This window comes from Perissodus microlepis, chromosome 10 (assembly GCF_051167445.1).
Source record: "Perissodus microlepis isolate ML-2025 ecotype Zambia chromosome 10, ASM5116744v1, whole genome shotgun sequence".
NCBI lineage: Eukaryota > Metazoa > Chordata > Actinopteri > Cichliformes > Cichlidae > Perissodus > Perissodus microlepis.
In genome coordinates this window covers 17591438-17873942 of record NC_140470.1, presented here as the reverse complement: position 1 = coordinate 17873942, position 282505 = coordinate 17591438, and the positions used below count along the sequence as shown (strand labels likewise).

Here is a 282505-nt window from a genome sequence, read left to right as displayed (position 1 = left end):
CTCAGGTGTCTATTCCCGATGTATTGAGTTGAATGTATGAAAAATTCCAAACATAACATAGTTTGACAATGTGACTGCTAAAGAGCTATTAGCTGGAAACTTGGCATATCTCAGTTTGGTGTCCTGTCAAAAAGCCATTCTTAAGGAAGTGAAACAGTGAGAAAGGTGTGCCAAATTACACAAGAACTAGACTGCAAACCAGAGGCAAAAGGTCTTATGAAGGGATTAAACTTGACATTTAACATTTTTGGATCAAACCGTCATCAACACGTATTGAAGAGATCAGGAGAGAGGTAAACTGTAAGACTCTACAATCATCTGTAAAACACAGAGGAGGCTCTGTCATGGTTTGGGGCTGACCTGGGCCCTTTGCTCTGTGTCATCAGATTTTGATCTACCAGGTAGTACCAGCTGGGAAGCATCTGAATGGCAACAAGGTCATTTTTTCACCATGACAATGATCCCAAACACACTGCCAATGCAGTAAAAGCATACCGGGATAGAGAAACACAATTTAACAGTGCCAGTCATGGATTGGCCTCCCCAGAGCCTGGACCTCAACATTATTGAAGCAGTGTGGGATCATCTGGACAGATAACACAACAAAAGGCATCCAACATTCGTAGTAGAGTTTTGAATGTACTTTAAGAAACCTGCAGAACTATTCCTGAAGGCTAATTAAAGAAATTACAAGAAAGCTTGGCTAAGACAGTTCAGCCTGTGCTGAAGAATAAAGGTGATTATACAAAATGTTGTGTTTCAAGGCCTGTTTTTGGTTCATATAGTATCTTATTTCCATGTATGCTGGCACTTGTTTCAATAAACCACTGCGCTATTTTCCCATTTTCTTTGCAAAATATAAAGAGACAGTGGCCCAAAACCTTTGCACAATACTGTACATAACAAATACAGATGAGAATGAGGGATGTCACAGAGCTGTTACTTATGTTGACCTCTATAAATGCACGAAGGCATGTAAAACAGCATTTGTTCTGTTTGAAATTAACCTCAGGTGGACTATTGAACTGAGAAAGAAGCTATAAACACTTGAAGCTAGTCACATACAAGCCTTTGCTGCACACTAACACCCAGTGGCGGTCCTAGCCTGTTTGGCGCCCTGGGCGAACACTCCCTCTGCCCCCCCCCCCCCCCCCCCCCCCCAACACACACATACACACACACACAAAACATATTAAGGATTGTACATTAACATAAAACACACACACATATGAAGAGAGAGAGAGTGCGCATAGTATGCAAACAGCCACCAAACAGCCATCATAATTCGTCATACAATGAGAACAGAACAAATCAACAATTGACAATGACTAATTAATATTAAAATCTGTAACATAATGTATTGTTTGGAGTTTAGTCTGTTACTGTTACTATTTTTACCATTTCTTCTTGGAGCAACTGTAACCCACATAATTTCCTTAGGGATTAATAAAGTATTCTGATTCTGATTGTTTCAGGATGACCTGCCATTATCCAATCACACATCTGCTTACCTGTATCTTTTGCTCGTTTCGCCTCCTCTTCTTTTCTCTTTACACCCATCCCCCAACTCAGGGATCACCACAACATAACCTAATAAACCTACACCTTAGTTCACTTTGTCTAGGGTTTATTTCGAGGATTTCGCACAACCCAGGATTCAAATCATGAATACATAATAGCTTTGATTTACAACATTATGAATGAAATGTGGTCTACTTGGAAGCAGCAGGGCTCTCCTCCCCTTTCGACGGGTTGTGTGTGAGACTTTAAATCATCAAACTGTAAATTATGAATTTTAAATTGTTATTGATCCCTTTACCCCTAGTCCTAAAGTGTAGGCCTATATTTATTTTCTTACTCTTCTTATATATATTGTTTGTTTAATTGCACTGCTGTAACTGGAGCCTCGTCGTGTCGTCTCTCTATATACTGGTCTGTATGTAGCGGAGATGACAATAAAGTTTACTTTGACTTCAGCAGCGAGCAGGCGCACCGAGGGCTCTCGCGCTCACTTCTCGCATACAGAATTTCGAAAAAATATCGGTGCAAATTATAAGTCTGTATCATAATGTCTGGTGTTTTCGTGTTTGTTAGTTTGTTTTTATTTTTGTTTTATTTCGCGAGTTGGTTATTAGATGCTGCTCCAGCCAGCCAGAGAATCCCCCGCCGCCCCGCCCTCTCCTCCCTGTGCCTCAAGCAGCAGGCGCACCTCGCAAACGGAGGGCGCCCTTACTTCCAGCCAATGGGCGGCAGAAAACCGATTGGTGCCTATGCCATTCCCAATATGCGCTGGCATGACATCGGGGCAGCATGGGTACGAGCAATTTTTTTTTTTTTTTTTTTTTTTGATGATGATGCCGCCCCCCACCACGACGCCGCCCCGGGAAATCGCCCGTGTCAAAAACCGCTACTGCTAACACCATTACTGTGCAGCATTTTTGTTCCTCTTACAGGAATTTCTGATCACGTTGCCATGTTTTCTCATCAACAGGCCTAATGTGTGCTGTGGTGTACTTTGTGAACAAAAGGGCTTAGTATTACTTTACCTAACTTCAAACACACTCACACATGACATAGTTCATGCTTTATTGCTGTCTGTGAGTAACAATGTGACACATTATACAGCCTATCCCTGTGAATAAACAATACTTAGGCCTGCAGTTCCTGGATTCTTTAAAGCTTTCTCCAATTTCGGATTTCTTTCTTTTTCTTTTTCTTTTTTTTTTTACAGTTCACTCCATTTGCAAAACAATGTGAGTACTCTGAAGTGCTGTTTCACAACAGAACCAGCCTACTTTAATGTTTGTGGCTCAGCAGTTCACTTTTAGCCTCTGTGGTCAGGAGCCTGTTGACTCATTTGTTCTGGATGTCTCCACCAGTCTGCGTGTGCTTCCACAGAAAAAGTACGTTCAGCCTGTTTTCTCCACACGTCCTCAGACGAGACTTTAAACAAGCCTATCATACTCTGGAAAATAAAAGTGGTTTGACCTAGATTCCAGTTGTAATTCTCACTGAACCTTCCTTTTGTTTTAGATTGTATCTATTTATTATCTAGGTGCAGCTAAACTTTGTCTTCCCTGTGTAGGACAGGTAGAGGCATTGCCCATTCCAAGTGTGAGAAGCTTCAGTCTTATTTATTCATACTTCATTCTTATAATGGCAGATATCTAATCAGCCAATCACGTGAGCTTATAAGAAGGCAACAGTAACTCAAATGACCACTCATTACAACCAAGGTATGCAGATAAGCATCTCTGAATGCACAACACGTGGAACCTTGAAAAAGATGTGAGCTACACCAGCAGAAGACCACACCGGTGTCACTCCTGTCAGCTAAGAATAGGAAACAAAGGCAACGTCACACAGGATCACCCAAAACAAGTGATTAGTCTCAATTTCTGCCTCGAGAAATCAAATCATGGATCCATCCTACCTTGCATTAACAGTTCAGGCCAGTGGTGGTGCTGTATTTAACAAAATGGTCAGTGAGTGAATATAAAACGTGAATTTTTACTATATTTTATAACATGTGGTGGTTCTCACATTAGCTGATAAATATCAATATATCAATGTGCAGCAGGTACAACTCTGATCTCTGAAAACAGAAGGTATGACTTCCTCTATGAGCATTTTTTTTTTTTAATTATTGATTTTTAGTGTATAATTTTGTGGCATACAGCAAGTAATATAAAGATTGTGGTGGAATCTTTTATATAATTTAATCATGCAGCTCATATGTCTCGCTCATCTACTGTTGATGAGACATAGAAACTCAATTCGAGCAAAACTACACTGGCATTATTAAATGAGGCAGGATTTACAGTCCCAGTGCAGAAACTGTTCATAATTGCCCATCATAAATGCCTTGAAGCGTATCACTTTTTACCATCAATGCTGGCATGTTTTTTTGACAGTTGGTGGTTGCAAGATAATGTCAACAAACTCAGTGCAGAGGCATTTGTTGTGCACCTTATCCTATTTTATGTTCCTCTGACTCAGAGTATTAAAAAAAACTTTGCTAATGCTAAAAAAAACAAAGAAACAAAAAAACCCAAACAGGGTCGATCTACTTATTTACAAACACGAGAAGCCATAATGGCAATGGTATTAATTAAAATTAAAACTAAACTCATTCGGTACACTTTTTCAGTCATTCTGTTTTAGATTTGCTGCTGTGTTTGGGATCATTGTCCTGCCATAAGAAGCAGTTTTAGCCAACCTTGCACTCTCAGACAGACAGGCTCACATTTAGCTCAAGGATTCTTTGGTATACAGAGGAGTGCATGGTCGACCGCAGCTGCAAAACAAGCCAAAATCATCACCCCTCCACCACCGTGCTCACAGCTGGTATGAGGTTTGTGCTGATATGCTGTGTTTGTTTGTTTTTTCCAAACGACGTGCTGTCTATTTTGGCCACACATCTCCACTTTGGCTTGTGTAACATTATTCCAGAGATCCTGTGAATTGTTCAGATGCATCTTTGCAAATCTAAGCTGTGCTGCCATGTTCTTTTTTTTAGAGAGACATAAGAGACTTTTTCCTGGTAGCACTTCCAAACAAGCCATACCTGTTCAGTCTTTTCTTAACTGTACTGTCATGACCTTTATTATTTAACATGCTAACTGAGGCCTGTGAAGTCAGAGGTGTATATCATGGTTTCCTTGCAGTTTCCTTTCCTTTCATTCACCTTGGGGGGAACTGGCCGGGTTGTCCACTCCTGAGAAGACTGCCAAATTTCTTGAATATTTTCCACGCGACTAATAATAATATTAACCTCCTAGGACCTGAACTCTTCCACAGCATGCATTTTAATTTCTATTTGATGTTTGGGCATATTGGGGCCCGATGAATGTAAAAACAAAAAATTACCAGATTTTTATTTTTTTTTTACCTGATTTTTGTTTCTAAAAAAAATAAGAGCCACAAATGAGGATATTCATTTAAAATTTTGATAGAACAGTAGCAGTAATGTCCTCGTAAGTGGATATCAGGCCCTTGTAGAGCAAAATTTAGTATTTTGGTCTAAATACCCCAAAATGTGATGTCCTAGGATGATAATAATAATAACAATAATAATAATAATAATAATAATAATAATAATAATAATAATAATAATAATAATAATGGTAATAATAAAAATAATAATACAGTGCAATATACCATCTGCTGTTGTTAATCTGAATGTGTATTTACCTAATTTTAAAACCTGCTGATTTTTTTAAAGTAAATCTTAGATTTTAGGAGGGCATACCTGTTTTCGTGAATCTAGAAGATACCTTTATTGGCATGAATAGTACAAAAATTTAGGTTGAATTGCTATTTACTGTGACCAGAGAAAATTATTTATATGATTTATATCCCGTTTCTGTAACAAACCGATCCAATACCAGACTTCGAAAACCAAACTACTCATTTGCTGTCCGCTAGAGGTCGCTACAGCTCCGCACTAACTGCCACTACATGAAAGCTCACGCCTCCGGTACAGAGATGTAGCAAACCGATTTCTCCAGTTCGCCATGGAAACACGGTGATTGAACCAGTAGCACTAGGAGTCATGTCACACCGTGATGTGTTTTACGGATGCAGACTGGTCGCTGTGCTTCTCATTTGTCTCGGTAAGTGAAGTGAAACGTCTGCAGATCCGAGGCAGGGGTGCAGTTAGCTTACCCGCCACACAAAGCTGGACACACTGTGTCAGCAGCCGGAAGTGGCTTTAAGTTGTTCTTTGAAATTAGTGAAATATAACGTTGTTTAACTCTGCATTAAAAATTATGAACCAAGGTCATTTTTAACCTTGTCAAATTTTAACGTAAAGTCATAATGACATTTGTTCTGTTTTTGTCTTTCTAAAGAAAGTGAGAGATATAGTGCATGGTTTTATTTTTAAAATCAAAAGAGGAAATGGTACTAATACGCAGGTGTCGTTATCATCCGCTGTGATTGCTGACAGGTCTGCCGAAGCGTGGGGGGCTGCAAATGAAGCTGAAGTTGTGTTAGAAAAACATGCTGATACGTGCTGATAATTTCTACACTTTATAATTGTTCTCTTTTGTTACCAGAAAATTAAGTCGTTTTAGTTGTATACAACTACCATCCAAATGTCATAGTAAAAATCAAGACCCGTCAAACTAGGCAACAGTTTTCTAATCTTCTCTTGTCTAGTTTTACTGAGCCCGTGTTTCTTGTTCTTAGCTGACAACAGTGTCACTCGGTGCGTCTTCTGCTGCTGCCGCCCATCTGCTTCAAGGTTGTGTGTTCAGAAAAGCTCTTGTGCATACCTCGATAGTAACAGGTTACATAAGTTACCGTTACCTTTCTATCAGCTCAAAGTAGTCTGGCCATTCTCCTCTGACCTCTGACATGACTTGCTGACTGGATATTTATGCGGATAAACGGTTGAACAGGTGCACCTAATGAAGTGGCCATTGAGTGTAGGTACCGGTTTGATTTAAACTGAAAAATCAAAAAAATATATTTTTTGTCTGCTCACAAATAATTGTTCAGTTGTCTTTTCTTTCCTTACCAAGACGTCTTTGCTGGAGACAAACACACGGGGCCTGATCATGTAAGTGCTACTTTTTAGTTTCTTGTTGTAAATTAATGCTTCGCCATGTGCCTCAGCAATGTGTTTTTGTCAATCTCTCTGACTGTCCACAGGCAGCAGAGCGCAGGAAACACTCTGTCGGTGAGTGAGAGGGCGATCTAACATTTTGTACAACTATTTGGGAAATAAACAAGTTCTATAGCGCATCTTATAATAATGTGTCTGTCATATCACTCTTTTTTTACGTGTGGCCTGAAATTTTCACAGGAATGAGAAACTCATTACAATGATGAAATCTAATTTAAGGAGGGCTAAGAGCGTACTTTGAAATATTGTAGATGAGTTTAAATTCGAACATGAAAGGATGAAAGGATTAGCGCTTCCTCTTTGTTTTCTTAACCAGTCATCAGGATACATATTCCATGCATGTCTTTTCACAGAGCTGGAGGACGTAGTGATAGTGATCCAGAGCCAGAGGAACTCCTACCATGCCCGTCGCAGTGGTCAAAGGAAAGTGGAGATTCTGCAGCAGGCAGCCCGACTTGGGCAGGTAACATCTGCCATGCTTTGTTATAATCTTCCTATTGTCATGTACACGCTCATACATGTATTGTACAGCAGGCACGCTGAGTATAGTCTCCATAAGAAAATATCAACATTCTTCTTATGTTATAAAAATCTGCTATAATCGTTTATGCGATCATTTTCATTATCATTTACAGTGATAATGAATAAAGGAAGTTAACCATTTGAAGTCATTTGCAATCATAAGGTGAAGTAACGAGGCGCTACAAGCAGGCTCTACTCATGACAGTGTGATGGTCAGAGTGCTCGCTTTGATTGGAACCTCTTAGAAGATTAAAAAGAAGACGACTGGACTTCTTTAAGCTTGTGAAGATGTCACTGCTCATCCAAGAGGTTTCAGCAGGTGTTAGAACTACAGAAGAAGCCTCTTGGATGAGTGTCTGAGAGGGGCAGTGAAGACAAAGGCTATCTCCCGTTACAAAAGCTCTCATCAACCATCAGCCATCTTGAGCTGGTATCAGATTGATGAGATGAGATTGTATGATTCTAATGAGCTTGAAAGTCAATATTTGATACGACCATTTTTATTCTTTAACACAGCCCGATTGGTTCGGGGTCACATCTGTTCACAGGGGGGTTGATAGTGATGGTTGTGTGTCATTGTGTGTGTGTGTGAGTGGTCTGTGTGTGTCTGTGTATATGTGTGGGTGTGTTTATGTATGGCTCAGCCTGGGTGACCCTTGGCCCCTGTGGGACATGGTTGAGGAGGGTGGCCTTGCCCCTCCCCGGGATGTAAGTACTTTTTGTTCCAGGGTGCATGGTTTGATGTTTTGCCGTACTTGTTGGCCCACTCCTTTGGAGGTTGTGGTCCAGGGTGGCCTCTTCAGTGCAGTTGGGGGCTCTGCTGAGAGTTGGGCAGTTCTCAGGCATCTGAGGCCCTGTTTTTGTCTTTGGTGGCATGGGCTGCCTGCCGTCTCTGGGTCTCTGGGGGCCTTGCTCTTTGGCTCTAAGGGCTCCATCTGAGGCCCACTTCCTTCCTCTGTTGCTATGTGCACACAGTTGTCATCGAGATGTGGTCTCGGGTCTTCAGTACTCTGTGGGAGCAGCAGATGCCTGGGTCTCCTGGGTCTTTCTCTGTCTGATGGGGCCGTTATTACCAAAATTGTTAGTTTGTGTATCCTTCCATCCAGGTGCTACTTTTTTGTATGTTTATTCTTACAGGTGCAGCACTTGGAGGCCCATCATGCTTTTTCACTTGTGCTCTGTCCTCTTGTCCTTTTCATTTCATCTATTTCCCCTCCCTTTTTTTCTTGCTCTTTTTCTTGTGCCTGTCAACTCTGGCAATGCTGTATTAGACATGCACTCATGTGAGTAATAGTAGAAATGAATAAAGAAAGAAAGAAAAGACAAACATAAACAAAAGGGGGCCTAAAGACTCCAGAGCTCGTCTTGGAAAAGCAAATATGTTTGGCACAACAGTTCATTTAGATCCTGATTCTGATTGCAAAAGCTGCCAGACATCAAGACAGGCTAAAAAAACTCCAGCCTGAACTCTCTTAGCCAAGCTTTCTTGTAATTTCTTTAAGTAGTCTACAGGAATAGTTCTCCAGGCTTCTTAAAGGACATAGAAAGCTGTTCTTTGGATGTTTGGTGATTCATTAAATCATTAACCTAATTAATTAATTAATTAAGTGATTTTAAAATTTGGATTCATCACCCCATCAGATCTGTCGCCACTGATTTTCAGGTCAGGTTTGCATAATTTGGCACACCTCAGCCTTTTCTCCCTGTTTCCTTTCTTTGAAAATGGCTTCTTGGCAGCCACCCTTCCACTCAGACCATTTCTGTAGAGGCTTCAGTGAACAGTGGATGGATCAAATTGTCAAAAGTTGTTTGTTATGTATAGACACAAAACTGTTACATCCCTTCACTTGGGTGCTTTTTTTATGCTTGTGTGCAGTATTGAATGACTCGACAAGAAGAAACAAACATTCCTGTGAAAATGGTCAGGTACAAGGTCTGCATTGAAAATGTGTGAAAAAGCAGCCAATGTCCAAAGAAAGAAAAGCTGGAGAACTATTACTCAAGTCAGTTTAAAAGATTACAAGAGTTTCCTCCTAGTTAGATGCTTGTTTTGAAATTTGGGGGCAGGTTCTTACATAAACTTGTCTTGAAAATCTCCAGGCCAACCTCTAATTAAAAATTGCAATAGTGTATTTTAACTAAAAAGGCAAATAAGGTAGAAAAAACACATTACTGCATATGGCATAAAGAGACGCCAGCATACCAGCATGAAAGCATCGTCACGTTGATGCAGTACAGCAGAGAGAGCATCATCATTTAGGGCTGCTTTGCTGTTTCTGGGCCTTGGTGATTCAGGTGGACAATTACTCCAAACAAAGTAAACCTAAACACACACACAGACCTCATTCAACTGCAGATGCTGATGTATTGACTCCATTATGGGTGAGCTTAAGCAGTTCTGTAAAGCGCAACAGTCCTCCTGAGCATCGTGCAGGTCTAATCCGCAGATAATTGAAACACAATTTGGAGGTTATTGCTGCCATAGGCGGTCATTAAATCCAATGGTTCATTTACTCTTTACACCATAATTTTAAAGCTTTAATGGGTGAATTTTGTCTAATTAGAATACAATTTATTTCTCAGTTTGTTTTTGTATCGATAAGCATCACTGATGTTAATGGACAAAACATAAAGCCACCTCCACGCTTGCTTAGTTTAAAGCTCATAAGTGAGCTACTTTAGTTTCTATGGTGGATTTTTATGGCTGATTCTTATGCCTGTTTTATGATTGCACTTTACTGTGCCAGCAGGACAGGACAGCAATCCTTTAAGTACTTTAGCTTTTATTAGGTGTCAAAAAATGTTAAAACTGATTTATGCTTTGTTGTGGTATTAGGATGGCACCAATAGATGTCCTCCTTTCCACAGAGCCTCTGATAGAAGCCAGGCTCACTGTTTTCATGCAGTAAGCGTTTAATGGTACCCGCCTGCAGGGTATCTCTCAAAAGTAATTTGTTACCAGTGAAATGAGATGACAGGTTTATGGATGTGATGGGGTGCAGTAGATGTAGATGTTGATTTTCCTTTGAGATGAATTGGTACTGTGAAATATGAGTCTGATGTTTTCTCTTTACCTGCAGTTTAAATTGAGGAAAAACTGCCTGATTGCAAGAAATGGCAAAAAATTCAAGCAGCAGGGGCTCTGTGAAAAGATTTCCAAAGCTAAATCGTAAAATCTTCACTTTCACCCCTTTTTTTTTTTAAACGAGCAGGTGGTGATCGAAAACTGTAGTGAAGGCGTAAAATAGAAAAGAGCGATGAATGTTGGTGAGTTACTAATGAAATCAATGTTTAAAACCCCCCCCAGAAAAATATGCTTTACTTTTAGTTTTTGGCAAAAACTAAAAGAGTTCCAGCATTGTGATTGGCTGGAGCCATTCTATGTAACATTTAAACATGTTATCCTTTCCCTCGCTCCTGGTACTCTGGCTTCCTCCCAGGTTGATTGGTGATTCTAAATTGGCTGTAAGACATTTGGCCTTTGTGCTGCTTTAACAAGTGAATTTCCTCAGTGCGGCATTAATAAAGTCTCTATCTCTGTCCTCCTTCACTACATCAATGAATCTTCTTTCTGGCCTTCCTCTTTTCCTACTGCTTGGCACCTCTATCTTTAATGTCTTTGTCCAGTATATATGCGCTATCCCTCAGCTGCACAGGTCCAAACTAGCTCTACCTATTCTTTGTCTCCATGTGCTGTCTACAAAAACCATCTGCCTTTTGTAGACAGTTTCGTTTCGTAGGTGGGAGAACACACAGGTCCTTAGAAAGGCTTTTCAAGCTTTGTGCATCTCTATAATGTTTCGTCTAAGGTTCAGTGAAAGTAGTTGGAAATGAGACTGTTTGACGGATATGGGTGCAGCACCATGCTTGTAGGAATCTTGTTAATCTGATGACTTTTCATGGATATAATGTCATTTCTTCACAAAAGCTGGAAGGGTGTGATTGGAACTGAAAGCTTTTGATTTGATGCTTATTGCAACATAAAGACCTTAAAGCGGTTGCGTAATCCTTGTTTAAGGTGACTTTTCTGCTGATGTTGATTTTCACTGACGGCACGGTTTAAATGCTGACTCTGATGTCCTGCCAGCTTGTTGTTTAACTCTCTTGCAGGCTTTTTTCCTGCAGCAATTAATGGTGGTGGTCATAATGTGACTAAAATATCATCAATAGCATCTCAGGTTTTAATTCACCAGAAAACAGCGCTTCAACTTACAAGTGAGAAAGTTCTTTACTAAAACACACAGCCCACTTGTACGTAGAGCAACATGTCTGAGTGACCTTTATAACAGTTTTGGAAGTGTTGTGTGTTTTTTTTTTTTTTTTTTTTTAGTCAAGAGTGAAATGAGGAGGTGGTTAGCGCTGTCATATGTTCTTTCAGTCTGAAGCCAGCATTGTATGATTGTACAAAATGAAGGAGAGGGGGAATCATCAAACCAAGCTTTGTAAATGGAACATCAGATAATGGCTTTATTCAATATACTGGCAAAGAACATCCGTGTGGTCGAACATAAATTTACAACAGAGTGAAGCATTTTATTTTGGTCATAAGTCATGTTTTGTAGCAGCCGTTCTACTTGCATAAATCAATTTGCACACTTGACATAACTTAATAGCTTGCACACCTCTCTTGCTGCCAGACAGTTAAAGGCCTTTTAGTCTCCTGGTTCTGTAACAACATATGTAACGAGGGGCTTAATCTCTGCACCAGCTTTCACTTCAGTTGATTGGTCCATACATCAGTTATTCCTCCCAATTGCTTCTTTACAACCAATTTAAATAGCTACATGGAAAAGACTGTACGAGTCCTCTATTTTCTAGTCTCATTCTGAGCTTGTAATCGCCCAGACTATAGGCTCTATATGAAGTAGCACAAATCCCACTATACTGAAACCTGCTGCAGAGGGTGTCTGCAAGATAGTTCTCAGTGAAGAAGAGTTCAGGAAACAAAGTTACTGAAGTAATGATTTTTAGGGAGAAAAAAGCATTTTTTTTGTCTAAAAATTGTTTTAATTATCAGAAATAAAGTGTTGATTATATGTCTGATTTTAATTGAAACCATACTAACTTTTTTTAATTTGAAAAATGGACGCAGATTAAATACTTAAGGATTTATTACATAATGTACTCTTGATGGCACTCTACCAAAGCTACAACAGATGTTAGGAGTTCAGTAAAATCAAAACCAGAACCAGTTTATGAATTTGAATAAGAAGCAGCTTCTTCTGGTTATTGAAATTGACTGACATCACATGGTAGCTCCCCCAAATTCTCTACTATGACTCTTTTGAAGCATGGAATAAAACTGGCAAATCCCATAAAGTGACTGGGATGTCCCAAACACTTTTGGAAAGCCATTTTATTGCACTCAAAATCCTGTCAAAACCTATAAATGGAACTTGCTGTTACCTCTCTTCAGGAGGCACAACTTCAGGTCAAGTTGTGCCTCTAGTCATATTTCAGATGTCTGTGTTCCCAGATGGTGGAATTTGAGTTACATTTTAATGTCATGAAACATTTTGGCAGGCAGGACTCGGGAATGAGGGATAAAATAAAAGGCAGCTTTATTACTGAGCTTATGAAAACTGTGCGCAAAATGCAAAAACCTCAAAATTAGCTAGATACACACAGGATAACGAGAGGCGAGGGAACAGGTGAGAGCCCAGCTGGGACTCATTACAGATGACAAGACAGAGGAAGTAGAATTAGGCACAAGATACAAGAAGAAGAACAGACACCAGAATAAAAGAAGAAGAAACAGAACGTGGGAACAGAAACACCAGCTTGACACAAATACAGATGCAGGATGCAGAGACCAGACCGACACAAGGACACAGCTCTGGAAACAGAAAGGGATAACAAAAGATAAAGATAAGACTCAACCAGAGAAGAAGAACGTAGAATACAAACAGACTGCTGGAGGATATGATGATGACAAAGGAAAAATAGGAATCTTACAAACATTACAAAAGAGCCAAAGTAAGAAACAAATGAGACACAAAACAAAACCAAATCTTGAACTCAGAAAAAAACTCAAAAAATAACATTTAAGGTAAATATATCAGAGAAACATCCAAAAATGACTCCAACAGAGCTGCAGGGTAGGTCACTAGAACTTTTCCAATAAATAAATAAAAAGTTTAAATATCCATTCTGTAACATAAGTTTGAAGTTGACATACAGTACTGATGAATCACTGTGTTTTAAAGGAAAATTATAGCTAATATAACAAAGCAATGGGCTTCAACGTATTGTTCTTGATTGATTTAAATCTGCATTCATTAAAGTTTAGGTGTTTGAAATAGAAATTTAGTCCACATTTGCATTTATTAACACCTTTGTAGTTCTGGTGTTTTGTGTGTTTGTCTGTTGTAAGACTACGGTCATCATATGTATGTGAAATATGTTATTTGATGTATTGGTACTACCCGTACTAGTAAACTATGGGACATAGTGGGGACATAACAAATACTCAGGCAAACAGATGCTTATGCAGAGAAACTGAAATCATCATAAATGAATCATTAAAATGCTTCTGTAGGGGTTCAGCTCAGTGTTTTTCATGTGACTGCAGGATGATTCAGCTCTTATGTGTCATGCAGGGAGTTCCAGTGGTTGTTCTTCTCCATGAGCTGTCACAGTATGAAGGGGACTGGAGTATCCTCCCTGCACTTCCTCGGTGAGTGTTGAGCACTCAAATGAAGATGAGTAACTTATTAAAATTAAGTTGCATGCCAGTTTATTTAACCTTGATGGTTTGGCGTTGTTAAGTTGTCGATCTTCTCAGGCTCTTTGCCAAATATGGACATTCAGCTTCCTGGTTGTTCTTCATAGAGGAGGAAACCAAAGTCATACTGTCTGCTCTGCTGGAGGTCTTCAACAGATATCCAGCTCAAGAGGTGAGAGACACACACACACACACACACACACACACACACACACACACACACACACAAGCACCTTAATAACAGTAGTGACTGTGCACTCGATTGCTATGCATAAAATGATGATCATGGTGATCTTTTTGCAATATAGGAGTGGTTTTTGGGTAAGCGTCTCCATGACAACGAGGCCTCCATCATTCACCACTATGCCTTCTCTGAGGACCCCAGTTCCTTCAGTTACCCTGACACCACAGCAGGCTGGGCTCTCAGTGCGCCGCTGCTCAAGAGGTGAGCGTAAAGATTAAAGTGAGTCCCTGTGTTGCTCTCCTCTCTTCTTTTACACATTTAGCAGACCTTTATAAGCTTTCTAATAAGACATCTGTTAATTGCAAAGACTAAGCTAAATTCAGCCAATAAAAATCAGGACCTACAAGAGTGAGGGAGACAGTTTACAGTAACAAAAACAAAAAAGAAAAGATGAGAAAGAAAAGGCGCTGCTAAAAATAAATCGTTTAAAAAAGAAATGTTCCCAGAATGACTTTTAATGCAGCACTTATTTTTGTCCCACTGAGAAAATCGTTATCAGCTGCAATCTTAACCATTACCCGCTGCTTCACTCACAGTGTAAAATACATCTTATATATTTTATATTAGGATTTGTTGCAGGCCCTTACTTTGTTCACCGTCTCTTTCTACCTTTAAAATCGCCTACCCTTCAAGCTTGACTTCTGATTGGCTGCTTTCTTGCAAAATAATAACTGAGTAACTTTCAGTCATTGTTGTTAATTTCATTATATAATATGGGAACCTGCTCGTTTCATCTGTGCTTTGTTACCTTCTTTCTTCAACCTTCATGTGTTTCAGACTCACAGAGCGGATACGGTCTGAGAATCTTAAGTCAGATTTTACAATCGACCTGAAGCATGAGGTACTTTGTCACTTTCTTGGAGCGTTTAAATCAATTATAACCAAACAAAAACTGGTTCAGTTCAACTTTGTGCTTTTACAACTTCTGTGAAAATTGAAATCAGTGTCTTTCAGTCTACGAGCTGAGCTAAAGTACATTATAACAGCATTTCCTCCCCGTAGTTTTCGATCTGCAGCTTTGGTAGATCGTTTATTATTTTTCAACACATCACTGGAGCAGTTAGCATTTACAGTCCTGTGAAAAACTTAAGTACACCCCTACTGCTTCCATAGGAATTAAGAGGGTAAGTAGCAACCAGGTGCAGCTGAAATGCACTTTATTTTATAATCATCAGCAAGTTTGAGCACCTTTAAAAAAGCAGAAGTTTTGGTGGTTTGCTGCTCTGAGCATTCAGGTGTGTGTTAACACAATGTCACAGTCTTCCAGGTCAGACCAAACAACGCTGACAGAAAAAGTAGTGGAAGTAAAAACACGTTTAAAGTTTAAAGGACCTGGATTAGCTGTTGTTAATATCTGAGACCAGACTGGAATTTATCTTTACTGTTTCCTTATTTAACATTTTTTTTTTGTGCCTTTTTACTTTTTTGTCAAGTTTACCATTACTAATTTGAATATAGTGACAAAACACTTTAACCTTTGAATTTGTCTTCATGCATGTTCTGTTTTTCTAGATTGCTTTGTTCATTTGGGAGGAAGGACATGGCCCAAAGCTGACAGCAGTTCCAGAGTTTTGCACAGAGCCGAGAGACGGCTGTGCTACCGCGTTTACAACCTACCTGCCCGACTGCGTATGTAACAGCTTCACTCTGTCTAGTTATTCTAGATATTACTTGCATTTCAGTTCTTCTCATTTTGTGTGAACTTTGGTGTAAAACCAAATCTGTTATGACAACTACCTGTAGATTTTTTTTTCTAAGTCAACAATAGTTATTTTTGACTCACGTATGCAGCAAGACTGTGTTTTATTATCGCTAACATCTTGGCAATAATACGTAACGTTCATTGTTTACCCACCAAACTCAATGAAATCTTGAGATATTCCTCTTATTTAGTTTAAATTGTCAAATATGAGCACAGGAAAAACTGGCTAAACGCGTTAGACCTTTTTCCAGTGTGCAGTAATCCATCACTTTAAGTCACAACAAATTACAGCTGAGCTGTCCATACAGGGAGTGCAGAATTATTAGGCAAGTTGTATTTTTGAGGAATAATTTTATTATTGAACAACAACCATGTTCTCAATGAGCCCAAAAAACTCATTAATAGCAAAGCTGAATGTTTTTGGAAGTAGTTTTTAGTTTGTTTTTAGTTTTAGCTATTTTAGGGGGATATCTGTGTGTGCAGGTGACTATTACTGTGCATAATTATTAGGCAACTTAACAAAAAACAAATGTATACCCATTTCAATAATTTATTTTTACCAGTGAAACCAATATAACATCTCCACATTCACAAATATACATTTCTGACATTCAAAAACAAAACAAAAACAAATCAGCGACCAATATAGCCACCTTTCTTTGCAAGGACACTCAAAAGCCTGCCATCCATGGATTCTGTCAGTGTTTTGATCTGTTCACCATCAACATTGCGTGCAGCAGCAACCACAGCCTCCCAGACACTGTTCAAAGAGGTGTACTGTTTTCCCTCCTTGTAAATCTCACATTTGATGATAGACCACAGGTTCTCAATGGGGTTCAGATCAGGTGAACAAGGAGGCCATGTCATTAGTTTTTCTTCTTTTATACCCTTTCTTGCCAGCCACGCTGTGGAGTACTTGGACGCGTGTGATGGAGCATTGTCCTGCATGAAAATCATGTTTTTCTTGAAGGATGCAGACTTCTTCCTGTACCACTGCTTGAAGAAGGTGTCTTCCAGAAACTGGCAGTAGGACTGGGAGTTGAGCTTGACTCCATCCTCAACCCGAAAAGGCCCCACAAGCTCATCTTTGATGATACCAGCCCAAACCAGTACTCCACCTCCACCTTGCTGGCGTCTGAGTCGGACTGGAGCTCTCTGCCCTTTACCAATCCAGCCACGGGCCCATCAAGACTCACTCTCATTTCATCAGTCCATAAAACCTTAGAAAAACCAGTCTTGAGATGTTTCTTGGCCCAGTCTTGACGTTTCAGCTTGTGTGTCTTGTTCAGTGGTGGTCGTCTTTCAGCCTTTCTTACCTTGGCCATGTCTCTGAGTATTGCACACCTTGTGCTTTTGGGCACTCCAGTGATGTTGCAGCTCTGAAATATGGCCAAACTGGTGGCAAGTGGCATCTTGGCAGCTGCACGCTTGACTTTTCTCAGTTCATGGGCAGTTATTTTGCGCCTTGGTTTTTCCACACGCTTCTTGCGACCCTGTTGACTATTTTGAATGAAACGCTTGATTGTTCGATGATCACGCTTCAGAAGCTTTGCAATTTTGAGACTGCTGCATCCCTCTGCAAGATATCTCACTATTTTTGACTTTTTGAGCCTGTCAAGTCCTTCTTTTGACCCATTTTGCCAAAGGAAAGGACGTTGCCTAATAATTATGCACACCTGATATAGGGTGTTGATGTCATTAGACCACACCCCTTCTCATTACAGAGATGCACATCACCTAATATGCTTAATTGGTAGTAGGCTTTCGAGCCTATACAGCTTGGAGTAAGACAACTTGCATGAAGAGGATGATGTGGACAAAATACTCATTTGCCTAATAATTCTGCACTCCCTGTATTAGTTAGACTGAAGTCAGCCCTTTATGCCACTGCCAAAGTCTGCTGTACGGGAATGCAAACAGAAAAGTTCTGTGAGCAAGTGAGCTGATTTAATCTGAAGGGTTAATGGAAATCAAGTGCACAGCTACCTGCAGTGAATGCTTTAAAAACTATTTGAACAGATCGAGTATAAATCTCTGCTACATGATTTTTATACATCTGAAACATAAGACGAGTTGAGCATATGCAATATTATGTAGACATTACATGTATTGCTGATATGAAACACATATTCTGAAGCACATTTTTTTACCCATTGATGGCTACAGTGCTTTTTTTTCCCCAATGAAGGCAGACACTTTTTCTCTTTCTCTCTTATTTTAGGGGGATCCAGTGTCGAAGAATGATGTATTTGTTGCTGTGAAAACTTGCCAAAAGTTCCACTCAGATCGAGGTGTGTGTACAATTTCGGACAAATTAACAGGTGGTGTAAGTAGGTAACAAGATCCATCATGTCAGTAAGCACATCGATACTAATTCAAAATTTGTTAATCTAAATTAATTATTTAACATTCAATACATTTGGTTATCTAAAATATATCTTCTAGCTACAGCTCTAGCTATCTCAAATAATAGAAAGAACCTTAAAGTATAAGTATACTTAAATATACCTCTGGCGTAAATGTGCCTGTCAACGAATTGTCATGTAAAAAAGCACATTGTGTTTCAATTTTAAGGATTTACATATCAGTGAAACTAAAGAAAACATTTGGTCTTTTATAGGTTCTGCATGTTGCTATCTGTGTCTTTATGTATTTATCATTTATTTATTTAATATTTCCATCAAATTAAAAGGGTAACGTGCTGATAATCGAATGCGCTTGATTAACTGAAGTATGAGCGACTCTATAACATGGCTTCAGTTAAACATGTTCAGTCTTTTTATAATTGTACTGCTGTTAACTTTAACATTTAACAAGTACGGCTTGTGCAGAATTGTTCTTTTCTCTGAAAAGAACATGGTGCTATGACTTAGGTTTGCAAAGTGGCATCTGAACAAACCACAAGACTTATAGAACAGTAGGCCTCATTCATTAATGTGCATGGAATCGTTCTTATTCTTACCTTGTTCACAAGAAATGTGTTTGCATGAAGATTCACTAACAGATTCATTACATGTGCGCAATGGCCAATTTTGTTCTTACCACACTACACGTGTTGCAGGCTGCAACTGCAGGCTGCAACTGCAGGCTGCAACTGCAGGCTGCAACTGCAGGCTGCAACTGCAGGCTGCAACTGCAGGCTGCAACTGCAGGCTGCAACTGCAGGCTGCAACTGCAGGCTGCAACTGCAGGCTGCAACTGCAGGCTTCTGTTTGTCGCCCCCAATCTGCATACCGTATGCTTAACATCATGTAATAGAGATCGAGTCCCAAAAGGTTGATTCTGTTCATCTGGACGTAGCATTTTCAGTGGGAGAAACGTTTCGTCACTCAGCCACTGAATGAACAATGGGCTGGGAGTTCCTTGATCATTAATATGGAAATTGTCATGAACATTGGTCAATAGCCACTGATCAATGGCCATGAGTACCATTCACAAAGAGTTGGGGCATGGCTGCAATGACAGATTTAGCCTTAGGCCTCCTCCTCGATTCAGGGATGGTCTTTCACTTTTCACGTAACAGCCCATCGTTCATTCAGTTATTGTGCAAATGTGCTGTTTATAAAGTTGGGGAAACCTGCAGTCAGCTGAGACTGAAGAAGTCACTTGGATGAGTGACGAAACGTTTCTCCCACTGAAAACGCTACGTCATCAACTACGAATCAGCCTTTTGGGATTTACTCACCTGGATAATTGAGCATGCATCGAGACAATAGAGACTGAGGTGTAAGTAAAGAGACTGGCTTGCCAAACTAAGGTAAAAAAGAAACATGAGAAAGTTTCCTGAAGAAACTTAAATAAAAGTGTCGGAGAAGGAAGCGCAGGAATCCACAGGAGTTATGAGAGGTTTAAACAAACAAGTAAATGAAGGAGGAAAAAAACCTGAGCGATGCTCTGGCTGAATATCGATACACTCGCTGTGGTAATATGTGGCTCGTAAAGTACGAACAGTTTCAGGTAACCAATAAATTGATGAATCACTGATCTTTTTGTGTGAAATGTTTACACACATTTACACAGAGGTTTGTGTGTATGCACTGGTTATAAATTAGGCCCACTGAGCTGACAGTGAACTTCTCTGTATACCCAAACACTCTAGAGTCAGATGGTGTGTCCAACAAATAAAGTTTTACTGCCTGAAAATTAAATAAGTGGAGCAAAAATCACCCACAACCATCTCAGAATCTTTTAAAGTCATGCAGCAAAATTTAAATTATAGTTACTAAAAGTGGTTCTGCGAGTCATAGAATCACGATTTGTACATAGTTTCTCTTTTAGTTTAGTTTTTGTGGTTATGTCTTATTCATCTGAGGTTCTCTTTTATTAATTTTGAGACCAGGGAAATATCGAATTATTCATTTATTTATTTTTTCATCGTGTTCTGAGATTTAAAACATTAAAAGAGGGAATCCCTTTTTTTTAATGACTGTACTTCATTGCCTTTAATAATTATACTTTTACAACATTTTGTCGACTGTGATCATTTTAAAAACAAGTGATTGAGACACACAGGAATAATAACAATGCAACTCAGATATAACAATATATTTCAGTATATTACAGTTTTTGTATTTGTAATAATTTGTGCAATTATTCAAAGCACTGATGCTCTGTACAAGTGAATAATTAGTGGATGTGTTTCAGAATAAATTAAGGTAAGATGAGTCCCACTTACCATGGATCACTTTTAAGTTATTACTTTGTAGGTTTTTTGTGTCATGTCTAAAGACTAAAGACTATAAATTATAGTCTATTAATTAAATAGAAGCTTTGCCTGCCATCAATCAGTGCTTCACTAGTCATAGCTACTGTGTATATATATCTGTTTGTATGTGTCTACAGCTCAGTGGTGAAGGCTTAATGTTGTTGCAGGTTCGGTTATCTTTCCCCATTCATTTCCACAGTACCAGTGGTGAAGGCGACCTGGGAGAAAGATGCTGGGTTTTTAGAGTATTATAGCGATGTTACTGATGCCTCCATACCAACAGTCAGTTTGGGAGTGTCCAATACTGAGAGGGGTAAGTTCATTAGCAGCAGCAATTTTTACTGATAACTGCTGGATACAGATCAGAATATTCAATTACATTTTATTCATACAGCATCAATTCACAACAGTCACCTCAAGGAGGTTTATATTGTAAAGTAAAGAGCCTACAATATTAGAATGAAACCCCAACAATCATGTGATGCACCGTATTGTGTGTGTATAACCTCTTTTTAGGTTTAGTGGATATTATACATGGTTATGCTGAGAATATGTCGGCCAGTTTCCACTGGAAATGCCTTTTGGTTAAACTATCAGCAAGGAATTTGCATTTGCACTGTTAAATTTTTATGTAACCTTAATGCACATAAAAAACAGCTGCTTGTTTAAGTGAAAATACATTTATGGGTTTTTTTGCACTAGTAAAGTTGTGGAGTTGTAAAGTATTTTGTCTAATGTCAATTATATCGTCAGTTATATCGTTATCGCAAATTTTCAAATGTTTATCGTGATAAATATTTTTGGTCGTATCGCCCTGCTCTACTCTGATCTTCCTGGAGCTGATCATTGACTGAGTCTTTGCCCTCCTGGCTATTGTTCATTCCTTTCAGATGGTAGTCTTCAGTTTTCTTCCACGTCTCTCTGGTTTGGCTTTGCATTTTAAAGCATTGGAGATCGTTTTAGCTGAGCAGCCTATCATTTTCTGCACTTCTTTATATGTTTTCCCCTCTACAATCAACGTTTTGATTAAAGCATGGTGTTCTGAACAATGTCAGGCACGACCCATCTTTCTCAGGTTTTCAGAGAGAATTGCATGTACAACACGTGCTGGCTTCATGCTTAAATAAGTTCCATGTGAATGACACCTGTTTCTTCACATAATGAATGACCTTACTGATTGGACTCCACACTGCTATTATTTTGAACATGCCCCTTTCACTTAATTATTTAATTACACAGACTCAGGTGCATTCATATCATGAATGTTGGGTCTGTTGGTCTCTCTGACTCTACTACACCTAAAATTATTTGCCATGTAATAATACGATTTCTACCAAAAACACAGGGCAATTGTGGCTCAAGAGACTCGAACTGAAAGTCTTGGTCATTGTGTCCTTGGGCAAGACGCTTCACCCGTTGCCTACTGGTGGTGGTCAAAGGGCCCGGTGGCGCCAGTGTCCGGCAGCCTCGCCTCTGTCAGTGCGCCCCATCCCTTAGGGACTAGTAAAGCGCTATACAAATACAGGCTATTGACCATAACTCTGATTAGTCACATTGGACACAACTGTACATCACTTAAAGTCCAATAAACAAACTTTTAAACTTTGTGAAAAGCCTTCCCAGAAGAGTTAAAGCTGTTATATCTCCAAAGGGTGGGCCGGCATCATAGTAAACCCTATGGATTAAGAATGGGATGTCAAGTTCATATGCATGTGACAGCAGACAAGTAAATATATAATAGCAATATAGTGTACGGATCCGGCTTTTGGGTTTTAGGAAAACTCCCCGTTTACATGAAGAAATTGGAATCTATCAGATAGCTATGAATCTATGTTGTGTTCTAATCTCTGTGGTCACATATTGGGGTCATTGGTATTGAATGCTGTGCTGAGGTCTAACAGAACAAGCACAGAGATGTGTCCACTGTCAGAAGTCAGATGAAGATCATTTGTAGCTTAAAATTGTTGGGAAGACTAGTCAGATTGTGTAGACACTCCAGAATATGCATTAATAAAGTCATCACGAAACTAGCTACATGACAATAAGAAAGGCAGAGTTGGCCATAAGCCATGTTTCGTACTATTTAGGAGATGCTGGTATGCTGAGAAATATGGCTAACATTGTGCCTGATTTGTATCGGCATTTATGCAAGTGTCGTCTGATCGTGCTCAGTGAAACATGGAACACATTTGGGGATACTGGAGCACAATGTTGCCCTGAGCTGCAGGCATAAAAGCTGCAAGTGTTAAAGTTAATGAAGAAGAACTAGAAGGAGAATTTAAAGCTCTTGGTCCCTGGCTCACCTCTGCACAGCTGGCTAATCACAGGATGTAATAGCTCCTTTCCTGAGGACTGAAGTGTCGAGCTCCACATTTCCTGTCCTTACACATTTGAAGTGCACCACAGTCAGTGTATGAACAAACAAATTAAAAGACAGTCTGATTTAATCAGTTAACTGGCTGTTAACTGAAAAGAAGTGTGTATGTCACCTAATGTCAAAGGAGCTTGCAAAGAAAAGCGTCTGGACTTCTTTAAGTTACTTGAAGACGTTTCACCTCTCATCCGAGAAGCTTCTTCAGTTCTAAGGTCAAATGGAGGAGAGTCCCAGATATAAACTTAGTGGGAGTATCCCCCCACAGAGGGACAAAAGGACCCCCTGATGATCCTCTAATCGCCTGAGCCAAGGTGTGAAACTGGGTGTGGGTCCCAATCAGCCAGAGTTTCGGGTGTGTTCATTGTGAAACCTGGCTCCACCTTATCATGCGAATTCCTGAGGTCAGATGGCCCAGGATGTGAGTGGGCGTTAAGGCGTCTGGGAAGGGATCTCAAAACTGGATTAACTCTCTGCCATCTATAATCCAGTTTTGAGATCCCTTCCCAGACGCCTTAACGCCCACTCACATCCTGGGCCATCTGACCTCAGGAATTCGCATGATAAGGTGGAGCCAGGTTTCACAATGAACACACCCGAAACTCTGGCTGATTGGGACCCACACCCAGTTTCACACCTTGGCTCAGGCGATTAGAGGATCATCAGGGGGTCCTTTTGTCCCTCTGTGGGGGGATACTCCCACTAGGTTTATATCTGGGACTCTCCACCATTTGACCTTAGAACTGAAGAAGCTTCTCGGATGAGAGGTGAAACGTCTTCAAGTAACTTAAAGAAGTCCAGATGCTTTTCTTTGCAAGCTCCTTTGACTACGATGACCTGGATGACTGAGAACCTTCACAGACATATGTCACCTAATCTTTGTCATAATAGGCGCTCGAGCAAAAAATACTAAACAGAGCTTCTGTGAAAAAGGCACAGACGCCAGTTTTATCTCTCTAATGATATCACTCTTGTCTGAGATGCCCCTTTGTGCTTTACTTGAAGTCCATTCACATGGAAGGGAGTTGCACATCCATCTATTCCTCATATCTCATATCCACAACCTTTTCTTGGCTCTACTTTGTCATTTCACACATGCAGGTGCTTTTGCTCATTCTTCCTTTTTCCCTTCTAGTAAAGTGTTGTTCTCCCCATTGTTTATCATTTTGTAAACATTTTCTTCCATTTTATTGAAACACAACATTAACAAGTGCACTAAGAGAGGACAGCTCCTCCAAAGGTCATGACCTTGACATGATTATCAACCAAAATAAATCAGCTCGAGCTGTTAATGAATGTGATGTTGAATCTTTTTCACATTTTCTTCTGTATATTTTATTCCCCTAAAGGACACTGTGGGAAGACGTTTGCAATCTTGAGGCGGTTTTTAAGCAAAGCTGTGCCGAAAGCCGATTGGCTGCTCATCGTTGATGATGATACTCTCATCAGGTAAGCTGGAAAATATTTTTTCTCTTTATTTAACACACACAAAAATTAATAGTTTTAAGTTTAATCACACATTGATATATCACAATACAATGTTATGAATAAAATAAAAAGCTACAGCCAGTCAGCCAGTAACTATAATCATGAAAGTTCTTTATAAAAAGGTTTATAATGTACTTTTTCATTCTAATCTGCATATTTAATATGAAATGCAAAAAAAAAAGGAGTATTGTAGTGAAGTTTGCAAAAAAGTACCCAATGCTAATCTTGTATATCCTCCTATCCTGAACATATGGCCACAATTTCTAATGTTTCAATTCAACTGTTTTTAGTATCATTTACACTGTTGTATAAAATCAAACATGTAGCCATGCACACTGGATTTGAGCATCACACCTTAAAATAGGATGCCACAGTTGAAAAAAGTCAGTGTGGGGCATTTCTTGCCTCTTAGGTAATCCACAATCAACTGTAAATACTATTATTGCAAAATGCAAGTAATCAGGAACCACAGCAGCTCAGCCGTAGCAGAAACCACGTAAAGTTACAGTGCAGACTCATCGAACGCTGTGGTCTCACTCAATAACTGCAGAGCTCCAAACATCCTCTGGCATGAGCAAAAAACTGGCCCAGTACTTTTTTCTATTCATAGTGTATATGTAGACTGTAGCATAGAAATCATTTCTGTTTGGGTTGCTGCCTTTCAATTGATCCTTAAATCATAATGTTGTTACTTGTTAATAAGATTAACTTCCACGATGTCACAATCTGGCTGAAGCAGACTGCGTGGCCTTTGAATAGTGGACCCAAACACAGACACAATGGAACATGGAACGTAATTTGATTTAACAAAAGGCGAGCTGTTTTATAAGGCTGATGAAAAGGTACAGACAAAGGGCAAGGCAAACCGATGCAAAACTAAGCATTAACCTAAACTGGGTAAACTAAAATAGAACATGAAAAACTCAGACATGAACAAACCAGGACATGAATACATGAAACCCGGAAACATGGTTTGAAACAACAGACGTCCTGACAATGAATGCATGACAGCAGACTACATAAATACATACGAGGCAGACGAGGAGAAAGGAAACACACGTGGAACACAGCTAATTGGAATGAACATAATGACGCGACAGGGAGAGGGAAACTAAACTCAATGAACATGGGACAGACCTCTTCAAAATAAAACAGGAAACATAACGGGACGCAGACATGGCAATGCGAGCCTGACGACATAGAACACGTAGACATGAAACACACGACAGACGTAGACGTGGACTTAACGTGACGGACTGACGAGGAACACGGACACTGTAAAAGCATACAGAGGGAAAAGGGGACTGGAGATGAGACATGGACATAACTAATATTTTATTGTAGGCATGTAGGTACTATGTATGCTATTCAAACTTTCTGTCTCTTGGTCCACCAACAGTTTACCCCGGTTGAGACAGTTGCTGCGTTGCTATGACCCAAAGGAAGCAGTGAGCCTGGGGGAAAGATATGGCTATGGCTTGATCCAGAAGGGATACAGCTACACCACCGGAGGAGGAGGGTGAGGCTGTTGGGTCAGATGATATTTTTGGGTTGTCGGTGTTAATGATTGTTGAGCCAAAACATGCAAAACCTTGTGTGAAAATTTGAACATTGCTGATTTTTCTTTATTTAACATTAGAGGCAATAGTTGTACCTTAGCTATTACATAGCTACAATCAGATACAAGAAAGGCATGGCATCAAGGCCCATATTAGCTGGAACCAGTAATTTTTACATTGTACTTCTCCATTGGCTTTTGTCTCAATTTGCATTAAAAGAGCCAGACCATAGTAAAGGGGAGTTAAAGCTGTTAGGCTGTGTGAGGATTTACCAGTGTTGCGATAAAGCAAAAATAAATGTTGCAATACAAACTCTATGCTTCTTACACAGGGTTTGTCCCAAAACCTTTGGCTTTCCTTCCAGTTTTCATGTCAGCTTTGAATTAAATACTGATAATAATATAACCACATTCTTCGGTGCATTATGTAATCCAGTCAAATGTTTTTTGCACATTTGTTCTCGTTGAAAATCTTTAACTGATGACTAAAATAAAAATAGTTTTTGGAGGGGTTAATGTATACATACCTAATATGCCTACATAGTAAGAACACAACAGAGGGAGCACTACACTCTGAACACCGTGTGTGTGTGTGTGTGTGTGTGTGTGTGTGAAGGATGGTGCTGAGCAGGACGGCGGTGTCCAGGCTGCTTTCCAGTAGTTGTGGTTGCTACAGCGATAATGCTCCTGATGACATGGTGCTGGGCAGGTGCTTCGCTACGCTCGGTGTTCCCATTACACACAGTCCACTATTCCACCAGGTAGAGAGCAACGCACACACGCACGTGTTCTTGTCACGGTGAACAGCTCTCTAGATGACGTTGTTTTTATTTTTATGAGAGTTGTAAAAACTTCCTGGGAAACAAGCAATGCATAAATTAATTTGGTCTGTTTAAGCAGGTCAGCTGAACACAGAAAATGTGTGACAGATGTAAAGCATGAAGTTTTAATTAAACAGTAAATATTTGCTTGACTTAAATAGGAATCGTTCTTTTAAGAGCAGCTGCTTATGAACTTAAAATCTATTGTAATGTTTTCATTTACTGTAGCACCAATTTAATATGAGGCTGTTTAGTAAAAATAAATCCAAAGTGCTAAAGTTTAAGACGTGTGGGTAGGGGAATAGAAGAAGAGCCTTTCAAACCATTTCTGTCTTTGTTTTCTTGCTTTTGCAAAGCGACTCACACCTTGATTAAATGCACAGAGACGCCACTTAAATGAGCCCAAATTGCCCCAAGTGTTAATGGAGACATTAACCTTTACTTAGGACCAGATGATGCAGAGTGTGATACTTGCTTTTTGTTTGCCTTGTTTATATGAAGGTCAATTAGAGAGACACAGAGAATGCCATGTGGTTCTGCTTTACTAACAGAGTGCTGAACCTCGCAACCCGAGAGAAACAATCTGTTTGTCACATAACAAAATAATTGAGACATTAATCATTTTGTCCCAGAAGCTTGCAGCTTTGTAATTAACCTGGTGGGGCTTTTTGAATTTTATTCTTGTGTTTTCTGCCTGTTAATTATAGTTTATCTTATGATTATGCGTTTACTGCTGGCTCTTTGAGGTAATACAGATATCCTTGTTCTGTGGATAGGCGTGCGGGGCACACGCACAGACAGACAAACCGCTTGTCCTTGATATTTCAGGCCCGACCAGATGACTACTCCGAGGAAATGATCTCCACGCAGCGCGCCATCTCCTTCCATAAGCACTGGAATGTAGATCCCGTGACTGTCTACAGATACTGGCTGCAGGACACGCGACCACGAGATGAACTGTAGAAACTGTGTTTATGCAGTAAGTATGTCGTAGACAAGAATCAGTAACCACTGTTAAGGTTGCTGTAACATCCAGATAATGTGGGGAATTTGCCACATTTGTTTTGACATTGGTGTGTAGACTTTTCAGATCCCAATAAACAGATCTGACGAATCCCACTGCTGCATTTGGTGACAAAAGCTCCGTAGCTCAGTACACACACTGGTCCAGGGAGTAAAATAATACTATTTTACCTCAGACACAAAGCTAGTTGCTGCTCTGGGTCATTCAGCTCATTGATATTATTTCTCTGCCTCCACAGTTTCAACTCTGCCAACAAGAGCTCGAAATGTACGAAAGTGGTGGTGACACAGCTTCAACTCCTGGATCAAACCATGAAATTCTCCCTGCTGCTGCCTTCTTGTAAGACGTGGATTGAACCAAATTTTGAGTCTCTTCCTTTTCTTCTTTAGAAAAGGGTCGGCTCATTATTGCTTGATGTTGACGTCTGTTTTTCACTGTACGTTTTTTTTGTAGGACAAATTTTCAGCAACAACGCCACGCATTCAACATGCTATATACATTACACGACACGTTTGAATCTGGACATTTAACCGTTGTTTTTTTGCAACACACTCTGTGTGTAATGGACTTCAGACTAATAGTTTGATGAATGCACTTTGTGATGATGGTAAAGTGAGGAGGAATTTGCCCAAAATGTGATATTTTCCAGAATTAGGACCCAGAGCCAGACAAAGTAAACAAACAAAATATTAATAGGTCACAAGCAGTGTTGGTCAAGTTTCTTGAAAATAGTAATTAGTTGAAAAAAAAACTTCTCCAAGAATGTAATCCTGTTACTTTACTGATTACTTATTTTCAAAAGTAATGAGTTACTTTATTACTTATTTACTTTTTAAAAAAACGTAATAAAGCACTAGACCTTTCAGCCCAATTCTATTTTTTCTGCATATTTCATCATATAAAATGTAATCAAATGAAAAAGTCTGTTTTTAAAACTTTTTTATTAGTTTTAATCTTTTGATTTTGTGCACATTGCATCAGACAAAAATGAAATTATATGCAACAGTCTTTGACTTGAAGAAATTTGTTTAACATTTAAACCTATTTTCTGCGTATTCCAGCATATAAAATAAAAATAATGTTTTGTGTTTACACTCGCTTTTTCAGATAGATGCAAGTAAAACAGCAAAAAATGAACAAAATCAAAGATTCCGCAGCACTGAGTCCCGTCACTCTCAACTCTATTGTCACCTCTTTACCCGTTACTTTACTTTACTTACTTTACTCGTTAATATGTTACTGCCCATCTCTGGTCACAAGAAAAAGTCCAAAACACACTCGGCATCTAAAAACTCCAGGTAACAAACAGAAGGGTATCAACAGAGGAAGTTCAACAAAGCCAAAGAATGCCTGACGACAGCAGTCATCAGCTTTTTCTGCTTAAGGACCAAGAAGTCAAACTAATATACTTGGAATAATAAAGCAAAGAAAAACTGGAATCAAACACAGAACAGCTGAAAACCTGTCCAAAAGGGCAGAATTAAAGCCACAAATCCCACAGACTATAACACAATATTTGACAGCGATTTGTGTGAATTTGTCCAGTTTTGACGTATTTTCTGGTCAGCATAGACAAAAGGTGGAGGACATGATAATTTTCTCCTATTTCCTGGTTAAAGACTAGCTGTTGCCTGGATTGTGAAAAATTGTTAACTTTGTGTTGTAAAATGAAATTATTTATTTATTTGGGGGGGGGGGTTCGGTCTGAAACCTGAAAAAAGACGATTTGAGACGTGTCATAAAGTACACTAATTACCATTTCATATGTCATCACTATACAGAAAAACTCTGAAATGCACACTGTGAAGACTATTTATCTGTACAGTAAATTCCACGTGTGCATATTTTTGTCTATTTTCTTTGAATAAATGTGAATAAATGTGAATAAATCTGAAAAAGGAGGAGGTTCAGTTGAAGTAAGCAGAACTTTATTTTTGATGTGTGAACGGCAGCACTGTGCGAATGTGGGTCAGTTAAAGAGTTGCCATCAGAGGTGACGAGATGAATTAAAATGTAATGTTTCATCCATTTTGTGGAAATGTTGGTGTGTTAACTGAAAATCTGCCATGTCTTTAAATTAACTTTTGAGGTTTTTTGGTATTGTTGAAATAAATATTCAGGAACATTTAACAAAACCTTTTTATTTTTTGTTGAGTTACTGACATTAAGAATTGTTGTATTATGTGTGGCGGTGGATCCAGATGTAGACTTGTGAAATAAACAGATCTTTATTTTTGAAATCTAGTAAATAAATCCAAACATGAAGACACATGAGAGGAGAAGAACCGAGTACCAACAATACAACACGACAAAGAACACAACAGAGGGAGGATTTAAAAACACAAGACTAATCGGAGATGCGAAAAAACCGGAAAACACAAGTGAAACTCACAAAAGGAGAGACTATCAAAATAAAACAGTAACTAACATCTAACAGAGAAACAGACACTGGAAACACAGGAGGGCAGGAAATATGAAACTCAGGGAATTAACATCAGCTGTGATGACAAATTATCAATAAAACAACCAAACCAGAGAGGAAAATCATGGAAAACAAAATATAAAACAACAATAAACAAAATATAAACCAGAATATGAAACTAACCAACAAGAAGAAAAAACAACACATAACAATAAACAGAAATAAAATGTTGAACTCAAACCAGAGTCCAAACCTGGCATTATGATAAGTGCAGAATTGAACAGTTCTTTTTTTCTGCTGGTAAGATTTGCTGGAAAATTAGATTTTGGTTTTAAAAATTTGAAGTAATTATTCCTCACAAGGTCATATAATGAAACTAAAGGTGTAAATAATACATGAATGAATGAATAAATAATGCAGTCGCCCAAACAAAACTATTATTCATAGTGTGAAGGCGGATTCAGTAGCCTGAGGGGAAAATTCCTTCAAAGCTTGTTGGTAAGGCACTATTAAAATATCCAAGTTTGTGACTTTTGTTCGGTGTCGAATTCGTATCTCGTCTGAAATTCTTCTTTCTTTTGTCTGTCTCGCCATATATAAGTATTTGAGTATCACCCTGGGGGCACCGCTCCTGGATGATATTACAGCCAACTCATCATTTTCTCTGCCTGGGGCTGTGTGCCGTTTATTTTTTCCTGGCTCATCACATCCTTGAGGCCAAAATCCCCCGAGAGGCAGCTTGGCGTCATGTCACTGTGACAGTAATTTTTTGGAACAGGGGTATTGAATGGCCACAGTGGGGGCTGTGTATCATGGTAGGCACTTATATTCAGCATGAATTCTTGCAGAAGTAATGAATTCATCACATTGACATTATTCATCCGGGGAAAATTGGTTGATTTAGACATTGTTTCGGAGTCCTTTGCTCTCCTTGACTCCCAGAAGTTCCATTTCCAGCGTTAATATCCGGATTCGGCTGCGACAATGTCACACATCTCATTTCCTATCATTATGTTTGTCTTTGACTTCTAGGTGTCACGTGGCAAACTTCACAAATGGATCATTGTGTTCCCGTTGCACTTTCACACATGCAGACACTGATGTAGATTTCATAAACCCCTGGGTACGTTCAGTGGTGAAGATGAAACACGGCCTGCGCTTCACTATTTTTTTTTTGGAATTTCCATCAATAAACAGTAAATTACTTTCATTAAGCAAACACTGATTATCATTGTTTTAAGTGGTAATAAATCAGGTTTGTCCACAATTACTGAGTATGTTCGACCACACTGCGAGCACAAACAGATTATTTACCAAGTAACTGAAGCACTGAGGCAGTTACTCCCCATGTCAATTTTATGACCCCAGGAAACGGTGTTAGTGTTGACCTTGACCTTTGTCCAAGTTGACCCTTGGACAAAGGTCAAGAAACCATATTGAGTAATATAGCATATGAAGGGTTCTACAGGGGGGCAACTGCCCCCTTGCTGTAGAGGCTTGTCCTCAAGCTGCCCCCCAACTTTTATGTCCTTAAAACACATCCAAAAGCCTTTTATATCCTTCAAATTAAATATTAACTTAGCATATAAAATTAATAATAATCTTAGGGTCCCCCTATATCAAACGTCATCTACCAACAACAGACACATTTAGCTATAAATTATACCTAAAAATTGGCTTTGTTTTCTTAGAAGATATAATGGTACAATAAATAGTTTTAAAGTGTTTTTTCTGGATATTTTGTTGACTCCAATTACATGAAGGGGATTGTCACCTATTTCACTGAAGAGGTATATGCCCCCCTCCCCTATTAAAATGTTCTAGATCCATCACTGGCATGGAGAGAGCTAGAGCCGTACAACACACTTTTATTTTTTTAATGCAATGCCCTACGACGTCACAATGACACCATAAAGACACAGAATATATCTTAAAATCTCAAGTTTTGTCAGCCAATTCTAGTCCAATCATATGGTTAAAGATAATAAAACAGACCATGTTAATGTGCAATGTTTCAGTGTCATAAGTCAAAGGTCAGATGTCAGCATATTGTATTAAAAACATCATATAAAAAGCTTTAGTAAAGCCCTTTCCCTCTCCCTCTTGTATTTATGGTATTTTACATCCCCATATCAATATAGTTAGGATGCTGTGAAAAATGTAAAAACAGAAGGCTTCCTAACATCTTCGAACTCAGACAATTTATTATTTTAAGACAAATCTGCAATTTGTAGACATAATTTTTCCAGGTTGGTGAAACTGTTTTATATACCTTGCTGAGTTGTTGCCAGGTAACCTAATTAGTTGCAAAATGTCCCAGCAGCTGGTTTTTTTTTTAGCACCACTTACTTTTCCAGCCTTTTGTTGCCCCTGTCTCAACTTCTCTGAGATGATTTGCTTTAATCAAATTCAAAATGAGCTCATATTTTCATGAAATAGTAAAATCATTCTGTATAAACATTTGATATGTTTTCTATGATCTAATATGACTAAAAATATGTGGATTTTCTTTCCATTTTGCACACTATTCTAACTTTTTCAGAATTGGCAGCGTGTTTCTTCTTTCCATATAATTTAAGGTTAAATGCAGTGTTTCAGTCTTTCCTGATGTAAAGTTGTATAATGTGGGACAAAACCGATAGGACTGGCTACGGTGTGTTGAACCAAACTGAATAATAATAAAGTTTTGCTTTATCCATAAAGTTTGAATTCAGTTACTTACAGATATCACCAGAAGCTTCCCTGAAGCCATGCCTGCAGCCCAGCCATCTATGACTTTTCACTGTTTTTGAACAATTTTTTTTGCACTTAGTGTTTTTTGCACTTAGTGTGCCAAGTAAAACAGTTACTAATATGAGCTGAGAATCCCAACAGACCCAAACAAAAAGAGTAGGTATCAGTCTTACCTGGCATCATAGAGAGAAAAGTAGCAGAGATGGAAAAAAAGAAAGCCCTATGAACGATGCTCACGTTTGTGCCAGTAGCTTCTACTTCATTTATTCTCATTAGACCCTCCTGAGGAAAATAAAGCGGTCAGTTAATAAGCAACTTTTTTTTTCAAAAGAAAAAAAGAAAGGAAAAGAAGTAAATACATGTATCAAAAAGTTACCCAAAGTCCAAATGTAGATGAAATTAAAGTGTAAACCTTTGCAAGTTTACCCTTCATAATAACATCTTTCGAGTTAAACAACGTCTCCATCCTACATGCATTTGGACTCGACCTGAAATATACAGAGAGATATTTCTGTCTTTGCAATTTAAGCTAACTCCATCCAGATAAATAACAATACTCATGTACAAACTACAGAGTATGCATAAAAGAAAATCTCTAAAGAGAGAAAAAAAGAAAAGAAAAGAAAATCTGCCTGCCCCACATCTAAACTTTGCCGAATAACACCAAATAGAATCATCAAAACTATGCAGGTAAATGTTCTGATGGTGGGACAGAGGTGGGTGTTTGCACTGAGAGAACCTCACCACTCATGGATGTGAGTTTAATTCGAGCGTTTGTAAGGACGCATTAAGATGGCTATCTGAACTTCAAAGCACGTCATTTTCTGCATCCTGCTTTTTATTAACCAGTTTAGGCCTTTAATGTAGTGTAGCATAACGCAATGCACACACATCCAACATTTAATATTTGGCTCCCCTTCTTTTCTGTCACGAGGAAGTCATCATAAATAAAGTGGGGACATCGAGCTGTATGACCATGAAATCTTATATCACTAGATATGATTCAATATGCTATGATTTTCTTCAACTACACATCTGGAATCCTTCTGCCTAAAATTTCTACACTTAAACAAATTGCACCCCAGAACATTTAAAATCTTATGAGGCATTATAAGATTTTAAATCTTATAATAATAGCCCAAATAGCCAACTCCCAGGAATATCATGTGGAATGGCTCGGTCCAGAAAACAAACAAATGGTATTGAGTGAATTTAAGAAAGATCCATGTAAACACAGTTGCTGTTCTGCTGTTTGGTCTACAGGGATTATTTGAGCTGATTAGGTTGGAGCTAATGGTGCACAAGTTTGTCATCATAGTTTTTACAAAACAGTTTCTCCACATCATCCTATTCAGGGTTGCAAAATGTTTCCATGCAGCTTCTGATTTATTTAGAAGCTGTAACACTGTTATCATGCTCATGTCGTGCTTCTTCTGCCAACAACTGCTTTCAGAAGGCTTAAACGACTCATTTTTTCTCTGCGCTTGCCTGCCAGACAGTCATCTCTCATCCTTTTCAAAGGCTAATCAAGTCCTGATGACAAACTTTGCTTTTAATGCTGGTGGATTTTGCCATTTTGTGTTTGCTTTAAGATCTGCAGACACTGCGAGCTATTTTACATTGTTGTGTTACACGTGTTCTTTTGGGGTGGTGTCATCTCGCCTTGCTAATGGCAATTAGCTTTGTCTGTCGTTTAGCTTGTGTATTTTGAGTGTTTTGTGCCAGTGAATTACAAACTAATTCAATATAAACCCCAATTTCATGAAGCTGGAGTGCTGTGTAAAATGTAGATAGAAAACATCAAATGTTTAAACTGAGAAAAAGAAACATTTTAAGTTATTTTAAATTTGATAACTGCAATTTGTCTCAAAAAAGTTGGGATGCTGGGGAAAAAAACGAAAAGTAAGTGGCACAAAAAAGAGACAGCTGCAGAAACGTTTTGTTTGTAATTACATTTATTTGCAAAGGGTCAGTAACATGATTGGTATAACAAGAGCAATTTGGAAAGGCAGAGTTTCTCAGAAGTGAAGATGGGAAGAGGTACGCCAGTCTGCAGAAAACATGTGTCTGCAAATTGTGGAACAGTTTCAAAATAATGTTCCTCAGCTTAACATTGCAAAGATTTTGAATATCTCATTATCTGCAAAAGATAACATCATCAAAAGTTTCAGAGAATCTGCAGAAATCTCTGCCTGCAAGGAACAAGGCCAAAACTCAGTGTTGGATGCCTGTGATGTTCAGGCCCTCAGTTAGTACTGCATTAAAAACATGATTCTGTGATGGAAATCAGTGTGTGGGCTCAGGAAGGCTCCCAGAAATCACCCTCTCTATCATGCCCCATGTGAACATGATCCACAAACGTCCCCTCTTCTCTGGGCCAGAGTTCATTTCAAATGGGCTTAGGCAAAATGGAAAAAGCTGTTCTCTGGTTCGACCATTTGAAATTGGAATTAGAAAAGATGGACAAAGGAGAGGAGAGGGACCATCCAGCTTGTTGTCAGCGCGCAGTTCTAAAACATCTCTGATGGCATTGGGGGACTACAGACTGTAGTTAAAAGAGGAGAGGATGCTGCAGAGGCGTAAACTTTTTGGAGGCGCTTTGCTTCCATCTTTTTCTCACAGTGGCACATCGTCTCAGTTTAAACATTTTAATGAGATTTGAGATATGAGATTTATGAGTTTATCGAGTTTTGAAAATCATTGCATTCTGTTTTTATTTTCATTCTACAAAGCGTACCAACTTTTTCGTTATTTTCTTGCAAGTTGTTGTCACTGTTTTGTAATTTCCTATTGATGTGCTTCAGAACAGGGCATCCCTGCGCATTACCTCTTTTCACATGGTTACACTAATGCTACAGTCACACAAGAGTGGTTGGGAAACACAGCATGGCCAAAACGATTTGCAGCGAGATATTTACAATCATCTCGCTGTCTTGTTGACTTTGAAAGGGTCGCTTTGAAGACGGGAAACGGGTGTGCAACAACTTGCAGTTAATTGCTGTCTTCAGCGCAACTTTGGTGCTCCAAGACGGCGATGTAATGCAATAAAACTGAGCCAGTCTCCTGTCAGTCTGCTACTGGTTTATGATTGAATCGGGTCAAGCTGGCAATTGCGTGAAATCTTTTTCCAATAATACAGTGATTAAATGTGATAAATCATCAAAATATCTGTTGCCATCTACCTACATATCTACTTTCACAGTAATCTTGCCACAACCTCACAGATCTGAACAAGTAATTCTAAAATTCTAGTGCCAATAGTGACGTTGGTACTACAAAATAGTAAAGGCACTAGTGTGGATTATAATAAGAATACAACCAGCTGATTTGACTCCTCTATTCCAAGTTGAGCTGGGCTCACTGTGACAGACTGACTCAGATTGATTACATTTATAAATTAGGCAGCAGTTATTTGTAAACCATTTCCAATCTGTCTCACTCTGAGTCAGGTCATCAGTGTTTGGAGACACGTCCCCTCCCACTAGGCTACCTTGCAATTGAAGTGGATTTCTAAACCGACCAGTTGGTTGCTGCAACTGCTTGCAATCTGATCACAGATTGCGAAAAAATTCAGTGCAATCACTGCAATGCAAAACTCACAATTTTTTCCTAATGACAAGTAGGTTGCTATCCTGTTTTTACTCGTTTGTGGCTGAACCATACTAAAGACTTTATTAGAAACACTGTTTTTGTCACTTAAGGTCATGCTGACATTTTTTTCGACCCTCGATGTTAAATCTTCACAGAAAGACTTCGAGCTATAGCATTGCTGCAACTTTATCAGCCTTTTTTGTTGGAGCGGATTTAATATTTTCATTTTCTGTCACTGACCCCAAAAAATTGGTGTGTAATAAACTTTTTCTACAAGATTTCTACAAGGGTTCGAAACCTGTCTATTAGGATTTGCTCCCATTAAGTCAAAAGAGATTACTGAGGTCAGACAGTGAAGTGAAGTGATGTTCCAGATGTTCCCAGCTGTGGGTTGAGATTGGGCTTCGAGTGGGCCACTCAAGCTCTTCAACGCTAGGCTATTTTTTCATTGACCTGCATTTGTGCAAAATCCCAAACTCATCTTGTACTTTTGTTGCTTGATGCTTACTGTCAGAATAAATCAGCACGTTTCTCGCTGACATCAGCTTGGCGCTTTACCCTCTCTCAACATCTGTGTCCACACCCTGCTGCTGTGAAGTCGGGATGAGTGGACATAGTAGTGTTAGTCTTATGTTACCAATGCAAAACAGGAAGGGATTAGACAGACAAGGAAGGTAGGCCAAACATATTTGATATGTACAATTATTCTGACAACTGGAATTGTTGATAGATAGTTTGAATAAGGGGTTTACTGCTATAAATCAACAGTAGGTGCATGTCTTCTTTGCCTTTTTGCAGTTCTTTTATACCATATTCCTAAAACATTGTGTACAATGTGTGATTCCAGTGTCTCCATGTCTGTATTTGGTGTGGGGGGGTGGAGTGGGGGTTGTCAGGAGTGTTTTCACAGCACAAAAACATATGTTGCTGTGTAGAGACAGACTGTCATCTGCAACACAAGGTTAAAGAACAAATGTAATCCATGCCAGGCAACTCATCTGCTGCCTGTTATCATTAGACTCCTAATTTAGTCAGAGACAGCAAATCCAAATGGGAAGAGACCCCAGGTGGACCCAGAACCTGCTGGAGAGATTATATTTTTTGTCTGGGCTAAGAACGCCTCGGGGCCCCCAGAAGTGAATGGAGCTATGACTTCAACAGTTTTTCAGAATAATTTTTTTTTCTCAGATAAAACTGCATCAACTGTCGTTCAATCAATTATAAGAAAATTATTTTTAAAAACTTTTCCCGTTTTCATCTGTAATTTCACAATAAAAGTCTTGTAAAAATCTGGTATATTTGTACATTCACAAGTATAATTCTTAAACGAAACAGTTTAATTTCAGTAACATTTACCCAATTCCATATCTTCAAATATGTAATAATTAACAGAAAAAACATGCATAATTGACCATATTTATTTTGACTATATTTACTCTGCCAATTTGTCTCCTAGCAGTTTGTTTTATATAAGCTAGCAAATAATTTACTAAGTAAGGTTTGGGGCCTGGTGCCTTTACTCCATGAAAGCAGTAAGAGAAGAAAAGATGAGAACAAACGAAGGATATTACATAAATTCAAGGTGTAGAAAGAACAGAAAAAAGTGTGAGACCGAGGGGGAGAGGAGCATAAAAGCGTAAAAGGACAGAGGTGAGAAAACATGTTTGTGTTTCTGAAGGATTTAAAGTTTAACAAAAAAAAAAAAAAACACACAAAAAAAACACATCCACTGCAGGGAATTTGATTGCTATTTTAAATTCAATTCAGTACAGATTTTTTTTAACTTATAATACATCCTGTCATAATTACATGATCAATTTGTATAGTTTGCATATTGGATTGGGTTATCCTGGTAGCAGCTATGGATGCCTTGAACTACTGTTTCTAATAAGCACAGATGATAAATACTGAGCTCTGGATCATTCACGGCAGTGTCAAATCTCTACACAGGGAAGTTGTTCATTTCCTCCTCTCCATCGTTTTTCTTCATGAGTCAGTCTAACAGAATAAGATGAGGAAGTGGTAGTCTTTCAACCAAAAGGTCCAAAGTTAACTTCACAGTGACGATAAGTCACAACAAACAAAAATATATTTTTTTGTAATTTTCCAGATACTAATTGGATGACACCAATCTTTTATGGAAGACATGGATATGAACTGTGACTTATCAGTAGAGACATGAAACTCCAAGTCGTTCATTCTGGCTTGAACTGATCTAGCAGATCTCTCTGAGTATGCAGTCGCACATCCTTCATCCGTGTGAAACACAAACTGTGCAACGCATGTTGTACAAACAACACGAGTTGGCTGAAAAGGGGGCGGATAGTCTTTTATTAACATTCAGAGGCTGAACATGTAGGCTGACACGCTCCAGTGAGTTTCACACCGCAGATATTGAAAGCGTAGCATTGAGATGTCATTTAGCTGCTGCCAAGTGAGACATCGATACAGAGGAATAAAGCTCAGATTGTTTCCACACATACATCAGTCGCTGTAGTCAATATGACTTTACACAGATATGAAAACTGAAGGGAAAATAGCATAAGAAGTAAACATTCTTCACAGAGTAAATTATAGGTCTGTTAAGGATTACGATTTTCAGAAGGGGGAGAGAAGATTGCATGGCATTTTAAGATAAGGAGGTACATAGTATGGTGTGTTTTAGCTTCTGTCATACCGACTGTTCCCAAGTGCAGTGTTGCATGAATTGCCATCATGGGACAGGGTGTTATTCTTCATCAAAAAGCTGGCTTGGATCTGCTCTTATGGAGCCTACCACAGATACTCATTATCACAGCATCAGAGCAGCATGTCCCACATTCCTTATTTGTGATCCTCACCCTCCCATTCTTCTCGTTGTTTTCCACCGTGTGTGCACTATTTAAAGTTGAGTTAATGATTAACAAAATCATTTATCACATTCCTGGGAATTCTGCCAAAATGTCCCTGTAATGGTTTAATTTACCGAAAACACACAGTCACTATCTAAACACTCTATTTTGGAGTCGCAGGCATGATCCAAGCATGGTGGGATGTCTGTGGTCAGAGCAATGTCATGATGCTGGTTGTCTCACTTAATGCGATGTTCTGCAATGTTTATTTGATTAATTCCCCTTCAGAGGGAATTTGATTTTAAAGCTTGCACCTAAAGATGTCACAGCAGCTCTGTTGTTGGAACATGATAATGCTGCAAAACTGATTTCATGACATTTCACACAAGTTAAAGTTATGTCAAAGGTTTGTACAAATACAGGTTAGTGATTTCTGATAGATACTGCCTGAAGAGGTGAGAATAAAGACACCAGGATTCTCAGTGAATATTTTGGGGTTTGGGTTTTATTATTTTAGTAGCGTGTCAGTTTTATTTCTGGTGATTTTAGCACTGAGTATTTGATTCCTGTTTCTGCTTTATTGTTATTCTAGTGATGAGTTTCACTTTTGTAATCATGTCTTGTGGTTTGTGTCAAGTTTTATTAAAAGCAGCAGCTTTAGTTGTTTTAGCATTGCTCTGTTTCTCCCTCTGTCTTGTATTTTTGTAGCTGCAGAGTTATGAGTGGGTTTTTCCCCCCATTTTTTAAGATATGTGTGCGCAAATACTGTGTGTTGAGTGTTGGGGATATCGGAGGTGATATCTGCTCTTCACATCTGAGTTTTTTTTTATTTGTCTTTTTCACCTCTTCATCTTTGTTATTCTCTGTTTTGTGTCTTTGAGTCTTTATTATGTTGTCCTTCCATGTTGGTATGGTTCAGCAGGTATGGAATCACTATACTGACTATTCAATTCACCGGAAAATAGAGTCACCATTCCTGGAAGATCTCTGGGCATGGATAGTAGGAAGGCTACAGTTTCACCAATACTCTCAAGACATTCAGAAGCATCACTGGGGAATACCAGAAAAATCTAGAAAATCTCAACACATCCATCATTGTTAAAATATTGTATATGAAATTAATGTCTTTAGTACATGTTGCTAAGTAGAGTAGATAATTATGAAATGAAATGGAAGAGCATAGAGCACGTACCAGGGAGAAACTACTAAACCAAACTAATAACAGACCTTTATTAAAGCACAAGCATTAATAATTTTCATTACCTATCTGTCAATGAGATCCTTGATAAATCCCTATGTCAATAAAATAACAGAAATATTAAATATTAATATTAAATATTAATAGTAACAGGAATGCCTGTTACAATTTTCCACCGTCCAAAATTCTAACATACAAAGCATCAAATCCTTTTGCATTTGGGTTTATTACCTAATAGTTAATAAAATTAATATCGAAGCATTAAAAATCTGCTTTTTGTCAGTATTTAATTAACAGATTAATCACTGCAGTTTCACAGTGCTGGTCCAATTTATGTATTGTTTTGTTTTAAAATGTTGGTTCCTGTGCATGTTTGTAGGAAGTTTGGTATACAGTATGTTTTTAGTTTATCTGGTTTAACGTAAGATAATTTTTTAAAGATAAATAAATAATCCAATTGATTTTAAAAAAAAATTAACGTATGAAAGAAGTTTTAAATCAAAACTTTTCTTCAATGGTGAGCAGATTCGAGGTGAAGAGTCCCTTATCCTGCTGCAGTACTGAACGAATAAAACCAGAATAACTCCGATCATGAAACGAATGTCGTGTCAAGATGTTGCATTCACAAAGGCATTAAAGCTGGAAATTAATGAGAGGTTTCAAGCTGAAAATGTCTGTTCCAATGTGTCCCACAGATTCTCCCGAGCTTTTGACCCGTGACATTTTAAATAGGATACATTAGCAGAGTTAATCATCCATGATGCAGTGAGCTGAAGAGAGACCCAAGAGATCCTGATAAAATGCCAGTCTGCTGCATGGATGTATCTGTTTTTCACTGCTCCAAGTGGAAGAGTCTAAGTATCTCTAAGTATCTAAGAGGAGAGTTGGGCGTGGGGTCATCAAATGGATTGGTGCTGCAGCTGCAGTGATGCGGATGCTGTACCAGTCTGTCATAATGAAAAGAGAGCTGAGCCTAAAAGCAAAGCTGTAAATTTGCCAGTTGATTTACTTCTCTACCCTCACCTATGGTCACAAGCTGTGGGTAGTGACCAGAAAAAAAAATTGCTAATACAAGCAGTGGACATGAGCATTCACCGAAGGGTGGCTGGCCTCTCCCTCAGAGATAGGGTGAGGAGTTAGGCCATCTGAAAGGAGCTCAGAGTAGAGCCGCTACTCCTCTATATCGAAAGGAGTCAGTTGAGGTGGTTGGGTCATCTGACAAGGAAGACCCAGGACACACTGGAGAGCTTTTATCCCTCAGATGGTGTCCTGCTTACTTGGCTTCTGCAAACTTAGGTGTCATTTACGTCCAAAGATACAAAGCATCAAATTCTTTTGCATTTGTGATGATATTTGGAGTCAATAAAAGGATCAAAAAACTGCTTTTTGAAGACTAATCACTGCAATTTCACAGGGAGCTGTTATGAGTGGATACTGTACATGTTTGTAAGAAGCTTGGTATACAGTATGTTTGTAGTTTTACTCAGTGTGTTTCTGCTTTAATGTTAAGAGTGCCGCGGGGCTGCCCGTGTTCGTGTGCAGTGGCGGTCCTAGCCTGTTTGGCGCCCTGGGCGAACACTCCCTCTGGCTATCTATCTATCATGAACACCAGGCCCAAATGAATTCCACGCTACAACTCCTGAGCAGGAGGGATGATGGTGGTTTGTACTGTCAGTCAAGAAGAACAAAATTCAAGTATAACAGATGTTCATCTATAATATTTGTTACATGCTCTGCATGTGGTAATCATCTATATATTGTCGTGTCACCTGTCTATTTTTCTATCTGTCGCCTCCATCACCACCACATTACAATTTAGCATTCAACTTTTATCCAAAGTATACTTTTGATTCAGTTATTACTTAGCGTGCAGTCATTTCAAGTAAACATTATTTGTGTTATAGTTACATGATGAAAACAATTCATTTTAACCCCAGTATAAAAGAGCTGAAATTAACACACAACCAGCCACCCAGCGTGTCCCGGGTCTGCCCTGGGGCCTCTCTTACATGCTCAGCTCTCTCTTCACCACAACAAACTGGTACAGTGTCCACATCACTGCACCAATCCATCTGTAAGTCTCCTGCTGCACTCTCCCGTCCCTTGTGAACAAATCCAGAGATATATATCTATACACCTCTTTTTGGGGCAGCAATCCTTCCCACCCCAGAGTGGGCATTGCACTCCTTTCTGGCTGAGAACGATAGCTGCAGACTTGAAGTGTCAATCACTTCACATTCAGCTGCAAACTTCCACAGTGCAATTGGGACATCACTGACTGATAAAGCTAAAAGAATCACATCATCTTCAAAAAGCAGAGATGAGATTCTGAGATCACCAATCCCAACACCCTCTTCCCTCCAGCCTTTGGCTGTGCTGCCAAATTCTGTCAAAAAGTATTGTGAACAAAATCAGTGTCAAAGGGCAGCGCTGGTGGAGCTCAGCATCCACCAGGAATGAGTGCAACTTATTCCTGGCAATGGAAACAGGCTCTTACTATGGCTGCACATGGACTGGAAACAACACACGCACACACACACACCATGCGGTTATAGCACGCAGTTTCCCTCATGCTTTGCTCAGGACAAGCTGGCATCTTACCGGAGAAACAAGTAGCTGCCGTTTCCTTCCTGTCTGCGTTCCAGGACCTTTTTCAAATTCATTTTCTAGCCGAGCCTTGAACAGCCACATCAGCGGGTGAAATTTTCCGTCACTCATTGTTGTTCGGATTAGCGCTGTGTAGCACCATCAGTTTTCCTTTTCATGTGTTGCATGACCACAGCATGTATCAGTCTCAGGTAGACATATGTCTTGCATACCCTTACCCCCTTTTGAAACTGTATGAGACTGTCAATTAGGCTGATTGGCAAATATTAAGTGAACAAAAAGTTCAAAGGCGAATTTGCAGATTTTGACTGCAACCCCAAAACACTTGTATTTTTTAAAAAAGCACTAATGTAGTGACATCATTAGGTCATAAAAAATTGTAATGATAAAAGAAAATGCTGTGCAATGTAACAAAAAACACACCTCTGGCATCTACATGGACCACAGTCAGTGGCACGAGGAATAAGCATGTGAAATCACATCCTAGCAGCCAAAACCTTGGGTGGGCGATACCATGATAGTGTTAATATTTGGTTCACGCTCATTTCTGCCTCATCATGATCTAATTGGTGCTGCTCAGGTGGGTCTCTGCACTTGCATCTCTGCCATTATTACAGGAATCAATGCACGTGAAATGAGAACCCCAAAGACCAATGCACATTTGTCTTGACAGGATCTCATTTCGTTCCAAAGAAACAGGTTAATTTAACTCAGTTAAGTTGTCTTTCAGCACAGGGACAAAAGGGGGGAAGTCAGCAGGGAACCACCAGAAAGGAGAAGACAAGTAAGTACTGCTGCAGCTGAGTATTTTAGCACAGTTGTTATCAAACTTGAACTGAATCCTTACTCGTGTTTCCTTTATAATCTATAGGCGATTCATAGGATTTTTCGTTCCATAAAGCATTGTCTGTTGGTGAGTGGGTGGGCAGGAGAGTGTGAATCAGAGAAGAGCAGCTTAGGTTTGTAATAAATCCTTCCTTTGCAGGCGCCTCAAGTCCAGCCAAGGCACGCACCAGACGAGAACACCACAAAGAAAAACGGCTTTAGCCACAGGGCCTAATGAACTAATGATAGGTTGGCGTGCTGGCTGGACTGAAGCCAGGAACACCCCGTTCCCAGAGAACAAGCCAGGAACCAAAGGATGCCCCTGCTTCACCTGAGAGCAAAGAGATGGCAGGAGAAAAAGTAAGAGAAGGGAGAGAGGAGGCAGAGCGATCAGGCCTGCAGGACCATGACGGTTTCATCTGTTTGTTTGTTTTTAGTGATTTTTATTTATTTATTTATGTTTTAATTGTTTCAGCTAGGATGAGCTGGCCCTGCTTCTGTTTTTGTTTAATTGAGTTGTCCACACCCTGGAACAAAGGCTAATTTAGTGCAGAGGACCACATGAAATGGTTTCTAAAAATGCCTGAAGGCTCTCCAGCAGGCTGAATATTAGCAGATGTTTTGAAACCTACTATTTATTCACCACTCCAAACCCCTGCTTAGTGCTTTATGACTATTCGGACAAACATTAAAAGTCTGGATTAACAATCACCTGGTTATTCTCTTACCTGTAATTAACAAATAACTGCATGAATTCAATATTTATAAGATGTGCCTTACTTTCTGAACTCTCCAAAACCTTCCTCCAGCTATATACATATTGAAACTTTTAAATTTGCGTCTCTCATCCCCCGCTGTCTAACGAGAAAATGACACACAGACCTCCGTGCTCCAGAAAATAAGCTCCAGTTTTGAAGGTTTTAACTATAACACATTAAAAAGAAACAGAAGCTGTAAATTAAAACCAAAGATGTACAACTGAAGTTCACAAAAAACAGTTAATAGGTTTAATTTTGCTTGCCTTTAATCATTTGTGTCCCATTTGCTGTTAACAGAGGCTGCCTTGTTGCATAACTATAATGTTAAGTACTCTGGCATTTTGGTTTGCCAGATATGGTTTAGAGGAAATGTACAGGGTGGGCCATTTATATGGATACACCATAATAACATGGGAATGGTTGGTGATATTAAAGTCCTGTTTGTGGCACATTAGTATATGTGAGGGGGCAAACTCCTCAAGATGGGCGGTGACCATGGTGGCCATTTAGAAGTCGGCCATCTTGCATACAACTTTTGTTTTTTCAATAGGAAGAGGGCCATGTGACACATCAAACTTATTGGTAATGTCACAAGAAAAACAATGGTGTGCTTGGTTTCAACGTAACTTTATTCTTTCATGAGTTATTTACAAGTTTCTCTTTGTTCACAGCCATTGACATGTCGAAGAGGTTAACACGTGAGGAGCGGATCGAAATCGTGTTGATATGGTGAACGCAGTAACCGGGTCATTGCAGCAGATTTCAATGCAAGACACCCTACGAGACCACCCATCTCCCATGCTACAGTCAGCAAACTGCTTGCTAAGTTTCGTGAAACTGGACGCAAGAAAACTGTCACTAACGAAGAAACATCAGTGGCTGTCCTAGCTTCATTCAGCAAGAGCCCACAGTGTAGCACTCGCCGCATGTCACTGGAGAGTGGCATTAGTCGAACATCCCTTCGGCGGATATTAGCTACTCACAAATGGCACCCTTACAAACTCCAGCTACTGCAGCATCTCAACGAGGATGACTCAGATCGGCGCACAGAATTTGCAGAATGGGCAAAACAAAAATTGGAACAGGACCCTCAGTTCACGCAGAAGATTTTGTTCAGTGATGAGGCAAACTTTTATGTGAAGTTAACAAACAAAACCACCGCTATTGGTCTGACACTAACCCACATTGGATGGATCCCTCCAAGACTGTTGGAACAACAAAAGTGATGGTTTGGTGTGGTATATGGGGTACAACGATAGTGGGTCCATTCTTCATCCATGGAAACCTCAAGGCCACTGGATATTTGAAATTGCTACATGATGATGTGTTTCCCTCTTTGTGCACTGAAGCTGGCACGTTCCCTGAGTTTTTACAGCAAGATGGTGCACCACCACATTATGGGTGCCAGGTCCGAGCATTCCTAGGTGAACAGTTTCCTGGAAAGTGGATTGGTCGTCGTTGGCCAGTTGAATGGCCCCCAAGGTCTCCCGATCTGACCCCCTTTGACTTTAATCTTTGGGGTCATCTGAAGGCAATTGTCTATTGTGTGAAGATACGAGATGTGCAGCACCTGAAACTACGGATACTGGATGCCTGTGCTGGCATTTCTCCTGCGGTGTTGCTATCAGTGTGTGAAGAGTGGGAGAAGAGGGTTGCATTGACAATCCAACACAATGGGCAGCACAATGAACACATTTTATAAGTGGTGAGAAACTTGTAGATAACTCATGAAAGAATAAAGTTATGTTGAAACCAAGCACACCATTGTTTTTCTTGTGACGTTACCAATAAGTTTGATGTGTCACATGGCCCTCTTCCTATTGAAAAAACAAAAGTTGTATCCAAGATGGCCGACTTCTAAATGGCCACCATGGTCACCACCCATCTTGAGGAGTTTGCCCCCTCACATATACTAATGTGCCACAAACAGGACTTTAATATCACCAACCATTCCCATGTTATTACGGTGTATCCATATAAATGGCCCACCCTGTACATTGTCTCTGGATTGCATCTTCATCAATTCTGACATTATTAAAATGCCAAAACCCTAAAAGAAAAAAGCCACTGCTGCCACCTTTGATTGAAAACAGAGACCGCGTGCTTCAGCATAACCATGGAAACCATTAAATATTTTCACTACGGAAGAGTGATGTTAAGCAATGCGAGAGTGAATGACAGGAAGTGCAAATGTTAGAATGAACATCACTGCAACATGTTTTTAACATTTGTCTCGAGGCTTATTTGCTGTTTTGAATTAGTAAACAGAGCTACGAGGTGGTTTGCTGGCAGGAGGAGGAGGAAGGACATCTTGCTTCTGGGGTTCCAGAGGGAGTTTAAAGATTAAACATGCAGCTGTATGTCATGAGAAATGGACGGGCCGCGAGAGTTGAGACTCGGGTGTGAAATGTATGGTTTTCAGGGTTTTTCATCGGTTTTTAGCGTTTTGGTTTTTTTCCGTTAACTCAGTTTTCCTGGGTCTTTTCACATGTGTTATGAACAAATCTTCTTTTTTCGGTACCGGTACTAGTTTTATTTTGTTGTATTTATCCGCGACTCCTTAAAAGCCAGTCCGTGAAAATATTGTCGGGCACAAACCGGTCTGTGGCGCAAAAAAGGTTGGGGACCACTGATTTAGACCATTTTTAATCTTTGCTGTCAAAATATTTGCAAAACTTAAAAAACCTTTAAAAAAAAAGCTGTTTTTAATACATCTATGAAAAAAGGTTTCTTGGTGCTTATGCAGTGCCTTAACAAATTAAAATAATATTCATTGATGGTTGTGGTTGCAATGTATGGCTTCGTCTGTTGCTCCTCATGCCTGTTTGCAATAATAATAATTCTCACTGTAATTTCAACCTCGCTTGCAACTGAAGAAAACATCAGCAATAAGAAAAACTCTGCAAAAGTACACAAAACACAACGGAAATAGGAAAAAAGAAAACAGAAATAGGAAAAAATTGATTTCCAAAAGCACAAGGGAAGTGTTCCTGGGGAGACATTATCCCGATGGACCAGTTGCAGGAAAAACACATGGTAGGCGTGTTTTATCATGATTCATATAATACTGATGATGGATTTTTAGGCTAATAGTTAGGTTAACACGCTTACCTCATCTTTTCTTTTCTCACAAAAACCGATAGATCCTCCACTTCTTTTAAGTGTCTCCCAGCGCAATTCTTAGCATATTTTGGTTCCTGCAACTGGTCCGTCGGGTTATTGTCTCTCCAGAAACACTTCCCTTGTGCTTTTGAAAATCTGTTTTTTCCTGTTTCTGCTGTCGTTTTTCCTATTTCCATTGTGTTTTGTGTGCTTTTGCAGCATTTTTCTTATTGCTGTTTTTTTGTTGTTTTTTTAAGTTGCAGCCCATTATCCTCTCAGGGCCACCGTAGAAAACCCGTTTGGTAATTTAAATGGTTTTTAAATTAATCACAGAAGAGCGCATAGTTAGTGTTCTTGTCATGAGACCAAGAGAATGACAAACCCGCGTGCAGAACGCTGCGAAAAGTGCAGGAAGTTTTATTCACAGATTGTTAGAAACAGAGAAAGTTGCTCTGTGGAAGGTGGTGTAGATCATTCTGGCGATCAGTGAGCACACACACAGGGAATTGTTGCTGGATTTGCACAGAAACACAGGTTAAAATTCAAAATAGCAACTGATGCACAGTCTTTGATGAAAGCTTACTGTTCTTTGAACTCCAGGGTGACAGGTGAATTTAACTTTGTTTACCCAATGCAGTACCTGAGATCTGACAGATGCCGGAGTCTGGCTCTGGCTGAGGCCCAGCGATAAAATGCTGGGAGGATTGATTCATCTCCTGTGGGGGGATCTGAGACTGCAAACTGGTAGGAGAGAGAACTGAATCGTGCAAAGAGTAATGACCACTTTTCTTGGTGGGAGTTCAGTGTCCACATCACGTAAGTTCTGGAGATCTAACTTTGACAGGATGGTGACTAAAGTTATAGACACAAGTTGGTCAAAGGTGACTGGCAAGTCTTTTGCAACCAACTCGCATTTCGTCAGCTTTATCAGGCCATGAAGGAAAGCACCATGAGGTGCTTTTTCCTCCCACTTGGTCTTTTAGCCAGTATCACATCTGAATTAGTTCCTTTAATAAACACACTTTTAAAATTGTTAACGAATTCAGCATATGACGCCACATCATTTGGATTAATGACCATCCGTCCCCATTTAGTCAAATCAGTGGCTTTTTACAACTCATGGGCGAACTGGTTCAGGTGAGTGCAGTGCTCTCTTAGAAGGCTCCAGTAGAGCGGATGGAGGAGATGGAGCAGAGATGTGAGGGGCAGATGCAGATGTAAGGGTTGGGTTTGTGCACACGTGAATTGCATCATTCCACCAAATTCTCCTATGTTTTGGAGCAGGATGTCTCGATTCAAAGTAACGTGATAAAAGACATCTTCTTGTTCATTCAGCTCTTCTCCTAGGGATGTGATTGTGTCCTGAGGTGATGGCTCCATGGTGGTCAGATCGTTCTGTCATAAGACCAACAGAATGATAGACCCACACAGAACACTGTGAAAACTTCAAAAAGATTATTCACAAATTATTAGAGACAGAGGAAGTTGCTGTGAATTATGTGTGATGATGGTAGAGATAATGCTGGGGGTATGTGGTAGAAACAGGAAAAAGTATGTGGGCGCACAAACACACACCATCACCAAGAAAGCATGACGACTTCTGCAAACCCTGGGACGTCTGCACAGAAACACAGACTGAAATCTAAAACAGAAACTAATGCAGATAAGAAGTAAGACGCTACCAGGAGTGTGAGACGTTAGCAGTGAATTAATCAGCAGATCTTGTCACAAGTTGAATGGTGGCAATGCCAGAAAGAGCCTCCTCTCTAAACAAACAAAAAAACACACAGAGAATTAGTTATTATCCAAGCCCACGTTTAAGTTTGTGTGACTCATGTGATGTATTTCTGTGATGTAAAGACAGTAGAACGGCACAGAGAGATGCCAGCATAGAGAGAGAGACAAAAACTCAAAATAAACTTTTGCGTCATGCGAGAACATCAAGCTCTTGGTTATAATCGTATTAAATGATCTCAGATGAAAGATTGCACCAAATTAGTGGTTAAGAAGGGAGGTGATATTGCTAAAGTGAAAATAACACACAAATACTGTATTCATTGCTTGTATTCATGCTTATATTAATGTCATAAAAACTAACTTAATTTTTCCATTAAACGTGTAATTTTCAGTGCAGACAGACACGAACAGACTACCGGGCGACAAGACGAACATTATAAATTATCCAAAAATGAGCAAGAAGTAATTAAATCAAGTTAATTACATTTCTGAGCGAAGAAAAATATTAAAAAATAAAACATTTTGTTTTTGCCATAGTTTTTAAATGCAGGTAGAAATGAATGAACTGGGTTCATGTGTTTGCTTTACTGATTTACTTGTGCTGTAATATTCTTATTATTCTTATTATTATTATTATTATTATTATTATTATTATTATTATTATTAGTATTGTTATTATAATAATTATAATTATAATTAAACAAATGTACAAATGCTTTGTTTAAAAAAACAAGCAATAAAACCTATTTTTGCATAACTTCAGAGAAACGTGTTTTCACATGAATAGAGCAAAAAATGTTTCCCATCAATGTGCATCATATGTAGTGGCTTAATTACTAGCAAAACCTCGTGATTGATGTTACTCCAGTAAAAAAAAAATATTTGTTTCATATTCTTAAACAAGCAAGTTACTGTGATTATGTTGTTAATAGCTTTTTCAATAATTTAACAGAGGTCTGCAACAATTTGCAGTGTGTGCAGTTCACACAGTCAAAATTAATTAAATACAAAATGGGAGAAGTTTTTATTTTGCCTTTTTTCTGGCTTTTAAATTTTTTTTGTCTATTAAAATCTTAAATAACTTAAATTTCAAAATTGATTTCCTGAAACAAACTTAAATACTGAATACTCTTTGTGACTGAATGAACGAGTGGGTTGTAGCGATGAAGGACGAGGAAGAACGCTCCCTTTTCTGATCTCTCGCGTTCATAGATGTTGATTAACGCAGCGCTTCTCGCAACAGAAAGCAGAAAACGGTCTCCCGTTCCAGCTGTTTACAATCTCCTGCTGAATAAATATAAGGCGACAACATAAGCCCTTTCCCCTATTTGTGCGATGAACCGCTTCAGCGGGTGTGTATTTGTCATTCCACACAAAATCCACTGCAGATGGTGGTGAGGACTGAGTTCTCCTGAAAGTTAGTTTGGTAGATTTTTTTTCTCTGTTTGTTGATTCCAAATCGATGGCAGGGGTCTTTTATTATGCCTCCATCCTCCTTAGTGCCTCTCAGCGTTTGACTGTGTGAGAAAAAAAGTGTTTTATTGGGAAGTTGTTTAAGAATTTCTCCCAGTTTTGTGCCAAATGCTGAAAGTGATTTCATGACTTGATATATTGAACAAATGGGGAAAACTGAAAATATATAAATAACAGCAAAAACAATGGAATTACCAGTAATTTGTGGTGAGCGTTGACAGCCAGCAGCATAACATAACCTGCACTACTTCTTTCTTTCTAAATGATCTACAGTGCTTTCACTGAGTATTGTGCCATGAGCTGCACGTGACTGTTGTTCCAGCTCACGTTACTTCTGCGAGGGTGAAATAATAGCTCCGTCTTGTGAATTTGATGATAAATGAACATGTACCGTCTGAACTATATCAAATTGTGTTTTCTGAGAAATCAGCGAGAAAACAAAGATGTTACAGAGTGCATCCCCAGGCTCTTCAGTGAGACCGAGAGAAAAGCATGAGAATAAGAACAGCTGTTATTCAACCCTGTCATCTCATGAGGAACATCCAGAGAAAAGTTGCGCTGTGCTAACTCATTTCAGCTTTATTGAGTATTCCCATCCCTCAGCGTCATACAGGGAACACTCAGCACAGCACATAAAATATCTTCACTTCCAAAATTTTTCCTTGAAGTCTGAAACTCCAGTGGCTCCTCGTGAGTATAGATGCACAGCACACGGACATACACAAAACAGATTTCACCACCTAGTTGCTATTATTCAGCAAGAAACCATCTTTGTGTCACAGACTGTTGTCTTTTAATCGCAATAAGCTCTGTAAACTTGACATCATTGAACTATCAATCAACATTTAAACATCTTGATGGGACCACAGCAGCTGTGATGCCCTCCAAACACCAGAGTTAAGGCCAGAAAAATACAACGTATGCCACTGGATGATGAGACCAACTGCCTGCTTTCTGTACCAAGACACAGTCTCATCACACAAAAGGAAAAACAAAGCACAGCCAATGAAAAGACAAAACTAAAGGCAAAAACTGGTTATTTGAACCTGAAAAGAGATAAATAAGCACAATGTCTCTCTAGTTTGAGCCAGAATTTAAAAAAAAACTTAATCAAGGAGAGACTCACTGTGAACAAAGTGAAAAGGGCAGACATGAAAAGATCGATCTCACCCTGTCACCCTCGCTGCTGTCCCGCAGCCTCAGTGACTCCAGACCCATCACTCTTACACCTGTGGGAACAAAATGCTTTAAAGGCTGGTGCTTCAACAGATCAAAGACTAACCCCCATCAGTCTGGCGGTAAAGCAAGCAGATCTACCAGTGATGCCATCTCCACTACCCTCCATATTGCTCTTAGTCACCTGGAATGCCTTAGATTTGCTGTAAGAATGCTCTTTGTCAACTATACCTCGACTTTTAATACCATCATCCCTGACATTGTAGTGAATAAGCTGGGTCGCTTCTCCCTTTTGCCATAACTGCACAAGACTGTACTCCCACCCCACCAATGCAATAATAAAATGTGCATATGTCCCCATCCCCACCTTTAAATTCCTGGGAACTCATATCTCTGAGGAGCTTTCATGGTCAGCTAACAGAACATCTGTGATGGAGGAAGCTCTTAAGGGTTTGACAGATTAGTTAACTGGAGGAGAGGCTACTGGTGAGCTTCTGCCACTCTATGGTTGGGAGTATGTAGTCATTTGAGATCACTGTGTGGTACGTCGGCTGTAGTGTGGCCGACAAGCAAAGACTGCAAATGGTGTTAAGGTCAGCTTAAAAAAAGGACTATAGGATGTCCTTTAACCTCTCTGTATGGGACTGCTAGCTCTCAGTGTCTCACCAGAGCAAAAAGAATCTGAGACCGCCTCATCCTCCACTCGTTCAGCCATACCGCCCTCAAGAAGGAAGTGCAGAAGCATCAAAAGTAGAACAAGTAGATTAAGAAATAGCTTCTTCACATGGGCGGTAAGGACACTAAATACACACTCCTAACACTGATAACACACAGTGTTACTTTATGTTGGAGTCAGCCCAAGGATCTCTTGCACATCTTCAGCTCGTTCAAAATGCTGCTGCCCGCCTCTTGACTGATATCCGCAGGCACAAACATATAACACCTATCCTGTCCTCTCTTCAATGGTTTCCTGTTCATGACAGAATCTATTTCAAAGTCCTAACGCTGGTTTATAAATGCCTAAATGGTCTTGGTCCTCCATACCTTTCCAAGATACTTCAGCCTTATATTCCTTCGCAGGCCCTTAGATCAGCCGACCAGCTGCTTTTGGTTGTCCCGAAATCTAGGCTAAAACATAGAGGAGAACGAGCCTTTTCAATTATGGCTCCCAAACTTTGGAATACGCTGCCTTTCAATATTAGACAGGCATCTTTGTTTCCTGTTTTTAAGTCACTTTTGAAAACACACCTTTTTTCTATAGACTGGTGTGAGTTGATATGTTTATTATGTGTATTATTATGTGTTTATGTGCGTGTCTTTTGTCTTTTGTTTTACCCCTTTGTTTCTGTACAGCACTTTGGGCAAACTTTCTGTTTTTAAATGTGCTATATAAATACATTGGATTTGGACAGTATAACTCTCGGATCCAATAATTTGGTTGTGTGTGATTTAAGCAACATGCCTGTTTACTTGTGTTTGTTACTTTTTGATGTCTGCTTTCATGACTTTTCTGTTACATGTCTGTGTTTCATTGTGTTTTTTTCAGTATTAATGCACCTTCAGATGTAGCATCTTATTTTATCTTGTCTTATAACCTGGTCAGCAGGTGAGGCTAAAGCAGTAATGCACCTCCTCTGTGAATTTAGCTGTGGGAAGCATTCATTTATCAAATTCAGTTCTGTAATACATTTTATATACGTTTTTATATATTTTATAAATTTTATATATTTAACACGAGAGGCATTTTGAACAGGTATCGAGGTATAGTGGGGGAAAGCTGCATGATGGGGTGGGGTTAATTTGCAGCCGTAAACAAGGCAAAGGTGGCAAGAGGTGGATGAATATGTTATTTTCTGGGGAGGCTCTTAACCTACATTCCAATGAAGCCAACCCACTGAGAGGGAGAGAGAGAGAGGGAGAGAGAGAGATCCACTGAGCTCCTGGAAGTCCACAGTGGTATCGGGATGTATTTAAGCACCATCTGGGTTTAACTTTGCACGGTACATGCTTAACTCGATAGTAATCCTACATTTTGAGGGGTTTGTTTTTTTTTTCTAAATTCCACATGTCGGACATGCTCTGAGACACTGGTCGGACTCGGACTTCACTCCTGTAGGCCTATTTTATTTGGCGACCTGCAGGTTATTTTATTTGGTCTGAACATCGCCGCCGGAGCGCAGCGGGAGCAGGACAGCCTCACAGCCTCAGGATGAATGTACCTGCCGTCATGTTGCTCATCCACTTGACCCACATTCATTTGAAAGGTAAAGACCCTTTAATGCATTCATTATTATTATTTTATTATTTCAATTATTCTTCGTACTCTAAACAGATTCAAACTTTTTTTTGTTCATGCGCCAGCATGTTTGATGGACACGAATATCGAGAAACACGAAGGGGAAAAAAATCTGCGTAGCATTATTTACACTGTTAACTGCAGGATTGAAACCATGCGCTCCCCTTTCAAAGAGTCTCGTCTGTCCTGCAGTGATCTGAGACGGACTGAGGTGTTATTCCTGCCGCAGAGGGTGGAAAAGTCTCAAACAGACTGCGAGTGCTCATTTCAGTGTGAGCAGAATGATCTGAGAGAAACAAAACAAACACAGACCCTAAGATTCAGGATGCGATACGGACGCTGTGATAGGCTTGAATTTGCATTACCGAGAACTTGTGTAAGCGCTAAATTGCTCGACGGGACGAAACTGTATCAACCATTATGACGAATTAAAGTATGAATGATATTATTTTACGTTTTTCTGATTTTTTTTTCATTCACTGCAACATGAATGAACATTTCCTCCACAACTTGCCACCCTGAGACTCATCTCATCTCCCACAGCATTAGAAAAGTTTGACTGTATGATGTTATCTATATACTTTTAGATAACAAGTGCAAGCCTAAGCGCCTAATTAACTGTTAAGAAAATCACCACTTACTAATATGAAGATCAATAAATTATATGTGTTTAATACTGTAGGCTTTGTTTTTTAAAACAAAAGGGGGACATTAATAATGAGCAGTGCTAACATCATGACGGAGGCATGTGTGAGTCAGTAGGCGGCAAACAAGAGACCACACAACATTCACACTTCAGGAAAGTATCAGCTGCATCTCAGTATTTCACTTACAAGAGTTTATTTAATACATATTTACAGAACGGACCCCATTTTTTACATTTTAATTCAGTGTCCAGGACGCTCTTGAGTTTACTGATTTAATCTGTATGAGTCATGGTTGCGCCAGTCCTTCCCTCTTTCTGGTCAGGCATATTTTCTGTGTTCAGCTCACCTGCACTACAGATGTTTTCAGTTGTGCAGCCAGGGAGGTTCAACTGCAGAAAATACAGTGAAGCAAGAGCAATAATTCAGCCAGTAGTGAAACCCATTACAGTTTTTACAATTCAGTGTTTTGGGCTAATTTAGGTTTTGAAGTTACAGTGATGTGAATCAGAGGCTCCTCAGCTTATCCCAAAATCATGCTTATTTTTAAAATTTGGAGAAAAAATCTGCAAATTGAATATATCTTTAATATATTTACAGATATGCATAAAAATCATCATTTGAGTATGTATTGGCGTTGATCACTTGATATTTGACCCGTTGGTGACTGAATAGAAACACTCGAGGTGAACAGACAGCACAGAGGCAGACATGATGTCACTTTGTGTTCTTTCTCCACTGCTCTCTTTATCTGTGAATGTCCCCTCTGCCTCAGACAAAGGTGTGAAATTAAGTCTGTCTTTATGGTTACTGGAAGACTCTCGAGACACCGGTATACTGTCTTCTTCCATGACTGCCTGAGTGGAGGTGGAAAATTTGACAGACGGTTCTCTCAAATGTGGTCATATTTCAAGTAAAGCAGGCTGTATCTCTCTGTCTATGTTCATCATACACAAAAACAGAACAGAGTGTTGATCCTTTGATGGAAGTGGCCTGTAATTCATCCAACAAACAACTCAGTCACCAACAATTTGAACATGAATTAAAACATGATGCATGCAGTGCGGGATTATACTAAACTACACAAATTTTGCACGAGTAAGTTTTGGCTTTAAAATCAAAGAATGAGATCACAAACTTAAAAGAATCGTGCTGTGAAAATAACATTTCCATCATCCTGATTTCATCTTTTGCACTTAGGTTTTTCAGATTATCAAACAAATTTTAATATTGGACAAAAACATGCAGTACAAATACGAAATGCAGTGTTCAAATGCTGATTTTATTTATTAAGGGAAAAAAGTTGACCTGACCATGTGTGAAAAAGTCATTACAAGGCATTACATAAAAAGAATATGATACCAACAATCAAACATGGTGGTGGTAGTGTGATGGTCTGGGGTTGCTTTGCTGCTGGACGACTTGTTGTAATTGATGGAACCACGAATTCGTCTCTCCAGCAGAAAACTCTGAACAAGAGTGTCCAGAAGCTCAAGAGCACTTGGGTTTTACAGCCGGTGAATGAGCCTAAACTGCCAATTCACTTCTGAATGCCCCCAAAAGAAACAAAAACACAAAAACAAAAAGGATAAAATGAAGGATTTGTAGTGGGCTAATCAAAGTCTGGACTTAAATCAAATGAGATCCTTTGGCATGACCTTAAACAGGTCGTTTATGTTCAAAAACCAACTACTGTGTCCAAATTAAAACAATTCCCCAAAAGGAGTGGCCCAAAATTCCTCTACAGTGACGTGAAAGACTCATTGCCAGTTATCCACGTGCCCATTTGCAGTTCTTGCTGCCAAGAATGGCACAACCAGTTCTCCAGCTTAAGGGAGAAATTTCTTTTTCACACAGGGTCAGTTAAGCTTGAATCAATTAATTTCCCTTATTAAATGAAATAATAATTTAATAAAACCTGCACTTTATACCTACATGGATTAGTTTGTCTAATATTAACATTTTTGATAATTTGAAACATGTAATTGGGAGAAATATGAAAAAAATAAGAAAGAGAAGGGACAAATGCAAAGAGGTGTTGTAGTTTATTTTTTAAAATGTGCTGAAATGAAGTGAAATACAATTGTGTTTTCAGGTTGTATGTTTTCCCCTTTAAGGACTTCAGGTGAGATTGAGACGGTTCACGGGGTTGTTCTGAACTTTGAGCCATATTTTGTGCCCATGAGAGAGTTTTCTTTCACAGTCATAGACATAACAGCAGCAACAGTTTATACCAGGGGTGTCAAACGTACAGCCCGTGGGCAGGATGCAGTGTCCGATACAATTATATCCACCCCACGAGATAATTTTATGTGTTAGTTATTATTGGCCCCTTTACGGAGTGGGAGACTAACTTTAAGCCCTGCTGAAAATCCTTGCAGGCAGGGATGGGACTGGCACACCATTCAGCCAGTCAATCGGCCATTGTGTGAAGGAAGGAACGGGGCAGACGTTCCAAGACAGCAAGTGTAGTGGTGCAGGTCAAGTACACAGAGAGATGGCAGAACTGCCAAAACCTTTTTTTATCTGTAATGTCCTTACTCGTATTGGTAAATAGACTAGTGGACAGGACAAAGGGGTTATATATGAAATATAATGTTTGCAAGTATCTTAAGGACCTCATCATTTTACCTACATTATAACCAATTAAAATATCTTTGTAGAACTATTGCTATATTGTTGCAATTTCTGCCGCCCACTTGGCCAGACCCTTTAACTGGATAAATAAAGGATATATGAAAAGTGCCAAAAACTACATTCTGACAGGAATGTTGTTTGTAGCTCAAGATGAATTATATGAATTATACTGTTCACGAGGGACCATAATTTCACATATTATGGTCCAACGAGTGATTTATAGCTTTTTAAATATGGACAATCGATTTTTGGCGGACAGTCAATTTTCGGCACAACACCGGATTCAAATGCAAGCGTGTCGGGAAAAAGTGAAGCAAAATGCAAACTGAGCAGTGTCTGGCTGCATTTCAATGCAAAGGTGAGTGCAGAATTGATAGAATTAGGAGCTGGCTACAGTGATACCTGCTTTTATTTTCAGCTATTTTCCATTGTGGAGGACAAAAGGTTTCAAACTTCTCCAAGCCTGTTTTATGACTACTGTTAAAAAAATAAACAAAAATAAAAATAGAAAACTGGACAGTCTGAGCAATCAGCTGCCAGAACTTATTCTGTAATTTTGCACATTTATTTCTTACAGTTTAAGTCCAAAGAGTCACGCTGACAGATTTGTTTTTTTGTAACAGCAGCTTTTTCTTTAACATGTAGAAAAACTGTTAAATATGTGACTTCTTTACACAGGAAGTAGAGTTTCACCAGTTTGCCCACTTATGTTTAAAGCAGGCTGTATGTGGCACGTGATATAAAATGACTGACACCTCTGGTTTCGAAGTACTGAAACAGGCATTCACGAAAAGAAGATGTCACAGCCACATTTCACTTTCTCTTTTATTAGTTGCTGCTTTTAGCTTCAGTCTCACAGTCCTGGCAGCCTGCAGGACCTTCGGTCACTAGGGAAAAGTGAGTATTCCTCGACTGGCGTCAAAGAGGGTTCTGCGCTACAAACTTCCCTGAGACTGCTTTGGTTGGTGTCAGATTGCTAGGGCTGCCTGTAGTTTGCACTGAAGATGGCAATTTGCCTCCAAACACCCACTGACTAAACACCAGCAAGCAGTAGTAAATCTTAAAAAGCCTGAAACTTTGATATTTTAACTATATCGTTTATTTATTGTATATTAGACTATTTTTTTCTTTTTTCTATTATTTTTTATTCTGAATAGAGAATTATCTATTTTCCTTAGCAACCAGTGGTTACTAAGGAGTTACTGACGGGTCTCTATGACTGGGGCTTTAGAAATTGATTTCACAGCAACTGCCAGGAACCTGAAAAACCACATAAAAGTGGTCAGGGAATTTTTGCTGTTTCTACATGAGTGGTGTCAATCATAAGGTTCAGGGGCCTGAATTGACCCTCAAAGACTCAAATCTGGCCCATTTGGAAAATTGGATCAATGTGAGCTGTATGTGGCCCTCAATTTAAGATGAGTTCAGCATCCCTGTTCTACATATTACACAAAGCATGCAAAGAACTTTAAGTGCATTGTTTTTCTTAATATTTATGCTGAAAGTAAATTGTTGCATTGTTTAAATTGCATGTTTTCTATCGCAAATTTTTACAGTGCTGTTAATCACTATTATTAAAACTCTGTGGATTAGGGCCCACATTTTCTGACATGACACAAAGAAAACGGGGATTCGGTTTAACATACCAACACTATGAGCCCTAAGGAAAATTCCCTATTTGGAGAGCTCACTCATTAAGTCAGGTAACTTTACTTACACTGTAAGTGTACATAGCAACAAGATCACATAAACAAAGATTAAAAAAAAAAAAAAAATGACAGTAACCATTTAAATGATATAACAAAATAAAATTGTATAAACACCCTGGGTTAAATTTATAAAAAGGCTTAAATAGAAAATCAATTAGAAAATTAAATGCACAAATAAAATCTAATGTAATAGAAACATGGTTTGACAAAACCATGAAGCATCTCAGGCTTGACTTGTCTTTGCGTTTGATTTAAAATTGCGAATCACTGGACCGGTTCTTATGTGGGAAGACAGATTATTCCAGAGCCCAGAAGCAACAACAGAGAAAGCTCGGCACGTTTTTTAGGAGAGAGGAGACCACTGAGAGAAGTTTTTGGGAGGATGACCTCAATGAACTGAAAGGAAATTAGGGAATTAAAATATCCATAACATATTGTGGATCTGATCGGCAGAGGGCTTTAAAAACTGTGAAGTCTTTTCTTTATTTCCTGGTCAGTCACATTCACTTAGGATTTATGCCTTCCATTGAATGTGTTTTGTTTTTTATGCTTAATGTGCAAAAAAACAACAATAAAAGCTGGTGGATCTAGCTAATCATTACACATATAATAAATGATTAATATACCACGTGTGCACTGGCCCTGTTCTCTGGCACAGTGGGTTTGAAGTAAAACCTTGACTTGTTGTTTACATCTGTATTCTGATGAGAGCGAGGACATTCAAAGTGAATGTCAGCATTTTTACCTCACTGTGTCATGATGTGAAGAGACGAGTATGGACCCAAAATGCAGACTCACAAGTAAATACAAAAATACAACAAAATATAAAAGGTAGGGATGGACCAACCTGATATTACGTATCAGTCCGATACTGACCTAAATTATTGGATCGGAGAGAAATAAAAAATGTAATCCGATCCATTAAATATCACAAAAATATCTCACAAAACTTGCACGTCGGAGCGCTATGCGTCACATGATAGAGCAGCTGTGGCGTGCGAGACATGTCGGCGGTCTGGTTGAGCATTTGTATTTTATAATCAATACAGCTTTTTTTTTTTAAATATCTTGCTGCATTTTGTATAAGTTCATACTCAAGTTTTAAAAAACAAAACACTAAAGCTATTCTGTTATACCTGTATGCAAAAAAATACACTGCACCCAAAGTTCAGCAATACTGATCAATCTAATAAACCTACACCATCCTCCCTATTCTGGTATTTTAAAGAGTACTTGGGGAAAATATTAAACAACCTAACAAATCAACTTCCAGCAAAAAAAACTTAGGGAACTACCCACCACCCTCTGCCTCATTGTAATCAACTTTAATTTAATGCAAGTGTAAAACAAATGCACAGAAATCAATACATTTTCTACAATAATTAAATAGATTCAACATCTTTCTTCAACAGAATTGCAGACTGCACAGATGGTGCCTTCCCAAAGGAAAAAAAGAGTACATATCCTACTACCTATAGACTTAACAGTTACTATATACAGTAATGGACTTCTTTACATTTTACAGATCAGATTAAAACTTTGGTTGTAAGATTCAGATAATTATTTATTAAAAGCTAGACATTTTAAATGAGAATAAGAAAGAAAACTATGTCCTTGTGCCCCCCTTTCCCCTGTTAATGCCCTATCGGCCCCCCCGGCAAAACTTCACTAGACCCGCCCCTGCACAGTTACCAGCCGTCAGCTACGTAGAAAAGGATCCTGGTGTAGAAAGTAATATTAAATAAATTCTAACAACAGCTTATCAAGCTTAAACGTGCTGCTGTTGTTTATCCACTGGTTTCCTCTTTCTGGCGCAAAGTGGGCGATGAACAAACAAGAGAGACGGACTCGCAACAGAAAAGCCGATCAGCTGATCAGTTTCATGATTTCAAGTAGCAACAGGGAGAGAAGAGGCAGTCGCTCTATATATCGGTTGTTAAGCTTAATGTGGGAATGCTTTACAAACACATATTTCTGCTAAGTACTCTTTAAAATACCAGAATAGGGAGGATGGTGTAGGTTTATTAGATTGATCAGTATTGCTGAACTATGAAATATTTTGGGTGCAGTGTATTTTTTGCATACAGGTATAACAGAATAGCTTTAATGTTTTGTTTTTTAAAACTTGAGTATGAACTTATACAAAATGCAGCAAGATATTTAAAAAAAACAGTTGTATTGATTATAAAATACACTATATCAGATTCATATCTGTATTAGCAGATATCCAAATTTATGATATCGGTATCGGACGTAAAAAAGTGGTATTGTGCCATCTCTAATAAAAGGCAACAAACTCTGGAAAACTAGAAACACTAGGAGGGGATGGCGACTAATGCTCTGTCAAGGGACAAAGAGAGACTCAGAAAATAAATGTAGAGGCAGGTGATTAAGGGAAGAAGAGACACATGGGCACACAGCTAAACTAAATACACTTATTGTCACAAAACAGAACACGGTGAACATAGGACAACAGACAGAAACTGAAACTGAGGCACACAAACTTCACAAAAGGGAAAATAAACATGGATTCACCACTGACTAAACATGGTACGTGGAACACAGGGGAGGCATGATAACGGATACACAAAGACTACAAAAAAACATAAGAAGGCCCGAGAACACAAATATTAAACAGAGGAATTACAACTATAGTAAGAAGCAAAGCCTCAGAATATTAAATAACCCAAAATCAAGAGCCCAAACACATAAACGCTGGCTCCAGAGCCATGACACACTGTGAGTGTTAATCTGTAGCTGGTTAACAGATTTACTATACATACAAAACATCCACAGTTTGAGACTGTGAGCAGAGACAAACCCAGCCTCAGGGGTCATGACTTAGAGAACTCCTAGTGCTGGGCTCAAGCCTAGAAAAATGGGAGAGTTGCTTCAGGAGGGGCATCCGGTGTAAACTCAGTGCCAATTCAAACATGCAGATACATGTGCTGTGGAGACCCCTGGAGAAATAAGGGATCAGCAAAAAAAAATTTAATAAAAATATCTTGTCAGTTTTCAAGAATAATTTCATAACTCGTAAGCAGTGTTGGTCAACTTACTTGAAAAAAGTAATCAGTAACTAACACTGATTACTTCCCTAAAAAAGTAATCCCGTTACTTTACTGATTGCTTATTTCCAAAAGTAATTAATTACTTAGTTACTTAGCTACTTTTTAAAAACATGATTTAAACCTGAATATGTGATAAAGCAATAGATCTTTCAGCCCAATTCTACTTTTTCTGCATAATCCATCATACAAAATGTAATCAAATGGAAAAGTCTCTTTTTAAAACTTGTTTTATTAGTTTTAATCTTTTAACTTTATGCATCAAGCAAAAATTAAATTATATGCAACATTCTCTGACTGGAAGAAATTTGTTTAACATTTAAACCTATTTTCTGCACATTCCAGCACATAAAATAAAATATTTTTTAAAATATCTTTCAAATAGATGCAAGTAAAACACAGCCGAAAATAAATAAAATCAAAGACTAGCAGTCCTGTTGCTCTATTTTCACCTGTAAAGCAGGAGTTGGGTAGGCGGAGGTTTACCCTGGTGCAGGTGTGCCGCAGCTGTCAGTGGAAGAATCCGCGAGTTTCTTTCCCATTACGTGGTAGCGCACTCGGTGCTTGCTTGGAAGTTTAGGGGGTTTTTTCGCTGTAAAAAGAAGTTTTCTTCCCACGCACAACAGACGCTAATGTTTTTGTCACTTTTTATGGAATCAAACTCAAAGTAAGGTCAGTACTTCCACGCTTTAAACGCTGCACGCTCATACTGTCTCCCGCACTGATATATTATCCATTCTTGAGCTGTTGTCACGAACGTCGCACTCGCTTACGTCATTGTCTTGAGACGCTCTCACCAAAAAATCATGGTTTTAGTAACGCAGTAACGCAGCGTGCTTACGGGAAAGTAACAGTAATCGTATTACCTTTTTTGCAATAGTAATCCCTTACTTTACTCGTTACTTGAAAAAAGCAATCGGATTACAGTAACGCGTTACCCATCTTTGCTCGTAAGATTACAAATGGATTAGTGCAGAACCCCATCGTTTGTGATCTGTATTCAGAACGAATATCAAGTTATCTCAGACATAATCACATGTCCACTTCAAACAGCAGCAAATGATACAGTTGTTTGCTTTTTGTTTTCTTTTATTTGGTTGCCTTTCATGTTTCAGATGACAGAAACACTTTGACCGATTAACTCATTGCTTCCCTCTCTCGATGACTCAGCGTGTTCATTTTCATGCATGGCACGGATCTCTTCACATCTGTGATCACTGTGCCATGACAGTGTAGATGGTTATTATTTACTCCCACTGTGTTCATCTGTAGAGAAGTGAATATGACAAGAACAATAAAAGTTTTTAGATAATTGATAGGGAGTTTCTGAGGAAAGAAAGATGGGTCACAAATGTGCCTGTTTTCTTGCTGAAACTTTGAGAACTGCTTTGATTAACAATAAAAGGATTTTGAAATATTCACGTGTCTGTTTTTACACAGAGTTCTGCTAAACAGCTATCACTGATATTCCTTTAGCATTTAGTATAACGTGTGTACATACCGGAGCATTGAAAAGCTTAAGGAGCCAAATGTGTTTCTCAGGACTGTGTTTTACATCCAAAAAAGCCAATAAAATCATGTATTTTAAGGTTGAAATGCTGCACATGTTTTATGAGGTAATAATGTTACGTTAGGAAATTACATTAGGAGACAAGAACACTCTGGGTTTTGGGACTTTAACGGTTTATCTCTGCACTCTGATTCCTGTTTATCATCAGCATGAACAAGATGAGACTTTGGCCTGTTTGAATAATCCCAGTAATTGTTTTAAGCCCACAAAACATCAGGTTCATTAGATAAAAACTATTTTACATGTTTCTGCAGATTGATTCATTTCTGCCCTGCTGTTAATATTGGCTAAGCGTTTTAACAGTGTGAGTTTCCGACCTTAATATTTTTCTTCAGTATCATGATCAAGCAAACAGAATGAGGCTCTAGTGAGCAGCTGCCATGATTAAACAATGGTAATAACAGATGATAAGTAATGATAAATGGTAAATTAAGCCCCAGCAGTGCTGTTTTGCTTTATTTTCCCCATCCCTGTTCCTCTTAATCAAAGCAGGTAACACTTGATCTATTTTGTGTAGAAGAAGAGACAAAGTGACAAATGCAGAAAAAGCTGATATCTGTCACTGGGATAGCCCAGAGAGATTTCTGTGTTTGCTGAACCAGCTAACGCTAAGAAAGCCTGTGGGTTTGTCACTCTTGGTTTCCAGTATACCTCTTTGGTATGAAAAAAAAAACAATACAAACTGCTGAAGCTCAAACTGAGCAGCAGAATGTGGGAATAAAGGTGATTTGAGGGACTTTGAATGTGGCACAGTTGTTCGTGTTGGTCTGAGAATTTTCCCACACAACCATCTCTAGGGTTTACAGAGGATGTTCCAAAAAAGAGGAATAAAAAAAATCCTGTGAGCGGCAGTGCTCTAGGGTCTTGTAAATGTCAGAGGTCAGAGGAGAATGGCTAGACTGCTGTGAGCTGATAGGAAAGCAAATGTAATACAGAGTGGTTTTTGAAAAAAGAAAACAGGGACTACACAGCTAAGAACAGAAAATTAGGCTCTAATTTGCACAGGCTCACCGAGACTCAAAAATCTCAACCCCCTGGTCGCCCCGTGGCTCAGGGGGTTGGGATTTTTGAGTCTCGCATCTGTAACCGGAAGGTCGCCGGTTCGATCCCCGGGCTCTCTGTCCTGGTCGTTGTGTCCTTGGGCAAGACACTTTACCCTACCGCTTACTGGTGTTGGCCAGAGGGGCCGATCGCTTCTGTCAGTCTGCCCCAGGGCAGCTGTGGCTACAACTGTAGCTTGCCTCCACCAGTGTGTGAATGTGAGAGTGAATGAATAGCGGCATTGTAAAGCGCTTTGGGTGCCTTGAAAAGCGCTATATAAATCCAATCCATTATTATTATTATAGGCTGATAGGTCTCAATTTCTGCTGAAACATTCAAATGTACGGTCAGAATTCATGCTCCAGGCTGCTGCTGATGGTATAATGGTTTGATGGTTATTTTCTTGGCACGCTTTGGCCCCATCAGTGCCAACTGAACGTTGTTTAAACTCAACAGCTCCTGAGTGTTATTGCTGTCCCTTCATGTGTATCCATCAGCTGATGGCAGCAGGATAACGCACCATGTCAAATTATCTCAAACGGGTTTCTTGAACACGGCGATGAGTTCACTGTACCCAAATGACCTCCACAGCCCCCCAGATCTCAGCTCAACAGAGCATCAAGAATGTGCAGCCAAAAATCTGCAGCTAATAACCCCGTCTGAAAAAAATACTTCAAGACAGAAGATGGAAAAAAGCACTAAAAAGCCAATGTATATTTAGGTTTGATTACTGGTAAAACTAGTGGATGGGGGAAAAAAACACGTAAAAGATGGAACATTTTGTGATGTTTTTATGTGAGGAAAAGGTCTGCATTCAGTAATTCATGTTTCTTTACAACTGGCAAAAAATAAATAAAAATAATGAGGAATTTCTTTCTGGTTTGTTTTAAAGTACGTCATGCTAACTAAAGCATGACGTAAAGAGTCATGTGTCTGACTCACTGTGAAAGACCTTAAAATAAATGAATTCTCTGATCAGACACGATGGTTTACAAGTCGTTATGTGTGGGACACAGATGCAAAAGAAAAAAAGCAGTCTAGTCACAGATTTAATGATACCTTTGATGGATTCATTAGGGGTGTTTTTAAAAATACACAGAGAACCCTCAGATTGATGAATTCTTTATGAATTTCATGAGTAAATTTGGTCTGCTCCTGACGTTTTTGTTGCCTAGAGCTGCACGAGTTGATCTCTCCTAACTCACAGGTATCAGTGTAATATTATCAGCCCATTTTAATTTCTTTTAAATATGTTTTTGCATTATTGTTGTGTATTTTAATTCTTATCTGGATAAATTTGCACCTTCTTCTTATATTTTCCTCTCCCTTTCTCAGCTCTGGAGACCAGCTGGGTGGAAGGAGGGGTTAGATGCCCTCTTGGCCAATTCCCATGTGGAAACACGAGTGAGTGCCTCCCTCAAGTTTTGCAGTGTAATGGACACAAAGACTGTCCCAATGGAGCTGATGAGAGACAGTGTGGTAAGTGTTAGCCAGTGTAACAGTGGTTATAAATGACCAAAGGCAGTATTTACTTTTAAGGGAATAGTATGCTGTTTATATTGACTTTATTATATTTTCTTATTTTTTAATATAAGTTAGAATTTTTAAATAAACTTTAGATGTTTGTAGCTCGCATTTTATGAAACGCTGAACTAATGAAATGAACATTTGTCGACAATTCACATTTTGACCTGTGATTTCACTTCATAACTGTCTTTCTTTCAAGGTGACACTAAAAGTTTTAGCAAGAGAAAGAGAACGACAAGCCTAGTCAGAAATATCCTGTAGTATAATATTATACAATAAGCTTAAGGTATTCATGTTTAGTTATTTATAAATCAGTGCCTGTTGTCCATTACCTACTCCTACTTATTTTTTTTTTGTACATTTCAAAACAAAGGAAAACAATAATATAAACAGCATTCAATAGTAGCATTAACGACTAGCAGGTTGTTTAGTGATCATGTACAATCCCTGCTTTCTGGTCGAAACTACACTGCATTCATTAAGGATCTTGTCTTCTGTTTTGTGTTTTATTGTGTTGGATCTTGTTCTATTTAATATAAACAACTGTCTAAAAATAGTCAGTGATCACCATGGGCTTCTCTGGGTTTTTATTACCCCTATTCATCTGCAGCACATTTTAAAGCTCAGTTTTTAAAACCTAACGATGTAACTACAGCTGCTCGCGGTTTGCCTGACACCAAATATTTGAATGGGTCAGAAAAGAATCACTTTAAGTAATCTAAAATGTGCAGCAGTATATTAATGGCTAACCCTGTGCTGTCGATGTATCTCAGATGTTGACCTGACTGAAATTTGGTCTGTTTTCAACATCTTCTTCCTGACGTGCAATTGCATTTGTTTCCACCTATCGGGAACTTTCACGTTAACTTTTATTGGAAATAAAATCTATGGGAAAAAGTTAGCAGTTATACTCCAGTGTCGCTGTGCTAATGTGTTTATATTATCCTAACCATAGCTGTGTAGGGAGATCCCGGGTTCAAATCCCGGACGAGCCCCCAATTCTAAATATCAACACTTCACCGAGTTCTTTTGATTCCTCAGAGGCATCCAATGGAAGACAAAACACTGCTCAGTAGACCGTTTAACACTTTATTACTTCTAGAAGGGAGACGCGTCCTGCATGACACGCTGCCGCGGATCTCAAAATGGTGTTGTGCCCCTAACAGTTTTATTACAGAAGCTCTCTCATTCTAGTCTAAACAACAGTGTCTCAGTAACTTTCCACTAGAGATGGTCCCCTCTTATCTACATTTTCCCAGGGAAGCGTGAGCGAGAGGCTACAGCTTTCTACTCCCCAAGGACACATGGTCTCATGACTTTATTTTTCAGCGCTGTGTCCACTTAATACTACACTATATAACTTTATAACAGTTATTATTAATAAGAAGCATAGCATTATTGAAGCTCTGCAAATTATTTAATCCCAACACTAGCGACCACGTAGCACACCACCATATGCTAGCTAGCCCACCATCAGTAACCCTAAAAATGTCACTGCTATTTAGTTTTCCTTCTTCATTTATATCCGAAGTGAAAGCAGAGCTATATGTTTTAATTTTTCTCAGTCAGAACATGGTATATCATCTTAAATAAAAACTAGCAAGCTAACTCCCCACTAACTTCTAACTCTGTTAAACTTCATAATCCTGTTTTCCATGGATGCCTGGATGTTAAACTTGATAGTTACACCTGGTTAGGCAGACATGCTGATCATTTTATTAAAGATTTTGACGGCTTTTAACTCTCAGTCAAATACAAGTAATGTGCAGTAAATTACAGGTAGTAAGAAAATAAACTACTAACTCTTTTACGCTGCGTCCGCACCTACACGGGTATTTTTGAAAACGCAGCTGTTTCGTCCACATGTAAACGGCGTTTCGAATCACCGAAAACTGAGATTTTTTAAACTCCTTTTTTGCGTTTACGCGTGGACGAGGAATACAGAGTTGGTCACGCAACGTTAAAAGGTATGTGCCTTTTTCACGTCACGCTGTGCGCACGTTATTTTTTACATGAGATGAATTGCAGAATGGCAGATTGAGACAAAATACTGTTAATCTGACTATCTTCAGGTTTTACACGCTTACATTTACACAAGCAGTTACTGTCCCTCCATTTAGAAAGGCAGAGGCATCACGGTGTAATTATTTTACATGTAGTTTTTTTTTTTTTTTTCTTCATGTGTTATAATATTCAACATTGCTATCAATACATTTTTCAAAAAATGCCTCTCTGTGCAAAATGCGTTCAAAAACATAAACAGCTGTGGGATACTGTTTGTCCCAGCGCTGCTCTCGACGCAGGGAAAACCAATTCTGCAGGGGAGACCTACCTCGGCACTTGTGCAGGTGAAGCCAAAGGGAAGATATGCTTCACCATATTTTCTAGTCTTTGGCTTAGAATGAAGTTGGTTTGGAAACATATTCAGCGATGCTTCATCTCCTGCTTTGCGTTTCTGTGGGCGCCCTGTGCTAGCAGTGTCCAAGCGTTTTGTTTTTTCCCCCCCTTTTCATACCGCGCCCCCCCTGCAATGGCTCTGCGCCCCCCCCTAGGGGGCGGGCCCCACACTTTGGAAAGGTCTGCCTTAGTTGATGTAAGCCAAAACTTAATGAATTGTTAACATGACTCCCCTCTACACCCCTACAAAGGTTTTTCAGAATTCATTCAAAATTTTGAGGTACAGACAGCATGGTAGTCTTGCAGCAAGACTACTTGAAACAGGAGAAAAGCTGTTACACAGGAAGAGCTGTAGAAGGGCGTCGACCAAGCAACAGGTCTGGTGTGTACTCCTTTGTGGCAGGAGGACCAGGACTACCAATGCCAGAGTCACACAAAATGACCTCAGATGGGATACTCATGTGCATATTTCTGACTAAACTGTCAGAAACAGAGTCCATGAGGATGGCAACAGGTCCTGACCTCCTTTATTCTGGCCTGTTGCCGCAGCCCAGCATCATGCATTTCAGTTCTCATTCACTAGAGATATACCTCCCCAGACCTTCACTTACCCCCTGCCATTGAGTGTCATAAATAAAGCAGTGAAGGAACTTCTGTTCATTATACATCAATAATTAGGAGTGACATGCGCCTTAAACAAAAGAACCCTTCTTTTCTTTGGTGGGACTCCAGACCAAATCGAGCCTCGCTTTCCTACAACCTCTCTTGGGCCTGGGAGTATTAGCCACTGGATCAAACTTCTCATGACAGTCTTTCTGCAACTGCGAATCAACCGGCTGAGCATGGGCACAAAGACAATAACCCTGACAATCTCCAAATTATCAGAAAAAGACTGAAGTACACAAGAGCCAAGCACAATTTTCCAAAAGAAACATCCTGTTTTGCCAGTTTTAGAGAACTAATCTGTTTCAAATTACCATTCAAGACCAGGCTCATCATCTGTTGGATATTACCTCTATTGTGTAAAAGAATACTATAAATGTTACCATGACATCCGAGAATAATCTATTTCTTTTAATTAACAGTCGAGAGTCGCTACGCCATGCAAATATTCATCAGTCATTGTCAATTAAAATGCCAATGTGTTTGTAACTATTTCGTAAACACTCCCTAGGATGCTCGTTATAGCATTAGTCCCACGGTAAACATGCGTTAGTATTTGGTTTTTTTTTAAAGCCCAGCGTTAATCATTTAAGCCCTTTTTATGAAACATTTTCATTTCTGCAGAGCATAGTTTTCTCATCACCCAGGTCAAGAAGGAGCGCAAATTAGTTTCAGTCTGTCTGCGAGGGCATGCTAGTTATCAGAAATCCACTCTGTGTTATATTACTTCTCCATTCTTGTCATCTGCCTCACCACCACACTATGCAACACTGCCATAACGATGACAAGCACAGCAGTAAAGAAGTTCACTTTCTGCACTTCATCAATCTTCTTTTTTTAAAATTTTCTTAGGAAAATTGGAACAGCAAAAGTACAGTATATAAGCCAAAAATGGAGTCTGTACAATGTTAACAAGCTTGAAAGTGAATATTTGGTATGAACACCTTTGTTCTTCAATACAGCCTGAACTCTCTTAGACAAGCTCTATTGTAATTTCTTCAGGAATCGTGCTCCATGGTGCGTTTTTACCATTATCGTGCTCAAAAGTGAAGCTACTGCCAATCAGACACTTGACACAGACCAGTTGGTATTCAGGCTGGATCAGAATCTGATGGTACTGATGATACGTGAATTCCATCAATTTTGACAGGAGTTGTACCTCTCTCCTGACCTCCTCCATACACAAGACCAATTAAAGATATCAAATTCATATTCATCACTCCATAAGACCTGTTCCCACTAATTTTCAGTCCAGATCTTGTGTAATTTGCACAAAAGTATAGGTATGCTTTATTTAAGTAGAAGTTAAAAAGTACTGAAGTGAACTGAAGTGCTTTTACTTCTTTACTTTATACAAGTTCAATCAGCTCTGAAATGTACTCAAAGAAGGAAAGTAAGTACTTTGTCGAAGGACATCATAAATCTAACCAGTTTATCCTGCACTCTGTTTGTTTTGCAGATAGTTTCAGAAAACTTTAAAAAATTACCTGCCAGTTAAAAAATGTTTATCCCTTTTTTTGTTCGCTCTGCTTCTGTAAGTACTGAAGAAGTACTGCAACTACAACAGAAGGACATCTGCACCAGTTCCAGATTGTTCTGCCCCCTGACAAAAGTACTATGAAGCTCTTTTTCATTTCCTTTTTATGCGATAATCACTGGTAATGATTGCACCCATAAGATTTCTGTGTTTTTGTTCCCCGTTATTTACACTAGGCTCAAATCACTTTCATGCACATTGTGACCAGCTTCTAGTAAGAAATTACCTGAAGATCTAATTCAGTTTTTTGTGCTAAGTTGTATGTTACCTGTAGACACAGCAGTGGTTCATCCCTTGAGTCAGGTGCTTTTTATATGATTGAATGATTTATAGGTGGCTTAACAAACAAATATTTCTCTGAAAATGGTCATATACAAGGAGTGGACTGAAAACAATTGAAAAAGCAGACAATGTCCAAAGAGAAACTTTGAAGGACCGTTAAAAAATTAAAAAAAAATACAAAAAATCTGTCTCCTTGGAACATTTTTACACAGCACTGTGATAATGATTGGCATATTTTGTATGTTTCTTAAAGAGAAGCTTGATAACAGATTAGGGTTTTTTGTTAGTAGCTTTAGAAAGATGTAGCTATGGTAGATGAGGCTTTAGAGTTCATTTTGTGAAAAAACTGGGATAAAATAGTTCCAAAAAGTAGCTCAGTCGCATAAAACAGAAAATATTGTTCCATCATTGCTGGTCCTCATCGGTACTGATTTGTCAAAGCTGTTTCTGATTTGTGTGCACTTACAGCTCCCAGTATAGCATCAGGGATGCGTTTAAAATGCTTATAATGGTCCAAGGATCTGTCAGGTCATTTGACACAGTATAATGCTTATACTCTGCTGGTGACTTCATGGTGAGGTGGGTCAACACATACGCCTAACATGCAACAGATTCCTGATTTGGGACTGGGAGTAGACAAACCCAGCGTCAGGCGGTCACGAGCTAATGTACTCCTAGCGCCGTTCCCAAGCCAGGAAAAATGGGAGAGTTGCATCGGGAATGGCATCCGATTAAAATCTGCCCCAAATCTAACATGTGGATCCATGTACTGTGGTGATTCTTTTGAAAAGAAGGGAGCAGCTGAAAGTACCCATAATGCTCATGTGCTGGTGATGCCAGTGCAGGAAAACCTTGATAAACTATCATTACTATCCAGTCAAGTAAATTTAACTCTTTGTTCTTTGCTTTGGCAGGGGACAACATCGGATGGGCAGATTTATTTGCCCGCACACTACAGAAGACTAACCCTGTGGACCAGTACTTCCTCAATGAGTGTTGTAAGTGTGTGTGTGCACATTAATACACCACGGGGTAGAAATATGGGACTCTCCACCATTTGACCCTAGAACTGAAAAAGCTTCTCGGATGAGAGGTGAAACATCTTCAAGCAACCTAAAGAAGTCCAGACGCTTTTCTTTCCAAGCTCCTTAGACTACGATGACCTGGATGACTGAGAACCTTCACAGATACATTAATACATGTAGACCACAGAGAGACATGATACAAATGATCAAAGAAGGAAAATATGATCAGGTTTTGACATCAGCTAGCAAATAATACAGATGATGTGACCTAGAAAAGAAAAAGTTGCCCCACCAAAGATTAATGGACAGCAATTAGCAAATTCTGACAGCTGGATACGACAGCACACGACTCACAGAATTGACTGTTATGTTGACGCTGAGGGAGAACTGTGTTGGGCTCTGGAGAAAAACAAATGCCATGTTTTCATTCGACAAATAATTTTCAATGAGCCTCTAAATAAAAAACAATGTGTGTGTGTCTGTGTGTAGTATTGCAGGAGTTTCCAGAGAGCTGTGACTGCATACAGACAGATGTTGAGTGTGTGGAGGTCAGCCTGCAGGATGTTCCGTCGCTCTCGCCAAATGTTACCTGGCTGTAAGTGTCCTTTGACTCCAAGCACTCTGTCAGAGTCCTCTTCAAGTGATTTGTTATTTTGTAGGTTAGGTTATTACAAGCTGTAACGGCTTGGCAGGTAACAACAGCCCATGTCTGTGTGGGTGTGTCACCGTGGCAAAATATGGCCTTGAAGACAGCTATACGCCAAGAGCAACAAAAGAGGTAGTTTTGAGTACTCAAAGGTGTTTCTCTGTCTGTCACAGTCCCACAACCATACATGGTACAGCCACAAAGGTTTACAGGTTTGGAGAGCCCATGGATACTGACTACATGGAGAAAAACCTCTCTGCATGTCTCTAAAGAAAAAAAAAGAAAAAAAAATATAAAATTTCGTTAGTCTTGCTTTTCTCATTCCATCAGCTCAATTGCTTGTTACTGTAATAATTCATTGATCCATTGATTTGAATACTGAAGATAAAAGTTTAAAAAATTGAGATTGAAAAGTTGAAAAGATTTTTATTTATATTTTAGATCTATATTAAAATATTGAAGCACAGTTTAATATCCTGGGGGAAAAAATAGGGTATGATTGTCAGCAGACTAATTACAAAAGGTATACTGAGCCTTGTGTGAATTGCAGCTTCTTTCAAAAATCGCATTCACTTATTTTTATTAGTCAGTGCCAAATTAAATTTAATTGAGGTGTCTCTTTAAAAAAATGCGTGAAATTCCCCTTGTAATTCAATTTTTGAGTCCCTGGATTTCCTGCTCCTGTAGTTTTCCGCTTTACAGTCACAGGCATAATCAAATAAAGCATAATAAGAAGGCATAATGAAATCGCTGTGATAATAAGATACCATACAAAAACCCCTTTTTTTTAAGTTGGGTCTGCACATAATTTGCAGTTCAGCTGATGTTTTTCATGAGAAATATAAATCCTGTTTAGAGGTTTTACACATCAAAATAAGATTAGTAGTCTTATGACTACTAAAGTATGAAATTCAGGTGCTGTCAGGGTTACCTTCGGCTGAGCTTCACAGCGTTTGGCTTTCACATCTGCCTTGCTAATTAAGTCTAATGTGTGGGTGGGTGTAAGTAATTTCTTCCTGCTTTGTCTCTTATTTTTTGCATATTTTTCACAATTACATGTTTCACATCATCAAACTCATTTTAAGTCAGGTTAGGCTTGCAGTTCTTAAAGATGCTGTTCTGGGTTCTTTTGTGACCTCCTGGATGAGTCATTTGTTTTGGTAGGTCGCTCACTCCTGGGAACATTCACCAGGGTTCCTAGTTTTCTCTGCTGGTGGATAACCGCTCTCGCTGTGGTTCACTGGAGTCTCAAAGAGTTTTTTCAAGTGGCTTTGTCTCTCTCAGCTGTTTCTTATATTGTGGCATAATGTGTTGAGGTGTTTTATCCTACTTCACTTTGTCAGACATTATTCAAGTGATTTCTTCAGTCAACAGGCCTGGCAGTAATCAGGCTTAGGATGTGCCTAGTAAAGCTGAACACAGGGTTCCAAAAATGTGCTAATCACAGTCATGATTTAACAAGAGATCAGTTACTTTTTCACACAGGGTCGGGTAGGTTTGGATAACTTTCCTCCTCATCAAGAAATTATTTAAACAACTAAATTTTTGTTATTTATTCAGGTTATCTTTGTCAGATGTTAAAATTTGAATATGTACACACAGAAAAGTGACCAGCAATTCATTTTGTAATATTCAGAAAAACTGAATAAATGTCAGAACTGTTTCTGAGCTAAAGACTTTCTGTGAATACCTCCTCAGGAACTCAAGCTTTGAAACTCAGCTTTTGACAGGACTCTACTTTCAGTCTCTTCATGAAGCTGACAAAATAAAACCTTGAGCAAACACAGTCGAGAGTACAGCTATCGAACTCCAGCTGTTATTAGGCACTCACGTGGCATTTTATAGGTCGGTTGTGTTTCTTGGAATTCTTTTTAATGGGCTCCTTTTCTCTGTTTATTTAGTCTTTGTAAGTGTTACTTGAGAAATTCCCACATGAATCTGAGCCTGTTATGATCATATTAAAGAGCGGAAGCTGATGTTTTCTCTTATTTTGTTTCTAAATATTAAGTATCATTGTAATTTCTAAAGAATGTCACTGCTGTCTTTCATGTCCTTTATTCAGCATTTTAGCTGAATGAGTGTGTGCTATTTTTTTCCCTTTTGCTCTACTAGCGATTGAACCTGCTGTGATAGTGTAATTTAGCCTCATGTCCACTTTAAAGTACAAAACCTAACAAAATTTTATCAAAGCTTAAATAATTAGTTTGAGTTTTAAATTACAGTTTTGGGCTCAGCTGCGCAGACTTTACTCCCTCTTGAGAGCGTGGTGGCAGTCGTGCATGTGTTTAAATCTTATCTCTGTAACCTTGTGTTGTCCTTATTGCAACCTTTTCAGATGCATTTAAACAGATGATTTTAGTTTTTAGTATTATTACTGTAGCTATTAAAGTGCAAAATACTCAGAGAGCTATTTCTGCATGGTTGTAGTTTGTGTGATGGTTATTTGCACATAACGTGTCAGACATTTCATCACTTTCTCTCCGTTTTTTCCTCTTTGTGCAAAACGTATGTTTGTGTTTTTCTTACAGCCACATTTGATGGGTTGTGTTACAGGTCCCTGAGGAGCAATGAGATCCGAGTGTTGTCCAATTTTGTTTTCTCAGAATACTCTGCCCTGGAGAGACTGTGAGTATTTTTATGCCGCCATCCTTGTGTTTTTGTTTTTTCGCTGTCTTTTTCTGGGCAATTTAGTTTTTAGTAACTGCAAATGTCAAATCACTTTTATTTGATTTTATCCTTCCTGTAGAATCTGTAGTAATAGTAGCTCAGAAATGACAACGGCTCAAGGAGTGTATTGATTTCTACACTTTTCATACACGTTTTCATTTAGTAGTTTGGTAGAGCGGCCTTATATTGTGACATACTGGACCTGAGCATCCAGTTTTTCCAGTAGATGACTGCTCCATCTACTTGTCTGTTGACAAGAAGATAAATTTTCTGTGTTATTTCTTAATAATCATGTAATAAAGGGTAACAATAATATTTCTCTAACAGGTGAAAATAGGATTTTAAGAGCATATGAAAGTTTTCTGTTTTTCCTATTGTCTCAAACATAGTTTGAAATAAAAGAGCGTTTGTTATTTTTATTCTGTTCTGTTTTCAGGTTTCTGCAGAACAACAGCCTCCACTTCATATCTAAGCATGCATTCAGCGGTCTGCACAATCTAAAGAGGTTGTAAGTATCCTGCCTCGTTTCCCCTGAAGCAAGTGTATTAATTTTGTTTTCCTTCAGTTCTCTTTTGTGTTACAGGTCAACTTCAATTAATTTTTTTTAACCTGAGTGGTACTCATTTCTTACACGGAGAAAAGCAGTTGTGTTTTGACTCCAGGCTTTTCTGTGGAGTCTGCGGGAATGAGCAAAACTGTGCATTAAAAAAGAGAGAGAGAGAGAAAGGATCAAGGTGGCTTTTTTTGCAAGCCAGAATTTCTGTTTCTGTGTTTAGTTTATGAAATGTCAACAAATAAAACTGTGAAAAAAAATGCCATCATTTATTTAAATTGTCTAAAGATGACTTCAATTTTTGTCTGACCAAAAATCATACCCAAAACTATGGGTATGTCCTATGATTATACCTTTGCTGTATTTTGTTACTTTCAAATGTAGTCATTACAGTTGTCTTTTTTTATGACCAAACTTCTTGTGCTTTTCATGCTTTCTCTCAGGTTTCTCAGTGAGAACTTAATCTCCTTCCTCAGTCCCGGTGTGTTCGGGGATCTAAATCAATTGGAGTGGCTGTAAGTAACTCAAAAGCATACAGATGTGCACTTTCAATAGTCACAAATATATGAATACATGGTAGCAAGGAGACTGTGTTAAAAAAAAAAAGTTATCCAAAGACTGTAACGTTCTGTTAATTTTGCTTTTAATTTTAAAGGTTGAGATGCAAAAGTTGTCCATTTGATCCATAGGTTGGAAACAACTCCACTAGCTGGATATAAAATTATTTATTTAAGCAGCAGACTGGAGAAGTGGAAATGGTGCAAAAATAACAAGTTTAAATGGTGCACAGATGTGTGGATTGAGCTTTTTTCTACCCATGAAATCTTAGTTGACTCAAGTAGTTTTTTTCCTTTTTTCTAAATTCTTCTGTAAAACACAAGAGCTAATGTTGTATGCTGCTATTGTGAAATACTGAAAATCACATTTGTTTAAAAATCATATTGGGTCACATTTGTAACATTTATCTAAAGAAATCGTAATCACCAATGATTTATTTAATGCGATTAAGCAGTCAAACTGGGTAATCTTGTTTTGCGTGTCAGGATGTTGGATCATAACCCGCTAAGCAGCTTGTCCCAGGACACCTTCACTGGGCTCCAGTCTCTCATGTATTTGTGAGTTGCATTTTTCTTTTAATATTATGTAATAATTTTGACTTGGATTTGTTTCTAGTCTAGATCTACTCTGAGGTCTTCACTTACAAAATCAAAAGTCTTAAACTCTTGCAAACCTGAAAGCACTCAGTAGGAAAATAAACCTTACTTTGCAGCACATGTAAAAAAAAAAGTGTTTATCATCTTACAAAAGTAATGTCGTGCATTGCACTGAACTTTACTTATCTTTAAATATGCTACAATGCAGGCTAATTGCAAGAGGAAAGGTGAGAGTAAATCTACGATTAATATTAAGAATTAAGTTTAATGCATGTTTAACTTCATATTACTGATGCTTATGAGGGAGCTAGCATGCAGTACGGAGGCCTGTCAGGACAAAAATGAAGCCGCTAATTCCAGTGCACTTCAGATCACTTTGAGGTTTTCGTCATCTGGAATCTTTCACTTTGATAGTTGTGTAATATATTCCATATGCTTGGTTCTACGCCCACTCATTTTATTCATTAGTCAAAAACCGGCCTGGCTTTCAAAATAATTGATGTTATGAATATATGAATATAAGAAATATGAGATAACTATTGTTCTTGTAGTTACATTTCCACTGAAGTCACAGCAAAGTGGATTCAGCCTCTCTTTTTATTTTACTCAGTAGCAGTTACATGTTTTTGATTATCAACAACAATTTCATGGATTAACAGAATTTGTTTTGTTTCCTTTTATTTTTTCATACTCACTAAAATATTTTTGAGTGTTTGCCTCTGCCACTGGTTTCTCTCAAGACTTGTACCAACGATGATGTTTCATCTTTTATTTTGGGTTTTTATGAATGTCTTACAACAGGCATTGATTTTGTCACATAATGCTGGTTCAAGGACCTAAATGCAGACTCGGGAGATAAAATCATCAAACAAAAGGCAAACTTCTTATTGAAGGTGGTACATTGGGGGAAAAAATGCAATCCAAATTCTTCAAACGAGCAGTGACACAGCGATGATTCAACAGACACCGTGAGAAAGACTTCAAGGAAAGACGAGTCTATTTATACACATACGCATACTCTAAAGTCATCAGGGTAAGTGAAAGCAGAAGGTAAACAAGACACAGCTTGAAGACAATCAAGTCAGCGAGACAAGAGGAAGGAAGTAAAACTAAACACAAGACACGGGACAAATAACTGCCCAACCAAAATGGAAAGTTAGAAACAATAGATAAACAGAGAAATGTAGACAAATAAATACACTTGACATGAAACACTAAAGGATTAAAAAAACAACCTCTAATACAAACCAAAATGAGAGTTAAGAGCAAAACAAAATAAACGCTATAACCAAACTAAGAACTGATGATCGAAGATTTTAGTAAACAAGGCCAAATATTCCAAAGAGTCCAATATCCAGGGCCATGACACACTTCTGATTAACTAAGCTGAATTTAGGGCAGCTGATAGTAGGCTAACTAATCCACATTGAGGCCTGGCTTAATTTGAGCTTAGTCTGTGAAACCAGCCATTTAACCCAGACCTGAAACCTGAGCTGTTGTTTGGGAAGGATTTTTAATTTCTCCCAGCTGTTTGGGATTAGTTGGATCAGATAATGTAAAAAAAAAAAAATCATCATCTTTTAACAGATATTAAGTCATCTTATGGGGACAATGGCTTAATATCAACAAAGTATTAAACACTTTACTGAGCAGGATGACGTATAAGGTGCAGAAAAGCCAAAACGTAATGTACCCATACGACACAGGGTCTCAAGAGGTCAGGTCCTAAAGCCCTGGATGATGTGACCTAGAAACAGGTATCCGTCTCACGAAATAACCCTTTTAATGTTTACGTTTCAGACATAAAATGTGTTCTCACTCCGCCTGCCTCCTCAAAGAGTGTTTGCACTTCCATGGAGGGACTGTTAGACGGGGATGACCATATGTCTCTCATTTGATTCCCCATTCAGCTTTGGAATCAGAGTCCCTTGTCCTTACTGCCCGCTGAAGTGTTGCCACCCAAAATATTAAACATTGTTTTGATATGGAAACTGTTTCAGGGTTGAGGTCTGCCTGTGCCATAATTCTTAAGCAAATAGGGATTTTTTTACTCCACATAGTTAAAACCCCCATCAGATACCATTTATATAGTTGGCTCAATGTCTGATTTTTTTTCTTTTGTTCATCTCAGCATCAGCAGAGATTTGAAGAAAGAAAATTACAGTGAACAGTTTGGTACATCCATTCTGTTATTGTTTGGTAGTGCAGTTATGAGCATATGTCATTCCTGCCTTGGAAGAACTTATGTATCTAGCATATTTCTTGAGGAATGAAGCACGCTTCTCATTGGTTAGAGGGAAGTGAGTTTGACACAACTGTCCAAGTCCAGAACTGGCAAAACATCCCTACACTTGAATATTCCTACCACCTCATTTCAGTGTGGGCTTGATGCGCTGCCATGTCATTCTCTGTCTTGTACATCTCAGACTTCTATTACTGGCAGAAACCACAAACTTGGTTTCATCAGGAAATAGAGTTTTCCAGTCATCCGCTGTGAAATGCGGATATGTCTAAGCCCACCCAAAGCATCTGGACATGTGTTCCTTTCCCGAGAAGTGATTTAGAAGAGACCTTTTTCTATCACTAATGAGAAGCTTGATGTGTATCTTCTTTGAGGTCATAGCATTTTGGTCTCTCCGGCCATGCTCTGGATAAAAATGCTCCAGTTTCAACCCCTTGTTTTTATAGCAGGTGAACAATGGCTGCAAGATCATTTAGTTAATTAGCTTCTAATAAATGTAATACATCCACCTGTGTGATATGAACAAAAGATACAACTCAAGGAACTGTAAGATTTTGGATAAAACAGGTCCGTGCAAAACAATCAAGCTTCAACTTCATGGAGAGAAAAAAAATACTCAGAATTTCTGATTTTCTCAGCAAAGATGTACCTGTAACTTTATTTTGAAAGGTTCGTGGGTGGACATTCTTTTGTACATGCAAATATACTTACTAGAGATGGACCGATCCGATATTACGTATCGGTATCGGTCCGATACTGACGTAAATTACTGGATCGGATATCGGAGAGAAATAAAAAATGTAATCCGATCCATTAAATATCAAAAAACCTCACAAAACTTGCGACACGGCGTAACTCTCCTCATAACCATAGCACGTCGGAGCAGTGTGCTCATGTGATAGAGCGGCTGTGTGTATTTGTAGCCTTGCTACCAAACCAGCATTTCATCTCCGAGGAAGTGATCCCAGAGAGAAGTAAAGCAAGTGTGTAAGTTCGTCTCTGAATGTTTGTAAAGCATTCCCACGTTAAGCTTAACAACCGATATATGGAGCAACTGCCTCTTCTCTCCCCCTCCGTCTCCTGCTGCTACTTCAATCATGAAACTGATCAGTGATCAACTGATCGGCTTTTCTGTCGCGAGTCCGTCTCTCTTGTTTGTTTATCTCCCACTTTGCACCAGAAAGAGGAAACCAGCGGCTGAATAACAGCAGCACGTTTAAGCTTAATAATCTGTTGTTAGAATTTATTTAATATTACTTTCTAGACCAGGATCCTTTTCTACGCAGCTGACGGCTGGTAACTGTGCAGGGGCAGATCTAGCAAAGTTTAGCCAGGGGGGCCGATAGGGCATGAACAGGGAGAAGGGGGCACAAAGACATACTTTTCTTTCTTATTCTCATTTAAAATGTCTAGCTTTTATTAAATAATTATCTGAATCTTACACCCAAAGTTTTAATCTGATGTAAAATATATAGAAGTCCATTACTGTATATAGTAACTATTAAGTCTAATATACCCTAGTAAGCTTTTCCTTTGGGAAGGTACCATCTGTGCAGTCTGCAGTTCTGTTGAAGAAAGATGTTGAATCTATTTAATTATTCTTGAAAAATAATTTATTTCTGTGCATTTTTTTTTCACACTGCATCAAATTTAAGTTGATTACGTCGATTAAGCATCATGAGGTGGAGGGTGGGGGGTGGTTCCTTATTTTTTCGTTTTTGTTTTTTTTTTGCTGGGAGTTTTAGAGCCCTATTAGTTAGGTTGCTTACTCTTTAAAATACCAGAATAGGGAGGATGGAGTAGGTTTAAGTTTGTTAGATTGATCAGTATTGCTGAACTATGAAATATTTTGGGTGCAGTGCATTTTTTGCATACAGGTATAACAGAATAGCTTTAGTGTTTTTTTTAGTTTTTTTTTTAACTTGAGTATGAACTTATACAAAAAGCAGCAAGATATTAAAAAAACAGTTTTATTGATTAAAAATCACACTATATCGGATTCATATCGGTATCGGCCGATATCCAAATTTATGATATCGGTATCGGACATAAAAAAGTGGTATCGTGCCATCTCTAATACTTACCTTTCAAAATGTATATAGAATTTCCTGGGACATAATTTAATAACATCACATAACATCCCAAAGTCATATAAACTGTGTGATAATGTCGTGTATACACTAACTTTTCTTTTTAGAATTTACTGCCTGCCTTGCTGGTGAAATAACAGCCTGTACATAAACAAAGATAATAAAGTTATATGAGTCAAGTATATGACATGTGAACATTTTTCCATGCAAACATGTTGCTGCTTCCTGCTGTCTGTCTGACTTTTGAGTCACTTTTGCTTGACCGACCCCCGATCCTACACTCTGAGGATCAGCACATTTATATATGGATGCCAAGAAGTCCAGGAGTAATTTGGCTCTTAAAAGTCACAGTCTAAGCCTTACATCTGTTTAGTAGTCACTCTATAACTCTGTTCGGTCCTATTTAGTTTTGCGATTAAATGTCTTCCTCCCCCCTTCAGGTCCATGGTGAACACTTCACTGCAGCAGCTTCCTCATCCAAGCTTCTGTCAACACATGCCTGCCTTGGACTGGCTGTGAGTTAGAGTGTACTTGTGTGCATGCAGGTGTGTAGTGCATGTGATGTTAGTGCACTAAAAAGTGTAGCAGCTATGCTGATGTGTGTTTGTCCTTGTTTGCATATATAAATAACAAATTAAACTGGTATTATAGAGGTGATACTGAGTTGCATGACAGTTTGAGTCAGCCGATATCTCTGGGGCTGCTCAGATTATTTTTTTCTGAGCAGATTAAGTGCAAGAAAAAATATTCCATTTATTTTTTCTTTCATGACTTTTACCAAAAAACTATGAAAATTACACCCTTATATTTATATGTTTAGTAAATGTACATTTTTATTTTCCCTCTCCTCCTGTTTTCACTACTCTCAGGGATCTTGAGGGAAACCAGATTCAAACTCTTAACTACTCTATCTTAAAGACATGCAGCAAGCTTGAAGTTTTGTGAGTATCCTGCTTTATTAAAAGTTCAATAAGAATGCTGAAAGCTCAGGGTTTAAATTTGCGCACCACACAGAAAGTTTCCCAAAAGATAAGGTAACGAGAGGTGTTTTTTGATCTTCAGATGCTGCATATATACTCAGCAGCTACTTTGTTAGGTACACTTGTTGAACTACTCAATAACACAAATATCTAATCGGCCAAACAAATAGCCGCAACTCTGTGCATGTAGGCATGAAAACATGGTCAAGACGACCTGCTGAAGTTCAAACTAGGCATCTACATGAGAAAGAAGATTGATTTAAGTGACTCTGAATGTCACGAGGCTGAAGAAGTCACTTGAATGAGTGACAAAACGTTTCTCCCACTGAAAACGCTACGCCCAGATGAACATAATCAAGTTTTTGGGATGTCTAAAGAAGACTGTAAAAATGTTGTCTGGTCTCATGAGTCATGATTTCTGTTGCAACATCTGGATGTTAGCATTTGGCATTAACAACAAGAAAGCATGGACCCATCCTGCCTTGTGTCAAAGCTCGGGTTAGTGGTGGAATAGTGTTGGGGATATTTTCTTGGCACACGTTGTGTCCCTTCAGACCAGTGGAGCATTGTTTAAACACAACAGCCTACCTGAGTATTGTTGCTGACCATGACCACAGTGCACCCATCTTCTCATGGCTCAGATCACTTCGAACTGGTTTCTTGGACATGGCCTCTCAACATCTCAACCCAGTAGAGCAGGTGTTTCAAACACAATGGCCCAACAAAGACAAAACTATGCATAAGACAAGATTCCCCCCCCCCACAGCCATTCAAACTAGTAGATAAACAATTAAATAAAAAGTTTGTCTTTCATTTTTTTGCATTTTACAAAGTGTCCACAGTAAAAAGAATCACTTGTTGAAATGTTGCTCGTGTCAGAACTATAACAGAATGTGATATAGATACAATATTACAGCTGTTGCGTTGTTAGTCTACAGCAAGTGTTAGTTAAGTGTAATGAGGATGTGTTTGTGCATGTTTAATATATCTCTGGGGTCTCAGTTGTGCCTAAACGCAGTTAATGTTGTGTTTACAGGAAATACATTAGAAATTATGGACTTTTCATATATCACTGCAGTTAGTTAATCATCCTTAAGGGACTTAAGTGCCTTAAGTTTTTAGAAAATCTCCCATTTTAATCCTTTAATTATGTTTTATTCATTTAATTTTATCTGTTTACCTAAGTTTATCTCCTATTCTCTCCCCTTGGCTCGCCCACCCTCAGACACACTTGTTCTCTTTTTATTTATTTTTTTAATTAACAAGAACAAATTCTGCTGTGCAATCAGATCTCTAAGAAATTGGTCAAACAAGCATAGAAATAGAAATTGTCGCAACTAAATGTGACTACCAGGCCTGGCCTAAACTTGCTTGGAAACTTGGCTCAGGCCAAAAATTACACTGTGGTAAGCAGGCCTGCTGATCTTGGCTTAATTAGGCTACTCACCAGCTCTTTTTCTGCAGACACACTTGGAGTTGGCTTCGGCATGCAATCATGTCACTAGAGCCAGCAGCTCCGGAGGATATGCTTAAGTAAAGCTTTTCCTGGGCACATTGTGCTCTTCATTTATTTTTATCCCAGATGTGGAGGGTCACTGGGTTAAATAGGACATAAACAGAAATTAATGCTCTGGGTTTTAGTCTGCCAGGTTATTATTCCAGGTCCGTCACTACCATGTGATAGTGAGCTTGTGGGATGGCACCTATTCATTCACTTGTCACCACATCTGCCAGAACACCATGTCTGTTGATTCAACTATAGGGTCAGTGGATTGTGTATATGGATCTTTTGCTTCCCACTGTCAACAGGATCACCTCATGCACCAACAGAAGCCAGAAAAATGCCATACACTTAAATTTAAGCTCTTCCACTTTGGTGAGCCAGGTCTCAATCTCCTTGGTGGATGCTGCATCCCTGCCATCACCAAGGCTTCTGACTTGCTGTTTCACAAATGGCCCTGCAAAGCCCAACAGTAAAGCCTTAGGACCTACCGGAGCAGCTCATGTGCCTCAGAGGAGGTTAAACTGAGATCTAGACAGAAGTGCAATAATGGTTTGTTTCAAATGACTGCATGTGCGGCATTTTTAAGCTCCACAACTGATGAGCCATGAGGTTTGGCAGTGAAATGAGCTGAACTAGAGGAGAGGATTCACACGAAGTTCAGTGAGTACGGAGGCCTAAGCAGGGTCATGCAAACTTTGAGGACATGGTTAAGACTGACTAAAGTAAATGAGATTGTATCCATTTATACCAGTTTTCCAACAGCACTTTGCAGCTCTCTGCATGGTTTCTGACAGCAGCTCTGCCTTCTTCAGGTTACTGATAGACAACAGGATTAGGACAATTCCCGAAAACACCTTCCAGTCTCTGTGGAAGCTGGCCGAACTGTGAGTAAGAGCACATTCACAGAAAGTCAGTAAAACCATGTCAAAAATAAATAAATAAATATACACCACTGTCTTTAAGTTCACTCAAAGAGATTCTGGTGAGGCTGGTGTTAGTCAGAGAAGTTTTGTTCTGATGAGATATGAAGTGTCAGGGATGAGTAAGAAAAGAAACCTGTGTAGAATTTCACACAAACATTATGTATCTGCACATTTATTTAAAGCCTTTGCTGTTTTCTATGCATGTTTACACTGTCCATGTTTGGAATTGAATGAGAAAAATGTAAATGTGCTATAAAATGAGTCAGGAGGTTTAATTTTTCCCTTGTTTCTCTTTCATCCTCTTTAGGGATCTGTCCAGGAACAGGATTAGGGAGCTGCCAAAAAACACCTTCAAGAGTCTCTCCAAATCCCTCCTTAAACTGTGAGTAAATGATAGTGTGGAAAATCATTCATCATTATGTGGGTTTTGTAACAGGAGTGAATTAGGACAAGGTCTAAAGTAGGATTAAGAAAAAATAACTTTGTGAAGGTTTCTGAGAATGTGACTTATTCTTAGTGGGATACATGGTGGCTGTAATCAGATGCAGAATAAAACTATTTTTGTTGGAAGCTTTGAAAGAAAGAACTTATATAATTAATGTAAAAGAAAAATCAATCATGAAACTGTTGCATTGAGTTAAAATAATAAGTGCAAGCATCATATTTTTAGATAAACTGAGTTTATTTATGTGCCAATTCTATATAATCCTCCATTAATACTGTTACTTCATTCTCATTTAGTGGTATTTTGAGCTTCTTTTCCACTATGTGAGAGGAAAATGATATATAGTAATGTAACATAAGAAATATTTACAAACTGGAGACAGGCAGTAAAATCCTGCATCAAACTGCAGTATGTAGTAGTTTGTATTTGATATTTAAGTATTACTTTATTCAAATACTCATTTTTACAGTGCTGTACTTTACCTTTTACTAATGAGAGAACAAGGCTCTCATTAGCTTCTTCTAGCACTCCTTCTAAACTTTTATTATTAATTCAAGTGCTGTAACAAAATTAATTTCCAAATAAAGGATAAATAAATTATTATTAAGCCTGCAGCACTTATTCAAATTCTTCACTCTGTATTTAGAGGTGAGTCGAGCAAAATTTTGTCGAGTTTTGGTGACTTACGGGTGACACACGAAACAAACAGAGAACATAACATTGCATTAGCAGAGGCATGATGAAATGAACATGATATAGAGGAATATTCAAAGAATGGAAATGTATAAATCTAATTTTATACATTTATTAACAAATCTTGACATATTGAAGTTAATAATCGCTGTGTGTATGATAACGCAAACGTTCATTCAGACCGGCCCACCCTTTCAGAAGGAGATTCGGTAGTTTCTTGTGAATTGTGTGGGTCACCTTGAACATAATAAGAGAAACACCTATAATAAAACCAAGAAAATGTGTATCTTACACACTATGATTGCAGGGGGGTTTGTCCTAAAATCTCCCTAAAATGATAAACGACCTAGAAAATGATTAAATGACGAAAGACCATTCAGAAACTGCTGTAGGTGAAGTGTTATTTTTAATGGAATAAATGACTCTTAGTAAGCTTAACTTAACTTTTCCTCTTAACTGAGTAAAGCCAGAACAGTGAATTACAAGAATAAAAAAAAACTAGAGTACTTCTTGAACTTTCTGACAAATTTTTAAAAAGGAAATAAAATATCAATTTTCATATATGAGTTTTTATATATATAAAATATAGATAGATAGATAGATAGATAGATAGATAGATAGATAGATAGATAGATAGATAGATAGATAAATAGATCTATATCAAAGCCTGGCCCACTTCATGGCTTTGCAAAAAGTTAAGAATGGCATAAATGTTGTACTTTTAAATGTCTTTTAATACATTTTACAGCTTTTCTTGCTGATGAAGCTCTCTGCCATGGCCATTCAAACTACGCCAAAGGGGGAAATAGGGGAAAAAATAGGACATTTTCTGTGAATTAACAGAAACATTCTGGTTTATAATTAGCGGACAGTCTGGACACTGAACCATCAGAACTTTTTCTGTAATTTTACACATTTACTTCTTAAGGTTTTGGCCCAAGAAGTCGTGCTGACTCATTTCTTTTGTTTACTAAAAACAAACAAAGAAAAATTAAGAAATACTGTTGAAATTGTGCACCTTCTTCTTCTATTAAGACATTTCAGTAAATGCGTAGTTAAACTTAATTTCACTGACAGAAAGGGCAGTTTCCCTGGTCTGGGCCACTTAAGATCAAAGTCAGCTGTATGTGACCCACAATGTATAATGACTTAGCGGTTTCAAAAGCTCATCAAATCAAATATGACACACTCAGCGTTACAAGGTTAACGCTGATCGTCCGTGTAACTCACAGTTTTAGAGCTGCTCCTCATATGCATTGTGTCGTGCATTAAGGCATATGGACTGTTTTGATTTTGTAGTGTTAATCACATGTATAAAATGCCTCAGCCTTTTCTATGCATACTCAAATCTTCCAGTTATTACGTAAAAACAACATTTCTGTACTTTTGCCTCTTAGTGCTGAAGGGGAAAAAATTACCAAAATGAATGAACCTTGAGACAAACCTGTTTATGAGCAGCAGCTGAAAACCTTTTTTTGGGAAAGGAGGGGCCAAGACTGGAAATGCTGTCAGTCAGAGTGACAGCGCATGAATAATTGCTTTCATAAAACTGTTGCGCTCCAGTTAGTTCGCTGGCTCCGTGTGTGTGTGTGTGTGTGTGTGTGTGTGTGTGTGTGTGTGTGTGTGTGTGTGTGTGTGTGTAACTCCCTAAAGATCACTAGAGACATGGCGTTAAACTAGTTTGTCATTAAAACGGGACAGTCCCCAGAACTTAAATCAAAATTGGCATAAGTTTGGCTTGAAGTCTGAACTAGCTTGACCGAAGGTTTCTCATGCAGTCGTCATGTTTGTGCGGGTGTTAGGCCGAAGAGTGAGTCACGAAATGAGGCTGCGGTTGCCGTTTGGATGCTGCCCATTATTCACAACTGTGCCGCTCTCTGTCTCAGCCCAGTCTATAACTTCCCGCCAATAAAATCTGATATTAACGTAGCCTCATCAACCTCATAAATCTGCACTGAACTCACAGGTTCAGTGCAGACTTAAACTGACTTAAACTGCAGTGTTTTGAGGACGGAGTCTTAGATTGAATAGTCAGTTATTTTTCTTGGCCACTCTCATCATGAGTTAAGCTGTTTTATCAATACTTTGTAACTACTCCAACATTAACATACTGTGTCCATAATAACTCTCCTCCAAAGAGAGCCCATATAGTTCACGTCAGAATTTAGTGTTCCAGCAGAAATGATGGTGATCCCTCTTCCCTCACATTAAAACACAGGTGGGCAGAGACATGCAGGAAGATATAAAAAACACTGACCTTTTACTGACTAGTAGAGGAGCAATCCCGTTTCTGTCATGAGATTCTTTTGAACAAATTATTTCCACGGCTAAGACTTAACTAGAACAATGAGATTAGGCTATTTTCCACAGCACGAGCTATCCATGGAAACGTTTTTGAGTCTTGTTGATCCCACACCTCACAGGAAAGAGACAGGCGGAAAAGGCGGATTAGGGGTCTGCTTCTTGAATCACTCGCATCACAGAAGAATCGCTATTTATTGAGACTTTTGGGACAATCTGCTGCCCTCATTCGTCACATAATGCACATACAGTAACACATCCAATGAAGTGCATCCCCCTTTCAGTGACAAAACAGGCCTGGCCCATCAAGGGTTGGACTCGACTCGACCGCGGTAGGTGTGCTGTGGTATCTGGCACCAAGATGTTAGCAACAGATCCTTCCATCGTGTAAACTGTGAGGTGGCGCTTCCATGGATCAGACTTATTTCTCCAGCACATCCTACAGGTTGGGAATTTGGAGGCCATGTGAACACCTCAAACTCATCGTTGTGCTACACTGGGTCCAAAACGCAGCATGGTCAATATGGGTACCATGAATGATCTGTGAATATGCAGCACAATACACAACAAACTGTGATGCACTGTATATTCTGACATGTTTTCATCAATTTGCAGTACAACAGCTCATATGTTGGATCGGACCACACAAGCCAGCCTTCGATTCCCACGTGCATCAATGACTGCTTTCTTCCATTTGCGCAACATCTCTAAAATTAGAAATATCCTGTCTCAGAGTGACGCAGAAAAACTAGTTCATGCATTTATTACTTCCAGGCTGGACTACTGTAATTCATTATTATCAGGATGTCCAAAAAACTCACTGAAAAGCCTTCAGCTAATCCAAAATGCTGCAGCAAGAGTACTGACAGGGACTAGAAGGAGAGAGCATATTTCTCCTGTTTTGGCTTCCCTTCATTGGCTTCCTGTTAAGTCCAGAATTGAATTCAAAATCCTGCTCCTCACATACAAGGTCTTAAATAATCAGGCCCCATCTTATCTTAATGACCTTGTAGTACCATATCACCCTATTAGAGCACTTCGCTCTCGCTCTGCAGGCCTACTTGTTGTTCCTAGAGTATTTAAAAGTAGAATGGGAGGCAGAGCCTTCAGTTTTCAGGCCCCTCTTCTGTGGAACCAGCTTCCAGTTTGGATTCGGGAGACAGAAACTATCTCTACTTTTAAGATTAGGCTTAAAACTTTCTTTTTTGCTAAAGCATATAGTTAGGGCTGGACCAGGTGACCCTGAATCCTCCCTTAGTTATGCTGCAATAGATGTAGGCTGCCGGGGGATTCCCAAGATGCATTGAGTTTTTCCTTTCCAGTCACCTTTCTCACTCACTATGTATTAACAGACCTCTCTGCATTGAATCATATCTGTTATTAACCTCTGTCTCTCTTCCACAGCATGTCTTTTATCCTGTCTTCCTTCTCTCACCCCAACCGGTCGCAGCAGATGGCCGCCCCTCCCTGAGCCTGGTTCTGCCGGAGGTTTCTTCCTGTTAAAAGGGAGTTTTTCCTTCCCACTGTCGCCAAAGTGCTTGCTCATAGGGGGTCATATGATTGTTGGGTTTTTCTCTGTATCTATGAAGCGCCTTGAGGCGACTTTTGTTGTGATTTGGCGCTATATAAATAAAATTGAATTGAATTGAATTGAATGACCCTGCCGCTGGTTCACCACTGTTCTTTCGTTGGACCACTTGGGATAGATAGTAACCACTACAGACTGGGCACACCTCAAAAAAGCTGCTCTGACCCAGTCGTCAACCCATTACAGTTTGGCCCTCGTCAAACTCGCTGAAATCCCTACACTTGCCCTTTTTTTTTCTTAAGATTTTGTACTCACTAACAGGTGCCATGATGACGAGACAATCAGTGTTATTCACTTCACCTGGGATGTACGTATTAATGGTTACATATTGTGAGATGAACGCTATCTGTTTAATGTGTTGTTGCCGGTTTTGCACCACCAGCATTTCAGCCTAATTTGAAACAACAGTGCATTCAAGTTCCCTTGTAAACATTTTTGTCTTTTTACTATTTTGTCCTTCACGTGTTACCAGTCTGAAAGAAAGCACTATATATAGTTGAGCCAAATGCTGAGATAAAGACTGTAAAACAGCCTCAGAGTCATCTGTTGAGCTGCACGCAATCGTGGAGGGAAGTGCAGGCTGATCTCACAGATCACTGCTGTCACTTCAAAAGCTGTCCATCGTGAAGTGACTTACAAAGCAGGAAAAAATGTATTATGTCAAAGTATCAAAATATGCTATTGCACAGATCTATCCTGCCATTGTTCATTGCAACATTTGTGGCAACATTCAGGCCCTCTAAAGAAGACTTTAAATCTACTCTAAACTATGTAATCTGAGCAGGGGGAAAAGTGCAGAAAGCTTTCTGTATCTAATGTCAGGTGTAATTGGACACAGACCTGTTTTTTACTTGTTTTAAACAATCAAGGATGTCAGGAATGTACTGTCATTTGGCCATTTGTTATATTTCATGTTGACAGGCTTTGTTGTGTTTATCATCTGTTTCTCATTTCAGAAATATCTCCCATAATCCTCTCCTCCGTATTCATCCAAGCCATTTCCACCACCTGACACATCTTCAGTCTCTGTAAGTACTCTGACATACACACGTTTGCCTGTTTTTATACATGTGAGGACCTTTATTGCCCTGAGCCTCAAACATCACAACTACATGCTTAATTTTAATAACTTTCCTCTAAACGTTATTCTAACCTCAATCATAAATACTAGTTTAAATCTTCAAACACTTCTTTGAAGTCACCTGGGACTCTCCAGAATATCTTTCTAATGCATTAATGGCTTCTTCACTTTGATGTCTTAATGCTGAAATTGGTCTTCAGAGTTTGCTGTAGTCTAGTGCGGTGGTGAAATCTGTTATTTCCTACAGAGCGCTGGAGGGAATTGAGATCGCAGATATTCAGACTAAGGTGTTTCTTCCCATGAAGAACCTCTCCCACATGTATGTGTAACACACAGCCGTCACTTCAGAAGAACCAGCATGTTTCGTCATCTCTTCTTTGTCGGTTGTTTTTTTGTTTGTTTGTTTGTTTGTTTTTTACAATTTTTCTCTTTTCTCTACAAGCTATTTCAAGAAGTTTCAGTACTGTTCCTATGCACCTCATGTGAGGTCCTGTAAACCCAACACAGATGGCATCTCTTCTTTTGAGGACCTCCTGGCTAACATGGTTCTGCGGGTGTCTGTCTGGGTCATGGCCCTCATCACCTGCTTCGGTAATCTGTTTGTCATCGGCATGAGGTCGCTGATTCGTGCTGAGAACAACCTGCATGCTGCCTGCATCAAAGTTCTCTGCTGTGAGTAACAACGTAGCACCGGGTGAGACAGTCTCGCAAAATAAAAGTACTTGTAAAAGCAGCAATAAATCTAAATGTCAAGCTGTTCTTTTGGAAAGTGAATAAGTCAGCTTAGCCTTGCTTCTATCCAATGAAACGGGATGAAGAAAATGTAATGTCTGATCATGCTGGGAGGCAAATAAAAGTTTGTTATGCTGGGATGGGATCAAACTGCTTGGAGACTTCCCAATCTACACACTTCTCCTTCATTCTCCTCTTTCACATTCCCTGTGCCTTTCTATGCCACTGTTGCAAAGCCTACTCCAAAAATGCAAAAACTGGAACGTTTTGTAAAGTGGAAATAAAAACAGAATGCAGAAATGTAGAAATCTCATAAAGTTTTACAGATGAGGAAAAAGTTCCGGATAAACTATCAGCTCATTTTGAAATCGATGATAGCAAAATGTCACAACAAAGTGACAAAGCCAAATTTACCAGTGTATAGCATCCGGCCTCATTTAACATCAGTCCATAAAAGTCTGGGACCTGAGGAAACCAGCAGATGGACCTTTAGAAGTGTAACCTTTTCCCATTCTTGTCTGACAGAGGACTCTAGCTGCTTGGCAATCCTGGGTCTAATGTACCTCATACCGTTAGAGAGCCAGGCATCCATGTTTTCCAAAATGAATTTTAAATTTCAATTTGTCTGACCACAGAATAGTTTTCCGCTGTGCCTCAGTCCATTTTAAATGACCTTTGACCCAGAGAAGATGGTAGCATGTCTGGATCATGTTCACATATGGCTTGTTCTTTGCATCATAGAGCTTTAAACCTTCTTGGATGGCACAATGAACTGTGTTCACAGACAGTGAAATCTGGAAGTGTTACTGAGCCCGTGCAGGGATTTCCATGACAAAATCAAGTCTGTTCAGTGAAGTCTAAGGACCTGAAGATTATGGGCATCCAGTACTGATATTTTTCTCCAGATGCGATGCATCTTTTGATGATATTATGTACTGAAACTGGTGAGGTATCCAAAGTCTTCATAAATTTGCAGTGAGGAAAACTGTTCTAAAATTCTTCAATTTGTGTTTTTTTTTTGTTTGTTTTGTTTTGTTTTTTTACAGATTTGTGAACCTCTGCTCATCTTTACTTCTTAGAAACTCTGCCTCTCAGAGATGCTCTTTTTATACCCACTCATGTTTCTGATTTGTTGACAGTGATCCCAATGAGTTGCAAAAAGTCTCTGCAGCTGTTTCTTTTTAGTATCACTTACTTTTGTTTTCTGTGTTGTGTTGTGAGTAGCACGTGACTATGGGTTTATGAGATTGGTATTTGTGTTTACACAGGATCCCAACTTTTTCTGGATTTGGGATTGTAGTTTGCGTCTCCCCTCATGGTAAAAAGCTTCCCTCCCTGAGTCTGTTTCTACTTGAGGTTGCTTCCTCTTTAAAGGGAGTTCTTTCACCACTCTGTTGTCTATGGCTCGCTCATATGGGATTGTCCAATCAAACCATGGGATTGTGGCTATATTAGACTGTCACAATATGAACAAAACTGTCTGGAGGCAAAGTTGTTTCCACTTGGTTTGTTTCCAGAAGTAAAGAAGTTTAATTGTTTTTTTTAAATTTAATGTCAGAAAGCTAACAACATTGTGTTAGAGAAAACAAAAACAAGAGACTAACTCACTAAGACCCTGAGATGGAGGGAAAAGGAAACCATGCAGGTTTTTTGTTCTGCTGTACTTCTTAAATTGTTTACTTTGTCTTATTTGTACATTATTTACGGAGCACCTTTTCTTTGGAGATTGCAGATAGTTGCGTCTTTAATGTGAGGAGCAGATTGTTCTTTTGTTTTTGTTTTTTTGTTTATTTACTCTGTCATTAATGAATAAGTAAAGAAACATAATCATCTAACTCAAGGTCAGGCTTTCTAGGAACATTGAAAATTTGATATAATAGATTAGACGGTGAGAAGCAAGTGGGCTTGAGTTCAGATCCTTAATTAATAAACGGAGGTAAATTTTGAATCTGTGAGAAATGCCTCTTAAAATGCAGTTGAGGTCCTGTCAGATCATTAAAGAAATTCACAGTCACTCAGAGATTGTTTGAGCAGACCCCCACCCCCCAAACCTCGGGATGAGAGGTTTAACAATAAATATATCAAAATTTGTAGCTAGTTGTGAAACTTTAGCAGCTATAATGCATTTAACATCTCACTAAAATTGCATTTTTAATCCAGGGGTGTCTTTGGTTACAGGGAATCATGTTTTTACAGCGGTAATAACTTAGTGAAGAAGACATTATTGTGCAGCTATTAGTAAGTATAAATTTAGATTGCCATAGTCTTCTTAAAATTAAGATGTTAACCACAACGACTGAAAATATGCTTTACGTTTAATTTTTAATATTTTTGGTAAGCTGAAATGTTGCACTATTTATAAGTGCAGCTTTAAAAAAAGGATTAGAGGTATTACAACAGTGAGTTTTAGGATAATCAGAAACACTTTGGGTTTGATGTACAGCAAAGGCAATAGTGTCAAGACACATGTTGTTAGCGGCGCTGGAAGTACATTTAGGAAACCTTTTCTAAAATGATCCGCAATCCTCAATAATGGATTTTCACTGCCTTATCTAAATGACATTGGATTTGCACTCTCTCTTTGACTCAGTGACTTGTTTTTTTTTGTGATATTTGCCATGCCATATGTGCCCTGTCACTACTATCTCGCCTTCTCCGTACTCCTCTGTCCTCCTTTTCAGTTCACGCCCACCTTCTAAAACTTCATTCATGATTTTCTTTTCAAATGCACTGCAGCTCTTCAACTCTTGAAGAATTAAGCTGGTCGTGTGTTTATTCATATTAATATTATTTGTAGTTTTAAACTTTCAATAAAGCAGGAAAAAACAAATTAAAACAACACTACAGAATCTTTAGAAACTGAGACCTTCAAGGTTTATTAAGTAATTGCTTAGGTTATTTAATAGAAAAGAAATGCGGTACTCATAAATATACTTTGATTAGTGTGTGATTACATCTTCCAACAAATTGATCTGTTCTCAAAAACTCTGATTTTATCCATTAAAAATACAAAGGAGCAGGCATCGGTTTGTGGAAGCCACCAACAACAACAGCTGGTTATAAGCTAACATCATGTATCCAAAAAAATCACAGTTTCCTTCTCATAAACAGTTTGTTTATATTCTTGCACCATAGGGTAGAGTTTTTTCATGAGGTGTCCGTTAGAGCCACTATAAAGGAAGTTTCACTAATGTTAATGTTAATGACTAACAGCAGCTAACAACAGCATTTCCCAACAGAAAAGTTTAGCATATCTCAAACAACAATCACTTCAGTATCGCTGTCATCAGACGTGAGCTTCACTGGCTCATCGACTCATATCGGACTCCTTTGCAGCCTCCTAATAGACACCAAACAAACTGACGTCTGAGGCAAACAGCAGACTGACAGCCTACACTCCCTACAGATGAACAGACACCAGAGCTGTTTGTCCTAGAGTGGCCACCATACCTAAGATTATGCACTTGAATTGGGAGGGGTAAGAAAACAGTTGACTGCAATCTAGTGCATCTAGATCTAGTGGTGAGATTTTACACACAGTTTTAGTTTAAACCCAACGCTTACCTAATTTCTTTCCAACCCACCTATCTGCATATAGCAAGATCCATCCATGCTTGTGGTTCCATTAATCTTGCCTGTTGTGGTGACTTAAAAAATATTATGATACTGTTTTTGGGAAGGATGTAGCTGACAGATGGGCTTATAGTCACACAGGGCACATCTGTCTGTAAATAGACTCATAGATGTCATCCTTATCATCCAGGTGCTGACTGCCTCATGGGCGTGTACCTGTTTTTTGTTGGTGTATCTGATGTAAAATTCCGCGGTCAGTACAACCGTAACGCCCTGCTGTGGATGGAAAGTGCAGAGTGTCGGACCATTGGATTCCTGGCCATGCTCTCCTCAGAGGTACTGCCCATGTATATATCACACTTCAGCACACGCAAATATGCATGCAGATTGAGACAAACTGATCTGTACTGTAAAATGGACACATCACAAAGAGTTGCACTTACACATCCGTCGCTTTTTGCTTGTACTTTTGCCCTGCTGTTTTCAGCTAAAGTAGCTTCAAGATTAAAATCATCTTTTGTTCCGCTCACTGGTCGTATCAGCTTGTTTCGGCTCTGCATTATGTAAATATCATGTTTGCAGAGTAAAGTACTCAAATTATGCTCTCTTTTACTTTAAAAACGTGTTTATAATTCACTCTCACTCATTGCATTTAGCTGTTGTAGATGGAGACATAACAAGCTTCAGCTGGAGTTTAACAACCCGTCTCAGAACTTTATGCACTTTCCAGGATAAATCATCATTAGACTGCATTAGCGGCAATTCAGAAAACTGACTTTATAAAGGATGTGAACCCAATTTCCATCCTCTGCATGTTGATTCCTCTGTCATAATAGAGGTTCTACTAATAACAGTGCAGCCAATATTCAAAGCAGTGTTTCAGTTTATAAGTTAAAAACATGTTGTTTTTATTTGCGGTGCATGTTTCTCCTCAGGTGTCTGTTCTCCTCCTGACCTACCTGACTCTGGAGAAGTTCCTTGTCATTGTTTTCCCTTTTAGCAATTTGCGCCCAGGCAAATTTCAGACAGGGGTAAGTTGCACTTTTCATAATGGGGAACAATGTGCCTGATGAATGTCATCCAACTGTTGTCTTTGTCTACAAAGTAATCGTCACTCTTATTTTGAAGAAAAACTGCTGACGAACACACTGCACAAAAGTCCTCAACGCTCACTGACTCAGTAACTGCAGAGCTCCAAACCTCCTCTGCCATTAACATCAGCACAAAAACTGTTTGCTGGGAGCTTCATGCCTTCAGTAGGTGTAAAGTGCAGGTAGCTCATTTTAGTCCACTAGTAATCTTAGCTGTAAGGGAAAACAGTTTGTGTGGAGAACAAAAGAGAGATATCCTTTGTTCTACTGGTTTGGTATGAGGTATAAAGTAACCCCTGAACATCACCAGAAGTCCCCAAAATATTGACCATTTCCAGATTTACTACAGTCTAATATTCATTTTACTGCTTTGAACCAAGTCTAAGAGTCAGCCATTTACTGTAAATATGCTTCCACCCACCTCACATCCACCAGTAAAGAATTAAAAGACCTACTGCTTGTTCTCCCAGATTGTCCACACAGGTGCAGAACATGAAGTGACTCGTCAGTCAGCAGGAGGCAACTTGATTGAACCAGATGTTTGAAATCTGATTAAATAAATGTCAACTAGAGTTTGGAAACCCAGGCAGTCATAACTTTTCTTATTTGGGGAATTTGAAGAGTACTTTGTGTGAAGTCCTGACAGCATGTATGTTGTCCTGCTTTAAGGTGGTCCTGGCTTCGATCTGGCTGCTGGGGTTTATTATTGCAGCCGTGCCCCTAATGAATGAGGACGTCTTTGGGAACTACTACGGACGTAATGGGGTCTGCTTTCCCCTGCACTCTGACAGGCAAGAAAAACCTACTGCCAAAGGATATTCCACAGGGATTTTTCTGGGTGAATAGAAGATTTTGTTTTTCATGAATTTTCATTCCATATTTTATACTTACATAAGTAAGAGACAGCACTCGGAAGTGGGAATAATTCTTTGTGTTATTACTCCACTTTACCGTACAACATAAAACGCCTTGAGGCAACTGTTGCTGTGATTTGGTGATGTATAAATGAAATTGAATTGAATTGGAGTTCAGTAAAATCTTTTTTTTTAATTGTCTTTTCCAGAAAAGAAAGACAATCTTCCATTTAAACTTTAAACACCCAAAGAAATGCAAAATGTACAAAGTGTAAAGTAAAAAAAAAACTACGCAGTACAAATCTGTGAAGCAGAACTGTCGGGTTGCACACTTTTCCTGAGTTCAAAACCACTTAAATACTGTATTTAATACTGTATGAACTGCATAACGCTGTTTGATATAGTCCCAGCCAGCATGAAAAGCATTTGTATCTCTTTAGGTCTAAACCTGGTGGCTTTCCTGGTGATTGTATTCTCCTACTCCAGTATGTTCTGCTCCATCTATAAAACCGGCATCAATGCCACCGACCTGAGGAGCGGACTGCACAGAGATGTGGCTGTGGCCAACAGGTTTTTCTTCATCGTGTTCTCTGATGCCCTCTGCTGGATTCCTATATTTTTGGTGAAAGTCCTCTCGCTGCTGGAGGTGGAGATCCCTGGTAAGAAGTGAAACAGCTGCCTTATAGTACTTATAGTATCTTAGAGGTTTAACTGTATATATATATATAGGTATAGGTCACTGTGTTACTTTATTGAATAGTTTGCTAACAAGCATCAACACAATTATATTTCTCTAGATTTCAATCACTTGTGAAATGTTTCCTTCCTTAGGCACTATCTCCAGCTGGGTTGTCATCTTCATCCTTCCCATCAACAGTGCCTTGAACCCCATCCTGTACACCTTGACCACCAGCTTCTTCAGAGAGCAGGTGGAAGTTTTACTCTGTCACTGGCAGAGGAGACATAATACTCCTCTGCCAGGAGGAGTATTATGTCTGAAGAAAGACCGCAAAAGCCTTACCTCGTCCACAATCTTTATGGAGACGTCACGGGATCTGTGCTACCAGCCACCCGTTTACCTCCAGCAGGTGTCACTTATAAGCGCAGATCCTCGCTATGCCTGATGATGTATTTGTAAAGATACAGCATTTTGTAAGCTACTAGTCCTTTTTTATTGTTTTAGTCCATCTTTAAGAACAAAGCGTGCTTCAACAAGACTTCAACAGACTTTTGCTTGGAAATAATTAGCAGTCACTGTGCCGTCTCATCACGCTCTGACATTTATAAACTGTGATGACAACCCCAGAAACACACGCCAACCACCCTCAACAGATGACTGTCTGATCATGCCATTCAAGCTCCTTGTTGACTTTATATTTGCAATGAAATTTGAAATGAAACCATTTCCATTTATTCACTCACTTTCTTCCTGCCTTCTTCATAAGGTGATACAGGTACATCCTGGAGAGTCATGTAGAGGCAGACATCCACCAATGTTCACATTCACACCCACATCCAGGATAGAATCACCAAATATCCTAACATGAACATATTTGGACCCAAATACAAATAGTACCCAAAGAGAGCCCATGCAGGCCAGACCTTATTGCTTTGAGGCAAAAGACCTAACCACTGTTGCACTTTACCACTTGAATTAATAAAATATAACAAACATAATATAAGAATTCAAGATCTTACAACTGGTCCAGTCATAATTTAGAAAATATACTGTTAATGTCAAGCCATCCTGAGGATGGCACAGACCATAAAATGGGTGTCAAATATAGGGCCCAGGGGCTAGAATTGGCCAGGCAAAAACTCTAGTCCCATTGGACTGCTTTGGGGAAATTGAAGGAGATCATAAATCTTGGACTTTTTACCGTACTTTCATAAGTTTTACAGCTTTTTTCTACTGATAAAGACCACGCTTTTCCTGGAAATTCTTTTTTAATGATAGGACAGTCTGGGCAATGAGCTACCAAAACTTTTTATGTAATTTTACACATTTATTTCTTACTGTCAAAGCCCAAAGAGTCATTCTGACAGATTTCTTTTTAATTACTTACAGCAGCATTTCTTTATCACATAAAAAGAGATGCCCAATTTAAATTGCACTTTTTATTAATCTGTTAAGATGAGGGATGAACTGTGCAGTTAACTTCTTTAAAATGATAGAAAAGCGCATTTCAGTCAAGATGAAAATGAGCTATATGTGGCTCATATGTAAAATGAGTTTGACATCCCTGCCTTAAAATTCCTTAAGTCTATCAAGAAAAGTGTTTAGATGACTCTTGTAAAATACACACATAGATCCTAAACAGTCACTGTGGTGAACTTTTTATGAAGTTTAGAAGCTGTGGGACAAACACAGAGAGACTGACAAATACCAGTGGCATAATATTAATGAAGAACATGTTTTATATACGGAGCTATCCAGTTAATCTCTCCTTACCTACTGGTTTCTTTTTTTTCTTGCCCTTTAATTCCTCCATGCCCATCACTTTTTGGGTGTTTATCAGCTTGTTTAACTATCCTCATAATTCTTGCTTTCATGTCATATTCTTCCATTTACATGTACTGTATCTGCTTTGACTGAACTAATGTTGAAACTGAACCAATATGCTGCCGGCCCTTTGTGCCATAGTCATGCTGTTTAAGAGAACTGCTCTGAACTCTTCATTTGACTGACAACTGGATGAAAGCGTTTTGTACATGTATGTCATATTACATGTAATTAACAAACTGACAAATGAAGAGGCTGAATTGCGACACTCTCAACATCTGCACATGAGACTTTGGAGCTGGACTTTTCCAGATTTCTTTCATGTTTTGATGACTCTGATTTTTTATTTTTTTTTTTATCAGTGCACCAATGTACCTTTAAAAGCTCCTTTAACTTAGTGACAATCATTAAATGTGGAGGAGTTTAGACACTGATGACATGAAAAGGAAAGCTGGACAGATAAATAAAAATGGCTGTTTAATGCTTGCATACATTTCTCATTAATATGCAAAGCAATGGAAACCTAACAAGGCCCTTATTTCCTGTTATGCTGTATTGATGTGCATACGTTTATGTTTAGTGTATAAAATTCGGTACGGATCCTCTCGGTGTGAGTTGTGTGTTTTTTGATGGTGTTTGTTGGTGTCAGGCTCTATATTGGTTTTTCTTAAATTAAATAACAATAAAAAGACACAAACGATTTTTGGCTTTTTTGTATGAGCAGTATAGGTCATTCTTTAAGGCTTTCTGTAACCTGAAAGGAAGACAGCGCAAACAAAAATAAGCAGTGCTGTACTTTAGAGATGAATATTTCCCTATTATAAAATGAACATGACTGAAAACCTTGATTACCAAAAAACAGCACTGACATTGTTTTCCTCTATAAAACCATTCTAGCTAAACTTCCAGTTTAGCTCTGTATCCCTCTCTGTCCACATACCAATAGCTACCAGCTACACTTCTCTAAATGTTTACTTTGTACTTTCTTTTTAGTCACCTTGGACATGGGATAATTTACAAAAAAGACCTACATTTAAACATCCTTCTATCTTCAGTTTATTTTATCAAGATTCCTATTAGCTGAAGCAGTGCAGCACCTTTCTTCCTGGGGTCACAAATCCTTACATTTTAATAGTTTGCTGTTAAACATACACACACACACACAACAAAAAACAGCTTCTCACAGCACAAATTATACCTGATATAACTTTTACAGATCCAGGCTCATGTTAACAGTTTCTAACTGTTGTCAAAAGTGTTTCTCTCTATCTGCAGTGGCACCAAATTCTATTCCTTAATAGCACCATATAAAATACTTCTTATAACTGAATTGGTACTTGCTATCGGTAATACAAATTGTCCTCCTTGCTGATTTTTTTTGTATTAAAAAATATTAATAAAGAATTATACATTTTTAATACAAAAATAACATTTCTAATCAATTTAAATGAAGAATGAAGTAATATTTATATATTCAATTTAAAAGCATAATAAGTAATGTAGTGAAGGACACTTGTGGGTGTTTCTTTTGAGAAGTCATTTAATGTTTTAATCTTCTATGTTATGACTATTTTTAGCCATAACAATAGCACTCACTTTTTATATTCGTATTATTATGTGTAGGATTTTGCACATTTTGTTGTATTTCTAGCTTCTTTTTTTTTTTTTTTTAGATATGTTAGGTTGTATGGTCTCTAGTTTAGCCAGGTTTCTTTTGTAAACAAGACGCTGTTCTCAGTGGGAGTTCTTGGTGAAAAAAAAAGGTAGTTTGTGCTGCTACGTATCATATACGTGCCTGTTATCCTGCTACAACGTGTCTTTGGACTTGTTTTCCACGGCTTTTTCTTCTCTTGATTTGGCCTCACCTGCGGTTCTCAGCATCCTTTCATAGCAGGTGTCCTGCCCTTGGTCCAAGGTGCGCCCCTAGCGACACGTTTATGGACACAGCTGCTAACCAATAGGAAGCTTGTCTTGCCTCAGTTACCGGCTTCTTGGCGTTCGATTGGTTGCTAAGGGCGGGGCACTCACATCCCGGGCAGTAGCGCTGTCAGCTGAGGCGGCACGACTCCTGGAGGAGAGAGACGAGGAGGATTGATGAAAACAAGCCACCGAATCACATAAACAAAGAACTGGTGCTAGGAAATGATCCTGTAGTGGCCGAGGTCGACGCAGAAAAGGTACAGTTAATCTAAATGATTCGCCAGTGCTATGCCCAGTGCTGTTTAACGGCTCTGTGTCAACCACAAAGGCAACCGAGCAATTTCTTAATACAACATCGATAGCTCTAACTACCACGGGGGGCTTCTACTAGCTCTTTAGCAGCTGAGTTAGCCATAGGCTTAGCCGGTTACAGTGGTCGGCCATTAAAAGAAAGAAAAGGAGAATGTGACTTAACCTAAACTCGCTTCTTTAGTTGCCTCGGTGCCACCAACACAGCGAACAATGCCGAGCGGCTTTGTGAGGCAGGTTAGCTAAAGCAACAGTGTTTATCTAAAACAGCGACTATCATAGTAAATCACACTTTATGATGGCTACGCTACACTTTAGCTATCAGCGAGGGAGCTAATGTAAATATCAGCAGTGCTACTTGCCAGTGATTACAATCTGGGAGCATTAAAAAAAGTGTGTCATGTCTGGAAGAGAAAACACGCACGTCTCTCAGTTCCGGTGTCCGTCTGATACCCTGTCTGGGCCTTTTGGACCCCTCACCGATGAGGTGTTTTTCGTCATTGAGAAGACGTGTAGAGTTGTGGGCTGTGGATCAATGTGTAGTCTAGGTCGGGTGGTCTCCCGTTGTTATTATCCCATTGCTGAGATGTCCAGAAGCAGTCAGCTTGGATGTTTTGTGAGAGGAAGCCAGTGTTTGAGGATGTATCATAGCAGGCAGCAGTACCCTGCTGACTGTTTTAAATGTTTTGAAATCTGATTGATATTTAATAGGGGTTTTGTGCTCTTCTGTTGTGTTGTACTGTGCTGTGGTGAAGTGTGCTGTTCACACTGTTCACACATCTCAGGCTTACTCCCTTTCTTTCTCATGAATCATACTCCTCTTCATCACTCCAGCTTTTTTGGCACAGCCAGTCAGCAGCAGCAGTAGGAGTGACCCAGTTAACTCTATTGTTCTGGGTATGGATTTACGCTACAAGTAACACACACACACACAGACAGTTTGACATGTGTGTCAGAGTATTGTGCTTCTCTGAGGTTCCTTCGATCCCTTTAAGTTTGTTCCCAGTCTGGATTTTAAGATATACAATTCCTGAAATCCAGACTGGTGTTTTTGGAATAAGTTTCCTCTACACCAGTCTAGTTTGATTTCATTTTTAAATAAGCATAATGCATTTGCACGGATAGGGATTATTATTACAGATTCAAAGCTTATTTAAGGAAGTCCTTCTTTAATTGTTTGAATCTGAAACTTTTTTTAAGATTTAAATTTTCTTGTACTTGCTGTTTAATATGTGGAGGTGCTTTATAATGCGCTGCCCCACTGGGGCTTCAATTGCCTTTATAGCATGACTAATTTATACATCAGCACCACTGTAGTGGAGCAAAAGCCCTGCATTTTTTACCTTTTAGCATCATCAAACCACATTAAAAATTCATTTTGAGAGAAACTTTATTATTTAAAATTAGAATTGGCATTTGTTTCTGTGCATTTAGTTGTAGAGAATATTGGCTATTCAAACAAAGAGTTTGCTATCAGCCACTATCCATGTGAGAGTATCATTTTAAAATTTTTGGCTCTCTATTATCGGGTTTCTCGAGTTTTGTAGAGAAGCCTTCTTTCACCCCTTTTATGATACTTGAGACTCTGTTTTTTGGCACGTTAGTGTAAATGGCTGAGCTCTTTTAAGCTTTACTGTCTATTTGTCGACAGGCCCTTCAATCCCGCTCACAGGTCACAGAGATCAGATCTAAGGAGCTCATGACGAGTGGATCAGACAACTTTTTTTTTTTTTTTCCAGACAACTTTTAACATGAGTGGCAGAGACTAATCTGGTATAATGCTGCTGTAAGTTTCCAAAATATATTTTTGGAAGCTTAATTAAGGTTGTACGGTGTGGATGAGCATGGCCACCCTTCATTTGTTTAAGTAAATCTGCCAGAAAGTAACTGCTCAGCCATCTCCACACACACGCGCGCGTATGTGTGAACAACAGAAAGTGCGACCTCACACTCTGGACTGGTGAACCTCAGTCAGCTGAGCTCTCTGTCTTTCCTCACCCTCTTTGTTCCCATAGATACCACTAGACACCTCACTCCCACTGCCTTACATAACGTGGTTCTTCTGTCAGAGACACACCAGTTGACTCATACACAGAAGACATCATCACACAGTCCTTACCATCACGCTCCCTGTTTGTTTTGCCCCAGGTGCTCATTTTATGGGTGTGCTGTTCTCCGAATATTATTCAGAGAGCAGCTAAATAGTTTTTGTCTTACATGGCCTGTTAAGCCTGTTTGAGCGGCGTGTCGATGTATTGATTTAACAGAGAATTAATTGAATTTGCTTGTGTGTGTTTTGTTTGTTTTGTGTGTGTGTTTGTTTTAAGATTTTAGAAAATTGTTGAGGGAGCGTTGTTTCACGCCTGTAGATTTAACGGAGCTCTGAGGGTGTTTGATTATGCATTAGCCCGCACATTGGAGACCCCAGAGATACTGTTATATAACACAGCTCTATATGGAAAGACATATTGCTGTGTGTATGTGTGTGTGTGTCTGTTTACATGTACACTTCAATGGCTAGTGTGATGTAATGCCGTGATGCATTTTTTTGTAATTGATGTTTTGATGTCTCAACAAGGACTGATGGCTTGATTTTAAAAAATCAAGCCATCAGTCCTTGTTTTTATCTTTTCTGAGCTGCAGGCAAAGCTAATTGTGTCTAAAACAATCTTGTCAACGTACAAACTAACAAACCTGACCTCCTCAGAAAGAAACGCTATTTGCAAGCAGAGCTTTTGTTTCTGTAATGGGCTCAAGAGGGCACCATTGTAGAGCCGGTGTTTGGGCATGATAATGGCAGGAGAAAAATAAAGATGGAAGATAATCAGCTGTTAAACTACCGCTGTGGACAATACAGCTACAATACTGAGGAAAAAGTGCTGAGTCACCCCTCATTTCTTTATATTTTATCGGGAAAATGAAAAATAGGTGCAGTGATTTGTTGAAGCATGCAAAAATAATGCAAATACATTATATAATGCAAAAACAGAGTTTTTACACTTCTAACAAGCTTGAAAGTCAATATTTGGTGTGACCACCTTTATTATTTAACACAGCTTGAAATCTCTTTGGCAAGCTGTCTTGTTATATCTCTAAGTAGTCTTCAGGAATAGTTCTTGGGGCTTCTTGAAGGACATTCAAAGCTCTTCTTTGGATGTTGCTGCCTTTTATTCTGCTCTCTGCCAAGATCCCACACTGCTTCAGTAATGTTGAGTTCTGGACTCTGTAGAGAGACGAATCCATGGCTGATAGTGTTGCTTTGTGTGTTTTTCTCTCTAGGTATGCCTTTACTGCATTAGAAGTGTGTTGTCATGCTAAAAAAAGAAGACTCCACTATGTTTTACTGATACCTGTAGACTGTTGTACCGCTCTCCTGATCTCTTCTTTACATATTAACGATGATTCAAACCAAGTAGTTAAGATCTGTTTTTGATTTTTAGTTAGTCAAGTTCTTGTGCAGTTTGACATACCTTGGCTATTTCTCCCTGTTTCCCTTCCACTCAGATCATTTCTGATGAGACCACAGCAAACAGTAGATGGGTTAACTGAAAGGCCAGATGCATCTCTCGGGTCCTGTCTGGATCTGGCTTGTTTTCTATTCCTTAAAGACATGACTTTCAGATACTGTTCATCTGCTATTAATACATTTTTATATACCGCCACTTCTTTTTGTAAGATATGACACATTTTGAGATAATAGCTCCTTCACATCTGCCTTCATGTTGGTAATTTTCATTGATTCAACTAAAGAAATGGGGTCATATTATGTTTTGTTTTATTTTTTTGTGACAGGCTGTCTTATGTTATGGTTGAATGGTTCTTAGATTAGTGTTAAGTTGCTTAACAATTGAAAGACAATCCTCTGAAAATGGTCAGAGACAAGGACCGGACTGAAAGTGATTGAAAAAGGTATTTTAAAAACCTGCAGAGAGCCTGAGGCAAAATATTACAATAGGGTGGCAGACAGTAGAGTAATTGCAGTGGTGCATTGCAAACTTTTAAACGTGATCAATTTTAAACTCGTGACACATCTTTTCACTTGTATAGGCTGTTTTAATCAATTGAATCTATTTGATGTTTTAGTTTAAGTCAACAAAAATGAATTATTAGTCTGATAATCAAGCCTTCTATTCTTCCCCAGCACTGGCTAAAAATAATTACACACCTTTATGGAATGCAATTCTTTTGCGTACAACCTTGTACGCAGTGTACAATGTGGTGTTCATACTCTACATTATAAAACAAAAATCTAAGTAGTTTTGAAGGCATGCGGAAAATGCAGCCGCTAAAAGTGAAAGTTTCATTTTCACTCTGAGAAGTCACTCTCAGCTTAAACCCTGCAGAAACACGCAGTAAATATAAACATGTCAGTTACTTTGCCTGTTTAAACCAGTTTTATGAAGGCATGCATGTATAAAGTAGGTGTTGTACTTAATCAGCTTTGTTCAGCACACACCAACCAGCCAATTCTAACATTTAGTGACATCATGAAGGATTCCCTTACTTTTAATTCAATGCTAATTCCTTTGTACTGTTCACAAGGAAAATTTAAATGTAGGATTCTTACATATAACTTTTACTTAAACAAAAACAATTTGCTAACCTTCATTTTTTTTTATTGTCACACGCATCAATGATGATAATGATTTAGTAAGACTGAAAGGTATTTGGTGCTTGATTTAACCACAAAGTAAAATCACTCTCCTTTATTATAAGTGTTAACTCAAAATATGCACTCAGTCATACGCTCTTGCGGGAGCAAATGTCCCCTGTGATCTGGACTGATGCTTGTGGTGAGGCGCGGGTGTCATTAACTGTGAACTGAATTAGTCTTGATTTGTTGCTTAAGACCAGAAGTAAACTTGTTTATCTTCTCTTGTTCGACCGGCTTGCTGAGTGTACGGGGGAGTCTGGGAAACTGTTAACAAGACAACGTATTTGACTGACAAGAGAGATAAAAGTCCCCTGTCACAGAGGTCCCAGATGGTGCAATTTAAATAGTAAGTGGAGGGATGATCAGAGAAGAAATACAAGGGGTTGCTTTGGGCTGCTGAGGTTAAACTAAGAGGTACAAAGCAGAAAAAGGTGAAAAAAATAGGGTTTAAAATGACCATCATTCTCAGATTAATAATTAATTCTATGAATCTTGTTAATCTGGGATGTGAACAGATGGAAAAAGCAGCAAAAATGCAATTTTTGATTTTTAAAATAAAAGATCCCACAAAAAAAACTTGATCGTGGCACAGTCTCCTTTGACTTAGACTGTGTGGGAGGAAGTAGTTTCTACATTTCAGACTGAATGTTGAATGTGAGACTGGATGGCTCCGCTTTGTCTTCTCAGCTCAACTTTCACCTCTGACTTGCAGGGACACATTTCTTTCTTTGTTGGCAGTGTTGTGGCTGATAACTAAAGTTGAAAAGCTGCACAGTCTACATAAAACTGAACAAAAACAGAGGGACACTCAGGGGAGGAATCCCAGTTAAGGAATGGCAGCTGTTTATTTTAGCCTATGACCCTGTGGTTTGTGTGTGTGTCTCTTTGGGTCTATTTGGTTGTCCCATAACACCAAAGCATGTCTGTACTGCGGGCAGAAGCTGGTGCTTATCTCATAATTCATATTCAGGCTGATTTGTGTGCAGGCTGTTAAGTAACTCAGAAATTATGACTAAAAAACTAATATTATACTAATAGTCAGGTCAGGTTGTTTCTAATACATATCTTAATGAAGATAAAATGAAAATGCAGAAAAGACAGATACTTTTATCTGTAGGGTTTCTTTGATTGGTTGGTCAGAATTAAAGATTAAATACAGAATAAAAGTCTCCTGTTTGTGCATGTGTGTGTGCATGTGAGGAAGAGTGAATGAGTCTGTTTTTAATAGTTGGCTGTTGTGCTGCCTTAGGGGACGGCACGCCTCTCTAACTGACTTTGGCACCGAGCCTCACTGTGCCTGTTTGCCAGCCGTTAACTATTTCCTTGCTCTTTGTTTTGTCTCCAGACACTAGCTTGTGTGATGTATTTATTTGACCTTTGACCTTGATGGCATTTGAACTCTCCTTTGTTTGTGGTGATTGTGGAGATTCAAGAAAGACAGATTACAAAATTCAAGGAAGGAAAATTCTCATTTCCTGTTAGCAGCCTGTGGCCGGTGTAGCTTCAAGCAGACGGCCTGAAGCAGGGATGAGAAGAGGGCTACAGAGTTGTGGTAACGTCACTTCTTTCTAAAGCCACATGCCTTACGTATATATTTTTTCATTTTCAACAAAGACACCACTTCCTGTGTATAAAAAGCATCACCCTCTGCACAACACCATCTCGCTTTATCCAGCATTTTTCACAATGCGGTTTCCTACTCCACTGAACCTGCAAACAGTGTTTAATGTGTAAAGTGGGTTTAGTGTTTTCCCATAAGAGAGAGTTTTAATCATCCTAATTAAACCTGTGTTGCAGTCTTTACATGGAGGACGTGAAAGTTTTGTTTTCACACCTACATGCGCAAAATCTCGGGATGATTCACCAAGTGAAGCTGATGTCATGACGATGGCGTAAACAGCAGGAAGTCACCGGAGGATATGGAGCTCCCAAGAGATGTTTACCACCTTACCTGCAGAGAGAAAATTGAGTGAGGAGTAAAGAAAGATTACACTTTTTTAATAAAGAACATTTACTTGAATAATTCATGTAGTGTAAGGGTTTTGAAAAAAACCGTGCACATTATTTGTGAGGCTTTGACTTTAAAATTTTCCATTTACATATTGAGGAAGACTTTTAGTAATGTGAGTTAGGATTGCTGGATTGCAGCATTAAAGAACCACATAATTAGGGTTAAACTAAAACAGTGCAGTGTATTCCCTGTAAGATTTGTTTTTGGATAAGGGGCTGGGATGTCATTTGCGTTTTGACATTTGGCGTAATTCCTGGTCCCTTTCCAGAATTAGATCAAGGAAGTTTTACCTTCAACAATAACAGTAGCCTACTTATATCATAACGTTGTAACATTTCCGTGTATAGCTGTCATTGTTTTCTTTTTTTTCATGTGTGTACATAAATATGCATTTGCCAGGCTTTATTTGACAGATTTAAAACCACATGACAATCGCACCCCACAGTTGTCTCTGAAATGTGTGTACTAATCAGCAGCTGATTGCTACAAACATAATTTTAGGCTACTGTGCTTCCTGTTTGTGTTTTCACCCACCCAAACACCCTACCCCCCACCCCTCCAAGCTTTGTTAATGGGTGTGTCTGTCCTCAGGAATCCTACACCATTAACAATTGAGGTTACTGTAACTGGCTAAACAGCTTCGACCAGTGAGCGCAGGGTATCTGACACACCAACACGCAGTGTTCCGGCTATCCAAAGCAGTAAACAGATGCCATTCTTTAATGCTCTACTGCTACGCGAGAGGGGAAAAAGGATGAAACAAGAGTCAGGAAGCAGGTGTGTGAGAGAGGACGCAAGAAAGAAATCATTTTTCTCATTGCCAAAAATGCCTCTGTGAGGGAAGGTGAGTAGGAGAGAGGAAAAAGAGAGGAAGAAAATGCGAGGGAGTGGAGGGGGTAAAAGAACCACCCAGATTTAACAAACCACCCAATCAAGCTGCGTTCTTGGAATTGGCTCCCTCCCCTTTTTTCACCACCTGAGAGTGAAGAAACACAGCTGTGCCTCAGAGGGCTGAAAAAGACAGAAGGAGAAACGCTCTGAGAGCAGGTGAGAGTTGAAGTGGGGCACGCAAAGAGAAGGAAGGTTTTACAGAAAATCTGCTTTCAAATAAAATAAGAATTTTTTTTAAAAAATGTTTTAAAAATCTTAAACAACTGTGAGAAAGCCTCGAGAGGAAGACCTGAACTCTCAGGAGAACTGTGTAACAACAAAGCGATGAGCTCACTGTCTCGGGATTGAATGAACACAACATAAAGAGAATAAACCCTGAAAGGAAACTGGATACCAAAATGTGGGGAAAAAGGTGATGAAGAAAATGAAAATGGACTGAATGGCCTTTTTAAGTATTTTTCCTTCCTCTGGGACCATGATTTTTTTTTATTTTGAGTCTTCTGTGGAACAATGTAAGGTTGTCTTTCTTCCTCTGAGGAGGGCCACATTTTGACAATATTCTACGAGGTGTCGGTGAGCTCCTGTGGAGACTGGCTAATGAACAAATAGGGGAGACATGTCTCTAGAAGATGTCAAAAGCACCACCAGCCTTGGGGCTGAAAGCAGTGCTTCAGATCATTGCAATGGCCACTGTCTGAACCAAAATCAGGATCACGGGGTGAACCAGAGTGAAGGCCAGGATGGGATCATTCTGGACCGTATTGCCTCTCTGTCAGTGGATAAGTTCGATCCCAGTGACTTCACAGGGAGGTTTTCAAAGATCCAGTTGAGGTCCAAAAAGAGGAGAGGGATCATTAATAGAGGTATGTGGAGACTGGCTCTACAAATTTTGTGTGTTTTGGGGTTTTTTTGTTTTCTTCTTCTGAAGAGCACAAATGTGAATGAACACAAGATGAGTCAACACAGAGAGGAGGCAATGAGATACATGTTTTGTAATATTCCCAGGAAGTTTGAATGCGATTGCTTATTTGTCATGACCTGAGGAGTTAAGTTTAAGGGTGGAAATGGCAGAAAGACAGGTCGAACATCCAGATGAAAAAATGATCCTCCGCTCGCCAGCTGGAATGTGGGTGTGTGCGGTTTTTAGCCGCTTTGAGATTTTAAATAACTCAGATCTTCTGCTACCTGTTTAGACCCCGTCTGCCTCTTTATGTACACCACTGCAAAGCTTGTCTTTGTTGTCACTTGGAAACTAAACTCGACAGGTGTATTTGTTGTGGGTTTTGAAGACCCTGTGAAAACTGATACCCTCTGTGTCTTTAGAAAATACCACAAGGTTACTCCACTGATCATGAATCCAGAAAGAGTCATGCCATTTCTGGCCTCAGGATTGTTGTTTTCCTCAAACCACTTGTTCTCTCTCAGCTTACCTTAAACTCTGTGAATTTTATGTCTAAACACTTCCAACATTTTAGGGAGTCTTTACAGGTATACTTGGGATCAGAGTATTGTTTAAATTTTGTAATAATGTATCAGTTTTTAGATTTATTAAGTCAAGTAATACTGAATGGCATTTGAAGGAAGATCCAATTGAAGGCACTTTAGGATAAGAAAAGCAGAATGCTTATTTTGTGTCTCTGATTGAACTTGAAAAAAGATGGAAACATAGGTGCATGTTGAAGAGTGAAAAGGGGGAATTTTGGTGTGAGGTAGTGTCTGTGCAACAAAGCAGCACCTGCACAAACATGCCTTTATTGAGACTTCTCAATAAATGAGCTTGTAGAGTGCAAATGTCAAAGAAATGCGGTGAAATGTAAGATTATAGAAGCCTCTGCTGCTGAGATAATCTACATGTGTTAGTCTTTGATGGTACACAAATGTGTTTTCACTAGAGTTATCTGACCCAGCTGTGTCAAGGACGCACTACTGTGTGAGCCCCGAGCCTCAAACAGCCTCTCTGTGGTCGTTTGAAGCAATTTATTTGCAATCTGTGTTTACGCGTGAGAGTGTGCTCATGTGCTGTGTTATGCTGGTTCGGTTAGCATGACAAAAACACATCACATTAACAGATGTCTGACACATGTTGACTTGTTTACTATGGTTTTTGTGATTGTGTCAATTTGATTTAGGAAGCTGAAATGAGTAATACAATCACGGATGAATAGACATTTATGCTAGAAGTTCATTCCTTGATTGAAATGTAATATTAAACATCCACAGCTCCAACATCTCCATCATTAGGTCGTGAATGATAATGCTCCAGTGAAACAATGTCTGTCTGTGCTAGACACAATGTATCAAACAGTCTCTGTTTGACTGATGAAATTGTGTAATCTCACTGGGATTACGTTTCAAGTGTGTGTCTTTGATTCAAAGATGTTGTTTAAAGGACATACCATTCGCTCCTTCTATTGTTATTGTAAATTGTTAAAGTTACAACTGTTAATTTTAATTTAAGAGAAAAAATAAATATCTCAAAAGTTGGCAAATTAGTGTGATACTAAAAAAGTTTTTTAAAAAGTGATTCCGTTTTTGTGGTTGAGGCCAGGTACGGTGACGATCACATGGTTAACTATGACTGTGACTCTGTGCCTGTTATAAACTTTCTCCTCATGCTGAAAGTGAGAAATCGCCTCTTTCTGCATCACTCTCTGTGTTTGTGCTGATGTGGAGGGCAGCTATTTACACCTCTGTACCCATTCTGTGCCACACAGCAAGTGGGAAGTGTTATATTTATGTAGTGTAAGACTGTCTCCACCCTCCCTGTGACAGCCACTCAGTTAACAACTTTTCTGGTTGAAACATTTTCACTGTCAGTATATTAGATAGTTGACACATGGCAAATATTGGCATGAACAGCTCTGATCTTTCCAGTCTAGAAGAGATGACGTCAGCTCATCATCATCATCATCATTTATTCCTTTACTTTAAAAGCAAAACAATAAAAAAAAATAAAAAATAAAAGCACCAGCAGTGAAAGCTGTTCTGGAATTTACTCTTGTTTGCTTCCCTTCTCTTATCACTTCTGAGCTTGGCTTCTGTCTCTCATTAGCCACTGTTTGCTGTCTGACTAGAATATATGTAACTCCACACATGATTTTCTTCTTCTCTTCTACTCAGGGCAGGATTGGGGATACACTGACATGCTCCACCATCTCATGATACAGAATGGTTTTACACAAAAGGCCCCTTCGTACTTTCAAAAGCTGAAAGGGTGGTGTTGTTTCTTCACATTCTGTTGATAGCATTAGTTCAACCTGTAAACGGTTTTGATTTAGAATGAGTACCATTAATGGAGATGACTCAGCTACTTATCTTGCAGATAGTCTGTTTAGCGTTGCTGGTTTACACACTGCACATGATTTAAGCTCCATCTTTGATTGTTTAGATGGAGTGGCCCCCTAGTTAGCAACCATCATTAGCAGTGGAGTCTTTTGGGATAAGCTTTGTAGAAGTGTGCAGTGGCTCGATGTTTCTGAGGCTCAAAGGTAGCATACCTTGATGTGGATAACGTCCTCACACCTCCTCGCTGATGTATTGTTTTATAACCATCTTATAACTGCCACATTTTCAGAACAACAGGTTTGCATTATCTGATGCTGAGCAGCCTCATGCTTATTGATTGTATCACTCATTCATTGCACCACAAAAGGTCAGGTTATTATGTTAGACGTATAAACAGACGTATAAGTACAATAAAAATGAATTGGTGACCCATTATACTTGTAGACCAAGTATAAATGAAATCTTAATTTACGCTTAACATGTATAAGTACCCTGTATATATGTGTGTGTTCATGTGTGTTTGCCTGTGTGAGTAAAGGAGTCACATTCCAACAGCTGGCATGCCCGGGCCCCTGCTCAGAATGTGAGGAATCTCAGCCGCTCCATAGGGGTGTGTTCATCTCTATGTCCATGATTTTTTTCTCTCTCTCTTTCTTATAGGCTCCATAAATGTGTCATTGTAACCCAATGGGAAATATGCCCCCTTTCCCCATTGTAAGTCCTGAAATTTTATTGATTTTCCTATTGTGCATCTGCGCTGTGCTCCGGCGAACACTCTGCAGGCTTCGTTTACATCAGTCAGAGCAGAAAGAGTCAAACGGCATCTTAATTAGAAAGGTCTATTTTCAATGTTGAGCTTCTTCTACAATCTCTCACAAGCGTGTCATGTTTAGCCAGTACATAACATTTCAAATTTCCCATATATAGCCCCACCACCACCACCACCAGCAGCAGCCGGCACATGTAACTGTTTAACCTAATGTGGGTCAACAAACAAACATGCAAACATTTTCATGCAGTCTCACGAGCAAGACTGGGTGAGTAAGATAAGAGTGCAGACTTTTAAATATGATTTAGCTGTCATCTCATCAGTACAGCACTTGGTGCACCAGCAGTCAAGTGGTTGTTATACACAGGATGTTTTGACAGTTTCAGGAGAACGTTTTGAAAATTGCTTCATATCTAATGATTGTCAGTTGGGCTTGATTGGCTTGTATGCAGGTTAACAGCCAAAATTCTGATTTGCTTATTCTGTCAGGCCCAGCACCGTGATGGGACAACAGACGTTGCAGACAGGAATAGGCTTTCAGTGCTTCTTTGATATATTTCTCCTCCTTTGAGATTAAACTGTAATTGTCTGTTAATATGAACCAGGCCATCCATGCTTGGCAGCTCTCCTGTGAGCTGCCAAGCTTTGCATAATACTGTATCCTATACACTCTTTACTCTTCCTCTCACTCTCATTTTTTTTGCTCTCCCTCCCTCGGCCGCTCACATGTCCTGTGGCACTTCCGCTGTTCATCCAGGGAATTGCACAATGACCCTAATTATCCACTTGTACTTCCAAGCTTTTTCAGCCAACCGTAACATCACTGCCATAACTTTATGCTTAGGCAGACATTTTCAAAGGCTTTTTAAGGTAGAAAGAATTTAGTTTGTACTTAGGTACACTAAAGACTCAGTTAGAAGTTGAACTAAAGCTATGAGATGTGGCAGGTTATTATGAGATGCTAGCAGAGTCCTGACATACAGTGTGTTGGCATTGGCCTGTGTATCTACTTAAAGGAAGACAAAATTAAATATCAGCTGCACTGCTAAAGTTTAGGTAAGGGCTGCTTAATCAAGCAAAGCAGATTAAAATTTCTTAAGCTGTGATAAGCAAAGGGAGCCAACTCTTTGCTTCGATTTGATTTTTCACACCATGACTCTGTATCTTCCCACTACACACTCGAAACAGCAGAGATACCTCGTTTGCAAAAAAAAAAAAAATCAAAGAATCAAGCTCACATTCGCCACATTAAATATTTATCGTCTGGAAATGATATCCAGCAGCACCAAGGCACCTGAAATGATCACAAAACATTCACTGAAATGTCTCGCTGTTAATTACGTGATCAAATTTGTAAAGCATGAACATTGCATCTAAATTATTGACAGGTTAATTTCCCATGTGCCACATGAATCATTTCAATTCTGCCAGAGGTGTGAAGCAGTTGTACCAGCTGATAAGTCAGGAATAAGTCAGACTTCATTATCAGTGTCAGTGTCTAGGCTGGCTGACAACAACAACACATTTAATTTAAAAAAAAAAATCTCTATTCATCTGAAGGGTGTAACAAAAAGGTTAAAAAATAACTTTTTTGCTTGATTTAATGAATAAAAAATCACTGCAAGCAAACTAGTGACAAAGATGATGATGAATCATGGAGGGAACTTGAATGTCTGCACCCGATGTAACTTGCACATGTATTAAATGGTGTTAAAAATATCCATTAAAGAAAGAGAAATATATTTTAGTTTTATTTTTGTTTATTTTTTGTCTTCTTCTTCCTTCTGGGATTTGGATACAACAAGTAAAGTATGCATACTATACACAAAAACACACTATTGCCCATTTCTTGTTTTTATACTTAAGATGAATTATTTAGAGTTGTAAAGAAGAGGTTAAAGGAAAAGGTAGAAGGGGGGAAGAGGGGAAAAGAAGGGATAGATAGAAAGAAGGAAAGAGACAGGGCAGAGAAAACCCCAACAATCCCCTCTGAGCAAGCACTAGGGCGACAGTGGGAAGGAAAAGCTGCCTTTAAACAAGCAGAAACCTCCAGCAGAACCAGACTCAGGAGGGGGCAGTCAACTGCCGGGACTGGTTGGGGGTGAAGAAGGGAGGGGAGAGGTGTTAGGAGAGAAAGGGAGAGAGGGGAGAGGAGAGGTGAAAATTAAGATGGAACAGTGGTGGAGGAAGATGAGGCTACATCAGGTGAGGAAGCAGCAATGTCCCTCCACCAGAACAAGCGGAAGCACTTTTTCTTCTTTTTCAGGTGCTGTTCCATGAGGGCCTTTTTCTCCAGGATCAGGGCTGTCAACTCATCAATTGTTTCTGCATTTTGCTTCTCCAGTTTCTGGCATCTTTGCTTCACTTCTTCAAATGTTGCTTGTGTTTCTCCAAGCTTTTCTTTCAGTTCTTTAGCTGATGCCTCCTGTGTTAGATTTGCCTTAAGCATGTCTCTATTTCTCTCTTGTGCGTTGTTGTGCAGGTGTTCTAAGTGCTCATTTCTTCTCTGGATTTCTTTAAGCGTACGCTGCAGGTCTTCATGTATTTTCTCTTGTTGTTGCTTTTCCGCCTGTATTTCAGTGTTCTGGCGCCTCAAGTTGTTGAAGTTCAACAAGATCCCATTAATGAGCTCTGAGTTATTTCTTGCAATTCCACTGATCCTACGCAGCATCTCCGAGCATCCACTTTTTCATTTTCTCCTTCCAGTTCAGTTGATTTTTCCTTCATTTCATTACAAAATTCTTGCAGTTGTACATTTTTCCTCTCAAGGTCCTGGAGAATAAGTTTTTCTTGTTTCTGTTGTTCTTTCTGTTCCTCTTCTTCTTGAAGAAGCATTTTATTTTTGAATTCTGTTTCATCAAGCTTTACCTTGAGCATTTGGTATTGTTCCTCCATGCCTTTGAGTTTGCACTGCATTTCTCTCTGCTTTATGTCTTCTTCCTCCTTTTCTTGGAGGATTTCTTTAAATTTTTCCAGCGCTTCATCAAGTTTTGCTTGGCACTCCTGATTTTTTTTGGCCCATGTCTCGGAGATCCCACTGCATCACCTCAATAGTAGCGTTCCTGTCTTGAAGCTGGGCAGACATCTCTTTTACTTCGGCGCTCTTTTTCTTGTTCTCTTTAATCAGGAACGCAATCTGCTCTCGTACTTGACCAAACATTATTCCTCAGCCCTCATTAATAATGTTTATGTCAGGCTGGCGTTGTTGTCTTTCTTCAAGGTGTCTATTTTGTGCTTCTATTTGTGTGCGCTTCTCCTGGAGTTGAAGCTTCTCTTCTTCAAGGTGTTTAATTTTGTTTGGTAGGTTGTAGTTCTCCTTTCCTTCTTTCCTCTAATGCCCTTTGAATGAATAAGGCGCCATCTGGGAAAATTGGCTGGCCACACCAGGAAGAAGAGGCGGCGTAATCCTTTTTTCTTTGTTGGTATTTTCTTGGATACATGTTGGAATCTGTGCACAGTTACTCTGAAAAGGTTTCCAAATATTTCCAAATGTATCTGGTCGAACGTTTGAAGACTGCGAACAAGCTGACTAAAAATTGCTGCTTTTCACTTGTATTTATGGAAAATCAATCATCAAAGGACTTAAGATTCCTTGCGACATCATCACTCCATAAGCCAATGAGATTGTGACATGACATTTTAGAATGGGAATATTTTTTTAAAACCCTTTTCAAAATTAACTTAATATTTGAGTGAAAAGATTGAAAAAAAGATTGGGGTTTTTTCTACATAATAGAGCTATAATAAATGTTCGGGGGGGGGGGTTTAAGTACAGAAATCAGCTGCTCAAATATTTTTATTGACTTTTGGTGTTGGGAATGATTTACAGTCTGTTCTGTAGGAATGCTGAATTAATATATTGACTGTCTGGCCCCTTCTGGCTACTTAATAGTTTCTGAAGGAGATTTTGTTCATCCCCAGCTGATCTCCATCCATATTTATATAAAATCTAGCATGCTCTACACCAGCGGTCCCCAACCTTTTTTGCGCCACGGACCGGTTTATGCCCGACAATATTTTCATGGACCGGCCTTTAAGGTGTCGCGGATAAATACAACAAAATAAAACTAGCACCGGTACCGAAAAAAAATTAGATTTATTCATAACACAGGTGAAAAGACTCAGGAAAACAGAGTTAACGATAAAAACAATAACAAAATAACGCTGAAAACCGATAAAAACCCTGAAAACCATACATTTCAGACCTGAGCCTCATCTCTCGTGGCCCGGTACCAAACGACTCACGGACCAGTACCGGTCCGAGGCCCGGGGGTTGGGGACCGCTGCTCTACACCACACAAAGTCAGAAGCCAGTTAAAATCTGTATGTGATACCTGAGGTGGTGCTGCACTGACCAGTTGTTTCTGGCAATTTGCTGGTTCAGCCTGCCTATCACTGCTACTCTTGGCTCTTATTGGTCAGTGCAGGCTGACGGCATGCTCACTCAGCACAATATGAAACAGAGCAGGAAAACAATAGAAACATTAGTGCCGTTAGTCTGCTCCATTATAGCTACAGCGGTATGAAAACTGCCTTTTCATTGTCACTCACTCACTAGTTTTCACCTTCCCAGTTTATCACCCTCTATTTTCAGCATACCCTCTATGTAGCACTAGCTGGTGTGTGTGTGTGTGCGTGTGCCCCCCCCCCCCTGCACTCTTTCTCTGTCTTCCCTCTAAGAGGATTGGCTGCTTGCGTCTACCAACATCTGTGTATCACTGTCCTGAGAGAGCAAAACAGAGAGGGGATGGGGGGTGTTTGCCAGCAAGATAGCAACACAGAGCTCAGGCAAGCCTGAGAGACACTATTTCTCTTTCTCTCTGGCATACACACACTCTTCCTCGTGCACACACGCAAACAAACACACACACTCAGCAGTAGACAGCCGCAACATCCGCATCGCTCGCTGCCCACCTGCATCCTTCTCCCCCTTTCTCCGAGCCTTATTCCTGTCGGAGCGCTCTCCTCTTTCTCTTACTTGCTCCGTCTGCAACGCCTCATCCTGCCGTCCTGTCCCCCCTCTGCTGTCTGTCACCGTGGCGACATAGCCTCTGCAGCCATGGCGACCAGCCAGCAGGATTCGGGCTTCTTTGACATCAGCCTCAAGTCTCTGCTGAAGTCCTTTGGAGGCAGTGAGTACAGCTAACAGATCACTGTTGTTGTTGCTTGCTGCTGTGCCCAACAAATGTGTGATACAGTCTGCCCTCAACTCATCATTAATGGATCCTGCAGTGTGCAGACTATGCTTATTTGTGTTTACGTTTGGAGTTCAGGGACAAACGGACGGCACACAATGTGATCGACACTGTCAACATTTGGCAATATTACGTAACGTAATAATGGAAGACAAGTAGTTGAGCAAGAGCTCCAGAGAATGAGGGTAAATCTGGCTTCTCAGCAGTTTTCTATATAAAACATTACTTAACAGAAAAAAAAGTGTCACTATTTGACTTTGAGCCTGGTACAGAAATTCTAAAGTCAATCAGAATTTGTCAATAAATAAAAACAAAACAAAGCTGTCTGTTTACATGTGATATTATTATGTGCGGTCCAGAAGACTTAAAATATCTGTTTACAAAACAGAAGGTAAAGCCACTGTAGGTCGCTGTGAGGCAGTCCGTCACCGGCAGCATCTCTCTCGACTGTTTTCACTGGGACATACTGTACTTTACGAATCTGAGACATTACAGTAGTCAGAACACATCGCTGTATTATCGCCCCATTTGGACTCATCGGTGTGCAGCCTGTAGTTTACCTTGTAGAGAATGCAAAGATAAGCAATAAGGCTTTGTTGTTGTTGTTGTTGTTGTGCTGCAGTGATTTTCCTGTACTGGCTGATCACTTCTTGTGGTAGTCTTCAGTTTGTTTATGTGTGCCTCTTTGAGAAGTCTCTAGATTCCATGAGAATTTCTTGCCTTTCACACAGCTCATGTGTCAGGTGTGCTTTGAAGGTTACTGACAGCAGGGGTTACGTCGGTGCAGTGGTTAAGGAGGAATTTCATGGGCCGTGTCGATGGTTCCCCTTGAGCTATTGGTGATGTAATAAAAAATGAAATTACTGCAGAAACAGACGTGTTTCCTCACTTGTCACAGCTGTAGACCAGACGCAGACATGTTGGTTTTGTTTGGCTCAAGGTCATGATATCGATAGCAATCAGAAGACTTAAAAGCCAAGAATCAGGCTTTTAACTCCAACTTAGGTTGGTGTTTTAACTTTTAAGTTGCTGTGGAGTGAGATCACTAGACAAATAGCTGACCTCATCATCTCCTGCTATCGCTTTGAAATATTCATGCGCGTAATGTCAACTACTTTGACTTTAGTTTTAATCCTTTTTTTAAATTACATCCTTAAAAACATTTCTAAATCCTTTCACCTGTAATGTTCACAACATGGCAGTATTTTGGATTACAGTGGCTAAGATTTGCACTGCTGTTGACATTCATTCAAACTTAAACCTCTCATAACTACACAACTAAGGGTTAGTTCAAAAATGACCGAGAATAACACAATAAAAACTCCAGAATACCTTTATCTATCAGGTACCTTCTCTACCAGCATACAGGTTTAGCTCTTCGTGGTCTTGGTGAGGTGAGTCAGTGTGTGTTTGTGTTGTTGTCTGTGCTTTTACAAGTGATTCATCACAGTCCATATTAAACTGCCCTCAGACTGTGCAAGCATGTGCACAACTGATGTCTTTTCACAAGCCCAGAAAAACTTAAAGGTATTAAATGCTAACCTTAATTTAAACGTCCATATTAGGATTTCTGTGTGACAGCTGCATTGTTGATGCATCAAGATGTGTATGCAGTCACCCTGTCTCATAATGCGTGTTATTCATGACTCATCCCGCCAGGGTGCTTGTCTGCTAGTATGACATGATGGTTGGAGGTAAACACCAGATGTAAATTCTCTCCACTTGGTCTATTTTTATCAGATAATCTGCTGATTATTTTTAAGACTTGATACCCACAGTCCAAGTCAGGGTTTTAAAATGTGTTGCTGTCTCCATCCAGCATCAAAACGGCAGTGAAATTTCCTTCAGTGGAATTGTGGCTCAAGGAAAAACAGTGTTGTTATTGTCAATTCTGCTTTTTATTCCTCTTCCTCTTCGCCTCTTTGCCATTTCAGTCCCTTTCTTCCTTTGTCTCGTTCTTGCTCGCACATTTTTAAATACATTTTTCTCAATTAAAATTTGGAATTTATTGTAAATGTAATTAAACCAAGGCAGACTTGTATTGACTGGACATGGTAGAATTCTGCTGAATTACTCCCTTCATTGCTGAGTCATGCAAATGGTCTACAGATGATCACAGGAAGTGCTCCACCGCAGCTTTCCTGGGCCGCCACGACTTTCGACTCTCATTTGATCAAGAACAAGCTTGTACAACACTGTGTTTCACTGAGCAGTTGTAATAGATTATCTCAGTTTGAGACCACCTTCTATTGTATTGTGTATGAGTGTGTGTGTTTCTGTGTATTATGTCTTTGTGCTCATGTGTCTGCAATTGTGTATGAGTAGGGGTCAGTGGGAGTGGTGGGTATGTAAGAGAGTGACCGCCAGCAGTCTATATATAGCACCTCCCTCCGCCCCTCGGCTCGCTCTCGGAGCAGTGTTGAAATTCCAGCCTAACTCTTCTGGTCAGATCTCCACAAAGAGCAGACTTTACTTAACTGCTATTGGCTACTTAAGGACAGCCCTTAACCATTTTCAAAGAAGCACTTAATTTCAATACTTCTTTCCAAAGGGCTTCAAAGAATTCAAGGTCACAGGAATTGTTGTGCAGAGCAGTGTTGGCAGGTCGGAGGCGGAGCAGAAGCAAAAGTAGAAACTGATAGCTGGCCTGTAGGCTCATATAGCTCTCGAGCACGAGGCCCTACGCAGCCTCTAATCCACTCAAACCTCCCCTGGAGCAGGACACTGGAAAGGTTTTTTGATCCCTGTTGGTAGATTGCCCTTATGACAGAATAAATGGTTGTTGGTTGTCTCTACTTTTATTTTAAGAAGACACTTCTGCACCTGCTCTTCAACTTTCAACTGGAGCTCTCTTGGCTCTGAAGCATCGAGGCATCTTCACTTGGGTGGATTTGCTCTGGCTATGGCTCCTCCAGTGTGTGGCTGCAGCTCATCACCCTGTTTGATTTGGACTGTAGTGCTGCTGTCATGACAGTTTTCTTTTTGACCTCAGGCTCGTGTGTTTCGCTTTTTCTGTCGTTCATTTTCGTAAGGATGGAGATTTACACTTTTAGCTTTGGTTAAACCGACCTGGTGCCAAAGCTTTACATCAAAGGGACTTCTGTAGCATTTTTGACAATGGTGGAGTAGACAAACGTCCTCTGTGACTTTAACCTCTTGCAAGGAATTGCTTTTGTTTTTAATCATGGCTGCTGTATTTCACAGCCTGTAAAATCCCACCGTTTTTTTTTTCCCATTTCACCCACTGTGTCCTTGTAAGGCTGTCTGCACCATGGAGGTGCCAACGAAATGGAGCAGGGCTAGTGTGATCAGCTTCATCAAGGGCCTTGGTAAGCGTAAAGGCTTGCGCATTCATATGAACACCTGTTTGCAAAGCCTGAGTGCTCAGGTTTAACTCCGATAGACTGCTTTGCAGGCCAAGGGGCCTGTCATGTCCATGAGTTAGTATTTACATCTCACCTCTACAGTGAGGTCAGGTCACATGGTCATGAAAGGTCAGTTTGATCTGGCATCGTTCTTAATGCAAGCACACAAGACACATCTGGGAAATGTTGTGGTAATTGTTGCTTTGTTTTGTTTGGGGGGTGAGGGAAGTACTTAACACATTTTTTTTCCTCCGGCATATTCTGGGAATCAAACCTGCAAATGTTTCATTCTGTTTATTTATCCGAGTATGAGATTTATTACCACAGGAGATAGCACTCAGCTGCGTGAATGCAAAGCAGGGAGGATCGTGTAAGGATTGCCAGAATCGGTGTCCATCGCCGAGCCATAACTCAGTCGAAATTTGAACACACAGATGTGGTTTTTATTAGTTTGAATACAATTTATGCTCAAGAAGATGATCTTTTACACTACCCCATTCCTCGTGACTCTACAAGTGAGAATCATCAACCATGAGAGCATTGCAAATATGAACTTCTAATGCATATTCAGCGCTGTTTGTCATGGTTCAGAAAGCAAAAACAGGCTGAAGTCCCAAAAATGATGAGCTCTGTAGTTCAAAAACCTTTAGCATTAAATATGCTCCAGTTAGCAGTAACGCTGATAAAAATGTGTGCACGCTGGGGGCACAGAAGTATTTACTGTAACTCAGGGGTGACCCACAGAGTCAGAGTACTTCAGACTAACTGGCCTGTCTTATATGTCATCAGCTTCTCCAGTGGGGCTGAAGCCATCCATCCCACCAGCCAGCGGTCCCTTGGGTGAGAGGAAGGGCCCCGTCGTCATGGCGCCTGTCAACGTGGACCCAGAGAGCAAGCCGGGCGAGTTTGTCCTAAAAAGCTTATTTGCCAACTTCACCTTGCTCTCTGAACGCAAGATCCGTATCATCATGGCTGAACCACTGGTGAGTGACCGAGCTTCGATTCGTTCTTTTTTTTCTCTCCATGACGCTTAGTCCACTTCTGTCTGTGTTACAGCATCATAAACACGCATTTTGGCCATCTTATTTCATTATGTTAGTCATCGTAACTTTGGATGACAGTGTATATTGGCTCGACATTTTTATGCAATCCACAGTTTCCAACCTTTTTTAACTATCCAGAAAATCCTTTTGAATTGAAGCGCAGTGGTCCACACAGGTGTGCACACAGGTGTACACACGGGTGTTCACAGACACAAACTATACCTTTCTTGGCTGCTACCTTAAAGCACATTGTGTGCTGTCGGTCCTGCGTGCTGCACAACAACATTCAATATTTAGTATTTATTGTTACTCACTGTTAGATTAATGCGATGGTGCTGTGTTTATTATGTTGCTCTCGATTTTTGCTTGTTCTTTTTTCTTTTCTTTTTTTTTTTTTTCTCTCAACAGGTGATCCGGGAGATTTTTTTTCTTTTTAAGTGTCCTCTCTCACTGTCCCTCTTCCCCTCTGTTTTTCTGTTCCTTCATCTTTCTTTCTCCCTTTCCTATCCCCCAGCCATGTCTGTCCCGTCTGTAACAACTGAAAATAAAATAAAATAAATAATAACAACAAAGGTCGATCAAATGGAACAAAACGACAATAAATGGACAAAGCAGTAAATCAGGGAATGCCTTCTATTTATCGCTGTGTTTAGTGGATTGTATTTTACCTTGGAAACCCACGCACACTCCAGAGTCAGCGATCAAATACACATTTAACCCAAGGTTTTTTTCCTCTGTACTGTTATCATTTGAAAAAGCAGGCAGTCCTAAATAGTACAGGCTTAGATGTACCTGTTAGTGTACTTGAACTGTGCATGTTTACACCTTTGCTTGTCTCTATATGACAATTTTCAGTTTATGGTTCACAATGAGACACACTGTGTTTCCAGTTTTTTGAACAACAAAGTAACCCTAATATGTCTGAGCCAGAATATTGAACCTCTCATCTCACTTTTTTGTCTATTTGACAAAGTAAACTTCTTCACTTTTTGTTACATTTAATAAATGCGACTATTAGCTTTGACCTTCTGACCTAGTGATTTATGAGTCTCACGCGCTCTCTTTTTGGACACAATGACCATTTTGTTCTGTCAGGAAACTGAACTGAATTTCTTTTCCTTGAATTTCAAAGCAAAATATTTACTAATGCTAGTAGACTAACATGAGTGTTTTCCACCTTTGTCTGTTCTTATCTGGCAGGAGAAGCCACTAAACAAATCTCTGCAGAGAGGAGAAGACCCACAGTTTGACCAGGTGTGTGTGTCTCATGTGGACACGTACTATATACACTGTCACATATTTTGAACAGGACTAACGTTTTTGCCATCCTTTCTCTTTGTCTCTTGGCTCCGTCTCTTCTTCCTGTCATCTGTCCAGCTGATTAACTCTATGAGTTCTCTTGCTGAGTACTGCCTGCCATCCATCCTGAAGACTCTGTTCGACTGGTACAAGAGGCAAAATGGCCTGGAGGACGAATCCCATGAATATCGACCCCGGGCCAACACCAAGTCAAAAAAGTGAGAGAAGATTAAAATATTGGAGCTGTTTGTGCACATGAACACATGAACTGGATCGTGAAATACCTTCCTTTAAAATGATTTATTTCAAGCAATGTAGGCTCAAATATTCCCAAACCAGCCTGAAATTTAGATGAGGATCATTAGAGTGATGGTCAGTCATTGTCCAAACATAGGTGTGAATGTCGCGCTTACTCATTAATATAACATAGACATAGAATTTGAGGTAGGAACCAAAATATGACAACTTTGAAGACCCGGCAACATTAAGGCATTACATAGCGCAGTCAAAAATGACCTTCACAGCTCTGTGCACCTGGGCCTAACAGAACAGACACTGTTATTGTAAGTGTACTAATATCGTCTTATGTCTGTCTTTCTCAGTGATGAGCAACAGAAGGACTACTTATTGGAGCGGAGGGATCTGGCGATAGATTTCATCTTTTCACTGGTGCTTATTGAAGTTTTAAAGCAGGTGGGGCACATTTTGCAGTCTGATCTGTTTGGCATAATGTCTTTTAAATGTTTAAAGCAGGTGGGGCACATTTTGCAGTCTGATCTGTTTGGCATAATGTCTTTTAAATGTTTAAAGGAGAAGCACTGATAATAATGCATATTATTATTGTCCTTCCAGAATAGCTCGTATGTGTTTAAGTGACAAAGTAAATGTAATAAAATTACATTTTACTGCAGATCCCCCTCCATCCTCTTTTGGATGGACTCATCCAAGAAGTCGTTAACCTGGCCTTCAAGCACTTCAAATACAAGGAAGGGTAAGACAGACGACCTATAAAAATTATATTGATACAATAGAATGCATTAAATGCATTTTAGTTTTCAAATTTGTAAAAACTAACTAGTGCACTTGATTGATAATATTCATGTTAATGTTTAATTTTTAGGTATCTGGGGCCTAACACAGGCAACATGCACATAGTAGCTGACCTCTATGCTGAAGTAGTGGGAGTCGTTGCTCAGTCGAGGTATTGTTGAATTAATTACTGCTTACACTGTATGCATATTTGTGTAGCTGCGCGCGATAAATGCTTGTGTCTCTCATGTAATTGTACCTGTTGCCAGTACTTTTTTATTCAGAAATAAATCTCCCTGAAGACCCAACATGTACAGAGCCAAAGCTCAATGAAAACTGAAAGCGAGTACATGATATTGAGGCCAGTGTTTTCAAAATGTAACAGCTGAAGTGGGTACGAGAAATCTTAATACTTCACAGTGTTATTGTTTTCCCAGATGTCTACAGTGAGTGGGGTTGTGGAACTCACAATAAAAAAAAGTCCAGCTTGTCTCGTCAGTCTTTAAAAACTGCTGACTAATGATGTGTGGTCATAGAGTAGAAATACAACCGAGAGAAAAAAAAAGTATTTTTTGTCTTTAATTTGAAGTAGAATCCAGGTCGTGTTACAGCTGTGGGCCTGTTTGTCTGGGTTAAAAATTTAATATGTGGCAACAGTTGCTATCTGCCCTCTTTTTGACCCAATTTTCAGTGAAATCAGAGATTACAAATGTCGTCTCTCCGACTTCAGCACAAGTGAAGAACATAGTGTGGTAATAGCTGTGTTCGTCTATGTGTGTTTGTGTGCATAAGGGTAATGATAAGGGTCCTCCAACTGTGTCACGTAATGTCATGTGCGATGAAGGATAAAAAAAGAAATAAAAAATCAAATTTTACTGAGTTATTACTATGTAATACAGTTACACATGGCAGCTCACAAACTGTCACACACAAACACACACACACACACAAAGATAATAACCCCAAAAATCCACATACTTAATGGAACAAAGTTATCGACCAAGTATGAGATCTAATTGAGCAAAGGGAGAAAAACTGTCTTGTGTTTTTACACTAATCAAGTAGCATTCTGAATCACCTTTCTATGTTATTTATTTGCACTGCATTCTGCACACACAGGACTATGACAAATTTGAGTACACACTCTTTTCAGTTTAGTTAATGATAACAGTGTTTATATGTGCTTTATTTAAACTCTCTGCACGTAGAACAAGGCTAATAACTATTTCACTTACTAAACTGCTGCAGTAACATGCTAGACCATGTGCAAAAATCACACACATATACATATTCCCTGCACATTGCCCCTCCAGCGCCTTTCTAAATATAGGCTTGTAGAGCACTGTTGTACTGTTGGTAGAATATATCTGGCTGGTTGGTACATATGCAAAAAAAGCATATACCCATGTGCATGTGTTTTTAAAAGGGGGGGGGGCAGACTAAATGTCAATCTATGCAAATAAACAGAGATTAGAAGACTCTTGATGTTTTGTTTTAGTTATTCTTCAAATGTAACCCCCCCTACTTAGACATAGATATAATGGTATTTACTAAAACTCACGAGAATTGCTCACATCTGTTCACCATTTCCTCGGCAGGTTCCCAGCAGTGAGGAAGAAGTTCATCTCCGAGCTCAAGGAGCTGAGGCAGAAAGAGCAGAGCCCGTACGTCATCCAGTCCACCATCAGCCTCATTATGGGACTCAAGTTTTTCCGCATCAAAATGTACCCAGTGGAAGACTTTGAAGCTTCCTTCCAGTTCATGCAGGTAGACTGAGCTACTACTGTAATAGCTTCCTTGCCAAAGTGGGCTGTATTTAGGAAGCTTAAAGGAATGATGTAGATTTTTTGTTTTTTTGGTTGGAATATTTGTACCTGGAAGCTCTTAAGTGTCATCATATGGCTTTCTAACCAAGTTCTACAAAGTAATCTGGGTTAATTGCCTTGTTTTTCACGCCTCTGATGTGAGCCGTAGTTGCATGAATTCCCATGATCCATTGCAAAACAAAGCAATGGACATATACAGAGATTTTTTTTTTTTTTTTTTATCATTTTCTCTGACTCTCTTTCTTTCTTTCCTTCTCTCTGTCTGCAGGAGTGTGCACAGTATTTCCTGGAAGTGAAAGATAAAGACATTAAGCACTCATTAGCTGGACTCTTTGTGGAAATACTCGTACCTGTAGCTGCTGTAAGTGCGTTTAATCTTACTCCTCAGAACAAAAAAGAGTAGACATTAGGACAGGCCCAGATTGAAATTACTGCTCTCCATTTGTATGATAAGTCTGATGTCTTAGGATCATCAGTATATAATGCTCCGTTTGTCTCGATCAGGTTAACAGAAATTGTTCTGGTGGGGGGAAAATGAAATCCAATGTATATCGACATAACTTCTGCATTATCTCTCCTCCTCCAGACCGTGAAGAATGAGGTGAACGTGCCGTGTCTACGAAATTTTGTCGAAAGTTTGTACGACACCACACTGGACCTGTCCTCTAGGAAGAAACACTCTCTGGTAACTTTTTCCCCGTATTCGGTTTCACCACTGGTAATCTCTCTTCATTTCCTCTCCATTACTAGCAGTTGGTGAAAGCACTTACTGTAACTCTCCCAACATGTGGGCTTTTATCTCTTCGTGGGAACGAGATACGAGTGTAGTGTACAGCGCACTGGCTATTTTTTGAAGCTGCGCCATATGGGCAGTGTTTGCCTACAGCATGGAGGTAGGCAGGGAAATCAGCAGTTCATCTGACTCATTAAAACAGTGCACTAAGGCTAGGCTTTGATTACAAGGTTACTGAACTGTATGTGATTTTCAGTGCTACAACTTCCTTAAAATATAGACACAACTTCTCAGAAATTTCTTAGATGCACGACAACGCTCGCTGAGGTGGTACATTCTCTAAGATGTAGCCCCACCTTTGGGATGTGTCCTGCGGTTATTTGACGGGCACATTTGATAACAAGACATGCCATCAGGCCACTGTGCTGCATTATTTTTGCAGATTCTCTGCATACTCCAAGCCACCCATATGCAGCCAAGACCTGACACACCTCTCTGCAAACAAAAGTTATTGTTTGGGGGGGGTTTCACTTTTTCCAAGTGAATAACACAGAGGCACGCACACTAACAAGCAGTCATCTGCCATGTCAGGGAGATCATAATTGACAAACATGACAGGAATGATAGCAATGTGGTGCTTTTCCATAATTGTTATTCATTTGCATTCTGGGTGTCTGAGTGAAAGAAAGAAATGGGCGAGAATCAGATAAAGAGTGCTCACTTTGATAAGGAGTGACAGGTGCGCTTCTCAAGGTTAGAGTTTCCAAAACCAGTCGCGACGCCTCTCTCGACCCGCGCTGATCATTAGCAAAGAATTTGTTTTAAAGAATGATCTGCATTCTGACTTACATAACCTTTAAGAATGACTGTACAGAGGAGACGTCAGGTCTGAGCCTGCTGGACATGAAATTTCTGTTAAAAATCCGTAAATATGAGTCACTTCTAAAAACTCACACTGTTGATGGTTTGATTTTCTTCATGCGATTTCATGTATATACATTTTTGTTTTAAAAGGACAAAGATCGATGTCAGTACCTGGGTTAAAGTTTGCAGCTAGTCAGACTGTCTCTGTTTCACTAGTTGGGGAGAAAGGATGAGTAATGAAATTTGCATTGATGTGCCATTATCGCACTACCTTTGAGCTTTCATCCAGAGTAAAATTGTAACCAATCAGAGAAGTGCTGTTTATCAACATCAATGTTTGGCTGACAGGTCGGTTCATCCCTCCCAAATTTGTCATGCACCTCATTTAATTTTCTCCCATCTGTCTTCCCTCCCTGCACCAGGCCCTGTATCCTCTGGTGACCTGCCTGTTGTGTGTCAGTCAGAAGCAGTTCTTCCTCAGCCGCTGGCACATTTTTCTCAACAACTGCCTCTCGAACCTCAAGGTCAGCTGCTTCGTCTGTACGATGCAAATGCACAAATTACTGTAGAAAGGGCTGTTTGTTTCCCAAAACAGTATACTCATAAAAATCAATTATGTGTGAAAAGTGAACTGTACCTGCACAAAACACTACAAAATATTTGCTCTACCCACTAGCCCTTCAGCTTTAAAATCACCCGTCAGTGTTTATTGCTTCAAGTGAAGCACTGCAGCTTAGAAACTGACTGACCGGGGCTCATAAAGCCTCGTAAAGTTTATGATTACACTTTAAATCTTTAGAATCCAGTGTATGTTGGGCACACAGCAACAATTTATACTGTGCCTGTACAATAACAGAAAGAAATGCCCCTTAGGGTTTGTTTTGAGAGAAAACATTCCTGTTACCAATGTGTAACAAACTCTACCTGTTTTAAGTCTAATTGTTTTTTGTCTGCATGCGTGTGAATGCAGAATAAAGACCCCAAGATGGCACGAGTGGCTCTGGAATCACTCTACCGCCTGCTGTGGGTGTACATGATCCGGATAAAGTGTGAAAGCAACACTGCTACACAAAGGTAATGCTACATCTGTTACTTTTCTATAAAATAGCATGTAAGATGTAATCGGAAGCTCGGTATCATCATGTTAAGCAATCATTAGCTATCTTTCCGGAAATAATCTTCTTCTTCTTTTTTTTTTAATTGTGCCGTAACTTGTATGATTAAGTTATTTAGTGGAATTTCCCTTAAACATGGTACAGTTGTAAATATAGTCAAATGCATCAGGAATTACAATACTAAGATTATTTACATCTCTTTGTCCCTCAGTCGCCTGACGTCCATCACCACCACTCTCTTCCCCAAAGGGAGTCGTAGCGTCGTGCCCAGAGACATGCCTCTGAATATTTTTGTCAAGATTATCCAGTTTATTGCCCAGGTATTATTATTATTATTATTTAACAATGAAAAAAATAAACTCTTAAGATTAAAAATCTCTTTTTCAAGAGTGTCCGGGGACAAGAAGAAAAGTGGTACGCTCATAAGTTGCATAAATTAATAGCACACACACATAAAAATCCATACACCAGTTAAATACAGTCAAAGATTACAAGAATAAAACACAGAAACAACCAAGATTATAACCTTCATTATCTGTAAAAAATGAATACCTTGATAAATGGTATGAGTGACCAAACCACATAAAGTGTTGTTCTTGCTCAGAGAAATAAAGTCACATTTGTGTGCATAGCATAGTGTTTTTTTCTGTACTGTTACTAAAAACAGACCAATGCAATGATTAATCCAAAATTCTGAGCTGGCACGGTTCCAGTAACTACTCAAAAGCTAAACAGTAATGAAAAGTAGAGGCTGAGCAACAATGTAGGACATGAGATGTTTTTTTTACATTTCACTAGAATCCATTATCAAAATTGATTACATTATATCTGATGTCTGAATTAGCAGCAGAGGGTTTTGAAACCTGCTCTAATGCTGTTTAAGTGCAGCGCACTCTTTGCTCTTGCATTTGCTGCTGTCATGTAGCAACTGTGTGAAACCCCAGTTGCTACATGACATGAAGTATAAATAAGACCTTCAGTGTCCTGTTTTGTTTGTTTTTTTTCTTTGATTTTTTTATAAATAGTTTTTATTAAAATGTCCCACTGCTGACAGCAGATACACCTGCTGCCTCACACCATGTTGCCTCTAAAATCCTGTAACTCCAGCACGTTTGTCCTTTCTTCAGGAGAGACTCGATTTTGCTATGAAGGAGATCATATTTGACCTGCTGAGTGTTGGGAAGCCTGCCAAAGCCTTCAGTCTCAACCCAGAGGTAAAAAGGAGCGGACACAGGCATTCAGTTGCACAAAGATCAACAGTGGATCTCCCCGGGATATTTTATAGATCTAAGCATTCCAACTTTTGATTTCTATCAAAGGAATGTAAAGAACAGTATGTGGTCTGCTGGAAGCTTCAACGTAATTAGCCTGAAACGGAGGATATTCACTCTACCTAATAATAGTTAGGAGAGATGGACTTGGCAGTGAGCATATCCTGTGTTGGATATTATGTGCTAAACTATCGATTGGTGTAATCTGACAGTGCAGTATGCTTTGCACAGTTTAAGGATGTTTACAGTCACGGTGAGGCTTTTTGACAGTATATCAGCAGTTATATAAATAGATCCCGCTCAGCTACATTCACTGCAGGATCTGTGTCTTACTGGGAAACAATGTAATAATGTTGATCTACATTTACATTGAATTCTGCTTTAAATCTTCCATTGCTCTTGAAAAACTGGCATAAAAACTGGCATAAAAACTGGCGCTGTATCTGTCTTCCAGCGTATGAACATTGGTCTGCGGGCGTTCCTGGTGATAGCAGATGCTCTCCAACAGAAGGATGGAGAGCCTCCTATGCCCAACACAGGAGCCACTCTGCCCTCTGGAAACTCTCTGAAGAAGAAAAAAACATATCTCAGCAAGACACTCACTGAAGAGGAAGCCAAGCTAATAGGTCTGTGTGTGTGTTTGTGTGTGTGGGTGTCTGGAGGCTGCTGTAATTTGAATGTCTCCCCCTTCATCGTCTCTGTTTCTGGCTGGTCCCCCACAGGCATGTCCTTGTACTACTCCCAGGTGCGAAAAGCTCTGGACAACATCCTGAGGCACTTGGACAAGGAGGTGGGTCGTTGCATGATGCTCACAAGCGTCCAGATGCTCAACAAAGAGCCAGAGGATATGATCACGTATGTAACTGCAAAGTGGAGTTTCATTCCGTTTGAAATTTTGCAAACATGATCGAAAATAAGTGTCCAATGTACTCCTCCATTTTCCATCTTTAGTGGTGAAAGGAAGCCTAAAATCGACCTGTTCAGGACATGTGTGGCTGCCATTCCTCGTATCCTTCCTGATGGCATGTCCAAGCCTGAGCTCATAGACTTGCTATCAAGGTAAGTTACAGTTCTAGCTCAAGTTCCTCACAAATACAATAAAAAACTGAATCATTAAAAGAATAGAATACATTAAATTATAAGTCAAACTATATCAGTACAAGTTCTTGGTTTCAGTTTAGTTTTTATTAGTTTCTGTGTTACTGTAAGCCTTTTTTGTTTTAATGTGGTTGCATATTTTCAGGGGAAACGTAGGAATTTCAGAACAGGCATTCAATGCAAACAATACACAAAAACTAACCAGATTTCCTGCTTCCTTATATTTTTATTATTGTTTTATCCTTTTTTTGATTCAAATTTCTTTTCACTCAGTTGCAATTTTAGTTTAATTTTGGTGAAATATAAGCTTTGTAACACAAATCATGCTTATTTTTTGTCTGTCTGTCCCTCAGACTCACAGTGCACATGGACGATGAGCTTCGTCTTATTTCCCAGAATTCCCTGCAGAGCCTGTTACTTGATTTCTCAGACTGGAGGGAAGACGTCCTTTTTGGTTACACGCATTTCCTTTTACGTGAGGTATAGCACAACCTTCGGATGTTTTCATGCTGCTCTTCTAAAGTGTTAAAATCATACTACCTACATAGTGACATATTAGAAACATTTCCCCAGAACTAATTTAGATTCTCACAGAGTGATGTGGTCCTTAAACTGAAAGGTGAACATTTAGAACCATCATAGTAGCTTCTTACAATAGGACCTCTTTATTATATGCTTATTCATAATTTCAAAGTGTTAGCCATAAAACATTGTTGCCAGTTATGACCGAAGGGGGTTCACTTCACAACAGGAGTGTCGTATGCTAAATACTTCCAGGTCCAAGACACCCATCAGTGTCTGCAGGATGCATCCGTCAAGCTTCTTCTCCAGCTGCTCACACAGTGGAGGTTAGCTCTGCAGCTCCAGGGGAAGATGCGAGGGGGAGTTGAGGTTTGTATAGAGTACTTTATCATTATGACAGTCACACTTAAGCCAACTATTTCCTTTCCTTTAGGAGACATGATGTTCAGTGTATTTAAAATTATATTAAAAACATTTAGAGAAGCCACTGAGCTTGAAAGGTTGTTGAGGTCTTCTGGGTTTGTCGGTCTGTAAATGCATGCTTAATTACTTTTTACTAACCCTCCTAACTTTCCATCAGGCCAGCCCTAGACTGCCAGAGCGAAGCCCTCATTGTTCAGTACTCCATGCGGTGGAGGGCCTTGCTCTGCTGCTCCTCTGTTCGTGTCAGATCAGCACAAGGAAGCTGGCAGTCGGCGTGTTAAGAGAAATACGCTGTCTCTTCACGGCACTGGGACATGCTGAGGTAAAGCACAGAAAACTCACATCTTCTCCTACCAGCTCACCAGCTTGTCTCACTTTATAGACGGTAACAAAGCAGTGAAGAAAAATACAAAAACAGTTCGGTAACAAATGCAACAGCAATCTTGTGACAAACTGTGATTAAAGAGGGAGAAAGGGTATGGAAATAGGATGGAAGGAGAGCCATCTGACTTGCTGTGATTAGACATGCATTGTGTGACGCTGTTATAAAAATAGCTGATTCTATAAATGTCTTTCCCTAAAGGACGATGACAAACCCATGATAGAGGTCATGGACCAGCTGAGCCCTGCTGTAATGGACAGCTTTGTTCACGTGGCTGTTTCTGACTCAGTATGTATATTTGTGCTTAGAATGTGAGAGTGATCAGTAACAAAAGTGTATCGATGTGATAAGTGATTTTACAAATGACTTATTTGCTCCTGTTGCCTGTCTCAGTCCACCTTGCCTCTCAGCCACCACGTTGACCTCCAGTGGCTAGTGGAGTGGACGGCTCGACTGGTGAGCAGTTCGTACGACGTAAAGAGCCCCAGCCATGTCTGGATTTTTGCCCAGTGTGTGAAGGACCCATGGGTGCTCTGTTTGCACATCTTTTTGCGGCAAGAGCATCTGCCTAAGCACTGCCCCATTGCTCTAGGATACGCCTGGCCCTACGTTTTCACACGGCTGCAGCTGCTGCTGCCTCTGGTTGATCCCAAGTACATGAACTCACGTTTATTACATTACACTTTAAGGATTTAACTCTAAATAAAATGACATGCAATGATAGCAACTTGTGTATGAAAGATTAAACTAATGCATTTTCACCTGTCTTCATGCAGCAGCCCAGTGAACGCTAAGAAGACGAGCACGGCGGGCGCCAGCGACAGCTACATCTCACTGTGGCGCAATTACCTAATCCTCTGTCTCGGAGTGGCTAAGCCAAGCATCATGTCACCTGGCCATCTCAGAGCGTCTACACCTGAGATCACTGCAACCACACCTGATGGCAGCGTCACCTACGACAACAAGGTGCGCATTTGCCTTCAGTTGATAGCAGAGATGTAGAGTTTAGAAATGTGCACTATTATTTATTGATTTCCAACTAATGAAAAGCTTAAATGATTGGATCTGGAAACAAAGAGCAAAATGGACTTAAAGTGTGATATTTTAAAATGTAAAGATTGATCTCTGTGTGCGTGTGTTTTACTTATTTATTTACGTTTCATAGGTTATAGGCACGCCCTCTGTGGCCTGGCTTTTAAAGCAGCTCGTCCCACTGATGAGAGCTGAGAGTCTGGAAATCACAGAGTCCCTAGTGCTGGGATTCGGATGCACAAATGCTCTGGTCTTCAGGTACTGGAACAATAACCTACACAACAGTAATAAAACAAAAATCCTGCTTTGATGATGTTAGCCTTGGTTTCAGTGCTAATGTTATTCTTGCCTTTGGCAGAGAATGAACTCAAAAAGACTGAATAGACAGAACAAATACAGTTCTAAGTAGATGATATGCCAGATTTGATCTGAATCTCTTCCGTGACAAAGACACGATTCTTCAGTGATTTTTATCTTACCTACTCTCACCTGTCTGTTTATGAGCTGCATACCTGACACTGAGAGAAGCAAATGAGTCAGTGATGTAGAAGAGAAATTCTTGGAGGGGCAGAGACATATCACATTTTTTCAAAGCACAGAGGTTCCATTGTGACAGGATGGCATTTTCATTCTAAAGGAGATCAGCTATTTTTAACCTAGAGTATTTTCTGAAAAGGCTCTCATTGTTATTAAAAAGATTAAGGTCTGCCCAGACAAATTTGTTCCGTCATTACGGCGTCTGAGGATTAGTGGTTTTAGGGAACATGACATTTGGGTTGCACTGCATAGATTTATGTCACACATCTTCATTGTTCCCATGAATAATAATTATTTATATACAAGGGAGGATATCTCATTTAGCATTTTGGCAATCAGGTCATTGATTGATTGATTTTTTTTTCTGTCTTTGATCAAACAGGGAGCTCGTCGAAGAACTCCATCCGTTGATGAAAGAAGCACTGGAACGTAGGCCTGAGGTAAAACACACACTGAGGCTGTGAGAGAAAACTGACTGTGCAAAATTGAGAATATTTTCTAGATTAAGTATAAAACTAGATTACTATAAAATCAGGGTTGTAGCTGATGTTTTCCATAGATTAATAATGTTTTGTTTATGAAAATGGAATCTAGGTTTTGTCCACAGTCCACTATAATCAGAAGTACTGCATGTTATACTGGTACCTGGGGCAACTGTGTGTTAACCTCCTAAGACCTGAACTCTTCCACAGCATGCATTTTTTATTTTTCTTTGATATTTGGGCTGATTGGGACATGATGAATGTAAAAACAAAGAATTACCAGATTTTGTTTTACCTAATTTTTGTTTCTAAGACAAATGAGAGCCACATATAAGGATATTAATTTAAAATTTCGATAAAACAGTAGCAGTATTATGTCCTTGTAAGTGGATATCAGGCCCTTGTAAAGCAAAACTGAGTATTTTGGTCTAATTAACCCAAAATGTGATGTCCACATATGTGGACCCCGGGTCCTAGGAGGTTAATCACGATTTTGGACTTTCACTGTAATTTTTTTTCCTTAACATTTTACAGCTTTTCCTACTGACAAATGACCATGGCCATATATACTACACCAAAGTAAAGAAGTAATAGATGAACATTTAAATGACAGAAAAGTTCAATTTTGTCCAAAATCTACAATAGAAATGTTATTTTTTTTATAATGAGTCCAAGAAAGAAAGAGTTAATTGCTAATTTCTTCCATTTATGACAGCAGTATTCCATTATCCTGTAGAAAAACAGAAATACTGCACTTCTTTTTTCTTAGCTGAAGATATCTGAGGGATTCAGTGTGTAGTTCAAGTTTTTTACACTGACAAAAAGGGGAGATTCACTGGTCTGACCTACTTAAGGTCAGAGTTGGTGGATTGTGGCCCAGGAAGTAAAATGACTTTGACATCCTGGATCTGCTTTGTGGCAGGAAACTAACAACCTGTCTGTGCTTTCAGAACAAGAAGCGTAGAGAGAGGAGGGATCTTCTCAGGCTGCAGCTGCTGAGGATATTTGAACTACTGGCTAACGCAGGAGTCATCAGTGACAGGTAGCACATACATGTATCATGCACTGAGTCATCTCGTTTTGTTTACTGGGCTTTGATCCTTATGCACACAAAAAGTTAGACTATACTCATCTCTCATCTCCTCCTGTCTGTAACTCTAGTCTCGTTTAGTTTACCAAGGTCATATTTTCCTCCTTGTTTTCCTGTAGCACTAATGGAGCTCTAGAGCGTGATTCCCTGGCCTTGGGTGCTTTATTCCTTGAGTACGTGGACTTAACCCGGATGCTTCTAGAGGCTGAGAATGAGAAAGAACTGGACGTGCTCAAAGACATACGAGCTCATTTCAGTGGGATGGTAGCCAATCTCATCCAGTGTGTGCCTGGTAAGATTATTATTTTACTTCTTACCCTTTTAATTTTATAGCTTAATTCTATAGTAATTTTCTAGTTTGACTACTACACGTCAATTTTTCAGTAGCAGGCAACGTACTGGCCTTTTCGGAGTCATTTTGTCTCTTGTTCTCACCCTCAGTGTCTCTCTTTCTTTCTCTCACGTCTGTGCAGTCCACCACAGGCGCTTCCTCTTCCCTCAGCAGTCTCTGAGGCACCATCTCTTCATTCTCTTCAGCCAGTGGGCCGGGCCCTTCAGTGTTATGTTTACGCCTCTTGACCGGTACAGTGACCGCAACCACCAGATCACTCGCTACCAGTATAGTGCTCTCAAGGTAAGCAGGTCCCAAATCACCAAACTTCTTTTTGCAGTAATTCAGGATATTTTACAGAAATATAAGCCTTGTAGTCAGCTTTGCTTTTGTCTCCCAGGCCATGTCAGCAGTTCTGTGCTGTGGTCCAGTTTTTGACAACGTGGGTCTCTCTACTGATGGTTATCTCTACAAATGGCTTGACAACATCTTGGCCTGTCATGACTTACGGGTTGGTGGACTCAAGGATTTCATGGTTTAACTTGTTGTACAGTTAGCTCTCTATGACATGTATTTGATTTTCGGCATTTTAGTTTAATCTAAGAAGTTACAAATCAGTTTTTAATACATGCACCCAATAGTGCCTCAACACAATAACATGTCGTCCTTTAGGTGCACCGTCTGGGGTGTGAGGTGGTCATTCTGCTTTTAGAACTGAATCCAGATCAGATCAACCTGTTCAACTGGGCCGTGGACCGCTGCTTCACCGGGTCTTACCAGCTTGCATCTGGCTGCTTCAAGGCCATCGCCACAGTGTGCGGTAACAGGTCGGGAGTCACACCCTGGTTCTAATCTGAACTCCTGATGTTTTTACCATCAGGGAACAGATGTAGATATAAAGCTTACTTTATTTACCACGATGCCCGCTTGCTTGTTAATACTCATTGGTTGAGTTCTTACAGTAACCAATAGCTCTTTCTATTTATTATGCCAGGAATTATCCATGTGACCTTGTGACTTTGCTCAACCTCGTGCTGTTCAAAGCCTCAGACACCAGCAGGGAAATATATGAAATCTCCATGCAGCTGATGCAGGTATGCTCACTTTCATGGCGCATATTAAACAAAGTCATAAAGCCAAAACCTGGCAAAGATTTAAAAATAAATGTTTCCTGCAGGTGCTGGAATCTAAGCTGTGTGCATACTCCAAGCGGATGGTGGAGCAGAAGCCTGGTAATATTTTGTATGGGACGCACGGCCCCCTCCCTCCTCTGTACAGTGTCAGCCTTGCGCAGCTCTCCATCCAGCTTGCCAGCATGTACCCAGAGCTCACGCTGCCTCTTTTCTCAGGTAAATTCTTCTCGTCTGTTCTTCTGTGGAATTCTTCCAAATGGTACAAATGCAACAAAAAAAGAACAGTTAAATATAAACTAATATATCTATATGCATTTTTAGAAAAAGGTATCTCCTTACACTTTAATGTGGAAGAGAAGTTAATAAGGAAGCAGCATAAATTTTAAAAAAAATGAACAAGTGAATTCTCCTGGTATTTGCAGAGGTGAGCCAACGTTTCCCAACCACCCATCCTAATGGCAGACAGATCATGCTATCCTACCTGCTACCCTGGCTTAGTAACATTGAGCTAGTGGACACAGGTCTCTTACCTCCTGCTTCAAGTCCCTGCACACCAGAGGAAGAACCTCGAGGTCAGGCTCGGGGCCTGAGTGCATCCCCCAGCCTGAGAGGCAGCGGCTGGGGCTCCTTGCAGGCGACATCATTGGTGCTCAACAACCTCATGTTCATGACTGCTAAGGTGGGAAGACGAGTTAGTTCTTACTTGTGAAAACTCCCAAACGCACCTCTAGCTTTCTAATTAGATTTTTTTTTTCCTTTACAGTATGGAGATGAGGTTCCCGGACCAGAGATTGAGAATGCCTGGAACGCTCTAGTGTCGAATGAGAGGTGGAGCAACAACTTGCGAGTCACCCTGCAGTTCCTCATCAGCCTGTGTGGAGTTAGCAGTGACACCACATTACTGCCTTATGTAAGAGCATTTTTTAGTTAAAAAAACAAAAAGTTAAATACAGTAATCCTCACAAAGATATCATAACAAATATGCAGAAGTAATGCAAATAACCCAGAATTTCTAACTAATGCTTGCTCATCTGTTGTAGATTAAGAAGGTGGTGATTTACATGTGTCGCAATAACACCATCCAGACTATGGAGGAGCTCCTGTTTGAGCTGCAGCAGACCGACCCTGTCAACCCTGTGGTTTTGCACTGTGATAATCCTCCATTTTATCGCTTTGCTGCCAGCAACAAAGCCTCCACATCTCAGACAGGTGAGGGGATGTGTTCCTGTCGCAGTCTGTGGAGTCAAATTAGATTTTCATCTCAACACTTACCCCTGGTTTGAACTTGACAGCTTTTTTCATGTGACAGATGGATGACTCTGCTGTGTTTCTGTTAAATGTGTAGGCACCACCTCCAGTAGTAACACCGTAGTGGCTGGTCAGGAAAACCTGCCAGAGACAGATGAGACCAAAATGGTCAGAGAGAGTGAAGAACGGTAAGTCATTTTTTATACCTTATATACTTATAGTTGCAGCATGGGTTGTCATGGTGATACAGTGTTTTATTGGGTGAGACAGTCTCTCAAGAGGCTGTCATAAAGATAGCTAAAAAATGTCAGCATCGTATCAGTTACTGTATGTAGCGATGATAATACCATGAGGATATTGTCAATCAAATCTGGAAATGCTGAGTTTGACTTTAAATGTGGTGGATTTTTCACAGCCGGGCGAGGGCTCACAACAGACTGGAGTCTCGTTACAGCAACAGCTCCGGAGGCTCCTATGAGGATGAAAAAAGTAAGCCCCGACTTGGTTCTCATGAGGAATAAAGTACAATCTTTGACACACACACAGAGCCCAGGGGTTTTCACAGCTTACAGCTGTTATTTGGAGAGACTCTGAGGATGTGGACTTTTCAGTGATAAATCTTCACCATTTTAACTTTAGACTTTAATGGTAATTGTTACTGACAGTTCTTGTGCTATAACTTCTCATCCCACATATTTTTTTTTCTGGCCAGATATAGAGACTAAAAGCAAATGTTTTAAATGTGTTGTCATGCACCTTGTAATAGCGACCATTGACATTCTTGTCAAAGTAGGTTAGATGATTCCTATAATTTAAACAGCTAGCTAAGGCCCCAGTCACACAGGCCAATTCATCAACCATCTACTATACAGCTACAGACCGAACACTGACTCCAAACGCCATCTTTCAAGCTTACTCTTTGTTTCATTCATGCAAAAAACAAAGTGTAAAAATGACAACCTCGTTTGCGCTACAGTTGGTAGTATTTTTCAGACACAATAAAATGAAGTCGCAACAAAATTGAATCACAACTACAGTATTAAGGAAAGGTAAAGGTCCCTACAATAAAACAAATACCACTTTTGAGTTTTCCAGTTATGGTGGTCTGATGACGGTTGATTTAAAACTCCAGGTCTGTGGTTAACTAATAAGCTGAAGTGGAAGATTGCTGCCACTCCCCCTCCTCGGCCTGTGCTTTGAGGATTAAAGGATCAGTCCTTATGCTTTTTAAGTGAAATGGTTAATTGTGCACTACTTTTAATTCAGAATGATGGCTTTGGTGGAATATATGTTTCAGATTTTACTAACCAAATCTTTCTGTGCTCATAGATGACCCACTTCCACCTTACGCTGGATGGCTGCTGAGTATTCTCGAGACCAACCGTCCTCAGCCGTTACCCATGCCTGTTAATGGAGGCTGCTGGGCACCTCTGGTTGACTACCTTCCAGAAACTATCACACCTAGAGGACCACTGCACAGGTGCACACAAACAAACACAGATGACCTTTAGTAAACTTCTGAAAAAACAGGATCTTAGTTAGAAGAGTGATGTTACAATCAGCAGGGCCAGACAGCGTTTCAGAGACATGTTACGCCTACTTTCAGATTTTTGGATAAACTCAAGCACAGAAGGAAGCCAAGCCAGCTTGCTCAGGGTCTACTAGGAAAATAGTTCATATTAAAAGAGCTTTTCCACTTAATCTTCTCTGCCTGTCCTGACACTTCAGAGATCAATACTTTAAATAAATAAAATGAAGACTGTTGTAGAGAGCTTTGAAATCTATGATCCATGTACAGTTCATGCACTAGCACAGATTACAGGAAAATACTTGTGCTGCTCAGTGCACAAACTTATAACTCATGGAAACATCAAATGTTTCCATCAAACATGCCAAGATTTTATCGTACTCACCTAAAATTTGTGTGTTCCTCAGGTGTAACATTGCAGTGATCTTTATGACCGAGATGGTAGTGGACCACAGTGTGAGAGAAGACTGGGCTTTACACCTGCCCCTACTACTACATGCCCTCTTCTTAGGTAAGCATAACTCAACTCATGTCACGCTTGAATCGGTTAAACCCTGTATGGATTAATTTTGGGGAAAATGGGGTAAGAAGAAAAATAAGCCAAAATAACCTGCATAGAATGTATTACATGCATTTTGGAGAATGTGGAAATGCTTGATGGGTTATATAAGAAATTCCTCAGTCTCACGCTGATAAAGCGAATGAAACACGAGGTAGATCGAAAAGAACTTGAACCAAAACGAGATAAAATCAAAAAGTGCGGGTGTCAGTGTGTTTGCCACCGAAACAAACACACAAAAATAGCCTTGAGATGTTGAAGGTATTTTCTGTGACGTCCACTGAGCTCATAGCGTGACGATGTGTTTTATCGCCATCACACAGAGACGTGGACGTGGACAGGCCGTTCTCAAGTATCACAATGAAACACTTTCAATCTAGCATGTAGACACATACCTACCCCCACCCAGATGCCAGCTGTATTAATTATGCGCTCAGCATATTCTACATACTAACTTTCAAGTTCATGAGATTCAGCATCATCTGGTCTTTTTGCATGAAGTTATCCAGGAATCCATGTTTGATTGTTTAGGGTTTTTTTTTTTTTAGCTTTTTTCATTCACTGTTGCACAAATTGAGGCACAACAAGCCTTTGTAATACTACAAAAGCTGTTGTTGTCTTACTCGGTGTGTACTTCATTTTCTAGGTCTGGACCACTACAGGTCAGAGGTCTATGAACACAGCAAACGTCTCCTTCTTCACCTCCTCATTGCGCTCTCCTGCAACAACAACTTTCAGGTCAAATTTCCATTTTAATGTTTGTTATTATTAGGCCAGTTTATTACATGAAGTAGGACTGAAACTTACTTTACCGAGTTCTGCAAAGCTTTACATATTCACTGAGCAACACTTCTTTTTGGGGGTCCAGGTAATAGCCTCAGTACTGATGCTAACGAGAGAGATCAGTGACAACAAGACCCTCACAATCAAGTCCAGCTACCACACAGAGTACCAGCAGTCACGTAAGTACAAAATATTGAGTGTGTATACAAGCATTTAACAGTCCTCTGACATTTACTAGTAAGATATGACCTGATGGACCACTTTTCATTGAAAAACTAAGAAACTAAACAGTGTAGTACACAAAAATCAGATTAAAGACTCCAGAAATTATATTACTGTAGCAGTACACTTCTCTATAGCATATGTCATAATATTCCCATAGACGCACCAGACTTTTTGCGGGAGTGGCAGGCATCTCCCGTAGTGGACTCTGGTCTCAGCTCCACCTCCAACTCATCCTCTGCTAGCCTGGGTGGTGGCAGCACAGCCGGCAGTGTTGGAAATCTGCCCCTTGTAACACCCGATGACCTGGAGGATCTTGAAGATGCGCCCAATGAGACGGATGAGAAGACGAACAAACTCATTGAGTTTCTCTCCACCAGGTAAACACAACTCTGGTCATCTTTTGTGCTGTTCTCGAGGTGGACACTGCGTGTGGGTGTGATGTGCGCTTAAATTTCACTGTAGTCCACACTGTGTGAGCTGCTCGTGTAACGTTTATGTGGTGCTACTGGTGGTGGGTATACAGTGCTTGGAGTACTGTGTTGTTATTGCACAGATCATTTGGGCCACTGTGGGTGCATGAGGACATCACACCAAAGAACCCCAACTCCAAAAGCACAGAGCAGCTCAGCAACTTCCTGCGCCACGTTGTCTCTGTCTTCAAGGAGTCCAAGTCAGGTGAGAAACCACTGAATAACAGCTACAGCAGACCTCACCCAATCTTCACAAATGGAGCAATAATCGATTCATTTTAGACCTGCACAAGGGGTGAAATATGTCCATCTTCACAGACTTCCACCTGGAGCAGCAGCTTAGTGACGTGGCCTTACAGACGGCTCTGTGCAGCTCCTCGCGTCACTATGCCGGCAGATCTTTCCAGATCTTTAGAGCTCTCAAACAGCCGATCAACAACCATGCTGTCTCTGATCTGGTCTCACGCCTCGTTGAGGTGGTGGGAGAACATGGAGACGAGGTGCAGGTGAGAGAAGAGACATGTGATAGAGATGTAGTGCTTTCAACCTGATGTATTTGGTGAAGATTCACATTATTGCTGATGTTCATACCTGTACCTGTTTCAGGGCTATGTGATGGAGGTGCTGTTAACTCTGGAGTCAGTAGTGGTGAATCTAGCAGAGTGTCTGAAAAACAGTGACCTTATGGCAGCTCTTACCAGGTTAGTCTGCTTTGAATGTTAAATCTTTGGAAGTAATGCAGATAATTTGAAGATTACAACATATGTAAGGATTTAAACAGCCTTCTTCTGGTGTTTCAGAGCTACTTGATACTCCAACAGATTCAACATTTTGCTTTCATTGTGTTTGATTTGTAGGACATCCTCTCCAGACTTTGTGACAAGTGACAAACTGATGAACAGAAAGAGCACGGGTCAGCTGAACTTCCCAGGCCCAGGATTTGTCGGCCTGTCATCGCAGCGCCACCAGCGCTCCTATTCTGTCCCCAAGAAGTTCGGCGAGTGCTGCAACCAGTCGAGTGATCCCCCTCGCAGTGCAACTCTGGATCGCATACAGGCAAGAAAGGAAAATTGCTGTGTAATCTGACACCTTAATGATAAATCCTTAACACTAATTTTGTACTCGCTTTCGGTCTGCAGGCTTGCAACAGTCACGGCCTTGCACGAACAGGAAGAAGTTCAGGCTCCTGCACATCATCGACCAACCGCATTGATCCCAGCGTTCTGTCGGATCCCGCGCACGTGTCTCATCCTTCGTCAATACTGGCCACAGTCTTCTGGGTGGCGGTGTCGCTCATGGAGTCAGACTTCGAGTTTGAATACCAGATGTCACTTCGCCTCGTTCACAAGCTGCTGTCAAAGGTAGATGAGATAAAAAATAGCTGATTACAGAGGAAAATGTATGTATCTGTAAAAACAACAGTTAACTTAAAGCCAAGATTAAGCAGAAGAAAGCAAACATTCCCTGTAACCTGTGTTTTCCCTTAATGCCATGAAGACTACGTCATCCTAAGACGCTCACACTGCTGCTATTTTAAAATGAAAGCAAGCTTTAGAACCTATTAACTCAAGGCCACCACAGACCTAGCAACTGGCTATTGATTCATTCATTGTTTTAGCATCTCAGATATTCAGTTTGCAGGTTGAAGACAGTAAGTACCACAAGCAACTTTCAGCTTCACTTAAGCCAAAATCTCTCATTTCCCAGGTGCCCTTAGACAGAGCAGAGAACCGTGAGCGCCTGGAGAAGCTGCAGGCTCAGCTGAGGTGGAGCGGGTTCTCTGGGATTCAACAGCTTTTGTTGAAGGGATTTACCTCTCAGGCTACATCTGACCTGACCTTACAGCTATTCTGCCAGCTCACGCCAGTCTCCCGCGTGCCTGTTGTCGACAGCTCACAGTCTATAGGTAGGTACTGAGGATTTTATATTGTATCGTTTAGTAGTCGTACGGCAACGTGTTTCTTTTTATTTATACTGGCTGTATCTGAAGTTCAAACTCTTCTCCCTGTGTAGGCTTTCCTCTGAATGTGCTGTGTCTGCTTCCTCACCTGGTCCAGCACTTTAGCCACCCAAATCAGTTTTGTAAGGAAAGTGCTGAGAGGATTGCACAGGTACTGCAATACTATGGATTCTTCACGTGGGCTGAGTCTAGGCTTTAGTTTGCTTTTTCTTTACTTCCTTTGACTTTTTTTTAGGTTTGTTAGACAAACAGTAAAGATGTACATTTGGAGAAAGATAAAAAGCCAGAGTGGATTGGAAAAACCTGACATTTCAAAACACTGAAGAACAACTAAAATATCAAAAAAGGCAATATTTCTCACATAACGTGTCTGCTTTTTTGTTTACTTTCTCAGGTATGTTTGGTGGAAAAGAACACAAAGCTGTCCCATCTGGCACATGTGATGACGCTCTATAAGACACGTTCCTACACGAGGGACCCTTTCTCCTGGGTCAGCGTGGTTTGCCGCTACCTTCACGAGGCTTTCTCTGACATAACGCTCAACATGGTCACCTATATGGCTGAGGTAAGTGCTTCTATATATGAAAATATGTCTTATCTTTCTCTATTTTTAGGATTGTACATTCATTGGATGTTTCTATGGAAGCTGGTGCAAGAATGTTGAGTGAGTTGTTTGTGCTGATTATTTGTTGGAAGCCTGTCCTGTTCACTGTTCAGCCAGTTGTTAAAGGACAATCCAATAATTTACAGTCAAGTTGGTTATACACATATTGACTTTGCCCTTAAGCAAGATTGGGTTTGTGTCTGCGTGCTTACTGAATGTCACTTTCTCTCTCCCAGCTGCTGGATAAGGGACTTCCCAGTATGCAACAGTCTCTCCTCCAAATCATCTACTGTCTGCTTAGCCACATGGACCTGACTGCTGTGCAGGTCAAACAGTTCAACGCTGATGTCCTGAAGACCATTGAGAAGTTTGTCCAGGTGAGTGTCGCACAGTACTTGGTCTTCATATTAGAGAAATGCACTGCATGCACTGCTGTTTCTCTTACTCTGTCTTTCTCTTACACTGTTTGACATGTGACTTTATAGACAGTACACTGGAAGGATGCCTTAAACATCTTGAAGCTGGTGGTATCACGCTCTGCCAGCCTTGTTCATCCAGTGTATGGCCACACACAGGGTGATCTTTCCAACCTAGAGGTCAGCAGAGTGTGGGACGGCTCCGCTAAAGCTCTCCCTGGGAAAACTCTGGATTTCACATTTGACATCTCTGAGGTAAGAAAGCTGCTGCTACTGAGCTTCTTTTTGTAAATGCCCATCATTGACTTGCAGTTACAGTACACCCCCATGTTTTGCTAGGTCATAAATAGAAAAGGATTTCCTCAACGCATGCAATATGCAAAGCATCAAAAAATTTGCATGTCTTTCTGTTTGTTATCTTCCTAGACACCGGTGATCGGGCGCCGTTTTGATGAGCTCCAAGGATCAGGGGGTAGAGAGGGGAAAGCCAGAGCCATGGCTGTGACCCGCAGTACTTCCTCCACTTCTTCTGGATCCAATTCCAACACCATTCTGGTGCCTGTCAGCTGGAGGCGACCACAGTTATCTCAGGTAGCATCAATGCCCAAAACTAAGGTTTCACATCAGTGCTGCTTGGTTTTGTAAGACTTGTAAAAGAATATTATATTAAAATGTGTTGATCAAGTCATTCTTCTTTAGCATACTGACCTCAAATAGCCCAAGAAAAACAGATTTAAAACTTTCTGTTTATAACATGCTTAGAAATTATCCCTTGATCATCAAAGCTTGAGGCATGTGAAGCGAGAAGAAAATCCATCACTTTACCGATGAGTTTTTCTCCTACATGCAGAAAAGAACCAGAGAGAAGCTGGTGAGCGTTTTGTCTCTATGTGGACAAGAAGTTGGACTTACCAAGAACCCATCTGTAAGCTAACTTTGTTGTTGTACTTGTTCTTTATGTACACAGTCAACAAAATTCAAGCTTGTATTTCTGTTTGGTTTTTTTTCTATTTTGTAGTAAAACCTCTAAAGTTTTCTGGGGATGTTTCTGTTATTAAGATGGCTTCACTAATTGCCTCTGACAAGTCTAAAAACCTGTTTCTGTCTTCTTGTCAGGTGATCTTCTCATCCTGTGGTGACTTGGACATGATGGAGGTGCGGGAGAGCGGCGTGTCATCTGAGGACGGTGGTACCAGAGAGGACACATTAGATGACACCGCCAGTGAGCAGCAGTTTAGGGTATTCAGAGACTTTGACTTCCTGGATGTGGAGCTGGAGGATGGAGAGGTGAGAGTCACAATAATACTGTATTTCACCTGTGGTCATTTGATTTATGCTGACACAGTGGTCCTTTCTTTCATTTTACCTTTACTGTGTCTTTCAACTTATCCACCTGTCTTTCTTCAACATATTTGAAAAGTATTTCTCTGTCCTCCCACCTCATCTCTTTCTCTCTAACTCTGTCTCTCTCTTTCTTCCCCTCGCTGCCTAGGAGCTCCAGGTAAGTCCCTCACACTGAGTACTTAACATTAGCCTTCATCAGCTCTTTGGTGTTCCCGCCTCTTTTGTTTTGCTCTGGAACGTAAAAACAAAATCATCTTTGTGCTTCATTTTGTTCTCACGGCTTGATTGCAGAACGACATTTATGACAACACTGCTATTTTTTAAATAGAGATAAATATATTATAGTTATTATAAAAGATAATTTTACAGGCTGAAAACAACCTTTCCAGCATATAAGCATATATTCATGCCATGAATAACAGTCCATCTTGCATCTTGTGCTTGTAACTAAAGCAATTATTTTGTGTTTTGAGAGATTAAAGTAAAAATGTTTCCTTCATCGCAGGGATTTTACTTCTACCGTTCATTGTGTCCATGTCTTCCAACATGTATGTGTGTGTTTGTTGTTGTTTTGTTTTTTTAAATCTAGGGTGAGACTGTCGATAACTTTAACTGGGGTGTGCGCCGGCGATCTCTGGACAGCACAGAGCTGGGCGACCTGCTGGAGGAGAGCCAGCACTCAGGCAGTACCCCCAGTCTGGGTCACGAAGACCCTCACGATTCAGACGAGTCATCAGAGGAAGAGGAGTCTTCAACTAGCCAGAGCCTCTCCCATTCTCAGCTTGTGTGTAGCATTAGCTGCTGAATCAACACATTCAAAATCCTCTGAAGCCTTAAAAGGCTTATTATTATTCCTGAGTCAACATTCATGATTTGCCTCCCTGTTCCAGACCAACCCGTCTCCATCAGAGGAAACCAATCACACCGATTCTCTGTCTACTTCATACGACACATCTGCTGACCCCCAGTCCCTCAACGCCACCACCCCGAGCCAGGGAGTTCTCCATGACGATCACATTGGTCTACATGTGAGAAATAATAGACTTGGACGTGGATGTGTTGTTTGCCTAGATACATTTTGAAACATCAAAAATGTAATGCTTTTGTTTTCTCAGGTGAGGGTGTGTGGTGAGGACGAGGACACTCAGGCCCAGGATGATGAACTGTCGCTGAGTGTCAACGAGCTCCCCCCCGGCTCCGACTGTGGAGAGAGCTTCACTCTGGATTTGCCGGGGCAACCTCAAAATCAGCTGCCAAATATGGGCCGTGGTCTTAACCCAGACTACTGCCAGCCTCCACTGGATTTTCTAGACCCAAACTGTCTGCCCAGGTAAGTTTGAAAGACAGGATTTAAATATTAATCCCTGCATGCTGAATACACTGCTGGATTGTTGCCGGAGTCTCTGTCAGGGTTTTTCCTACCGTAAAAACTTTTGGTGGCACACTGAAAGAAGTTTTAGCTCAAGCCAAAGGAAAATCACCAGTTTTGTTGCGTTTGATCAACAATAGAAACTGTGATAATGACCAAAAATGGCAGAAAATGTAGAGTGCAACAGAAAATGACTCCCAAAGCGTAACTACTAAGCCAGGAAAAACCTAATGGGACATTTTTCATGGATGTTTTGCCTATTTTGTGCTATTTTTAACATTTTTGAGATATTATTAAACCCTGTTAGATACATTTTTCAAATACTTATTGTACTGGGTGCAAACAGCACAGACTCACTTCTTTCTCATCTCTGTTGTTACAGCTTGCGTGATGATGTTGATGATTTGGAGGACCTTGGGTTTCCTCCTCCCCCCTCTCCATTTTTTTCCGCCATCTTGGCAGCGTTCCAACCCACGGTGTGTGACGATGCCGAGGAGGCATGGCGCTGCCACATCAACCAGCTTGTAACAGACTCAGATGGGTCATGTGCTGTCTACACATTTCAGGTCTTCTCATCACTCTTTAAGGTACATCACATGAAGGATTACCTTTAGGGGTTTTTTTTGTTTGTTTTTTTATGTTTGTTGTTTTTTGTACCCCTATTTTTTTATAATTAGAAATTATATCTCTTTCATTAGCATGACTTACAGTACAGTGTCTTTTTCCAGAACATCCAGGGAAAATTCTGCACCTTAACAAAAGATGTTGCCACTTATCTTGGCGAGGGATTAAGAGGCATTGGATCAAAGTTTCTCAGGTCCTCACAGATGCTCACCACATGCTCAGATTGTCCTACCATTTACATTGATGCTGACACGGTGAGTACAGTTGGCAGGCTTCTTGCTGATCACAGTATTGTAGCTGCTTCAGTCTATGGGAGTCTAAAAAACCCAAAGACAAGTCTAATACTGAGCTCATTTTTACTGCTCCTTTCTTCTTGTTGGTCTGTATAGATCATGTCCTATGGCCTCCTCGAAAAGATGAAGTTCAGTGCACTGGAGCTGCAAGAGTACCTGGATACTTACAACACCAAAGAGGAGGCTGCTGTATTGGTAAGTGCACGTTTACTTATCTCCTCCTTCAAATGTGTGCCAGATAAAATATTTACCACCTTTTCTTCTGTCCACTCCTCTTTCCAATGAAGTTTTCCGTTTTTTGTCTTTCAGTGGCTCAGGAACTGTAAGGACACATTTCCCAGATGTCCTGGTGACAGTGTGGTTACCTGCCAACCTGGAGATTCAGAGGAGAAGGTACAAACAACTTTATTTATTATTTACTGTACCAATAAAAGCACAAATTTTTACTGGCAAATTGATTCAGTCTATGTAGCTTAATCTTTGTGTTGTATTAATGGCTTTCTTTCTCTGAAATGTTTGCCCTCTTTGCATGCTGGCTCTGTCTCTATAACGTTATATCCTCCTGAAATTTCTTTTCCGTGCCGGAGTCGTTAAGTTTAAAGTTGCTGTTTTTTCTCTACAGTGTTGATTAATTCTTGGCAGCCTGGCTGTAAACAGTCAGGATTTTTAACTTGCTGTGCATGTGTTTGATTGATACTTTGTCTTCCTCTCACTTCACTCTTGATGCCCTAACATGCTCTCTCGCTGTCTAGCAAATGGAGTCTCTTGCAGTAAGTTCTCTTCACTTCACTCTAGATTCCTCTTAAACTGCTTAATTAACTTTGCACAACTGAATCTGTCAGTTTTGTTGTCACGTGTTTGTATTCCTTTGCATGTGCCTACAACAATTTGTGATTGTGATTGTTTGTGATCTCTGCTTCTGAAAAATCTTAGCTTTTTTTGTCACTTGTGTCTTCCAGCAACTGGAGCTTTGTCAGAGGCTTTACAAGCTTCACTTTCAGCTCCTCCTTCTGTTCCAGTCCTACTGCTCGCTCATTGGTCAAGTTCATTCAATAAGCTCCGTGCCTGAGGTGAGTCAAATCATTCTTCATTAAGTGTGACTTGCAGGCTAACAGAGGAACATGCTGGTTCCCTTATGTCTATGTGAGAGGATTCAGAGTCCAAGTAATTCACAATCAAACACATTAAATACCAAGATCTGCATGACTGTTGTTGTTCTAAATTTATTAGTTAAACATTAAATGTCCATCAAATTTGAGGTTTTCTAGGTCAGTGTGATTGATATCAACTAGGGCAATTTCCCCTTGTGACTTGGTCTTTCCTTGTATCATCCAGCTGTATGATAAGGAACATTCTAATAAAAATGTCTATGATATATAGAGCCACATTATTTTTATTTAAATAGACATATGCTTTTATAAGTATATGTATGGTTTACTAGTTAAATTAAAATGATGTTGACCCTTAGAAAAACCCTGCTACACTGCAGACTTAATCTTGAGCATTTAATCTTTTAATATAGACATAAATTTCACATACACACTCACCCACCACCATCTGTTGTCCCTCCACCTCTTAGCTGCTGAACATGTCTCGAGAGCTTACTGATCTGAAGAGCAGCCTGCAGGCAGCAGAGGCAGCCGTAGCCAGCGACTTGGAACACAAACACTTGGCCCACACTCACTCACACGCCACCCAGGTGGCAGCCATGGTTGTGCCCAGCTTCCCCACCTCAGAGGCAGCGGTGCAGGCCATACTGGAGTGCCTTAGGAACCATGAGTTCACCAAAGCCGTGCGCTACATCCAGGAATGCAGGTGAGCAGCACGAGGCCATCAGCATACATGAGTGTATCCTGGGATTTAATGATTTTATTATTTTGTCTCAACGTAAAAGAACAAATGATCCAAAAAATGACCATGTGAACACACTGTGTCCCCATCACTTTCTCCAATCTTTACAAATGATTTTGAAGTATATAATAAGTAGACATTATAAAGGGCTGTCATTCCTGGCTGAGAAACTTAAGCTTGGGAGATGTTGAGGTCTATCTATCTCTCTTGTGCTTCTGTACGCAGATGATATTGTAGTATTGACAGAATCAGAGCTTCAGATGGCTTTAGATGGAGTAGAAAGATGTTGTGTAGGCAGGAAAGTGTAAATCCTAATGAAAGTAAAATTGTAATGTTTGCATGAGGTAAAGTAGGACAGTTCTGTGGCTTTAAATTTGGAAATCCTGTAATACAAATAGAGGAGGATCTAAGGAGCTTGGAATGAAAAGTGACTGAACTTCTTTAAATGTCTTGAAGATGTTTCACCTCTCATCCAAGAAGCTTCTTCAGTTCTTAGACCAAATGATGAAGACTTCCAGATTTTAAGCCCTAGAGGGGATTGCCCCGCAAGAGGGTCGTTGACCCACTATTACTCATGTGGCTCATCACATGATCCAAGGTGTGAAAAAAAGGGCGTGGTTCATTATCAGCATAAGCTTCGGGTGAAACCATTGTTAGACCTTGCCTCACCCTATCATTTGACTTATTGAGATCAAGAAGTGGGGAGATTTAAGTTGATAAAGATAAAGTTAAATGTAGGATGATTGGTTTTAGGTTTAGATTATCTAATGGAAATAGGAATAAACTGTACTTTTAATGTCTATTTTTCCAAAGAATCAATATGATAAAGGTGTTTCGAAGTTACGGTTAGGGAAGTTAAAACAAATATTTGATTATACGGGATTTTCTTATTTATGGGGATATACCGGAGTGGTGAATGACCGCTATATAAAAGCAGCTGTTAAGATGAGAATATCCAAACCTGAGGCAAAATTGATAGACCTGATATGTTTAACAATAGCATCTGTATAAATTACAGAATATTTAGGCAAGAGTTCGAACTGAAAAATTACTTGCGTAGTTTATTCTATATGGTGTTATTTGGCAAGGTATAGATGTGGATCTAGTGGCATTCCTGTACTTATGGACAAATTTTATCAAGTTGAATATATTAATTGTGTATTTATACTTTGTAGCTTGATCTAATGAATCAAGCTACATTGAATATTGAATATAGAAAGTATGTCTCTTTACATCTACCTGTAATAATTATAATACTTTTTGTGTCCATTTCAGGAGGCAGTGGCCCAACGGAGTGTTTGGCGGCAGCTCAGAGAGTGAGGTTCAGACGCTGCTCAACGTCTACTTCCGTCACCAAACGTTGGGCCAGACGGGCACAATCGCCCTGGTCGGTTCCCGGCAGGACCTCAGTCTGATCTGCTCCAAGCTGCTGGAGCTCAACGGGGAAATCCACGACATGATCCGCCACGCCCAGGGTTACCGGGTCGTCACAACTTACCTCCCCGATTCAAGTGCCTCCGCGACCAGTCTCTGACAGGACTTCAGGAGCCCCCCACCCCCTCCTTCTCCACCTTTACCCCCTCCATCACTGCAGCCATTGACCCTTCCAAGACAACCTCTGCAATCCTCTCAGCCTGCTCTTACAGAGGGGGCCCAGCACCCACATACCTGGCCCCTGCCGCCTCCTATGTGTCTGCTGCCCCAGATTCACAGCTCCAGGCAGATGCCCACTTACCACCCTGCCCAGCACTAGAACCTGAATTAAACCTTTCATTCCACTCTTCATCCTCATCCACTGCAAACTCTGAGACCTCTTTACTTAATTTTCCCAAACCCCCCGACCTGTTCTCTGCTCATAGCTCCAACACGCCAGGCCAATCGCATTTTACACTGCCGCTCACACAAGAGCCAAAGAGACGTTATCTAGATGAGAACGCAAGCCTTTATTATCCTATCAGAGTACATCCATCATGCAGTTTACCGCAATCACATTTCCACTGCAGCAAACACCCGATATCATCTCTCACATCCAGCTCTCTCCCAACTGTGGCCTCAGCGCCCACCTTGCTCACACACTCTTACACGAACCCATCGCCCATTTCTTCCCGGGGCTCTCATCTTCCCCATTTCCCATGCTCTCCGTACAAACACTCAAGCCCGTCCTCGATTCTGCACCCGGGCCGTGACACGGTCTTAACTCGCAGCCCTTCATCGAGTTCATCTCTTCCCCCTCCCCCACCACCCCCTCCCCGTCCCACCGGCCCAGGAGAGGCTGCAGCTTGGGGTTGTTGTTGCTCCTTCGGCGGTGCTGCTACGCCTTTGACTCGCTACCTGGGGAAGGTGGGACAAGCTGCCCTGCCCTTACTGACAGTAGGGGGGCTCCTGAATACTGAACCGTCAGACGTCCAAACCTGAGACTTTAAAGTTACCACGCCAGAGGACCTAACGATCCAACATCAGATCTTTGCATCTGAAAAGTAGACAATGACATGCCAGAAATAACTGGACACTTTAAATGTTTAAGGACAGGGAATCATATCCCATGTATAATGGGATTTATCTCTGGATACTACAGATTGCTGCCTGCTGATAAGAATGACCTGATGTGATTATATACAAGCGCAGGCTTTGCTTCTAAAGCTAGATGTCGTGAAAAATAATGTACCTCCTTGTTTAAGTCCCGCTTGACGGTCATAATTCAGCATCTAATCTGTGCTGCACTCCGAGGACCTGTGAAGGCTTTTAGCTTGGACTTAAACTGGCTTCCCAGAGGAACTTTTAGACATGCTTGACACTTGCTGCCTCCTTCAGGAAGGATGAAAGAGACAGTGAGGAAATGAGCCGTGACACTACGTAGCATCACTGGAAGAAGTTTCCTCTGTGGAGTTTTGTTATACGTTTTTTCTAAATGTTGTAGAAAGGAGATCATGTATGTTTTGTTACTGTGAGAGAAAAAGGCTGTCACTTTTATTAAGAAGGAAAAGCCAAATGCTGGAGTGATTTTGTCTCTACTGTTCTGAGGCCTCCTCTGGAGGAAACTGTGCAATGCATGACCCAGCTGAATGCTTTCTACTGTACGCTCCCGTCCTGTCCTTTTCGCCTGGCCCAGACGTCTGACCTCAGACTGATTGAAAGACTTGCTGACAGAGCAGCTGCAGAATATTCAAGCGCATTTCTTTACGCTGCTCTTTGGCCTGTTTATATTATTGATATTCTGTATCAGTGAATCAACTTGTCCCCTGACTACTGTTGTAAACATTGGTAGAGTAATCATGCCATTATCCGTGCGTGGCGTGCACCCCTCCGTGGCTAGCTGTAGCATCTTTAGTGAGCGTAAACACTATATTTCTGTCGACTTGGTGTTCACATGCAGAGAAGATGGCGCATGTACACAGTCAAGTATTTGCCCGTCTGTATACTGCTAATCGTTACTGTCACACAACCATAGTAGGATATGTTTGTGTGGTTTGTAGTTACCTTACACGTAAGGGAAATGCTGACATTCTGCACTCATTGTAGATGTGCGAAATGAAACCCACGCTACACACTACTGAACCTGAACTTGTCGTCGTCAGCCTTTTTTTGTGTGTGTGTGTGTGAGACTCTCCCTTGGTTCGGATCAAGCAATCATTTTGCTGTTGCTGTACAAATGTCTTCTTTTCCTATTTATATCTGATCAGATATGAAACGACACTTATTTGACTTAGGTTTTATAATGATGTTTGTTCTCTCAAATCAAACTGCCATGCATGCATTTTCTGTTTACTGTATGGAGTGTTTGAAATATTTATTAACAAGATAATTTTATCTGAAAGATACGTTTGTATGAGGTACAAAAGGGAGCCACAAGCTCACGCGGGTATGTTTTTCTTTTTCCTGTGTGTGGGAGAATGTGTTTGCATGCCAAACAAGAAGTTGCACATTTTTAAAGCTTTTTAGATGAAGACAGTAGTTGTTTTTTCACCTTGTAAATATTTTCACAGCCTTTGTGAAGTTGTTTTGAGTTGAAGCTCTGTAAAAGTTGTTAAAGTAAAGACCTATAACTTATGTTGTCTTTTGGTGCTTTATAAATGACTGAAAAACTAATTGTATTCAAGGGGCTCTGCCCTCTTCCTACATCTATCAATGTTCTCTGCAGTCTTCCTCCTTCCTGGCAGCTCCATCTTTAACATCCTTCGTCCAGCATGTCCACTATCCCTCCTCTACAAATGTCCAAACCCTCTCAGCTTTGCTTCTGTGTCTCCAAAATGCTCAACCTGAACGGTCCTTCAGGTATATTCATTTCTAATCTTAACAGCTTGAAATCTGAACTTCTTTAGCTCTGCCAGCCTTCAAACCATGCGTCATAGCAAGTCTCACTACTGTCCTTAAACATTTCATTTTACTCATGCCATCTTTGTGTCACTAATAACCTGACACTCATCTTGCCTGACCCCAAGTATTTAAACCTGTCTTCCTCTCATTCACTCACGTATTCCATCTTGCTTCTGATTTTCATTCCTTTTCTCCCCAGAGGATACCTCCACCTCTCCACTAGATCAATGTCGTCTGCAAACATCAGTCCACAGATACTCGTGCCCGACCTCTGTCAACTTTTCCATCACCACTGCAAACGAAATGGGACTCTGATCCCCTTTGTTACTCCAGTTACCCTGCATGTCCCTCACATACTTCTGACTTCCTTATGCAGCAGCACGGTTTCTCTTGGTGATCCATCACATGCTTGCTCTAGAGCTACAAAGTTCAACTGCTCGTGAGCATCAACACTCAAAGCAAACGTCACATTTATCGTGCTCTCAGCATGAAGCCCTACTACTGCTGCTTTTGATCAGCAACTTTTTCCCATGGATTTGTGCTACGACCGACAACATTGAATTTTAAAGGTTTTTATCAGCCAATTTTTTTTAAGAAATTTTTTTTTACCATGGTTTCACTTTTCACCTAATCTGTACATCAGTTTCAGAACCACAAGCTTGTGCTAAGATATGTGGACTTTGTTCTACATATTAGAGTGCAACTTATTACCTAGACACGCTAGTATTGTTAAAAAAGAAGCTTGGAGTAATTTAGAAATTGTGCCATCAGTTTGTATGGGAGAACATTGTATCACTGCAGTAGAGTAACAGTCTACTGTGTATAATAGGCAAGCACCCCATCATTTCCATTTTGACTTCATAGTGTATGTATACATTCAGGAATCTCAACTTTTAAGGTGCAGTGTTTATTTCTTCATACAAAAATAGTTTTCATGTTAGGTACCAGGATCAGTGAGGGGGAATGAATTTTTAAAGTTGGCTCAAACCAGGGCAGCGATTGGAGTGACTCTTCAAGTTTGCTACTGGGGGTGGTGGCAGCTTCTCTTTGTGGCATGACTTTACACATCAGCCTTATTGGTGTAACCTCAGGCTTTCACGGCGGGCAACTTAGACGATGTATTTGAAGCTGTAGGTGGCGTCACAGGACAGCTTCATTCCCTTGCAGCGACAGCACAGGTCCTGACGGTGAGGCTTCTTCATGTTAATGTGCCTCTGCTTCTTCTCACAGATGCAGCAAGTCTGAGAGCAACCCTGACACGGGGGGGTAAAAGAACATCACCAGCATAAGAAACAGCACAGGCTTTTCTCATCCCTACAGAAGGAATGCCTTACTGAGACTGATAGTGCCTTAGAAATGTGATCCAGTTTATTTAAATGCCCCACACAGAATCTGACTGACCCTGCGACTCCACTTTAAGTCCAAGTGAACAAATCATCTTGCGAAAGTTCCTCAAAAACAAGTTCACGTACCTTGCACAGGATAGATTCCACTCTGTAGGGGTTAAACCCCACTTGGCACTTCCGGCAGAGCTGCTTGTAGTACACCTGCCAAAGCAGTCGCTCTATTTTAGCTCAGCAGGTATTTGTTTGTGCAATGCTCGTTACCACTAACCTTACTCGTTCCAGAGATGCACCATACATAAGCACTCTCCCACCGGATGTTGCACTTTTTGCAGTGGAAAAACCCATACCTCTGCTCCAGGAACTGGGAAAAAACAAAGAAATAAAATGTGTACAAAATCTTTTTTACCACAGCTGGGTTTTTCCCTGTGGGTTGCACTGACTGTAAACATTCTGGTAATACTTTTATGGAGAATGTGAGTCAGTGCATAGATTCTGAACTTAACTATCGTGATATGTTTTGAGTTTCCCATTAATAATGGCTCTACCCCCATTACCATTCATACTACAAAGTAGTTAATAAACAAGATAGTTTTTCAATTTAAAAACATTTATGTTTATCTTTTATAAATACAGAACAGTCTGGGCAATGAGTTATCAGTAATGTCTCATTTTATACATCTGTCATGTAGAGAAAGTGAGACATAGTGTGAGAAACTGCATTTAAACTGCCTTTAAGTTTAAACTTCTTTACACTGACAGAAGAGGGAGTTTCATTGGTTCGACCCATTAAGATCAAATTGGGCTTTATGCGGCCCACAAGGAGTTTGACATCCCTGCTTTAAGTGCTTTTTGTTTAACTAATTTTAAGACAATTAGTATCTTATACTGCCCTTTATTTCTTTGTGTTTTTGAACACGTTATGATCTTTTACACTTCTTAAATCTTAAATAAATCGAGTTTCGTTATTTGTTTTTTAGTGTAAAAAAAGTACTTACTGAGTTAAAATCAGAACAAGTTTAAATGAGCCTACGGTGACATTTGCCAATTAACTAAAAGAATCTATATTTCCGGATGGATAATAGGTTTTAAACGACAGTCATACTAATTAGGCTATAGTTTGAGGGCTTGAACCACAGATGACTGAGGCACTTTTCTGAGTTACATCGTGGATTGGAAAGCTAAAGACAGTGCTCATTGCCATTTCCCCACACGCATCCACCTGAAAGTTGGCTCCCTTTGGAGACCGGTGGAAAGCTGTCTTGGAGTCTTCTGGGGATTCCTCGCCACTTTGATCCCCATCGGCCTCGGACGTGGCCTGCTCGGCGGCGGCTTCACCTTCTCCTTCACCAGCGCAGTCTTCGAGTTTCTTTAGGAAGAGCCTGCGGTCAAACACCGGCGAATAGATGGACACGGGCCTCAGGAAGCGCAGGTTGCTCATTGGCGGCGTGTGGCACTGCGCCTTCCCCTCCGGTGTGGACGCATCGGGGCTCATGGGGAGCTTGGAGGGAGTGGGAAATTCATCGCAAAACAGCGTTTTGGGGCCCAGAGAGCACTGGACAATTTTATCCACCCTGGCGTTCACTTGCACGCCGCACTCTTTGGTGTTCGCCTTCTTGAGCTGAGGGGGTAAACTGGGGTTGACCTGGGACAGGAGGGTCTTGTAGAGCTCCAGGTAGTTGAGGCTCTGGGGGTTCATGAAGCGACCATCTCTCTTGCCCCAGTTGCTGACCTGAGCCGGGGAAGCGCAGACAGGGTTACCATATACATTGTATGGTGGAAACGTGGACAGGAACCCCTCCATCCTGGAGCCATGAAACCAGTCCAACTTCGTCCTCGTGAGATTTATAGCCTACGCTTACCTTCTCTAGGCACTGATTGGTTAATTGAGAACAGCGGTGTGCAGGCTCGAATATAGGTAGAGATACTGTGCCCTCTATTATTTATTAATAATAAGGCTCTGTTGGCTACAGCAAGAATGGCTGGCTATGCATTTGAAAGTGTAGTGGTACATTTTTGGGGGCCATCTTTAAAATTTAAGTTAAATTAAAATTGTTTTTATCAAAAAACTGCAGAAAATCTCTGCTGAAACAAGACTCTGTGCACAATCCACTTCTGCAGCAAGCGCGCTGCTTTATTTGAACGATCCAAATCCGAAATGTTATATTGGAGCTCCCCCTATGGGCTGGCTCATGTTGGCCAGAGACCCACCGGAGAAAGACAAAGCAAGCAGGAGATTAATGAGGCATGCAGTTACATCTTTATTTATTTATTTTTAGTTGGACGTTATGTGAACCAGCTTGGCAAGAAGGTTGTATAACTTCAGTAATATTGCTTTTTTAGTAAAGCCACTGAAGTCAGAAAATATATAATTTGAAAGCCAAAAATGTGTTAGACGTATTAAAAATGTGAATGAGTAGGTTAGCAGACAAAGGAAATTGAGAAATAAGTACCCATGGGCATTGTCCCATAAATGTGATTTTTATTTTTAAAATGTCTGTGTGAATAAATGACTTTATATGGTATATATTCTAACAGTAGGGGCGCACTTAAAACGCCAGAAGCGCCATTCAGTAGCAACTATTTATATTTCTAATTCCAGTTTACACAGGATTAATGTAAATGCACCGTTACTGTCATATTTATGCGATCATTTTCACGCACAAACCCCTTTAGTTGAATCATGGGTTGGTGGTGAGTTCAGGCTCTGACGGAATCCTGGGTTTTCCGTTTGATATGCAAAATAGACAACAATGCCTTAAAGAATAGTGTCAAAACATTATCGTTTGGATGTTTAAAACTCTATTTTTTAAACTGTGGGATTAAATGTAAACTCTGTTTAAGAAGACTAATGTTTTATTTGGCAGGGTTCGTGTATTTTATAGGCCTGTGCTAAATAAAATCCACTCTAAATTAATTTAGTGTGGGTTTTTTTTAATGCAAATTACCTGCTTTTATCTTTAAAGTGCGCTTCACGAGGACTGTTGGATATATTACAGGAACTTTCTTTTATATGTGTTTGAATACTCGAAATCTTTTCGGAAATTTTTACAAACAAAAACTGAAAAAGACGCTCCGCGCGTCACGTGAAGGGCTCAGCAGAAGTACCCGAACTCGCCCTATAGGTGGCGCTACGCACCCATCGATGGTTTTTACCCACGGGCACTGAATCTATACATATTGGCGCCATTTTGGAGCTAGGAGGGGGAAGAGAGCTGCAGAGGAGGACACGATTTATCACAATTCACCGTAACAGGTAAGAAAATGCACAAAGAAGCGAATCGTTTTGATTGAAAAGCAGCGATATTTTCGGACGTCGTTGCCACAGAGTCGATGTGATCCGGGATGTATCCGCGGAGCTCCCGGGCTTCCAGCGCTAAAAAGGCGGAGCAGAGCCCGCCTCGCTCGCCTGTGTTCTCGGCAGCCTTGTCCGATTCACAGCGCTGGTTGACCTGGTCCTGCGGCGGAACAAAAAAATGGTTAGCTAGTAAAATAGTAGTCTGCTGACTGGGCTCCCCGAAGCACGAACAGACAGTGGGGGTCGGCTTGGTTGTGTGAGCGGGCTCGGGATATTGATATGGATATAACGGTAGTTAGCCGGTGTGTTTTGTTCGGTGCAGCGTTACTCTCAGTCCGCCCTCTGTCACTGAGATTGCTCTGCTGCTAACGCTAGCTCGGCACGCTAGTTTTTAGCGTGGATACTAGCGAGCTAACAGCAGCTAGATGGATTAGCCACAGTCAACATAACAGCAATAAGGCAGCCTGGCCTGAACACGCTGCTGTACCAATAACAATACCCTCTATTCACGAACAGCTTCCCGACTGTGTAATAAACTCACCCACGTGAAATCGGCCTTGAGAATAAATTATTAGCCTAACTCTGGTAGTGATCTCGTAGTATTTTCATTGTGACGCTCATTATTGCGGGCTTTTAGTGCAAGGCGCATTACTTTTTTTTTCTTTCTTTAAATTGCAGAGACCTGATCCTCTAGCGGTAATTGTGTATTTAAGGCTTCTCGAGATTTTAAAGACTTTTACATAACGACTTTGCGCAACAATGAAAATATGAACACAAATAGAAGCTTTGGAGGTGAAAAAGTAGCGTGTGATCAAATAGGACATATTTATTTTTGCAGCCAAGTCGCTTCCAGAGAGCTGTAGGGCATCTGATGTGACAGCTATCAGTCTATATATGTATATGAAAAATATAATTTTTGTATATGTTTTTAATTTTATTATTGCTATTGTTTTTAAATCGCTTCATCATCAGCATTGCGTTTTGATGAGCGGATTAAAGATTGTAAGCAGTCTAAAATATCTGATTACATGGCCATGTAACGCTGGGTTAGATATTTGTTTCATTTGGATTTCTCTCCATGTACACACACACACACAAACAAACAAACAAACAGAAACAAAATAAATAAATTTTAAAAATCCTCTTAAAAATAACACAATTTAAAATCCCAAATAGGATTTTAATGTATTCATTCTTGGTGCGAATTGCAAATAAAATAATGCTACAGGCAGAACTTATTTATCAGGAGCCACTTTGCACTTCTTCAAGAGATAATTTGGCCCAATTTAAAAAATCAAATGCAGGCTGTGCTCCTTTAAGCATTAACTGAATTGTAAACTGAGCTGAATTATGTTTAGTCAAGCTCTTCCTCTTCAAAACCAAGATTTTCAGTTTGTTTCTCTTTGATGGTTGCCTTGTGGTGAATGGATACAGAGGAGTAATGATGTGTGTGCTGCCTAATGCCCGTAGAGATGTGATTCAGCCTTCACTTGTCCATTTCATTTAATCCGAGGAAAAGCTCAACTCTTTGAAAGCGTTTCCCTTCTTCAGCCAGTTTCCATCGCTTTGTTTTTGTGAGAGTGCCCGCGCGGAGGTTGACGAGTTCGCCCTTAAAGCTGGCCGGTGTCCGGTTCCCTCTCTGTTTGCTGACATTCACCCTCATCCCTGTGATCACCCAAATGGGAGGGGGGTTAAAATCAAGGATGTCTCTGTCAGAGTTCGAATTAGGTTCGAAGAATGGAAAGTTCTCACATTTCTGCTGGCAGCTGCCTTTAAAAGACAAAAGTGGGAAGAGCATAAGCAACTAATGGGGGGGGCTTTCAGTGGGGGGATAAATGTGTTTTTACTGTGATAAACCAGTAATAAGCTGAAAGTAGCTCATGTTCAGGAGGTTGTGTACGGGACAGCTTGCTCCTTTGTGATTATTTAGTGCTGGTTCCCTGGTGGATGGTACCCACGCAGCCTCCCTAGGTTGAGAAATAATCTGCTGTGATTGGCTGCCAGAGCTCAACTGTGTATCAGTGTGGCGGAATGAGAGAGGGATGGACTCAAATTTGGCAGCAGCTGTGGGTGGAAAAGAAGGTCAGAATCAAGCAATTTGGCAGCTTGCCAATGTCCTGTGTGTGTGTGTGTGTGTGTGTGTGTGTGTGTGTGTGTGTGTTTTTGTAAAAGCTCAACTACAGCTACAGAAAACTGTTTGGTTGTGATTCATAACTAGGTTTTGGAGTCTGGTCTCTAAATCAAGCGCTTTTGTCAGACGGTAGACCCACTGACCGGGGCCGCTTCATAAATCAGTTTTTCTTTCGGGGTTAAAAGTAGCTGAAATTGAAGGAACAAACGGTTCAGTTGTGAGAGAAGAAAATCATCTGTTCATTTTTCAGGGCTTCTTATAGCTGCATATGTGCAGTGTTTGTTTTTTTTTTTTTTTTAATTGTATTTGTTATGTAGTTGTATTGAATTAAACAACTACATCTTTTTTTTTTCTTAACGAGCAGAAGGAGATAATATTACAGCCAAGTAAAACAAAAAACATTTGGCTAAATTTCATGCTGCCTGGTCTGAACTGTGGATCGGGCAGCCTAACATATGCCTGTCAGGGAAGTTGAAGTGAGCAGTTGGATGAGGATGATCTCAGTTTGGCATTTTGTGCACTTTCCAAAGGAATCGTACAGATTTCCCCACTAAAAGGTACTTATCTGTTATGGTAAATGGACTGGTTCTTCTATAGTGCTTTTCTTTTCTACTTGAGCACTCAAAGTACTTTGTACAACTTTCCTCATTCACCCATTCACACTCATTTATATGAGCGTTTTTTTTTTTGTTGTTGTTTTTTTTACTAAGCTTAAATGCTTTCTGTCTAACACTTTCACACATTCACACTCCAATGAACGCATGAGAGAGCAACTTGTGGTTCAGTAGCTTGCTCAAGGATACTTTGGCATGCAGGCTGGAGCAGCCAGGGATCGAATCACCAACCTTCCAATTATATTGAAAGGTTATATTTTGAAAGCTCCAAGTAGGATACTGAGGTTTGTGAATTGAGTTTTTACTTTTGAGCAGACGTGATGCCTTTTTACAGAGAGATATTGTAGAGGTATTAATAGATATTATTGTAGGATCTTTACTTTACAATATAAAGTACCTGTTGTTGTAATTTGTTGCTATATAAATAAAATTGAATTGAATAGAGATCTATATGCACACATAACCACAGGATTGCAGAAACTAAGATTGGGATATGATCCCTTTTTCCAGAATACCCAACCGTAGTCTGGGTTTCTGCAGTCATATAGCAGTTTGTCACACCATGTCATGCACATTGCTTGACAGCTGTCTGTCATATTGGTGCTTGGTGAGTAATTCCTGGATGTTGCTGGTGGTTATTGGGTGAAATTGGTTACAAAGAAGAGATTTTTGCTGCACCAAAAATCTCTGCAAACGTGCTAGCCGAGCAGTAGCTAACTTGGAAAAAGTGTGAAGAAAACTGCATTTGCCTTCAGAGTAAAACATGTTTCAGCACGACAGTCAGCAAGTTTTGCAAAGGCCTGGTTTTTACTTTGAAGGCAAACTGTCTCAGTTTTGGCAGTTTTTACATTATCACTGCTACTGGAGGAGTAGCTGGCGAGTGTTTGCAGACAAGCTGGCGTGTTCAGTGCATACTACGAGTGACAGCAGAATCAGCTAGGAACCAAAGCAGCAAGGTGGTTTTCACCAGTTGTGGATACTCCATTTTTCTTTCCTTCATGACCAGTGGTTGCCAGGTGATTGCAGACTGGTCTCTAGGCTTGTGTGACCTGACATTACACGTCCAAATTGCCAGTCAAGTTATCAGCATGTGACTGCATATCCTGACTTGAAAGCACAGTAATTTGCTGCCCTAAGGTGAACTCACAATGGGTTTGAAGTGTGCCTCATGTGTCTTTAGCTGGTGTCCATATCTGTCTGTCTATGGACAGATTTTGTCAATAGGATAGCATCATAGTGTGGATGTGACAGCGAACAAAATGAAGGCCAAGATCATTGGTGTGTCATTAAATCAGGTAACATTTTCACGACTACTAAGCGCACATGGGTTTTTTGCTATGTTAACATATCCTGAATACACCAGAGGCCTTTGCTATGAAGAAAGATTTGGATCGATCCAAGCACCGTCAAGCTTTTACCCTGTTTTCAGTGTGATTAGGTGATTAAGAGTCTAATTCTTAGTGGGGTGCATTGCAATGGTAAGTTATTCTGGAGATCTAACCTGCTTACCTGTTGGTTGACTTATTGAGATAATGGCCACCTTTGTGTGACCGCTTAAGGGCTCATTATGGTCGCTGCAGTGGTCATTGTGCACACAAGTAGTGACGTCATCATTTATATCACCAGTGAGGGCACACTGGGCTGGCTCCAGTATTCTCCTAAGCGGTAGAGGTGTCACCACTCATACAAAACCTCCACATCAGTGTTACTACTGGAGTACAAAAGTCTTTTGGGGTTTTTTTGTCTTTCCAACGTCTCCCTTGGTATAATCTGGAAATCTTTTGCTCTGATGAATCATTAGATCATTATCATACACTCATTCCTTCAGTGTGTGGTGATGCCACAGATGCAAGGTTGCAAAAACTGAAAGCCCCATGATATGCATGAGGGCTGCTTGCTCCATGGCATGTGACGCTTCGGTGATGCTCTCAGATTTTTTTTTTATTTATTTATTTTTTTTGGGGGGGCTGCTTAAAGAGGTTGTACATCGGCATAGTAGTGCGGTGTGATGCCCTAACTGCTCCAAATTATGGAACTCCAAAGCTTCCTCAGGGACAGCTACCTTGCCATGTTGACAAATCTATAAACCACGTGATTGGACGGTCTGTCATCACATTCAAAAGGGCCCCATTAAACCTGAAAATGCAGAGAATCACGAATGTCATTGTCTAGGACTGAAAGCGACAGTGACTTTGTGTGAGGAGTTTAGGTGCGAGACAAACTGAAGCATACCCAGATCATTAAGCACAGTGTGAGTGCATGCCAGCGGGCGAGTCGGAAAGGGGCGGATACTTGGGCACGACACAAAGTAATCACATCCCCAAGTAGGGAGCTAAATTTCATTATGAGATGTGGGAGAGTCTGAGAAAATTAACAAACAAACTCCTCCACAGAGACGCACAACAGCGAGCAGCTAACACCTCTGCTGATTATCATAGCCGCCACTAAAGTTGCAGAGAAATATCAAGCTAGAACATCTAACCTAATATGACTCACAAAGGTAATCATTATCACTCGCTCTGAAACTTGATTGCATTATTTAAACTGCCATCTGATCTGATTTCATTACTGATGTATGACTGACTATGTGCAAGTTTGATTTTGATTCATTTTATTTTAAATAACTAAAATTATAAGGAAATAATTAGATGTATGTAAATTATAATTGTATATAAAAGATGGCCCACCAGAGTTACATAGAGTCAAAGGAAGCGTCTTCAGATTGCTTGGTTTGTTGTTGAGAAACCCATTATATGACTCTTTGAATACTGGCTCCTTTAGTCAATGTTTCTTTGGACAGCATAGCAAATTATAAATTGCTTCCTATTACATGCGATGCAACAATTTACCATCTTGCTATCCTGAGGGGACTTTATGTTCTGATGGTTCTCTGGAAATTGAATTGAATTGGGAAAAGTAAACGACTGCAAAATGAGTCTGTGCACTCACGATCTTCGGCTAAGTACCTACATTCACATTAATCTGCTTCATCTATTAAATATTTTTACATGTCTGCGTTGTTAGCTGTTTTTGCGAGTTTATGTTAACGGCTAGAAAACTGATATGAAAATAGACCAAGACGTGAGTCTGGAGAAAATTACTGTTTTGGTTAATAGCAGCATTTCTGAGCTGTAACTGAGGAAAGCTGCCATGTCTTGGATTCTAGTTTCTAATATCAGGGTTTTGATATATTTAAACCAAGCAGCTCACTGGGCCTAAACATTGTGCAAAAGCTACAAGAGCTGCAGACATTTTGTTAGTTAATGTCAGCCTGCTGTTCCCTTTAAGCCACAACATGTTTGTAAAAAACAGCCTGCAGAGATTATAAAGAACAAGACAGATGTTATGACTTAGTACCCTTATTACCACTAATTAGGGTTGGCTAAATCATGCCAATGTACTCTCACATGTACACTTTTTTCTCTATAGCTATTAGTGTTGTCGTGGAGGGTAGAACAACAAGAACTGAGTGTCATGAAGTGCCCACAGGGGAGCACTGCAAAGCTAAATTAATGAGGCAGCGAGGTATGTCGAGCTTAAAGTTTGAGTTCTCAACATTACAGATGACTCGCTTTTTGCCTAGCTAGAAAAACATGGCCCAAAGCAGGTTACATTAAGAGTTGAAATAGTCTGGAGTACCATTTTTAAGTAATTGTGTCACAGGCTTCTGACTTTATTAGATAGGGCAGTGAAGAGGAGGCAGAAAAGGGGCAGCGAGGGCCATCAACATTTTATATATGCAAACTGTTGGGTCATGTCGCACTAATGCTGCAGAGGTTAAGTCACAAGTGATCAAAATGCAGCTCTTATTCACAGCGGTGTACATGCATTCAGTTGGTTGCTCGTGATCCTAAAGAGCTGTCAAGTCTGTTTTTAAACTGCTGTAATGCCCACAAATGAGAAAACGAATCAGTTCATTTGAATCACCAAGAATATTCAATCTGTAAAATTAATTTTACTTTGATCTGACTAAAAACTAATTTGATTTCAACCTTCTCTGTTATTAGACTGTGGTACCGTGTCAGAACTGAATGCACTGATGTTTAAATGCTTTCATTTTAAAGCCTGAGAGCACTCAGAGTGCACCAAGTGGGGGGGAATACAGATATCTGCTTAAAAGATTAACGGTTTTCTGCAGCTTTGCTCTTTTTCCATATTTGCCACTGTTAACTTCTGCAGTAACATTTTTTTTGTAGATCTCTATCACATGTTCCTCTGATAATGTCTCTGACTGAAGTAGGCTGCACTCAGTTAATCCATTTTGTGCAGAAGAAGAGTTAAATTATGCCTCTTTTTGTCTGAGAGCACACGGAGCCTGAAGCAGAAATCCCGGGTTAACAAAGAAAGCCGATAACCGCTTCTGTGATACCTGTTATCTCTGACTGGGATTTTGTTAAGCCAGCTAACACAAAGAAAGCCTAGCTATGTCAAAATGATTTCATAGTGCACCCCTCAGCTCATTCAAGCTCTTGGTATAGTCATAAACCGTAAGCCGGGCTTTAGTTTGTCTGACAATTCAGGCTTTAGGTGAAGAGTAAATTCTTCTTACTGGGTGCACACATTTCTGTTGCTTTTAATGTCATTAATGGGGGAAAAAGCCACAGTGGGAATGGTTTATTTAGTTGTTTGAAAGGTGCAGCGTGTATTATCTGGTTAAGAGCAGCTAAATTGGACGTCAAAGCACATTTTGTATCATGTGAATGCCCTAAAACGCAAACTGGGTGTAAATCCGTGAAATGCTTGTGGCTGCGGTAATGAAATGTGGAGCACAATGGTAGCAGAAGCTCGCAAGGAAGGGAAAAAAAATCAGCCATGCTCTCTGAATGCAGCAATTTCATCCTGGACACAGCTTGTAGGAAGCTATTGCTGTGCTGTGAATATCTCGCTGAATATTTCAGAGGTTGCTCTCTTTCAGGCTGCTTTAGAAGCTTTAAAGTATTAAAAAGATTTCCTGTGGGTCTCAAGAAGTTAACATTGTGCCTTTTCATGCTTTTTTTTTTTTTTTTTTCCCCCCCCTCAAATCAAGATTCAGCAAGTTTTCAAGGTTCTGGGGTTTGACTCTCTTCCTTTGCTCTCTGTCAAAATAGTATTGCTGCTCTTGTGTTTGTAATTAATGCTCTTGTGTCTCTCTGCAGGCAGTGAAGAGCTAAAGAGGATGGCTCACTCTAAAGCTCGAGCCACAGACGGGAAGGTGACCTACCCCCCGGGGGTCAAGGAGATCTCTGACAAAATCTCCAAGGAGGAAATGGTTCGAAGGCTCAAGGTCAGTGTCAGATTGGTCATTACTGCTTCAGTAGTAGTTTTTGGAGTCGTCTTCTATTGAGGAATATTGCTGATATATCAGTGAAAGAATAATCATCTTTTTAAAACAAAATGTTTCACTTTGCTTGGTGTACCTGAATAAACCCATTTTAAACCTCATTGTCTTGGAGTGATGATTGTTTTACCCCTTGCTCGGTCATTAACCTCGGGGACTTGCCTTCCCCCATTTAAAATGCCCAATCTCTTTTCTAGATGGTTGTCAAGACCTTCATGGACATGGACCAGGACTCTGAGGAAGAGAAGGAGCTCTACCTGAACCTGGCCCTCCACCTGGCCTCAGACTTCTTTCTCAAACACCCAGATAAAGATGTGCGTCTGTTGGTGGCCTGCTGTCTGGCAGACATATTCAGGATTTATGCCCCAGAGGCCCCTTACACTTCCCCAGACAAGCTAAAGGTAGGGTGATTCATATTTTCTCGAAATTTCTTCACTCTGTCTTGTTAGAGTTACTGTTGTAATTAGACAACCCTGCTTTTGCTTCTCTAGAGGAATAATTTAATGCTAATTGGACAAATTGATATATTCAGTCAACAGGTGTACTTGAAATTCATTCAGCTGGAGATGTGACTTCTTCAGTGTGTTTCCTTTGTTAACAGTTTGAACATTTTCAATGTATTTATATTTACTTTAGTGTAATTTTTTGATCATGCCTGAATTTTGCTTAGTAGAGCTGCTCACATGAAGGATTCACTGTATGCGTGTTTTTGTTTTGTCTAGGACATTTTCATGTTCATCACCAGACAACTGAAAGGCCTGGAGGACACTAAAAGCGCACAGTTCAACAGATACTTCTACCTGCTGGAGGTGCGTGACTGAGCTTTTGTGGCTAACGTGTAGCACTGGGGCTTTGGTCACAGTAAATTGAATTTGGTCCCAAGTAGTTTGATCAAAATACAGCGAGGAGTTTAATTTGAGCTTTTACAAAATTTGCGGTGTGGTTGTGCTGTCCTGGCTCTTTAATTGCAACAGTGGAGTTGTTTGTTGTGACATTAAATATCAAGAGGTGTACACCTGGTTGCTACAATGGAGGCTTGTGCATCACAGAACTGTCAGGAACAGCCACTTGGATATTGGTTACTTCTTTTGCTGAAGGCTTTGCTCTGTGTGTGGATGCTATCTCTAAATGGCAGCAGAGATGCTTTTTTTACAATAAAGTAGTATTTCTGATGTCTCTGAAAGGCATGTTAAAGTGCCACCGTAAAGTCTTGCATTCAGCATGCGTTGCATTGTGCAGGTAAAGGGTCAGCCGTGCACTGAGAAAGGATGGCTTTCTCTTTGCAATAGATTTCACTCAGCAACTCCTAGCAACCAGTCTCTGTTTGGTCGGAGAGTACACCTTTTCCTTCCAACTTTGTGCGACTGAGGCCTAATGCATGTGTGCACTCCTGGTTGCATAATAAATATGGGCTCAAAATGTGGTCATAAATATTTTGTACTTGTAAAAAAGATTTGTATGTGTAAAAAAGATTTGTGTGTGCGTAAAAAAGATTTGTATGTGTAAAAAGAATTTGTGTGTGCGTAAAAAAGATTTGTGTGTGCGTAAAAAAGATGTGTGTGTGCGTAAAAAAGATTTGTGTGTGGACTTAGAAAAAAACCCCTGCAAGTTACAAGTACGAATTTTGACCCTATTTTTCTTCCTTTCATCTGATTGGTCAATGTCATGTCAATCACAAATGTAACAATCCAATCAAAGAACAGATGGGTTTGGCTGTCGGAGGGGCGCTTTTTTGAACTGCAGGTCCTTGAAGGGTGATACAGTTTGAAGCTGGAGGATCTCTATATAAATATCCGATAGCAGCTAGGTCCCCTAACTTTCAGTAGCTGTTGAAAGGATAAAGTTGTGCTATATCAGTGGTTAGAAATACCATTATTACTTTAGGATTAGTTTAACACAAAGTCAGGGCTGACCCAGGACCATTGCTGTGAGTCACAGTGCGCAGCATAAAAGTCCTTTCACATCAGACGCAGGATGTGCTGCTAATGCTAACTGCTAACTAAAAGCAAAGGATCCAGAATTTGTTGCGCTGGCTGCTGGGCTCTGTGGGTTTTTGCAGCAGCTCTACCTGTACTAGATGCACCTGCTCCTTGTCTTTTCTATCTCTGACTTTATGTCCTCTACAAGAGTTTCTGTTTTTTTTTGCTGGTTCTTCAAATGTTCAATAAAAACATGTATGCTAATTCATAACGAAGAAAGCTTTGTAATGAAGACTGTCATTTCCAAAACACTGCCCGCCCCCACCCCGCGGTCCGCAGCGCTGTTGAAAAGGCTGTGGAAGTCCCTATATTAAACACGTAGACCTGTGACACAAAAATCCCCAAACTCGGATGACCACAGACTGTTTTCCTTCGTGGTGATGAAGGAAAACGCTGGGTTGGCATGTAAAAGGGCATTTATTCCCTTCAAAGACCTGCAGTTCAAAAAAAGCGCCCCTCCAACAGCCAAACCCATCTGTTCTCTGATTGGATTGTTACATTTGTGATTGACATGACATTGACCAATCAGATGAAAGGAAGAAAAATGGGGTCAAAATTCGTACTTGTAACTTGCAGGGGTTTTTTTTCTAAGTCCACACACAAATCTTTTTTACGCACACACAAATCTTTTTTACACACACAAATCTTTTTTACGCACACACAAATCTTTTTTACACACACAAATCTTTTTTACGCACACACAAATCTTTTTTACGCACACACAAATCTTTTTTACGCGCATACAAATCTTTTTTACGCACACACAAATCTTTTTTACACATACAAATCTTTTTTACAAGTACAAAATATTTATGACCACATTTTGAGCCCATAAATAAATGACTGCAGCTAACTGTATCTGAACTCCGTTTAAAGGATTAAAAAATTTACTGCGCCTTCAAAAAATTATTTATTTAAACTAAATTAGCCTTTAGCATTTTTGGAAGCTCTTTGAAGAATCTCGTTCTGATTTGATTTGATTTTTCCCTCGTTAATGGTTTTTGTTTTTCGGTCTTCCTGCTTGTGTGGTTCAGTGTGTGTGTGTGTGTGTGTGTGTGTGTGTGTGTTTTTCATTAAATTATGAGTTTGTGCCAAGAAGCAATTTCCCCACAAATTGAAAGAGACAAACTGCTTTTAATTGCAAGTCATTGTCTTTTGTATGCAACGTAATGATTATTAGGATTGTAATTAAAGCTGCAGTTCTAACTGTGGCATAAATGGGCCATTTGAAGACGAGGGAAATCTTGCCATTTTTATTCTTTTTTTTTTTTTTTTTTTTTTAATGATTATTGTTAACACAGCAACAGTGAAGTCCAAATGATCTGTTGTGGGAGTGTGTAATACAGAGTTTTAATAGCTGGAACTACACCTATTGTATTTTGGGGGAGGGGCAAGGGTTGTACATGCTTAAACTAAGCACAAGTGTTCATGATGGTCGTGAGAGATATCGTTTACCTAGGTAATGTTTTTGCTCGAAATTTAGCCTTGAAGCACTTCAACAACCTGCACAAATACTGCCATGTGATAAAATCGAAAAATATTATCTTCCTGAGATGTTGTGACTTGGCTCAGTCTTTTTAACCAAATGCTTAAAGCCCTGCTTTGCCACCATGTAGCTGCATCAGTAATCTCCATCCACTGTTTGCTCTTACTGTCATATGGAGCGCAGCTAGCGAGCTCTCCAGTGAAGCTCAGTGGAGTTGTCTGTTTACCTTTGGGTCACATGTCACCAGCTGTTAGTATCTCCTCCTCTGTAGACTGCCGGTACTCGGCGGTGTGTTTTAGCCTCAAGCAGTGAAACAACTCCAATGTTCCACCTTCAGAGGGAACAGTATTCTTGCATATTTTACAAAGTATTGTGCATTGTTGAGCTTTCTTTTTAGGTACTGGATCAGAGGCTGACACACAACTCTCGCTTTCAGACGTGCCTGGGCTTATTATGTTGTAAAATGCACTAGGAAACATAAAAATATGGCAATGATTTGACATTTTTATATCACTACAAATATCTGTAGTCCCATTAGCATAAGATTGCATGCATTACTGTACCCGGTACAGTAGGCACTTCTAAAGCAGTCAGACTTGCTGCAACTTATTGTTTCAAGATTGCTTTATTTGTAAGTCTCTCGTGCTTGTTGGTGTTTGCCTGCTTATGTTAAACTACAATTTTGCATGTATTGCATCAAGATGCATTTCCATTAAATGTTGTAAAGCAATCTGAGTTTTGAAAAGTCTGCAACGATGGAGAGCACAGACTGTAAATAAACAACTGCAAATGTGTTGGATTGACATAGAGGAAGATTCTACCAGCTACATGATAAGGACAGGTGGATTGGGCCCTACAGTCTGTTAATCTATGCAGCTCGTGTAGATGTTATATACAGGTGGCCCAGTACTTTTGTCCATACAGTGTATATTTACGGATTAATGATCTATAACAGATGGTTTGATATGGCACAGGCCTAATTTATGAACTGATTAAAATTTGATGGTCAAGATCACTGTGAGCTCATCTCAGCCTTATATTAAGCAGTTCTGATGAGGAAGTAATCTTCCTGCAGTAGAGTCAGCTCACACTAACTTCAAAGCAGGCCAAGTTCATACTAACTAGCTTTAAAGAATATATGTTATCCTTACAAAGCATGCGGTGGATATGTAAAACATATCAGTGGAGAGTGGGAGTAGTGGAAAAGGTCACTTTTAAGCATGTTAAGTGGGTGGCTTAATGAAGGACTTGAATTGTTTTTTCAACTGCAAAGGTTTTAATTGTGCTAACAGCACACAGAGTAGTTGTTGGCTTTGGAAGAACAATTTCTCACTCTTTCTCAACATTTGCTTTCTCCACTGTCGTGCTATCTCAGTGCTTTCTGCTGTGTGTATCAGAGCAAGCCAGATACAGAGCCATGCAGCCCTAATACACTGAAGCCCTTGCACTGGCCAGTATTGATATGCTTTATCATTAAACTTGGTCACTGCCCTGAAATACTGTTTCCTCTGGTGTCATTTGTCCTTATCTGTTGGGACTGAGTGCGAGTTTTATTTTAGTGTCCGATTTCAGTCCTCTTAAGAGGACACGGTGTCACGGCTGAATACCCTCAGGCTTATTTTAAAAAACAAGAGTGAATGTTACCTGGAAATGATTACATTTATAGCTGTTGGTTTTTTGTTTGTTGGTTTTTTTCCCTCTTGTTTAGCAAGTCCCATTAGCATAAGATTGCATGCATTACTGTACCCGGTACAGTAGGCACTTCTAAAGCAGTCAGACTTGCTGCAACTTATTGTTTCAAGATTGCTTTATTTGTAAGTCTCTCGTGCTTGTTGGTGTTTGCCTGCTTATGTTAAACTACAATTTTGCATGTATTGCATCAAGATGCATTTCCATTAAATGTTGTAAAGCAATCTGAGTTTTGAAAAGTCTGCAACGATGGAGAGCACAGACTGTAAATAAACAACTGCAAATGTGTTGGATTGACATAGAGGAAGATTCTACCAGCTACATGATAAGGACAGGTGGATTGGGCCCTACAGTCTGTTAATCTATGCAGCTCGTGTAGATGTTATATACAGGTGGCCCAGTACTTTTGTCCATACAGTGTATATTTACGGATTAATGATAAGTGGCACAATATTTTTTGTTTGTACAGCCTATTAGGTTTTGGAACCTGCATAATATTTTAGTACCCAACCCTAGCACCCACTTAGCACCAACCTCCAGCTCAACCCAGTCAGAAAATGGGCAGTGAACTTAATAGGAGACACTTATTGGAGCGTTGAACTGTTGGGCTTCAGAGGTTGGTAGAGACCAGAAATGAAGGTAAACCAGTTACAGCAGATTGCTGCTCCTCCTTGAGCCTGGTTCTCTCAGGATTTTTTTCCCCTTCCCACTGCCAAGTGCTTGCTCAAAGGGTGCTCTTTGATTGTTGGGCTTTATCTCTGTGATACAATTTAAAGCATTTTGAGAAGACCGCTGCAGTGATTTGGTGCTAGATAAATACAATTGAATTAAAGGGGGAAGGAGCATTCAGCAGGTAGACGCATGCACACTGAGCTGAGCTGATGCTCGTTCATAAGAGCTGAATTTTGTCACCCTATCAACTTTGAAGGCTATAAGTGTTTTAACCACTTGACAAGAAAACACAGCTGTGCTGCATGAATATTTTCATATATATCTTGTCGCCTCTTTTTCCTTTTTTCCCCCAGAACATCGCATGGGTGAAATCCTACAACATTTGCTTTGAGCTTGAAGACAGCAACGAGATTTTCACCCAGCTCTACAGAACTCTCTTCCAGGTCATCAAGTGAGTCCCTATTTATAAGTCACAACCAACCACCTCGGTTTTCATGGTGTATTGCATGTGAGTCTGTGCCCAGATTTTTAGTTTTTCTAATTCCTTCCTTCCTTTATTATTTTTTTTTTTGCCTTCCTGCAGTCCTGACAGCGCTAAGCTGCTGTGATTCAAACATCTGAAAATTGTCTTTGCTGCTGCATCGTAAAAATGCACAGTAGCGGTACAGTTGTTTCTAAGTGATTGCCCTCTCGCCTCTCTTCTTTTTTCTTCTAAACCCCCACCTCTCAATTTTACTGTGCTGAACACAACCTCCAGGGCTAAATTCTGCAGTACAGAATCTGGCTCTTTGCCACTGGAAAGATTGTGGTTGTCTGTGTCAAGGTTGTGCCAACACGGTGCTTAATTCTTTTTACTGCATTGAAAGAATCTAAAGAAGCCTGCTTTCCATTTAAAATATTCTCAGTGATCCAGCAGGTGTTGGTGAGATGGTGTTAATATGTGTGGAAGTGGTGTTTCCAGAGAGTGCGACATAATGAGACTGGTAATGCTTGGTACTGTTAAGGAAGACAGTCAATCAGATTTAAATTTAGCTAATAAGCTTTGCTGCCCTGCTGTAGTGCAGATCATTATGAGCAGGTTTACCCACCCTTTGTGTGAGCGGTGCATTTTCAAAGACGCACAGTGTTTTGTTTGTGAGGAAGGTTACTTTTTGAAATGAGAGGTCCTGCCAGAAAAACAACAAGTCACATCAGTTATACAAAGAGTCCTTCCTTAATCTTTGACCTTTTGTGCATTGTTTCCCTAGCAACGGGCACAACCAGAAAGTGCACATGCATATGGTGGATCTGATGAGCTCCATCATCTGTGAGGGAGACACCGTATCGCAGGAGCTGCTGGACACCGTGTTGGTCAATCTAGTGCCGGCGCACAAGGTACGTTGGGTGAAGTGCAGATGCGCATCCGTTTAACTGTCTCAGTAACGCGCTCGTAGTACCGCCACAAAAGATGATCCAAGTAGATGATCCGGCTCAGCAAAGGAAAGCCTTAAAAAATAAATTGAAATGTTCACTAGACTGAGGCCAGTATGATTTTCCATCCTCTCTAATTCAGTGAGACCCCTGCAGGTGGGAAGAGGTAAAGCAGCTTAAGCACTGGTCCACAAGAATGTGTGGACATCTGCTCCCGAACTATCCAAATGGCATTCAGACAAGAAATGATGGACTACACCCTCGTCTTTCACAGCCACATCTCTGAACATTGCTGTGGTTTTCTGTTTTATTCACCAATTTGTTTTTGTTGTTGTTATCCAGAATTTGAATAAACAAGCATATGACCTGGCCAAAGCTCTGCTGAAGAGGACTGCCCAGGCTATTGAACCCTACATCACCAATGTAAGATTAAATCTTTGATCCTCTTATTTATAGTGCTGTTTTAATCCTTTACTTCATTTTACACAGGAGACATAATCATATTTAAAGCTGTTAACAGTCATAACACTCAAAAGTGATACTTTCAGAGGTGTAACTGTGGCTCTGAAGTCGGTGGCGTGTAGTGTGATATGAAGAATGTGATATTAACTCTACTTAAAGCACAGCCTGCCATGCTTGAAATGTTTCTGTGCTGTAGGAGTTTCATATCTGTGCTAATGAAGCTAAGAGATATGGTGAACATTACGGCAAACTTCTAATGCCTCCTAATCCACGTGGTTTACACGTCCTTGGTTAAAATACCGAATCCCTCCCACCTTCAATAGCTGTTCTGTGGTGGATCTCAGATACGTAAGATGATTTATGGTCTTGCACACACGTACTTACTCCTCTCTCCGCTAACGCAGTCCGAGTTTGAGTCATGCGATCATGTAGGAGTTTCATCAGTAATCTTTACTCCTCCTGCTCTGTCGTCTGCATCAGTTTTTCAACCAGGTGCTGATGCTGGGAAAGACCTCAGTCAGCGATCTGTCTGAGCATGTTTTTGACCTCATCTTGGAGCTTTACAACATAGACAGCCACCTGCTGCTCTCAGTGCTGCCGCAGCTGGAGTTCAAGCTCAAGGTATAGGGGAAAAAATCCACATTTATTTATTTATTTATTTTATCTTTGTTTGTGTAGTTGTTTTGCGTAATATTATGATATTTACAAGAATTTAATATTTTTAAAGCAGTTGCATTGTGATGTTAGCAGTAGTTTTAGATTAAGCAGCAATACTTCAATAAGTATTGATATTATAACTACAGTCAATCTGCAAAAGCCTTAAGTCTTGGAGCCATTACACACAGAACTGCACATTTTCACTTTCTCTGCAGGTTTGTTGATTCATATTAGAAAGATAAAGCAGTCAGCCAGTCAGCATAATGTTGCCTCTGCAGTGTCTCATAAAGGCATCCCGCTGATGGATAACGCTCATTAACTGTTCATGGGGAGTGAGGATCACTGCTGTCTCCTCAAAATAATAGCTGTGATAAAATCTCTCTGCTTTAGACTAGAACCCCTCTCGCTCTCTCTCTCTCTCTCTCTTTCTGATGCTTGCTCCCCCTTTGCCTTTCTCTCACTCGCGCTCGTTTCATCTTTTTATCTCTCACTCTTTCTTTCCTCTTTCCTCCCCCTATTGCACTTTTGTCTTTCTTTCATGCTCACCCCTTCCCTCTTCCTTCCTCGTCTCCCTTTGTCTTGCTGCTGATTTGCAAACAAGATTGATACCAAAGAAAGTACTGCCATTGTCTGTTATGAAAACGGTAATGTTTCCCGTGTAGTTAATGTAAATGACTTGGCACCTCGTTCCAATCGACGCAGCCGATTTTGGTGCATCATTTCTCTCCCCGTCTCTTTCTCTTTCCCCGCTCGTCTCTGCAGAGTAATGATAATGATGAGAGGCTGCAGGTGGTGAAGCTGCTGGCTAAGATGTTTGGAGCCAAGGACTCTGAGTTGGCTGCGCAGAACAAACCACTCTGGCAGTGTTACCTGGGCAGGTGGGATTCAGTGTTGTGGATCTGACAAATGTCTCTATAATCGCGATGGATCATTTTGATTGATAACTTTGCTTTCAAAGAGACAAAAGAATCATCTTTTCTTTTTTAGCTTGCATTTAGTATCAATTGGTTGGTTCACTTTTGGATTAATACTATATTTTAAACCATATTAAAACTAAATATATTTTCTTTTTCTTGTGGTTACACTGGATTCTTCACTTTCTGATTATTACTGCCTAAATGCCACACAAATCCTGTGTGATAAAACACAGCGAACTGTTTGCCATAGGCCGGAGAGATGATCAAAACAAAGACAGATGGAGAATCGGGTGTGAACACGAGGCTGTAGATAATTAAAATAAATGAGAAAAATAGAACTGTGCTTGTCATTAATGTACGCGTGTCATGGTGTTGCATTGAACAGTCGTACAGTTGTATTATAAAATCAAGTCTTGCAAAGAACAAAGGGAAGAGTTGAGAATACTTCCTGCAGCTGATCAAGCAGTTTTCAGGTGTGGAATTGTGGGTGAACTGGCCCTTTAATGGCTCATAGATAATACTATGTATTAAAGTAGAGTAGATGAGAGCACAGGATGGAAACAAACATTAGCAGTAGACTGCTTACATGCAGCGTATCTACAGTTTCCTGCTCTTACCATGAGAAATAAAATAGAATCTACTGGGTTCTCTTATATCAGGGTGTGTGTGACACTGAGCACGTCACACGCCAGAAGTGAGTTTTTTCACCTTAATATATCTCTTAAACCCATTGGGAGAGTCTGGTGAAGCCTGCCTGTAGACGGTTAAACAGATTACACGCTGCTGTTAATCCACAAAGAGAGTCTGGGCTGTAATTTGTATCTCATTAGTTTTACAGGGTTCGACCCTGTCAAGTGCATCTTAGCTAGTTTATCTGGCTTAGAGTTAGACTTATTCGGCCCCGATATACCTGAATTTTACTGCGTGTCCAAAATATGTGGGAGGGTTTGGCGGGAGTCATGTGACAGAGTGTAATATAAAGTGAGCTTGTTGATGTATGTTGTGTACCCACATGAGACGCCGTCTTCTTAGATCTGCGTTCATGTACGAGCCACCTTTTAAAGTCGCCGACATTAACGTCCGTTTCTTTTATCAAAAAAGGTTTAATGACATCCACGTGCCTATCAGATTGGAGTGTGTCAAATTCGCCAGTCACTGTCTCATGAACCACCCAGACCTGGCCAAAGACCTCACAGGTAAAAACACACGGACACTTTCGTGCTTTTGTGTGCTGAGAACTGCATCTGCGTGAAGGCCGCTCGAGTGTGTGCTCGACGTGAAATGAGAAGCAGCTGCCTGGTGCTTTCTTTGCGTTCAAGGTAGCCAGTCCTCTCACGTCCCACTCATTTGTTCCCGTTTCCTTCCCCAGAATACTTGAGGGTCAGATCACATGACCCAGAGGAGGCTATTCGCCATGATGTCATTGTCTCTATAGTAACGGCTGCCAAGAAGGATTTGTCTCTAGTCAACGATGCACTGCTCAATTATGTAAAGGAGAGGACTTTGGACAAGAGAGTAAGTCATGTTTTTTAAATCCTGGTCAATAATGATGATGATGTTGTTATTATTAGTATTATTTTATTATTGATGTATCAGATTGTTTCAGATATAGTTACACTGTTGTTGTTTGTTTTGGGTTTATTGATCTAATAGTGAGATTTATAATTTGATTATTAATATTTTTGCTGGTACATGTTTGGCTTAAATGGCAGTAAACAGTCACATCAGCCGCTGCACCTGCCCGTTGAATATTTTATTTTCTAACTAGTAGTTTCATTGAAACGTTTTCTTTTTAATTTGCCGTCAGTGGCGCGTGCGTAAGGAGGCCATGATGGGCCTTGCATCGATCTACAGGAAGTACTCGCTGCAGGGAGAAGGCGGGAGGGAGGCCTCAAAACAGATTTCCTGGATCAAAGACAAGCTGCTGCACATCTACTACCAGAACAGCATTGATGACAGGTTTGTGTGCATGTTTTTCTGTTGGCTACAGTTCAAAATGTATTCATTTAGTACCTGGGAGTTTAACTTTTTAACTTTTTGTGTGATTGCAGAGGAAAGCGCTGGTAGTGGTGCATTTCAGAGTCTTAATTTACTGTGATGAACAATTCCTGCTCTGTGCATAACTAACTGAATGTAGAAAATGAGCTCTAATAAGTTTATTCCCAGCAGAAACATTAAAATCTGCCTTTAATATCCACCTTTCTCTGCGCTGCATTTATCAGTGCGGTGTCATAGCTGTATGGAGGAAGAGAGACTGGTTCTGTCACCCTGCCGAGGCTCATAATGTAGAGCAGTCCCAAATATTTTTGTAAGGGAGTTGTGTGCGTGGGACTTTTTATTATTCTTTGAGCAGCATTCCTTTGATGGTGTGTGATTGTTTCTCCACCTACACTTACTCAACATGGACAGCATCATTCTGCAAAATGTCACCAGCTGAATTAGAAGTAGATTAGCTGATACGAGGCAAACTGAGATGGGTTTTTAAAGCCTAAATTGAGTAAAAGAAAAGGGAGAGGAAGAGAACGAGGCGTCGGACTCAAATCTCAGTGGACTTTCTGTGGGTGTAGGTGATCTCTGCTGCTGTGGAGTCACTCAGCTGCTGGCAGGAAAGTGCCCGATGTTGTCGGAGTGTATGAATGTGTGTTGTGTGAACAGCTGGGTAGCTTTACTTGTGTTGGTTCAGCAGTTTCCCCTTGAAAAGCTCTAAAACTTCAGCACATAAAGGCTGAAAAGGGTTTTGTTGTTGTTGTTGTTGTTGTGACGAGTGTTGACATTTGAGCTTATGTTTGAATTAATTAATTTACATATCAGTGAGGTGTGTGATGGTGGTGCAGCACCATGAGGGCTGAGAGACAGTGAAGACGTGTGACAGATGACTGTGATCTTAAGTGGGAGTAGGTGGAAGACACCCTGGAGAGGTGGAGGTATGATGTGGAGTAAAGAGGAATGAAAGTCAATAGAAGGAAGTCAGAATACTCGTGTGTGAATGAGAGGGAGGCAGGAAGTGTGTTTAAGCGAGTGAGTGTAAATATGTGCGGTCAGCCATCCAAAGCAGCAGGTGACGCACGAGAGAGGTGAAGAAGACAGTCCAGGCTAGGGATGGGTATTGATAAGATTTTCACGATTCCGATTCCATTTTCGATTCTGTTTAACGATTCGATTCTTTGTCGATTCTTTTTAAAAAAGGAGAACACTAAGGTTGATTAGCTTAGAACTTTTGTTTTATATTTTCTCTTTGAACAAGATAGAAATTTAGGAGTAACATGGCCTTACAAACCCAACAGTGAGATCTTAAGAGATCCACAGCCTATGGCTCTTCAATGGGGTGTCACAGGGTCCCCAGGAAAAAAAAATTGTAAATGTAAAATAATAAAATAAATATTCTTCTGTAGCAATAACAAAGTATAACATAAATTATTCTGTAGCAATTACACAAGAATATCCAGTAATGTCCCTGCATACAATTAAACACATTCACTTACCATCTGCTGTGGCAAATGGGTGCAAGCCTTTTACCACAAACTTAGTCACTGCTCGGTGACATTCGTCTATCCTGGCCTGAAAGGAGACGCTACCGGTAAACTGCAGCGACAACTGCCAGCATCTGAGCCAGCCAAACTCTGTCTGTCTCATCATGGTCACCTAAATGCACAGTAATAGCAGGTTTTGTAATAAGGCAGATCACGCTAACATAATATGCACTGTTAGTTGATTATTTACCTGCCGCATTAACGGGAGAGGACGTGCAAACGTTACCGCTGCTGCTGGGTTGAGATTCACGAGTCCGGAGCGGAATTAAAAACACGACATTCATTTAAGGTTATCGCGTGTTTTGTGAGCAAATGCTTTTGCATATTCGTAGTGTTTCCTCCCTTAAATTAAATATCTACTTTTCAAGTATTGCAAGTTGCCCTGTTGTCATCCGTTCTCTTTGAGCGTTTGAGCTGCTTAGGCGCCGTGTTTCCTGCCAGGTAAATGACGCTCCGCAACGTGGTGACGTCATTCGGGACGACTGGAATCGATAAGGGAATTGTTTGCAAAAATACCAAACAATTCCAAGGAATTGAAACAGTGGGAACCGGTTCTCAACAAGAACCGGTTTTCGATACCCATCCCTAGTCCAGGCAGGGTGGAGTGGGTGGAGATTCAGAGGTGATTTGTTACAGAAGGATAGAAGCAAGAGTGAAAGAGAATATTTACAGGATCAGTCGATGTGCTGATGGCAGTTTGAGTCTGAGCTCTGAATGCAGGCCCTTCGAGAGCCGAGGTGCCCTGACGTTAAAGGCGCAGTCCCGTCTAGACTTGAATTTAGACCCAGGAGCTGCCAGCAGGGTTTTGTTGAGGCTTTCTGGCTGCCCACAGGCTAATGGGCTAATTTAAATAAGTAATGAAGTAATGTCTGCAGTAAAGTAAAGCTCCCAGGAGCCATTAGTCAGAGTACTAAATCAAATCAGTAACCTGTGTAGAGATGCTCAGTGATGTCATATCGCTCTTCTGGTTTTAGTTAAAGGTTCAGCTGCTGCTTTCTGTACCGGCTAGGATCTATTAACTATTACTAACCACTCGCACCCAAACATTTTTATTATTTTATTATTATTTATTTAATTTTCTCCATAAAATTTGCCCTCTGTACGTACAGGTTGCTGGTGGAGCGGGTTTTTGCCCAGTACATGGTTCCTCACAACCTGGAAACCACTGAAAGAATGAAGTGCCTATACTACCTGTATGCCACCCTGGACACAAATGCTGTTAAGTAAGTCTGTTTTTAATTGTTATGCAACAACATGTGTATTAAAGGAGGCCTGGCAAACACATCACCTTGCTTCTTTCACCTGCAGAGCTTTGAATGAGATGTGGAAGTGCCAGAATCTGTTGAGACACCATGTCAAAGACCTGCTGGACCTGATCAAAAAACCCAAGGTAACTGACGCACACCACAGACTGTAATAACTGCACTATACTTGTCTCTAAAAGGTTTTTCTGTAACTGTATGTTTGTTTGTTTTCAGTCTGAAGCATCCAACAAGGCTGTGTTTGCCAAAGTCATGGTGATCACAAGTAAGGCATCTCTCTGAATTCAGCATGTCCTTTCAAACAGGAAAATGAACAAAAGTGATCGCAGGGTGACCTTCTCACCCTTATTTCACATCGATTTCACTGTGACATGCTGAAATTTCTCTGTGAACAGGGAACCTGCCAGACCCTGGCAAGGCTCAGGACTTTGTGAAGAAGCTGGCTCAGGTCCTGGATGATGATGAGCGAATCAGAGATCAGTTAGAAACCTTGGTCAGCCCCGCGTGCTCTTGCAAGCAAGCTGAAGTCTGTGTGGTGAGTGTTGAGTTCCTTTGAGATAACGATGTGGTTTCCTTTAAGCGAAATACTTTCATCCCTCCACTAGCTTTGTGTTATTTGACCCGATTCTTCATATAGGTACTGTAGTCGTAAATGTACTTATTTGTTCATAGAGTTCACATCTTCCAATTTTTGTGCATAAGACGACACTTTTATACACATGTCAGTATTTTGAGTCCAAAGTATCCTTGTCTTTATTATATATAATCTGTAATAACCTTTAAATGAGCAGTTACCCGACTTTAGTACATTTCAAAGGTGGTTTTAAAATGTTTTATAGTTTTAGTCTTCATGAAGCATGATGGCAGCTTGGTTTCATGACAGTTTTAGTGACCGATCGTTGTCACGGTGGGGAAATGTATTGAAACAATCCACCCCTGCTCCGCTGTAAGGAGGATTTTATTAGGGCTGCCTGCCATAATTTCTGTCTCTCTGTCTGATGTCTCGCCAAACACAGAAGACAGACTGAGACGTGTGACTGTAGCGGTCTTGAGCAGTAATTCTCCGGCTTTCTGAAGATCCTTCAAAGTTTTTCTTTGGACATCAGCTGCTCTTTCACTCATTTTTAATCCATTTATGGTACCTAATCATATACAGAGGATTTCTTTTTGTTTGTAAAACATTGACCTATGAATCACTCAAGCACAAAAAGGCACCTGTGCGCCAGCGTTGTGTCTGCGCAAACAACGTCCTCAGACACTTTGTTAGTAGCAGCCTGATGCATAAACAAATGTTTTCCTGTTTCGTTAGTTGAATCTGTGAACGTTGCCAAAGGTAACAGTCTTGGCAACGTTCTATTTTTGCAACATGACAGTGATTCAAAAAGAGCTACTGGCCAAAAACTTGTCGTATCTCAGCATGATGTGCAGCATGTCCTTTAAAATTTGAGGAAACTAGGCAAGTCGAGTCCAAAAAAAGTGGCAGACCTAAAGATCCATCTTAAATTTATTGAATTAGGGGAGGAAAATATATCAAAGCCCTGACAGAGGACCTCAGAAATGCCTAGAGACCTTCAGTTGATCCATCTGCTACTCACTGAAGCCTCATCAAAAATGGTCTCAGTGGAAGAGCCATTCTTAAAGGAAACAGAAAAGGCTCAGGTATGCCAAGTTATACAGGACCTGGACTGAAAATCAATAGCACAAATGCAGAAAAGTACCATCAGATTTTGATCCAGCATGCAGTACCTTCTGGAGAGCATCTGATTGGCAGCAGCTTCAGGATGACAATGATCACAAACACACTGCCAGTGCAGTAAAAGCATAGCTGGATAGAAAAGCACACAACACGAGAACAGAACGAAAGGCAGCCATGTCCTTCAAGACGTCTGGAGAAGTATTCCTGAAGATTACTTAAAGAAATTACAGGAAAAATCAGTTTTGCTTTATACACTGTATTTACGTTTGTTTGCACATAAATCACTGTGCTTCTTTCCCATTTTTCTTGGAAAATGGAAAGAAATGAGGGGAAGCATGAGACACTTGCACAATAGAGTATTTCACTAGAAAGTATTTTTGGTATTTTTTTCCTGTTGCTTAATCCTGCGGCAGATTTGCTAAGTTGGCAACAATTAAGTGAACTAAATGATGATGCTCACTGCTGTGAGTATATGAGATGTTGGGCGTTCACGCTGCTGTGTTTGTATTTCCACATTTTAAAAAAAATGAAAAAAAGCAGCATTAGATTTTAGTCCAGCTGTGAAATATCACTCCAGGTGGCTTTGGTTTGGCAATACCGAAAAGGCACAGAGAATATTACAGTCGTGTGTTTTAGACATTTTTTATTTTGTAGACTTACGGTCATAAAACCCTGAGCTGGTGCTGTAAGCGTTGCCACAAAGTGCCGGCTCATTAGGGGTTCATCTGATTGGTGGAGTTTTCTCTCTGTTAGGGTCTTCGTATTGTTGTGGTTTGGTGCTGCATGAATAAATTGAAGTTCTTAATTGTCGTCCTTTCAGAGAGACATCACTAAAAAACTTGGCAGCCCCAAACAACCCAGCAATCCATTCCTGGAAATGGTGAAGTTCCTGTTGGAGAGGATTGCTCCTGTGCACATCGACACAGAGTCCATCAGGTACTGTGCATCAGGATGCATATTTTAGCTTATTCAATAAATAAAAAGAGTGCAAATAACAGCCATATCTGAGTCTAGGGTGCAGAAATTTAACCTCTACCATCATCTATCAGTGCTCTGATAAAACAGGTAAACAAATCTATAGATGGAACAGCTGATGACGAAGAGGAAGGTGTTCCCACTGAAGAGGCCATCAGAGCAGGGCTGGAACTGCTGAAGGTAAAGATCGGTAATAAACACAAACGCCTGTGGTGTTTATCTGCAGATTGACACGATGGATACTCTGTTGTAAGCCTTTTCATTATCGTGTGTGAGTGCACCATTTAACAAAAATAGAATACCTGCAGGAATGAATCTAAATTATAGGCTCTGCAGTCGCTCAGTAACTTCTGCTGCTGTCGTGTCAATTGCTACCTGCAGTCTAGCAATCAGTGATAAATGAATTGTTGTTGGTTGAAATTGTGGAGTGACGGGAAAAAAAAGAAGCACTCGGTGATGGATGATGTCTCCTGCAGTCCTGCCTTTTTATAGTGACACAAACACAACAGATAATTAATGATGAGTAAAACACACACACATCTTTTCGACCCTTTACGGTGTGCTTAAAATATCAATCACGCTCGTTTCTTTTCTTTCTTCTTGTTTTAAATGTCAGTAAGGTGGAAAAGGTGTTGATTGTACTCGGTGCAGCTGTTTGACTCATCTTTCATCACTCGCAGGTGCTGTCATTCACACATCCAGTGTCATTCCACTCTGCAGAGACGTTTGAGTCTCTGCTGGGCTGTTTGAAAATGGATGACGAGAAGGTGGCAGAGGCAGCGCTGCAGATCTTCAAGAATACAGGCAGCAAGATGGAGGAGAGTTTTCCTCACATCAAATCGTGAGTTTCATGAGCCAAATTTGGCTGATTTGTTTGCCTTGCAGCGCTGTGTAATGTGCAGTGACACTCCTGGAATGCAGGGATGCATTATTTATACACTTACTAAGGATACGCTGCTCTGTGCATGACTTGTGACCCAACTTTCTGCTGTATTTGTGTTGTTCATGGTGTTCTCCCGTCTGCTCCCCCAAGTGTTCTACTGCCGGTACTACAGGCCAAAGCCAAGAGAGGCCCTCCCCGCCAGGCTAAATATGCCATCCACTGCATCAACGCCATGTTCAGCAACAGAGACACACACTTTGCCCAAATCTTTGAGGTCAGTCACTTTGGTGCCAGGTTTTTATCTATGTGGTCAATGAGAGAGGATATCCCTATCCCTAGCTTAAATCTTGTTTGTGAGGGGCAGCCAATCAAAATGAAATTCGATTTAAAAGGAAGGCGAAAAGACCTAAAACATGTTGTTTTAGACGGTGAGTGAACTCTGGGCCAGTATTGGGTGACTGCTGATTATCTGGAACTTTCAAAGCAACTGAATCTAAGAGGGGAAACCAATGTGGTTTGCAGTGCTTTACCCTTTAATTGTGTTATTTCAGCAGATTTTCCTGTTTTTTGTGTTACAAAGAATCCGTCTGCATTCATGGATGTGCTCAGAGTATTTACCCCAATGTGACGCCTGCATTAACTTTACATCAAATCCATCCTGAGCTTGAAACCACGATTATTTTTTAATTTATTTTTTTTATGTGCTCCTAAAACTGTGTCAGTGACATGTTGTGTTTCTTCAGCCTCTTCATAAAAGTCTGGACACTGCTAACCTGGAGCAGCTCATCACTCCTTTGACCACCCTGGGTCACCTGGCCCAGCTGGCCCCAGAACAGTTTGCCGCACCTCTCAAATCTCTAGTCGCCAACTTCATTGTGAAGGATCTGCTCATGAACGACAGGGTATACACTCGCATGAGTATACACACGCATCCACGTACACCTCTTACTGTTCTGCAGTGTTTAAGCACGCCTCTTCTCTTTAGCCTTTTGAGCCTAAGATTAGTGCTTCTCCTTTACTTTTATTATTTGTAACTTTTTTATTACTTTTCATTTTGATGTAATTAGTCTTATTTTACTCATTTAATTATTATTAGTGGGTTTTTTTTTTCTTCTGATTGCACTTTGGCTTAAATGTGCTGTATAAATATTCCCAGCTGTGTTGACCTAAAGTCTCAGTTTATGTGAATTATTCAAATTGTTTGTGTTATTTGTAGATCCCAGGAAAGAAAACAACCAAACTTTGGGTTCCCGATGATGAAGTGTCCCCAGAGACCATGGCCAAGGTCAGCAGTGAACGTTTGTGTGTCTCTTCAAAAGCTCCGTCTGGCTGCTGTTTTTGTTTTTTAAGTAGTTTAATCTGAAGATTACTCTGAGCCAGAATTCTCCTAATTACTTTGTCACACTCTTGATGTATTAATGCAAAACACTTAATCTTTCACTCTTTCATCTTCCTCATTCAGATCCAGGGCATCAAGCTGATGGTGAGGTGGTTACTAGGCGTGAAGAACAACCAGAGCAAATCGGGCAACTCCACCCTGAGGATGCTGACTGCTATCTTACACAGCGATGGAGACCTAACGGAACAGGGCAAGATGGGGTAATTAAAATAAATAAACTCTGCTTCTCAGACAAACCTAAGGTCCTGTGTGTGTCAGGCCCTTGAGCAGCTCAAAGAAAGCTTTGTCCTCAGATTAAGGTCGTGTAATTTTCAGTGAAGCGCTCACTTTTAATGGGTGCTCTGGACCTTTGGGGGTTTTGATGGTAAGAACGTTTGTAGATAAATGAATAAATCTGTTTCCTCTTGTTTCTCTCTAGCAAACCGGACATGTCGAGGCTGCGGCTGGCGGCGGCGTGCGCCCTGCTGAAGCTGGCACAGGAGCCCTGCTATCACGAAATCATCACGTTGGAGCAATACCAGTTGTGCGCGCTCGTCATTAATGTAAGAACTGCCATATTTAATTTGCCGGCTCTGCATTTTCAGTTCAAGTCCTTTTCTGTGCAGCTCATCTTTATTCCACCTCTGCCTCTTCTCCCTGATATTTTGTCCCATTTCATCCTCCTCATCATCGCGTTTCCTGTTCTCCGTGTCCTCTTCTTTGCGCTATAGGATGAGTGCTACCAGGTGCGACAGTGTTTTGCCCAGAAGCTTCACCGGGGCCTGTGCCGTCTGCGGCTACCGCTGGAATACATGGCAGTGTTCGCTCTGTGCGCCAAGGACCCCGTTAAGGAGAGGCGGGCTCACGCTCGCCAGTGCCTGGTGAAAAACGTCAACATACGCCGCGAGTACCTCAAACAGCACGCTGCCCTCAGCGGTAAAGAAACCAAACGATATCTGATGATTTCGGATGACATTTGAGGGTGGTGTCATATTCACTGTGTGTGTACCCACAGACAAGCTGTTCTCTCTGCTGCCGGAGTATGTGGTGCCCTACACCATCCACCTTCTGGCACACGACCCAGACTATGTCAAAGTACAAGACATCGAGCAGCTAAAGGAAATTAAAGAGTAAGCGGTGTATGATCTCTTAAATGGGTTTTTAATATTCCAACCTGGCGTTTGTGGTTTCAGTCACGTTTTAGTCTGTTTTTATGATGGTTAATCATGACTTGTACCTTTTAATGTCAAACTCGCTGTCCTGGATAGGGCTCTGTGGTTTGTCCTCGAGATTATAATGGCCAAGAATGAGAACAACAGCCACGCCTTCATAAGAAAAATGGTGGAAAACATCAAGCAGACGAAAGACGCCCAGGCCGCCACCGATCCCAAAACGAATGAGGTGCTCATTTAACGTGCAGCTAATATGGACAGTAGATATCCAGCCAGTGTTTCAGCTGCCGTCATCAGTGCTGCCCTGACGTACGTTTGTTGTTTCTTCCTTGTGCAGAAACTCTACACAGTGTGTGACGTTGCCATGCACATTATCATGTCGAAGAGCACCACCTACAGCCTGGAGTCTCCAAAGGACCCCGTGCTGCCATCACGCTTCTTTACCAAACCAGACAAGGTCGGTCTCTGTGCTCTAAAGAGTTTAAAGCATCCAAAACATTTTTCACTTTGTTAAAATGAGCAAACGACAGCATTGCTAGTGTTAGCAGATCCTTCCGAAGAGTTATGAGAAAGTAGCTGCCTTAAGTTTTGTATAAACGTGTCCTTGTTTGAAGAGAAATTATCAAAAAGGGGAAAAAACAAAAAAAGCAGGTATGTTTTGTCTAATGAGATCGTCTGCTTGTGTTTCTGCTTTGTTTTAATTGCTGCTGTTCTCTCTGCTTCTCTCTTTCAGAACTTCAGCAACACAAAAAATTATCTCCCAGCAGAGATGAAGGCATTCTTCACACCAGGAAAGGTAAGCTCGAGCTTTTTAAATGATAATGTGGGCTCACTAGTTTTGTTGATCACACATCCAGCTCACTGCTCCACTCTGACCACCTCTCCTTCCTATTTAAGCCCAAGTCTGCTAACGTTTTGGGGGCGGTAAACAAGCCCTTGTCATCAGCGGGCAAACAACTCCAGAGTAAAGCTTCTCGTATGGAGACCACCAGTAACGACTCCTCGTCCAACCCGGGCTCTCCACAGCGCAGCAAAAGCAGGTAGGAGATATAACAGCAAGACTCCCACACTCAGAAAACGTAACGTATCAGCAATATTTTGGTCTGATAAAAGACTCAGATTAGCTCCAGGCACTCCGTGTTTGCACGTAGGATGTGTTTCCATGCGTAGCCGCTCTGCCGTAGGCTTTTTCCTGTTAAGAGAGAGTTTTTCCTTCCCACTGTTGCCAAGCACTTGTTCATAGGGGTTTATCTAACTGTTTGGGGTTTCATTCTAATATTGTAGGGTCTATGGATCATTTTCAAATGTTGAAAATTCAGGAGACTGTGTCACTTGTTGCACTCTGTTTTGTTTGTAACTAAAATAGTAACAAGTAATGATTGATGTTATTTTTCAGGCATGACAGCACAGAGATGGATCACAGTGAAAACGAGGACATCAGCCTAAAGAGAGCAGACAGTGTCGACAAGGTAACTCTCCTTTAGGCGCTACGAGATTGATTGTTTAGAAGATAAACGTCGATGTGGCGATCACGTCTTTATTTCTGATGAGATCTTAGCAGGATGTATTCTTTAAAAATATGTGTTGAAAAAGTCTATTGGAGTAGTTATTGTTACAACCTTGACTGAAATTGAAATGACTGTAATCTAAACGCAAAGAGGCTGTGCAGACTTACTCTATTGTAAGTTATTCTTTCTAGTGTGAGGTGGTTTTTGTTTGTTTCTTTTGGGGTTTTTTAAGTAAAACAAAAGCAAATAAGCAAATAAGCAAAACCGTGATAAAAGATTATACTGAAGCTGATGGGAGCGTTGCCGTGATTCGGCAGAGTGCTGCCTGTCGTAAATCCCCGTGTCTCTGCTTTATGATACAACTGTGCAAACACCAGCTGGATTGAAGTCGAGACTAGATTAACGTGTACAAATTGTGTAAACCATCATTATTGCTTTGCATGCATGATTTCATCTGACTCAGAAATCCTACCTTTCAAAACAAACAACAGAAAAAAGTAATGCTATCTTTTTATGCAAAAATATGAATTTCACATGAGTTTCTCACTGAGTTTGTGGGTTTTAGAAGGATTAACCTCAGGAATCGAGACGACACGTGTGAGAAACCACTCCAAAGATCTCAAATCTCTATCTCTCGTCACCATTTTTCTTCTTCCTTTTCTTTGTGCTGCTGTAAAAACTGAATTTCAGTCTGTCTTTTACTGTGAAACAAAGAAATGGTGAACAATGAGTTTGTGTGCAGGATATCGAAAAGCCCCGGGGTCGCAAACGGGGCGTAACCTCCGGCGATGACCAGGAGAGCAAGCCGAAGCGTGGACGTAAGAAGGCAACTGCCAACACCACCGCAGCGGCTGACTCTGAGGACCCGTGGGACGAAGACAACCGGCCGGAGGACGAACAGAACAGTCCGCCCAAGAAAGGCCGCAGGGGCCGGCCTCCGAAGTCTGCTACGCCCAGTCAGGACACGCCTGCCAAAGGGAGGAGGGGGCGGAAGAAGGCAGCTCCTCCACCCGAGGAGGATGAGGAGGAAGAGGAGGAGGACGAGGAGAGGGGTGAGGAGGAAGTAGAGGATGAAGACGAGGACGACGACAGGAGCAGTGAAAACATGGAGGTGAAGACCAGGGGAGGAAGGCAAGCCAGGGCGCCACGACGATCACAGGGGTACGAAAACAGCCGGCGCACGCAGAAACGCGAGATGTGCTTCACAGTTCTGTCAGCGAGCTTCGTTTTTGATGGAAGTCGTTTTGTTTTTGTCTTCCTTTAACAGATCTGACTCGGCAGAGTCCACGCCGCAGAAAAGGAGAGGACGTCCGCCTAAATCGGCTCAGCCGGCGGCCAAGAAGCCAACGTAAGATTCTCTTTTGCAAAAATGCACATCAGCGACTGCGACTGCTCCTCCAAGGGCACAAAATGTAATATGTGCACGCTAAGCTGTTCCTGTTCTGTCCGCGGATACAGGCGCGGTGGCCGATGGAAGGCAGCTACCACTAAGGATGAGTCTGAGGAAGAAGATGAAGAGGAGGAGGAGGAAGAAGTGGAGGAAGAGGAGGATGAGCCAACACCGAGGGTACTGGGTCAAGTGTTGTCACATCCATTTTAGTGTCTTTTAAAACAACTCGAGTGTTTTAAAGGAGTTTATATGCTTGGTTATTTGTTCAGTTTTCATCCTTTTTCATTTCAGGGTCGCAAGAAGGCAGCTGGGCGAAGAAGATGAGCTAAAAAAAACTTTAAAACAAAAACAGAGGACAAAAGAAGACGGCACGTCTCCTCGAGAGTCACGGAGGAATGACGCAAGAACGAAACAAAATAAATGGACATTGAACTTTTTAAAACTTTTCATAAGCCGACGCTCCTACTGTTACACCGACTTTACACACTTGCATATTCCACGTGCACACTACATCAATACATCCGCATCGTCAGCTGTGGGTTGTTGCTTTGTGCTGCATTGTGATGACGTTAAGCCACATTAAGTAGAAATGATTTTAACGAGGAAAAACAAAGGAAAAAAATAGATCGCTCTTGTAAATAGTCTCTTATGTCTGTTTCATGTTCTGTTGTTGTGTTTGACGCTGACTGGGAGGATGCTGTAAAGCCTTTGCCCACTCATGTTATTAAAAGTGCTCCCAAAAAGCGGCGTTGTTTATCAAACCTCCCTCCGTGTCAACTTTTAAAAACTGAAAGAGATTAACCATTACCTTTTTTTTTTTTTTTTTTTTTTTTTTTTTTTAAATGTAATGTTAATTGTGTGAATTTACTTTTAAACAAAGAAATAAAACATGCTCTTTTGTTTACAGCTCTGTATATTAAAAACTTTTTTTAAAACCATATATTGAAAAAGAAAGTGTCAGAACTGTCCGACTGTAGAGTTGCTTCTGGAAACGATTGTAGTGTGAGTCTCATTTTTAGGTTTGTACTTGCTGATAGAAGGAAGTCATGAGCAGCTGTGTTCCTAGTTTCTTGGTTTTGTTTTGGTTTTTTTGTCACTGCTGATTAACTTGGCTTCACATCCACCCAGTCAGACCCTCCATTGTATCAATATAATTCTCTATAAAAACCTGACATGTTCATTTTCTCTTTCTTTTACTTTGAAGTGGTTTGTGCTTTATCGGTATGATTAGCTCTGATGCCAGGTGGTGTCGTGAATATAGATATTTTAGCTATTAAGAATGTTTGAAAAGGTCGAGCTGTTTTTTTTTAAAGGGCTTGTATAATATCCAGTTGTAATCAAAACAGTTATGTAAACACATTTAATGTCAGTAGACTTCACAAACAACTGCACTGTTTAACCATAACTTTAAAACCGTTGGTGAAGAATGACTGCATGACACCACAAGACAGCCCCAAAGGTACTGGGTTGGAGCTTTTATGGCAAAGGGTTTTAAAATCCTAACATTTAGGAAGTATTGACAAATTTACCAGCTGTTCCCTGTGCTCATGGACGTCATGTTCTAAATGCCAGTTGTGCATACAGTGAGGGAAATGATATATTTGTCAGTTTTCTCAAAGAAATGAACAGTCTCTAGTTGTTCGGGCGACAGCATATCAACCGTAAATCGAGAAAAAACACAGAAATTCTAAATCAAGTGAAATAACTATTTGATCCTCTGCAACCGAGCCCGAATTCTGGCTCCCACAGATGTCTGTGTCCCAATCAGTCCACAGCGTATGTGTATAAATCACACCTGTTCACAGCAACAATATCTTCCAACCTCTCCCACATCATGGGGAAGGACAAATGGCTGTCAAAGGATTTCAGGGACAAGACTAGGATAGACTAGAAGACCATCATCACGAAGCTTGGTGACTGTTGGTGTGATTCTTTGGAAATGAAAGAAGTATGAAATGGCTATCAGCCGCCCTCAGTCTGGGGGTCCAACGCAAGGCCTCGCCTCATGAGGATGTTTATAGGAAATGTGGTGGGTCAGCCCAAACTACAAGCTTAATGATCTGAAGGCAGTTGAGACCACAACCACCAAGAACACCACTGGTAACATGTTACGCTGTAATGGATTGAAATGTTGCAAAGTCCCCCTGTTTAAGAGGGCGTATTTACAGGTCCAACTCAAGTTTGTCAGTGAACATCTAAACAGTTTAGAGAAGGCTTGGGAGAAAGTGCTGTGGGGGAGAAATGTGGAGTCTGACGCAAAGATCACCAACAACCTCCTACCTCAGCCAATAATATGTGTCACGGATGAGTCTTCCAGGGTGAATTAGCAGCTGTGAGCAAATCTGATTTTATAAACTGGAATTCTTCTCTGCTTAAAACTCCACTGCTCAAAAAAAATAAAATAAAAAATTAAAAGGGAACATTCGATTATCACAGTATAACAAGTAGTCAGTTAAACTTCAGGGATTTTAATCAGTCCAGTCAGGGAGCAGAAGTCTCCTTCATCTGCTTTGATACAAATGAAACTGACAGCAGGTGAAAACCCTCAAAAGAAAATGGTTTTTACAGGTGGTTCCACAGATCACTGCTTTCTCTGGGTCCTTCCTGACTGATTTTTCTCCAGTCTTGCTTTTTTGTTAGTGTCCTTTCTTATGAGTACCTGCTGCACATTCAGGGTGCACAGGTAGTCCAGATCCTTCAGGATCACACATCCATATGTTATGCCTCCCAGCACAGTGTGGAGGAGATACTAGGAGATGAGCGCTTACACAAGGAGAACTGGACAGAGCCAGAGAAAGTCTCATAAACTCTATATCATGAGCTCCAGCAGGTTAGTCGTGCATATATCTGAGTACGCTGTCACAAACATACTCAGTCAGAGGGCCTCGCATGTTTTAGTCGGACCTCTCCTCAAAGCTCAGCTGGCATTCGCTCGAAGACACCAGAACTGGACCCATCCCCTTCACAGAGGAGAGCAGGCTCACACTGAGCACATGAAACGTTTCACCCCCTGAAACATTATCCAGGATGTCTGCACTGGGGAGGGGGAGGGATTTCCTGGGAGGGTCACACAGACTGCTGTGACTGTTCATAGGCGCTGGGATGATGTCCTCAGACCCAGCGTCAGACCTTCTGCTGGTGAAAGACACTGTCCAGCCCATGTTGCCAGAGTTTACTCAATTTCTGGATGATGTAGACAGTGAAGCCACTGACTGACACACGTTTCCCAGACTTGAATCCAGTTAAGAACCTCTGGGATGTTATGAATCAGTGACTTTTCCTGTGTTGTTTATGAGGCAAGCTGTGCTCCTCGTTGCTTATGCACATGTACTTGAGTTTTGAACTTTTGCAGCGTAGCCCAGCTCAGTGGAAAAACACCCACACACCACAATCTGCCTTCGGGTTATGGTCCGTGCCAGGCCTTAATCACATACTGTTCGACTGCCGGCTGAGTCTGTTTCCCTGCATTAGATAAACCACCTGCCTTTCAAGGCAAATTCAATAAATGACAAGAGCATGCACTTCTGTCCCCCGCTGAGCTGAGCTGCACCGACGAGCAACGACTACACGCTCATCTCGAACGTCCCTGTTCAAATGCACAGCGCTGAATGAGGAAAACAGTTTGTTAAAGGTGTGCACGCATTTCTTACCTCCCATTAGATTAACCAGTAATGAGGATAATGGTTGCTTTATTCTGTAAAGACCTCATTGGCCCAGTCTCAGTTCGAGTATGCACCAGCCTCCACATGACCTTAGCTGGATGAACAATTGAGGGTTGGAAGGAAGCAAAGAAGGAAAAAGCTGAAACTGAAAATCATTCTCACAGTATGGATCCGGCTTCATTTGATGTCACTAATCTGGATTTCAGCAGGTGAACTCTGAGCTTTTCCAAACTGTATCACAAACTAAATCTGTCACTTGTTAAAATTTTGATTAACTGGTCCAGACGGTCGTTTGAACACTCGCGTGTCAGGACAGTCAACATGAGACAAACTGTCCCCATACAAACTCTTCTCATACCATCTTTATAGAGCCTTTCTTTGATCAAGTTATACATTTCCTTACAAGATATGGTTTATGACTTATTTTCATATTTGTTTACATTTGTAAAGATGAGGACATAATTATTAAGACTGCAGACCAAGGTCCAAAGATGCCCTCAATTTTATCTTATTTTACAAGCTGTGAGGATTACATAAGATAAAGCACATCATTACACAGTGGTGGTTTGTGCCATGGCTCAATAAAACGAAATAAAGCTCTTATTGTGTGCAAACAGGAATAATAAATAATACATGCTTTCTAAAGAAAACAAGTATGATTAGAAATGCTTTTGGACATACTTGTTTGCTGCCTTTATATTATTTAAACTATCTGCATTGAAATGTGATTGTGGCATTAGAACTGTATACAGAGACTGGTGTAGGTTAACAAGGTCAGGTTAGATTTGGAGTGTCAGGCTGGAAGCTGCCAGCAGCACCAACAGACTCATGTCTCTTCACATATTTATGCAGCAGCTATATGGACCAAAATAGCCGACAGCAAGAGAGGCCTGAGTTTCCAAGCAACCCAGCTGAGAGCAGGAAGATAAGGAAGTGATGTGCTGCAGGGTACACTCAGTCTGCTGTTTGCATACATCTCCTCTTCACCCCCCTCTCCGTCGTCCTCTTTCTGTGTGGGGTCCTGAGTGAACCGGATCCGGTGAGAAATGTCGATGTACTTTTATTGCGCTTGATGTGTGACACCGGAATACAGTTATGAAATTATGTGCCAGCTGAGGATGCATAATAATAGGACCGTTACTGGGATTATATTAGGGGTGTTACACCTGGGTCACTCTCCTTTCCTGTGCTGGAGAATACTTTATCACATCTAGACTAAAAGAAGAAGGAAAAAAAAGCCAAACTGCGGCCTTGCTTGAACAGACAAAACAAGCATATTTAATGTATCCATATCCCATCAGTTGTTGTCAAAACTAATGTGGTTAAGCAAAGGATTGGCCATTTGGGGCTCTTAACATCATGTTGTGCCTGGAGAGCTCGTTGCGTCAGGTGCTTTGGCTAATAATTGATAGATTTGGAGAGGCGGCGTGTGGTGGGTTCACAGCTGGCTGACTGCGCTCCACAGTCCCGTGTTTAGTCACTGAAAAGCTCCAAGCATGATTAAATAAGAGCCCCTTTAAGGGACAAAACTGGACATCCAAAGCCAGTATTGACGGCCACCATGAAGGCTTTGCTCACCTTCGTGACATTTCTTGGCTTCTTCACCCCCGTGACCGCAAAGCCTAACGCTGGCTTGAAAACCTGGGGTCGCTTCAATAAGCTGCCCTATCCGGCAGACAAGGCTTTCCTCTATGACACCTTCCCCAAGGACTTCATATGGGCGGTGGGCACGGCCGCGTACCAGGTGGAGGGCGCGTTCGAAAAGGACGGGAAGGGGCTCTCCATTTGGGACACTTTTACGCGCGGTGGCACCCGAATGATCACCGGAGACGTGGGCAGCGACAGCTACCACAACATCAACGCTGACATCCGAGCCATTAAACAGCTCGGGGTCAGCCACTACAGATTTTCCCTGTCCTGGTCCAGGATTTTTCCCAACGGTACCCGTGGCAGTTACAACGAAATCGGCACCAACTACTACCGGACGCTCATTAAGAAGCTGAAGGAGATCCGCGTGGAGCCGGTGGTCACGCTCTACCACTGGGACCTGCCAGACCACCTGCAGCAGACCCTCGGCGGATGGAGCAACCCGGAGCTCGTGGGAATTTTCAAAGACTACGCCGATTTCTGTTTCCAGGCTTTCGGGGATGACGTAAAGTACTGGATCACCATCGATAACCCCTTTGTGGTGGCGAGACACGGATATGGCACCGGAGTGGTGGCTCCCGGGATAAAGAACGACCCTGATCTTCCATTCCGGGTTGGACACATCCTGCTCAAGGTGATTCTATGTTGTTCCTGTGTGTATGTGTGTTTTTTAAAATATCTAAAATATGTGCTTACATTATTAAAACAACTTTAGTATAGAGGATTTGAAGGGCTTATTTCTAAAATAAAGAAATTACCTGTTTTGTAAGTATCCTTTTGACTCTGTAGCCAATCCAATACTTAAAGTATCTTTATGGAACTTTGATGTTATATTTGTTACATTTTCTGCTCTCTGGAGAAGCTCTCCCATAAAAAGGACATTTTTAATGTCAATGAAACATTTTAGGATGATATAAAGTGATATAAAAGTAACTTTACCAAAAACTGACTGGCGCCTATGCCTTGTGAAGGGAATGTTCTTTCTCAAATTCACTTGATATCATTCAGGGGAGATATTTTTGACAGAGTACAGGCCAACAAATCTAAAAAGTTATAACACTTAAACTAAGATTGCCTGTAGTATTTATTGTAAATGACTTGTTTCCATCCAACCTGTCAGTTTGGGGCATAAAGAACACTTCTGTTAATGGGAAATGCATTTTAAAGCAAAAAAGAAAAGAAAAAAGCTAGATGTAGCAAATTTGATACAAATTAAAACTCATGTATGCCATTATTTCCCAGTTTAGTCTTTAAAGGGTTACAAAAGTCTTTTTAAAGCAAGATCTCACCAAGAAATTGCAACAACAATATAACATCACAGTACTATAAAGAAAATGGTCAAAAAGGACTTGATTTATTATATTGCAGGTACAATCACACAGAGTCATAAAGATACTTGCAAAACATGTCATTGTTTTATATATAACGTCTTTGTAAATCCTGCTGACTACACGTTAGTTCACAAACAAGCAAAGCTATCGCAGACAATAACCTCACAGAAACAAACATCTTATTATGTTGATTGTTTTCTTAATTTTTGTCAGCACCATGAGTAACTCCTCATCATTTTCTGCCTGAGGATCTTTACCGACCTGCTGACAGTGAAGCTCGTGGCTTTGGCTCGCCATGCTTATTTGGATTTGGACTCTCTTAAAAATTATGTATATCTTTTTTTATGGTCTTTTTTACTGGAGTGTAGAACGTTTCAAGATGCTTGAAATGTATGACTTACATGAAGACGAAGATAACCTGATTGTGTAGGAACGAATATTTGAGCTGCTCTCATGAGTAATAATGTATTTGTTTCTGGGCTGCTGTGAAAATAATAAATCTCAAGGCCTTATAATATTTAATATTATTAATGTTATATTTGTTTTGTGTCATCCTTCCCAGCATTTATGCCTACATCCCATCCACCCATCTCCCCTCTTTTTCTGTCCTTCTCCCTCCTCCAGGCTCACGCAGCTGCTTGGCATCTCTATGACCGCCACTACCGTCCACGACAGCATGGCAAACTGTCCATGGCGCTGGCCTCTCACTGGATCAAGCCCAGCCGCACTCGCCTGGAAAGCCTGAGAGAATGTCAGTGCTCCCTGGACCACGTCCTGGGTTGGTTCGCCCGGCCACTGTTCATAGATGGGGACTACCCCCCCTGCATGAAGTCAAGGCTGGGCTCACATCTGCCCTCCTTTACGCCGGAAGAAAGTGAACAGGTGAAAGGAACAGCTGACTTTTTTGCCCTCTCTCACGGTGCGGCGCTGAGTTTCCATCTGATCAACGACAGCCTCAAGTTTGGGCAGCAGGAGGATCTGGACCTGAGGATGCTGCTCTACTGGGTCAACACGGAGTATGACAACCCCCCCATCTTTGTGGTGCAGAGTGGTTGGTAGGTGTAGACGCTCTGCTGATTGCACAGCACCTCTTTGATGCCACTTCATGTCTCTGTTGAACATCTTGGTTTCCATGCAGGTACGTCCTCGGGAACACCAAGACAAAAGACCCAAAACACATGTACTACCTCAAGAGGTTCATCGCCGAGGCGCTAAAGTGTAAGTCCAGTGTCGTGCATTGACATTCTCATATCAGCATAAGTGGTCATAAAAACAATGGCGACCCGATATCTTCACACCGAAGCTAAATATGGGTCATCTGCGCTGTTGTGTTTGTAATCCAGCAATTGTCATAGATGGAGTGAACGTGATTGGATACACTGCCTGGTCTCTGATAGACGGCTTTGAGTGGCACAGAGAATACGGGATACGACGGGGGCTTTACTATGTGGACTTCAACACTCCTGACATGAAGAGGGAGCCAAAGACATCTGCCACCTTTTACAGGCATGTGTTCAGTTCTTATCATTTTAGGGTGCACAGTTTGTGCAGGTATCTGCTGAATTCCTCCAACAGCAGAATAAGTTATTATGATAATAAAATGCTGTACAGCAGCACAGCAGAGAGATAAAGCTGATGAGCCACACCAACAACTCTTTTCCACTACCTTCATGTAGTGGAAAAGAGTTGTTGAAGCTGGATTAAGAAGAGATTTAATGATCAGTAAGCACCAGTACCAAGAAATGGGATGTTTACTTTGAGATCATTGATGGAGAAGATGTAGAGAAGGTTAGACAGCACAACATATCTACAGTAACTGTTTCATCTTGGTTCAGTTAAGGACTCTTCTCTTTTTATAAAAATCACAATTATGTCTTACAAACACAGTAAAGAGACACAATAAAGGAAGAGAGTTTGTGCCTCTGTCATCATTCCTACAGAAACGTCATCCAGAGCAACGGTTTCCCAGAACTTCCTGAGAACAGACCAGTACAAGGAGCCTTCCCCTGTGATTTCGCCTGGGGTGTGTCAGCCAACTCAATCCAGGTGCGTGTGGGTGTTTGTGCATGTAAACTGAGCCCGGGAGGAGATGGTGTGTAGGCACTGCAGGGGGTTTTGCAGATGGATGCGGAAGTCATGGCGGGCCAGAGGTCGGATAATGAATGAAAGGTGATTAGAATGTTTGTAACACACCCAAAAAAGATTCTAGGTCTGACCAACCGTCTCAGCCATGGGCAGAAAGATGACAGTCAATAAAATTCTAAAAGATAATTTATTGACACGATAATCAAAAGATAAAAACAGTCCAGTGTCCCATTTGCGAATCAAGTAAAAACACACAGTCCCAAGGCCAGAGCCAGCTATGCCACAATGCCTGTTGCACTCCACGTGTTGACTTCAACAGGGGTTAGCACCACCCTGCAAGTAGATAGCCAGTGGTCACTACAGCCTCTGCAACTCCGCTGCCTTTAGGCTGTGGCATATAATAGGCCCTGGCCTGCACAGAGAGACAAAATGAAACACTCACTATATAACTCAGTGCAAAACCCATCCATCCCAAATATATCAGATTTCATTACATTACATACCTGCAGAGAGAGACAAAATGACACAGCAGTGTTTGTAGTGTGGGCTATAAGTAGACCAGTGTATCAGTGCAATCAAGTACACCTGCCTCTAATTAGTCCAACCCCATTACAGCCATTGGCTCACCAAAAATGTGACACACACACACACACACAACCACTCCCAACCCAGTGCAACTTCACACAATAATATGGAGCTGAATTAATACAGGTACATTAGTCTACCATGTTACATGCTTCCTTGGAGATGTCAACTCAAGAAAATATTAACTTAACTGTCTCAGCTTTGATTCAGGGACTCAGAATAGACCTGACAATGGACCTGTTTATCATTCTACCATCTGTGGGGCTGATGTCTAACATATTTAACATTTTGAAGATTTATGCAGTGATTATAATATCTTATTTGAAAGTATTTCTCTTGCCCTGATCGAACTTGCATCATGTGGATTCCATTACTTCCAGCCTGCGTTTTTTATGGTGAAAGTCCAACTTAGAAACAGGGACAGTAATTAACCCTCTCTTAATCATAAACCACATGAACCCACAGAGTCATCCTGCAAAACTGCTTTGATCGTTTTGCATCGTTATTCGCACAGGTGGAGACCACGCCCACCCAGTTTGCAGACCCAAATGTTTACCTCTGGAACATCTCCAACAACGGAGAGCTGCTGAAGCTGGAGGGCTTCAGCGCGCCGCCTCTACATCGAACCCCACACTGTGCCGATTACGCCACCATCCGCCAGCAGGTTGGCCATTTTACCCACCTGCCACCTGTTTTGGCTCTTTTTTGGGTTACAGCTTGTAAAGGTTTGAGGGAAGTTTCTTAGTTTCAGTGTGTATCCCTCCTCCTTCTCCTCCCTAGGTGGAAGAAATCAGGCAGATTGGAGTAAACCACTTCCACTTCTCCCTCAACTGGTCAGCTCTGGTGCCTACAGGGGATGTGGCTCATCCTAACACCACCCTGCTGGGGTACTATCGCTGTTTCTCACGTCAGCTGCTCCAGGCTAATGTCACACCTGTGGTCACTCTTTGGCACCACACCCGCCAGCGCAGCAGCCTGCCGGCCCCGCTGGATACTGCCAACAGGTGGCTGAACAGGTCAGATAGAGCGCTTATATAAACACCGTTTGAGCTTGAAAATTTGTTCCGAATACAGAACAAATACACGTTAATTTCTATGAGTCATGGTTTATCACAGCTTACAGTAATGGGCAGAGTGGTGTGATATAAAAGCAAACATGCGGCGATGTTTCCAGGAACAGTGTGTCCATGTTTTCACCTGCGTGATCGCTGACTGCTCCGTGTTTTCTCTTCCTGTAATAAAGAGATACTAAAACCAGCAATCCCAATATTTGAAAGTCTGATGTGCTGGCATTTTTAACTCCATTAGTGACATCTGACGTTGTTTTTAAAGTAGAAAGATATCCACCATTATTATTTTTTGAAATCACATGTAAGTGCCTGAATGTTGTCACTGTGCAAAAGTCTTGAGCCACAGTATATACTTGTATATACTTATTTTTATTAGATATATCAGAGCAGCAAGATTACTTCCACTTCAGTTTCTTAATGTAGATATTGTTTTCCCTTGTAACAGTAAGACTCCAGAGGCCTTTGCAGACTATGCCAGGCTTTGCTACAGAGAGCTAGGGGGCTATGTGAAGATATGGATCACCCTGAACGAACCAAACGATGAGATGGTGAGCTACCCGGAGGGCCATGAGATGCTGCGGGCTCACGCGCTGGCCTGGCATGCTTACGACCGCGAGTTCAGACATGCACAGGGAGGAAAGGTCAGTGAAGTGCTGGTTCTGTGTGGACCAGGGGCGGATCTAGAGAAATTTTCTTAGGGTGGCATGAGGGTGGCAAAGAAATCAAATGGGGTGGCAAAATCAAAGCCCTTGTTCCCCCCAAACACATATGCAGGTGGTTACATATGGTTAGAATGATTCAAATGCAGTAAGTATACACGTTTTTCATATAAATATAGTCTATAACTTAATTATTGTCTGTAGCCCACATAATTACACACTTTAGTTACATAAAACATGTTAGTTTTGATGTTATGTACTGTATAGCGCAGCGATCCCCAACCCCCGGGCCTCGGACCGGTACCGGTCCGTGAGTCGTTTGGTACCGGGCCGCGAGAGTTGAGGCTCAGGTGTGAAATGTATGGTTTTCAGGGTTTTTATCGGTTTTCAGCGTTATTTTGTTATCGTTTTGATCGTTAACTCGGTTTTCCTTGGTATTTTCACGTGTGTTATGAATAAATTTTCTTTTTTTCGGTACCGGTACTAGTTTTATTTTGTTGTATTTATCCGCGACACCTTAAAGGCCGGTCCGTGAACATATTGTCGGGCATAAACCGGTCCGTGGTGCAAAAAAGGTTGGAGACCGCTGGTATAGCGTGTATAATAAATAAATATGTAGCCCAACAACTATAAAATCCAGAAAGCTACACAACATGGGGCGGTTCGTTTACAAACACAAGTCTAACTTAAGTTTCACACTGTTTTTTGTTAGAAAACAATCACATTGTTAGATGCTTAAATTACACAAAATTTCAGAAATCTGCACTGTCATGAACAAAAATTAACCTAATTTTTCATGATTTGTTGGATCAACCCACTGAGGTCTGAAATACAACCGACCATTTTTGACTCCTTTTGAGTTTACGTTTGTATTTCACCCTCAGATTGTTTCATTTTATTTTTTCCCCCTTGCCTTGTTTGGTATCTTTTCAGCTCAACTGAATTTAGTTATTCTTTTCACTGACATACTGCATTAGTACTACTATTACTATTAATAGTACTATTACTGATCTGAAATCACAGATCCTTTAAAAAACCTATTACTAAAACTAAAATGAGAGAACAATCAGGTTTCGCAATAAGATGCCCCACAAATGATGTGTGCCAGTAAAAAAAAGTTTGTCCACCAAAAGACAGAGGAGAACAGCACAGGGATAAACCTGCAGGCCTGACAACAGGAGGTGTATCACTCCGCTGGTTTTCTACTTAGTGACAGTGTGCAAATGTGCCTCTGTGACATTCATTAGTGCCCTCACTGACACACAAAACAAAACGACTACACAACAGAACAGCTACACAAGACAACACAACACACTAAGTATACACTCCACACTAAACGTCACAAATCTCCCACATCTAAAAACTCTCTCTCTCACTCGCTCGCTCTGTCTCGCTGCTGTTCCCAAAACTTTTCCCTCTTCCTAAACAACCAAATCCCACATTTTGACTTTTTTTTTTTTTTAAATTTGTCGACATGGTACATTTTTCCACTGATAGGAAAGAAGTGTTTTTTTTTCCCTTTCTTTACTGTTTTCTCGCTGTCCTTAGAAAATGCTTAAAACACACACACACACAAAAACGTGACGACAGTATTTAGAAAAAAGCGTGGCTTATATATATTATCATAACTCTGGATTTACTGGCCTGTAATTAAAATTTAAAAACTTTGAAGTCCGAACTTTCAATGTGGGTTGAAATAGAGACTCAGCGTGGCTGCAGCTTGTTGCTATGTCAGCTTAAAATAGTCATGTGATTTGGAGGTGCAGTGTGTCCGTGGACCACAGAGGGTTAATAACACTTACCTTCCTTCCATTTCCAGAGTGTAACATCCAACCACCTGTGTAAAATCCGAAATTCCCATGGTGTTGTTCAAAATGTGCTCTGGCACCATCATAAGCATTGCTTGCTACTGAAAACAAGAAAAAAGTCGGTCGTGCTATGGGCTGGGGGGGACACTATCCAATATATTCAGTTTTAGCATTTATATTCACTGTTGACTGTAACTACGCTCAAACTGTTAATGCTATCTTATTTTCATAAACAACACTGTCATATGTAAAACTGGGGTGGCACTTGGGGTGGCAAGGGATCATTTTAGGGTGGCACTTGCCACCCCATGCCACCCTTCTAGATCTGCCCCTGGTGTGGACACCAGGAGAAAGAAATAGTCTCAGATGCTCACCTGAACTTGGCATGCTTTGTGTAATATCAGGTGTCTCTGGCTTTGCATATGGACTGGGTGGAGCCGGCATTTTCATTCAGCCGAAAAGACGTGGAGCCGGCTAAAAGGGTTTTAGACTTCTGCGTCGGCTGGTTCGCAGAGCCAATCTTTGGCAGTGGGGACTATCCTGTGGGGATGAGGAGCTGGCTGCGGCAGCTGAACTCACTCGAGTACAAATCCTTCATTCACAGTGTGGTACAGTTTTAAAGCCTTGTGTGTAATATTAAGTGTACGCAGTTAAATTTTAGTTATATTTTATGTGCTTCCACAGACTGCCAGTTTTCAAGAAGGACGACAGACAGCTGGTTAAAGGGACATATGACTTCTTTGCCATCAGCCACTTCAGTACCAAGCTTGTGACTCACGCCAAGGAAGACTCGTACGACCTCACTCCTCTGGACACTCCACTCTGTTTTAACCCTCTCAGGCTCAAATTAAACTTTTTGTTGCTAATGCACAACCAAGTCCTGCAGTGGTACTTCTGAGTAAAAAAAAACTCGTAAAATATGTATGTGGGGTAATCAGGTTGTTAGTTTTTAACTGTTGCAAATCGGCAACGCCTGCCTCGAGAGGGTTAATATGACTCATCCAGGCTCATCAGAACTTATTTATTAACTAATAGGAAGTTGTTTAGTCACTCTTATTTTCTACATCTGCAGATACACCTACACAGCAATGCTTGAGGTCCAACACATGATTGACACCACGTGGATCATGTCCCCAAGACCTGTCGTGCCCTGGGGACTGAGGAAAGCCCTCAACTGGGTAAGACTGTTGTGATGATTGTGGTGTGCAACCATCTGTTTCCCCCTTTGCAGTTATGTGTTTTTATACTGTGTGGATGAAAGCTTTCAGGTCAGATGTTGTTTCAGTGTAATAGCAGCATAAGAGGCTCTGGTTTTTTTTTTTGCTCTGTAAGGTGAAAGAGCACTACAGCGACGTGCCCGTCTATGTGATGGCTAACGGGGTCCAGGAAGATCTGGCCCGCTTCAAGGACAGCCTGAGAGTTTACTACCTGTACAACTATATCAACGAGGCACTTAAAGGTGAGACTTTTTTGTGAATTAATGTCATGCAACTTGTGTACAATCCTGTAGAGATAAAGTCTTCTCCCCTCTGTGGCCTCAATGCAGTTTAATTATTAGACAGCTATTTAGGTCACTGATCCCAGGTCAGTCAGCTGACTTGGACCCACGTAACTGCAAACACAAATATCAACAGAGATGCACGCACAGTCCACGCTGAAGTTTTGAGTCAGGTCCCTGCCCTTGTAAAGCTTACTGTGTTACACCAAAGGATGATATCTTGTAGTGTTGCTGGAGCCACATTAAGTTTATTATTAGTAATTTTTTTAAGAAAAGCGATGGGAGAGATATTTTCACATGCACTTTGACTTTTGCCAAAGTACAGGAAATAACAAGAGCACTCAGACAGCGCAGCTCCACCCGAAGAGAAAGAGCTATACTTAAACTTTGTTTTATGCTGATGTCAGCATTGGTAATATGAATGTTGTACTGAAAAATAATGTCTTAAAGAGCTCAAACACAGAAAGTGCTTATGTCCTCCAATCACTAATATGTTGCTTTAAAGTTTGGAGATGACCATGGAAACTAAGGGTTTTTCCTCATTTTTGTGACCCTGATTTGACCTATGACCTCGAAGAATTCTATACTAAAATGATGTATTTAATTATCTTTACCCTTATGACTGGAGCAGAACTGGCTAAAATCTTTGGCTTCTATGAGATGTAAAAACTTTTAAAAGATATATTAAGATATATTCATGCAGGGTGTGATTTTGCAAAACCTTATGGAGTCCTTGTGACATAAAAAAAGTGTGCTCTACTGCTCTCACTTTGCCATTTGATATGAAATACTGCTCAAGAGGGTTTGTTGAAATTATTTTTCAAGATCATTTGACCTTGGGCGTCAACAGTGATGGTCAATGTCAATTGCTTAGCCAACCTAGGCTGGAAGTTATAGCTAGAAATGTTTTTTTACTTCACTTGGTTGGACAGCTGTTATCTCAGGCTGTAAGGAGAGCATTTGTAGGTAACTTATTCTTAATATGGCGACAGCATCTATGCTTATTTGGTCTTTTTCAAAGCAGTTTATATACACAGGTTAGAGCAGTTTTTATTAAGCTCCTGAAGCGCAAATGTAGAGCAATATCTAGCTGCATATGTTTGAGTTAATGAATTATAGAATAACTGTAGTATTTATGTGTTGTTGGCTGTATAGGGCATTAATGTTTTATTTACTTTTATTCATACTGAATATCTAAGGTTGCAGAAGACTGGGTGGTAGAGAAAGATGACCGGGAAAGTACAGCTAAGGTGCTGAGGTTCCTCTCTTGGATAGGGTGCCAAGAGAGGAACTGTGGTACTCCACAAGAAAGTCAGGAGCAGCAGAGAAGTATGTGAGGTAGGTGAAGGACATGTATGAGGACAGCGAGACAGGTTTAAGGTGGGGGTGGGATTAGGTCAGAGATTGACTAAGTTTATTCTTTTTTCCTGTCACTCAAGAGGAAAAGACAAAGACCTCAGAGAAGATTTATGGAGGCTTGTAAGAGTTTGAGATAGAATCAGATGATCTGTTGTGGTGACCCCTAAAGGAAGCAACCAAAAGAAGACTCAATATCTAACATGCTGCCTTTCCTCCTCTGTCCTCCACAGCATACACTCTGGATGGTGTAAACCTGAAGGGTTACTTTGCCTATGCCCTGAACGATCAGAGAGACCCGGGGTTCGGCTTGTATGGCCAAGTCCACGAGGAAGTCATTGTCAAAGCCTCTCTTTCCAACTATCGCAACATCATCGAGCATAACGGCTTCCCAATTCAAGGAGCAGAGCCACAGCTGTGTCCCAGTTTGGCACCGCCCTGCCGTAGCTGCCACGTCCTGGGCAAGAGTCCTGTGATGGGCTTCTTGATTCTGGTAGGTTCAGGAGTGCTGATCACCCTGGGCCTCATTATTTACTATACAGCCAAGAGACACAAGGAATGTTACTGATGGCAGGAGCTGCTTCGACCCAAAGTGTGCTTGCTGTTCAGCAGTGCAGTCTGTTCAGACTGTAATAGTTTGGATTTGATGCTAAAGGAGGTCTGATTTAAGACATGCTGCAATCAGCCTCACATTTTAGGCTTTATATGTCACTAAGTAATGCTGGTGTTAATAAAACATCTCTATTTTAGATAATCTTACGTCTCCAATACGTCTATTTGTTTTCATTGTATGGAGAGAGTGCAGAGGATTAACAAGTCCATAATTAACGGTCTGTCCAGGGTGACACATTCTTTCTCCAAGACGAGTAGTAAATAAACAAAATTAAGCAAATGGTACAAGAACTAAGAAGTGGCTGAAAGAGAATCACAAATGAAGCTGCGCAGACACGTCAGATTTGGGATCAAAGGTCTGACAGTCACAAAATTAATTTTGATTTGCAGGACACAAACCACATTCATTCCACCTCTAAGTTACTTTGAGTTTAAGAAGAAAGATTACAGGACAGTCAGCTTTTAAAAGACATGTAATTATTTATTTGGACACTTAAGTGTAAATTAAGCTCTATAATTCAGCTTTTTTTGTATTATTTGCATTAGTTTGGCCATTTTTGTTATTGCAAGTGAATCTCTGTTTGTGTGTCATGAAGTAATGTGGTTAGAGCCCACAGTTATATAATTACATACCTGCAGCACACGTGCTTTGGCTCACCCTCGAAACATGTTGCATTACGTCCTTGTTGGCCCATGTTCCAGCTGCCTTTACATACAGTACGTACAGCTGTGAAAAAGAAAGTTTTCACAGGAATCTATGCAGTCCTGTGAAAAACTAAGTACACTCTAAGTACACTTCCACAGGAATAAAGTAGGTTGCAAGAGTAACTCCTCTATAAAATCAGAAATTTTGAGTTTGCTGCTCTGGAGCACTCAGCTGTGCGTTTACACGTATAGAGTTTTCCCAGTAGTGGCCTACAGCTCAGACTCATAGGCCTCAGTTAGCATGTTAAATGTTAGAGTTCATGACAGTACATTTAAAAAAAAGGCTGAACACATGCAGCGTCTTTGGAAGGACTGCCAGGAGAAAGCCTGGCATGGCAGCACAGCTCATGTTTGCAAAGATGCATCTGAACAAACCACAAGACTTCTGGAACAATTTTCTTTCGACAGGAAAAACAAAAATGCAGATGTTGGTCATACTGCACAGCATTACTTTTATCAAAAGCCAATTAGCATATCAGCACAAACACCTCATACCAACTAGTGGAGGGCTGATGATCTGGGCTCGTTTTGCAGCCACAGGACCGTGAAGTGGCCACAAACTCCTCTGTATGCCAAAGTATTCTGGTGAAATTAGGACAAGCAATAGGACAACGATCCCAAACACAGCAACAAATTTACAACAGAGAGGCTGAAAAAAGAAAATAATATGCTCCAATGACCCAAAGTCCACACTGAGGCCCGATGGAAATGGTGTGGAGGGACCTTCAGCGAGCTGTGCATACATGAATGAATGTATCACCCATCTGTAATTTTATTCACCCTAGTTTGGGCAATCTTGTTATCCATTTACTACAGGCTGACTCATCCTGAAATATGATGCGTTACATCCCCCTTTGCTCATACGTACCATGCATCAATATCTCGATTTCAGGTTAAAAAAAAAGGCTCAGTGTTTATGATAATCATTATAGATTTGGTCACATCCATACAGCATACAGATCAGAATATCTGTAATCAAAGCAATTTATTGTTTTGTTCAGTACAATGTGAATTTTCCCCCCCCTCCCGGGGTGGTCATCACACCACCCCTATTAGTAGTTCACACGACTACACAGAGAGATCAAAGTTTACTAACAGCGTTTAGCGCTGAGGGTTTTGGGCAACTACACATAAAGCCAGAAACTGTAAGACTTATTGTGGGGTAAACTGTGTCAGCATCACCACAATGCCTAAAAAAAACAGAAGCCTGTCTCAAGTCCAGTGAAAGTTGTGGAGGCAACAAAGAAAAGTATTGTTGGAAAAACGAAAAAACGCAGCTGTTAAACTCCTGACCAGAAAAATATCGGTCTATTTAAAGTCCATTTAAAGTCAAAACATCATCGCATCCAGACCATCTTCCATGAACTTCTTGTAGATGGCCATGAACTTGGCAGTGAACGCCTCCAGGTGGTAGATGGCTTTGCTTCCCAGCTGTAGTCTGTGCTCATAGTAGGCTGCAATGTGAGCCACCTCCGTCTTCAGCTGCCCATCACAGTTATTAAGCAACTCTTTCACGAGACACTGTTAGAGGAATGAACAAGGACATTTTTACAGCCTCTTCATTAAAGACAACCACAAACTGCACTTTCACAGGAGATAACATGAAGTAAATGATACCTTCATGATAATCTCAGGAGGGATGCAGTGGGTCAGGAGCTCATACAGTCTGGCTCGGACCTCCAACAACCTAGAACAAACACGGGTGGGAATTTTCATCAAAGTATCTCCACAAGTTTGATCTCTAACAGAACCAAATCTCTGTCACATGTACCTTTGAGGACTCTGCTGGCTGACGATGGCATTAGCCGTTTCTCTAAGATAAACCTCCCAGTCTGTCTCCGGGACGTCTTGGTCCACTGAGAATGGATACCTGTGAATAATAAGATATGCTAAATAAGTATGTGTTTAGCTTTAATTCCAACGTAAGAAAGAAAATAGTAAGTTTTGCCACAACTTACTGCTGCACTCGGCAGGCCTCGCACATCAAAAGCGCTTTACGGAGGTTGCGACCAGATTTCTCGCTGATTTGCTTGGCCAGCTCAGGTGGGAGGATGAGACCCTCCTTTTTACAGACGGACATAAGAACACTACAAACCTTAAAAAACAAGAATACAGCAGAGAAAAAGGGAAAAAGTTACCTTAATGAACAAAAACACAAGTTCCAAATAATGTCGATTAGTAAGAGCACGCCAAAAGACACCAAATTCATCTCACCTCTTCTGTGCTCGGCAGAGGAACTCTAATCGCCAGACAACGGCTCCTAATTGGCCCGATGACTTTGGATGTAGAGGTGGAGCAGAGGATGAGTCTGCAGGTGGCCATGTACTTTTCCATCGTCCGACGCAAAGCGTGCTGGGCATCCTTCGTCAGCCTGTCCACCTCTGTTAGCAACACCACTGAGAAAAAGAAAAAAAATAAGGGTGCCAATTGCTACATAAGTGACAGGTAGATGCTGTGACTTCACAGAGCTAAATGGTAAATAGGTGAAATGAGTTCACAGATAAAACATAATCCCGCAAATCTACATTTTTAGTCTCAACAGTTAAGTCTTCATACATTTGACTACAGGCTAAATTAGCACACTTCTACCTTTGAAGTCTCTCTGTGTGCTCGACTGGATTTGCTGAGACTGTGCCACAGTTTTGATCAGCTCTTGAATCACCACGCGGTCCTGGTTCCCCGCATCACTGTACAGCACAGAACAGAAATACAATAAACAAACATTATAGCTGAAGCAAAAAGGCCTTTTATAGCAACTATAGTTGTCACATGTACTGGAGGGAAAAAGTAAAGCAGTTCCCTGAGATACAGGAGTGCAACTATCGAGTAAGAAAATCTCCTCACCTTGGATTTACTTCCAAGTGATAGTTGCTGGCTATGGTGTTAATCTCAATTTTCTTCTTTGAGGGAGCCTGCAGACAAAAACCACAAACTGGGAAATCAACTAAATCTTTAAGTTGTAAGTCTAAAAAGTTGAAGATTGATCAGAGATGTGACTCTAAATACAGCATGTGAAAGGTGTATTTTACAGAAGTTATTCACTTGGGGGGAGTGATTGTTTAATTATTTTCCCTCTTACCACAATGGTCTGGTGCTCAATGCGAAGCTTTTCCACCCCAGGACCGTAGAGCTCCCTCAGCAGACACATGATGCGGGTCTTCTTGCCTGCACCTGATGGACCGTACACCAACAAGTGTGGGAAATCACCACACTGAACCTGAAACATTAACACAAAATTTGTAGTTTTTCTTTTTTCCTTGTGTTTGAAGTTTTTTTCTTTTTAAAGAATCAGCCATTATATCTTTGCTTTTAAATATTACCAACATTGCGTTATGTTGCCAATGAGAGCAACACTGCTCTGCATGCAAAGAAAATGTCACAACTGTTATTAAACTTTACTTTTCATTATCTACAGTATATTATATACCTTTTTATATTACTTTTTCTTAGCTGTTCTTGTTCAGGAGTTTATGTCAACTCATGAATTATCAAGGTCATGAAAGTCGTGGTTATTTTGGGATTTTGTTTCTCCAGCGTAAAAAAGTTGTGCAGTATACATCTTAAATGACCACAACACAAGACAACAACCCAAAAAACAAGAATTGGGTGAACAAGTTTAAATGTATTTTATTGATGGTGCTGAAGGTTAACTTCAGGCCTATTAACTTCTCATTAGTTATCACGGTCGACTACAACTGATAGTTTCTCTTTGCCAGCATAGAAAGGATTTGTTTGACAACACTCATTGGACTGACCAATACTCAGAACAATGGAAAACGGCAAATAAGTCAGTAATTGAAGATCTGCCAGTGGTAGCGGTACACTGCACAGAGTGGATGGAATAATGGAGAAGGGGGACTACATCCAAAATCTAGATGGTTGAAACTTGGACAAAATTGGGTGCTGTAACAGGACAATCATCCTAAAAATAAACCAAAGCTGGTTTGGAAAAGCAGGCTAAACTACTAAAAGCTCCTGGCTAAACTCAACCCTTTTGTGGACTATGCTTAAAAGCCGGATCCATGCTAGGAATCAACCAATTTAAATGAACTCTTCAGAGATGAGAGAAAATCTAAAATAAATTCAAACTTGTGCAACCAATTATTTTTAAAGTCATAAAAGATATGCACCATACAATCATTCCAACTTGGAAGAACAATAGTTTGGATGGATAGATGGATGGATGTAATGATTAAAAGCTCAATATTACCATTACACTCATGACCAAGACGTCAGTGGATTAAATTTTCTCACCAAAACTGTATGTTTAAAAATACCATTTTCAAGCATTCACATGAATGGAATAAGAAACACAAAAAGTATGAATATTACCTCCTAAACGATGAACATATGTGAACAAGCACTTCAAAAACACAAGTTGTGTGTGCATAATACTCTGTCTAGGAAAGGATGGTGTGTGATGTGTATACAGAAAGTGTGAGAGGATGAGATCATCTTTAAGCGGATGTGAAGCCTTATTAAAATGCCATTTGCGCCATCAGATATAGGGGATCTATTTTCCCTCTTGGTCAATACTGTGAGGTTCTGGCTCCACTATAGTGTCAAAGTGGAACAAGTTGCACATAGCTAGTAACGTCCACGATAGCATGAACGGGGTTGTTTTACAAGCTGTACACAAAAACCTCTTAACCAGCTCAGTAAATCCCCCCCACTCTTGTCTCGCAAAGCTAAACTTGTCGATCATGCCAGCTCATATGCAGCATTATTTACGACGCTACCGCCAATCTGAATAAACAGCCATCATGGAGGAGCTTATTTCTCTTACCAGGTTTTTGAGCTGAGCCGCCTGCTCTTTATGAAAGTCCAGTTTCCCGAGGGACGACGGACGATATTTGTCCACCCACAAACTCATTCTGCTATGGATTCAGTAAAACGTTACAGTCGCCCGTGTTGACAGCAGACACACTTTCCGCTTGCTAATCTCCCGCGAAATGTTACTCACACAGCAACCCGCGCGACTGGTTCCTGCTCGGCTACGGAGAGACGGAGAGGACAAATCTGCTACAGGCGCGTAGGTAAACCGGAATTTTCATTGCGCAAAAAACAAAACAAAAACAAAAATAAAACAGATATTTTTTTTATATAGGACTCAGCAAAATAACGTAACTCAGTAATTCAATAATCTGTGAATGCGCTAAAATGTGTTTTTTTTTTTTATTCCCCCACATTCTAAAATACACTTTATCTGTGATTTATTTAACTTTTTAGCTACTACTATTGAGAGTTCTGTGGAGCCACACATTCGCAGTCAGCACATTTGTCTTTAAAACTGTGTATAATTCCTCTAAACAGGCGATACCAAATGACCTTTGCTTGTGCCACTCATGCGTGACATCTCTCGTGTCCAGGTGCAAACAGACATTCATGTCATCGTCTATACAGCAGATGAGGAGACATGCCTTACTGGGTGAAAGCCAAAGGGAGGAAACGATATGAAGGATTTGTTCATGGAAAACAGACTAATATCACAGAGGAATGTGAGACAGTTAATCCCATGCTGCAAAAACAAAGCTGTCATTTCACAATGAAAAGGTATGAGTGCATAGTTTTTTTTGGAGGCGCTGACCTTACTGTACAATTATTTGCGTTTTCTATCTCTGTGATCATTATTTGGTCAAAGCACCTTTTTCTTTAACCCACGACTCTGGTTTTGCCTCATTCATAAAAGTGAAAAAGTAAAAAAAAAAAAGAAAAGAAAGAAAAGCAGGAGAAAATATACCGGTACACTATATATACTTTATTAGGCAAGCATTGTACTGGGTTTGGATCCCTTTTGCTTTCAGAACTGTCTCTGTCTTTGTTCTTTGTGGTATGGGTCCATATGTTAACATTGGTAACATATCAGAGATGCCTCTGGAGGTCATTTGAGTGCAGACAGTTTTTTTAATGCTCAAGAAACCAGTTTGAGATGATTTGAGCTTTGTGACATGGTGTGTTGTCCAGCTGGAAGCAGCCATCAGAAGATACATACGCTATGATCATAAAGGGATGGACATGATCAGTAGTCTGTAGCATTTAAACCATGCTCAGCTGGTACTAAGGGACCTAAAGTGTGCCAAGAAAATACCCTTGACACCATTACACCACCAGCAGCAGCCTGAGCTGCTTATACAAGGCAGGGTGGATCCATGGTTTCATGTTATTTACACCAAAATCTGACCCTACTAGCAAAAATCAAAACTTATGAGACACCAGGTGACAGTTTTCCAAACTTTTGTCCAATTTTGATGAACCTGTGTTAAAATTAACCTCAGTTTCATGTTCTTAGCTGCTGCTGTGGCTTCAGGATTTGTCTTGTTATGTATTCAGAAATGCTACTCCACACAGCTTGATTCTAATGATTTTATTGAGTACTGTTACCCTCCTATCAGTTCAATGCAGTCTAGCCTTTTCCGATCTCTCGATATTTATTAGAGATGGACCGATCCGATATTACGTATCGGTATACTGACCCAAATTACTGGATCGGATATCTGCGAGAAATAAAAAATGTAATCCGATCCATTAAATATCAAAAAAGCACCTCACAAAACTTGCTACACAGCGTAACTCATAACCGTAGCACGTTGCAGCAGTATGCATCACATGATAGAGCTGCTGTGTGTATTTGTAGCCTTGCTAGCAATCCGGCATTTCATCTCCGAGGAAGTTTTCCCAGAGAGAAGTAAAGCAAGTGTGTAAGTTCATCTCTGAATGTTTGTAAAGCATTCCATCGTTAAGTTTAACAACCGATATATGGAGTGACTGCCCCTCTCTCTCTCTCTCTCTCCTGCTGCTACTTCAATCACGAAACTGCTTAATGATCAGCTGATCGGCTTTTCTGTGGTGAGTCCGTCTCTCTTCTTTGTTTTTGGCCCACTTCTCACCAGAAAGAGGAAACCAGCGGCTGAATAACAGCAGCACGTTTAAGCTTGATAAGCTGTTGTTAGAATTTATTTAAGATTACTTTCTACACCAGGATCCTTTTCTAGTAGCTGACGGCTGGTAACTGTGCAGGGGCGGATCTAGCAAAGTTTAGCCAGGGGGGCCGATAGAGCATGAACAGGGAAAAGGGGGCACAAAGACATACTTTTCTTTCTTATTCTCATTTAAAATGTCTAGCTTTTAATAAATAATTATCTGACTCTTACACCCAAAGTTTTAATCTGATGTAAAATATATAGAAGTCCATTACTGTATATAGTAACTGTTAAGTCTAATATGCCCTAGTAAGCTATAGTACTTTTTGAAGAAGAAAGATTGAGTTGAAGAAAGATGTTGAATCTATTTAATTATTCTTGAAAAATAATTTATTTCTGTGCATTTTTCCACACTGCATCAAATTAAATTTGATTACATCGATTAAGCATCATGAGGTGGAGGGTGGGGGGTGGTTCCCTATTTTTTTTTGCTGGGAGTTTGCAACCCTATTAGTTAGGTTGCTTAATATTTCTGCTAAGTACTCTTTAAAATACCAGAATAGGGAGGATGGAGTAGGTTCAAGTTTATTAGATTGATCAGTGTTGCTGAACTATGAAATATTTTGGGCGCAGTGTATTTTTTACATACAGGTGTAACAGAATAGCTTTAGTGTTGTTATTTATTTAAACTTGAGTATGAACTTATACAAAATGCAGCAAGATATTAAAAAAATGTTTTATTGATTAAAAAACACACTATATCGGATTCATATCGGTATCGGCAGATATCCAAATTTATGATATCGGTATCGGACATAAAAAAGTGGTATCGTGCCATCTCTAATATTTATAGACATTTTCACCCTGAGAACTGCTGCTCACCAGATGTTTTCTCTTTTTCAGGGCATTTGTTTTTATGAATGCTAGAGATGGTTGTTTGGGAAAATCTCCGTAGATCAGCATTTTCTTAAATACTCAGAGCAGCCTGTCTGTCAAAACCACCTCTCTTCCCCATTCTGATGCTCAGTTTGAACTCCAGCAGGTCGTCTGGACCATGTCTACTCAGTGAGCTGCTACCATGTGACTGGCCGATTTAAATGAACAATAAATGCATGCTTTGAGTGTACGCTCAGGCTCACATCCACAGAACAGAAGCGTGTTTCTCTATGAGTCATTATATTTCCCTCCTTTATCAGAAGAACAGGTTCAGAATTTTAATACCTTGTTTTCTGCAACAACAGAGTTCAAAAGGTCGTTTTTCTTCTCTGATCTGACTGAATGTTTGCTGTCAAAATGAGGACTTATTCTCTTTTGCATTTCAAACAGTATATACATTCAACACTGTCAAGATAAAGCAGTTATTTCTTTCTGCAGCTACTCCTCATAAATGTTTGGTGTGACCCCTCCGTGGAATTGATTTGTACACTTAAAATACCATAAACATGTTTTTTTTTCCTCTAAACATTCAAACTTTACCCATCAAACATGACCTTGATGTCTGTTTTTCTCCATTTTGTTTTTATTCTTTTCTTTTTACTCTGCTCAACCTGATCCAGGCGACTATACCTTTTTTTTTCACAGGAATGCTACATGAAGCGTGTCTCAGCAGGTTAGCGTAGCTTGTATTGAAATACGTGCATGTTTTATTAATAGACTGGAGATAAATCATCACAGCACAGTGGAGCTGTGAAACATCTGGGGAAGGTTTATCAAGATCCTTCAAACGGGATCGCTCTCATGAATGTGAAGTTTTTCAAAACAGTAAAACATTAATCGCGATCATCACAATTTAAAGTAAATGTTAATCTCAACATTTAAATAAGTCACGATGTTCCTGATGAACCAAAGATTTGGATGTGAAACTTTGAAGTTATTCTGATTAGGATTTTATTACATTGCTGATGCCTAATGTAACGGCTTAAGTAATTAAGTAATACCCTGAGAAGTTGATGTCACAGTAAGCAAAGAGACTTCTACAGTCTCCCCCCTTGTCCGGACCTCTTCTCCCAAAAAACGGGCCCAAAAAACAGGCGGGATCATTTTCAAGGTTAACATACAAATAGCAGAGCTTCACCCCAGACCACAGAGCTTCCCTCCAAAATGGGAAAATCAGTGTTTTCAAACAATCCTGAAAACTTTTCAGTCCATCCACTTCTCTGTAAATATCACAGGTCTTTCAGTTGTTGATGAAAGCGCACAGGGTGTTAGAAATAGTCTGGAAGGCGAGATATTTACAGAAGATAAGAAGAGTTTGAAGCATTACCTCATGTGCTGTTGAGGAATCTGCTTCTGAGGTGAAAAATCTTTTGCTCTGGGCCATATTGTATAGCAATGCGTGAACAGGGGAGGGAGGGAGTCTGGTTTGTCTTCGTGCAGATATTTAATCTGCTCGATCGACCAACAAAAAGATTTGATTTACTTTGTCTGGAGTGAATCATTTACCCTTTTTTCTTTTTTTTGCCTTGCACAAACTTTCATTCACATGAAAAATAATAAATAACAGCCGCACTTCAGACAGGCACGCTTACACAAATAATCTAAACACCTGCCCGTGGAGCTCTCTATGTGTTCTCGGTGAGGTAATGTAGGAGGGAAAAGCATTCCTCAGCCCTTCTTTCACTCTCCTCCCCTCTCAGCATTTCACGTCTTTCCCCACATAAACTCAGTCGGTTTCACGCTGTATAAACGCACAGGTCACTTTGTTAGATCTGCTACCCCCTGATCTTCAGCCTGCTCTGAGGGAAGACTTCCTGGGTGACACAACCTTTGTGCTATAATGTCTGGTATGTTGTAAATATGAGTCTGTGTTTGTTTACAATGCAGTGTGCTTTCATTTATCTGTGTGTGTGTTTTTAAGAAGTAGGTCAGAATCCCAAATTCTCTCATATTTTGTCAGTTAGAGAGGATTGAAATGATGTTGATGATGTTTCACATCTCAGCTAACATGTGGGAAATAGTCACATTTGCGAGATTGCTGTATTAATCCTCTATGTTGAAAAGGATTTTTGCATGTAAATACTCTCTGTGCTCTACAGTGAATAAGTATTTCTATGTAATTTGAGGGTTAAACATGAGTGTGTCTGTGTGTGTATCTGAAAGGCAACGAAAACATTGAGAACCAGGGTAGGAAAGGGTGTGTTGGCTCCAGACAAAAATAGCTATGTTGCAGGAAAAAACAATGCGTTTGAGAAAAATGCGAGAAAAGAAAAATAATGAAAATGTCAGAGTTACAGAGGAATCAGCCAACAATCACATTCATGATGTGACTGATATGAGTCACATAATTTCACTAAAAATGGAAAAATATTTTTCTACATATTAAAGTAATCTTGTAAAAGCACACTGCCGCTGAGCTATTTTAATTCATTTTAAGTGTCCTGTATGCAGTGTTGAATCGACAGCAGATTTTAATGGAGCACTAACCTCTGCTCGTTACCCCGAGAGTTATTCATTAAAACAAAACTAATGAATTCACAGAATGGGCCTCTGAAAACTGTCCAAGCAGCAGTTTCATGAGCGCTTCACGTAAGTTCCTCTACATCCATTTACAAAACAAATAGCTCTCTGTTACACATTCATATATATTTTTCATCCCGCGTACATGTGAACATCGATCAGTTTAACCAAATATGCACACTCTGTTTCACCTGAGGAACACTGGAGGAGCTTTATCTTTGTAGGAGAATGATTTATACTCAAATCATGTGTTTTGTTTTGTTTTTGTTTTTTTTTAATCTATCTTTTTTATTTTAAAAGAGCACATGGCGATGCGGTGGTTAGTACTGTTGCCTTAAAGCAAGAGGGCTCCTGGTTTGACCCTGCTGGCTCATGAAATAATTGGCAGAAAATTCAAATGTTTTGACAACTGAGTGCTTATTGAACCGTCTGACAGTTAAAAAATATTGATTAATTTGCATATATGAGTATGAATTTGTATATTATGTTCTACATCCTGCGTATTTTGCAATTTATGTATTAAGAGGTTATTGAATGGATGGATTTTTAAATGTATTCTTGATTAACCGATTTCTGTTTTTCTTTCCTCTTCTCTGTAACTCAGGCATCAAAGAACTTTGGGCCATTTAAATTTGGTCCAAACTGTAAATATCATCCATGCGTACTTTCAGTTTATCAGCTGCAGCTGGTCCAGTTCAGCTCCTTACAGATGGTTCAGTAGAGATGTATGAAGGTCCATCAGCTGCATTGCCTGTGCTGGAATAGTCAAACAGGCATACTTACCATCAGGTTGTCGATCTTCTGTTGGGTGACCTTCAAGGTCGAGCTACTTTCCTACCTCAAGCCTCCATCGGCCATCTAAGAAGCATGTCTGAGTCTGTTCCTTTGCTGCTTTGTGCTCTGGATCCTGTAACCAGTCATACCACAAAATGGAACGAGCTGAAAATGGACAAGAGCTCCCTGCATGATGCTCCTGTGTCTGATTTCAGGCAGAATGGACATTGTGAATGCAGACAGAGTTCAGACATGTCTCCTGGAGCAGGTCAGGACATGGAGGTGTCATCCCTGGATCGCAGAGCAGCTGTTCACAGTGATTCTCAGATGGAGGCAGAGAATGTAAAAGACTGTGGAGCTAAAATACCTCAGCAGAAAGACGAGAGCCCTGCAGAGACCCCAACAGTCCTGGACAAATGTTGTCATAAACGTCTGCCTGCATCTATGAATACACCAGAGGACGTGCTAAGAGTAGTAAAACACCAGCCGAGCGCCATTGTGTTCTGTGATTACGACTGTGGGACTGGCAATCAGGTCATCAACGAGAGCTCTGATGGCGGAGAGTCCTCGTCATCCACTTCTAAAGAGGCGGAGGGCGAAGACGGTGATGATGATGACTTTCCTGCAACGTTACAATATAAGGAATTCCTGGTCAGCCGTCGTCGTAGAAACTTGAGCAGGAACAGGAAGTGCTTAAGGAGGAGACAGGATGCCCAGCCTAACAGCACACCATCTGACTGGCAAAAACTCAACAACAAGGGCAAACCTGGGTTCACAGGTAGCCAGGAGGAGGAGGACACATGGGAGAAGAATGGAAAACAGGTAAGGAAAATAAGAGGGGGGCTTGGGCAATAAGAAAAAACAAAGAAGTCTTGTTCACTTAGTAGAACAGCCAGAGAAAGCACTTGAAAAGCCTTTATCCTGTGTTAAATTGCACTGCGGAAAGCCTGATCCTTTTTCCACAGCAGAGAGGGATCCGGTCATAGCAGGAAAAGCACAAGTTTTACTCATGAAATTAACAACTGCTCCATTCAAGTATTCAAGTGAGCCAAGGCAGCCTGGACTGTAACGCCAATTTTAGCCACAATTAATCTTATTATGTCCCCCCTCTAGTTTCCTAAAGAGACCTGCCAGAATGCCTTCAGCTAAAATCTTTTTTTTTTGCAACTGTGATCCCTACAGGCGCCACCAGAGGGCAGCAACGTCAAAACATTTTGAACTTGATTTCATTTGAGGGCCAGGAGTGAATTTCCTAAATACTTTCATATCATCTTTGAGGAAAATATTCATTGCATTCGTGTCCTGCGTGCACAGCAAGTTGTCATGTGCTGATCCAGTGCTGTATTTAGGCTATAGATGCAGGGCAGCAGGGGGTCTGCACAATGTATTTGAATTTTTTAAAGTAGCCTGTTTTGTTCTTTCTTTTTATTAAATGCATAAAACTTAAAAAAAAAAAAAAAAAAAGCTTCCATTTTTGTGTGCTACTAAATCTTTGCATTATTTTTTCAATTCAATTTAAAAAAAGAGAGTCTAAGTAAATAGGAATCTTTCAGCAGGTTCCCCCCTGTTAGAAATTCCTCCCATATTTCCCTTGGCCTGGCCTGGCCTGGCCTGGTCTGGCCCAGCATCTCCAATCCTCCCAGCATGCAACACACCAGCAGGCTTCCCGTAGTGTGACAGTGCCCCTGACTGTGTTCTCACACCTGTCAGAGCAGCCCTCAGCTGCTGGCACGTTTCCACAACAGTCCTCTGGTTTGCTGTACGCAGCTTTCCCGCCTTGGCCTGAAATAAAAGGATTATGACCAAGTAGCTTTTCAAGTTACTTATTGACAGACTGAGGCCGGGGCTCATTTGAATACCTGTTTAATTGAAGGGAACCCCATTGCTGTTTCACACATTCCTGGAATATTTTGGCCTGAGCAGTTTGGACACATCCCCCGAATGTGGACGACATTTTTGCCAAATTAAATGTTTAAAAGCAAGTAATTAAACTTTGCTTGGAATAAAATGTGTCTTGCAGGCTTGGTGATAATTATTCTGCCTTATTAATAGCTCAGATGTGAAGGTGTATTAATCGTTGCCACAGATTTGTCGTTAGTCTCTGGCAGCCTGCTGTCATGCCCCGACACTTGAGAAAAATAAATCTGTGTTTTTACAGATAACGATATGACTTCACTTTCGTGAATTTGTGTCTGTGTGAGTATTATTTCGCCTGAGATAACCCTTAATATCTGTAGTTTTCTGAATTTGGATGAATATTGTAGAATTACTTTGCACCTCTACTACCAGTGCTTACAAATGGCAAAGTACACCTAATACTTAAGAAAGCAAAAGCATTATTGGAGACTTCCCATCTCTAATTCAAGTTACAATCTGGTTAATTGTGTTTGGGATAATGAAAGAAGATAAAGTACTATAAGGGAATTACAGTTAGGCCAGCTAGTACTTTACCCTTTGTCTGGGCTGACATTTAGACCAAGTCTAGATACCCTTTAAAGAGTATTGGACAAGACTTAAGCCATGTTTTTATTAGGTTCACTTACAAGATAATATTCAGCTGCGTGAAGTAAAAAGAGAAAATAGTATTTGCTATTTGATTTCATTTATTAAGGGGAAAAAGCTACCCAAAGCTATCTGGCCATTTTGTAAAAAAGTAGTTACTGTTTGTATCATTTTTGGCATCAAGAGCTGAAATGTTAAAACTGTTTGTCATAAGTGGAAATGAGTCTTTCACATCACTGTGGGGGAATTTTAACCCACTCTTCTTTGCAGAATTGTTTTATTTCATCCACATTAGAGGGTTTTCCAGCGTGAATGACCAGTTTAAGCTCATAGCAAAGCACCTCAACTAATATGACTCCAGACCTGTATGAGGCCACCCCATAAACATTCATTTTAGATTTTTTTTTGAGCCATTCAGATGTGGACTTGCTGGTGTGTTTTGGATTATTGTCCTGCTTCAGAACTGGAGTGTGCTTCAGCTTGAAGGCACAAACTAATGCTCTCTACTAATGTTAGAGAGGAGAATTCATGGATCCAACAATTACAGGAAGTCTTCCATGTCCAGCAAAGCAGCCCCAGACCATCACACTACATTACCATGTTTGACTGCTGGTGTGATGCTGTGTTAGTTTATGCAGATGTCACAGGACACAAACCCTCCAAAAGTTTGAGGTTTGTCTCATCAGTCCACAGAATATTTTCTCAAAAGTCTTGGGGATCATTGAGATGTTTTTTGGCAAATGTGAAATGAGTCTTCTAACCAGTCCCAGTCTTTTGACTTGTGTCTACGTTGACATTCAACATTATTGTTGAATCGTGAACTCTAACTTTAACTGAGGCAAGTGAGGCCTGCAGTTCTTTAAATCTTCTTCTGGGTTCTCTCACGACTTCCTGGATGAGTCGTCAGTGCCCTTCTGGAGTAATTTTGGCAGGTCGGCCACTCCTGGGAAGGTGTTCCAAGTTTCCTCCATTTGTGGATAATGGCTCACTGTGGTTGAGTGGATACCCAAAGCCTTTGAAGTGTCTCTGTAACCCTTATCAAACTGACAGATGTCGACTTTGTTTCTCAGCTGTTTCTTTAGATTGTGGCATGATGTGTTGATTTTTCTTTATCTGTTAGTCTACCTCACATTGTCAGACGGGGTCTATTTAAGTGATTCCTTGATTCAGCAGGTCTGGAAGTAATCGGGCTTGGGTGCGTCTACTGAAATCAAACTCAGCTTGCCAAAAAAAATGTGGTTAATCAGAGTTAAATTATGATTTAACAAGAGGGCGCAAGGGTGTGATAACCCTTAATAAATTAAATCATCATTTTGTATTTCCTTGGGTTACTTTGTCTGATATAAAAATTTGTTTGATGATAAAACATGTAAGTACAACAGGCAAACAGACTGTATATATCAGTATTTATCAATGATAAAGCTGCAGGAAAAAAACTATATCAAAATAACAGGCATCTTAGCCTCTCCATATAATGAAAAGGTCTTTTAGCAAATATGTCAGGATGCATTAAAAGCTCTATCTTCTCTGATCCCTCAGAGAGAAGTATATTAACATTTCATGAGCTTTGAGAGCACTCTGTCTGTGTCTGTGCTTGTGTATGCTATGGTGTGCATTTGTGTTCTCATTCACATGCTTGTGTCTGCAGTCACTTGTGCCATTGAAAAGCCTCCACTGGATGTGTTCTCCCGTCACTCTGTCACCCACAGTGAGGGTAAAAATAGCACCCCGGTGATAGAAACCCTTCTGTGTTCCCGTGTGTAGGAATCTGGAGATGTGGGGGCCGTAACGTGCAGGAAACGACTTTGCTGCCAAAGCCCTTATTGCTGATATTTTTCAAACTGGTCAACACGATGGCTTTGGGAAAGGGAGTGGACAGAAGGGTGTGTTTGTGTCCGTAAGTGGGTGGGTGAGCGCATGCTTGTGTATAGCTATGCATGTGTGTGTGTGAGCGAGGGGGCTGTTTTTGGATTTCAAGCTCCTCAAAGGGGCCCTATGTGCTACTATCAGCCCCTGGGACTCTGGGGTTGGCAGCAGAGCCCCGAAACAAAGCAGTTTGTTCATTTCCTGGAAGGCGAGTGAACAAGTGTCTCAGTCAGAGCCCGTGACCAATGGGTGTAGAAGGAAAGCGAGGGAAATTGAGGGTGTAGTGCATGACTATTGGCCTGGAGAGATACTACACATTTACATAACATGCAGTGCTGCTGTGATATGAAGCAAAGCTTACTCCTTACAGGCGACAGTCTTTGACATTGACTTGACAAAAATGTATCTGCTCTACAAAAATCACACTGAGACATGATTAGACTGCAAAGTCTACCCTTAGTTAGGCTGAAAAAGCCCAATGTTCATCTCTAAGGAGCCCTATAGGGAGTGAAAGGTGGAGTAGAAGAATGAGGAAGAGGAGTATATGGTTTTAGGTTCAGCATACACGAAAGGCGTAGTGTAAGATTATCCCCAGAGCTTGCCCTTGAGAAATATTTGCCTGCATTTGTTTTTTTTGTTGTTTTTTTAACTGTATGTTCAGGCTTCTGCATGTGACTCCATGACCCTGCTGATGAAAAAGTTGGACCACCTCAATGAGGGCATCCAAGAAGTCCAAGGCGCAATTTCCTCCTACTCAAACGAGGCCAGTGCTGATGAGGAGCAGCAGAGCACCACAGTGAGTCAAGTACAAGTAATGTTATGTTTATTCACACCAGGCTTTAAAAAGTAACATCTCAGAATGCTTTGAATGAATGAAAATTATACTTGGTGATTAAAAAGAAACTCACAGACTTAAAGCTGAAGGAACATAAAGGTGAAGTGAGACATTCTTAATGCACATTCACATGTAGCAAGTATGCTGTGCATCACTTAGAGAAATTTAGACAGTGAGGCTTGTAAAATGTAGAAGTTCACTGATTTACGCAGGTTTTTTATGCACGCATTCAAGTTGAGATTGCAACTGAATGCATTCTGCTGATGAAGAGAAGACATTAAACCTGGAGAGATTCTCTGTTCAGGAGGTATTAAATGAGGAAATTTATCAATATTAAAACTACAGCATATGCAAAAGTCATGAGTCACCCCTCATTTCTATATGTTTTGCTTATAAAATGGGAAACAGGTGATTTATTAAAAAGTGTGCATAGAAAAACAGAAATACAGTATATAAGGATAACTGTACAATTCTAACAAGTTTGAGAGTCAGTGTTTGTATGAACCATTATTCCTCAGTATAGGAAGACATCTCTCAGGCAGCTTTCCTGTAATTTATTGCTTGTGTCTTCACGGATAGTTCTCCAGGATTCCTGAAGGGCATTCAAAGCTCTTTTCTGGATATTGGCTGCCTTTTTTTCTGTGGTATTTAATGGTGAGCCATTAAAGTCTGAATGTTCCCATGAGCCTAATTCCATCAATTTTTATCTCCAACACTACTGACTGAATTGCAGCCTGAGCCTCAGATGTCTGTAGACACTCACTGTTGTACATCTCTCCTGACCTTCATATGCATTATACATACATACTGGACATAACACATATTAAACATGCATGAAGTCAACAATTTGAGTCAAAAATTCCACATTTGGGTTTATCACTACATATGACCATAACATAATATTGTGTTTTTGCAACAGGCTGCTAGTAATAGAGCGCCAGAAGATAAAATTTAAACTGAGTTTGGCGCTTTGTTTTTTTTTTTTTTTTTACACTCGAATCAGTCACAGGTCATTGTTAAGTGGCTTAACAAACATTCAAGTATAAGAACTGAACTGAAAATGAGCAAAAAAAAGGAAACGCAAGACCTTCAGAAAACCTGGAGCGCTATTGCTCAAGACAAATGATATGATGATAAAGACGTCCTGCAGGGAAAAATATAAAGAAATGACATGTGGTTAAAGACTTTTTTGCACAATACTGTGGTATTCAGTGCAGTCACCAAGTCAAGAGGAAAGAGACGTTTTAACACCACAGGCATGAGTTGTTAGTTTTTGTAGCACAGTTTGTGCAGCGTGGTGACGGAGGCATCTTGTCTTGTTTTGGTTTCCTCCTCACAGACTGAACACATGTATGTGTTTACCAGTGATTTTTAATTATAAATGGATGAGTGTGAAGAACATGAACAGTTATATCTCTCTCTCAGCCCTTTGTTGGACTGCCAATATCATCCAGATTGGAAACTGCCTCTCACTCAAAGTCAGCGGGTAAATCAATGATAAAACTCAGTAATGACCACTCAAGACAAATTTGTTGTATCAGATAAGCTGATTTTTTTTTTCACTGGTTGATTTGCTGCACAAAGTTTGAATTCTAAGTGAAATATTAAATTGAGTATTGTGTGGGCCACTGCTTTGGTTATAGCAAAAATGATTGCTTTTTTAAACAAAGCTTTAGCGACATTTTACCGACTGCGTATATTCATCATCAACACAGACATCAACACAGAATGTACCATTCACACATGTTAGACAGGCCTCAGTTTTCTATCTCCTCCCCCCTGTTAAGCTACCCACCTTTCGTTTAACAAGGCAGCATAGCTAAGAATATTAGTTTGGATGTTCTCCAAGCCTGTTGTTTTTCCATCATTAAGGCATTTCACAAATCAAACAGATCTTGACTCATTTGGCATCCACCTGGATAAAGCGCCGTGTCTCCAGAAAGCAGATTACAGGAGCTGAGCTCGTCATTTCGGCTTGCTGTTATTTTACAGGTGTATTTAACATAGTTTTTGGAAGAGGAACACGGTCTGCGGATGGCTCGTGTGCTGTGCTGCTCTGCTCTCACACAGCATTCCAGCTGCCTCATTACGCTTACCAAGTGTAAATCTGGTAACCTCAAAAGCTCTTTAACCAGCAGCACAGAACTTCAGGAATGTAATAAAATGGTGGTATTTAATCGCGCTAATCTCATCCAAACTGTCTGGAAACAGCAATAAAGCGCGTTTACAGTATCTCTCCGTTTTTAGCTTTATGTGCCACATTCTCTGTGGAGCACTTAAACACACTTTTATTTTCGGTGACAGCAGCATTTTGAATACAAGTAGCCGTCTTATGGTGGAAGAAGCACAGAATCTCATTTATAGAGTCACTAAACCCAATGACTTGCAATCTATTTCTTTCTTCTTCTTTTTTTATAGCAAAAAGGTCATCCTTGTTTTGGAGCACAACAGAGGTATTTATATGAGTTAAAAATATGCAATATCCAGCTAAATATCAAAGGTTCCTTGTATATACTGCCACATTATTCCTCTAAACAACACTCTTCATCAGTCTTGCCTTTGAGTTGGCCCAAAGTTTAAGGTCATGTGCTCAATATAGAAAAACTAGTGAGTTCAGTGCTCCAAACAATATTCTCTTTCATTCTTTCCTCAGACACTATCCTGCAATCATGAAGTACCCTACATGCTCATTACACTTTCCAGAATTGCGTTAGCTATGTCGGTGTAAAAAGTTGTTATTTGTGTCCTTCCTTTTGTCATGATAGTCATAGAATCACAGCTCATATGGGTGATGGTCCCAGTCAAGCATTTGGATCCCGACTGTAATATCTCAACTATTAAATTGATCACTGTGACATTTTGATAGGGCGGTTAGGGATGTTGTTGGGTTCTCACATAGTCAACATGACTGAGTGACTTTCATCTAATGCAGCCATGAGGTCCATATTTATGCCTTTTAGTGAAATGAACGAATTACAGTGAATCTCAGGGCACATTTAAGTGCACCTCAGGAGGAATTGTGACAGAAACCTTCCAGTGAACTAATTTTCATGCTTCATGCTGCACTGTACAGAGCTGCTAGAGCTGCTTTTGTGTAATGAAGAGGTGTGCACTGTGGTAATATCCTCAGTGCCTCGCTAGTTCATAGAAAGAACCGAAATATCAAAGTCAAACAAACCTTTTTACGTAAGAGTAACACAATTAAAATTAAAGATTAGTTTTGGGGACACGGTGTCCCTGATGTTTTTATGTAACTTTGACCACACAGTTATATAAAACTAGCAACAGCATCATGCCATCTCTATGATGGCAATGCTCTGCAAGGTCAGAGGGGGAATTTTCTGCACAGACAAGCCTTGTGTGCTGTAATAAAGACAAAATGTGGCTCTCTATCCATGCACTTGTAGATGGAAATCTTGGTGGGGAAATCAGCATGCCGTTTACAGACGCAAATGCCATCCCTGCTTCAGTCACACACGCTCACATTTGCACACACATCCCTGTTATCAGCTCAGCGATGGACAGGAGGGAAGAGCGGGAAGCATGACGGCGGGTCTTCCCACTGCTGGGTACAGTAGTTGAGCAATCAGGTCAAGCTGGACTTTCCAGTGTTGTCACTGAGCGGAGATACTTATGGCATAAAGGGGGATTTTTCAGAATAAGAGAAGGGCAGATATATCATTACCAGTGTCTTATATCTTTCATCACACACCACCAACACCAGCTCCACGAAATACTCCACAGAAACCAGAGAGCTGCTGAAGAGACAGGTGACATGAGGACAGGGACTGGGGTAAGAAATTGAAGGGGACACAACTACACGGAAACTTTCTATAAAGAAAATTAGAGTTATGTTATTTAAACTGGCATTTGTCATGAGGAATTAAGATTTCGTTGTTCACCATGCCATAAAAAAATTTCAGAAATCAGGGATTACCATTGGTTATGAAACATGTTTTGACTTAATTTCTTCTGTTCTTCCTTATAATTTTAATTCTTAATTGTCAACATTTATTTATTTATTTATTTTTATCTCTTATTGTCAAAATAAAATCTAAATATAATGCTAAATAAAATCATGTATGTCCTTTAAAAGCTTTGAAAACATTTTGTGTTCTGATGACGAGTGAGCTGAATTTGTGGTTGGATTTTTCTTCAGCTGCTGCTGTGACACTGAACCTTCAGCTGGCTTTAAGTCTCATGCTGCTCCATCTCACTGTTTTTCTTCCCTTTGGTCCTCCCAGGGTTCTGTGGCTGTAGACAGGATGGTAAGCCGAGTAAATCAGGATCAGGGAACCTCAAGATTTCCAGACAAATCTGAGCCACTGTCCAGGCACCGCTCACGACCTTTGGCCCGCAGCAGACCACTGACGCGCTCGTCCCTCTCATCCCCTATACACCTGCAGGCCCGCCGGGCTAGGGTGAGTTAGGCTGTGTTTCTATGTGTGTGAGTTTGTGAGGTGAGAGTGACACATCTGCTTGTCTAACTGAATGAGTCTTTGCTGTGAAGTCAGTGGATTAAAATGAGTGCAGTGTTCCTGATAATCATTAATACTGTAGACGAGGTAACAGGAAGGTGTTTGGAAGGATATGAGCTGCAGTCAAAAAGCTGCAGTCTTCAACATGAAAAAGCCCATTTTGCTCAGTTTGATTACAGATTAATACATTACATCCTCAGACACAAGGTGATAAGATGTCTCACTTTGATTAAATTAATGCAAACCTAGAATCTTTTAGTTACTTTTTTGATAAACACACAAAAGATGATCCTGTAGACCGGCTCTGCAGATATATAGTCTGTCTGATTCAGCTGAGGTCAGTTATTTCGGGAAATGTTTTCAATTTGTAACACCAACTGAGTAAAACCTTTAGGCTGCGATGTGTAATTGTGAACAATCTTTGCACTTCCTGTTGTATTTTATGTCTAATATTGGGAATTTCTAGGCAGAGCTTTTAAGGAATGCGTCTGCTTGTTTAGTGTTTTGACTACTAGTCAGGATTTATCCCCTGCCTTTTTCTGGGCCTCTGTCTAGTCTGCATTACCCCTGCTGTTGTGTAAATAAGGCGAAAGTCAAATTAGGAGACAGCTCCGCTCCATCCGGCAGTATGCAAGGTCACTGTTTTCTCTGTCAGCGCTGCAGCAGCAACACAATCTATCACAAATACACCACTGCTCATCCACCAATGAGTGGAGGCCAGAAATAAGGAAAGGGGGAGTTATAGTCCACAAGCTCCCCATACATTTTTGTTATTGAAATATAGTTTTTTTTAAAGAATGATGTCTGCAGTCCTTTTAAAAAGTCTTGAGGCTCTCCATGTTTCTTTATATTTTGCTTCCAAGGAGACACACTTTCTTGTAGTTTTTTAAAGAGGACTTGATAAATTGTTTTCCAGTCTTACTGAAGGGCTTTCAAAGGTTTTCTTTGGATGTTTTTCACTCATTTTCAGTCCAGTCCATCTGCCTGAGCATGTTCAGAGGAATGATACGAACCATTCAAGCATAAATAAGGCTTCTAACTCAAGAGATGAGCCAGTGTTGTGTCTCCTTACAACTCAGCAAACAATCTATTTGAAATTATATGTTTAGGTGCTTTGTTACTAGCAGACTGTTGCAAAAACACGTTTTTTGTTCCAGTTTCTTTAGTTGGCTGTACAAAAAAATACCAAGGATTGCACAGTCTGACAGACATAAAATAGCATTTTGTTATCAACAAGGTGAATCCCAAACAGACATTAGCTGAAAACCTACTGTATCTTAGCATGGAGTTCAATGTGATTTTTAAAATAACTGTGAAACTGGACAGAAAAAAATCTAGCAAATACCTGATGCAGGACTTAAGAGATGCATTCAGCCCTGATACAACTCTTTGGTCTGTATGCAGGTCAATTTTTAGTTGTGTATATGTTTGTCTGCACATATGTTTGTGGGGACCAAAAATTGGAATGTTAATATACTTGTGGGGACCAACAGTCCCTTATGGGGACAAAATGCCCATCCCCACGAGTTTGAAGCCATTTTTGAGGCTCAAAATGTGGTTTTAGTGTTTAGTGTTTTAGTGGGTTACAGTTAGGTTATGGTTACGTTTAGGCATTCACTTTTGATGGTTAGGGTTAAAGTTTGTGTGTGTGTTTGGATGGAGGTAGAGGGCGCTCTAGGGACCATGGGATCAAACTGATGCAGAGGCGTGGATTTATTTTCTTCTAACCATGACTGATAAAGCACAGCTGTCTAAACTTTCTCTCTTTCTTTCTCACACAGACACGAACACACACACACACACGCACACACAAGAGATCAAGATCAGATCAAAGGCACATTTGCATCAAAGCTATTTGTAAAAGCTTTTCTGAAAATAAGCTGATCCACCCTTCCTTTGTTCACTTTTCAGCTGTGAACTTTAAAACAGCAACATTCAAATAAAAAGCTTGTAGGAGCTGATTGAGGGGCTGCTATACGCTTCTGTTTCAGTACCGAGCATGAAACATTAAACAAAAATCTACTGCTACTCTCACCTTCTGACTTTGTGGATCAATTAGAATGTTTTTTACATTATTACATATATAGCAGACATTGCTGACAATCATCTATAATATGATTGTCAGCAAACAAGACTGTTTTGTTAAAATGAGCATTGAAGTGCTTTTATTTTGAAAGCATAACTGACAATTTAGACAATATAAATAACTGCTTTCATGTGAAACTTCACTTTTACTATGCATCTGTCCTTTTTAATTGTGAACTGACAGTAGAGATAATGATTTGAGTAATACACAGTATAGTTTGACCTCAGGAAAACCCAGGATGATCACACTGAAGTTCAGTGAATCTCAGCTTTTTTGCATGGATGTGGGGTTTTCCATTCGTTGCACACTGTCTGTGTCAGGATGAAGTTTCCCACACAGAGGAAATTGGACTCTTGGGATCCCAAATCTTTCAGTTTATAAATTTTTGTGAACAAGGATGCTAACTGCATGTGTAATGCTCATCTCCTCATCCGAGTCTAACCTTTTGTTCTGACTTGTGCTATCAGAAAATCACACAGGGACTAAAATCTATCCACTGTACTCAAGTTTAATGGAATGATTTACGATGATTTAAGTAGCTTTTTCACGGACAGCCCTCTGCCTCAATCACCAAAGGCATGTCAGCGAGTGTACCACATATCCTTCACATGTGACACTTTTTCCTTTTAATTCCCAATAAATCTTTGGTAATACTAGTAAATAAGCTGTCTGGGCTTTGTGGGTTTTCATGAGATCGTATGGCATAAACAGTCATGAAATATGTTTCTCTTATTTGAGACAGATTTGGAATTTGAGTCATATTCCCAGTGTAGCTACTGCTGCTGTACGAAAAGCGTGTATGAGGGAAACAATGAGATTACTCTGCACTGCTTACGTATTTCTGCATTACACGGCATTTGTACTTAACTTCTATTTTTTTCCTCTTCTCTTTTTCCACGCCAGGCTACTGCAAAGATGACCAGCGACTCGGCAGGTACGATACCTTTTACAACAAGAGTGTGTGTGCTTGTGTGTGTGAGTTGGCGGCTGTGTACTTTCACTGTCCTTTCTGTTGGATTGTTTGCATTCCCACTTTGGGATAAAGCTGGCTTCTGGGAATATCTCCCTCAGGATTTCCAGCCAGTAGGTCAGCCACTCAGACGTAATGATATACTGTTTCTGCTGAAAATGCACACACACACGCACGCACACGCATACACATGTATATTTAGGTGCAAAGCCATAGATAGTAAAACACAAAAGCCATCTCTGCTTTGAAGCTGTGGTTTGGTGGATTTTTTTATGTGATAACAAACAGAGGTTTAACATCTCAGTCAACAAAACACACAAAAAAAGGTCTTTAATCAAAAATATATTTTCTTTTGTTTCTCTCTGGTCATCGCATTCCCACAAACTGTGATACAAAGGTCTGGGTAGATGATTAATGAGCACAGCTCTGCCCCCGTCCGTATCTCTTATCCTCACAGTGTGTGTCCTTTGATTGACATGCACAGGCGTCACAGCTACTATAGTTAAGTGCAACCTAGGGAGATGTCTTGGTGACAGGGTCACATTTGCTGCACTGTGGAATTGTTTGCTTTTGTGTGTTTTGTCTGCGTGTGTGTGTACCTGTATGTACGTGTGTGTAACGCTCGGAGTGTCTCAGATGTGTTACATCCAGTCAGACGTCTGGTGTGCGCAATGAATCCTTGGAGGCCGCAGGGAGGTCAGAGGTAACGCAGTCAGAGGCGATGCTGTGAGTGGCGTGTGACGGGGATGTTTATGTATTTATAAGTAAGAAAAATTTTATACAGACGTGGCGCGCCGAGGGAGGAGTCCAGATTAGATTCGTTATTTCGCTTTCCATCCTTCATTCGCTCTCTCACTCGAGAGTTTTTATTTTCTCCTGTGATATCAGGAAACGCTTTGGCTCTTTGACAGAAGACATCCTGTCGAATCAATCAGCATTTGTCTGCCGGTGTGGTCCATGTTGGAGCTGCGAAGCGGCAGCATACGTGTGTTACAGTCATATCTCTGCTCCCATTGCTGACATTCACCCTGTGCTCTCTGACAGATAAACAGGGAATTTTTTGCATTTGTTTAAAACACAACTAATGGCAGCCATACTGTGTTCTGTGAGGGATCTCTCCTTATTTGTTTGCAGATTATTGTCATTTTCCTCAGTGTGTATTTATTTATTGTGACAGGTTTATTGAATATCTGTGGCCGCGTATCACAGGGAATGGTATGCACTTGCAACTCATGCGTTTTTCAAGCCTGTGGAGAAAAACACCTTAATCCCTGCAAAGGTTATGCTTTCAACATGAATATGCAGTAACAGGCATTTAAGCACTTTTGATCTTAAATTAATTTGCATTTGAAGGTTCCCTTCGTAGTGCCTGTGGCGTCTTACATTAGCATCGCTGAATGTTGCACAGTGCTCACGTTTCTGCACCTTAACCCACTTAGAAACTTAAAATGAGGACAACTGTGATAATTTTGTTTAACCGAAGTGTCATTTCCCAGAGTAATCTGTCAATCTACCGCGTTATCCTTATTAAAATGTTCTAATTAGGTTAGGTTAACTGGTGATTCTAAATTGTAGGTGTGAATGGTTTCTCTCTGTGTTAGTCCTGCGACAGAGTAGTGACCTCTCCAGGGTATACCTTGCCTCTCGCACTATGACAGCTGGGATAGGCTCCCCCACGACTGTAAATTGGATAAATGGAAGAGAATGGATGATGGATTCCAAACAAAGTAATGTTGCAGCAGCTAATCTCCTTAAAACAGATAGAAAGGTGCAGACCTGGGACTTTATTAAGCAAAGCAGTGACCTCATTCTACCTAGTATCAATAACAGTAACTCTTATGTGTTGAAAGTCCACTTCATGAAATTACCCTTTTTGGGTTTTGCATTTTTTCAGACAGGCCACACACTGTCACTTCTCTGGCAAAGGTATTTAAGTAGAGCGCTGCTATTTTAGAACAGCCGATAAGCTACAGATGACCTTGGTTTAAAAAATGCACACTGACACACATTCTCCCCATTTTCACTGCAGCCCAGGATTATACATAACATATAATCCATCAGTATTTTTTCATGATTGAAAGGTGCTTAGGGAGGATGTGAGTAGCCTATGGCCCGCTGCCCTTTAAGTGTGTCTTTTGTCGGTCTGTGATATGTTTTAAAAATGTCTGGCTAACCTGCAGCTCCTGCCTGCTTCTGGTTCACATTTTCTGCTGATATTTAGCCCAAATGTTTAAAAAACATAATTGTAGTTATTGTTAAAGTGACAAAAATCATCCTATTTAACATAAAACATGTTTCAGTTTGACTGTAAAATTCTGCTGCTGTGTGTTTTGGATGAGTAGAAGTTTGCTCAGCAATTAAGTTGCAATAAACCTTTATAACTTAATGTGATGTGCAGACCCACCCGACAGCAAACATTAAAGGTTTGTAGTCTGATGTAGGAGGTCCCTTATAAAGCTTTTGCTTGGCATGTGTGCTACAGTGTGTGTTTGTGTGTGTGTAAATATTGCTGCAATATGCAGCAGTGCTTTAACAAGTCTGGAAGTGGATTTGGCTGTAGTCCAGCTCTCTCCTGCTCTTCCCTCCTTCACCTCCCTTTTCATTTTTCTGCTGTCCTTCTGCCCTCTGCTGTCTCTGTTGAATTTCTAAACTCCCACTGTGAATTTCTTTTTTTGTTTTAATGTTTCAATATAAAATAAAAGACTCTCCTTCACCCTAAAAGCTCAGACTTGGAGACTTGGGCAGGATGTAGTTCAATTAACCACACAGCAAGCCATATTATTTACCAGGTAATTGCATTAAAACACTCCCAAAGGCACCGCTACCACGCCCGTCATTGAGAGGTCCAGTTCAGGGACTTGAATTAGCTGAGGTGAAGCGTAGCAGACAGCTTCCAGTTAATGACACTGGTGTTTGAACGGTATAATGCATGACTTTCAGCCTTTATATAAAAATATACTCCCTGTTGTCTTGAAGGCGATTGAATCCACCCTTCGGAGCCACGCTCAAGTGGCCACTTTAGTTTTTGGCATTTCCATGTTGCCACTTTGTCCACAGCCGCTACTTGGCAGCAATGCTATGTTCACCAGGTAGCTGGTTGCTGATGGCTCTTTGCTGCACAGCAGTTAGTGTACAGTTAGAGTAGCAAAGTTCAGAAAGATGCCTACTAATGATCAAAGGCCTGAACCCTATACTATGATGTGAGTTCCACATACCCAGGGTATCTTTCCATTATCTGGATTCAGTTGCATTCCTGAATTCCTAACATTGGTGATCAGGATAAGCAGTCACACAAAGCTCGTTATCAACTTGTTAAGTTAACCCAGGGTTTACCCCGCACGTTTACATGAAAGGGTGGTCTTGGCAGCATCTGATCAATCTAAAAAGGGTATTACACGTGTCATATGACTCTTCGTGTACAGAAAATGATCCCTATGAGTGCTTCCTACTGTTGCCAAAAGAACCAGAGAGGAATGCTGAAGAAAATCGTTAACCTGGTAATTAAGCACAGAGATTGGTAAAAGAAAGATTTTAATTCCAATTAATTATTTAATCACTAATTGCGCTCTCAGTTCTTCTGTTTATTTCTAAGGTCACAGCCGAAATTTTAAAGTGTCCATGTAGTGTATCCAAGTGTATCCACATTAAAGCTTTCCTACAGATTAATCAAGAAGACATGGACATTGCTTCAGTTTGTTACAGATTAACAAAAGAAATTAATTTGATTCAGTGAACAGGTATTCTTGCTGTTTAAGCATCAGAATACTTTATTAATCCCAGAAGAAATCACAGTTGGCCCAATACAGTAAGAACAGCAGAAATCAAGTTAAAGCACTAATATTAAATAATACAATATATTCCCAAATATTGCATAATAGCTCTAATATATAAATATTCCCATATTACACAAAATTAAAATATAAAATAAAGTTAAAATTGACGTGCTATCATACTCTTATTTTCTCTCTTTATAATACAGACCTCTGCACTACAAAGCAAGATTTTGTCTTATCCAGGTAAGTTCACAGTTAGCCCTGGGTTTTCAGTGCTACAAAGATGGTTACTTATGCTACAAAAATAATGACATAAATTCTTTTGTTTCCACAATTAAATTCAGTACTGACTTTATAGTCTTGCAGTTAGTTTTACTTATTTAATTAAAATGTGTCCAGAAATGACAACAGAAAATGTAACAAACAGTGAGAACCATCCAAATGGGAAATACAGATGAAAGAAAATATAGACAGAAGGGTGACTGGGGCAGAGTGGAGACGTCTGGGAGACACAGTAGACACTAATCAGGGAAAACAAGAGAGAAGAAACAAAACTAAATAGAAAAGAAGAAGAAGAAACTATCAAAATAAAACAGGAAATAAGACCTAAAAACACCCACCACACATACTTGACATTAGGATTCGGGAAACACAGGGAATGTAAAATAAACTGAAAACTCTAAACCTGAGCAGAATCCAGATAGCTATGATCAAGCTAAGGCCTGCGAATTAAAAGACAGAAACCAAGACCCCAAACAGGAATAATTACTGAAAGTACAAAACTGAAACTCAGGCACAAGAACCAGCAGCATAATATACCCCAGGGTATAGATATAAAACCAAAATTCCCCAGGAATTCTCTCGGATTCTCAGATTATTCTGTCTTACTAACAGAGCTGTGATATGTGTCATATGTGATCAGTTTTTGGCATTAGGCATTTTTACCAACTTTCTTTCCTGGCATTGGCCCATCATATCGTTTCATCCTCCTTTGTAAAGTCAGCCACTCGGTTGCCAGTACACTTACTCTTACACATTACACTTAGGTAATTGTGATTGGTCAGATGCTGCCAACGACTCTCTGCTCATATGAACACACAGAGGGAAAGGCTGGGTTTACTTAGGGTACGTGAATCAAGATAACGGAATGACATCCTCTGTATGTTGAACTTGCTTCATAGCACAGGCCTCAGAGCTGTGCCACAGGTCATAATCAATCACCAAAAAACAACGAGCAGGTCAAGGCATAAAATGCTCCACAAGTGCTCAGAGCGGAGCAGAACTGAGATGGATGATAACTCTCTGTGAGCTTGTCACATCCTTTAACACACAAAACACCATTTGATTTATTAATAATGTGAAAATATTAATAACAGCTGCTGTTATGTAAACATTCGGCCAGTCTTAGACAAACAGACTGACTAAATATAGCGAACGTGAAGAAGACACGGCAACTCGAGTTTCAGTCTGATTAGTCTAAATTTTCACCGTAATCATACACTTGTAGTTAATTGTAACAAACGCTTCAAACATTCGACTGTACTACTTGTGTATTTCTGTGTATATTTTGGTGTGAGTATTGGCGGTATATTTTTATGTTTATCTTATGCAAACTTATGTGTTTACTGTGTGTGGTCTTGAAACCCTATCCCAACACTGAGGGCTCCAGGAAGGAAGTTAGTCCTTGAGGATTTTCCAGGTAAAAAATGCTTATTTTAACAGCTAGTGTCTTTAAAACGAGACAGAGGGCAATAAGGAGGTCTTATCAGCATATAAGCTGCACTTCAATGACCCCCTCCCGGTCATGCCCCAGGTCCTTCTTCTTCCATGCCACAGTCTGCACCCCATGGTCTTCTCCATTTAGCTTGCAAACCCCCTTGTGTCTCTCCTCCTCTGTCTCCTTCGAGCCTGCTTTCCTCTTTTTCCCATCTGCATCGTCTCTCCCCTTTGGTCCACATGCCAAGACCATCACTTTGTGTCTCACGCCTCGGGTGGGCCACAGTAATAGCCATATCCTGTAGGTGATCCAGTCCCCAGAATAGGAGGTGGACAGTATCAACAGACTTATCTTCACAGGCTGGACAAGGGAAGTTGTTGTTGTTACTGGAGAGTGTGCGGATAGACACTCTGAATGTGCTCCTGACCCACTTTCCCCTCCTCCGGCTCTTTTTTCTTTTTTTCAAAGAATCATTTTCACTCAGGCTTTTTTTTTCTCTTGAAAATTTTATATCTTCAAGATTTTTGGTAAATAGATTTTACATCTCATTTGACTTTTTTGTCTTATTTGGGTTTAACTCTGTTCTCGTCTGAGTGCCACCATTGTCTGTCTGTCCCCACTACCTATTTCCACTCATGCTGAGGGTTCACTGTCTGCTGTTGCTGGAAGCACCTGCCAATCACAGCATCGCTCTGATGTTTCAAAGTCAAAGGTCAAAACAGCAATATCAGTTCTGAATACTAAACACTGCAGCTTTTGTCAGTCATAAAAGCTAGCACTAAGAGAAAGGCCTATTTTTCTTTGAGGATATTTCATTTTATATTAACCTCTGTGGAAACTTGTATCCTTAAATAGAAGCAACAGTGACGTGTACATGGTAGTGTTGTCTTATTCTTTTGGCTGTTCCCCGTAGGAGTCTCCACAGCAGCTCATCTGCCTCTATCCCTAGTTTCTTCTTCTGTCACACCAACCCTGTGCATGTCCGCCTTCACTACATCCAAAAATGCTTGCTGTGCTCTTCCTCTTTTCCTCCTGCCTGGCAGATCTATCTTCAACATCCTTTGCCTACTATTTCAGTTATTTCTTCCCTGCACATGTCTAAACCATCTAAAAAAACAACTCATTTCTAATCTCATCCTTAAACTCTGCCACCTTTTCATCAGTGCCACCGTCTCCAAACCATACATCATATCAGGGCTCACTACCATCTAAACCTGCCCTTTCACTATTGCTGCTATCATTCTGTAAGCCTGCACTCTTTTCTTCACCTCTCTTTAGCAGTGTCTGCTGTGGGTGGTTAACTCCAGGTATTTAAACTCATCCACCTTTACTAACTACACCTCTTGCTCATTCACACACATGTGTTCTGTCTCACTTATACTGACTTTCATTCCTCTTGTTTCCTGCATGCACAGGTATATCCAGCTTCATTCTCTCCATCACATCAGCCAGCCCTCTCCCTACATTTAGTCCCTGAATTTAATGTCTCTACTCTCACCCTGACACTCTTCCCTTTCCGTCTCTCCTTTCTTTGTGTTCCTCCAGCAGTCACATAGTTTCCATTGGGAATGAATCTCATTCTTGATCAAAGGTTTTACGCCTTGAGTGCCCTTCCTGATGCAACCCTTCTTATTTTTTCAGCATTGTGACCAGTACTAAGAGTGCCCTGGCTTGTGACCCGCCCTTTTCTGTGGCTGGGTTACTTGTAAAGGGCAGTATTTTTATTTCATGTTAGGCTGCTAAAGGTAAAGTACACAACCAAGATTGAGCACATTAACAGATGTGATCTGAATCCTAAAGAGTTAGCCTTCATAATACTTTCTGAGGATGTGAGCATATGGAATAACTGTGATTCAGTGTAAGATGATTACGTGTGTGTGTCTGTGTGTGGGCGTGTAAGTGTGTGTGTGTGTGTGTGTGTGTGCTCTCATGGATAACTAAAACACATATTATGAGGTAGGAATTTAGGTCGAGGTCACACAGTGCCATCTGTTCAATGGTTTCATTTAATCTGAAGGTTTTCCACTCAAGCGGGCTGCTGGTACTCACTGCAGGTGACACGATGACAATTAAATTTACTGACTGAAATGAGTATTTTTGCCACACACAGATGAGGTAAGCCTTTGTAAGTGACACAGGGGGAAAAAAAGGAGGTTATATGCATGCTCTTCAAGCTCAAACTGTTGGGTCCAGCGAGCTTTGCTGCTTGGCCTGAATGACTGAGTGTTGCTGAAAATAGAAGACAGGGAGCAGGGAGAGAGTAGCAGGGATGAGGTAAAGAAAAATGAGCTAGTGCAAGAGGAGGAGAAATGGATAGAGGGTACATGTTAGCTGAGAGGACATGGAGCATTTAAAGAAACGTTGAGAGAGTAGTTTGGTGAGATGGTTTTGTCACGGTCTTTGGTCATGTGATCTGTTAAATCATTGATTAGACTGAACTCGCTAACCCAGTCTCTGTGTGCAGCTATTGACTTTTTACAGTAATTTTATTGCGGTGAATGAGCGAAGCCTTCGACAGGGTTAAATGTTTCTGGGAAAGAATGTGCAGGCCTTAGAAGATGACTATGTACATAAGCATATGCATGGAAAAAAAGACGCAGTGGTCTTTGTGATCAGTACATGCACGGGCACTGGCTGCACGATCTTTGCAACCTTAAATGACCTGATAGGAAAAAAGCAGGAGAAACTTGATTTCTCTTCCTCTTCTTCCTCCTCCTCCTCCTCTGCCCCTGGAAGACAGCAGCCTTTCCCAAACCATCCCTGTACATTTTTTTTTTTTTTTGTAGATCTGATTGCTCCCCTGGTGGAGACGCCCATGCTCTGCTGTGTATTTGTTCAGAAATTCAGATACAGGGTCTGTCCAGAAAATATCAGTTGTGCTGCTTTGATTGGCTGTTTGAGAGCTGGAATGTGTTGGGTTTGGTGTTTTGATTGCCTGCTGCTGTGAGAGACGGTGATCCTGTGGTGCTCGTTCTCTCTGCCCAAAGCAGAGGTTGACCTCACGGACCAGCTTAGCATCCACATATCACAGCCTTCGACATCACAGGGGTGAAACCCAAAACTGACGGACTGTGGATCCAACTCCCAGGATGCAGTTTTCAGAGAAGTGCAGTCAGAGTCCAGTTTTTCACTCTCATTGTACTGATATATACAAACAACACAGAGAAAGGCTTGTTTGCCTTTCCTGGACTGCGCTGTGCACATTGAAGAGAACGGCAAACTCAACATCGAAGTTTACCGGAAGCCCACACACACGGACCAGTACCTCCTCTTTGACTCCCATCACCCTTTGGAACACAAACTTGGAGTAATTAGGACCCTACACCACCGGGCAGAACATGTTCCCTCTAAGCCTGAAGGAAAAAAGAAGGAACACACACATGTAAAGGAAGCACTCAAAACGTGCGGCTATCCTAAATGGGCGTTCTTAAAGTCAGCAAAGAGGCACAGAAAAGAAGACCAGACACCAACGAGGGAGGATAAGAAGGACAGACGCAACAACATTGTCATCCCCTATGTAGCCGGTGTATCAGAAAAACTTAGGAGAGTTTTCTCCAAGCATGACATCCCGGTGCATTTCAGACCCAGCAACACGCTCAGACAAAAACTGGTTCACCCGAAAGACAAAACGCCAAAACACAGACTTAACAATGTGGTGTATGCTGTACAGTGCAGCGAGGAATGCCCAGACCTCTACATTGGAGAGACCAAACAGCCACTTCACAAGCGCATGGCACAACACAGAAGAGCCACCTCCACAGGACAAGACTCAGCAGTCCATCTGCATCTTAAGGATAAAGGACACTCTTTCGAGGATGCCAATGTTCACATTTTGGACAGAGAGGACAGATGGTTTGAAAGAGGAGTGAAAGAAGCCATCTATGTCCACTGTGAGCGACCATCTTTGAACAGAGGCGGGGGTTTACGACACCAACTCTCTGCCATCTATAATCCAGTTTTGAGATCCCTTCCCAGACGCCTTAACGCCCACTCACATCCTGGGCCATCTGACCTCAGGAATTCGCATGATAAGGTGGGGCCAGGTTTCACAATGAACACACCCGAAACTCTGGCTGATTGGGACCCACACCCAGTTTCACACCTTGGCTCAGGCGATTAGAAGATCATCAGGGGGTCCTTTTGTCCCTCTGTGGGGGGATACTCCCACTAGGTTTATATCTGGGACTCTCCACCATTTGACCTTAGAACTGAAGAAGCTTCTCGGATGAGAGGTGAAACGTCTTCAAGTAAACTTAAAGAAGTCCAGACGCTTTTCTTTGCAAGCTCCTTTGACTACGATGACCTGGATGACTGAGAACCTTCACAGACAACACAGAAGAACCTCATAAGTGCGTTATTATGTGGGTTTTTTGTAAACACAGTATGTAATTATTTCATGTTTCTTGGTTAATTATTATTAGTATTCTTCTTTATTAATTGTTTTGTAAAAATAATAATTCATTAGTTACCCAGTTTCAGCTATGCATTAATAGATGTACATAAGTGTTCAAACACAGTGGGCCACTCTAAAACTAGAAGGTAAAGGTTTTAAATTAAATTTATGAGTTCCCCAAGCCATGACAGAGCCTCCACCGTGTTTTACTCATGCGTGTAGACACTCACTGTTGTACCTCCCTCTGTTGTAGTATTATACATATATAATCTCAGTTATTTTAGATAAAAGGTTCAAATTTGGATTCATCACTTCATGAAGACCTGTTGCCACTGATTTTTAGTCCAGTTCTTCTGTAATTTTGCATACGTCACCTTTTACTCCCTGTTTCCCTTCCTTAAGAATGACCTCAGTGAACAGCAGGATCAGCAGAACATCCGGATACATCTCTCAGGTCCTGGGGCAGCTCTTTGGTGGATTATTTACTGTTTCTTAAGGACATTTTTAGACACTGTTCATCTGCTGGAGATTATTTTAGCCCACCACATCTTTTGTCCTCTCTTGTCCAGTTTATTCATAATTTTTAAGGACACGCTGCACACTGTGACTGCCTTCAATAGCAACAAAGTGTAAGACTCATTCAATTTTTCTTTTCCAAAATATATTCCCTCGTTTAGTGTTTTGTTTAGTGTCGTCTATTTAGTTAGCTCTAATGACAGCAAAGGTTTGGTTGTACCTGCAGCACTCTGTAAAGTGACCCACGGCACACGCTTGCTGCTTTTCCGCGTCACCCAGCTTCTCTTTAGTTTGTCAGCTGTGCTTTGTTGCAACATGCACACTAGACTTTTTTGTTTTGTGTGAATGGAAAGAGTTAATGTTTATGTTTTTGTGAACCAAGTAGTGCCGCGGGATCTGGCTTTGCTTTACTCCAGATGCCTGCAGCTGGAAATAAGAACCTTGTTTGTGCTTTTCATGGCTCCCCTCAAGACATGTGTTACTTGTTTTAAAAGCACATACATGCTTAACTTCTGCACAGCCTTATTCTTCTTGCATGCTGTCATCATTATCATCATATATTTTATTTAATTCACAATTTCTTGGATGACACACAGGTGCACTGCCTCCGCATAGCCTCCCAGCATTCTCAGCATCATTAGTACACACCTACATTTCTATGGGGGCTGCCTGGCATCCTCCCTCCCTTCTCCTCTTTCATTTTTCTTTTTCTGTTTTGAGTATGTTTAAATGTAAAAGACAGATCGGCATTTGTCTTATCCTCTTTTTGCAAAAATATTACTTGCTTGTTTGATTAAAGTAATGAAAACAGGAATTATAAAGCAAATGATTTAATGTTATCTTTGCATTCTCTCATCTTTAAGTAGTTCTGCCCCTCTTCTTTTTTTCCTCCCATGCACACGTTTTCCCTCCTTTAAGCAGGGAAAGTTAGACCAGACTCCAGCCTCCATCACCTTCACCTTCACCGTCTTTGATGTGGAGCAATTTCAGCTGCACAAGTCACATTCTGGGTGGAATTATGTCGCCAAATATTTGCTCAGTGCTTCGACTAAGATGGTGAGCTGTGCCAGTAAAGCAGCATTTGGCAGCCAGCTAACCTCAGGATTCTGCTGACCGCTCAGGGTGACCTGCAATTTAACACCACAAACAGGACATCCGATGGTGTCAGGCAGACGGCAACCGAGGAGCGTCCTGGTCGGTCTGATCGCTCGGTCTGGCATTCCTGGAATGACATGGGAATCTCTGAAATTCCCACCTCTTAACCTGTCAGAGGGGTGAATGCGGCTCTGAAAGAGAGGCAGCTCACATGCTCGAGCACTTTCACTTTAGGCTGCTGGCAGCAGCAGTACGCGACTTTATCTCAGTTAGTCAAGAAAAAGTCAGTTACTCAATCACCAGTTAGTGCTGTTACAGGTAAAGTTAGAAACTCCCTGAAGCACAAAACACATCTGTGAGTGCTTTATTGCAATTTTTCTTTGTCCTGTACAAAACTGGCAGCTTGTATGGTGTTAAGATCACAGACAGACATTTTTAAAGCAGCCACATCATGATTCAGCATTTTAAATTTGAGAATTTGCTGATGCTTTCTATTTCCTGACGCTGGTAATTGCAAACGTGTTGGAAACATCACCTGAGTTTTAAAGATTGTCTTAGCTAGTTGTCATAGTTTCTGACAGAATTTAAAAGAAACAGAAACGGAGGACAAAAAATTAAGTTCCTGAGTACCAAAGCCCTCTCAGCTGCTCTCTGAGGTCAGACCTGTGACCAAAGCGCAGATTTAGTCCCAAAATATCAAGGGGCACGCCGTAGCCAGCAACAGAAAGATATTTTATTTTTCAATTTTTACAATACCACAATTCTAAACACAAACAGACTTTAATTATGCATATTCTCTACCTCGTTAACTTCCACTCACAAGTTAATGGTTAACACGAAGGAAAAGCTACTTTTTACCTGGAGATAATCTGTGGTTGCTGCTTGCTGCTATTTGCAGAAGTCTTTCCACTGAGTTTGAGATTCTTGCTGAATTGATCAAGCAATTTCAATAATTATTCATGCAATTTAAGATTCCCAAAACATAGACAGGATTGGTCGACACACAGCTCCAAATCACATCCTGCGCGTTTACACTAGTTAAATCATTTTAAACTCTTAGATTCAGCACAGCATGCCGGTGTGTTTTTATTTTAGGCTCGTCTGTCCTGCCTGTGTTACCAGTAGCCTACTGGGATTGAAAGAGATCCTTGTTTGGGTGAGTGGGTGGGTTTGTGGCGTGGAGAACGTGTAGCCTAGGTTTGGTTCTTGTGTGTGTGTTTGTGTGTGTTTGAGAGAGAGCGAGTCCAACCCTTGTGGCGGGGGGCCGCCTCTCACATCTGGCTCGCCTTGTCAGAGTTCTCGCCTCACATGCAGAAGTTATGTTGTAACATTTGTGCATCTTCGCCCTACAGACGTGGACGAGTAGGGCAGAAATGCAGAATTTGTTAAATCAGTACATCATTTTTTAGAGGGGGTCAGGATCCTGCCGGTAGGACCTCATCCGCCTCCGCTGGTACAGGAAGGTGACGCAGCGCTAGAGGAGCTGTATACCAGGTGTAGCAGTGACGACTATTGCGGCAGCCAGACGCAGAAGCCGGGGCGCACTGCCTCATCCCGGGCTGTTCGCATAGCGGAATAAAGGAGCTGAGGAATAAGCGTGCGGTTGACAAGAGCAGTGGTTTCGTTTTTTTAATAGTCGGGGGAATATGAGTCCGGCTGCACAGCAATGACAACCCAGCGAAAGTCTGCCAAGCTACAGCTGCGGCGGTCGATCAGCGAGCAGCTGCGGGACTCAACGTCCAAGGCTTGGGATCTGCTGTGGAGAAATGTCCGGGAGAGACGGTTAGCAGGTCAGAGCCAAATACAAATATGAGGGATGCAGCATGTCCTCACAGATGAAACAGCCTAACTGTAACCACAGTAAGAATAATGACGTGCTGGGCTACATTAAACCACCACTTACTTTTTTTTTCTTAAATCCTGGTCTGAAAATTCAGATTTTTTTCTGATTTCTTTCTAAGTGGTTGAACATTTGCCTTATTTTCCCCTCACTCTTTGGTTGTATGATTTTACGCACCATCGTATTTATTCCTTTAGACCTTATAATATTATTAGAAGACAGAAGTTTATCTTCAGCCTATGTGCTGCATATAGAGCTGTTTGCCTGTAGCGTCACAGCAGCGCGCACCCTGGTATTTTGGGAAGGTCATTGTCAAATTTAGTCCTCAAAACAGCACCCAGGCATGTGCTGTGGACAGGAGTCCAGAAGGGGGGGTCCAGATGCCAATCATTCACTATCTGTTGTTCTAATCCGGACTCTGGTTTACTTTCACTTATTTTATTCTCGCTGTTTATTATTTCGGATTATCTCGTCCGGAGAAGGAGTGAAATATTCTCACAATGCAGCAGGTCCCCCCCCCCCCCCCCCCTTTTTTTTTTTTGGAAGGGTCGCTGGGTTTGCTCTGTATTTGGCCTGGATGCGCAGAGTTTACCATCTCTCTCTCCACCTCTCTAAACTGTGCGTCAGAGAGCTGCAGCTGTCCCCTCAGTTTAATGTAATTACCGAGATGTGCGCCTCTTAAGCAAATTAAACGATGAACATTCCCACATTCACGACAACACAAACCACCACAGACCAGGATGTCGGTCAAAGTCAGTGTGCCTATTCATGGTGTATTACAGTGCTTAGCAGTGATAGATTGCATGCACGGCCAGCAAAATGATGCTGGGGCCCTGCTAAAGATTGTTTTCAGCATTGCATGAAGGACAGCTACTACAGTGTTTGTTGCTTTAGTGAATCTTTGTGCACAATTAGTAAGAGAGTATCTGCCTAAGGAAGCATCAGAGAACACCTGCTGGCTGTGTAATCCTCTTTTTCCTTATTTCTAGCCCTTCCATCCTCCTTTCAGAGCCCCAAATCCACAGCCCCTCATCCAGCACCCCTCCTTCATCCTACTGCTGAACACATCAGCTCAAAGGCACACAGTTCACATCTGTCTGGATCCGATACGGGGATGGGGAATCCTTAAAAATGTGCACATCTGGCCTTACAGTTATGCTGGCATTCAGCAGTGCATTTTCCACCCTATGAATTAGTCAGGACAGTGGAATATCTGGAGAATCTATGCTAGTCAAATGTTATGAATTTAAACCTGTTTTGTATTTTTGTTTGGGGGGGGGGTTGTTTCACAACAGAAAAGAAAAACTGTAAGTATTTTTCCAGACGAGGCTGATTTTATTTTGATGATGATAAACACACAGGATTAAATTCACTGACATGTAGTCATGGCAAATAATGTGAGCATCTTTAAAAAAAAAAAAAAAGAAACCCTACACTGATTACCAGATGTAATTCAAAGATTGTGCATATTAAGCAAAAGTCAAGAGGCAGATGCAAAAAAGCAGAAAGTGTGTGTATCTTTGTGTGTGTGAGAGAGAACCGAGAGTACAGCATAACACCTGGATTTAGTTGTAATTCCACAGATTTTTGAGTTAGTAGTAAGTGTGGGTCTCCCTTTGAATGTGGCTTTTGCGAGCCTGAGTTTCTTTGGTGTGGGAGTTTATGTATTCGTGTGCGTGTCAGTTTGTTAGAAAACACCGATGCAGAAGAAAGAATTCACACAAACACACAGGAATGTGCAAAAGTCTTGAACCATCCTGCATTTTGTCATATTTTGTTTTCAGGAGCCAAACGTTGTTGTCATTTTAAAGTGGTCGAGTAATAGTTCTCCAGATTTTCTGAAGGTCTTTCATAGGTTTTCTTTGGACATCGGTTGCTTTTTCACTAATTTTCAGTCCAATCCTTGTACCTGACTATTAAACATAAAAAAGGCACATTACTTGTGTTTGTGTCCATACATAACAATTTAGCAAAGAACTGATTCACTGTCATACTAGCTGCCTGTTGGAAAAATACATAATTTGTTCCCATTTCTTTAGTTAATCTATGAAAAATACCAAACATAACATAGTTTGATAGTAGTTATAGTTTCAACCAGTGTGATTCTAAATGATCCCAAACATCTTTGGGAAGATCTTTTTGGTTCATTTGCTGTAATCCTAAAGATTACAGGAGATGACCAGTATCTGAAAAAAAATCCTGACACATGACCTCAGAGATGGGTCTGACCTGTCAGTTGATCCATCTACTGTTCAAGCCTCATCAGATATGATCTCATTGGAGGGTTGGTTGTCAAGAAGCCATTTTAAAGGAGGGAAACAGAATAAAGGGTGAGGTATGCCAAATTACACAAGAACTGGACTGAAAATCGGTGGCAACAGGTCATATGGAATCTAAATTTCCATAAGTTTGAACTGTTTCTAGATGTCAGGAGGAGTATCTACAGTGATATGTAAAATACAGTTGAGGCTCTGTTGTGATTTGGAGCAGCGTTTTGGAGATATGGTCAAAACTGATGGAATTACAAATACAGAAAACCACCATCAGAGTTCGATTCACCATGCAATACCATCTAAAATGTATCTGATAAGCAACAGCTTCACTTTCATCATGAAAATGATCCCAACTGAAGCAGTGTGGGATCTTTTTAAAAAAATCTACTTAAAGATATTACAAGAAAGCTTATCTAACAGAGTTCAGACTATGTTGAAGAACAAAGGCGGTCGTGCCAAATCGCTCATCAGAGCTGTACAGACTCTGTTTTTGTCTTATATACTGTATTTGCATTTATGTTTGAGCATAAATCACTGTGCCTATTTCTTATTTTCCCAGGAAAATAGAAAGAAATACGCAGTGGCATGAGACACTTGCACAATACTGTATTTCCCTAGAAAGTATTTTTTGAGAATACTGTTGCTTAATCATGCAGCAAATTTGGCAACTTGGCAACAATTAAGTGAACTAAATGATGATGCTCACTGCTGTGAGTATATGAGATGGTAGGCGTTCACGCTGCTGTGTTTGTATTTCCACATTTCATTAAAAAAACGTATATACGGTATGTCCATTTGCACACGTTTGCACCCATTTGCCATTTTCCTTGGAAAATACAATAAAATGAGGAGTAGCTCAAAACTTCTGCACGGCCCTGTGTGAAATGATTTTGAATCATCTCTTTCCTACTAGGATTTATTTTCACTGCTCTGTAAACTGGACGTGGCGCTCACTTTGCCTCGTACTCAGGATGACCTTTGACTTCTGCGCTGAAAATACTCAGCCAGCTTTAAGTAAAACCCAGCTGCATTTTATCTGCCGCTGGATGGCTCAGGGCTTCCTGCTGTTTAAAGTCCATTTCTCTGTAATGGTCCTGACTGCTTTTTAGATCATCTCAAAGAGCTAATAGAGCCTTGGATATTTGGGCATGAAGCTCCTTAGTTTTTGGTCTTTAGGTTAAAGGTGACCTCGCTTTGATGTTCAGAATCGTGAAGTCTGCCCTGGCTGTGAAGGTCAGAGTGTTTACTTTAGTACTGTCCTTAAAAATGACTTTAAAACCTTATCAAAGGTCAAAAATAAGAACTCCAGCTTTATTTCCTAATATTAACTCTTTTTCTTTCTTAATGCTCACACACATAAATGATTTATGAGCATCTGGTGATCCCATTTATTTTGTCACAAAGATATTTTGCACTTAAAGGCTTCATAATGTCAACTGTAATAAGTGCTGCTACTACTTTTTGTAGTAAATATCTCATTTGCTTTAAGACCTAAATACATCCTCCAGGATTTGCCCATGCGTGACTGTAAATGGGATAATGACACATCAGATGACTTAACAAAGAAATGGAAGTAATGTCATAAACACAGCTTGCTCAAAATCAATGAAACTAACAGACCAAAACAACATTTTCAGAGGTTAGACATAGTAGGATCTCTTATATCAATAATGCTTTATATTGTAAATGAGAAGAACAGGTTTTAAATAATGCATAAATCAGCTGTCATGCTGACATAATTTCAACAATAATTTCAGGTCTCACAACAAGCAGGTTCTTCACATTTCCTCGTACTGTCCTTTTATGTCTTCTTGTGTCCTCCAGCTGCGTATTTAATTAAACTTTAGCTGTAGCTGATTTTTCAGGCTCATCTCTAGTCGATGTAGCTTCTGTCTTGTCGTGGCCTGCTGTAACTGAAAGCGATGAATATTATATTACTCACTGCTTACTACAGCCCTGCCCTTTGCCGCTTTGGTTGCACACATCTCCATTACTTAGCTCTCCATTACATTATTATGCCAACCGTCTGTGCCAAAGATCACATGGGACGTTTACTCAGTGCCCTGCTTAGTGTTTCAGATTTATTTTTCTTTGTCGGTTTATCTCGAGTGAAAACAGAGATAGTCCAAACTTCCACTTTTGCAGAGAAATTGTGCAGATCATGATTTTGATTTCCTCAAGAGGGCGGTGTAATCAAACCCAATCACAGATTTTATGTTTCACAGTTTCACTTGTTTGACTGGGAGTAAGTAATTTGGTTAAAGGCGTTTCTGGGATTTCGGACTCGTAGCTTCCAGCTTTCTCCCAGTATATGGCCTGCAGGCTAAAAAAAAAACTGTCCTGTAACTGCTGACCTGTAAGTGACTTTGCTATGGCGCTTTTTTCACACCCTCTCTTACCTCACCTGCCTATTATTACCTCCCTAAAATAAATTCAGGTGACAGCTTGGGCCCTCAGGTCTTGGTAAACCATTATTCTGCAAATCTGGGTCAAACTATGGCTTCTCTACTTCCACTCACTTTTTTCCACACATTTATCCCCTAGTTTCGTTACTCTGTGGCAACTTTCAGTCACATATTAAAGACTTCAGCTTACTATATCTGCTACATGGTAGATTTATTTAGATGTATTGGTATGTGAAAGGAGTGTTAGCAGGGAAAGTGGGTGATGTATATCTGTCATGTGGTCTAAATGTGATGGTGTGGGTTTATTCTTCAATGGCATTGCAGTCCTACTCAGCATAAGCAGCAAACATCTTACTCCTACTTACATTCCTCTGCACCGTCTCACAAATCCACATGCTCTATTGTTCTGTTTGTTCCTTCCCGTTTCGCACTGGGATATGGCTGCTGGCATTGTATATTTTTCCAGGCCTATCCCCTTCCCTGTCCTGATTACGTGTCCCCTCACAGATATGCCCACTAATGCCTGGGGCGCGTACCAAAAGCGATTCTTTGGCAGATCCTCAGGAAGCGGTGCAGCGTTCCCTGAGCGCTCAGGGCATTGGTTGCTGGTCATGTGACCAAAGGAAGGACCTTGTGAAAGTCGGTCTTCCTCCCATCTCAAACTCAGCTGAGCAGTCAGCCTGTGTTTACCATCTGAGTCAGGTGGTGTGATGAAACCTGCGTGTTTGTTAGACTGTGGTGATTCGGAAGGAGGAGGCAGGAGGGAGAGGAGCTGATTTGGCTTCCAGTGAGGACATGTTAAAGGCAGGAATTTACAAGGAGTGCTCACTCTACAATCCACCACCCTGAGACTTGGAGTGTAGATTAAACGTTATGTTATGGAGACTGGAGACATCACTATGGCCCTTATGGATGACATGGAAGCTGCAGTGAGTACAGTCCACGGGGCTGGCTTAGTGCACTGTGAAGATGCAGACAGAGCAGATTCTGCAAGGAATGAAGAGACAGCAAACGTAACAGAAACTGCTAAACATGTGAATGAGGACACGAGGAGTTTAACCGCTGCTGACAGTGTGGACAATACGAGGGATGAGAGCGCTGACGGCATGTGCACAGAGGACAGTGCAGACTGTGCTGATGTCACAAACAGTAGGAACATGGAAATCGGTGACAGTACAGGCTGCGGGGATCACAGTTCCAAGGGCGCCAGTAATGACAGTGAGAGTGACTGTGAGAGCAGCGGTGAGAGTACCTGCCTGGAGGCCATGACGCCCGATGGGCAGGACTACTACCTGAGGCTGGGCGACACCCCTCAACGGCGCTCTGCCCTGCGCCTCTCGCGCATCATTGCTCGCAAGCAGCTTCTGCGGAGGCTGGCACAAGGTAGCTATGGAGAAGATGTTTTAATGCCTTTGATTTAAATTCAATCTCATGCCTCAGTAAAACATGAGAAAGTATGTCAATGCAGTTTTCAACTTGTCTAGTTTTTCTCACATGTGCGTCTTTCTTAAAAAAGGGGGTGACAATAGGTTGATAAGTAAACTGAAAAACCTCTCATTAGATCTTTGAAGCCTACCAAGTGTAAATATCACTCATCACTTGTTCTGTCCATCGAAAAGAGAGGAAAGTGCTGGGTGCACATTTACACAAAGTGCTTTGATAAGTGTTCCGGCTGTTAAACAGGGGAAGGAAGATTCTGATTGCAGGGCTTTAATGTTAGATTGCGTCTCCCCTGTTTGGAATTGGGCCTATTCCACAGTGGTTCCCACCTGATGCCTTAATTATGCTTCAGTGGGAAATCTATGAAAGGGTAACCACCTGAAGTGGTTCTTCCACTTCTAAATTCCAAGAAACATCATCTAGTCAGACATGTGGAGCCACTTCCACTCCAAAGATGTCTTTCATAAATCTGAAAGAAGCCATAACAAATGCTTGAGGGCTGTAGTGTTCTTGTTTTTGTCTCTTCCCCCTACCCAACTGGTTACTTCCTGCACTTCCTGTCACGTGACTCAAGCTTCCCAAGGAGTAAATTTAACAGAACAACACTGTCACCGCAAAGGCCACCTGTGTTCATTGAAAACGACAGCATGCTCTTTCTCTGTAAGGCTGCATTGTTGGTGCTCTTGAAACACATCAGGCAGTTAGTGGTCAATTTTTTTCTCCCTCAAAATGCCATGCCACATAATTAGGAGCAGAAGCGTGTTAAGTCTTGTGCTACGTGTTATCCCTGCTTGATGATGAATGGGTCTCAAAGAATCCAGATGATGTATGAAGTAACTAAAAGAAACAGTGATATGCTGGAGCAGAGAGATGAACAGGAATGTAGACGGGGAAGCAAGTTTATGCCTGTGCTGGGTGATGGTATGACTTTTTAACTTTCACTCCCTCCTATTTTTGCACTCTTACATGCACTTCGCTCTTCTCAGCCCCCACACAAACACACTGTCTCCTTCACCCACTTCTGTTGCATTCCACTCCTCAGCAGCTGGTCGAGTGTGAGGCAGCCTTTAAAACAACACAACTCAGTGACCTAAACAGCCGGTCACCGAAATCAGAGGCTTTTTAACAGCAGTAGTGCTTAATTCATGTCTCCAGGTACAATAAAGCTACTTTGAGCTTCTTCCTTGCTCACAAGTTGTTACCACAGCAGGTAACCCCCTATATTTGATTATTACTTACTTTTATATTGGATGCCCTTCCTGACACAACCTCAAAGGGGTTTGTGTCTCCTCCTGTTCTCAAACCATTGGCTTTTCATGCATTAGACAAATGTGCAAACTGCTGCACTGATTTATAAATGTGTATGGGTGACATACAGATGTGTTAAAGGCTTTCATAGTGGATCTAATCACTGTCTTGCGGCTGATTGCCCCTCTCTGAGCCTGGTTCTGCTGGTGGTTTCTTCCTGTTAAAAGTAGGCATTTCCTTCCCACTTTTGCTAAGTGCTTGTTCAAAAGTGGTCCTTTGATCTCTGGGTTTTCTCTGTATTATACTTTACAATAAAAAGCTCCTGTTGTTGTGATTTGGCACTATATAATTAAAACTGAATTTCATTGAATTGATTCAAACGCTACACAGCGTTCACATGACATTATTACCTAAATCTGTGAATCTGAATCTGATTTCATCGACAGCCACTTAACTATTTGACTGATTGCTCCCGACTGTTGATTGAGTCCATCTCTTTAGTTTAAGGCTTGAAATAAGGTACTTGTGAGGCGCATGTATGTAATGCTAACATGATTTTTTATTCATAAAATCAGTGCAACTCCTGCATTTCTGCTCTGATGTTATTCTTCCTGTTTAAATTAACAGCCTAATCACTAAATGGCAAAGGGGCTAATATGTGACACAGAGCCCAACACCATAATGGTTTCCTTTTGATTTCTCTAACAAAATGCTTTAGCACCCTCTGTTGGAGAAAAAATGACATAGCCAAACATACAGCTTGACCTTCACTTTTCTTCACTCATCCTATTAATCTAATCTGGTAACACTCAGTATTGCCCTGTGCCTTTATTAATAATGGTCAACTGCTTAATTACAGCAGTCCTCGCATTTGTGCCATATCGCATATATGTAGGGCTGAGTAAACTCTGCAGTCCTTCATGTGTGCATGCTTCCACTGATTCTGTGTCACAGTATATTTCCAAAGCTCGGTATTTGTCACAGATGCACTTCATGAGATAGAACAGACATATTCCTCTTTAATGTCCTTTGCTTCCTTCTTCATTTTCTTCACTGCCTTAAAAAAAACCTTTAAGAGTAAAGGACTAAGTGCTTTAGCGTATGTAGGAATATGGCAGCTTTCCAGGCATCCTGTGTGTGTGTGTGTGTGTGTGTGTATGTAGTCTGTGACTGCTCAGTGTTATTTAGACTAAAGGGACAGATCTTATAAAAAAAAATCTATTCAATTAAACTAAAAAAAAAAAAAAAAAAAAAAAAAGCTCTCTTGTGGGCTTCACTTTAGCCCAGGAACTTCCTGCTGCTGTTCTTAGCTCACATGCCACTTTGAACACATGGGAAATTTAGAACAGGAAATGATGTAATCCAGGGGACTTTGGGGTCCTTGGGATCCAGTACGAGGCAGACATAACACAGATAAAAGGCTGCCAGAAAAGTCAGGGTTACTGGTGTGGGATGAAAAGCAGGAAATGAAAGGTAGAGAAAAGAGAGTTTTATTAAAAAAAGCTGTGAGGAGATTCGGGTGTTTGAATTATATGCGTTACGTCAGATTGCTGGCACCCTTATTATGTAAGAAATTAAATTACAGCCTCTTTGTCCCACACATGAACGCCATAACTCACAGACCAACCCACAGTCGAGCGCACTCGTACACATACCATCTGTCTGGCTGTTGTTGGCTTTCTGCCTGTTGTCATATATTCTCCTCAGCACCAGTGCAGTGAGATATGCTGAAAGACAGCATGGCGGGCAGCTCGGATTAGCTCCGTCTGACTGCGTGCACTGGGGTGTTTTGTGGCGTGCTAATAATATGTTTGTGTACTAATTAATCTCTTGATTAAATTCTGCACAGATGAATGGCAGTGCTTTGTTCCTGTGCTGAGAGCAGCTTTGCCGTTGCCAATTACACATGCACAAACATAGCAATGAAGTATGCCATTGTGTGTGTGTTTGTATTCTAGGCTTTTCAACTTTTTTCTTTTGACATTGGCTGCTTTTTCACTCATTTTCAGTCCAGTGTTTGTACTTGACCATTTTCAGAGGTAAATTTTTTTATTAACTTGTGAATCATTCAAGCATAAAAAGACACCTAACTCAAGGAACGAGCCAGCGTTGTGTCTACACATAACAGAAAACTGTTAAGTTAAGAAAACTGCAAAGAACCCATTTTAAATGTTATGCTTAAGCACCTTGTTACTAGCATCCTGTCAGAAAAACACAGAAGTTGTTCTCACTTCTTTAGTTAAAGCAAAGACCTGATACAGGACCTGTGAGATGCATCTGACCCTTCATTTGATCCATCTACTGTTACTGAAACCTCATCAGAAATGATCTCAGTGGAAGGGTGGCTGTCAAGAAACCATACTTAAAGAAGATCGTCAAGCTAGATCACCATCCTCACATTCAAAAACTGCAATCTCTTTGTGGTGCATATTTTTTAACCTGTGCATGCACGCATTTTAGTGTATAAAATCTCAACATACACTAAGCAGACAGCTGGTGTGGTATGGCTTCCTCCTTGTGGTGTTCCCACAGGGTCCGTCCATCTCATCTGCCACTCCCCACCCCAGCTGTCTGTCTCACCCTTGTTGCATTCTCTGACTCACTGGAGGCAACATCTGGACTCTTCTAAATGTCTAGTGTGTCTAATGCACGTGTGTTCGTACACATTTGTTGCTCGGATGTGTAGGCTTGTGCTATAAACCCAGAGACGGAAGGTTCGAGCGTCCTTGCTAACCAGCCAGTAGGTCCAGCTGACATGTGAAGTTGGCATCCACCACTTGTCAGGCTGTGACCTCGGGGTCTGGCTGATGCAAACGTCAACTGAAATTATTTCTTCATGGAATTCATGGGGCAACATCACTGCTGGTAATGACAATCATGGTGTGACGTGAAGATGTGCAATTGACGGGAACAAGGATGAGTAAATTTAATGGAAGAAGCAAACGGGGCGGCTGGATAATGGAAAGCATGCGGGGGAGGTGTATTTGTTGAGAGAAGGATTCAGAGGAGGATATGGTAGGAAAGGTTGATAAGAAGAAGGATGTAGAAAGAGCGCAGTGAGGGCAAAAGTAAGTAAATAAGTTTAAATGAGCACATAAAAATCTGAGGAATTAGTAAGAAATTAAAGCATGACAAGAAGAGCAGAGTTCAATTCAGTCTAAAGCAGAAAGTCTGTAAAAGTAGAGAGATGTTGTATGTAGATCCTAACTAATATGAAAGTGCGAGAGAGGAGGTTGAGGAGAAAATTAGAGGGAAGAGAAAACCTGCATGGGGCAGGCTGGAAGAGGGAGGCAGAGTTGTAAACACACGGGTTGGAAAGGCAGCGGGGAAGAAAGTGCAGAATCAATGCCACTTGACGGAAAGCTGCATAGCAGCGACTGGACGTGCCACGGGATGGAGAGGAAACGTCAGTCTGAGCAAAGGACAAAGGCATAGAAGCATGTCATCACCTACACCATGAGAGCTCCCAGTAAGTTTTCACGTTTCTCCTGAAAGCCTCTCACCCGTGAAATGCTTCTCTCTGGGATCTCTCGGTCTCTGCAGTCTATTTTCAGAGAACTGGAAATATTTTTACCCCGAGCGCTGCTTCATATGTGACTTAGAGAGAGGAGTTATGCTGAGAATGTTGGAAGAGGGTTGTAATTGCTGGATTGTGGTAATGGGATCATTTCCTCTGGCCATTCTCATCTCTGAGGGTGAAGTCTGACATTTGTTTTATTTCCCTGCTGAACTTTGTCCTCTGTGTTTCTGCGGTGACTTTCTCAGGCAGTGCCAGCACCTCTGTGAGAGTGAATGAGACACGTGAGAGTGAATGAGTGTGGCTTTGACAGAGAGATCAGATAAGAGCCATGAAAGTAAAATGATGAAGTTACAGTTGCTCTTATTTGACCTTTAATACTTATCATTTAACCTTTCATTTTTTTCACATGTAAATGCCTTCCCATTCTTTCACTTCCTTATTATTTATGATTTTTGTATTTTTCTAGCATGTCTCAGTGCGTATTTTAAGTCATATTGCACCTAAAACACATGATTGCTGTCACCAGATTATTAAGATGTCTTTGTCAGCACAAAGAGGCGCTGCAGAGCGGTTTAATAAGTGTCTGCTCATAAAGTGAGCGTACTGTACACACACATACCCACACACTTGTGCATTTCAGGGCTGCCAGTTTAGAGGTGTGTGCAGTACATAGGCTTGTGGAAAAAAGTAGTAAAACAAATGCCTGTAAAATGTCTCAAGGTGTTGGCGGCACCGTGCTGACCTGTTTTATTCTTTATACATTTATACTTTCAATTCTGAAGGCTGGTGTATCTATATCTGTAGTACAGATGTAATGTTAGACAATATACGCTGCTTCCTTTGTCCACTCAAGATAATGTGCATCCTTCTCTGGCAAATTTCCAGCTTTTCCAGTCTCATCATTCCTCTTAATTCCCAGAGGGAAGTCTCGTTTTCTGAGATGTTCCTCCTCTGTTTCCGTAACACGCTCAGAGATGGATCATGGAAAATGAGTCATTGCGAGTCTGTCTTTAATTTGAGTTATCATGTTTTTCAATTTATTAATTAAGACTTTCAAAATGTTGACCTTGTTTGGCTGCGATTCTCAGAAAGAAAATCATTTGGGGACTTTCCTCCATAAAATTTGGTTGTGGTGATATATAATGCAAACTAGAAGCTGTAAATTTGTAAAAATACATCGTACTAAAAATATAGTTGAACAGTAGAGATCCTACATGATAAAATAAACATACATATGTTGATGTTTGCTCTCAACATGCCTCTACTGCTTTCTTTGCTTTTCAGAGATTGAGGCTAAGGAGGCTTGTGACTGGCTTCGAGCAGCGGGATTTCCACAGTACGCCCAGCTGTATGAAGGTATCACGCACACAGAGGAGCCAAAGTCCAGCTTTTACCCAGCTGACTTGTTTCACACAAGGACCTCCTCTTTCAAATCTCTCCTTTTGTTTATTCTCTGCGTTCTATGTTCTTTCTCTGTTTTATTTTTCCACCATCTGTGCTTCTCTCTCTCTTTCTGCCATCTCTCCATCCTTGTATCCTCGTCTTCTGGGCCACTGCGTTCTATTTCCAGGCTTCAGTTCCTGTCTGGAGGGAGGGGTCATGGGAAAGGCCTTGTTATCACTGCTGGGACTCTCATAGCTTCTACTTCTGTCTTCTTTCTCCCACCTTTCTCCTTGTGCCCTTCCTCACCCACCACTTTTCTTATAGTCATCTACCCATCAAAGGAATTCTTTCTTTCTTTCTTTCTTTCTTTCTTTCTTTCTTTCTTTCTTTCTTTCTTTCTTTCTTTCTTTCTTTCTTTCTTTCTTTCTTTCTGTCTTTCTTTCTTTCTTTCTGTCCCCTTCGTCCCTTCCCAATAGCAATTATTCATGTGATGATCATTGGATCTTCTATACGTTTCAAACATAAACAGGAAATGGCCTAATCTAAGAAGTTGCTCTTAAAGCACAACAGTCCATCTTTAGCAGCACACACACACACACACACACACACACACACACACACACACACACACACACACACACGCACACACACACACACACACACGCACACACAGAGCTTCTCTGAGAAATCTTGAGAGCTTCAGTAATGTTGGGTTGTGGATGCCGGGCTCTGGGACTCTGTGGCTGCTCCCCAGGCAAACATGAAGCCTGCAGTCTGCAACCACACACTGAGAATCACCAAAATAAAAAAAAGCTTGAGTTATTTTAGCATTGGCGCTCTGTGGGCTTTGAGCTATTTTGGGATTTGAAAGCGTGTGCGTATGTGTGTGCATTCAGAAAACTTGAGGAGTGTTAACAGTGGTGGCAGCAGACTTCTTTAACAGTTAACCCAAAGAGGAATATGCAGACTCATGTTATCTGTTAGTCATTAACTAAAAAACTCATTTTCTCTGTCTCTTTCATCCAGATTCCCAGTTTCCGCTTGACATTTCGTCTGTTAAAAGGGACCACGACTTTTTGGACCGGGATCTGGTGGAGCCTCTTTGTCGGTAAGGACGCTGGCACGTCGACGCATTTCAGTGTTTACACTTATGCCCCCACCCGTACACACTTAAGACCAGAAAAATTCTAGCTTCCTTTTCCTGCTCAGTTCTCTGGCTTGTCCTGCGGCCTCATGCTAACTGCTACTCATTAGATGTCTGACCCCCCTCTCCTTAATGAACTCCCCTTCCACGTCTCCCACCCATATACTTTGAAGCTTTGATCTGGTCACCTCCCCTCTGTCGAACTCTGATCTCCCATTCAAAGAGGAGAGACCCTCGGGGGGAAAAGCAGGGGGCGAGGAATGGGTGAGAGTAGTGGGGAAGGAGTGAGGGGATGCCGGTACTTCCCAACACTTCCCAACTTTGTGGTGTTTCTTTCCACATGTATTTGAACTTTCTTCTTCAGATCTCCTGTTTTCATTTTATTAAAGCTTTACATGGTTGCAACAGCTTATCCTGCTCCTTATCTGCTTCTTTTCTCTCTCCTGCTTACCCCCCATCTCCCCAGTGTCTATGGCAGAGGAGGGTGTGGTAATTAAAACGTTAGTGACTCCTGACAGCTATACCGTGAGAGAACACACATCAGATCCCCTGAAAGTGTCTCAAGAGCTATAAAACAGTCTCATAATGTGTTGTTTAAATGTTAAATTATATAGTCATTTTCGCTATGACACAAGTTGTGCAGAGCAATTCTTCTCTGGCCATTTGTATGAGAGGACAGAGAGGTTTACAGTGAACGAAGGAGGATTTCCTACTGTGTTGTTAGAGGGCTGAAATCCATTCAAATGACAGAGGTCATGAGCCCTGAAACGTTTTTCTAACAATCCCGTCTTAAAGGCACGGACACAGACACCACCCCGCTAAAGAGCCACTCATCACATCCTAAATGAAGGTGGAGACAGTGGAAGCTTTCCTCAGGGTGAAGGGAGAAAAGTGAAGGGGAGGAGCTGGCCGAGTTCGGGACTGAGAATCAATTTCAGGGGAGTGATGCCAGCAGAGAAAAGTAGAAGAAGAGAAAGAGAAAATCAGCGTGGAACATGTGTGTAGACAGACTACAATGAAGATAGTGTCTGAGAAGAAGTTTAAAGCAGGCAGTGAAGAAGCATATCTGAAAGTGACTAATAGACCCAGCAGGGATGTGAGAAGGTGGTAGTGAAAAGCGAGAAAAGAGACTGAAAGGGAGCGGCGTCAGAGTGCAGATGGATAGAGACACACAACAGACAAATCGCATCCAGAGCAGCAGCTTTAGATGCAACATTTGACTGTGCGCTTGTCTGTTGCAGGCGTCTGAATACTCTGAACAAGTGCGCCTCCATGAAACTGGACGTCAGTCAACCCAAGAAGAAAGTAAGTCAAAAATTTTGCCAATGAATTACAAGAACAGAGGTTTTTGCAGCTTGATTGTTGTTCCTCAATTACTATACACAGCTACAGTACTTGCTTGCCTGAAAATTATGGTGTGGTGTACTGTCAGTCACCGTGATGAAATGCATTTTGATTCGTACTGTAAAATTGTTAGCTTGTTCAACAATGGATCCCAAATCTTTCAATAAATTTAAGCTATTTTTATTTTCTAGTATCCTAAACTTAAGACAGTAGAAGCTCATACTTCCTTTTTCCTTCCACAGGGTGATGACTCCGATGAAGATGATCCATTGGCTATCAGTAAAAGGTGGACGTTCGAGTGGAGCAGCCGACGCTGGTCTCGCCTACAAGACTTCCTGTCTGACAGCACCAATGAAAGCAGCCTGACAGGTCAGGGGGAGGGTCTGCACAGCACAGTGAGCAGCGAGAGCGTGCTGACAGACCTGAGTGAGCAGGAGATCACGGAAATCTCCTCGCTACATAGCGAGGACTCCGCCTCTGCCATGCCCGACTCCATATCGATGGCCTCCCTCTCTGCTTCCTATCAACCGCCACGGGAGCTCCCACACTACAACTCCCTGCCGATCAAAAGCAGCCGCCATGGGCAAGGGAGGCGGAATAAAGCCAAAGAGTTTTTGCGGCGAATGGAAATAATGCGTACTTGGGGGCCATCGACGAGGCGCAAGGGCTCAAACCGCAGGCCACCGCTGGTCATCAGCGGGCCGGTGTTACAGGGGGAGGAACCTCAGGCGCTGCAGATGCTCCAGTGTACGCCTATCAGCCAATTAGAGCAGAGCCCTAAACACAACCACCAAACTGATGGTGACATTTCCCCTGACTCTCTTAGCAAGGATTGTAAAGACCAGGTCACAGTGAGTGTGAGCCCCAGCAACGAGACTGTGGAGCTCCCTGTGAAGGAGCCTGTGTGCATAAAGCCCCGCACTGCCAGCAAGAGAAGCAGCATGTATCTGGAGGATATGGTGTTGCCTTCTCAGGGTAAAAGGACCGAAGGTCAGAGCCAGTTTGGCAGAAACCAGTTTCACTCATATGAAAACCTCCTCATTCACATCCCCAAAGACCATAAACCAGGCACCTTTCCAAAAGCCCTCTCCATAGAAAGCCTGGCGCCTTCCCCTGGTGACAGAAACAATGACCCTCACGTGCATGCCCGAACTTCTCCCCGTGACAATGGCCTGGGTGAACCCTGGTCTGGTAAACCTTTGTCTAAACCCTGTCCTGGAGCTCCACGGGGCAGCAGAGTGAGTGTTTATGACAACGTGCCAGGCTCCCATTTGTATGCCAGCACAGGAGACCTGCTGGACTTGGAGAAAGAGGACAATCTGTTCCCTCACCTGGATGACATTATCCAGCATGTCAGTGGTCTGCAGCAAATTGTGAACCACTGGAGCCGTAGCGTGCTGCCCGAAGGGGAGACGGGGGAGGGGGAGGAGGAAGGGGAGGGCCGGACCACTCCCAGCGAAGGTGAGAGAGACGGGGTCTCCTTAAATGACACAGATTCAACAGGGACCAGCCGGGAGAGGAGAGACTCTGGAGTTGGGGCCTCCCTCACAAGACCACGGTGAGCAGCCCTTCAGCTTTTTAAAGGATAATTATGGTTTTATTACTACTTGAGTTGTGTTTTTATAGTTTTGGCCCTAAATTGTATTGATTATATTAACAGTGTAATCACTACAATCATGGCTGAGATCTTGAAGCACGCCAAAGTACTCATGATGTATATAAGCAACAGTTTATTTGGGGAAAAAACAAAAGAGCACAACCAAAGTGTTAATGAAGCAGTGCACAGTGAAAAGGGTGGTGATCCTGGGTTAAATTGTGTTTATATTTACAGCTCGTTGTTCACTTTCATTGGTGGTATAGATTCTAAATGATAAACCATAAAAAAGGGTCAGTTACTGCTTGTATGTTTCATTTTCTCTTGCCTGCGTAAGAGTAAATAGCTAATAGATAAACATCAGGCTTAACTGCTGCCTAGCAACACCTCTGTCAAGTATCCAGTACTGGAAAATTGGTGCGATGCCCTTTGTTGTCCATATATGCCTCTCTGGACATGTACTATAAATGTTGGGAGTCCAAATATATTGCATGGTTCCTCTGAAGTTAAAATCGGGCTCCAGCAGCCTGTGCTTGATGAATCAAGTGGGTGCCTTTCAAAGCTGAAGTCTTCTCGCTCCACATCAGCACTTTGTCCTCCACCTTTGAACAGTTCTTACTAAGTTCATTAAGAAAAGTAATATATGCTTCTCCTACTATCTGCTGGAGAATCATGAGAGCCCCTGATGGTTGAATGGTTGATTTTTAATCAAGGACCTCCTCTTTAACATTGAACAGGTTGGGTAATGTTTCTACTGGCTGCCTTCAGCAAATCAAATCTGTCTAACCTTAAGTTTTGTTTTAAACCAGTACAATTATATTCTTCCCTAAACGCTAGTTCCACAAAACTATAATAACAAGACTCAAAATAAACTAGACTCATATTTACAGTGACTGAATCACAGTGTCTGATTGTTTGCTGGTATTTTCTTCCCATCCCAGTCTACGATGGCCCAGTTTCAGAACTTCAGATCATCTCAACCAGCCGGCATCTTCTCTGCAGATCAGCAACCAATCAGCGGGCCAGCTCAGCCTGCTGCAAAAGTTTTCCCTGCTCCGCCTCACCGCCATCATGGAGAAATACTCGATGTCCAACAAACACGGCTGGACGTGGTGGGCGTGCATTACAATCACTGCACAAATTCAAGTCTATGTTTGTCTTTCAGTCATTCATTTATTATAAAACTAGAAATTCACAACCTGTCAAACATACATGCAAAGTATCTCAAACTATTTTATACATTTCTTTATCAAACCTCTTTCTTCATCTCCCCGTCTTTTTTTCCTCAAATATAAAAAATATAAACAATCTTTTTGGTTTTTCCTTATGTGGTCCAGGTTAGCAAGGTACAGTATGTTCTATACGCGTGACACTTTTTGCAGTGGTTATTTTTACTGCTTCCATTAACTCTGCAGAAGAGCTGAAACAGCAGGACCATATGGCCAACCATCAACTTGATTTGGTTTCAAAACATGCATGCAGTTGGGCTCGTGCATGCCGCAGTGTTTGAACAAACTGGCTTTAGGTTGTCACCCCCACACACCTTCATCAGTTGATTATGCTCTCCAAACGCAAGCTTTGACTTGTTTACGGTGACCTTTGTTTACTCCTGTCAACCGGCATTTAAATAAAGAGAAGATAATCAAAGTATGTGCCACTTTTTCTGCCACACACCTAATTCTCTCTATTGCTTTCAGGTCTGTGCCAAAGTTTATGAAGCGCATGAAGGTGCCAGACTACAAAGAGAAGAGTGTGTTTGGGGTTCCCCTCATTGTCCATGTCCAGCGCTGTGGTTTTCCACTCCCCCTGTGTTTACAGCAAGCCCTCAGCCACCTCAGAACACATTGTCTGGACCAGGTTAGAATCAATAAAACTTTGTCCTTCTCAAAGCGCTACTGAAGGCGTGAATAAGCCGATAAACAGTTAATGCCCTGCCTGTCTCTTTCCTGTGACTTTCCCTTCCCTTCTGGTCTTCTTCTCTTAGGTTGGATTGTTCAGGAAGTCCGGCGTGAAGTCTCGTATTCAGGCGTTGAGGCAGCAGTGCGAGTTGTCTCCTGACTGCGTGAACTATGAAGACCAATCAGCTTACGATGTTGCTGACATGGTCAAACAGTTCTTCAGAGACCTGCCTGAACCTCTCCTCACAAGCAAGCTAGGAGAAACCTTCCTGCATATTTACCAGTGTAAGCCACCTCAGAGGCACACCTGCAGTCATTTGCATGTGACTGTAAATAGCTTTAACGGTTTAGTTGGCCTTAGTAAACAGGCAAACACAGTATATGTGATCTGTTTGTTCTTCTAATCAAAAATTAAAATCACATTTTCATTTCTGAACCAGTAAAAAACAGCTTCAATCTTTAATCAACGATATTCTATAAAACAACGTTGTTAATTGTATCCAAAATCATAAATCATATTCAGTCAAATATTGAAAACAGTATTTGCTATATAATGAAGAATTTCTATTGTTTAAAACCTTAACCACATTGTTTATTTGACCCCTCACTCCTCCTCACGTCCATATTTTTCTTCAGATGTCCCAAAGGAGCAGAGACTGCAGGCCGTCCGAGCGGCCATCTTGTTAATGCCAGACGAAAACAGGGAGGTTCTGCAGACGCTGCTCTACTTCCTGCGTGACGTTACATCAATGGTGGAGGAGAACCAGATGACACCCATGAACCTGGCTGTTTGTCTGGGGCCGTCTCTCTTCCACCTCAGCATACTGAAGAGCGAAGCCTTATCACCAAGGTGCGCATATGGGATGATGAACACGCTGATTCTTGCATAAAAAAAACATAGAAGCTGATGAAAGTGAAATTAATAACTCGTATTTGCCTTAAACATTTGATTACATTTAATTACACTGTTTTAATTGTTTTTAGTTCTCCATAAATTCCACAAATTTACTCCTTTTGCTAAAATCTGATGCCACACAACACTAGTCTTTACAAATATTTCCTTGCATATAAAAATATCTCTCAAATTTCTCTTTTTAACTTTTGGATATTGGTAACTGATTTTATGCTTTGTTAATTGAGCAAATCTAAATACTACTAAACATTTGACTATTACAGTCATCAGTTAACAAAAGAAGGATTTAGTTGGTTCTCAGTTTTGTTCACAGTTATGGATTATTCTGAGCAGTGTAAAAATGTCAGTATAAACGAAGATTGTAATTATGTGTCAGTACATTTAGAAAATCAACAATCATGGTAAAAAAGAAGATACGTCCCATTTCAGTTATAAGGTTTTATGTTTGAGGATAAAATTCAATAGTACTTGGTCCTTACCAGGTGTTAAAATTAGATGTTTAAAACCTCAGGTGTGTCATTATTTATTTATTAAAATCGAAGCAAAAGTGCAGACACACTGTGAAAAGAGAAGTACACATTTATTTCTTCCTCCATAGAAAATAATGGGGTAAGTAGCAGCAAGGTTCTGCTAATCAAATGGTGTAACCACCCCTATAAAGACTGTTTGTAGTGCTACCACTCTGATTCTCCTTCCTTGCTGTAATGTTTGCTATAATTTGCATGAAGATCATTTGTATGTTAGGGATCTGCACATAATTCTGTCCATTAATGACTCCGTATATATCACCTGTTGTACAGTTCTGTATATTCAATAATAATTTGTGTTCCTCAAGGTCAATTCAGAGGAAGTACACTACAGGTCAACCCGATCAGAAAGACCTCAGCGAGAACCTGGCTGCCACTCAGGGCCTGGCACACATGATCACCGAGTGCCAACGTCTGTTTCTGGTCAGGATCAAATACGCCACTATTTATTTCTGTTCACAAAGAAATAATACAGGACTCTATCTTTATGTAAGACACTGACAAACAAACATGAAGCTGACTGATGTTTGCCCTGCTGTGTGGTTAGTAGTCAAGGCCACGTTATAATTGCATTTAATGAGCTCATTTCTAAAACTGTAGCTCATCATTACTTTGAGGCCGTCAGCGTGTACAGTATACTGCTGCTTTCAGGGAGAAAGACAAACATATTTGATTACTATGCATGCGGTTTGAAGGGTTTTCATACAGGACTGAATGATTAGCTCTTCTTAACCCACAGAGGACTGCAGAATTCCTCCAACACAGGGAAATGACCAGTGAGGTTATGTTTAGAAGATAATGGATATTAAAACGTTTTACCAAACTGACAGGAGCTGCTGTAATACACTATTAAACTTATAACTACAGTTCATTTTCCTCTGTAAAAGTTTTTGTATTTAGCTGAAGTGGTGCTGTGTGATCTGATTCACTTTCTCTGGCTGTTCCACAGATCCCAGAGGAAATGGTGACCCAGTCCCACAACTCCTACATGGAAGCTGAGCTGATGGTGCCCCCGCTGGACGAGCTTTGCAAAGCTCATGAGGAGGAAGTGGATGTGGACGAGGAAGAAGAAGATGAGGAAGGATCCTATCATGCACACCTAGAAAGGCTGATCCAGAACCTGCTGAAAGAGGCCAAAGATAAGAGCAAAGGCTGGGTGTCTCGCTCAACTACTGACCATACAGAACTGTCATTTAAAAAGGTATGTGTGGTTACTGAATCTCTAGAATAATGGATGGATATTGAGAGGGTTTGGAAGAAACTGGATGCAGAGCAAGGACCACAGTCATACAGGCATAGAAGCTGTCAGTAACGCCCAGTAACACTCGATTGCTGGGGAAAAGTGTATGTTGCACAACCAGTTGGCTAGTGGTTGTGACTGAGAGGATCCTGGCAATTGCAACAGTGAAATTTCTGCAAACACTTGCAAACTACTTGCTCGATGATGATGCAAACTACAAATGTTGGAAAGCTGAATCTTTTGGAATGAGGCCATTTCCAGTTTAAGATGCACTTTTTCAAGTTTTACTACAACTTGAAGAGATGGTAAACTGTTTGCAGAGTCAGCATCTTCCATACAAATACTGATCACTGTAGTTTGCTAGTAACAAAAGGGTTTTTTTTGACCATCTCTATATTTGCATGTGATTTAAACCTAGCTACAGCCAGCAGCCACTTGCCAACTAATTAGAAAATGCATATTTTTCTTTAGCAACAGAACGTTGCTCGTTTTTTTTTTTGACTAGTCTCTTGACCTCTGTGACTTGGGCTTGAAGTGGAAATCAGAAAAATATTGTTCTTATTCATGTCTGTGCAAGAAGATTATCAGAAACATATACTGATTACATCTACATCTAACCACTTAGTCTGGTCTAGGAAAATCATATCTATAAAGTTTCTAGTATTGCCCTTGAGATACACCTTTACATAATATTTCACTCTTCCAATGTGTTTCTCTCTAAGGTAGGAGACGGTAACCCTCTGAGGAGGTGGAGAGTGTGTGTCGAGGTGTCGGCAGCTCCCGCTGAGGTGCTGCATCGGCTGCTGAGAGAACGCCCGCTGTGGGAGACTGAATTACAGCAGGAGAAGATTCTGGAGACGCTGGACAAACAGACGGACGTGTACCTGTACTCCTGCTGCAACATGCCACCTCAACCCACCTGTGAATATGTGGTACTAAGGTCAGGGAAACTAAATTTTGTTTGCATTTTCTTTTTGCAATCGGTGTTCTCCCTCACATAAAGACTGACATGTTGAATGAAAAGATTAAGCAGAAATAGCAACAGTATGTCTGTTTAAACAGGGCTTTACATACAGGAGCATTTTTAAAATACCACACTGGGTAAAAAGTAGAGCTGTGACAAGCGGCTGATTAGTTGTTGGAAAGAAAATTGATATGTTCTCCAACTCCTACAAATGTAATGGGGGCAGGTTCTTCATATGTGACAGTTTGCAGCTTTTATTCTTGGCAAGACGAGACATTTATTATTTAATAATATGAACATTTTGATTGCCTGTTTCAAAAATGTAATCGCCTGACAATCGATCAAGAAAGTATATGAAATTGTTCCTGAAAATAAACCCTTGATAGTTGAAGCCTAATAAGAAAGAATACCTCAAATTGACTCCTTGCTTGTGTCCTTTAGATCATGGCGTACGGACCTCTGTAAAGGCTCCTCTGCGCTTGTTAGTGTGTCTGTCGATCATGAAGACAGCCCACCGATAGGCTCAGTGAGGGGGGTTGTGCTGGAGTCACAGTACCTCTTAGAGCCCTGTGGGACGGGGAGGACCAGACTCACCCATATCTCCAGAGTGGACCTCAGGTGTGGATGCACCTCCAGGGTTTTTAAAGTCTTATGTTTCAACCGCGTCTGCAGTCGTTAATGAGTGTGTTTCTTGTTACAGGGGAAGATCTCCAGAATGGTACAACAAGGCATTTGGTCACCTATGTGTTAACGAAGCCCAGAGGATCCGCTCTTCTTTTCTCCCCTTTGACCAGACAAGCCCCGAGGCCAAGCTCTGAACCCCAGAAATTAAGCTTTGTCTTGGGTCACACTGCCAAAGCAGCTGAGCCTGAGAACCAGTGACCCAGGAGGATAATCACCCAGGCAGTGGACTTCAGCCTTTTCACGGTGCTGAGGCATAGGAAGCTTTACTGTACCACACACAGACACACACGCTGAAGGAAAGAGTATTTGTGTCATTTTATCAGGTGTCTTTAAACAACATATCACTACTTATTTTTATCATAAATCATTATTTTCCAAGCCTTTAAAAAACACAGATTCAGTGTTTGTTTCCAGTAAAGTAATTTAGTGATTTGACACCAGGTCTCATGTATCCATGTAGATTATTGGAACTACATTATTATATTATTATATTTCTCTGATTTAATCTTCCAAATCTTCCAGTGACGAGGTAAGGAAGCCAGCACCAGCAGGTATGATCATGACGATGCTGCTGCAGTGGTTGGGTTAGTGTTTAATATGCAAACCTTCACCTGATCACTTTCATGGTTACTGTAACAGAGTACCTAACAGAAATGTACACCGAAGTTATATTATAACATATAATATAAATTATATGAATATAAATACAACAGATATTAATTATCTTAACTAATTTTACATTACCTGCCTGACGAATATACATGACAAATTTGATCAAAGCATTTCACAATGTTTTCTATTAATAGAAAATAGATAATGTTACTTCTGTTCTGATTCCATTGTAGAGTATTTATATAAAAAAAAACAATCACACAGCATTGATAGTATGTGATGATCTTCAAATCTAAACTAATAATACACTCGTGCAAACCTCCATGACATGCAGGTTTGCTCCTTTATTAATTAATACACATGTAGTTATTAAATGAAAAACTACACATACTGTAAAAACGCAAAGAAAACATCTGTGCTCTAAAAATACCAAGACCAGCACATAGTTACGTGTCAGCACTGTGTTGTGAAAGCTGCACTAGTTTCAGGTGAAATGACTTTCACAAGGATCTGAATCACATAAAGGGAAAACACTCATCGGGTCCGTGAACGTGCTCAGCATACATTTTGTGGAGATTACTGTTTATTTTCTTCTCTATTGTCACTATTTACAGTGTTATCTAAATGAAATGCCATTTTAAAGTTATTGTTGTCATTACCTTTCTGTATATTGTGTCACTGTTGCTTGTTTTGTTTAGTTTTTTTTGCTCTCATATTATACAATGTCTAAGACATGTGACCATTGCTCTGCTTCTGGGAAGCATGTTTGAAATGTTTGCGAGTGTGCACGGTGATGCCTGTGTATCTGCATTCTGAATATATGTACAGGCTGTACTGTAAATATCTGCAATGCTTTCTGTGCCAGCAGATCAAACACCATAGTTTTTCAGGGTCTTCCTATCATATTGATATATGCTGAAATGTGAACCTTCCATATATTATCCTACTAAAGCAATAGCAGACTAAAGCTTTGTGGCTCTTATTGTTTCAGCTGTAGGCGGCGCTGCTACGGTGTTACTATGATAGGCTATAATATTTTTACAGTGCTGGCATAATCCCGCGCGGATGCCTTTCGCTGGGGAACAGTGTGACGTGTGTGTGTGTCTAGATGTGTGTATGTGAGCGATAATAAGACAGACAATGAGTGAGAGTCTTTGACGTGAACCCTCAGCCGTGTGTGATGAGGCTTCAAACCTAGCTGGGTAGGCCTGGTTGATTTATGCTTGACTATTTCTGATAAAGTGACAGAAAACAGAACCGTGGTTACTGAACATGAGAATAAAAATATCAAATGTCAACAAAAATGAAATGTCGTCTTCAGTTTTTCTGTCTCTGATTTGTGTAAATTATTCAGTAAATTCAAGAATATCAGGTGTTATATATCCTCATGTCCACTGAGGGGTGCTGTTACCCCTGAGGAGTCTGAATGAATCTGGAAAGTATGCCATGGAAAGTATTTTTAGATAACTGAGTTAATGAAGAGTCATCACAGCATCAGGGGGGGCATCCCTGAGGACTTTTTCACTCTTCTCTCCTTGAGTCCTTTCAACTAATGGATGGGAACTAAAACTCCGATGCTCAGATCAATACTCCATCACATTTACCTACTTAGCCATGTTAGATGGGGACTCTCGCAGAGGGCAGCGAAGGTGTTTGAACACAGACTCCTGCTCCCCTCAGCCTCCATGTCTGTTATCCTTGTGACAACACAGAAACACTACTTTAACTTCTACCTCATTTAACATGTCAGTGGTTTTATCAGGAAAGTAGGGCATGCAGTAACATCCCCTGCATGTCAATGATCCTCTGCGCTGTGGGTGTGCTTCAGCTACACTACTCCATGGGCGCTGACAAATGAGAAACACCATGTTGCAAATTACACTATGAAAAAAAAAATGTTACTGAATCAATAGTTTTCCCATGAATCCGCTTGAAACCAGACATGTTTCTTTTGTTTTTTTCTTGGAGCCGCAGAGGTCTAAGCAATAAATGAAGCCATGGTCTGTGTAACAGAAAACTGATGTGACATGATGGCCTTCAATATGTGCAGAAAAATACAGAGGGATTTAAAACAGCATCAATATTTTTCTCACACAGGATGACCCTGCAAAATGATTTGAGAGGGGGGGACCTCTTCTGGAGGGAACAGGAAGTCCAGCTGCTGCACCACCACTCTAAATAATCTGGTATGTAGGGCACCGTTTTGTCATGTTTAAATTTACTTTGTGTTCATTTCCAGAGGTTTTAAACATGAGGAGATCGCGAGGCCGAAGAAGACGAGCAGGAGTACAAGCACTGTGAGCTGCAGGCTTATTTTATCATGTCAAATTACTTTTTAATGCAATTGCCCATGTCATCTTCCCACATTCTGCATTTCTACTTTGTTAGTCATGTGTGTCTGTATGAGACAGTAACAATCAGTCTAAATCAATAAAGGCTCGTGCTTAAAAAGTCTTTGTTAAGTTATTTAAAATTCAGTTCATTATTTATTGACTTGATATAGTTTAGTTATCTAACATGTTCCAGTATGCACAGTATTCAGTTTAACAGCATTTGTTTTGTGATGTCTAAATGCATTCAAGTCCTTATATGTACTTTATTGTACTTTCTTCTCAGAATCCTTCTGAGGACTTTTTGAAAACTTGACGATATATAATAGAGTTCCAGAGTTGTTGGATGTACCATAATTTTCAAAAGATGAGATAAAATCGAGGTTACTATATTTGGGCCTAAAAATCTTAGAAATCTCTGGATGGCAATTACTTGGTCTCCAGCAGCACTGTGATGAATCTTGGAGTCATTTTTGACCAGGATATGATACAGTATAAGCATATTTAATACATATGCAGGACTGCTTTCTTACAATATCTATAAAGAAGCATCCTGTCTCAGACGGATGCTGAAAAACTAATTGTTTATGCATTTGTTATTTCTAGGTTGGATTATTTTAACTCATTATTATCATGTTCTTCTAAAAGTTCCCAGAAAAGCTGTCAGTTGATACAAAATGCTGCAGAGAGAGTACTGACAGGAGATTATTCCATATTAGGGGCTCCCTGTTATATCCATAATCAAATTTAACCTCCTAAGACCTGAACTCTTCCACGGCATGCATTTTTAATTTCAAACAAAGGATTACAAGAATTTTTTTTACCTGATTTTTATTTCTAAGAATGATGAGAGCCACATATGAGGATATTCATTTAAAATTTTTGATAAAACAGTAGCAGTATAATGTCCTCGTAAGTGGATATCAGGCCCTTGTAGAGCAAAACTGAGTATTTTGGTCTAAATAACCCAAAATGTGATGTCCACATATGTGGACCCCAGGTCCTAGGAGGTTAAACCTCTTCCCCTGACATACAAGGTCTTGTCCCCATTTTATTTTAAAGACCTCATAGTACCACATCACCTCAGTTTACTTCCCACCTTCCTGACCCTGGTTCTGCTGGAGGTTTCATCCTGTTGTAAGGGAGTTTTTGCTTCCCACTGTTGCAAAGTGCTGGCTCATATGGGGCCATCTGATTGTTGGGATGTTCTCCAGAATCCGGGAGGATCTATACCTTCCATTATAAGGGGCCTTGAGCCTTGAGGCAACTGTTATTGTGATTTGGTGCTATATAAATAAACCTGAATTGAGCTGAATCAAATCTCTGAAATGGTGTCATAAAATATTTTCACACTGAAGAACTCGGTTTGCAGGGATGAACTTTTAGAACTTTGTTGCTGCTTATCTGCACCATGTTCACATTATGAAAAATGCAAGACAGACAGACAATGAAAACATATGCATGTCCTCTGAGACCGGCTAATCTAATGTCTCCTTCCAGACATCCACGATAAGGTCATTAATGAATAAATTATCCAACAAATGAATCATTAATGAGACCATGTTGGCAGTTCTGTGTAGTATCCTCAATTACATGTTCAAATTGTTCCATACTACAACTAAAGCTTCATTTAAACAAGTGAATGAAATAAAGTGTGCTGTAAGTAATACATACAAGGGAGGCATTGTGCCATAAGAGAAAGTGTTTTTTCTGCATTTCCAAATTAACTGTTCGTGTTGCTTACCTATACATCTAATGTACAAATGAAGTATCAGTGTTTTTGTGACTTACACAGAAAAACAAAGCAGAGTAGATAACCATATACATTTTAGCCAATGCTATGCAGTGCACTTTTATCCAAGTTGCCTGAGTGAAATCTGAGTGAATGACCAAGCCGGCCACATTCAGAATGATCTGGCTGAATTGTAATGGCACCTGATAGAGCTCCATTTCATTGGAGTAATGGCTGACATTTCGAGTGGTTATAGGAGTGAAAGTGCAACTAATAGCTCAAATGATGGCTTCACTCCATTTACGCATGCCAGAGAACCATACGAGTCATCCAAGCAAGCGCAATTTCAGGAATCAGGTACAGGAACAGCTAATAGAAATCCAGTCATTAATAACATCTGTTTCTGGCAACTTAGTATGTTATTAAAATAAGTCTAATGGGTGTTACACTGTAAAAGTCAAACCCTCTCCAAGATTTAGTCCCACTGTGCATCTGTCTCAGGGGCAGCCATTACTTGTGAATAAAGTAAAGGTCGTTTGAGGGATTATGGTTTATGTGAAAGTGTCCAGAATCCTCAGTGAATATTCTCATACACACAAAAGCAAAAAAGGCAAGGAAAAACAAGTTTGACTTTCTTCTGCATCTGCACATAAATTTATGCACAGCCAAAAGCAAAGTTTTGGCAGACTGCTTTGCATGACTGCTCTGTTATATGACAATCCACAGATGATTAACTCTGTTTACATTCAAAAGCAGCATCTATATATACACTATTATAAATGATAAACACTTACAGTTAAACTTAAAAACACTGACATTTACAACTAACATCTTTGAATTTAGAAAATGAGTCACATCTAGGGATGGGTATCGTTTAGGTTTTATCCGATACCGGTGCCAAACTGGTACTTTTGAAACGGTGCCGGTGCTTAAACGGTACTCAAACCGGTGCTTAAAGAATGGAGAACACCAACTTTGTCCAAAAACCTCTCATGTTCAGCTGTTTTTTTGTAAAAAGATAACAATGTTAGCCTTTTCTGCAGCTATGGGGCATATATGGTATCACTCTTGGCTGGAAGCAGTGCTTAAACAATGGAAAAAACACAAACTTTGTCCAAAAACCTCTCATGTTTAACTGCTTTCCACTTTTTCTTTGGTCATTTTAGCCTTTTTGGCCAGCGTGAAGGGAGTATCTGCCATCAAACAAGAAGACAGCCGCATGTAGCTATGATGATGTTTGCTAGTTCACCTTACATGCATTAATGTAATAACGTGGTTAGCCTACTAAACGTAAATTACACACGAACAACATTAAGCTACTCACGCAGAGAAGAACGACTGCTGCTGCCATCATCATCCATCATCATTTCTGCTACACTGGCAGGGCTAGGGGCCAGGACTCTATTCTTCGGGTTTTTGGGGGATGTTGCTCCGGGTCCGATAACTGGCAACCCACCCGCAGTAGACGTGCACGGTGTGAGGTCTCGCAGCAAGCTATCAAATACGGCGCATTTCTCGGCTTTTAAAAAAACCGCTATGCGTCGCCAGGTGTTTCATCGGATTTGAGGTGTTACCTCCTTTGACAGTATCACAGTATCAGCTTAAAGCACTTGTTGCTGCTGAGTTTGCATATTTTGCTGTGAAGTACAGCCATACATTTGACCGGTCCTCCTTGGGCATTTTTAATCTGTAGCTCTGCTCTAAAAGAACGTACGTACCTGGACCCGCCTACTATCCTCGGAAACGTAAAATGATTGGCTAGAATCTAAAGTGTATCACAGCTCAGGAAAAAAAGCACCGAAATGTGCGCTGCTTTTCGGTCTGGTTACTACCGTTTATGTCAGAACCGGTGCCATCATGGCACCGGATACCGGTACCCATCCCTAGTCACATCTTCTGCAGAATGTAGTTAAATGTGTGTTACTGCATGGCATCAGAGCAGCGGTTTGTGTAATCCAACAACCTCTTGTTTGATTACATGAGAGACACAAACCGGTGCCAAGTGTACAGCACAGTCAGGTTTTGCTACACTTGCAGCTGCAATCCAGGCCTAGTTTTTGCTATATGCAGAGGCGTGCCTGCATGTCTTTAAAGCGTTTTTATATTGCATTGGTAATTGTAGGCTGAACCTTCACTAAGCTGCCAGTAAAAGGTTGTTGGTGCAGCACAACCTGTGAACACAACTAACTCTCACACTTAACACTGATCAATAAGAATTTTGTCTCCGTTTGCACAAAATAATTGAAACTCTGATTTTCGTCTTGATGCATTCTCAATCATCCAGGTAAATAAATCTCCAAAAGTTGATTCTGTTCATCTGGACGTAGCGTTTTCAGTGGGAGAAACTTTTGGAAACTCTGATTTTCGTTTCCATCTGCCTAATTTCCAGTACAGTCACTAAGAAAAGTGAACCCACTGTTCAACAAGTTAAGCTCTTAAGTACAATTCCCAATATCCCACTGCCTCTAAAGCTCACACCAGCGTGGAGTAAAAACTCAATATTCTTTTAGGTTAAGAGTTAATTATCCCACAGTAAATCCTGGTGTTCTGCTTCACCAATAATTCAGAGTGATTTTTATGGAAATCTTGAGATCTGGAGAATAAAATTTTTTTAAAGTTCTGAGGATGTGAGCCATGCAGAGCCTTCATTTTCACGTCCCTCTTCCGTGGAGCCAGCTCCCTGCTTGGATTTACTTTTAAGATTAGACTCAAAACTTTCCTTTCTGACAAAGCTTATAGTTAAGGCTGGATATGATGACTCCGAACCCTTGGTTACAACACCTTAGGATCAAACTGCTGGGAAGGCTTCCAATGATGCACTGACTCTTTCTTCTTCACTCATCTTATTCCACTCCTCGCGTGTTTCCACCAATGACTGTATTTACTAATTTGCAACTATAAAACTATGGCTCTCTCTCTCCCATAGTTTGCCTTTTGTCCCATCTCACTTTGCTCTCTTCATTTCCCATCATTTCCTGTTTCTTCCTGTCAGAAGGGAGGTTTTCCTTCCCACTGTCACCAAGTGCTTGCTCATAGAAGGTTGCTTGATTGTTGTATTTTTCTGATATTGTAAGATCTTTATCTTATAATATAAAGGGTCTTGAAACAACTATTGGCTGTAAATTGGCAGGAGATTAAAAAAAGAAATTGAATTGAATTGAATCCTTTGACAAATTCTTGTTAAGACTATGATGAAGAGTTATGCAATATTGAATACATTTTTAATGTTTTTGATGATCTATGTACCTAAGCTTTTCTATAAAAATTGAAGAGTTTTTTTGTCTCAAGCAATAGCTGAGGAGCTCCATGTCCCAGTAGGTATTTGAACCCAGACACTTTTCCAAAGAGCTACTTCCCGTTTGCAAACAAGAAAGTGAGTGGTTTCATAAACTCTGGCCTGTCATCATACAGATCATGAAAATGAGAAATAATGCCATAGCTGACAGTTAAAAATATATGATATTGGAATATTTTGTTACTCTCCATTAGGTGTTCTTTGTATTTAAAATTTTCTTGAGCTAAAACATTATCACACTGCACACGTATGAGTTCATCCAGGCAGCGCATGGAAGGGAATCATAAGAGCAAAGATGGTCTTATCTTCTTAACCCACAGAGGAGCAAGTAATCCTTAAAACAATACAATGACCAGTAGTCCAGTTATTCGATTTTAGCAGGCTGGCTTTTTCCTCTATGTGTGCTTTTTCCTTCAGCCCAATATAAAAGCAATTTTTAAAAAAATGCTTAACCTATGATAAGCTACCCTGTGGTGTCTTTTGTGAATCACCTTTTCAATTCTGAAAGTATTTATCCTCAAGATTGCAGAGTATCCACGTAAAGGAGCTGATCAGAAAATCTCATTTAATATCAGAATGTGTTTTAGCCTACAGACTTTATTTTATTGCACATAATTTGACTTGTTATAGCAGGAAAAGCACAGGTATTATTGATAACATCAAAAAAAAATTGTTAGTTTCAAGGTCCTCGCATTGCGGAGAAATGTCCTTCATCTAGATTTAATCTATTGATCTATTCTTTCATGTGCGCTATAAGTTTTAGAAAAATAGGCATGACAAATGGACAGTAATTGCACTATGAGGGGACCAGTGTAAAGATGACTGTAAGGAAATCTTTCACGATTATCATTGTAGTACTGCTTATTCAAGAATTTCTAAAAAAAAAAGAATAAAACAAGTTGTTTTTTTTAAATCAGAAGAGGAAAGTTTGTAATGCTTGTGAACATTTTTCCTTCACGTGGGAGAAAAAGATAGTTGGCCGATTCACAGAAATCTAATTGAAAATCTCAGAGTTGCAGTGTTGTGCCACCTCTGCAATCAGTGTTTTTTTCCCCATTTCCCACCTCTGTCATGGTCTCCTTTACACACACGCACAGGCACACACATTTATGGACATGTACTAACACGGAAATGTGCAAGGCTATCTTGATAGTGACTCATATCTGTCTAAGTCTATGGAAACAAGAAGTTATTACCTGTAACTATGTCACTGTCTCAGGTCATTCCTGTGCACATCAGCAAGTCTGCTTTTCAATTCTCCTAATAGCAGAGACAGAGACAGAGAAGCAGAACAGACAAAAGTAACATCTAAGTAATTCAATCTTGAACACTGACTCAATGATCTGAATAGAACAGGAAGATCGCATAAAATAAAACGATGGATCGATAATGCATGTCACTAAATCTTATACTCACATGAACTTAATTTACAGAAGCACTGATCCTGTCTGATTAATCAATACATTAAATTTTTTAATGCAGCCTTATGTGTACTGAATTCAGCAGCTACTGAACCATCTCAGCATCATTATAAGCTGCCTGAAGTTTCCATGTACTCAATTTCTTATAGTTTGTCCAGAAGTATGCAGCAGAGGTCTCAGCTTTATCTGTAAATACACTAAACTTGCAAAAGGGGGTGTTTGCCTGTGCATCTCTTATTTAGTATTGCATATAAATATCTTCATCATCTAACATTTGATATGTAATAAAATGTAATTAATATGACCCCTCAAAAAGTGATATAGTGACTCCATGGTGCAGTGGTAACCACGATTGCTTGGCAAGTGGAAGGTTTCTGGTTCGTATTCAGCTGGAGACACAAATCCCTTTTAAGGTTGTGTCAGGAAGAACATCTGGTGTAAAACTCTGCTAAAGCAAACGTGGAGTTCCCTGTCTTATGCGACTCCTTCTGATACCCTACCATTGAAAGCAGTTTTATCAGAAAATACATTTTAAAAACATAAGTAATGAAAAAAGAAGGAAGGACTGTTGTCGTGTCAAGTAAGTTAAAAGACAAAGTGGTGAAGGACGTTGGGAAACCTTATTAATTAATGAGACTTGGTCCATCTGAATGTTACCTGACATGGATTGTATCTTGTGACTGGTGGTGCTGTGGCTTGAGTGGCTTCTCCTGACAAACAGGAAGTGGCATTTGGACGTTTGTGCCATCAGATTCTTGAACAGCTGACCTATTTTTGACAGTAATAATAATTGTTTTGCACATCAGGTCATCCTACATATTAAGCCAGCATATTAAGCTATAGCTCTTTTGCACACAACTCTGTTTCAAATCTTCATATTTTGTCTCCCTTTCTGTCTTCATTTATTTACTTGTACTATTTGTATTTATATGTTCTATTTCTATTCTATATATGGTGGTGGACAGCAAAGTAAGAATTTCATTGCACAGAGAAATGCCTTTTTCTCTTGTGACACATGACAATGAACACTTTCATTTCATTTTCGAACTTATTTTTCATTTATATTTAATTAATTTTTCAAATTTTTTTGTTTTGAAAATTTATATTTTTTATATTTTTTTGCAAAGTTTTTTATTTACTCTATTTTATTTTTCTCTTTCATTTTTTGCCCAAGTGGACTTTAGAGTCTTTTACATATAGAACAGATAACACTGAGTTTGGCAACAAGCAGTGGCTCATACAGCCAGTAAAAACTGAAAATGTGGGATTACTTTCATGCAACTTTGTATAAATAATCACTGATTTTAAAGACAAACAGCTGATAGTAGTTTCCTGTCAAACCAAATCTAGCTGCAACTATTATCAATCTAAGAATCATCCCTCACAATCAAACTGTATTGTCTCCTGTATGTGCTGATCAAACCTTCCCTGACAGACATCACCTCTTCTGCACTCTCTCTGCCTGATCCTCACTGAGTCCCAGTCCCCTCTGAAGCTCGAGCTCTCTGATCATCAGCCCACACAGGACGCTGGCACTACCTCCACACATCTCTACAAAGGTACACCGGAACAGAGAGGATAATAACTGCCCGCCTGCAAGTACTGCAGCTCTGCTGGAGGTGAGGGAAGGAAAGGCATGAGGTGGAGGACAGATGAGGGGGAGAAAGACTGAGAGAAAGAACGAAAGAGGGGAACAATGTTAATGCTTTTACCCAATCGCCAGCCAGATCCCGGTTTAGACCTCTCTTTCTCCCAAAGAAGTCTTTTGTGGAATCATGACAAAGCTGAAAAAGCAAGCCTTTGTCTGAAAACAAAGAGAAGTGTGTGCGCGTGTGTGAGAGAGAGAAAGAAAGAGAGCTTGCTATTGTAGTTGTATATCTCTGTGTGTGTGTGTGTGTGTGTGTGTGTGTGTGTGTGTGTGTGTGTGTGTGTGTGTGTGTGTGTGTGTGTGTGTGTGCGTGTGAACCTAAGTGTGTTCACATCCAAGAGCAAAATCACATGTATTAGTTTGAGAAATTGCTTCTCTTGAGTGTGGGGAAGTGAGTAACAGATACAACTGTTGTACGCAGTGTGCGTTTGTTGGAGTGTGTGTGTGCGCTTGTCTCCTTTTTGCTGAAGATTGGGTAGGGGGAGGGGTGTGTATGATGGCCTCTGTTCATCTGTAACATTCTTTAATGATTTCACACAGTGTGAAATACACTTGCGTGCACACACACACTCTATTACAAAATGCCCCTCCCACATCACCCACAGCTCCCACTCCTGTCAACGGTCAGCATCTCAAGATATGAAGCAAGACATCCAAGAGACATCGCGGCCTCTGTGAAAACACACTCAGACATGCTCCAGAAGAGTAATGAATCAGCCTCTATAGCTGCCTTGTTAATGGAAATCCAACCCGGCAGATGTGGCCTTCTGGAAGAACACGTGGAGTGTAAAACAGGCTTATGTGTGCACACACAGGTGCCAGTAGCCACGGTCTGTTCAGCCACCAGAGGATAGTGTAGGTGTGTGAGTTATGTGTTTGTGAGACGCTGTGGCTGGACCTATGAGTCACTGTTCAAAGAGACTCAAATGAGTGCATGACCTAAAAAACCTAAAAGGAATAAAATCCAGACGCGGTTAAGCAACCGAGACATCGACTGAATTGATGGAAATGGTAACAATTTGCAAGAAGGGTACATAAACTGACACTTGAATTCATGCATTAAAAGCCATCCAGTCATGTAAAACATCATGAATTGTCATGAATTTACTTGAGCTAATAGCATCTCCAGCTTGCCCTGACATCAAGCCTCATTAGATTTTCTAAAAAACTGAGGAGTAAAAGCAGTGGATGGATATATATATTAAACAAGAAAATGTGAAATAACTCAAAACATGTTTTATATTTTAGATTCTTCAAAACAGCCACCCTTTGCTTTGATTACTGCTTTCCACACTCTTGGCATTCCCTCGGTGAACTTCATGAGGTAGTTGCCTGACACGGCTTTCCAACCGTCTCGAAGGAGTTCCCAGAAATTCTGAGCACTTGTCTCCCCTTTTGCCTTCACTCTGCGGTCCATCTCATCCCGAAACCATCTCGATTGGGCTTAGGTCAGGTGACTGTGGAGGCCAGGCAATCTGGTGCAGCACTCCATCACTCTCCTTAGTCAAATGGCCCTCACATAGCCTGGAGGTGTGTTTGTGGTCATTGTGCTGTTGAAATATAAATGATGGTTCAACTAAACGCAAACCGGATGAGATGGCATGTTGCTGCAGGATGCTGTGGTAGCCATGCTGCTTCAGTGTACCTTCAATTTTGAATCAATCCCCAACAGTGTCACCAGCAAACCACCCCCCACACCATCACACCTCCTCCTTCATGCATGTTGAGACCATCCGGTCACCTTTTCTGCGTTGCACAAAGATACGGTGGGTGGAACCAGAAATCTCAAATTTGGACTCATTGGACCAAAGCACAGATTTCCACTGGTCTAATGTCCATTCCTTGTGTTTCTTGGCCTAAACAAATCTCTTTTGCTTGTTGCTTTTCCTTAGTAGTGGTTTCTTAGCAGCTATTTGATCATAAAAACCTGATGCCATTTCTAAATGTCACCTGGTGTTGTTGTAGCCCTCTGCTTCAAGCTTCTTCATGTTGTTCTCTTCTACATGCCTTGGTATAACAAGCATTTTCTTTTTGAGTTACTGTTACTGCTTTCCTATCAGCTCAAAGCAGTCTAACCATTCTCCTCAGACTTCTGGCATAAACCCAGAGAGTTGCCGCTCACTGGATAGTTTCTCTTTTTCGGACCATTCTCAGTAAATGTTGTGAGGAAAATTCCAGTAGACGAGCGCTTTCTGAAATGCTCAAACCAGTCCTTTTGACACCACCAACCATGCCACATTCAAAGTGACTGAAATCACCTTTCTATCATTTGAACTGCAGCAGGTTATCCTGACCATGTCTACATGCCCAAATGCATTGATTTGCTGCCATGTGACTGGCTGATTAGACCGAGCAGCTGAACAGCTGTACTTAATGAAGCGGCTGGTGAGTGTATGTGTTTAGTATTGCCAACCCATCCTATTAAT

The 282505-nt window shown here is 40.5% G+C and overlaps 8 protein-coding genes and 2 long non-coding RNA genes across 19 annotated transcripts; 7 read left to right on the top strand and 3 right to left on the bottom strand.

The window, feature by feature from the left end:
- The first annotated feature begins 5442 nt into the window (after positions 1 to 5442).
- b3glctb (beta 3-glucosyltransferase b) lies at positions 5443 to 29814 on the top strand. Of its 3 annotated transcripts, none has more exons than XM_084940430.1 (16): positions 5443 to 5615; positions 6528 to 6565; positions 6658 to 6685; positions 6985 to 7094; positions 13753 to 13829; positions 13938 to 14049; positions 14186 to 14322; positions 14899 to 14962; positions 15634 to 15750; positions 18045 to 18114; positions 20728 to 20841; positions 24249 to 24348; positions 25787 to 25906; positions 26562 to 26706; positions 27595 to 27745; positions 28029 to 29814. In XM_084940430.1, exons 1-15 carry the CDS (start codon positions 5555 to 5557, stop codon positions 27727 to 27729), a joined length of 1428 nt encoding a protein of 475 aa, XP_084796556.1. In that variant the 5' UTR covers positions 5443 to 5554; the 3' UTR covers positions 27730 to 27745; positions 28029 to 29814. The 3 variants fall into 3 exon arrangements, with proteins under 3 accessions (XP_084796556.1, XP_084796558.1, XP_084796559.1); XM_084940433.1 differs by lacking the exon at positions 5443 to 5615 and adding an exon at positions 5643 to 6431 and having other exon boundaries at positions 13985 to 14049; XM_084940432.1 differs by lacking the exon at positions 20728 to 20841.
- A 12210-nt stretch (positions 29815 to 42024) lies between these two features.
- LOC146379208 (uncharacterized) lies at positions 42025 to 46511 on the top strand. Its single transcript, XR_014801414.1, has 2 exons — positions 42025 to 44357; positions 45427 to 46511. It is a non-coding gene; the product is annotated as an uncharacterized LOC146379208 (long non-coding RNA).
- A 7601-nt stretch (positions 46512 to 54112) lies between these two features.
- On the top strand, positions 54113 to 100862 carry rxfp2a (relaxin family peptide receptor 2a). Its single transcript, XM_084940429.1, has 20 exons — positions 54113 to 54507; positions 66544 to 66687; positions 72529 to 72612; positions 73129 to 73234; positions 75839 to 75910; positions 76389 to 76460; positions 76949 to 77020; positions 77549 to 77620; positions 82432 to 82506; positions 82861 to 82932; positions 85288 to 85359; positions 85706 to 85780; positions 91382 to 91453; positions 91754 to 91825; positions 91949 to 92178; positions 96002 to 96147; positions 96747 to 96842; positions 97572 to 97740; positions 98197 to 98415; positions 98588 to 100862. The coding sequence occupies exons 1-20, from the start codon at positions 54453 to 54455 to the stop codon at positions 98878 to 98880; spliced, it is 2268 nt and encodes a 755-aa protein (XP_084796555.1). The 5' UTR covers positions 54113 to 54452; the 3' UTR covers positions 98881 to 100862.
- LOC146379206 (uncharacterized) lies at positions 98339 to 103248 on the bottom strand. The gene is made up of 3 exons (XR_014801413.1): positions 102913 to 103248; positions 102125 to 102327; positions 98339 to 98412 (listed from the first exon to the last, which is right to left on the bottom strand). It is a non-coding gene; the product is annotated as an uncharacterized LOC146379206 (long non-coding RNA).
- On the top strand, positions 102324 to 156189 carry fryb (furry homolog b (Drosophila)). 7 transcript variants are annotated; one of them, XM_084940426.1, is made up of 67 exons: positions 102324 to 102436; positions 123448 to 123641; positions 124902 to 124955; positions 125079 to 125218; positions 125603 to 125693; positions 125912 to 125991; positions 126121 to 126201; positions 127628 to 127796; positions 128124 to 128216; positions 128442 to 128540; positions 129875 to 129976; positions 130423 to 130526; positions 130779 to 130887; positions 131695 to 131781; positions 132293 to 132464; positions 132561 to 132693; positions 132790 to 132897; positions 133290 to 133416; positions 133714 to 133827; positions 134039 to 134203; positions 134465 to 134551; positions 134657 to 134916; positions 135040 to 135229; positions 135429 to 135553; positions 136215 to 136272; positions 137265 to 137356; positions 137524 to 137696; positions 137878 to 138038; positions 138136 to 138246; positions 138408 to 138562; positions 138730 to 138829; positions 138913 to 139084; positions 139291 to 139547; positions 139632 to 139778; positions 139909 to 140077; positions 140214 to 140304; positions 140532 to 140605; positions 141446 to 141596; positions 142052 to 142155; positions 142850 to 142941; positions 143072 to 143165; positions 143369 to 143588; positions 143735 to 143886; positions 144000 to 144187; positions 144288 to 144382; positions 144539 to 144737; positions 144821 to 145042; positions 145389 to 145587; positions 145695 to 145792; positions 146036 to 146206; positions 146482 to 146622; positions 146731 to 146916; positions 147088 to 147252; positions 147512 to 147586; positions 147778 to 147948; positions 148154 to 148162; positions 148595 to 148789; positions 148896 to 149033; positions 149121 to 149335; positions 149757 to 149961; positions 150103 to 150252; positions 150388 to 150486; positions 150601 to 150684; positions 151044 to 151061; positions 151251 to 151361; positions 151871 to 152106; positions 153418 to 156189. In XM_084940426.1, exons 2-67 carry the CDS (start codon positions 123522 to 123524, stop codon positions 153674 to 153676), a joined length of 9012 nt encoding a protein of 3003 aa, XP_084796552.1. In that variant the 5' UTR covers positions 102324 to 102436; positions 123448 to 123521; the 3' UTR covers positions 153677 to 156189. The 7 variants fall into 7 exon arrangements, with proteins under 7 accessions (XP_084796552.1, XP_084796548.1, XP_084796549.1 ...); XM_084940422.1 differs by lacking the exon at positions 102324 to 102436 and adding an exon at positions 109883 to 110907; XM_084940424.1 differs by lacking the exon at positions 102324 to 102436 and adding an exon at positions 109884 to 110907 and having other exon boundaries at positions 143765 to 143886.
- Positions 156190 to 157231: 1042 nt separating this feature from the next.
- On the bottom strand, positions 157232 to 159635 carry zar1l (zygote arrest 1-like). The gene is made up of 4 exons (XM_084941289.1): positions 159022 to 159635; positions 158071 to 158163; positions 157929 to 158003; positions 157232 to 157709 (listed from the first exon to the last, which is right to left on the bottom strand). The coding sequence occupies exons 1-4, from the start codon at positions 159601 to 159603 to the stop codon at positions 157566 to 157568; spliced, it is 894 nt and encodes a 297-aa protein (XP_084797415.1). The 5' UTR covers positions 159604 to 159635; the 3' UTR covers positions 157232 to 157565.
- A 1314-nt stretch (positions 159636 to 160949) lies between these two features.
- Positions 160950 to 193397, top strand: pds5b (PDS5 cohesin associated factor B). The gene is made up of 35 exons (XM_084940421.1): positions 160950 to 161055; positions 168978 to 169105; positions 169357 to 169560; positions 169882 to 169968; positions 175339 to 175436; positions 176233 to 176359; positions 176738 to 176818; positions 177338 to 177478; positions 178277 to 178392; positions 179533 to 179627; positions 179801 to 179946; positions 180239 to 180390; positions 183071 to 183184; positions 183270 to 183351; positions 183440 to 183488; positions 183619 to 183758; positions 185740 to 185855; positions 185969 to 186074; positions 186575 to 186735; positions 186928 to 187051; positions 187521 to 187679; positions 187994 to 188062; positions 188240 to 188376; positions 188595 to 188718; positions 188887 to 189091; positions 189171 to 189285; positions 189424 to 189556; positions 189665 to 189784; positions 190061 to 190123; positions 190225 to 190367; positions 190724 to 190796; positions 191578 to 191996; positions 192103 to 192183; positions 192294 to 192402; positions 192517 to 193397. Exons 2-35 carry the CDS (start codon positions 168998 to 169000, stop codon positions 192547 to 192549), a joined length of 4230 nt encoding a protein of 1409 aa, XP_084796547.1. The 5' UTR covers positions 160950 to 161055; positions 168978 to 168997; the 3' UTR covers positions 192550 to 193397.
- A 3342-nt stretch (positions 193398 to 196739) lies between these two features.
- kl (klotho) lies at positions 196740 to 209024 on the top strand. The gene is made up of 13 exons (XM_084940418.1): positions 196740 to 198168; positions 199490 to 199920; positions 200004 to 200083; positions 200209 to 200371; positions 200806 to 200911; positions 202050 to 202199; positions 202316 to 202551; positions 203051 to 203246; positions 205477 to 205655; positions 205757 to 205864; positions 206145 to 206250; positions 206405 to 206531; positions 208160 to 209024. Exons 1-13 carry the CDS (start codon positions 197449 to 197451, stop codon positions 208492 to 208494), a joined length of 2937 nt encoding a protein of 978 aa, XP_084796544.1. The 5' UTR covers positions 196740 to 197448; the 3' UTR covers positions 208495 to 209024.
- Positions 209025 to 209052: 28 nt separating this feature from the next.
- Positions 209053 to 214251, bottom strand: rfc3 (replication factor C (activator 1) 3). The gene is made up of 9 exons (XM_084940419.1): positions 214030 to 214251; positions 212323 to 212460; positions 212088 to 212155; positions 211833 to 211930; positions 211458 to 211639; positions 211202 to 211338; positions 211015 to 211113; positions 210861 to 210930; positions 209053 to 210764 (listed from the first exon to the last, which is right to left on the bottom strand). The coding sequence occupies exons 1-9, from the start codon at positions 214114 to 214116 to the stop codon at positions 210573 to 210575; spliced, it is 1071 nt and encodes a 356-aa protein (XP_084796545.1). The 5' UTR covers positions 214117 to 214251; the 3' UTR covers positions 209053 to 210572.
- A 4580-nt stretch (positions 214252 to 218831) lies between these two features.
- Positions 218832 to 270962, top strand: LOC146379200 (stAR-related lipid transfer protein 13-like). Of its 2 annotated transcripts, XM_084940416.1 has the most exons (18): positions 218832 to 218946; positions 220224 to 221215; positions 225423 to 225557; positions 229841 to 230017; positions 233064 to 233094; positions 258635 to 258706; positions 259760 to 259841; positions 261119 to 261182; positions 261464 to 262779; positions 263757 to 263927; positions 264513 to 264672; positions 264800 to 264998; positions 265350 to 265563; positions 266462 to 266576; positions 267103 to 267354; positions 268116 to 268333; positions 268799 to 268975; positions 269058 to 270962. In XM_084940416.1, exons 2-18 carry the CDS (start codon positions 220487 to 220489, stop codon positions 269173 to 269175), a joined length of 4230 nt encoding a protein of 1409 aa, XP_084796542.1. In that variant the 5' UTR covers positions 218832 to 218946; positions 220224 to 220486; the 3' UTR covers positions 269176 to 270962. The 2 variants fall into 2 exon arrangements, with proteins under 2 accessions (XP_084796542.1, XP_084796543.1); XM_084940417.1 differs by lacking the exons at positions 218832 to 218946; positions 220224 to 221215; positions 225423 to 225557; positions 229841 to 230017; positions 233064 to 233094 and adding an exon at positions 250131 to 252525.
- The last annotated feature ends 11543 nt before the right edge of the window (positions 270963 to 282505 follow it).

What these genes read in the sequence shown, in the direction of transcription:
- b3glctb (XM_084940430.1), top strand. Translation starts at nt 5,555, where the DNA reads ATGTCACACCGTGATGTGTTTTACGGATGCAGACTGGTCGCTGTGCTT. An exon ending in AACACACGGGGCCTGATCAT is followed by an intron (nt 6,566 to 6,657) that starts GTAAGTGCTACT and finishes GACTGTCCACAG; the next exon opens with GCAGCAGAGCGCAGGAAACA. An exon ending in AGTGTCCAATACTGAGAGGG is followed by an intron (nt 20,842 to 24,248) that starts GTAAGTTCATTA and finishes ATTCCCCTAAAG; the next exon opens with GACACTGTGGGAAGACGTTT.
- rxfp2a (XM_084940429.1), top strand. Translation starts at nt 54,453, where the DNA reads ATGAATGTACCTGCCGTCATGTTGCTCATCCACTTGACCCACATTCAT. An exon ending in CTGCATCAAAGTTCTCTGCT is followed by an intron (nt 92,179 to 96,001) that starts GTGAGTAACAAC and finishes CTTATCATCCAG; the next exon opens with GTGCTGACTGCCTCATGGGC. An exon ending in CAGGCAAATTTCAGACAGGG is followed by an intron (nt 96,843 to 97,571) that starts GTAAGTTGCACT and finishes TCCTGCTTTAAG; the next exon opens with GTGGTCCTGGCTTCGATCTG.
- fryb (XM_084940422.1), top strand. Translation starts at nt 110,661, where the DNA reads ATGTCTCTAGAAGATGTCAAAAGCACCACCAGCCTTGGGGCTGAAAGC. An exon ending in GCGTCACCTACGACAACAAG is followed by an intron (nt 135,230 to 135,428) that starts GTGCGCATTTGC and finishes TACGTTTCATAG; the next exon opens with GTTATAGGCACGCCCTCTGT. An exon ending in CCTGCAACAACAACTTTCAG is followed by an intron (nt 142,942 to 143,071) that starts GTCAAATTTCCA and finishes TTGGGGGTCCAG; the next exon opens with GTAATAGCCTCAGTACTGAT.
- zar1l (XM_084941289.1), bottom strand. Translation starts at nt 159,603, where the DNA reads ATGGAGGGGTTCCTGTCCACGTTTCCACCATACAATGTATATGGTAAC. An exon ending in GCATCTCTGGAACGAGTAAG is followed by an intron (nt 158,004 to 158,070) that starts GTTAGTGGTAAC and finishes CTGCTTTGGCAG; the next exon opens with GTGTACTACAAGCAGCTCTG. An exon ending in TGGAATCTATCCTGTGCAAG is followed by an intron (nt 157,710 to 157,928) that starts GTACGTGAACTT and finishes CCCCCGTGTCAG; the next exon opens with GGTTGCTCTCAGACTTGCTG.
- pds5b (XM_084940421.1), top strand. Translation starts at nt 168,998, where the DNA reads ATGGCTCACTCTAAAGCTCGAGCCACAGACGGGAAGGTGACCTACCCC. An exon ending in CAGGGCTGGAACTGCTGAAG is followed by an intron (nt 186,075 to 186,574) that starts GTAAAGATCGGT and finishes CATCACTCGCAG; the next exon opens with GTGCTGTCATTCACACATCC. An exon ending in AGGATGAGCCAACACCGAGG is followed by an intron (nt 192,403 to 192,516) that starts GTACTGGGTCAA and finishes TTTTCATTTCAG; the next exon opens with GGTCGCAAGAAGGCAGCTGG.
- kl (XM_084940418.1), top strand. Translation starts at nt 197,449, where the DNA reads ATGAAGGCTTTGCTCACCTTCGTGACATTTCTTGGCTTCTTCACCCCC. An exon ending in TGTCAGCCAACTCAATCCAG is followed by an intron (nt 200,912 to 202,049) that starts GTGCGTGTGGGT and finishes TTATTCGCACAG; the next exon opens with GTGGAGACCACGCCCACCCA. An exon ending in CGGCAGCTGAACTCACTCGA is followed by an intron (nt 205,656 to 205,756) that starts GTACAAATCCTT and finishes GTGCTTCCACAG; the next exon opens with ACTGCCAGTTTTCAAGAAGG.
- rfc3 (XM_084940419.1), bottom strand. Translation starts at nt 214,116, where the DNA reads ATGAGTTTGTGGGTGGACAAATATCGTCCGTCGTCCCTCGGGAAACTG. An exon ending in TTGAGCACCAGACCATTGTG is followed by an intron (nt 212,156 to 212,322) that starts GTAAGAGGGAAA and finishes TTTTGTCTGCAG; the next exon opens with GCTCCCTCAAAGAAGAAAAT. An exon ending in CTCCTGAGATTATCATGAAG is followed by an intron (nt 210,765 to 210,860) that starts GTATCATTTACT and finishes TTCCTCTAACAG; the next exon opens with TGTCTCGTGAAAGAGTTGCT.
- LOC146379200 (XM_084940416.1), top strand. Translation starts at nt 220,487, where the DNA reads ATGTCTGAGTCTGTTCCTTTGCTGCTTTGTGCTCTGGATCCTGTAACC. An exon ending in AGTGCCAACGTCTGTTTCTG is followed by an intron (nt 266,577 to 267,102) that starts GTCAGGATCAAA and finishes GCTGTTCCACAG; the next exon opens with ATCCCAGAGGAAATGGTGAC. An exon ending in ATCTCCAGAGTGGACCTCAG is followed by an intron (nt 268,976 to 269,057) that starts GTGTGGATGCAC and finishes TTCTTGTTACAG; the next exon opens with GGGAAGATCTCCAGAATGGT.